The following is a 288,358-nucleotide window of genomic DNA, read 5'->3' as shown; positions in this document are numbered from 1 at the left end:
TTGACACAGACTTGTGTTTAATAATACAAAGTTGGCTTCAGCATTATTACTGGCGACAAAATAAATGAGCATTAAGTATGAGAGTGATGATAGTTGTCAAACAGTGAATCTACAAGGAGAGAGATGATGTGTAGGTGGATGTTAAAGATCACAGAGTTTCCTACTAATTAGTGGAGGTGATTTAAGCTGCAAAAAGAACAATGTCATACCCAACAAAAGGTGTTAAATAGTTATATATATATATATATATATATATATATATATATATATACTGTATATGAGCCATAATTTAAAGTTCACTTACCATTTACTTTTAAACAGACCAAAATATCTATAAAAACCATACGCATAATTCACTTCTTCGCTATCTATGTTCTCTACTGACGCCATCAGTAGCGGAAACCTCTGATCATGTGGATAAATTAGGTACATCATTCATATATAGATAAATATATAGATAATAGATTATTTCATATGCATGCAAGATTGTAAAAACAGGATTAAGGATGATTTGACCACTGAATGACAATTCTTTGGTTGATGCAATTTGCTGCTTGTTTTAAGTCTGTTGTGTCTTTTATATGATTTTTTAAAATCTTTTTATTATGTCTTTAACTTTTTACCGTTTAGTTTTTTTAGTCAGATATTTGTGTTTTTATGTGGTGCTTGTGTGAAACTTTTACGCTGCCATCTTGCCCAGGACCCCCTTGGAAATGAGATTCAAAATCTCAACGGGATTATCCTGTCTAGATGAAAGTTAAATAAAATAAAATCAACTGAATGTCTGTATTTTTCAAACACTCTTCGTGAAATCAAAGAATATCACCACATAGTTATTTCATCATTATTGCATCATCAGAAGCAGTTGTTTAGCAATATTTGGACATATATGTTTTTTACTAGTCCCAAGACAACCGTGTAAAACACAGATCAGTCTTATTGGAAAATACAGACATTCTTTTAATGTCCGCCCAACAGCAACATTTCTTGGGAATGCAAAACCTGGCCATAAAAAAAGGATTCCTAAAAAAACACAAACACCAATTACATCCACCAGCTGTCTATTCTGATGACATAGGAAGAAACAATTGGGGAGAAGATACTCGTACAGAGCCAAACCAAAACCCCTCTTTCTATTAAATGAAAGAATAGGAAAAAAACAAACCACATCAAGCTCTATTCTAGTAGAACTGACAAAGAACAGCAAAACATCCAATTCTGCCACAACAGTCTAGTCAAGTGGATTGCTTCATTTTGATTCAATATTGTGCTACTGGTATAAATGAGATTAATCTACAGAGACGTATTGTGTGGTACTGTATTGCAGCTGCAAAAAGTCTCTCTTTGGTGGTGCATTCAAGGACTCTTCAATTCTCCATAACAGGCTGTTGACAGCCGGAGAGCATTGCACTGATGAGCTATATTGTCAGAACGTCCAACTCAAAAGGCTAAACAACAAAACTGCTGTGAAGAGGATGACATGAATTTATTGTTTTTTTTGTATTAAAAGATTTATGTTCAGCAGCTGATTTACAAGTCTCAAATGTCAGAGCATCCTTAAACACATCAACACATTTTCAGAACAGTTTCTGCTCCCTTATCACGAAAACTTTGTGAACCATCTAAAGTAGGGATGCAACGATACCGATACTGGACCGGATATCGGGGCGATACTGACTCAAATAGCTGGATGGGGTATCAGTGACAATGGGGCCGATCTAATACATTTATTATGTGTTTATATACTATGCATTTATTGGTTACATTTTGTATTACAAAGTTAGGAAAGCAATGTTTAAGTCAAGCCTGATGTTGCCTTACACAAAAAAGAGTGATCCCAATCACTTCCACACCAGAGACTGGTGTCGGATCGGTACTCAGTATCGGCCGGTACCCAAAGCCCAGGTATCTCTATCGGTATCGGGACTGAAAAAGTTGGATCGGTGTATCCCTAATCTAAAGCACATTTAAAATCTCTGAATCTATATTCTCATGCTATAGTGAAATAAATGGAATGAAAATGGATTCCTGGATGAAAATCAAAAAATGATTGTAAACATGTAAAACCACAGCTATTGTTTTGAGAGATAATCTGTAAAAAGCTGTGATTGTATGTACAATAGTTATTTCTTCTTGATGTCCCTTATAAAAAAACATAATTTTTTACTTGAGTTGTACTCTTTGCAAGATTTACTTTTTAACCTAATCTAAGAAGTTTGGCGTATCTGCCAAAGTTCCACAACATTAAAATGAATAATGGGCTGTTGCAGCTCACACAGTGTCAGACTCCTGAGGCAGTGTGTCTGTTTATTTCCCAGAGTGCCGTTTGTAAAGGAAATTGGTTTATACTTATGAGCCATTGATCCACAGAGAACAGTACAGTTTGTCATTCAGTAGGTCTCTTGGACAGAGGATGGAGAGATAGGGGGGAATCCGGGGAGAGATAGATCCAGATAAGTTACTTCCGCCATCGCTATCAGAGCAGTCTAGGAGGACATACTGTTAGAGAGGATATGAATGACTCGCCGCTAAAGAGATTTGCCAGCAATGCTAAATAGATTGGTTTAGATGCTCAGGGGTCAGAGTCTGGACTATTTGGCAGACATAGACAATGGCGTGTGTTTTTTTGTAATTTAAGACGTTTATTATTTGTTTATTTGACAGTTATTTCCTTAGATTAAATATAAGATAAGATAAGATAGAACTTTATTAATCCCGAAGGAAATTCTTGTGCCAGAGATTGCTCAAAATTACAAGTTCAAGTGTATAAAATAAAAAGTACTATTTCTAGCACCAGTGCCTAATAGAATAACTATAAAGTAAGATACATGAAGTAAGATAACACGATTCAAAGTCCTTCCTCTCACTTACAAAGCCCTCCATAACCCGGCCCCCTCCTACCTCACCGACCTGCTCCACCATCACACTCCTTCCCGCTGCCTCCGCTCCTCTGATGCCAGCCTCCTGTCCCCACCACTCAGAATAAAGCACCGGACCTGGGGCGACAGAGCATTCGCCATAGCTGCCCCCTCCCGCTGGAACTCACTCCCCAAACACATCAGAGACTGCACCGACCTGTCCACATTCAAATCACAAATCAAAACTCACCTTTTTAGAAAATGCTTTTAATGTGTGAGTCATGTTTTGTGTTTTATATATTATGATGTTCTTATTTATGATCATTTTAACTGTGTAAACTGAGAGCCTTTCGCGGTTTTAAATTACCTGAAGCCCCACTTGTGAGACTGTGATAACGTGAGCTGTGTCAGTTGATTGCAATCTGCAACCATACCACTAGATGCCACCAAATCCTACACACTGTCCCTTTTAAAAGTCTTCTCTACACACTTGCTGAACTAATGATTTTTCTTTATAAAATAATTATTTAGCCATAAATATTAAAAGGTATGCTTTTTACAACGGCTTTGTGAAAAAGATATTAGAATATTGTTTTGATGTGAAACACTTTCTTATACCAGCCATCAAAGGCCATGTTTTGATGAAATCATGATGACATACTGAGCTTACAGATGGACAAGAAGTTTATAATGCTGCAGGGGAGGTTTGAGATGTTTCAATGACCTTTTGATGCTTTTTTTTCCACTGTAAAAACCTAGAAGCTCACCACAGCTGCTGTTCACTACAAAGGCGGAAACAACTGACTTTTTTACAGCCGCGAGCCATTACTTGATGCTAAAAAAAGAAACATTTATTTCACGTTAAAACAAAAAGAAGGAATGTCATAGTTAAAATTCTTGATAATTTCAAGATAATTATGATGATAATAAGAAGAAAGCATAATAACACATTTAATTATTCTTATGAAAATCCTATGATAAAGGGATCAGCTTTGGTAGCACGACATCTTGGCCGCTACTGTAGATCTGTGATTTAAATGTGGCATGAATGTGAGTGTCTTTTCATGTTTGTAGAAGAAGACAGCTATTTCATCCACCGCAGCCTACATTTTTACATTTTCCCGCAAGGATAAAGTTCCTGCATATCTGCAGATATATTAGATTTTTGTGCTTCCATACTGAGGAATTAACTCGATAAATGCCTTATTTGCAGAGAGGCAGTGCAGCCTTTTGAAGGAGAAGATTGCAGAGCTTGTGATGCCCATGCTCCACTATCTGCATTCACAATATGTCATTACATACTCGAGCTTCAGAAGAGCAATTCAAGCTAATGGAAGCAATTACGCCGAAATTATAACCTGTCTGAGTGAAAGACTACAAACGAGCAGGCATGTGACTGAAATAGGTGCTTCTCATACAATCAACACACGCTATCTGTGTATGACATGCTTAACCAGTGTGCTCTGTGTCAGTGCTCCTAACTACAGAGTGGAGGGGAAGGGAAAAGACTGACATTTCCATAATCTTACATGAACACTGAATTTGACCTTGTGTTACTTAATACCCAGCACAGCTCAACACTTGAAAGAACTCTTATCTCCATTTTGATGAAGTTCAGAGGGGGTAAGTGGATTCATCCCTTTCCCCTGTGGAAATCCCGAAGGTTAAAATCTACTCGCTCGATATTTAATGTATGATAGTGAATTTGATGTCACCGATAATAAAGCTATCCCTCTTTGTATCATTACCGTGCTCAGTCCATGTTTAGGGTACCAGAATTTGCTTTGGCACTGCATCGGTACTGTATTTCAGGGCTTAAACGATTAACTCAGAGATTTTCATTTCAAATCTTGTATTTAAATTCTCCGCTTTAAACCTTCATTTCATCACGGAGCGGTTCTGCAAGCACATGAGCTGACACTGTATTGACTCCGTAAGCGGAAAATTGGGAAAGGTTAGAAAGGGGCTAGAACGGAAATAAGAAACAGGAAGTAAAAAGAAAGAAATCGTGTTTAATGTGGCTCTTTTCTGATCTTGCCACAGCTATAGTTAAGGTTTGGTTATGGTTAAGACACATACACTACTTGGTTATGGTTAGAGAATCAATGTGGTAATGATTAAAAGAAAATGTTGACTGTTGGTAGGAAACATCAGAGTCACACAACCGTCCACTCACCCAAACCCCACTCCTCTCTAAAAGCTTTTTGCAGCACTACAGCAACATCAGGCTACTTTTGCCTTTGATTCTGTCATTATTCGTATGGACACAAGAGGTCGTAAACATGGGTTGTTTAAGATAGAGTGGGCTGTACTGTAAAGGTCAGAGGGTGTCGTATCCTGTACAGATTGTAAAGCACCCTCGAGGCAAATTTGTGATTTGTGTTTTTGGGCTATACAAATAAAATTGACTTGACAATCGAACAATGCTGTGCTTTTTCTGGTACGGGCAGTGACGCAGTGGTATAGTATATGCCACTGAAACTACACTCAAATGGTTGAGCTTCAAAGGTCCTTTTTGGCCTGTAAGTTTCATGTATTTTTACCATCCGCGACAACGATGCTGCTATTGTTTTCACCTTGTGAGTCTGTGTGTGAGTCATCATGGCAAAATGTGGTTCTGGAGACACTTACTGTATCGGGAACTATTGCCTCTTCCTATACTCTTTATCGAGATATGAAATGACCTACAGCATATCAGGATAGAAGATTTTGGCCATATCGCCCAGCACTGAATAAAACCAATAATTTTCCTTGAAAGTGACATGGGAAGACGAAGAAAATTAATCATTGTCAGAGTAATCTGGATGATCCCTTATCAAAATAATTGATTGTTACAGCTGCTCTATGTTCCATTAAGCAAGTCAAGAAATAACTGAATTTGATCATTTTTGTCATCCGTTTGCACAAAAGACACAAGTCCCAACGATATGTTGTTTGTGTGTGTGAAACAACAAAGAAATTAAAAACAAAAATCTTCAAGTTGAAAAAATAATAGTCTTCATTACAAACCAGAATGCACAGAAATTGCTCCAGTGCCAGCTGCGGTTATTACTTTTAGTCCTTTGAATATTTGATAGATTACTGCTTTAGGTCATGAGTGGGTTTTGGTATTTATAATGAGCACAAAAACCATACATCCATATAGGATTTACCCATGAATGGAGCTCATTATAATAAAGAGATATGCTCTCAATACAATGTATATATCATGACTAATTGGAGCTGAGGAAACCTTTTACTGTCAGTAGTTTGAACTGCTACCCTGGCATTTACAGAGAGAACAATCTCTGAACCTAATCCTGGACCTTTTTGGTGGGGTTACGCAGTGTTTTAAAGAGCTTCATAATGAGTGGTTGGGTTTAAAAGCTGAGGGACCAGGGTACCAGCTGAACCCCCAACCCTGACTGATATAACACAGTTAAATTATTCATTTGAAGTAATAGTCTTGCTGATGAAATATTCATCATTCTGTAATGAGGGATGTATTGATTTAAATAGCAGCACTTTGTTGAAAGCCCCGGCTTCATACAGTGAAAAAAGAAAGCAAAAAAAAAAATGAAAGGTATTTTGCAGATCATCTTTTTGTATTTTATCAGCACTGAGCACTTGTACTGATTACTAATTAGGCACTTTTATGTGGGAACTATTTGTAGGAAATCACAGTACCTTCATACAGTAGATTAGGTATCTTACTGATAATGAAAACATTGTTGCTCTTTATTGCATCATTTCATTGTGAACTCCATTTGCTCCGAGAACAAAATTGTGCTGACAACTCAATGACCACTTGTTATAGAGAGCCTGTGCTATATTTCACAGATACAGATTGTTTTTCTATCACTTCAGAATAATTCATTACTTCAGAGACATACAGTATTGTTTAATAACCGTCTAGACGCACTACTCGTCCAGATTCGCAGTGTATCTGTGCAAGCGGTAGTGACATAAGTATTTTAAATAGTAAGATTTTGGCCAAAATGCATGTGTTTGGGAAGTAATGAGATGCAACTGGATTAATGAGACTTTGATTATACTGCACGAATTGTGTGAGAAAGAAATACGTGAAATGACCACAACCTCTTGACAGTGCATTATTGCATTGCATGCAATGTTTCTGTAAGTTATTAATAACTTACTCGTAATGCTGCTTTGTCACTTTTTGACCCGCCCGCCCGAACCAACAATATTTTCTTGTAAGCTCACCCGAATCCACCCAAACCATGGGTTGTGGGTCGACCCGTGCATCACTACTTTGTATGCATTTACAGATTTGTCTACACATTTACAGATCTATGCACGCATTTACAGATGAACAGGTGAACTGACTCGTGACTGTTTGGCGGAAACACCGTCATTGGCCCAACTTACTGTTTTACTGGCCCCCGGGACATCAGGCCATCAGGCTATTGCTTAGAAGCCTGCTGGTGTGTTATTTGAAGCTAGCATTTTTACACTTCAGTGGTTCTGTGTTTTCAATAGCTGAGATAGGTTGGTTGTTGTAGTAAAGCACCAATTTTTTTTCCCACCATCAAAAAATAAGCAGCCCTCAATGAAACACACAACATGAAACGCTCTTGTTTCCCTGCTGTGCAGGAGCATAAACAGCGTTACTGTGAACTGAAATCCCGATAGCAGCTTCGATCTTTATGAAATATGGCTGTCATTGTAAGCAAGTCCTGTCAAGAAATTGCTGTTTGTGTGAAACATGATATCGGACAGATTGTCAGACATTTTATGGCAGGGAACAAATGCCGTGGGATAATTTTGTTTACGGCATTGGAAAACATGGAATAGCATGGAACGGCAGCCTCATGTGCCAAACTCAGAAGATGTAAGTTAAGGATGTAAAGGGGCGCCATTTGTCTTAGGTAACCACCAGCCTACATGTTTTTCATGGCATAAACTGCTGATTAAACATGACATGTTGAGGGGGTTGAGCAGGGCCTTTGAGAATTATGGCACAAGCATAAACAAGTAAGAAAATGTGTCCCTGCTGGCTAGAATGAATTAAAATACAATGCTGCTGCATTTCTTTATTCAGCTGAATCATTCATAGTGTTCAAATTTAGTACTATTAATTATTATTAATATGGGTATTTATATTGCAACAGGAAAATTATATATCAGGAGACAAAAATAGGATTCATTCCTTACAACTCAAAACACACCTCAAATTAAAGTTAATAGAACTACTTAATAATTTTATGAAATATTAATTTTCCATTCAAATGATCAGAAGTGCATGACAGTTCTAGCTTTGCCCATGAGCTTATTAAGCCCAAAATAGAAGAAAAAAATTACATTAATCCTCATTTCATAATTTCTATTTTTAGAAAGATAACCTTTTTGATCATTATATATGACTACAACATTTTTACTTGTCAGGAACACTCATGCCAGGCTGTAAATATTGATGTTGACACACTATGACATGTCAGTATGGTTCTACATTTAGGGATGCTCCCTGCTTTGCAACATAGCAAAGCAGCATAGAGAAACAATAACATAATAAATATTATGCAAGGGGTCACTGCAAACAATCCCCAAATGGGAATAAACTTAGAAATAAAGAGACACCAGGGTTCATATAAGGCTGGTATGGAGGAGGCTCCTGTCAATAGCAGCAGAGGAGTTGTTTGGACTTTCGAACAGGCGCACCTTTGACATTAGCAACTTGTCAGGAACTTTTTCATGGCAAGTGGTGTAGCTGCGTAGTTGTTTTGTCTTGCACAGTTGTTAGCTCCATGTGGTAGCAGTTCCGTGGCTGAGAATGTCTTCCTGTGTGCTAGTGATGCTCGCAGGTAGTCTGGCTGCTAATTTGGTTGACATTTCAGCCCGAGTCTGTGGGGTGACTCAGGAACGGTTTAGGAGGCCAGAGAACAATCAGTTTGATTGCTTGAGCAAAAGTAAAGGAGGGCCAAATGATGAAGCGTGCTACAGCCCGATTGATTGATATTCTGCAGAGGTTAGGTGGTTTGCAGGACAAGGCAACACCAGGAAACCAGGGTTGGTGTTTGGAGGTTAAGAGGGTTGCAGCAGCACAAAGCGCTGAGGCAGGATTTGTATCAGCACTTGTGCTCTCCTTAATAAGAATTCTGTTGATATTTTCTCAGAGATGTTTGAGAGGGCTGTTATTTATGGCTCAATGGGCAACACTTAAGTTTGTTTTGAAAGACTAGCTACGTTGCTGAAAGGAACATTAAAGCAGCAGTGGGTAGAACTGGAGCAAATATGATTCAAAAAAGTTATTTTTATAAGACGGCCAATATATCCTGACAGTAGTGCAAGAGACAGGTAATCTGAAGAAAATCATGAGCCTCTGTGTCCTCCGGTGCTCCTAATGGCATCTGCAAGATTTCACAGACTGGAGGAAAACAACCAATCAGAGCCGAGCTGCAGCCTGCCGTCTCTGAGCAGCTGTCAATCACTCGCGAACTCCGATCAAACTGTCAAACTAGGCAGCGCTGATCAAATATGAATCAATATTCTGTTACTGTAATGCCTATTTTTCGCCTCAAATGTTTTTCAGCAACATCTTGTAGTGTACTGTTTAGCAGTAAAATGAGAAAGTTTGTGACCCGGCAGCCATGTTGAGATCAGTTGAGGAAATACCAAGCACCGCCCGCCAGCTGGAGCAAACTTTCTAATTTTACAGCTAAACGGTACCCTGCAAGATGTTTCTGAAAACATTTGAGGTGAGAAATAGGCATTACAGTAACAGAATATTAATTCATATTTGATCAGTGCTGCCTTTTTGGACCGTTTGATCGGATTTCACAGCTGCCTCCGTTGAATGAACAGCCAATAGGAACGCTCTCTCTGAAATTACCTGTGATTGGCCAAAGTCCCCCTGTCACCGGCTAGATTTTTTAAAGTCTGACAACAGAGCCATGAGGAGGTGCAGAAATCTAGTTATCTCTCAGAGCACTTGCAACTTGGGCAATTTTTGCCCATTGATGCCAAAAACATTCTGCCTATTGCAGGTTTCAGTTGCATACAGACAGGAGCATAATGTATGTATGACAGCAGTGAAATGTAATGAGAAATAAAAACCAACAGATAGGGATCGTTGTTCCTAACTGTTACAGCGTAACATGAACCCTTTTCTGAGAGGTAAAAGCTAAACAGAATAGATTTCACCTTTCTACCAGCTCAATAGAGGGTTATGACATGCAACAAAGATCCCCTGGTCAGGAGTAAAACCAGTGATGTTGTAGTTTTGTGGTATACACCCTAACAATTACACCACTGGGGCATCCTTAATATAAAATGTAAAGATTGACTTATTTCTGACGGCTGGTGAAGGTAGCTTCTGTTCTGAAAGTAGACCTAGCTAGCTGACCCTCAATTCTTGTAAATCTAATAATGTAACTTGTGTAAATGACCAATGCCAAAGTGACAAAATAACCTTGTAATTAGAGATGCACTGATCGATCGGCCACCGGTCAAAACCGGACAGTTGTCAGCTGATCGGCCATGACCGGAGATTGGCCGATCAGTCTCATATATCCATTTTTTGCCGTTCAAATTTACACACGTGCCGCATCATGGTTTTACATTGCACATACAGCGGCACAGACAGTAAAATCACAGCTACACACACATACACAACATGCACATATATCATGTCGTCGGTGTGGAAGTTCTTCAGTGTGAGTGAAGAAAACATAAAGCTGGAAAAAAGTGGAACATACTGCAATTCATATTCAGTTGGATTTTTATTTGTCCAATAACCTGAAGCACTTTTATTTTGAGATTTGTCTGAGTGAGAGTGCAGCAACCTCTCAGCGCTCCCCCAGTCACCGGCAGACCCTAATGACAGGCTAATATTTGTCAAACACTGACAAGACGCATCTCTGCACTCTACTCGGCAGGATACAACCTCGCATCTGACAGGGACTGATACAGACAGAGAGGCATGTTTCTTTATCATTATACACACTTTGTTTAGAAGCGGAGGCTAGTGGTCGTAAAATGTGCTCGCAAAGTGAATCACAACTTGTTAATCAAATCTATTCTATTAAAATCAAAATTTAATATAATAAAGTAGCCGGCTGGACTGCATGAAATGAGTCGACTAAGCTGTTTGGCGCTTATGGACGCCACAGAGCCTTTCTTCAGTGAAGAAGCTCTTGACCAATGTAGATGAGAAAACAGCAGGAAGGACTTTCCAATGGACCGGTAGGTCACCTACTGGAGAACATGCTCTGCTTTTCTCTAACTACCAGACGTGGCCTCAGTGGCTGCTGTTCACCAAAAGTTACACAGTAAGCACAAATAACACCAACACATATTCAACTCTGGCCACCTTTTACAAATTAAATATTGCCAGTCATATGTGTTTAAGTGTAACATGAATACAAATATAGAACACAGATTAGCCTTTAGGGTAATAGAACTTACACTTCCTTCTATAAACTTTAATTTCATGGAAGTATAAAGGAAGAATAATTATGTGTTTTGCTAGTGATGGCTCCACAGAGTGCCTGCCATCTTTTCTCCTCGTAGGGATACTAATTGGTGACATACCATATCTGTATTTGTATTTATTGCATATGTCATGTAATTATGCCTGTTCGTGCCAATGTTGGTCCTGTCACTAATTACTGTCTGGGCTGATGTGCTCTCTTATTTAAGTCCTTCCTTTGTTGCATCTCTTCTTGAGTCTGATCAAGCCCTAAGCAAAAGGTTTTGCTCATGTCAGCGATAATTGAAGATCCGTGGACATATGTATTTTTATGGGCTGTAATTACTGCCCCTCATTCATGGCTTAGTTTATGACCAAATTGATGTTCATCTAGTAGTTAGCAGCCATTTCTGCCCCGTAGTACATACTGTACACAAAGCTCCTCTTTTTCACTTTTTACTAAATTCAACATTTGCATTTAATGTGGGTTAAAGATGCAAGAGTTAAAGCAGTTTCTCAAAGGAGATTTTCTTCTTTTTTTTTTTTTAGGGGAAATGTGAATGAATGTTTGCTTGGACTAGGACCAACTGGATGTGCTGCCTGTTGCTACCTGCAAATAAAGTTTATAACTGTACTCCCCAAGAACATGTAAAATACAGGCTAACTGAAATAATGATTTCTGCTTCACTACAAATTAGGGTTGTTAAAGTTAATGTGATAATAACGTGTTAACGCGTTTAAAGCTACAGTGAAGATACTGGTATCATATGAAACAAGAAAACCTAAGGAATCCATTGGTACCAACCAGGTCATACTAGCTTACTAGTCACGAAGGAGGTTAATAATGCTCCGAACTTGGACAATCATGCAATTAATTAATAACATTTACAGTAGTTTCAGTACTGAGAACTGTTCAGTGTGTTTGACAGGACCAGAGTGCTCATAAAACAGGAATATGATTTTTCCTTGTCAAACTTAATCCAACATATTTTCTTCCAAAAGAAAGACAGCGTGCCATCTTCATCTGGCAGGAACCATGATAATTTATGCAGTGACTGAGGAGGTGCAGACTGTGGCATGTATTCAGTGATACAATGTGGGCGGCTGTATCAAATACATTTTTACATTTGCTCTGTCCGGATGATATATTAAGCTTAATACATCCGTTAAAGTTGTGCTGCTTGTTAGTTTGTTACATTCAGCAAATAAAGAGACGTTCAAATCATCTCCCCCAACATTCAAAACCAAGACACAAGTTTAGTTTCTTGAATCTTAAATATACTGTATATTTTTCCATTTCTCAAATGACACAGCCTTGGAAGCAGCTCTGTGTGGGCAGGGGACAAAGCAAAAGTGCAAAATAGCATTTCATCTTTTTAACTGCTTGTGAAAAGCGAGGTGTTATCTAATGAAATCTAATGAAAATGAGAAACACAATTCCCCCTGCAGAGTCTCTGCCAGAAGAATGTCAGAACTACTGAGCTCTGGCCCCCATTGTCGCTCCTGCTTCCTTCTTTCATAATGAATTTAACAGGCTTCCATAACGAGGCCATTATAGACTCCAGCCTCCCAGCCGAACAGAGAATTAGATAAGAGGGCACCTGGACACTTCAGCAGCCATCAAAATAGATGCCAATCAAATTAGCTAAGGTCTGTGTTTCTCCCTTGTTTCTCTCCCTAAAGACAAGACTACACAATCATCCCCTGAAGGTTTCTTCACCCTCTGATTTATTGGTTTCATTTTCTTCAGACAATATGCGGTCATCAAAACTGACCCCATACAATATTAAAATCTAGATCAACTATTTTTAGAAATGATAAATGAACCTTTAAACAACAGTCCTCATAGCTATAATACAGAGTGACGAGGCATTTCTAGGAAAGCACGAGCTCAACAGCAGCAACGACTGACAGCCTCTGAGAAATTTAATGAAGAAAATGCCCCCAGGATTTGTATCAGCAGTTAGCCTTTTCCATGAACCTTAGAAATAAATGAAAACATAATAGAACAAGACTAGAAAGTCTGCAGACATGCTAGCAGCTCTGTGAGGAAATGTTTGCATTGCAAGCTCTGAGCTAAATTCAAATGCTAGCTAGGGTGGCAAATCACAAGTTTCATCACGATACAATATTATATTGATTCTTTGGACAACGATATGATATTTGCTGATATCACAAAGCCACAATATAATTTCGATTTGATTCAATTCAGGGGCCTGCGATCGATATGACACGATATCATATGCCCATTTAACACCATCAGTTACATTTAACTCACAAAATGCAACTAAAATATGATTTGACAATTTTATTATTGAGCTCTTCCAGACATTTAAATGAAAAACAATCTATTCTTTTGAATAAAAATAATTACGGCTTTCAAAGTTAACGTGATAATAACCTGTTAACGCAAATTAATTTTAACGCCACTAACTTCTTTAACCCATTAACGCAATTTGGAATTTTTAGGTTGTAGTAGCTTTTATAGCTAGAGTGAAGATACTGGCATCATATTAAACTAGAAAACCTAGAAAGGAATCCATTGGTACCAACCAGGTCATACTAGCTTGTTTGTGAAGGAGATTAAATAACGCTCCAAACTTACGCTAAATTTTAGCAAGGAAAAACTGGCATGGCCATTTTCAAAGGGGTCCCTTGACCTCTGACCTCAGGATACTGTATGTGAATGAAAATGTGTTCTATGGGTACCCACGAATCTCCCCTTTACAGACATGTTGCAATCTGCAACCTCACCACTACATATCGTCAGATCCTACACGCTGCTTCTTAAATACTGTAACCGTTAAGACATTTCACTGAAAACCACAAATGTCAACCTCATGGTGGCGCTATAGGAAAAGTCAGGGATCACCAAACTAATTCTGACTCATCTTCTGAGGACCATGAATGTCTGTACAAAAATTACATGGCAATCCATCAGATAGTTGGACCAAAAGTGGTGGACCAGTTGACCGACGTTGCCATGCCTAGAGCCGAGCCGCTGGCTTGGCTAAAAGTGATGTGAAATGTGAAAGTTCCTCATGCTCCTGGCTTTTCCAGTAACACGTACAGAAAATTAGGAGGAAGAGGAGGAGGAGGAGGAGGAGGAGGAGGAGGAGGAGGAGGAAGAGGAGGAATAGGATTTGACTTTTCAACCAAAGGCTTTCCAGTTTATCATCAGAGAGGGAGGGAGAAATACAGAAGGGTGCCAAACTACAGAAGATTTGCCTGTAGGGCAGTACAGAATCCCACAATCCCATCAACACAACTGTCACATTTAGGAGTTTTTGTTAAGAGAAGTAAAGGTGGAAGACAGAGGGAAGCAGGAAAAAAAATGGAAAAGAGATTAGTAATAGAAATATACCTCTTGACAGTGCTTGACACCGCACATTATTAAACACTGCTGTGATTCACTCTATAATTAAGAGAGGAAATGGTCCGCACAGTAGCATGGCACTTTGAAATGTCATTTCTAAGCCTCCAACTCGTTGAACAGTACTATCTTATAGGGAATTGTTTCCTAAAGATTTAAGTCCGGATATGGCATTAAATGGGCTTTATTTAAATGTCACTGCCTTAGTGATTGTCGATTATGTTGCCTGCATTGATCCTGACGCTTACCTCTTCTTCAGGGTCCTTCATCGTCCTCGGCAGCCCTGCAGCCTCTGCAGCCACCGCCCACAGCTTAGTCTGAACCTCTGCAGCTTCGTTCTTTTTTCCTGTGTTCAGGGGGACATGATTTCCTTCCTTAATGCTTTATAACCCTGCCACTGTCTCCAGGCAACTCAAAGGCTGTTGAGCTCGTTAAGTCTCTATCCCCTGAAGAGGCTGAGTTCCTTTAAGATTTTATGCACTTCCAGAACCTCTGCGTGTTTCTGTGGAAGATCAGATCATATTCACACACCAAGCACTTTGAGAATAATTAGAGCAGTAATAGTGTTAGGCAGTCCGAGCCCTCATTAAATTGCCGTTAATGTGGCTATTTGAAGCAGTTGGTTTTGACACTACTGTGATATAGAAGAGACAAGAAGCAAGAGAGGCCTTCACAAGTGTAGGACTGTTAAAAACACCAACTGTATCTCCCACATTTGATATTTCTAACAGAATACATTTTGAAGGGACATGTGAAGGCACCTGGAGTACATTTTTCTCCTACAAAGAGCATCATGTAGAACTTTCATATTGAACATATCTGCATGAATGTTCACTGCTTGGGTTTTTTCAATATTAATGTCTCCACTCATGGCAACTGAAGTATGGTTATTAGACAGATGTCTCCGTTAAAGCTAAGTAAAGATCATCAATCATTTGGTTAAGGTCACAAAAGGTCACGATGATGGATAGATAATATAAATGTCGATGTTGTCTACGCATTTTATATTTGCACTGAAAGTTAATCAATAATTCTGAATAGTTGCATATGAATATAATTCTTGGATTTGAAAAACACATAATCACTGGAAACAGGGCCATTACATGGCAGGTCATTTCCAGGTGTGGTAATAATAGAAACTTATCTTTTCCATCAGACAAACATCAGATAAGCAGCCACCCAATGAGGCTAAAATTAGTCTAGTGCAGACATTATGTAAGAAGCTATCAAAAATGCAATCATTGCCCTCAGAGCATAGACACACACTAGGGGTGGGAGATATGACCAATATCTTCTATCACGGTATATATCATTTTATATCACAGTAACGGTATATATCAAAATACAGTAATTGTTCTGTAGATTCAATTAAGAAATAACCATAGCGTACTTCATCACATTTGAAATCCCATACAAACAAAAACAAAAACTTCACGAGACAACACTAAAAACAAAAGACTCAGACTTTCAAAATTGAAGCTTCAAGGTTCCTGAGAACTTTTATTTCAGCGTTATTAGTTTCAAGGTTAACAAGTGAAAATAAATACCAGCCTGTCAGTGCAATATAAAAATCACACACATTTGTACTTAAGGTCATACCAGAAGCAAAAAGACTTGACTTTTACTGAAGGATATGCTCATCTTTCTTTCTTTCATCTGAAACCAGAATTCATGTAACCAGAATTCTTTTTCCTTTTTCTGTTTTCACAACTTCACTCTCCTCCTCCATGTCTGCCCAAATTCACGTTACCTTGCAAGGCGGCTGGATTCCCGAAATCGCACATGCAAATCACAATATCACCGTAGAATTGCTACCGCGGTGGAAACAGTATTGCCAAATCTCTACTGGTGGACACATTTCTATCGTCACAAGGTATATACCGTCATATTGCCTAACCTTAACACATACATTCATATGGGCAGAAATATGTGCCACTAGAGACTGAATTTCGATCATATTTATTTTAATTTCTCAACGGTATAATTGCATTAACAAAAATGAATTTGAATCACGTAATTTTAATTTGTATTGTTTAACCTGAATAATTGCATTGAAAAACTAAATCTGAATAGCTTAATTCAAAAATGTAAGAATAAATTTAAGAATTTACTAGTTTGGAATTGTATTCCAATAAACTTGAAACTGAATGTAATATTATTAAATTGAAATGCTTGGAAACTTTATTTGATCCTCATAGAAAATTCAACCCTCTACACCCGTGGTTCTCAACCTTTTTCATGTCAAGGACCCCTAAATTGATACACATTTGATAAGATTTCACTTCTGGGACCTCCATCTGAGAAGATTTTGGTTGTTAGATATGATTTAGACCATAATGCTATAGTTGTCAACTACAGTTGAAGAGATAACCATGGAGGAAGTGAAAACTATGATCAGAATAGTCACTCTTACGACTCTTACTCTCATTGGGCTCACTTCTATGGTGAATTAAATAGTGAAAATAATATATTACTCATTTTTATGGGGACCCCCCGGACCCCTGGTTGAGAACCACTGTTCTTTACTGTATACTTCCACATTTAGTTCTCATAATTCAAATGCAGTTATTGTAATTATAATTCAGTTTACTGAGACACACATCCGATCGTTGAGGAAGAGCAATCAAGTGCAGATTTCCAGAACTCCGGTCCGTGTACGTTTTGATAATTTGTTATTGGATTAAATCCAGAGAGGCAGAGAAAAGAAAACCACTTGTATTTTTGTTTCGTCCTCCCCAGGAGACTACCTCGTTGGGAGAAGAGCGGGCAGCAGGCCAGAGACAGACCTTCTTTTAGTGACTGTAGTAACTTGAATTCAGCCAGCGCAAACCCTCGCTCCTGGGGTCACAGCGGGCTGGTGGCCAGCAGCAGCACCGGGTCTAACCTGTGTAACAGCAGCAACACAAAGTTTGCTGATCTGGCAGGGAGTCGGGGCGGTCCGGGATCAGCAAACTTGGGTCTACGCTGGCTGAATTTGATTTGCTACAGCTGCTAACTGAAGGTCTGTCTCAGGGCTACCACCCGCCTTCTGTACAAAACAAAGATAAAAGTGGTTTTCTTGTTTCTGCCACTTCGGATTCAATCCAATAAATAAACTATCAAAACGTACACGGAGCGGAGTTCTGTGAATCTGCGCTTGATTGCTCTTCCTCAACGACTGGACGTGTGTCTCAGTAAACTGTAAAACAGCTGCAAGAACTGAATTTGAATTGCGAGAACTGAATGTGAAAGTATAGAGAGAGTTGAATTTTCAGTGAGGATCAAATACAGTTTCAGAGCAACTGAATTCAATTTCATAATATTACATACAGTGTCAAGTTTATTGGAATTAATTTCAAAACTAATGAATTCAATTTCAAATTATCATATTTAATTTATTTATATTTAAATGTAGTTATTAATGTAATTATTCAAATTAAACTATACAAATTAAAAACGAAATGATTCAAACTCAGTTCCTAGTGACAGATATTTCTGTCCATACACACAATTATACACAGTATAATGTAGAGAAGACCAGATTGAAAGATCTAGCTTATAGAGGTAAGATAATATACTTTTATGTTTTGATTGTTTTGTGATTTGGATATATTTTAACGATCTGATGGCTTTAAAATGTCATCCATCAGGATTAGGACGCAGGGGGGCTAAGAGAATAGTTAGACCATCCTTTACTTATAAACACAGTTTCAAGCTCAACTGACAGAAAATATCCACCAGTGGAAATGTCCTTGAGCAGGACACCGATTCTCTACCCGAGAGACAGTTGTTGACACTATTTTCTGACCTCCCGCTGGATAGGGACAAGCCATAATTGAATTCTTAGGGAATCAATGCAGTGTGAAAAAAAAAGAAAAGTCAAGCATCATGACTGCATGACTGTGGGAAATTGATAACAGATGCGTGTGAAGTTGCAGTGGAAAAGGGCTCTTACAGATACTGATAAATCTTGAGACTAAACAGCGAATATTTTCTTACTCAAAGGCAGAATAAACCAAAAGAGTCACTGCTTTTCAAAAGAGAGTAAAGGGAGAGAAAACGAAACCACACACATTCATACATGCCTTCAGGAATATAAGACATAGGGCAGATACTGTGTGCTCATTCTTGTTATTTTCACCTTTTAGGTTTGGTAATTTGCAGCTTTAGAGTATTGATCTGAGATACCGTATATCATGATGTTTGAAAGTATCCAGAATAAAGTCCTGGAAAGTTTTGTTTAAAGAGAGTCCATCCTCCAGATAAGCAAGAATAGATCCAAATCAGATAATCTTGTGGACACTAAAAAATGAGAAAGCTTATCCCACAATAATCTAAACTGGTGTAGCATAAGTATGAGAGGGCAAAGTCTTCCTATGGCTTTACATTAAATCTAACCAGATACCCTGCAATGTAGTACAGACAAAAGAAACCTGCTTCACAATGTAAGCATGCTGGAAATTTGGTTATGCTTTTTTAAATTATCCTCATTCCTAGCTTGTAATTTCTCATCTTTATTCAGGAATCAAGGAGAGTTCGACAGGTCTCGTGGGCCATTAGGAGCTACCAAAATAATGGTGTTCTGACTGAGCCACGGCAGTATTTGGAAATATGTCACACAGCACAAAAAGGATGTTTCACAAAAGATATTCATTTCCATGCTTTGATCACACAAATTACAAGTTTAATAAGCCAGGAACCAGGGATCCTTGGAATTGTTGTTCCCTTACAGATTCTGCTTTTCATTTGAAAAGAAAATGTTCTACGGCAGCTTTGAATAAATAATGAAACTGACTTCTATTTTGATGTAGAGTGAATAATACTCGGTATTCAAAACCATCCAGCCTGCCAGTCTTCCATGTAGGCAAAAAAAAATATGAAGCAAATGTTTCACTTCTGTGGTCACTGACAAGTAAAATGTGGCGCTATAAGCAGGATTAGGTCAACATTGTGGCTGCCAGGAGAGTGGCACATTAATTAGTGCTGTTGAGCATCACAGGATGAAATCTGTTTTCTGAAAAGCAGTCGTTGATCACAATCTATCTCAAGTTACATTAAGTTCCGATGTTTGACTCGTTTTACAGTCACACTTGTCTGCATCTGTCACAAAAACAAATGAATCCTGTATTCATGTGTGCATACATTTCGGGGAGAGAAAACAAAACTTAACAACTATAGAAACACATTTATATATAATCTAGATATCCACATCCAATCTCCAGGCTACAGAAAATAGAACGTCTAGTATATTTTGGTTTTCTTACAAACAAAATATCTCAGACTCATCTACCAGTCTGATCACATCAGAAAGCGACACTTTTGCTCATTGGGGACACATTACAGAATGATTCAACAATGTTTTCATGCATGTTTGAAGGGTCGAAGCACATTACAGCAATATTTACATCATTTGGATGACACTTCTATGTTCTGATCCTTGAATGTTGGAGCGAAGCTGGAGTGAACAGCTGTTTTGCTATAATAGAGAGGGCACAGCATGCACAAACTTTCTCAGACTCAGCCCAACCAAAACAAGAAAAGCACATAAAAAAGTCAGATACGGACCGGAACACCATCTTGTGCAAAGTTCGCCACTCGTCGGCACCCACTACAGGCATAGTTGGAGTGCAGGCTATTTGTTGTTATTAACCGGCACAACATGCCTTTTTTTCTTCTTCACCTTAAACACACTACAGACTACGGTACGCAGAAACATGTTAACACAATGTTCTGTTTGTGGCCGCCATAGACTGTATATTAGGAATGGACGTAGTCACCGTGATGTCATGTTTGTGGTGTGCCGTTTTGAAACCTTGAGTTCGGCATTTTGGCCGTCACCATCTTGGTATTTGGCTATCGCCATCTTGATTTTTTGCAGTCAGAAGTGACACGAGAGGGTGGAGCTAAGTACAACCGAACGCTGAACAAGACATTTTTAGGCGACCAAAAATGTTGTAATTACCTTTCATGAAGTGAAAACACACTGTGAAAGGGTTACAGTTGTAAGACAAAAACACTGAAGAGTCCCAGACCAGACAACACCGTGGTAGCGACCTGTCACAATGTAGCCACGCCCTAAAGCATACTCTGCTTTATGGTCTATTTTACTCTAAATAATTTACATAATTTACTAAATGAACATCATGCTGTTTTTAAGAGGACTTGAAACTAGCGATTGAGACCATAAACTCATGTTTACAATGTTTACTGAGGTAATAAATCAAGTGAGAAGTAGGGTAATTTTCTCATAGACTTCTATACAATCAGACTTCTTTTTGCAACCAGAGGAGTCGCCCCCTGCTGGACATTAGAAAGAATGCAAGTTTAAGTCACTTCAGCATTGGCTTCACTTTTCGGACCCAGGGGTAGCCCACTGGTGGCTGCTTATGTAGGAACAGTATCTCTGTTGTAGGACATACAAACGGTTAACGGATAAATCAAATAATCTATGGAGAAGCCGTGCACATCCCCAGATAACACAGATAATAATTAAATGAATATGAATGTTTGACGCTGTCACACTACATGTCCGTTACTTGTACATTGCAATGACACCTAATGTTAACAAAGCAGGACTAAAACTAGTTCAAACATCTTCTCTCTACAGCTAAACTCGGTTTTTATAACCAATGATATAATAATCAGTGAGGTTATGGAGGCTGTATATACCTTACATGTAGTGCATTTAGACCAAGATGTGAAATTATTATGGACCTTAATGTCTGCCACCTGTCCTGTAAAATGCATTTATCAACTGTTTTTGATTCATATTATATTTGCTGGCCCCTTTAAGATATAGGTCTAGGCCTATATTTAATTTTTCTCCATAATTTCACTGCAAAAATGTTCATTTTGCATTAAGGTTCTTAATAAAATGAGAAAATGCTCAGTACTTTTCATTCTTCAGTCTCGCCTGAACAGTTGTATGATCTTTGCAGTTTCTTCCTTTGTTCTTACCAACATGGAATTTACACATTCTCCGCCATAACCCTTCCTTTAATCTCGTATAACAGCGACAACAAAGACACCTAGAATGTACTGTATACTTTTGTAGGTAGTATCTTTGTAGTTTTTCTGATTTTTGCCTGTTCTGTTTGTGTATTGCTCCTCCAACATTACACAAAACATCAAATACTTCTTTGAGAATCTATGGCCCACATTTGTTTGCACAACTCGCTGAGGGAAAAACTCGACGGCAACACAAGCGTCTCTGGTGGCTCCTGACAGCTCCGAAATCAAACTCCATCCCAGATCAGTCATATCAGAGATGTATGTGAGTGGCATTGCTATTAAGAAAATATATAATTTCAAATAAAATTATTTCCCAGGCTAGACAGTCTGCATCTGTTTTTTTCCCAGGAGTGGCGGCATATTGTTCTGCATTTCAAAATAAGAATACAAGCCATTAGACGAGGGCAATTGAGTGTTGTCAAATTCAAGAAGACCTATGGTGTTGATGGAGACAGAGAAGGCACAGTGCTATTCCCAACAGACGTAAGGGAGGAGGTAATCTGTGTCCCGCTTTGCCCCTACAGTTTGACGGTGATGCTACTGGCAAGATATAATTTTAACAGTCTTGGCGATAACGCAAAAGTACACTTAATATTGCCTGATTTTCAATATCTTCCTCTATAATCAATAACAAGAGACACCAGAGAGTTTTGAGCAAAACTTTGCATTAAAATTGAAAACAAATATATGACTCATAGGAGTGTTGTTATGCGACCGTATCTGAATTACCAGATATGCAAGTGATGCAGAGTACACAGGGGGACGCCTGGAGATTGCATATGTATCGTTATCATTACGGAGATAACATGCAATCATTGTGGCTACATTATCAGGGGACTGCTGGCATGCATCTTTGTGTGATAACCTCACCAGTGCAATCCAATTCGATTACTTTCTATTCACGATCTAATTGAGCCCATTCAAAACTCGCAGTGAAATGCATCTATAACGATAACATTGAAGATGATGAAGAGTTTAAACTATGAACAACGGTGGTTGATTGCGGCTTTGATTATTAAGCCTAATTAGATCATCAAATTCCCATGGCATGAAAGAGATTACTCGTGGCTATTTCCACAGCTTGGAAAATGTTTTGAACACTTTCATATTTTATCGCCAACACCAGAGTCATAAACTCTCTCCAGGCTACCTGATGTGATTTTGCAGCGAGCGTCTACTGTGTCAAACATATTTCTTTATTAAAAGCTGTCTGTCCCACACCTTTCCCAGGGCTGTGCAGTCTGTCACCCAAACGGAGCGTGTCCATCTGTCCCTTCCCATTTACGCTCTGTTGTTCTCACCGCGGCTGAGCCCGTCATGTAACGCCGGGATGGTTGACAGCTGTTTGTTGATTCAATGCCACAGCTTATTTCCTCTGTCTGTTTGTTTTGATGTCAGCATTCAGCGGGATCAGTGGGTGAGTCAGCATGCCTCTGTTTCAAGGCCCACACTCCTGACATACCACAAAGTAGTTGGTCTTTTTACGCCATGTCTGACCAATTTGAGTGCACCTGCCTGACTGAGTTTATCAGCAGGGCGATCAAAATCACTCCTAACGTGCATGTTGAAATAGCTATATAGTGCTAAAAGAATTTGCTGAAAGTATGCAGCATCTAAAAGCCTGTGTATGTGGCAACACACTGATGCAGTTCAATATATTGCCAAATGTCTGTCGAGTGTTCTTGAGAAAACAAAACTAGTAAGCTGTTAACAGCTCTATGATGCTAACATCAGCATGCTCACAATGGCAATGTCAACATGTTAACGTTTAGCAGGTGTAATGTTTGCCATATTCACCATTTGAGTTAGCATGCTAACATAAGCTAATTAGTGCTAAATACAAAATGCAGTTGAGGCTGATGGGAAGGTCATTAGTTTTGCAAATTATATTTTGAGCTAATGATGGTGCTAGACATCAAGGGTTTACCAAAGTTATTACAATTCATCCTGAGGGGGACATCAATGTCCGTCACAAATTTCATGGCGATCCCTTGAATGGCTGTCGTCGAAACATTTCACTCACATGCAAAAATGTCAAGCTGCTGGTGGCTTTAGAGGAAAGGTCAGGGGATCATTAATGTCAATAGGATTCATAGTCGGGTAACAATGAATATGTGTATCTCGTGCCAAACCGTTATTAAGATTCATCCTCTGGGTACCACTAATGTCCGAAATGTCATGGCAATCCATCCAACAGTTGTTGAAGCATTTGAGTCTGGATCAAAGTGTTGGTTAAAAGCAGCTTCCATCATGCTGGTTGTTTTGATTCAAAAGATATGTAATCAGGGCAGGAATTTCACAAGCGGCCACAACGCCACGATTTTAAACATTTTGCGATACGCTGAATATTGCCATAAGATATATTGCGATTCATTGCGATTTATTTGCTTCTTTCAACTGCAAATTATGTAGTTTGTCAACATCTGTTCTAAATAACAATATACCGTTATACCCAATAATACACCGTTTTCACTCTGTTCATCTCAGAGCTTCACATTCACATATCTTGAGGTCAGAGGTCAAGGGATCCCTTTGAAAATGGCCAAGCCAGTTTTTCCTCGGGAAAATTTAGCGGTACTTTGGAGCGTTATTTAGCATTCTTCCCGACAAGCTAACATGACATGGCTGGTACCAATCTTAGGTTTCTAGTTTCGTATGATACCAGTATCTTCACTCTAGCTTAAAGACTGAGCCCGCTACAACTTCTGAAAGACAAAATCAATTTGTCGGATTGTTAAGAGGTTAATAGTTTATATAATACAAGATCGATACTTGACATCCGTGTTCCGATACAAAATTGCTACGCAAAATATTGTGATGCTATGCTGTATCGATTTTTTGCCCCACTCGTAGTATGAACCGCTGGAAAACCTGGCTATTTATGACGATAGTTTGACACTGGGCTCTGCTGCGGCGTGGCTCAGCTGCGATGCGGCCACACAATGCTTGTGATTCCACCAGACGCACCGCAGCGCGTCCCAGAACCGTCCCAGAGGCGTCCCAGAGGCGTCCCAGAGGCGGCTCTCTGCTCTGCTCTTGAGAGAGCCGTGGCACAAGCCACAGAGTGTCTCCTTTGCTGGTTGAGGGAATGCACCGAAAACCGGCTCCTTCTCCTTTTACCACCCCCCCTCAGTAGTCTTTCAAGAAGAAGAAGAAATGCAAGCGTTCTCATCCTGCTAACAGGCACTGTACGTGAAATATAGATATGAAATAATGATGAGGATGACTATATTTAACAACTAAAACACAGCCAAAAATCTTTGATGCATGTCGTTCATAACTGGACTTTTAACGGTATTAACTTTGTCTGTAGGCTACAGCACAACAAAGTAGGAAATAACAACAATAAATAACTTACAAATATTGGTAATTTGTAAATACCAATATTTTTTTTTTTTATTTGTTTATTTCACTGAAATAAAATCATCCTTGAACCTTAAGTTAAATTCATTATCAGTTTTATTTGATGGCCTTGCTGCCCTGGCAATTGGCCTGTCTGCCCTCAAAAGAATTGACAACATCAAAGGCCAAGTGGCCTTGCCCCTAAAATGATGCAATTCCAGGCTTGTATGTAAGATAATATGAATCATTTTGCCCTTTGCAGTGACAGGGTTGCTTACTTGCTTTCTTTGCTTACTGTGGCCATTAAGCATAGTTTTTTTCCCCCACTATCACTTTTTTCATTCTGTTACATTCAGCATTTAATTTTATAAGTCGTCTCTGACATCAAGGACTAACAGAGCTACCAGATATTTTAAACATTTAAAAAGGTGGAGGCCCAAGGTAATATTTAAAACTGCATGTGACTAGATTTTTTATGACTGTTGTTCTCGGAAAAGGGACACTACACTTGCTACCCACTTTATTAAGTACACATTCTCATTTACACAAACAGCTTGCTCCTCCAGACAGCGAGTCATACTGTATATGAATAATGCATGTCTGTAAATCATGCAAACAGGGTTGAGAGGTTCAGAAACTCTTGGTTACTAACTAAATGGTAGAGTGGGCAGGATGTGATCTAAGCAACTTTAAATGTGGTCTGATGTTTGATCCCAGATGTGCTAATTCCAACATAAACACATTCTGGGCAGTCCGCTCACCACAGTGACTTCAGTTTTATCAGCATGGTGCCGTGAGCAAAAAAATGTGAACAAACAAACAAGGAAGCTTCCAGTCGGTGACAGGTTTGTGGACAAAAAGGCCTTGTTGCCAGGAGAGGTCACAGTCGAACGACAAGATTTGTTCAAGCTGACAGATGGCCCACCAAAATGTAAGTAACAGCTGAGTACCACAGTGATGTGCAGGAGGGCATCAAAAATCAGACAACTAGTCAAATCTGAAAATGGATGGACCACAGGAGCAAAACACCATGCCAGGTTCCACTCTGTCAGCTCAAAACGAATGAGAGGAAGCCGTGGTGGGGATGTCATCACCACTGCACAGCGGGAGCGTTTCCTGGTCCAAAGGGATCAAGGTTTGTGTTGCAACACGGTCATGGCAGAGTGACAGTTTAGCATAAACTGCATGAGTCCGTGGGTCCGTCCTGTATGGAGGCTGCACAGCATGTTTCATGATGCACATTGGTCCCTTTGGTGTCAACTTAGTATCATTTTAATGACACAGCGTACCTAAACATTTCTGACAAAATACATCTTTTCATGTCCAGAGCCCACCCTTTTTTTAGATTAATTCTTCCAGCAGTACAAAGCGTCACATCATCTTCAGACAGTTCCAGAAACATCACAGTGTTGCCAGCCCAGCTCGCTCCCCAGATCTCAACCCAATAAATCACCTTTGGCTTGAAGTGAAACTGAATGTTTCGAGAGTGAATATTCCACAAAATTGCTTGTGTGTTCAGACAGGACCGAAAACCCGTCCAGTTCTAAGACCATAAAGGATCGTCAAGCCTCAGTACAATGATTAAATCCTGCTGAAGTCCAGTACAAAGCTGCCTCACAAATCCTACACATTTTACAACATGTACTGCACATATTGCATACAAGCAAGCTGAAATGTTTGCTTTTAAAGAAATTAATTGCCATAATATGAAAGCAATTCATTCTGTATTTTAAGGCCATTAATTGGACATATTTGTACTAACATCTATGGTTGCTGGCCAGTTTGTTTTGGTTCCATCAACACCAAGGGCTTTAATTAATAGCTGCGGTTTGTGTGGTGACTGTTTGAAAATTGGAGCTGCTGCTCCATGAAAAATGTCTTGTATTCACTCACGTTCTATTCAGAAACAGTGCTGGTTATACTTGGATTTCGAGCTGCTATTCACAGCTCACTGAAGGCTATTCTATGAATATGATAATGACAGGTGTGACAGGTTGAGGCTTATTCTTCACAGATTTAGAATACTGCATAACTGACATTTCTTCATTACACGGTACTGCCATCAATCTCTGTTGTGAATGTCTTTTGTTGACAAACAGATTTCCTGAATAGGCCCGAATAAATTATTCCCTATATTGCGGGGAATAAAAGAAAAGAAAAAATAAATTGAATCTTTTGAATGCACCCTAGCATCTTGACAAAGGCAGGGGAAAATTAAAGTGAACCCGACTTGTCTTCCCCAATAAGCACAGCTAGTCCATCTCGCACGTTGAGGCCTGTGTGCTTCATGCTGGATGAAAAGTAGAGTCACTCCCTGACTAGCTGCACATCAGATTCATTGTGACTGACGTCCACTGCATTCAGAGGAGCATTCAATCTATCATGTGGTGGAAATGTAGTATTTGCACTCCTTTAATGCTGGGTTGTTAATGCTGTCTATTATTTCACGGATTTCACCATGCAGAGGAAGAAGTCACATGTAATTGTAGCAGAGCAACAAACCCTCAGGCTGCAAATGACTTCAGCTACATAATTTGATTTAAGGCGTTATATTAGAGTGGATGATCAGACTTGTTTGGGTACTTTTCTGCATAGTACTGTATCATGAGGAACACAATCAAACTATATGATTGCAATCTACAAAATTAACCATTCACCACTGTAAATAAACACACCACTAAGATTTGTTTGTACTGGTTTGTGGCTGTGTAAATGCCCATTTTAAAACGCCATATCAACTACTTTCTAGTCCAATTTCTAATCCACTTCTTTAAGAGACAGAAAGAGCGAAAAGATGAAAAACAATCTAGACCGAAAGCATCACGTCCACGTCGCACTCGCTTCACGACTGAAGCGACTGTCCATACCGGTTCCGTCTTCATTTCAAAGCCTCGAGCCGTAAAAGAGCAGCCAAATTTTCTGTGGAGTGTGCAGTTTTCCTGTGATATGTGTGAGTATTCCTGATCTATTTTTTCATCGACACTGATGCATATGATTAACTTGGAACAGGTTACAGCTTTCTCTGAGACCAAGCAAGGCCTGCACTCGCTATAGATGACAATCTCACACTAAACAATGAGTTATGTTTACCCACTGCTGATAAAGTTTGAACATTTTTTTCAAGAAAACTCTATTTATATACAACCTTTCAAACGGAATCAATAAACAAACAGCAATAAATGAGAAAACTTTCCATCAGAAACAATGCAATCAAAGAACAGGGTGAAATAATGAGAAAATAAAAGATGTGATAAAAGTTTAATAATTCAAATGCTAAAATAATTATAGTGGGTAGAGTGAGTGGGTAGAGCGGGTCGTCCTTTAACCACAAGGTTGGCGGTTCAATCCCCGGCTCCTACAGTCTGCAAGTTGAAGTGTCCTTGAGCGAGACACTAAACCCCAAGTTGCTCCCCGGGGTAGCAGCGGGGTAACAGCAGCTCACTGCTCCTAAAATACTTAGGATGGGTTAAATGCAGAGTATGTATATGACAAATAAAGTTTTTTTCTTCTTCTAAACGCTTCAGGTCACGGTCACACCGTGAGACAGCTGCATAGATTAACATGAGAGCGTATCTGTTGCGTCAAACACGTGAGTGAAAAACGTTGCTGATGCACGTCTAATACGCTTGCAGTGTAGACACTTCCTGGATTTCCTACTCTGTTCCTCTCCTGAGATGCAACGCTGTCCATCTTGTCCTGGTCTCTTTGCTGTAGCAGATCTTTATGCCAGCAATGTTGTTAATTAATTATGCTGTAGCCTTTTAAAAGATTTTCTCTATGTCATTCTTATACTTTTTTAGGTGTTTGTCTTTTGGGTGTTTACTGAAGTCCATCACTGTGAGTGTGAGCCATAGCTATATCTGCTCTCCAGCCTCTTCTCTATCTTCATACTTTCCACATCATCTCTTCCATCCCATCAGTAGATGTGTGAATCTTCACTGGCCTCACGATTCGATTACAATTCACTAAATCACAATGATTCTCAGATGCATCCTCAATGTATTGCATCCTCAATTTTCTGTATTGACTGACTGCACACGGCTACTTTTTTATCAATTAATACAAGCAGTCAGATAAATCTGAACTTCCTTTTTATTTAGAAAAGTGCTTTCAAAAATCAGACTATAACAGTCTATAATATAAAAAGCTGCATCGTTTCAATACCAATATCTATGTGAGCCACCTCAGTACATGAACACAACATACTTTTCCTTACTCATACTGTTATGTGTTTATCGCGCAGGTTTATAGCGCGATGACGATGAAAATACGATTTATCGGTCAGCCCTAGTGTATAAAGCTCTGCCCTCGGTCACACAGAGTAATCAGAGGAGAGAGAAAGAGGAGAGAGGAGAGAAAAAAAGCGTGACTGGCAGAAAAACACAGTAAAGACTCACACTGAGCTAGAATGAAACCAAACTCCCGATTATGTTCTGTCACCGCATCAATGCAGAATCGTTCACATCCGCATCGCGATGCATCTTACAATCAAGAAATTTCCACATCTCTACCAGTCAGGTGCAATGCTCACTATTGTTTTCCCTTTTTCCCTTTTTCCTATCCTCTGTGTTGCTCGTCTTGAAAACCGCCACCACCCCACCTCCACCTCCACCTTCCACCACATACTTCAAGGCACTGTGGCAGGCAAGCTCTACTGGCCTCCTGCAGAGCGCTCAGCCAAGATCTGTTCCAGCCTCGGACCATGCTGGCTGTAGAGTTTGCATTTTGATGAGTCTGCATCATAACTTCTCTCTTCTCTTTTTGCATTCTGTTTATGCATAGCAAGGCCTATTCAGTTTAAAAAAAAAAAAAAAAGGGCTCGGTCGTATTTCAGGGTAGTCTTCTTTTCAGGCTAGTGTAGTTTTCTTCTACTTTATTAAATTACTGTGCAGGAGGTACAGTAACATTAAGGGACGAGATGTGCAGCCATTTCAAGTGTACATTTTCTGTTCTTTATTTAATTTGTTCACTCTAAAGATGCTGGCCTTACTAACGCTTGTATTGCAGTTATATAACTGGTAGTAAAAAAAAAGTTGCTGTTCTCCAACTTTCTCCTTCCAGTGTTTTAAATCAAGAGATAGGTCAGCTACAGCAGATGAAGTCCTCTTAAGTGCGGCCAAGAAAATTGCTTTGATTTCACTCCTCGCACAAATGGGGAGGGATCTTATGGATCTACCAACACTGCGCGAACAATGTCTGAAAACGTATTGAGCTTTTCATCCCAGAGTGGTGCAGAATAGGCTTTAACCGGGCAAATGGACAGAGAAACTGAACAAATGGAGGTGTATATATATATATATATATATATATATATATAACAAAAGAAAAAAAATTCAGTTGTTAATGGATCTTTCCCCTGTTCAACTTGTAACTGATAAATTTATTCACACAAATAACCCATTTTTCTTCTTTACCATGCAGCACACTGGACATATATATGGTGCTAAGTGCTGTCTTAATGAACTCATTACTTGTCTGTATGCTTCAAAGCCATTTGATTTACTGTCTCTATCTTTCCCCAGCGGGTTTAGTTTCTTGTAATATTAATATGGATTTGCTAATGTTCTTTCTGTCTCTCAGCTCATATAGGCTACTGTATGCTGGTACTGTATCCTCGCAAGCACAAAATGTTTGTAACTTACACTATTGCCTGCAGCACGAGTACTTTGGTTTATGTTAGTAGCACGATTGATCTCTTAATGTTCATCTATGGTTAAAGTGGAGAAATGGCTTCGCTATCCAAATGTCAGTGAGTCTACATAGAGCTGGTTGTGCAAAATTCAAGCTAATGACGATCAAGTCATTGCAGTGCGGGACAAAATATGCGCGGGTTGCTTAAAAGTGAAACATGAGCATGAGAGACATGAGCTAATAGTGCACTTCTAAGAGAGGGGTTTGTTAAACTTTTATGAGAACGAAATTAGGCTGGTTTTCCAAAACATGTAAATCTACGAGGAATGTAGCTGGGTTTCTTGTGGGTGCGTAGGAGTGTGGGGAAGAAAAAAAGCTACAGAGAAACATTCCCTCACATGGGGACAATTTTTTTTTTTTTAGTAACCTGCAATGACTCCAGTTTCATGAGAAGATATGCTGCTTTGTAACAGGCCAGTCATGGTCTGGAGAGGGCTGAGGATGCAGGTTGGAACTCAGCCACCCTGAAGCCTTATTTGCAGCTTCAAAACCGTCCATCGTACAGTATGTCAGGGCTGAAGAGGGAGGGAGTCTCAGGAGAGCAGCATGTTAAGGCTTGGGATGGGATGAGAAGGAGCCACTGACACTGTCTGAGCTATACTTTGTTTTGAAGTGCAATTGTAGCGCTGCTTTTGGGCCAGTCAGCAAACTCTTTAAAGTGCTGGAAAGAGGCAGTGGGATGCAGCACTACCACAGTCCATGAATTAGTTCAGAGGTGCACTCTCAAAATTAAAACTTTGCTGAACAGTTCAAATATACTGAGGAATAAACAGCTCAAATGAGTGCCAATGTGTGACTTGAGCATAGATATAAAACAGTTTTATATCTGTGGATTTGTGCAACGTATATCTACCTAAATACAACAAGGAATGTAACACATTGGGGTTACCTTAAAGTCCCAGTGAAATGAAAAATACATTTTCCCAGTTTTAATCGTATGTCTCTGTGTTAATTGTTCATTTATCTCTTGTTATAAGCCAAATATAGGCTATGTCAAAAAATCTGTATCAGAGTATATTTACATCAAATTGTATTTTCTCTTTTGTAAAAAGCATTTACAAACAATCATCCCATCCATTGAGACTTTGGGCGATTAGCTAGCCAGTACCATATGGTGGTATATGGTACCGGTCATATAAAACCGCAGTTCACCGTATGTGGGTCGTAGTAGCTACCAGAGCAATATGGAGAGATAGGAAGAGATGTGTTTGGATATCAGTGGCAAAAAAACTTTTTTTCATTTCCAACACAATGTGGCTGAGGTCTAATTCATTCAAGGGAAGCTTTACCAATTTTCAACCGGCTCTGTGTCACTGCAGCGTGGGCAGTACATGCAGGTGATATGAACGTCCGCTGGATGATGCAAAAAAAGGAGTGTGTGTGGAGCCTATGTGGAGGAACAGTCCTCTGTAGCTCCGTATTGCGCTAAACTCTAAGCCCGCCCACTTTTTAGCGGTCCAATCAAATGCGAAGAATTTTGATTTAAATCCCTCCTATAACTATACACTGCTCAAATATTCGAATTCACTGTGAAATAGAGTGCTTCAGAGAGGCCAACCAGGAATTTAGCATCGCCCTGGGTTCCCTCGACAAAAAGCCAATGGGATTTTTCCATTCGCTTTTGGATTATTGCAGGTAATAAGCTCTGTGGCAAACAAACGTTTATGATACTTACTCATTTTGTTAGAAAACAGACCTTATTTCAGGCAACTAACTAAAAACCCATTCAAAAAACCTATTGACTTTCAGACGAGGGAACCAGAAATGCCAAAATGCCAACTCATTTCCAGGTTTAAGGACTCATTCCCATGGCACTCTACGTCACAGTACAGATGCTTTAACTTCCGTTTCACTGGGGCGCTGGGAAGTATTTACTGTAAATAGACACTACTTGAATTACCAAGACCGTGCACTTTCAAAATTTGATTTCAAATTTTTCTGTGAAAGCCATGTTCAAACAACCTCAGAGTCATGAGCAACTCCAGGTCCACTTACTGCTACTATTTTCAAAAACAGATATTCAATTATGCAAAACATGATAATCCAAATGTGTTAACCACACACCTTTCTATTTGAAGAGTAAAGACCCCCATGCACTACAGGCTAAAGAAAGGGTTTCTTTTTCACACAGAATTACTGCAATAAATTAACTATTAACAAAAGCAGCTTTCTCCCCTCTGGTTCTGATTAGTAAAAAGGCCAACAAGGAGTTACAGTTTGTACCTTAAAACAATTCACTCGGAGCACAGTCGGCTTGTGTCTATTTAAGATAATATATGGAGGTTCAAGCTGTTCTGGTGTTGTTGCTGAACAATTGCCAGCTTTATTGATTCACTTCCCAGCCTGGGGAAAAGCTCAGTTTTATGTCATTTAAATACCACATAATCCTATAATTTCACCTGGTCGCTGCAGACGTAAACAAATCAGTGAATTATAGGACATAATATGCTAAGCACAATTTGTAGCCAGTGGCCGTTGTTGTGCACGGAGAACAAAGAGCACCATGATGCACATATTGATTTTGCTGTAAAGTACACACTCAGAGGGAGTATTCAAACAAAAGGTCAAGAAAAATGAGATGGAACTTTCTTATTATAATACTGACATTACCCATTTGGTTCAGAGTCATGAACTGAATCCTTAGTCACCACTACACCCTAGAGACTAATGCAGCGCTTTCAGTTCAGAAGTGCTTCAAGGACACTCTATCCCACTTACTTGCGAATTGAGGTAGTTATTATCGTTACAATTATGATGTAGTACAATGTGTCGGTGGAAAACTCTGGATCTTCTTTATATGCAAAGTTTTTTAAAGGCAGAAGAAGACAGCATAAAGGGAAAAAGAAGGATTATTGGGGCCTGCTTAGTGAGACTGCTTTTTGGAATATAAATACAGAACAGGCTCTTCCCTTGATGAGGATAATTATACTGCTTTTTCTTCAATCAGCTTTCCAGCTCAGCATGGGACCCAGGAGTCTAACTTGGATAAATTTTTCATAGCCTTTCAACAGCATTCAGCTCCAGCCAGGAGGAAACTGACATAAGAGGAACAGGATACTTAGCTAACCCAAATAAACAGCATCAGTTGTGTGCAACTCAACAGGAGGACACGGCACCGAATGTGTTGCAGTTCTCTGATATTGTTTTCCTGAAGAGACAGGATCTTCTACTCCAACCATTATGTGCCATGGCAACGCGTCTGTTTGCTTCATCCCTGATCCTTTTGCCTCTACCCTAACTCTGCTGGTGTCTCTCACTACAAGTTGTCAAATTACCTCCGGAAAGAGTGAGTTCAGCTACTAGATGCTACTACAGCCAAACAGGAGAAGAGTAAAAAATCCACTTTAAAATACTCCAACTCTCTGCGGCACTGCCATAAATGCATCTCGAAAAATACCACACGTAAACTAGGTAAAGTTACAAGATATTAAAAGGTGAACTACCATTTACTGCACTGTGAGGGAAAAATGCACCAGTTAAAGTCAGGAATTGGTATCAGTACCACAGAGGAGATGCTTCAACATTCAACAACAATCCATCATAATGGAGGCAGACATTATGAACCACTGAAGCCCCAGACGGTGCACACAGGTCAATCCCCATAGTGTGAGACACCATCCATTGTGCTGCATTTAGCAGTCACTGGATTTTCAAGACTGGAAAAATGCCAAAATGCTGTTGTATGATCAGCTGTACTGATACAAAGACTAGTCAATCAAAGCCTAATAATATCATAATTTCAAATTGACATATTGTATTGCTTTATCCACCTAATGGAAATGAGTGACAGTAACTAGTAGGGCTGTCCTCGACCAAAGAAATTCTTTGTCGACTAACACTCATACGATTTTGTCGACTAATCGATTAGTTGATTTAATCGACAGATCTGTAAAACTGAGTTTCTCCACAAAGAATCACACAAAAGCGCCACTTTAAATCTTGTATTTACCAGAGATATGCTCATAAGTTTCTTGGAAATAAGTCATTCAGCATGTAAAAAGCATAAAAAAGGACTAATCGACTAAAGAAATCTTAGTCGACTAAGACCAAAACGTGCAATTAGTGGACTCATCGACTAAGAGGGGGCAGCCCTAGTAGCTTGCCAGGCAGCTAGCAAATGTGATTTCAGTCTAGGCCAGAGGGTGGAGGCAAGTACAACCGAACATTGAATAAGACATTTTTAGACGCCCAAAATGTTACAATTAACTTTCATGAACTGAAAGCACACTGTGAAAGAGTTAAAGTTATAAGACGAAAACACGGACAACTCCCAGACAGGACAACGCCTTGGTAGGGACTTATTAATCACAAGGTAGCCACGCCCTAAAGCATACCCTGCTTCATCATCTATTTTACTCTAATTAGGACTATAATCTACTAAATGAACATCGTGCTATATTGAAGAAGACTTGAAACTAGCGATTGAGACCATAAACTCATGTTTACAATGTTTACTGAGGTAATAAATCAAGTGAGAAGTAGGCTCATTTTCTCATAGACTTCTATACAATCAGACTTCTTTTTGCAACCAGAGGAGTCGCCCCCTGCTGGCTGTTAGAAAGAATGCAAGTTCAAGCCACTTCCACATTGGCTTCAGACCCACTGGGTCACAGGCACAATAATAAGTACTTGCTATTGGTCAGGGTTTATGGACTGAATTCACATTGGATAACAGCAACTTTAACAAATACACTGATGGTAAAAAATGTAATTTGCACATTAATTGTCCTTACACACTTTGTAGTGCACATAAAAAAAAATGTAGTCTTCACACAGAAGATTTTCCTTCAGCTTTCATTTACTCATCTGAGCAAGTCATGCGTCTTATAGAGGTCACATCTCATCATACACACACATGCCACCCTGATTATTCAAAAGAACATTTCCATTTTTTGTTACTGTGTGAAGTGTGGATTTCATGTTCTTGTAACGAAAAAAAAAAGCGAAATAGAAAACAGATCACTGCGCACATTTACTTTCATTTGTTTTGACATTATTCCTTGTGCTATGTATAGAATCGAGAGTGTTGCCATAATGTGTTGCCATGTGGGAAGAGTCATGAAGCCAGGGGCTAACAGCCGAGCCAGTCAAAGCCAAAGTCAGAGCCATGTCCGCCCTTCACATGCACTCCCCAATACACACATCAACAAGCCTACAGTACGTTTTCAGCCACTGACTTTCATTGCAAATGACTGCGCTCTGAATGTTTCCAGGCTAAGTACATTCCTCACAGAAAAGGGTTTTTATATCATGTATTTTTACAGATTTATTAAAGGTAATGAAATCTGTGATCTATATGCTCATCATCCCCTCCCTCTTTTTGCCTGAGAAGCAGGTTTTAGCCCATAAATTTAAGTCTATATACAGTAGCTTGTGCCTATGGTGCATGAAGAGGAGGGTTTACTCCTACAGGGACCGGCCTTTGGCAGCCTCACTAATGGGATATGGTCCACAGCTCCACCTGTTCCAATGAATTTCTCTCCATGGATCAGCTAGACAGCGTCACGTGGGAGCCTGCAATTGGGAGGTAATGGGAAGGTAGTGGTTTGAGAGACAGCAACGATCATCCCTGATTTCATGGATATTATTCCAGCAGCCATTTAAAAATCAAACATCGCCACTACTCTCTCCGAGGGGGAGGAAGCAAGAAGATGAAAAAACGACAAAAGGCTTCAAGGACAAGAACCAAGCAAAAGAGCCCTGACAGCCCAACTTGTCGTGGTTTTCCAGAGGATGCGACAGTGTCAAATATGATTATTATTTTTTGACCGCAACAGAGTGACAGTGTGGAAAACTCCTCTGGCTATTCTATTCCAGAAGGGTATCTCTGCACATTAAGTAACCTATATTATGTATAAACAGTGTTTGACAGGTAATTATTTCAGACAATAAAATGGAAGAGGAAAAGTTGCGCGTGTGCGAGCGCTAAGGTCAAGTCAAGCCTGCAGTGTGTGCCTTTCACCCCCGCTTGATGCTCATTTGAAATATAAATCATTTTTATTCCAACACTGAGCCCCACTTATCTTTTCAAATACACTGCGCATTCGTGGCAGTATACACGGTTTAGTGCAAATCCATCTTGATAATTGTCATATGCCGAGCGGAGTGTGGACAGAGTGAAACATGGTTATGCACCAGCTAACATGTCCTAAGAAGAACAGTTTGTTTCATCGGCATTCACACCCTTCGTGTACTTTAGTGTGAAAATGTGCTCTTTTGAGCAATGGTATTGCAGACCGTAGTGACAAGGAGGAGATAATCTAGAGAATGGGATCATTAAAATGAGCATTAATATTGAATGGGACTGTCAATCTACTCCTGTCTTATCCTTCACTATATTTATTGTATTCTTACCTAATCACTCTACATTTATAGCTCCTTTCATTCATTCGCATATTGATTTCGTGTGCGTGTGTTTGTGAGTGTGTGCATGCCTGCGCGAACGTGCGTGTGTGTATGTGTATGTGTGTGTGTGTGTTACCCCGGGGTGCTTGTTCGCTAATAGAGTTCTTTAGTCACAGATCTGTGTGACAGGTGGCCCTGCTGGCCTCTAGTGTGTGCTCAGTACAAGTGCTCTCCTGGGTGAGAAGCTGTCACATCCACTTACACAAGGGAACAATTCCTCAGTCCCCCTTTCTTTAAACACAACTACCTTCCACCTTCTACCAAAAACAAACCACTTTTACAGTTTCACCATTTCAAAATTCACAATTCAACCTCCCCCGTCTCTCAGCAGCGTGCAAGCACATACAGCAGAGCCTACTGTGTGCACAAATACCCCCAACAAAATATCAATACCCTGTAAAGTTCATTGGGGAGTCTGCTAGTGGAGAGTATTGAAATTTGCTGAAATATAACTAGCACAGATGCATGTCTCCATGCTGGTGTCTGGAGGATATTTTGGCTTTCACTTTTTGACCATGTATACACACACCGAGTAGCCTACAATACACTATATGTGTGTGTCTATGTTGAAGAAAGCAGTGTGAAGACCTTTTTGTGTTACGGTCTATGCTGTGAGAGCTGTCTCAGCAGAGAAAAGTTCTTTTCTGTGCTTTATACTTGGCAGTTGAACCATGTGGGGAAGAAAATGTCATTTTTGTTCTGCATCAACTATATGTCACCACAGGGAAATATTCCTCATATATGCATGCTATCCAAAACATTCACTGTAGGCTACCAATTATGCAGTTTGAACTCAGGCATAAAGGAGAAAAGAGACATCTGAATTTCTGAGTTACTGCAGCAGCCCTATAGCATGTTACACGATTAAGCACAAGAAAAATGTTTTATTGAAATAAAGACATTTCTGGTGAGGTTGTATCTCTTCTGATCACTGGCTATATTGAAGGTTAGGGCTCATGTGCAATGTCACTGGGGATTATACAGCTGATTAAATTGTGATTCTAACGCTTCGGTGTTGTCAAGATGATTGATTTGTTTGATACATATCGTTTCAGATTTCCAATACTCATTTTCCATACTATCGATACACCGGTGCCAGCTGCGCTTTCTTGCTCTCGCTCTCTCTTCTCTCCGACAGCGAGTTGACACACACTCACACCGCTGTTCATTTTCTTTTATGTAAAAAAGTTTAAATTATTGTTAATGTTTACTACAGTCATTCTGCTGTTCTCTTCTAGTAGCCAAGAAAAGTAAAGTTGCCGTTGTCATGTTATAGCCTTGTTTTATTACATGGTTTTGTTAAATACTCGATTCTGATTGGTCAATCACGGCGTTCGGTCTGTTATTTCTTTATAGCAAACCATTGCTATGTATAACAGACCGTTGCTTCAGTAAGTAGCCGTGTAATAAGCGGGATAATGTACAGCTAGCGAGTCATTGCTGTGAAATAAACCCCTTCAGGGCGACGCAAGACCCCTCCGCTTTGCGTCAAGATGCTGCATCGTCCTGTCGGGGTTTATTTCACAACAACGACCGACTCGCTGTACATTAACCCTTACATATTTATCTTTTAATAAAAATCTAACATTTTGTTGTGTTAATGTTCCCCGTGTGTGGTATCGAAAATGGTATTGAATATGATATTTTTCAAGACATTGTATTGAAGTTAGAAATTCCTGTATCATGACAACACTATAAGGTTTGTTTCACACTCTACTAGTGTCAAGCAGACATTATAATTTTTTTCTGAGACCTGATATTATACCATTGTTGTTGTTATATATGCGAACCCACCCAACGACACGTCCAGGGGACCCACCCTGGTTTTTCCCTGATAATGCTACATTGTGAACAAGAAATACTTGTTGAAATCAGCAGGACGAGAGCAAGTTAAAGGGAGGCGCCATTGATTTACATTATGATGCGTTCAAGCTCTGTTCGGTAAAAGTATAGGTAAATTATAACGTTATCATGATGTGTTCAAATGTAATCTTGTAAAATGTAGTTTTTGGCGAGAACCTTGAATGAATCCAGTTGGTTGAAGGAGATGTTTTCACATTATGACCTGTTTAACTTCATAACAAAAAACAGTATTCAAACGGTAATAAAGGAGTGTATGTTGAGTTACATGGGATTGATTGCTTTACTATTGTTGTACTATGGTATCAAATTGTTATCGAGAATCATGGAATTTTGTGATCGTGAAATCCCTAGTGTATGGGAACTTACAAAACACTTAAAATGTATTATTGCGTTGCCAAAAGGCGTGGTTAAAAAATTGTGGGTGCACCTAAATTATGTGCTGGTGCACCTAAATGAAAAAGTTATGCGCACCAGTACAACCGATGTAAAAAGTTAGTCTGGAGCCCTGTTAGTAGATTGATACCAGCCTACGCCAGATTGATACCACTCTCATGTCTGTATGGTACAGTTAATATGAAGCTACAGCAAGCAGCCAGTTAGGTTAGCACAAAGACTGGAAACAGGGGGAAACAGCTATATTGTCTCCATCCAAAGATAACAAAATGTGCCTTGCAGCAGCTCTAAAGCTCAGTAATGAACACATTAAATGTTGTTTGTTTAATGCATACAAAAACAGAAGTATAAAAATGTGTTATGGGCCTTTATGTGCCAGACTATGTCTTATATGCCTTTTATGCGCCCCAGTTAGCTACCTAACAATGTCCCAAACCAACAGCTTTTTAGAGTAACACCGAACTGACTTTTTAAAGCTACAAGATTTGGAGTTGAATTCACAGTAGGGGAAAATACTAAACCTTATTATGCTAGTTTAATGTGCTATACTATTACCACTCTCAAGCCATTATCTTATGCATTAAACTTTTACAGTATTTGTGTACAGACAGTGATTGTGTGAAATATCACAAGCTGAGATTTTGACGAAACTGCAAAGCCATCATCCTGTTAATAGAGGGATAAGACTGATAGAAATATGAATAGCTTCAGAAAGCTGGCAGGCAGCTCGTACTGTGACAGTACATCCACCATTAAGTTAATATTATATAATGCCACTGGAGTTGTCACTCAGAAGGTAAAGCTGTGAGTCTGTGTGGAATCAGTAGGTGGCGGAGGTCTCTGTGTTTCAAAGCACACTGGCGCCATCCTGAGGCACCACACAGCACCTGCATCATTTTCAGACAGATCAGCAGGGTTGAGAGAAACAAATATGTAAAAGGAACCTAATTAAAATACCTCATTTGTGTTTCACTCATTGCTTATGTTTATATCATATTGTTATTGGAACATAGTCCGCTGTTATTCCGTTTTTATTGACACTGTATGTGGGATTTTTAACCGCTCTCTTTTTATCAACAAATATATTCTACAGCCTATGCCAAGGTATTCATAATATATACTTTAAATCATTTCAAAACTGTAGAGAAGAATTATGTTTCTCTCTCGTGATGATTAACTCTTCAATCGTGGTTTAATCAAAGCTTTTGACACATTATCATCCAGGCAAATACATATTGGATAATAAGCTCTAATTATATTACAGTAGATGTGTTGCAGGGCTTGTAATTTTCAAGAAGTTGGGCCTCTGTATTCTTTATATTACCTTGAATAGGTAAACCAGCCATGCTGAAGAGACACGGTTGAAAAAATCAAATAAATACATTCAGGCGGAGTTAACAGGCTCTCGTTTTTTTCCTTTCATCAGTAAAACAAACAGAATTTACAACATTCAAAGGTATAAGTACAATTATCAGAACAACACGAACATTCAGGCTTCCTCATGTGGCTCAAAGATGTACTGTAGATATAGCTCTTAAATAAAAGACTGGAAGAAATTCTGCAAATTTATTTGCCGACCCCAACAGCCTTTGGGAAAGACTGTCCTAGAATGTGCAAAGTATTATCTTGAGATAAAAAATAAGGTGAGAGATAGATTCTGATATGCTATATTATACTTTTAGATCAGTGCATACAATGCCACAATAATGTTGATCTATTTTTGCACCTCGTACACCTACTTAGTTAGACATTATCTTAATTATTTCAGTGATTTAGTATTGCACTTCCATAACGTTGGAGACTTTTCTTGAGACATATGAATGGTCAAAATTAATTGCATTTACATTACTTTTTCCCTGACTGAGTAGTACACCCCATGATGAGTGAACTGAGCTTTGAGTGTAAAATTGTTGGAATGCTCCTTTAACAAACAGATGTTGTGTGGTAACTTTCTTACTCTTTCTAGTTAATTTGCCTTTGGTGTTTTCTGCTGTTTAATCACAGGTTTGATAGTCCGGAGCTCAGGACATCTGTTGCCCCGTGGGCAGTTCATGCAAAGACTTCAGTCTGCCTTTTAGGCCGCCAGGTGGCTTTACATTCTGTCAGCAAGGTGACAGATGAAACGAGCAAGTGGTATGTTTCTTTTCGTGGGCCCGACTCCAACATCAGTCTATTTTTGGAAACTGAAGAGGAATAAAATGTTTGCAGCACTAAGCCGGTGAGTGAGTGCAATGAAAAGGACGTGCTTGGCACTGAGGCTAAAGAAGCAATGTCCAATGGCTCTTCACAAGAGACTAATTTATTAGTGGAAGGACACTAACAAAGGGCTGCATCAATGAATACTATGCATAGTGAATCAAAATATTTCATTTAATTGGTGGGAACAGGAGCTACCAGAGCAGCTTTATTTGTAAAAGTGTGCTCTACTGCTGTCTTGTTAGGGAATTCAGTGGGAGATATTAAATACAATAAAAGGGAAGAACCTTTCCCACCAAAGTAATAAAATGCAGACAAAAGCCTCTATCACTAAAAACTCATTGTCTAAAGTGCACGGCCTTATTTATTGTCCCATAGCCTCTGCTGATTGTAATCTTTCCAATCAGTTTGAATGGCCCTTGTTCTGTGCAACAAGTCCTTCAGTTTTCCCCCATTTTATTGCACCACCCTGAGGATTTGCCCTTCTTAGAAACCCCTCACACAAGACATAACCAAAACCAATTGAAAGCAAAATCAGGTGGTGCTTTGTAGTGTCTGAGATTTGTGATTCTGCTATAAAACAAGAAGTTTCTTTGAATGGGGTTCCCTTTACCCCAGTGACCAGCCCAGCAGGATGGAGCAGAGAGTGTGTGGATGACACTAAAGGGTGTTTGGCGTTTCCTCTATCGGCTGGCATTGGTCATTTGAGAGCTAGTGTGACATTTCAGACTCAAAGTGAATGAAGGCAGAGGAATAAATAGAGTGATTGGGGCTTTGGCGCAGTGCTACATCGCAATACTTCTGGGGTAAATAAGTGATTCTATTCCCTCTTAGCTTTGATGCCCTTAAATATGTTTTGCACTATGACAAGCAGGGATGTAAAGACTACTAGAATATTATACTGAAGTAAAAGTATGGTTACTTTTACTCAAATAAAAGTATCTGTGTAAAATAACACCTTTAGGCTACACAATAAATAGCAATAAAGGTCAACATCACACCATCAATCCCTAAAGTCCAACCAACAATAAATTAATTTTCTATACGCCACTTTGCAGCCTGTGCATACAACTGATTATCAATTATAAATATATACAACCACCTTCATCAATGCAGCTTTATTACAATTAACCAGAAAAGAGGATTTAAACAGAAAGGACCAACAATAACACCAAGGATGGTGCAACACGCATTATTAAACCACATAAATTATATAGCCTGACGCTTCGTATAGAAGTAACAGAATAAAACATCACCTAGTCAGGGAATGCAGAGATGCATAAACAAGCAGCTGCAGCCACAAACACACATATTAAAGCAAAAGGAGAGCTGCACAGCTTTTGCACACCACATAGCTGCGTACCTTACAACAATCAGAGTGTGTGTTGTTGCACTCACTTGTCTGGATGTCATTCTGTGAGTCTTGTCCACCACGATATCCTCCTCAATCTGCTGCTCCAGGTTCAAAGTCGCTCAATCTCAATGCTGAATATTGCCTTTAGCTCCCTCCTGTAAAAGACACACGGTCATGGTTAAAAAACTGGGTTTATTCCTAGATGAGACTATCCCGTGAGAACTGGGTTGAAAGAGAAAGATCAAGTAAATTGAAATGCATGTGTGTATTTACAATTCATGCCCCTATAGACCATTTCACAGTTGTAAACATAAAGGTTGCATCCGAAATTCCATACTAACATGCTATTTAGTACGCTAAAACATTATGTGAGATATTTTAGTATGTCCGCAACCTTAGTAGGACATTTTTTTTAGGCAAATTGCATACTATTTCCAGTGAAATATTAATGTATACAACACTGTATAACACACAACACACACTACGGCGGGATAAATATCCCAAAATGCAATACAGTAGGGATGACAACGTTCATGACAGACGTTGAAGGACAGCTCTGTAACATCAATAACACTTAACTAATTAACTGTAAGATTTCACTTAGCTAGGCGTAATATAGTTTTTAAATTAATTCAGACTTTGATTCTCACAAACCGTTGTTTTTGTCACATGAGATTGGCACGGGTTACCATGGTTACACATGTCCAACTGGCAAGGAGGCTCTCAGGAAGTGAAGGCGTAAATTACAGTTCAGTGCGTCCGAAAAGATACATACTAGTGTTTATTCACACAAAAGTATGTTGAACAGTAGTGCACTTGTTGAGTATGTAGTGCATAGTATGCAATTTCGGACGAAGCCAAACAGTCCAAATGTGTCTGAGTTTATTTCCTGTTGCAGTGTATGTGAATGACCCCACTAAACAATTTGACATTGAAAATATGTTTAATAGATGTATATTATTTGTCCATTTGTCTGTAGATGTTTAGTTTGGATAAAGGGTATTCAAGGTTGAAAAGGGAAAGTTTAGTAGACATCTAGGCGTTTTTTCAATCTGTCATTCGGTGTATATGACAAAAAATAAACAGTTATACTATAAAAGCGGGGGAGTGCAGTGCTTATGTTACATTATATTACTTATATTTACAGGTATTTAAGTATTTTTTTTTATATATAATAATGTTTTTAATATATATATATATATATATATATATATATATATATATATATATATATGATATAGACCATCCTGTGGTCTATATCAGAGCTAAAGCATAGAGGCATGTTGAGAAGACGTTGCTCAGTGGGACATAGGCTGACAGGAAGTAAACATGGACTCAGCAAGCTGTTGCCTAGCAATGCAATTCCGTCTAAATGGTCTATAGCAGGGGTCTGCAACCTGCAGCTCTGGAGCCACATGCGGCTCTTTAGCTCATCTCCAGTGGCTCCCTGTGGATTTTTAAAAATGGAAATGAATATCTGATTTTGTTTACATTTTCATTTTTATTTATCATTGTTGTAGGTCTATGGTATGACGGAGTATTAGGGCCCCATTAAGGGAAAAAAAATAAATCTTAGATTTCGATAATAAAGTCATAATATTATGAGAATAAAGTCATAGGTTTACGAGAAAAAAAAAGGAAAAAAATTATGAGAATAAAGTCATAAGTTTAAGAAAACAAAATCGTGGTATTATGAGAATAAAGTCATAATATTATAAAGTAGTAATTTTAAGTGTTATTTTCTTTTTTTTCTGGTAAAGTTATGACTTTATTCTCATAATATAATGACTTTTTTTCTCATAAAGTTACTACTTTATTCTTGTAATATTACAACTTTTTCCCCGTAAAGTTATGACTTTATTCTCGTAAAATTAAAACTTTTTTTTCTCGTAAAGTTACTACTTTATTCTTGTAATATTACAACTTTTCCCCCGTGAAGCTATGACTTTATTCTCGTAATATTACGACTTTATTTCTCGTTAAGTTATGACTTTATTCTCATAATATTACGACCTTTTTTCTGGTAAAGTTATGACTTTATTCTCGCAATATTCCGACTTTTTTTTTCTCGTAATATTTTAACTTTATTCTGGAAATCTCAGATTTTTTTCCCTCAATGTTGCCCTAATACTCCCTAGTACATTTGCTCTTTGGCCCTCACTGCATTAGACTTATATACTATAAACTTAGACTTTAAACTGTGTTACCTCCATTACAATGCTCAGATTTTTTGCTGCTCAAGACAGATTTATTTATTGTTTTTGCCTAAAATGTCTCTTTTGATAGTAAAGGTTGCTGACCCCTGCCCTATAGCTATTTCGAGCGAACACATTTATAGCATACAGGACCTTGCATAAGCTAACACACACAGAGCAGAGCATAACATAATAGTTTGTTCAGGTATATAAGCGTAGCTTTACTACATACACTCACATAGCATATGTAAATGATGCACTTGAAATATCTCATAGAAAAGCATAACATAGGCTACTCGTATACTTCTGGCACAATAATTCTAGTGTAAATTAAAAGCTAGTGTTAATGTGGCTATGGCTAGGCTAACGTCAGGTAACATAATGTCAATTTGGTAACATGCGTAATGTCACACTTTATAGCAATGAACTGGAACTCAAAAATACCTTGTAGGCTGCTTACTTCTACTGAAGAGGGGCTAAATCGTATTTAATTATTAGTATAATATTATTATTATTATTATTATTATATATATATATATATATATATATATATATATATATATGCATGTCAAGCAAAATATGTCATATATATATATATATATATATATATATATATATATATATATATATATATATATATATATATATATATATATATATATATTATTAGTATTAGTATTATTAGTAGCAGTAATAGTATTATATTTATAGTTATTATAATTATATATATTATTATTATTATTATTATATATATAATTATTATTATTATATATATAATTATTATATATATATATAAGTATTGTATATATATATATATAAATAATCTGCAAAGATAAAACAAACACACAGAAAATACAAGTAAGAATGAATGAATGAATGAAAGACTTTATTTCGAACATAAAAAATAAATAAAAACAGGGACAAAATAATTACAAACAAAACAAGAGTAATAGTGTCCGAAAAAGGAGTAGGTAGAAGTAAAACTTATATTTCGCTACCCCTCTCTCACTTCTCCTCTAATAACTCATATATCATAGAATGATAATATAATATAATATAAAATATAAACTATCCCAGATTTATTTACATCCCAAATTAAATATATCGACAGCATCCCAAGTTTATTTACAACCCACATATCCATCCGGAGTTAAAAAGTAGTTATAAACCAACCCTTAACGCAACCCTTATCACAACTCTTCCTCAACCATATACCTCACAAAAATATCTTTTTTGTATAGCTTTTTGAAGTACACAAAAAACGACTTTGTTACACTTGTTATTGACAAGTAGGTCTATGAAGTTTTCTGTTCCAAAGTCCACTCTGATAAGAGCAACTTTATCTGAAGTAAAACATATATTATCTGTGATATGTGGTATGAATATTAGTGTAATATAATAAATATTGTGTATATCTAGTCAGTTGACATTAAATATGTTGATGTTTTGGGCTGATTTCTTGTGATTAATGCCTCTGAAATGATCATTATCTTGGTTAGACCGTGCTACTTTTGTTTCTGTATTGTCACATTTCGACATTATTCCCAGGGTTTTGAATATAATTGGCTGACCTTGGCTTAAACAAGAGCATCTTGACATCTGGATCAATATCCATAGTGAGGCAAGCGCTATAACTCATAATAACAACATATTGAGTACATGGTCAATACAGGAGCTGTCAGTGGACGTCTTGGCGGATTTCTCTCCCTCACTTCTACAATAAGTGAAGCACCGATGTTGATTTTTTTCCCTCATCAGTGATGAATAGTACATGGGGATGCAAACCGATGGTTTTGCTATTGAGACATCCAGATATCTTCAACCGTATTAGTGTTAACTCTCTCCACTGGCAGCACTGACAGCAGATTATTAACTCAAACTGAAGAGGAGAGTGGCAGAAGAGTTGGTTTCATAATCAAAAATTCAGTTTGAATGCTTTCCCCCGTAAATATTTTCTTTTCCCTCTAATGCTGATGCTAGCAGACATCCCATTTCCTTCGCTTTGAGAGTTGAGGCTGATGGTTTGCAGCATCTGCAGTAGGCTCCTGTGGGTTTCAACCTGACAGCTTGTCTCCACGAAGGCTTGGTAATGAGAAAGGCTGTGTTCATTCTGTCTACATGTGTCAGAATGACACATACACAAGTGTTTTTTGGAGCTTGTGTACACTGTGGTTTTCCTTAAGCATTGCTTGACAAGTGTAGCTACCAAACACCAGCAACAACATTCAGCCATTTATCTACAACATCTATAGTTGGAAGTTGTGATCGGCAGCTTTATAGGTGTTTCTGGTGGAAGCTTATGGTGTGAAAATCTGTCTTCATGTGACAAATGTAGTACAAATGCCACGCAAACAACTCCTTTGGGTGCTGTGTTGCGGTTTCTAGGTTAAAGGTAATGGAAGCAATGATAGTGATGTTGAATGTAGAAGTTTCAGAGCTATGCATATGGAGGAACAAGACATTTTAAAGGCCAATTTTATTAATCTATACTGGCATTCATTGATTTTTTTGGCCACTTGGGGGCAGTAAAAAAAAAAGGTGTTAGTGACTTACAGTATTATCACCTTATAAAGCTGATATGGAAAGAATCTTAGCACACTGGTTCCCAACCTGGGGGTCCTGAGAGCTTCACAGGGTCGGCCTTTTGGATTTTAAGGGGTGTAAAATAACTTTTTTAATAAAGTATACAGTTGGCCTATATCTCAGCATTTCATTCATTCGGTGAACAAAAATAAAATAAATTGTTATTTTAAACGTTTGGATTATTATTTAAGGTATAAACAGGATAAGGGCACGGTGAAGAGCTGAACACAAGCTATAATCCCAGAGCCTTCCCACTCTGCTAAACAGCCTCGTCCTGCAATCGAAAAATACGCCATTAAAACAACCAAAGAGCTGATAGAACAATGGCCAAGCATCAGGGAGAAGGAAACACTGAACACTGAATGTGTAAAAAAATAAAATAAACCTATTAGGTATGTATGATTGTTGAAATAAAAAACAATAATACAAACAGAGAATTGTGTTAAAAATAACAGGAAAGCTCATCTCTGATGCAATATTCACAGGAAATAAAGTCATCCAAAATTCATCCAGTTATTGTGTTCTCTATTTGGGTTAATTGTGCTGTTTATCAGTTCATCTGTACTGTTATTGTTATGTATTAAATATAACGTGAAATATCGATAAAATATGTTGCTTAGTCAGGGATCGTCAGTAATGATAGAAAAGGAAACAGGTTGGGAACCACTGTCTTAGCAAAACAACATTTACTGACTCTTTAGCTGCTAAATGTGATGTTCACTAGCAACTAACTTTGTCTGTCTTGGTGCTACATTTTCTTTTACAGGTCTTGTCAAGTAGACATCAAAAATTAACTGGTGATTTGTGATGTAACTGGCACAGACCACAGATTGGCGACAGACAGACAGCATTGGCACAAACTGTGGTTTTGGCAGAAAATTATGCAAACGGGTTTTATTGGTTGAGCCTACCAGTCGCTAAGAACAATAGTCACTCTGCTTTATTGTGCTTGACTATGTTTAAAAAGCTTTATTTCTTTTTATTGTGTCTGCCATCTGTAAAGATGTCACAAGGAAAATCATTTGTGAGCTAAACTGCTGAACAGCAGGGTGTCAATATATCAGGGGAAGTCGTATCATCCTCATATGATTTACTATATTTAAGTGGTGTAATGACACCTACGAATTGTGAACCTCATGATGAATATCAATGTGAATCCGGCAGTGCAGTTTACCAGAGGCGGGTGAAAATCCAACCCGATCTAAGGCACTGAGCAGAAGACATTGAAAGCCCTCCATCGTGTGTTTTTCATGTTTTTTGTTTGACGTCAACCCCCATCTAACCATTATAATGCATCATTTAAAACCTGACACAAAAAGCAAACTTTTTATTTTCCCTGTGCTTCAAGATGGATTTCAAAATGTGCATGGCCTTGAGGCTGCTTTGCACTAAAGGCTGAGACTGTGTAGCAGCGTTCACTCAGTGGCTGCTCCGTGTCCTAAGTTGGCCTAACAGGCAGAAAGCCTTTTAATTAGGCAGCACTCTCAAAGAGAACAGGTTGTTGCGAACTTTTTTTTTTCATTACACAAGGACAAAAGGATAGACATACGCACGCAGGAACAGAATAACGATACCACTAGCTGAAAACAACTACAACAAAAGGCCCAAAGAGGTAAAACTCTTCAATATTTCACAGAAATACAAAGATTACAGAAAAGTGAATCCAGATGTAACAGCACAACTTTGTTTTATTTCTTTAATCATCTCACAACCCCCAACTCTGAAGGGCCTTGACCTCTAGGTTGGGAACCACTGGACTAAACTACTCAACTGTATATAAAGTAGAACCTTTTCCTGTAATAAAGTATTTTCTACATTGTCGTATTTTTCCTTAAAGGAACAGTGTGTAATATTTTGGGGGATCTATTAACAGAAATGGAATATAATATTCATAACTATGTTTTCATTTGTGTAAAATCACCTGAAAGTAAGAATTATTGTGTGTCCTTTACCTTAGAAGGAGCCCTTCATATCTACATAGGGAGCGGGTCCTCCTCAAGCCCCCAGGAAGAGCTCCGGGCTGTGAAGCAAATTTTCGTAGTGGCCAAACGGTTGAATACCAACTTCTGTGTCCGTCACGTGCTGCCATTGGGCCCAAAAATACTTTTTCCCATTGACTAACATTGGGAAAGAGATGTCTCTAACTCAGCGGATAATTTTTTTTTAGGTAAATCAACTACCCAGTGTGAACACTTGAATAGCCCTTATTTAAATCAGTAGGTCTTAAAAGTTCTTTCCTTTCCTCTGTTAATTTGAATGAGACCCAGACGGCGGCTGGAGCGAGCGCTGGGAGGTGGAGTTAAAAGAAACTCTACTGCGCCTGCTGTATGGGCCAAATGGATGCGGAAGATGATACGGGTACTTGAACACTCAGCAGTCGAGCCATTTTGGCTTCATGCGCCACTGAGCAACTCTCCTAGGAATGAACGTGAGCCCGCCTCCAACACTGTATCCAGTTCCCTTTAAACATCCATTGTCCTCTTCACAGAGTCCGCCATGTTGCTCCGCCATGTTTCTACAGTAGCCCAGAACGGACAAACCAAACACTGGCTCTAGAGAGAACCTTTCACGTTTTTACGTTACCTGAAGGCCACCGTAGTTCTCCGACACGCTTGTGAAACTGCGGTATAGCGTGAGCCGCAGAGTGCAAAACAGCCAGCCGCCGTCTGACTTCCATTGCTCCTAAAGTAGTATTGTTGTATTAAGGATGGCCTCTAAGCGAGGCAAAATGCGTTACCACGGTTTTGCACTTGACAGCTCATGTCACTGCAGTCTTGGAAAGGGAGGAGTGAGCGGAGGGGATACTCAGTTGGTTGCAATCTGCTACCACACCACTAGACGTTGCCAAAGCCTATACAGTGTACCTTTAGGTGAAAGATCAGACAGGTTATTATAGAAAGCCAGTATGTTATAGAAGGCCAGTCCCTCCCCACTCTGCTGCTCCAAATGGGTATTTGCTGCTTAGGAAAAACATGGACTTGTTGTGCCATGTACTAATTTAGAATTGAACATCAATCACAGAAAGTGTCAAACTGGAAAGTTAGAAGCTCAAATTCCTTGGTGGGATGTAACAAGAGGCCGGATGTCTGTGATACGGTCTATGAGAGGCTGTCTGTGGACACTGTCTGAAAGCTCTGGAAACTACAGTATCAGTATTTACTCACACCGGCCCTCCCACAACACAGAACAATTTGTTCCCCTCTAATGTGCCTGCTCTCTGCAGAAATCAAAAAAGGGGAAAGATGCAGACAAAATCACTCAACGGTGCTTAGTTGCTGTGAACGCAAGATATTTATGATCTTTGCTCACTGGGCTGTGGATCACAAACTCATCTAGAGAGAACGGGAACAGGCTTGGCGAGGCTGGGTTTTCCAGGAAGAGCAGGGGCACTCTCAGTTCACAAGTGGACTGAAATGAAGACACAGCATAGTGAGGTGGACAGGTCATCCTTCTGTTTAAAATGATCCTGCAATGCTGTCTGTCTGACAGGGTATTAAAAACTTTGAATGCCACTGAGCACGTTTGTCACATCTTGTAAAATATGCAACACAGGGGTGAAAATGTGTCAGAGAGAGGGAGAGAGTCCTGTCGCTTGTTTGCCATTTTCCAGCTGAGTGATCACGCTGAAATGTTGCAGTGTTCTGAGTGCTGATAGTTTTTCGTATCTGGAGCCCTCCATTTGTTGTCTTAATGTTTACATACGTTTTCTTTCTGCAGCTCTATAACAGTATTAGCAATGGAAAATTCTTATCAAGCCGCTGAATCTCTTTGAAGTCAAAATGAATGAGCAAGACAGACACTGAGACGCAGAGAGAGACAGAGAGAGAGAGAGAGAGAGAGAGAGAGAGGGAAAGAAATGGGGTCTTAAATCTAAATCCTCTGCAGGTGATGACTTGTGCTGAAGATGATGCAATTTTTCCATAAGGTCCTTCATGACATGAGGTATTGCCACATGGCATGACTGAGGAGTGTTATCCAGGCCACACCATCTATTACAGTGCTTCCCTAACTTTTTTTCTGGGTACCCACTTTATAAAAATGACTATCACATTCCAATTCATAATAGGCCTTATCTATAAATCAAGACAAGAGCGAATTTGTGCATAAATAATTGTTCCTGACCACTTTTACTGCCATTTCCGCATCACCTTATATTATCTTGAAGTAAACAGGCTGTAGTTAAACAGTAAAACAAACAGAATGTATGCTAGCCTTTCAGTTTAGATTCAATGTTATAAGTAGGCAACAATTATCAGAACAATGCAAACATGTAGGCTCCCTTATGTGGCTCTAATTGGTATGCAGATAAAAATGTGAAAAGACTATTAAAGAAATTCTGCAAATTTATTTGGCGACCCTGATAAAATCTCCCACCTGTGGGTCCCGACCCAGTCTTTAGGAATCACTGATCTATTAGGTGAATATCATAACTGAGAATATTGAATTATTTATTTCTCATGCTCTTTGGATTAAAACCATTTTAAATTGCATAAGGTTGGAAAAAAACATGCTCTTAAAGGGAAGAGTCTAAGAACAAATTTTATACATATCTCGATATACACACATATATAAATAAATAAATATATATATATATATATGTATATGTGTGTGTGTTGTTTTTTGTCTGTTTCTTTTCTTTTTTTCGATTAAATTTTTTTGTGTTTTTTTAATCACTTACACTTTTTGGTTGTATTATTGTTGTTGATGTGTTGTTCTTTACCCCTACTTAATAAGTCACAAGTGCAATTACTGTGTTGAAAATCCAATAAACAAAGTTGGGGGGAAAAACTGGGAATATTTAAAAACTATGTTTTTTGTGATGATTTCAGTCTCCTTAAATGAATAAATGAATACCCCTTAGTTCCCTTTATGGTGCAACTGCAGTTTCATTCCAGCAGGGACATTTTATGTGATTCTGTATCAAGCTAAACACATTTCCTGTCCTGCATGTCAGGAACATGGTGGAGACTGCAAGACTACAATGATGCTGGACAGACAATAGTTATCTGTTCTACAGTATGTATGGGATTACAGGCTGAGCCCCCTCAGCCATCAATGGTTGCATCTGTGCACATAGAGTTTGCATGTTAATGCTCTGTAAATTAGGTTGAGCCTTTCCAACCCTACGATGGATGCTGCCCCTATCAAAGGGCACAATGGTCACACTGTCTGTCCCTCATCTGCTAAGAATGGAGTGGTGAACGTTAGGACCAGGACTCTCCAGTAGGGGGGAGTCTCAAAGGAGCTGCCACCTCACACTGCCAGGTCAAACATAACCAGAGTGGCATTTTTGTAATCATTGTTATTAATGTGCTAATCACACTGCTTGTTAATGATGTTGTTGACCCTTGAAGCAACCTTTTTTAGGTATGATATTTTTAGGTATGTTCAAAAAACAATAAACATTTTTCCCTTTTTAAGGTAAAAAATTTGAATAAAAAAGATACACTTTTTTTTTCAGCCCTACATTTGAACCACAGCAATGACGCCTTTTGCTCAAGTTAGCCCAAGTAGAAAATCAGAGTATGCTCTCTGGATGATTGAATAGGAGTAATGAAGCTTACATGGAATGTGCCCTCTCCCCACAGAGACTAGAAAACATTGGGATCTTGTCGAGTTGTTTTTGTCCAACAGCACTATAATCTCAAGGTCTTTTGAGTGCTTCTGAGAGACAGACGGGGAGAAAACACCGAGCGAAAGGGAGAGTGAAAGAAAGAGAAAGTGTGTGTGTGTTTATCGGACCAAAGGATTTGCTCAGACTGCCAGCTACTGGAACTAATTACATTTTGGTCGGCCAAACTCACAGGGAGAAAGTTTTATGTGAGAACTGAGTGTATGCTGTTAATGTTTAGCATTTAGGCTCAGTGTCATCACGCCCTACAGTTACACTTGAGGGGAGATCGGGAATGACTATAACAGGGCCTAAGGTGAGGCTGATTAAATACTGCAGGAGCAGCAGCGACATAGTGCAGTGATGCCTGCAGTGTGAAGTGAGCAGAGCATTGACAGCTTACTCTATTTTAAAGATTACATTGAATGTGTATTGCAGTGAGTTGAGTCAATCACACTCACGCTAAAGGTCAAGACTGCATTACAGTTTTTCAGAAAAAATCCACTGGGAATTAATTTAGGGCTGCAATAATTATAATAAAACATGCAAGATCCGCTAATAGTCAGCTGCCTCTACCTGATGATATTTATTGATTTATTATTGACATTTATTTTGTTGCTGTTTGTTAACTTCCTTTACTGACGTGTGTCGTAATGATAGACGTAATTGAAGGAATGTTAATTCATAGTTTGAAATGTTGATATTTTTGTGTTTTGATGGGAAGCACATATTACTACTAGTCAATCGATTCAAATATTGAATCGTCATTAATTGCATGATTATGCATAGTTAATCGGGATTAATCATAAATTAATAGCAGTTTTTATCTGTTCAAAATGTACCTTAAAGGGAGATTTGTCAAGTATTTAATACTCTTATCAACATGGGAGTGGGCAAACATGCTTGCTTTATGGAAATGAATGGAAATATTTATTACTGGAAATCAATTAACAACACAAAACAATGACAAATATTGTCCAGAAACCCTCACAGGTACTGCATTTAGCATAAACAATATGCTCAAATTATAACATGTCAAACTCAAGCCCAACAGGCAACAACAGCTGTTAGTGTGTCAGTGTGCTGACTTGACTATGACCTGCCCCAAACTGCATGTGATAATAAAAAAATGGGCATGTCTGTAAAGGGGAGACTCGTGGGTACCCATAGAACCCATTTTCATTCACATATCTTGAGGTCAGAGGTCAAGGGACCCCTTTCTTTCCTTGCCAAAATTTTGCTTAAGTTTGGAGCGTTATTTAGTCTCCTTTGTGACAAGCTAGTATGACATGGTTGGTACTTATGGATTCCTTAGGTTTTTCTAGTTTAATATGATACCAGTATCTTCACTCTAGCTTTAAAACTGAGCCCGCTACAACCAAAAAATCGCAATTTGCCGTAACATAATGACGTTAGCTTTGACAGCCCTACATATTACACTTTATACTCACCTTTTTGCTGTTAGTAATATTCTGTGTTGGTTGGTGGAGTTATATACCATAACAGAGAGTGATGTGTTACATTTGCTGTCAGAGTTCTGTTGTCCAACTTTTGTTTCGGTTATCAAACTGGAACAAGTGGCACTGAAGAAGCTGTCCCAATGCTTTTACTTGCTACTACCTACTACTTTACACACAACCTGAAATGTGCTGTAGCGCACTAAGTGGTTAATGGTTGTATCGCACTCAGCGCTATACGATACCTAGAAATAGGGGATGCTTCTGCCCTGCTGCCAGCTTTTTACATGATCATTGAAATCGATATTTTAGGTTAAATTCAGCCTGAACACAGGACATGAAAAAGATACTCCAGGAAAATTGAACATACTTTCAGTTGCAGTCAGATCAGAAGTAAAATCAGAAGTCAAAAAGAAACTTTCAGATCAGATCAGATCAGTGCACAAACAGAATGATAAATACTGTAACTCTAGTTTGACTGTATGATCAAAGTTGAAGGCCTATAATGGGGCTCTGTGGGCTATGAATCTGTGTACTGATACGTTGCATGTGCATGTATCATGATCCCGTTCAGCCCAATGGTTCTGAAACTATAAAAAGGACAGCATAACCCTGCTTCACATCTATTAAATCTCAATAAAAGGCTCTACTGGTGATCATAGAGGTACAACATGTAACTACTGCATTCATCTACATGTCTGTTGTGCCATTACAAACCTGGGACTGATATCTCAAAAGGGATTTGTTACCATTGCTTTCAAATAATACCATAATGTAAAATACAAAACAAAAGAAATTGATCTACATGAAGATATGGAGAGTTCATATGCTTTTTGTTTTGCATCTGGATCAGTTTCACATGATCTAGGAGAGGTAAGAGAAGATACAGTCACTCTTAAAGCTGCAGTAGGCAGAACGTTTTTGGCATCATTGATCCATAATAACCTTTCGGCATAATTCAAGTGTTCTGGGAGATAACTAGACTTCTGCACCTCCTCATGGCTCTGTTTTCAGGCTTTAAAAAGTCTAGCCCGTGACGGGAGACTTTGGCCAATCACAGGTTGTTTCAGAGAGAGAGCGTTCCTATTGGCTGTTCATTCAACGGAGGCAGCTGTAAATCACTTGCGAACTCAAATGGTCAAACTAGGCAGTCACAAACTTTCTCATTTTACAGCTAAACAGTACACTACCAGATGTTTCTGAAAACATTTGAGGTGAGAAATAGTCATTACAGTAACAGAATATTGATTCATATTTGATCCGCGCTGCCTAGTTTGACCGTTTGATCGGAGTTTGCGAGTGATTGACAGCTGCTCAGAGACCGCAGGCTCAAGTTCGGCTCTGATTGGTTGTTTCCCTCCGGTGTGTGAAATAGATGCCATTAGGAGCACCAGAGGACACAGATGCACATGACATTATCAGATTACCTGGCTCATGCACTACTGTCAGTATATAGTGACCTTTTTTTAAAAATAACTTTTTTAAATCATATTTGCGTCAATTCTACCTACTGCTGCTTTAACTGGTTTATCACTAAAAGTTTTCTCCTTGTGCCTTGTAGGAAAAAAATCCTTCTTGGAAAATGATTCTGGTTGCTGTATGCATGCGCATGCTAGCTGTGCCATCCTCATGCATGATTGCATAATTACCAGATCTTACAGTTGGCAGCTTGTTTTTTCTCTCTGTGTCAAAGGTTAAACGAGCTTTCACGGGCAGATTGTTCCCATTTGGTTCATTTAGTTCAATAATAATCAAACCTTTAACGTGTCCTGTCTTTCAAGACGAGGTCACTGATTTGGCTCCCTGTCAAGCCTATAGATTATATAACAATGTTGGGATTCTCTTCACTGTGGCATGTAGAAAACTTGGCGTGGCGCAGCGCTAACAAAGGCGGTAGCTTGTGTCTAACGAAGCGTGGCAGTAATACTCAGCAAGGAAAACATGTTTGTTACCAGAGACAGTGCTGCACAGTGCTTATGCTGCTTTTGGTAAATCTCCAGAGTTACAGCCTGAATTGATTATTGAAAAAATAGTCTAGGTATGGATTAATATTGTATTGTTTTACAATATGTCATGTTAAATTTGTATGTATTTCTCGGTTGTAACTGTATGATAGCTACAGTATGTGTCTGCATTTGTATACATGAGTGAAAAGCACAAATGCACTGATGTATTTGGACAGCAGCAAGTTGATGTTCTCCACTTTACTAGAATTGTATTTGTTGTGTAAAGCACAACAGAAAAGGTGAGCAGGGCCATATTAACAAATTACTCTTATGCACATTAAGAATTCTGTTTTAACAAATTACCAAGCAACCCGATCTGGAGGACAGTCCTCTAATCAAACAGAACTCACACTGTATCAACAAACATTAATTGACTCAAGTGTAATTTAAACGCATGCAAATGTGAAGAATTAAGGCAAGCTTTTAATTAGTAAAGAAGGGACTCCTCTGATGTGTGTGACGCCTGGAGCAGCTATAGAAACAGGATAAAGGAAAAAGAACTCGGCATGATACTACTGAGAAACTGTTTTATAACGATTTATGTAGCTCATTAATATTCATGTTTGTATAGTGTGCAGATTTAAATTTCAATGTAGAATGAGCAAGCCTAGTGGCCATATTTACCATTGTAAATAAAACTGTATCACATGCATAATTGTCAAATTATGCATATGGTGCAGGTTGTATCTAATTGTATGGTGAATACAAGATGCTGCTACCGTTTGCTGTCTTATCAATGCTGTTGACTTTTTGTTTCGTATTCTTTAAAGGGGACATTTCATGAAAAACTCACTTTTTCAGTGCTTGTTCACATACATTGGGGTATCTGGAGTGCATACCAACCCACAAACTGTAAAATAAGACAACCAAGTCAGTTTTTTTGTGGGCTGCCTAGATCAGAAAACATGTGATTCAACAAGCCATTCAGATGTGGCTCCCTTTCCTATGTCACATGCAGGGTCATTGGAATATATCGCCCACAGTTTGAGAACTACCTTTGCAAAGGTGCACCATATTTTTCTCGCAAGCCAATCAGAACAGACTGGACTTTTTTTGGAGGGGGTCTTAAAGAGACAGGCGCTAAAACAGAGCGTTTCAGGCAGAGGGTGAATACAGGTATATTCAGACAGAGAGTATGGGAAAAATAATGTGTTTTTTTAACATGAAAGTATGTAAACATGTTAGAAACCCAAAATACGTCCATAAGTATGGTCCTGAAAATGAGCATGATAAGTCTCCTTTAATTGAACGTCTATACTTGGAAGTAATGGCATTGCTGAGAATTTTTGACCCTGAATTCCTGATTTGTTTGAAATTAATCTTTATATTGCACCAAAGCTTAAATTGCTGCCTAAAGTGGATGATAACTATGCTGGAGATGCACAAGAAGATTCTCCTTCGATGAAATCTGTGCCCCTCTATGCTCTTGTTTTTGACTCAAGAGGATACAAATTGTCACTGGTGAAGAGTGACGAGTGACCACAATATATTTTCCTCCTCTTCTCAAGTATCATGTCTATACATCCAAATGGCAAATGGTAAATGGTAAAAATAGTCAACTCCTATCACAGGATGGATCACGTAACTCTAACACGGATGCACAGTTGTTTGCGGTATGCAGCATTCATGATATCCTCGCAGCACCTCTACCCTATGCGTTGAAATGCTAGAAGTGAACGTCTACCACCTTCATGCTCGTCCCAAGCAGAGAAGGTGAAGTATCTAGAGCAAAGGTTAAGTATCAGCAGCACAAGAAATCCGTATATTTAAAAAGAAACATTGGGATTTTACACACGTTATTGCATACAGTACGTGTGTGTTGTGTGAGTTTGTGTGTGGAATATTTCTGCACTCACATGGAAGGAAAACGTAGGTATTTGCGTCATGAGATTGAAAAAAAGAAAGGAAGACTGAAAAAGAAAATAAGTCTGTGTACAATTTATTTAATTATTTTCTATTTTAAGAAAATTCACTTAAGGAAAAACCCATTTATGTTTCCTTGTAAGATAAGATGACAAGTATATTCTTCAGTAATTGTTCAATCCAGTGGGCCTCTTGTTATCTCAGAATCTAAATCTAAAATCTACATCACTTTCCTCTTGACCTTCCTGTTGCTTGATGGTGAGCGTAACTATTGTATTGGCCTGAAGGAGCGTGAAGGATTTCTAAGACAAATATTAACACATTAAACATATTAACGCATGAAAACTCAAGGGAATGTCCTTTCAGAGCAAGGTCACTCACATGGTCATTGAATGCATCATTAATTTTGGTCACACAAAATAAGTATGTATTGAGTTTGTGCCGCCGTGGTCACTGACTATTCTCTCAGTCCTGCTAGCATCTAGTTTACAAACGAGACCAAGGTAGATCCTAACATTTTGGGGCAGGATTTTAGATTTTACATGAGCCATTATATTTTTCTCTCTGAATGACAATTCAATTGATGATTCCCATTTAATTGTTTGACTACATGATTTCATAGTTTAAGATGTACAGTTTGCACCGCAGTAAGTAACCGTTAACAAGGGCTGGAAGGGCTGGAAGACTATATGCACATATATGAGGAAGACGAAGCGGTGTTGGCAGCTTGGCACTATTTTTAGTTTAATGTGGTGCCTTAACGACGGGGGGCCTCTGACAAGATGTCTGGCAACATAACCATGTCATAAAAATGTTATGTAATGTACTGTATGTCACATTAATGCACTGATGGACAGCCGTAACAAGCTGATGGTAACCTTAGTGTGTCACGATGTTTATCAGAACAAGCAACCACAACAATAAACACTAAGCATATCCACTGAGTGTTCAGTATGTTCTAGTATTGTTTAGACTGAAATACAACCAAGACAAGATATGAGACAAATATTTTGTCCAGACAAAATATCCGCTGTGCTGCTTATTTGTTGCTTAGATAATCATTAAAGTGACAAACATCTACAAGGTGAATGGTGACATTAAAATTATAACATTTAAAGCTGAATGTAATTTTAGATATACTGGAGATATGTTTATATATTTTACTTACTGATCGGTTCTTACGAACACTATTCAATTAATTGCGTCAGAATGAAACAGCAATGGCAGACTGTCAAAGGGACGAAGACACTTATCTGAAAAACTTTATGAATCACCATACATATATTTGATGGGACATTGGCCTCTGCTGATTTATTATGTCCAATAAAGCATGTATACCTTTAGGAAATGGTAAATGCTAAGGGGTGCATTCATTTCAAACATTAGTATCTTTAGATTGTGTCACTTTGAGCCCCTAGTCCAGTTTGGTTCATTGTATTATTATTAAGAGTCAATGCACAACTCTTCAGGAGGTTTGGGATATAAGAATTCCATGTGAAACTGAACCAGATGTCAGAGTAAAAGTCGTGAGCCAGTTAGTGATGTGAAATAGATGCAAGTGTAAAAGAAGAAAGAAAAAAAAAAGGTGCTTCCACCCAAAATAGTTCCAGTTTGGCAGCTCTCACACTTTTGACATTTTTTTTTCTGAAAGCGCTGAAGACATTTTTTCCCCCTCAGACACAAGAAGGAGAGAAGTGTGTCACGATTTTATGGGAGCATGGCCTCAAATGCTCAAGGCCGACCGATGAAAACATCGGGCATTTCTTACATTAAAAGTTGTATAACTTTTCACATGTTTACAACTGTACAGTACTGTTACAGCTACAGTTACAGTACTGTTACAGCTACAGCTACGACACTGTTACAGTTACAGCACTGTTACAGCTACAGTACTGTTACAGCTACAGTATTGTTACAGTTACAGTACTGTTACAGCTACATTATTGTTACAGTTACAGTAAAGTTACAGTACTGTTTCACTACAGTACTGTTACAGTTACAGTACTGTTACAGTTACAGTACTGTTACAGCTACAGTATTGATACAGTTACAGTACTGTTACAGCTACAGTATTGTTACAGCTACAGTACTGGTACAGTTACAGCTACAGCTACAATACAGTTAGAGTACTGTTACAGCTACAGCTACAATACTGTTGCAGTTACAGTGATGTTACAGCTACCGCTACAGCTACAGTTACAGTACTGTTAGAGTTACAGCTACAGCTACAATACTATTACAGTTACAGTAATGTTACAGCTACCGCTACAGCTACAGCTACAGTTACAGTACTGTTAGAGTTACAGCTACAGCTACAATACTATTACAGTTACAGTACTGTTAGAGTTACAGCTACAGCTACAATACAGTTACAGTACTGTTACAGCTACAGCTACAATACTATTACAGTTAAAGTAATGTTACAGCTACCGCTACAGCTACAGTTACATTACTGTTACAGCTACAGTTACATTACTGTTACAGCTACAGTTACATTACAGTTACAGCTACAGTATTGTTACAGTTACAGCACTGTTACAGCTACAGCAACAGCTACAGTGCTGTTACAGCTACAGATACAACTACAGCTACAGTATTGTTACAGTTACAGTACTGTTACAGCTACAGTACTGTTACAGCTACAGTACTGTTACAGCTACAGTACTGTAACGATTACAGACACTTGAACTGAAAAGTAAATATGATCACTGCACTTTATTTTTAGTCATCTGAAGTAGTTTGAGTTCCTTCTTGTAAGAGCCTTGACTGCACCTTGAGTAATAAGAGGAAATGTGTGAATAATTTATGCATAAGTAGTTTCGAGATTTTAGCAATTATTGTAAAAGGTCTCAAAACATTCTTAATATATAAAGTTATGGTGTTTTCTTTATATTTGTTTATTTACTTATGTAGAGATCACAGTAACCCCCAAAAGGAATGTCCTTGATGAAACAGATGAATGTAAAAAACAGGAGAGAGGATCTTTTCTTACAGCGATCTCTGTATTCATCCTATAAAGACACTGTTTGATCACCATAAAGATAACATGTTTATCTTTCCGTTTGTACCAAATACCGGTAGGCCACATTTCTTCCTGGAAGCTTATCATGGAACAAATGCTGAAGAAAAACAAAGTGCGTGCGTGTGTTTGCTAATGTGCAAACACTTAGCCACTTGATCCAGATAAAATAGAAATGTGGAATTTTATTTGCCAATTTCTCAACACAGACGTAAACTTGTGGTTTACGGTTTTCAGTTACACATCTTCCAAACCTGGATGGTAAACCAATACTTTGTTGACATTAATCCTCAGATCCTACCTGTTACACAATAACCAGACTGTTGGCTTTTCTTTCAACTATGAGGTGACTTTAGTCAAAAGGACGAATCAAGGCACTTATTTTATTAAGCTGCTCTCCTTATCCCGGCTGCCCTAAAGAATAAAAACAATTGTATTATTTTATTCTTACCAGAACTAGGTGTGTGTGTGTGTGTGTGTGTGTGCGTGTGTGTGTGTGTGTGTGTGTGTGTGTGTGTGTGTGTGTGTGTGTGTGTGTGTGTGTGTGTGTGTGTGTGTGTGCGTGTGTGCACACACACACACACACATATAAGTTATGCACTGAGTATATTTTTACCAGTGGTGGAAGAAGATCCTTTACTTAGGTAAAAATACCAATACCACAATTTAAAAACAAAAACAACTGCAAGTAGAATTCATAAACATACAAAAGTATTAGCGACGAAATGTACTTTAAGTGTTAAAAATAAAAGTACTTATCTTTTAGCATGGTCCCTTTCAGACGTTTATGTTGTAATATATAATATATTGTTGCACTGTTATTAGCATTTTAATGTTGCATTTGGTTAAGCTTCATTGAGCAACTTTTCACTACTATAACAATGCATCACAATTTATAAGATGATGATATGTTTTGTATGAAAATGTCTTATTTGTAAAGTAATTATAGCTGTCAAATAAATGTATTGAAGTAAAAGAGTACTATATTTGGCTCTGAAATGTAGTGCAGTAGAAGTATGAAATAGCATAAAATGAAAAGGCTCAAATAAACATTTTACTTGAATAGTTGATTTTATGTATTTTCAGCAACAGATATTTTATCACATGGTATGTTGCATCTCCTATCACAATAACATTGATATAATATCTATATATATCCATAATATCTATATGATATCTGTACATTGTCATTCTAATATGACTTTAAGGTGAACATAGTTTGTTTTTTTCTATTTTTTAAATGGTCAATACATTTTTAAAGTAACAAAATGTTCCTTTAATGTGGAGTTCTATTGTGGTTTTGTAAATATTGTGCTCAGTTCAGCGTGCTTTCAAATGTCTGATATGACTAAGATGCTGAAGCTGACTGAGTCACGGTGCGGTCGTCTTTGTGCAACAGTGCCAATGCCTGCACAGCAAGCAAATGTCCCGACTCCTCCCCCTGTGCAAGCTGTTTAATTCCCGTGAGGTGATGCCCAGCTAGTAACTTAATAAAGCTGCTGGATGCAATCCCGGGGCACAATGTGTGGATCATGTTCGTCTGACAGACCTGCTCTCTGCTGCACTCCTGCTCTCACACAGCCTGCTGCTTTGCTGTAAGTACTGCAGGGTCACACAGCCATTTCAACTTTTAGATGTGATGAGGACAGAGATGTCTCTGCTGGTTGACTAACTCACCAGGACTTATGAATGAAAACACATCAACGGGGACAGAGAGAGGGAGAGCACGATATTGCATTTGGTAAGTTTTAGCCTTTTGACCTTTAGGAAAAGAAATGACTGAAGTTATCAATGCAACTTTGTTGCCTTGGAGGTTTGCTGATATTTCATTTAACTTTTCTGAATGCACATTAACTTAACAGATGCTTTGATTAATCATGTTCTGTTTAGCAATAACAGTCTATAAATGTACATCTTTTGTCCATCCCAGTCAAAGTTCATTGAGTGACGGCAATTAAACATTGTATGCTTTGACAGTAAGTGTGATAATTTGCCCCTGTACACAATGTTTAAAGAATGCTCTGTATGGCGTTTTGTGATGGAAAGTCACTGGCTTAAATCCCAAGTGGAGTTATAAATGTTGTGCCCAGAGGCAGCCATGCTGATAGGGTTCAGTACATTTCCAGCCACATGCACACACCAGGAATACATAAGTAGGCTAATCATTTTGCTCATTATTCTTTTTGCCAGGAGGTTCCTTTCCTGGTGTAACTGTCAGAGCATAATGGTGGCATTTAAAGGAATCTGGACCAAGGACTTCTGGAGGGCTGTGTCTGGAGAATACCTGGCCACTCTCATCTTTGTCCTTCTCGGTGTGGGCTCCACCATCAATTGGGCCGCCGGGGAGGAGAAGCCTCCCCCAGCCGACCTCGTCCTTATCTCCCTGTGCTTCGGCCTGAGCATCGCCACTATGGTGCAGTGTTTTGGCCACATCAGTGGCGGACACATTAACCCGGCGGTCACCGCAGCTATGGTTGTAACAAGAAAGATGAGCCTGGCAAAGGGATTGTTCTATGTGGTGGCTCAGTGCCTGGGAGGCATTACAGGAGCTGGGATCCTCTACCTCGTCACACCTGCTGCTTTCAGAGGCTCCTTCGGTGTGACCACGGTAAGAATCTGACCATTTCTACTACTTGTGTGTGTATGATAAGTTTTCTTAAAGTTAAAGGAAAATCTTCTGCTTCCAAGGTGAACTCCAACATCTCATTGGGACACGCCCTTCTTGTCGAGCTCCTGATCACATTCGAACTGGTCTTCACCGTCTTCGCCACCTGTGACCCCAAACGCACGGACCTAGGAGGCTCTGCTAGCCTTTCCATTGGCTTTGCTGTAGCTATTGGTCACTTATTTGCAGTAAGTACCTTCCAGTAAGTTAGACAAGAGATAGATATGAAATGACAGTTAGGGTAAGAGGGCTGGGAGAATATTTATAGCAGCAATTCTCAAATATTTTTTGCCTCTTGTCCATGTCTCCAGCAAGGGAGGGCCAACTGGACTATGAGGAAACAATGAATATTTACAGTAACTTTATATTCAAAACATAGAAATCTAACTACAATACATCAACCTTAGACATCTTCTGCAACCATCTACCTATCAGCTGCTCCCAACCCTGAAACGCTGATTCAAAGAGTCATCTCAATATCTTATCAAATTCAACACACCACATTAAAGAATTGTAGAACAAGACTAGATCCAAGTGCGAGCCCCTTTAGCGTGCACTGAGAGCTGGAGCACTGATGCATCTTGAGAACAGAGCAGGTGCATCAAAGCATCTATTCTTCTGTGTGTGATATTGTGTGCTTCTCACTGATTCACACCCACGTGCACATCTTTATTGGAGGCTGCCATCGCATAGCAACCAATCTCTGGGGGCTCCCCTGAACCCTGCAGAGCAAATGAATGCACAGGGAAATAGATGTTATCTCTCGCACTGCTCAACGGATTTATCCCTGAGTCTGTTTAGCAAATATGTACATATATCATGACTTGCATTAGAAATATTTTGCAGTATAAAATATAATCTGTAAGTCAAATTAAGACAGCGTTATACCTTAAGATATTATATCTGATGATAACATTGAACAAAACTATGATGTTTTATCATTTAGACTGAAAACAATGCTGTTTTGTGTTTTCCAGATCCCTTATACAGGAGCCAGCATGAACCCTGCTCGATCTTTTGCGCCTGCGCTGGTCACACTTAACTTCGAGAACCACTGGGTAAGAGATACTTGTCTAAGAGGATAATCTTTCTTCTAGGTGTTTGCGTGACCCAAATATAACCCAGTCACTCCTGACAGTGTCTGGGTCAGTTTGGCTGTATGACTAAGTATTTAGTTCTCTGGTACTGGTTCAAATGTTAGGGTACCATGTCAAAGTGCTTTGAAATCATTTGCAGTAGCTAATGACGATGCCCTGAAGAGGACAAGTAATTGTATGCCGTGTTGAAACCCGGTAAGGTCGCATATGCAGCGCCCTTGCCAGAACCGTAAAAACAGCTGTCACCTAAAAATACGATCAAAGAATGGTCTTTCACTTATATCAGTAAATCTGGCGAGGTGGTTTAAAATCGTACATATGGCCCTTGAATTTATGACATCACCCAACAAAAACAGTGCCAAGGAATCACAAATTTTACAGCACTTTATCCTCCAGCTGCATAATGAGATGTCACTGAAAGAGGTGTAAAATAGCATTAGCGCTGAATTCTCCTATCCTGGCAATTATTTCCACTGAGCTATTTGCAGACAGCATGGTGTCAATGCTGTGTGTGTTGGGTGATGTGCTTGGGTATAACACTGTCAGTAACTGTCACTGTGGCTGGTATCATATTCAGAAGCGTCCTCTCTTGGAGGCTCGATGCCGCTGACACTGATCTACCTGCCTCTGATTAAGGTTGACCTCTTCTCCCGATCTGTTGGCAAACCGAGCAGGACAGTTTGACAGTTTTGGTGGCGATGCTGCATATTGTCGACAGTAATAAAACATCTCCCACGGGCACAGATAAACCACTAATTAAGGTGTTTGTTTTGCTGTTAATGGTAGGTGTACTGGGTGGGGCCCATTCTGGGGGCAATCCTCGCTGCTGGTCTGTATGAGTACCTGTACTGCCCTGACCCGGAGATGAAGAAGAGGCTGACGCAGGTCTTCCAGAAGGACCCGTCGGGGAAATACAGGGAGGTGGAGACAGAGGACATTGTCGTCAAGCCGGGATCCATCCACACCATCGACCTGGAGAGATCTGAGAAAAAGGATCCTTTCCCGGACTCGACGGGAGAAGTGCTGTCCTCAGTATGACTATCACGTGCACTGGAAATGGAGACCAATCTGTAGAGCAGAATGACAATCAAACTTTGGAGTATCCATCTTGAGCTTGTCCCCCTCCTCCAGAGCAGAATATGATTTCTGTCCACGAGGCTTCACAGCCAGGCAGAATCACTCTCATTGTCATAAAGATAATATGATGTTATGGCTCAATCCCGTAACCTGTTCAATACTCCTCCTGAGGCCCGTCCCTTAACGATTTTGCAGCAGTGTTGGCATGCGGCGCACATTGCACGCTGCGGAATGACAGCCTGCAATACACCGTGCTAGGGAAATATGAGTGGGGTCAGCCAATTATGTGGGGTCATCACGCCAAATTGGAGAAATGAAGAAGAAAATGCAGGCTTGTTATTTTTGGATTAGTGTCACATTTGGTCCATGTACTGTATATGCAATAACAGGAGTAATAACAGGAGAGACTTGCACTCCTTGTAATCATTAAGGTTCCAAGAAATGTAAGGCAGCTCTGACAAGCTTATTACCAGAGTTGTATTACAGTGCTCTCTATTTTCAGTGCACTAGTCAGGGAATCAACCAGTTCACGGACATGGAGTCACTGAGGCCGCGGTCATATAGTCTTTTCTGCTTAGAAAGGTTCCTAACTGATTATCTAAGTGACCGTCATAATAAGCTAGTAATAATAAGTTTGAATGTGATCATAATAAGCTCTCTAAATGCTAAGGAAAGGTGCTTGAATGCTTCCTTTCTTGTCTCCTTTAGCATAGGATATACTGGACCATCCTTTAGGAAAGGAAAGGAGATAATGCCATCCCACAATTCCTTGTGGCGGCAACATTTACATTATATTAACAGTATGAAGGATTTAGGGGGATCTTTTGGCAGAAATAGAATAAAATATTAATAAGTATGTTTCCTTTAGTGTATAATCACCTGAAACTAAGAATCATTGTGTTTTTGTTGAATGAGCAGTTTTTATCTACATAGGGAGCGGGTCCTCTTCATGGCCGCCATGTTTCTACAGTAGCCCAGAACAGACAAACCAAACGCTGGTTCTTGTTAGGGTCATTCGCGTTTGCACGTTCTCGTGTTAGCTTCCGTAGTTCTCCTACATGCTTGGCATACGGGAGAAGTTTAATTTGGTTGCAATCTGCAACCTCACCACTAGATGTCGGCAGATCCAACACACTGCCCCTTTAAAGCGGCGTACTATCAATAACATCACCTTGTAAATTACGGATCAATAGAAAACATCCCTCTTAGGTGGTGTGATTCTATTTTGGACAGAAATGCTTACTTGAATTGTACTGCATTGAGTTTGTTACTGTACTAATTTTTTTGTGTTATAAATACAATTACTTCAAAATAGCATAAGTGCAGTCAGATTCTCTTAAACTTAAATTTAAACTTTTTCCATCAAGTAAAAGTGGTCAGGGAAAGACATCAGGACGTCATTTTTAGACTATTCGAACGCAGCCACAGTTTATCTCCACTCTTTGTTGTTGTTTTATGTCTATTACAACATAATGATTTAATTTTTTCTATTTAGTAAAAATTGTGATACTTAGCTGTTTTATAGATCTAGATTTAGTTCTTGTAACACATTTTGTATTTCTCTGTATGATTTGCTGTATTTCATGCTTCAGTTTTTAACTTATTGAAAAGATATTTGGCTTATCTGTCTTTATGATTTTTGCTCAGTTCCTGTTTCATTCTCACGAAGTGGAAGTTGTAATAATAAAGTTTTTTTTTTAATTTTTAAGTCATTATCAATGATTTCTTTTTAGCTTATTAATATGTCGATGCACAAACCTATCTTCCTCACAATCATAAGAAATGTAGTGATAATACCTATAAGGCAGTCCCTTGTTTCTGGTAGACAGAGCCGGGCACTGGGGAGAGGAAAGGTTCAGATCAATGATGGATTGGCTCATCTACCTTTAGATTATGTCTCCCTATGGCCAGATAAATGTCCAGGATGTGTGTTCCTTGTGAGTTAAGTCTCTGAGAATAGCTTCATGCAATCTCAGTCCATCAGCAGAGAGCACAGGAAATGATACCACTTTGTGCTACGAGATAGAGGCGATCCGTTATGTCTGCACTTTATTTCCTTTTCTAAGAGAACAGGTGCAATTCAATCTGTTTCTGTATTGTGGAGGAAATGATCTGCCCCACTGATCCCGCTGCATCAACTGAGGTTGTCTACATGGTGCAGCTATATTGCGTTTGCAAGGCTAGAACGCCAGTTTAATTCAGATACTAAATCAAAATTGTTTTTACTCCTACAAGGACCAACTCCCCCCCCCATTTCACCTCCCAGCCCATGTAATCTTTATGTGTGACAACAGCATCACCTACTGGCCTCAGTGTGAATCATCTACCTTGCAATAATGCTCCCACTTGTATTTCTCCAGGGGAGGGCACCCACGAGCCTTGGATGGACAGGTTACACTGCAGACGGGGTAGACACAAGTCAGTTTTATTCATAAGTCTGAGCCACATTTCATTTGAAATTGGTCCAGGGCATTAATTCAGAACTACACAGGAGGATTAAAGGTTGCATGGCCCTATAACTGGAACCCGTTACTCCAACAGGAGCCTTTAACCTTGGTGTTCTAAGCATTTTTACAATTTTATGAGAGGATTCTTATTTTCACCCAAGCTGCATTCTCAGTAGTTTCTGTATAAAAAGGTTGCAGACAGTGTCACAGATTTAACTCTTAAAGTAGTGTTTGTTGATGCTACTGAATGCTGCTCTTCAAGGCCTAATGAAATTGAAAATGGTCATACTTGGATTTTCTCAGCAGCTCTTTTCCTCTACCTGCAGGCACGCTACCTGCGTCCCTGAAGGCTTCAGTGGCTCATGGCCAGAACCTTTTCAGCTCCACTTAATCATCTTCATAGCCCAAATAAATGAGTATATAAATCTGATGTTTCATGCATTTCCTCTTGGGACAGACGATGGGGGAACGGGCTCACTAGGTTTTGATTTGTTGGTCTTTGCTCATCTGAAGATTAAATAGGGGGAGACAGGTGAGGTCCCTGTTGGATTGGCAATTTGGTTGTGTTATGAATTTCATATTGGTGGGGGTGATGGAGAGCAAAAAGTGTGGCTTCTGTGTGCACACTAGGGGTGTCAAAATTGGCCAAAATTGACATTGTTCTAAAAAACACATAGGTTCGAACTATTCAAATATCTATTCTCCCTCCATCCCCATTCCTTAGCTAAATAAAATGACTAATGTACAAAAAAACAACAACCGGTGATGTACTCAGCCAATCGCCTATTGCCGATATATTCGTCCAACACCGAAATAAAGTGTAGGAGCTATTTATTTGTTGTTAGTATTTATTTGTTGTTTTACTAATAATGAGTATTATTTGATTTATTATTCGAGATGTTTACTTTATATAGATTGGATTTTTGATAGTGTTCTCTTTTGCTAGTTATTTGTTTACTATTTTCTTGTTTAGTTGCCTATATTTCGTTTTTTGGGTAATTATAAGTTAGTTTTCTTTTGTTTATGAATTGGGTAAAACTGTGGGCATCCGTGGTTATGGTATAGTCAGGTAGGACCAGCATGCACCTGGGTGGGCTTATGTTTTTTTACCAGAACAAGAGAGGCTGCGACATCCATTTCATAATAGACATGCATACATTTCTTTGTGTTTGTTTTGCTTGCTTGCTTTTTGGCTAAATAAACCATCAGAAACATATACATTTTGCATGGACAATGGACTCTTTTGTCTGCGTAAACCAAATACCTATGCCATGGCGCTTCAGTGGCCCTTAGATTTAAGTTTGATTTCGAGTTTTGCGACAAATGGCCACTACACCACGAGATTGCCTGAAAGTTTTCTGTTTAAAAAGTAGACATGTCGGCAGATAGCAAGTACTACTCACCCATCTTTTACGTGGTTACGTCTCCAGTCTGATCTGTTATGTGGTTTGTTTACATGATGTAACGTAACGTGGTCTCTCTGCGGCCGAGTTCTCTCCATCATTACGGTTGTCGTTGAATTATTCCTCGTTCAGTTTGATCTAAGGTTACATTTAATTTTCAGTTAATGAAAGTGACGCTGTGTGACTGCTCACGAGGCAGACGGCGGCGGTCGTGCTGCTTTTTTTCACAATCGAATATAAATTTTCATATTCGAATATCTGTTTTTTGACTATGCGAATATATATTTTCGATTTTAGAATATTCGTTGACAGCCCTAGCGCACACAGAACAAGATATTGTTAAAATTCCGTGTGATACAATTTCGTAGTCTTTGCACAAATGAGCAGATGCTTTAAAGTGCCAATCAAATCCAAAAATGTCATTAGAAAAATGTCCTCTCTGTGTGTTGACAAACTTCCAAAGGCCTGCTGCAGACACCTCAATTAGGAAAAGGCAAATAAAAAGTGACAGCGAGTGATAGAGGAACACTTTTGCAGCTGTCTGTTTGTTAACATCGCGGCTTATCAGCAAAGATGTTGAGCAGAAAACTGATAATGCATGGGTGGCCTTCACAGCGGCTGCCTCCGTAATTCATTAATTTACATTCACAGTCGTTGCAAATACCAACAATGTCTATATGACGGGACTGTTGTTATAACTGGGGCTTCATTTGCACATCATACACATGCCAGCAAAGTATATCTCAAAGTGCATCTTATCTAAATGAGAGCAGGCAGATTTCTTGCGACTTGAAAATTCAGATTTTGAATTCCCAGCATACAACAGAAGGGGGCAAAAGATAAAACACACACCTTAAAGATCATTAGCAATTAATATTTGGGGATTCGTGGAGAAAAACAGCGTTAAACACTTGTTTAATAATTCATACTATAAACAAGAAAGTCTCCCACTTCCTTAATAATTTAGACGTAAGCTAATGTTGATTTATTCAGGAAGGTCTCTGCCACCAGCGCCGCCTGGAGTGCCCAAATTTGAATTAAAGTAGGACAGTAGCAGGCGAGTCTGTAATAACATTTGTATAATTTTATTATTGCTCTGGGCTCAGTTCATTTCCTCCTCCAGTAGCTGCGTGAAATTGTTTGATTCTGGAAACTGCCTTGAGTCTGCGGCTCTGGGGTTGGAGGGTGGTACAGGAACAGGAAGGCATGCGACACTCTCTCTCTCTCTCTGTCTGATGCTGTCAGACACGTACACACACACACACACACACACACATGCAGAGAGGGAGATAAATAACTTTGTTATTCTGGGTTTTGTAATACTGTTACATTGGCTCACTTAATAACTCAAGCTGTCTTGAGAATATGATTGATATTCTCACTCACCTTGTCACTTATGATAAATACTTCACTGCGTTTACGCGAGATGGCTAAGAAGAGGAATAACTCATTCATTACATTATCAAATCACAGAAATATGAGAGTTTGTGTTTATGTCTTTTTTCCAGTAGGGAGATTGCCATTTCTTGTAAATATTAGTCAAAGAAAGTCACTGTTCATGTGTGAAGAGTTTGTTTGTAAAGATGATCCTTTTTTTTGTAACTTTACTACTAAGAAATATTTCATTTGGTTTGGCCCACGAGGAAGAATTCAACCTCATCCTCATTTGGAGTCTTATCTCGTGATTTCTAGTATGTGGTGTTCCTCTATACTGTACTGTGATTTTGTTTATCAATGATACGACTATCATTTTCCAAAATGGCAAACCTCTGATTACTCGAACACAAACAATCAAGTTTGGGAGGTATTAGCTCATGTAAAGCACACCTGAGACCCCGGTGGCTTTGACACAGGAAGGGCGGGAGGAGAAGTTCTGATTGGTTTCCTCGGGGCTTTGCTTCCAACTTCCCACCCGCACACATTCCCTCACTCCCCCCCTTCAATTCCTTTATGCAGAGAAGCCCAAACTGCAGTTTGATGAAACACATTTGTTTGACTTAACTCTTGCCTCGCCATCACGGCTAAATCTCGAAGGCCTGTCGGTGTAATGTGGCCCCAACAGCAATTGGGTTAATGAGAGGATATATGTACAAGTGTGGGACTTGACCGGAGGAGATGTTTTCCATTTGGGTTTGGTCTGCTCGTGTTATTAGGGAAACCTTTATTATTGTTGCCCTCTAGTGGGAACCATATAATAGGATTACATTTTATTAGAGCCTCCCAGCATTACCCAAGCAGCCCCCTCCTCTTGTCTCTCTTCCCCCTCACAGTAGTGTCACTGACTCCTCCGTCCACCGAGGGTGGGGTTAGGGAGGATTTGGGGCAACCAAGGTGATCCCATACAACGGGGATCCTCATCTTTTCTTAGTTACAGAAAAAAGTCATCTGAAATCTTGATTTGTGATCACTTTCGTCAAATATAAAACGACTTCACGAGCAGAAAAGACTCTGACGGGTGCGTGCCACGCTTGCTTTGTAAGCTGTAATAGTAACAGTGAGTCAGAGACATGTACATGCACAGCTCCACTGAAGTTTTCGGAGTAGAGCATGAACAAAGTCACAACTATAGGGCACGGTATACTGTTTGCTATAACTAACTGAACAAAGGAGCTCCTTTGTCATATAATTATCATTGTTAATGTTTCGCTATACTTGATGGTATGACTTGTAGTCATCCTCCAGAGCTAAATGTCATTGTGCCAAAGATAATATTTGATGAATAGTTCTGGCCTGAAACTGTGTAACCCCGCAGGGCTGATTTCAGGCTCTGGAACAGCTTTTGCCTTATCCATCCCACTCCCTTACATAACCACAGGCCATTAGAGGGGTGTGGCGAGCATTGCAGCAGTTATTAACATGGTCTGAGGCGAAACCAACATCTCTCTTAGGTCACGCTGACTGGTTTGCAAGGTTACCAGGAAAGACGATGTCAATCAGTAGGTGCGACACAAAGTTTAACCTGATCTGACACTAGAAATGAATGTTATAAAGAGCAAAGTATTTTTTGCTCCTAGATATCAAAATGCACATTCAGAAGCCATAAAGGCTAGACTGCATTATTGTTAAATTAATAATGCAGCCACTTTGGTGACATGAACAGGATAATGGTAAAATGCTGTCTAACAGTAGCACAAGTAGAGAGAGAGTCAAAAAGTCGTCAAACGGACTCAGTGATGTCTGTTATACACCAAAATAAAAAATAATAAAGTGAGAATAAAAAATAAACAAATAATACAATAAAATAAATAGTACAAATATTATTCAAATAAAAAATCTATTTTAAAAATTCAAAAAGTCAGCAAATGGACTTAGTGATGTCCATAATACACCAATATAGAGTATATTTAATGTTTGCTAACATTAGCCACCATAAGCTACTGGTCATACCAAACCAAAATTAAAAATTAAAAACAAAAATATAATTAAAAATAATTTTAAAAAACAATAAAAGAAAAACTGAAAATTTAAATTAAACATATAATAATAACAATAATAATAATAATAATAATAATAACAATGATAACAAAATAAAAAAATAATAATTTTTAGAAAGTTAGGCTGTAGCTGGAAATAGTGTTTTGAATTGGTAACTTTTCATTTGTAAGAGGAGGAATGTGTTACATAGTCTTGCTAAAGTGTTTAAATTGTGACCGAGAAAATAAATTCCAGCAAGCAGAATAAGTTTTCCAGGGCTCCTCTCATGCATTAATATCCTTATGATGTCATTCAGGCAAGGCGGTTTTCTGTTTGGGGCGAACTCACATCTGCAACCAATCTGGATAATTTGTCCCACCAAAATATGGTGCAGCTCAGCCAACCCTCGCCTGCTGTTGCTGAGTAGCAGTCAGGTCTAGATCCACGGAAAATACTACCCTTCCACAGCGGCATCAGAACAATGGCTTTGTTTTTTTGCTATCAAACACCACATGTACTCAAAGATCTGCACTGGTTAGCTTCAACAACATCTGATGCATATTTTGAATACTGAAGTGAGAGGACCCCATTATGAATGGGCTCCATTTGTGTGGAAAATGGATAACGCATGGGATTTTAAGGCCTGGGGTGTTCCTCTGTTCACTATAGTTTGTCAGACTAATGGCATAAAAATGTGTGCGTGCGTGCGTGTGTGTGTGTGGGATGATAGTTGGGGCTTGGTGTGTCATGCGCCAGCCAGTAACCTCTGGGGCAAAATAACTTCATTGTAACACTTTAATCCTGTGTTTGTTTTCCCGTGGGACGTGCCGGGGTCAAAAAAGTGGAAAGTTTAATGGCCCTTGGATCGGATGGCCAAAAGGATAGCTGGCCTTTCCTCAAACGAATTTCTGTTTATCGTCTACAAAAGATGCTGTGAGAGGGGAAACTCTCTTGATGACAAGAGAATTGGAAAATGCTTTTGTTTGTTTGCCTGTATGCGTTTCTTATTCCACTGTTGCTTGAACAAACTTGCATTAAAATACACAGTTTGCAAATATTTGTTTCAAATGGATGTTTCCTCTGTTCTTTTGTTATGCTTTTCTCTGCTTTTAAAGTTGGGTAGTGTTACAATAACATGGCAAAATGGATTTTTTTTTCATAGCATGCTGTTAAAAACAAGTTGATGCTCTCAACAGTAGGGGGCGTAAGAGCAGCCTTATTCCCACTGTGTGAATGGAGAACTGTTGAGAATGTAAAGGAATATAACTGTCAATTCTCAGTCCAGATTTGCACAAAATAGCACTGTTGACTCTAGACAGAATAATTACGCACGTTCACATGAAGGGGGTTTTGACTTTAAACGTGTACTTCCTTTTTGCTGCCTTGCACTCCACCAAGTAAATCTAAAAGCCTCAGAAGTGCCTCAATCTTCCTGAAAATCATGCATGGTTGAACATTTGAAATGAGCTCGCACATCACCCTGGGGCACTGATTCAGACTTGATTGGGGCAAGGCAAGCTGCAAGTGCTTATTTATACAACTACGTCATTTGGAGGTTGTCCAAAAGGGAGGAAAAAGGAGACAGAAAAGATTACAAAAAGGAGAATTTTCATTAAGCACATTCCCTTTAAATTAATAAGTTGTGATAATCAACAAGTTGTCTGATGCACATGTGTTAAAAAGAAGCACAGCATGATAGATTAGATGTGTGAGAGGTATAAGGAGGGAAAGAGAAAAAAAAAAAATCAAAGGAGTCCACCAACAATCTATATAATTATCATCATCTGCTGCTTTTTCCTCCCTGGCAAAGAAACACTCCATCCATTTGTAGCAATCGCCCGAGGGAACGTTACATCAAAACTAATCATAACGATTAAAATCAGCTTCTCTCTGCAGAGAGGGAGGCAAGTTGGAGGCAGGAGGAGTGAGGGTGTTGTAAATGCAGAAAAAAAAAAATCTTTATTTGATTTTTATAAAAACATAAACTCAACAAAAAAGACTGAGGTAGTGCTGCTGCTGCTGCTGTGATCTCTCTTGCTTTTTGCTGTGGAGTTTTTTTTTATTCTGCAGATTGGTTTAGACTGGGGCAGAGACATGAGCTAATTGTATCCTGATCTTTGCCTTGAGGGGTTTTTCTCAGCCCTGGAGCAAGTATTCTCTGTATTTTGTTCTGTCTACCTTAGCCAAGCTATTGCATTTCTCACTGGTGTGGGAAGAGAAGCAGATCGTGGGCCAAATCGGAGGAGAGAAAAAGGTGCCCAAAAAGCTACTTTATGCCGCTCTATGTATCAGGTAAGCGGAGATTTATTTGCTGTTATTTTTTCCGAGGCTGGTGTTGGACTGGGACATTGAGGCGCAGCAGCTTTTACGCATGTGCCAAGCAGATTCGAGCGGTACAGTTCTTTTAAAAAAAATATTTAACCACTTCCTGGCTATTGTTCCTTTAGTTGCTGTACAAATGTATTCCCGTGGCTACAATATACTCTGCTTTGTAACATGCGGTGTGAAAGAACAGCGGTCTTGTCGAGCAAAACACTCTCTACTTGTCTTGTCCACCGTGTGAATTCGCTCCTGGGCGCGTTTCAGAGCTCCTGAACGCATCGCCTCGTCTCTCCGCGTCGCTGTTTTGCTGTTTTAACTTGCTCCTAACTTACTCAAACCGTGCTTTTTGTGTTCGTTTTGTCGTGAAGTAGCCTATTTTTCTTTGGGAAGTCAGTTTTCGTTGTCTATTTCCTGGGCTGCCCCAGATATCTTCTAATGAAAAGACGCCATTGTGGAGTAATTTAGCCTCGGGCGTTTTGTTTTTTCTTATTCCGTAAAACAGGATGTACCTTTTATAACACACGTCAATGCAGATAGCTGGCTGTGTGAATCATGCTTTAACGTAAGCCGTGGCGGTGTTAAAAGAATGGTATTTATGTAAACGAAGATGGAAAAAATAGGAGCGAGTTTTGTCCTCAACCTTCTCCTCTCGTGCGTAAACTGCTCCAAGGTCCTACAGCGAATCGGCAAATATAGTTTACTAAGTCATAATTTGGACTTGTGGGAGCATGTATTGTGTAAATAAACATCTACTGAGCTTCATAAAGTACCAAACTATAAAATTATACATTACATCCTTAGCAAAAAACATAGATTTAATTTGGTTACTTAAATATTTCTGACTGCACTGCAGGGAGGAGGAGACTTTTTATTAATGTAACATTACAAACCCTCTTAAGTTTAGGTCACCTGCAATGAAAGGCAACAGTTTCAGAGGTTGCATGAATAAACCAGAATGAGATTGAGATGTTGGGTTGTCAGGACTGATCACTTGATGGCGCTGTAATAACAAAACCCACACTTTTCTTTACTGTATCTACAGCATCTGTACATCTGTTTTCCCAGTACAATTACACTCAACAAACACACTGAGTAGTGTGGTAGAATATCAATATTTAAAAAGCAAGTCCACATTTTAAGTTTCAAATTGGAGGTGCTTTTACTTGCTGAATCTTAATCCCCTTGGTGAGAAAATGCTGTTTCCCATTCAGGCTGTGCCACTCCTGTGCCCTGGGACAGTTTGTGTCTGTGCCAGTGAACATGCAGCACTGTGTCTCCAACAGCCTGCAGCAACCGCGCACTGATCACACTTCCTTATCTGTGATGTCATGCTGATGCACTGCTACAGTAACTCCACAAAGAGTGATGATGTTGATGCAGACAAGTCGCCCTTGCTTGTAATAAAACTCAGCGGATAATGTTGTCTTTCTGGAGCTGTGTAATGTAACTGGCTTGGATGTAAAAATCTGAAACTTTGCATCAGTTCAGGTTGCCTTTCGCTCATTGTTAACGGAGTGGCTCCGGTTCTGTGACTTTGTTGATTCTGTTGGATACTCAAACATAGTTTGGATAACCACAATCCAGAAGCACTGCGGATGATTATCTACCCATATTTGGGTTAAAAAAAGTGGTTTATCCAGAAAATCACATTTCTCTTATAGCTCAGGAGTAGGTCAGCAAAGGTCACTTTCCTCTGGTAACTTTTTCTTTCTGCTAAAGGCAACCTCTTCATCCTTTCACTGAAGTAGTTTTCACACTGAACACATTTCTGCATTAGTTGCCACAACTTTCCTTACAGCGCTGCTGCTGTTCCTGAGAAATACGCTGTTAAGAAATACAGTCAGCTTGAAGTTGTGGCTTGTGAGGTTGCAAAACCACAGACAATGTTCTACATATCTCTGAACTCATCACAATACTGTTAAAATACCTGCATTGATGACGATATCTGACGTTTTATAGCAATCTGCTGTTGCTTGGGAGCTTAATGCCTAATGACCATTTATAAAATCCACACCTGACCAGACAACAACCAGTCTACAATATTTACCCTGAGCATTCAGCTATACGACCGCATCGCTACCTGTTTTTTTTTTGCATTTCCAGTCGGCAGTGACTGAAGTGAACCCACAGTCTGCAGTTGTCTCTGTGTGTGGACATTTGAAACAAATGGCCACGGGCGAACAAAGCAGAAACAACCCATCCAGATTATGTAAATACCAGTCTGCCTGCCTCCGACTGAATGTTAATGCTCTGATCTGAAATGCTAATTGTGTCTTGTGCGATATGTCGAAACACCAAAGAGCTGCATTGTGGGATGGAGAATTTGAAAAGCTAGTTTGTTGCTGATTTTGTTTCCAACAGGCCCTTTTTGACTATTGCAATAGAAGAGACATAGAAGAGAATAGAAGAGGACACTTTATGGGTGCATGAGCTTACTAAAGATGCAAACAGAGCTATAGTGTCTGTTCTTTGAGATGTAAAGATGATGATTTTGCATGAAAGGCTTGTGATGGAAAAAACAATACGAGTAACTGGAGCAGACCTAAATACTGCAGGCTTTTGATGCCCGTTTTGGATTTGTTTGTGCATACTGTGGTGCAACAAAGCTGACACAAGCTGGGTAAACGACTTGTTTCACAAAAGGCTGGAAACTTTGGGAACACGTCTACAAACACGTCCACACATGGGAGACTTTAGTAGCGCTGTGCGCCAAATTCAGAATGGCAACAGGTAGGAAACATGCTGGCGTGGAAGATCTCGAAGCTGATGGCTGAGCATCACACGCTTTTACTGATGGGATTATGAGGGGATGTGGTGACCTTTGAACTGTCCTTGACATAAAAGTGTAAAAGACAGACATGTCATGTGGGCATCACCATGTACGCGTGTATCTTCACTTCCAACAACTCCCAATGATTTTGTGATATAAGAGCTCATTCCCACAACCCCGCTACCCCCCTCCGTCCACCTCCCACCCACCCAACCACCCGCTCTCTTTCACTCTCTCTTCTCTCTCTCCTGCAATTTTCCATAATGCCTTACAGATTTTACACTCAATCCACCTTTGCAATGACAAGGCTTTGAGGAAATCCAATTCCACCAAGCTGTTTTCAGAACTTACTCTCCACAGGCACACACACACTCGCTCTCACTCACACACACTCACACACACCACCATCTCCACAAATTAGTCAGGGAACAAATTACCTGCATTCTGAGTGTGATCCCACGCACTTTGCCGGCTGCCTTACACAGGTCCCCTTTTGAAGAGCAGCCATGTGATTTCTCTCTCTTTCGCCCCGCAGGCCCCTTTGCCTTCTGCGAGGGATTCTGGAGTTGAATTTTAAAACTATGTATGGCTGCTGCCTGCGCTTATCAGCGCGTGCACAAGCGGCATGCAAATCAGGCCAGGATCACACAGCGCATTGGAGGCCTACACTCAAAGGCAAGCTTAATTGCTAATTGGGTATCTAGGTGTGAAACTCGCACTGCCAATGAGGAGCAGGGATGTGGATGTTTTAAGGCCAGTGGTTGAACTAATTAATTTGAATCTGAATGTTATTAAAATTTGTGGATTCCCTGTATTTTCTGTGAAGGGAAAAAAAACAGCCCAGGAGAGTGCTGTGGCAGTACTTTTAAAAGCATGTTGTGGTCTGGTTTTATACTCCATGATGTCATTAGCATGGTGGTTTTTGCAATGCTGATGTGGTCAGCGGAGGCGGTGTTTATACATCATACAGTAACGCTGATGCTTGTCAGGCGTCATGAGAAACTGATCAAGATGTTTCTGTTGGGGACAGACTGCGGTTTTATAGACGGAAATGATCTGCTCCGTGAGCTATGATGTTATTGTACACTTAAACCTGCAGTAGGCAGAAAGTTTTTTGGCATCATTGGGCAAAAATCCCATGATAACCTCTCAGCATATTGTAATTCAAGTGTTCTGAGAGAAAACTAGACTTCTACACCTCCTCTTGGCTCTGTTTTCAGGCTTTAAAAAATCAAGCCCGTGACGGGAGACTTTGGCCAATCACAGGTCATTTCAGAGAGAGAGCGAGCGTTCCTATTGGCTATACTCCGGCTGGTGGGCGGTGCTTGTTATTTCCTCAACTGATCTCAACATTGCTGCCGGGTCACAAACTTTCGCATTTTACAGCTAAACAGTACACTACAAGATGTTTCTGAAAACATTTGAGGCCAGAAATAGGCATTACAGTAACATAATATCGATTCATATTTGATCAGCGCTGCCTAGTTTGACCGTTTGATCGTGAGTGATTGACAGCTGCTCATAAACGGCAGACTACAGCTCGGCTCTGATTGGTCGTTTTCCTTCGGTGTGTGAAATCTTGCAGATGCCATTAGGAGCACCAGAGGACACAGAGGAACATGATTTTTTTTTCAGATTACCTCTCTCATGCACTACTGTCAGGATATTGTGACCGTTTTATACTTTTTTAAAAAAGTAATATTTGCTCCATTTCTACCCACTGCAGCTGTAAAGGCCACTTTTTTATTAGTAATATTCTGTAAAAATGGTGAAAAGAGTGTTTATGCATTAACTGAAAATGTTGCTTTTATGTGACTGAAGATCATGATCAGTCAGGAGCTTATTTATGGAGTGATGTTTTGTGGGTGGAGGGAGTCATAGGGGGGCATTTATGTCCAGGTGGTTGAGTGGGTTGTTGTGTGGTTGTTTTTTTCCACGGACCTTTGTGGGTCTGTTGTGTTGAAGGAGATCTAAAACTGCTGCTGAACAAATGAATGAGCAACATCATGAGGAGGAGGAGGAGGAGAAGAGCACAAACACTGCTCCCAAAAGGGCAAAGGCCAGCTGTGACAGGTCGCATCACCTAGACGACCTTTTATTATTATTATTTTGTTAGGGCAGGATTTGTGATTTATTTTGAAACACATACCTGCCGCAGAAACAGTGACAGGTATGTGTATGTGTTTTATAAAAAAATGTTAAATCATATTTGCTCCATTTCTACCAACTGCAGCTTTAAAGGCCACTTTTTTTTATTAGTAATATTCTGTAAAAATTATGAAAAGAGTGTTTATGCATCAACTGCAAATGTTATCACTGCACTGGTTTTATGTGATTGAAGATCATGATCAGTCAGGAGCTTATATTTATGAGTTGTATGTTTGTGGGTGGAGGGAGTCATAGAGGCATTTATGTCCAGGTGGTTGAGTGGGTTGTTGGTTTTGTTGTTTTTTCCCACTGAACTTTGTGGGTCTGTTGTGTTATTGAAGAAGATCTAAAACTGCTGCTGAACAAATGAATGAGCAACATGATGATGAGGAGGAGAGGAAGAGAAGAGCAGAAAAACACTGCTTCCAAAAGGGCAAAGGCCAGCTGTGACAGGGTCGCATCACCTAGACGACCTTTTATTATTATTATTGTGTTAGGGCAGGATTTGTGTTTTATTCTGAAAATGCGCCACACATACCTGCCGCTGAAACAGCGACAGCCTCATATTTGATCAGCGCTGCCTAGTTTGACCGCGAGTGATTGACAGCTGCTCAGCAACGGCTCCTGCTCGGCTCTGATTGGTCGTTTTCCTCCGGCCTGTGAAATCTTGCAGATGCCATTAGGAGCACCGAAGGACAACAGAGGAACATGATTTTTTTTCAGATTACCTGTCTCATGCACTATAATGTCAGGATATAGTGACTGTTTTATAATTATTATTTTTTTAAATCATATTTTGCTCCATTTCTACCCACTGCAGCTTTAAAGGCCACTTTTTTTTATTAGTAATATTCTGTACAAATTACGAAAAAACTGTGTTTATGCATCAACTGAAAATGTTGCTTTTATGTGATTTGAAGATCATGATCAGTCAGGAGCTTATTTATGAGTTGTATGTTTTGTGGGTGGAGGGAGTCATAAGGGGCATTTATGTCCAGGTGGTTGAGTGGGTTGTTGTTGGTGGTGAACTTTATGGGTCTGTTGTGTTGAAGGAGATCTAAAACTGCTGCTGAACAAATGAATGAGCAACATGAGGAAGAGGAGGAGAAGAGCAGAAACACTGCTCCAAAAAGGGCAAAGGCCAGCTGTGACAGGTCACCTAGACGACCTTTTATTTTTATTTTATTATAGGCAGGATTTGTGTTGTATACTGCAAAATGCGCCACACACACACACATACCTGCCGCAGAAACAGCGACAGCCCAACAGAGCCCTTAGGCGCTCCAATGCTAATGTTGTCGGGGGGTTTTGACTTCTCCCAGCCATTGAGAAGAAGCTGCTCCGTGTGACAGCCACGGTGCAGCTCTCCTCCACATTTTGGCAAGAAGAAGCAGGTGCATTGGAAGAAAAAAAAAAGAAGCCTTTCCTATCTGTTTACCACAATGGACGAGACGGACATCATGGACTTAACGCATCAGAAAGCGAGGAAGCGACCGCGTCCAATCAGTTCCTCCGCGGACGAGTCGGTGCACGCTTCCCTCAAACGGATGCCGATCCGGGCGGCGGAGTGCAGAGACAACTCCTCTCTCATGTTCTCAGTCAGAGGAGAGCCGGTCCACGCAGCGGCTCTCAAGCAAAACAATGACCACCACTCCTCGGTGAATTCCTCTCCAAACACAGTGATGCCGGCGCAGGTAAAAACGCGTAAAGTAAAAGTCCAAAGATGTTATTGTCGTGCGTAAAAATGGACCGCTGAGCTGGAAACGAGGAGCGCAGTGACAAGACACTTAGGGTTTTATTGGATGCGGTGGTGTGTGTGTGAATAGATTTCCTGCTTGTCCTTAAAATGTAGTGCGCACGTTATTTGAACATCACACTTGTTTCCTGCTTTCATTTTATTTTTTTTTTTTTATTAAACCATCATTTTCAGAACTCCTTTAATAACCCTCATGTCACAGACTTTGCTCCCATCTTCACTGAAACTTTCTGGGGGGTGGTGGTGAAAGTAATTTGCTTCTCAACCAGAAATTGTCTCCTATAATGGTGTTTGTAGGTTAACAGGCGGGCAATTTCTTTCCAAATCCTATTACAGTGTTCAAATCAAGAGTCATTATTATTGCTCATTTGCCACGAGATTGATGCTCCAAATTAATTTGGTTTTGGAGATTATTATGGCCCACAGGAGGAGTGGGTGCTTGTGGATTTTTGGCAACATTCAGGTCAAGGTCAGGCATGCTCTGAACTTGCAGAGAAGAAACAAATCTCACATTTCACTCCTGTGAATGTGGACTGTTGTGTTACAGAAATATTGATTTGCTTTTTTCCATATTAAAATGGTCTAAATCTTAATGATTAAATCCCCCTGTGGTTGAATTTAAACATCTTGTGTTCTGATATTTTCTCCCATAGGATCATCGCTCCAGCATGTCCAGGCCCATGATCACACGATCACCGGTGTCTCCCTTGAGCAACCAGGGCATCCCAACAGCTGCACAGCTCACCAAGTCCAACGCCCCCGTGCACATTGACGTGGGCGGGCACATGTACACCAGCAGTCTGGCCACTTTAACAAAATTCCCAGAATCCCGGTGAGTCTGCTCTTCCACTCTACACATCTGTATATATGTTAAGCGCGTGACTTGCTTGAAACAGCGACGGAGATTGTGAGAGATTGGAGCGTCTTTTCTTTTCAAGCCAGATTTATCAGCGTCAGAATGTCATCCTGTTTAACGTTTTAATGTCATCCTGTGACATTAAACAGTCAAATGTCACATCTCGTCAAATCACCAGAAATATCTCGTGGATGCACTCGGTGGGGAAACGGAGAAATGTTTTACTCCTATCGGCATCGGTTGCTTTTGGATTTATCCGTATTTATCGTTGTGTGAGTAAAGCCCACAGTTATTTTGAGCGGTAAACAGTTTGTAGGAGCAGTCAGAATGCAGTGCACAGACAAAAGCAATTTGGTTATTCTGACAGATGTCACAGCAGCAGTAAAGGGCCAAAGGGCATGGGGCCATCTGGAGGCTGGGAGGCCGCACTGTCGCTCCCAGCACGCGCCCCAGGGTGACTGGCACCCGGCCTCAGGCACCCACCTACCAGCTGGCCCTGACCTTTTCAGACCACCTCTGCTTTTATCTCTTTATTTCTTTCTTTCCCTCTTTCGTTCTTCCTTTCTTTCTTTCCCTCTTTCGTCCTCTTTCTTTCTTTCCTTCTTTCGTCCATTCTTTCCTTATTTCGTCCCTTTTTTCCCTCTTTCGTCATTTCTTTCTTTCCTTCTTTTGTCCCTTCTTTCCTTATTTTGTCCCTTCTTTCCTTATTTCGTCTTTTCTTTCCCTCTTCCATCCTTTCTTTCTTTCCTTCTTTTGTCCCTTCGTTCCTTATTTTGTCTCTTCTTTCCTTATTTTGTCCTTTCTTTCCCTCTTTCGTTCTTCCTTTCTGTCTTTCCTTCTTTCGTCCCTTCTTTCCTTCTTTCCTCCTTTTTTCCTCTCTTCCTTTCTTCATGGTGGATGCGTGTATCAAGCTCGATAATGTGTTCATGTCTGTGCGAAGGTGTGAAAACATTTCAGAGCTTGAGAAAATGAGTGAGTCACATCCCTTTGCTCATGCTCTTGCTTCACAGTAACATTTTTGCCTCTCTCTGTCTCTCTTTCTTTTTCTTGTGCAAAAAACAAAAGCTCAATAGTGATCAACTTTTGCATGCAAAAAATCAAGAAATGTGAGATTGCTAATGTTGCCATGTTGTCCCATCCTCCCTCTCTCCCTCTCTGCCTCACCCACCACCCCGGCCCTTCTCTGTGGGTAGAATTGGTCGTCTCTTTGATGGCACAGAGCCCATAGTCCTGGACAGCCTGAAGCAGCACTACTTCATTGACAGGGATGGACACATGTTCCGCTACATCCTCAACTTCCTCAGGACGTCCAAGCTCCTCATCCCAGACGACTTCAAAGTGAGTGCATGTCCATCCTAGAAACTGTAAAGTCCCATCAGCCAGTCAGCAGTCCTACAACACACAATGAATGCTAAGGCCGTGGAATGCCTTTGGTCGCTGCTGGTCCTCTCTTGAAACGGTTCCCATGCTGGAGACGAAATATGAGGGCAAACAAAGCTCGATCATAATGCGTTTACTCATCACAAGATGTGATTTGTTCCCCTCCAGCGCTTAGATTCTTTAGAGATATGTAAGCAAAACAATAAGCTCGCATCAAGACAAATAAATAAATGCCCTGGCGCCCACGACCACATTGCATGTGCTAGATTTCATCAGCGTTCTCGAGCCAAGTGTCCGTCCAAGCTGAGTCTCACTGTATGTGACACATTAGCATTCCCTCTTCTTTTTTTTTTTTTTTACTCTTATGTGTCATTTAGTCGGTAATTACTTAACTTGCCCCGGGAGAAAACAAATAACCGCATTATCTGATGGACTGTCCACAGTGTGACTCAATCACAGTGGAAAGTATGTCAGCTAAAATAAGCAGAGACAAAAGACAGGCTCAAGTTCAAGCTGAGGCCACGTTCACATTGAGCAGATTCGGAGAGGAGCATGAGAAAACTTGGATGTGGTGAGATTTTAGGCCCTGCAGTCCTGTGGGTAAAGGATCTGCTCCTCTACCCCACGCAACCCTGTGTTACATGTCGCACTACATCTCCTCTACTCGGGAGCTTTTGTAATTTTTGCTGAATGGTATCTTCGCGAGGGTTTATTGCTCGTTCATGTAGAACGGCGGTTTTCAAACTCCTTTGCAGCTTCTTATTTGGTTTGGATCTACATCATAAATTCAGTATTTTGGGTTATTTTGCTCTCTAGTATCCAATTCAGTTTAGTCATCCTTAAAATACAGGGGAAGTATCTTTATACAATGTTTTTTGTTGGATTGCTTGAGGGAATTACTGAGCTTTATGTAAAAAAAAAGAAACGAGAGATTATGGGCTATTGGGATATTAAGTATCTGTAATCAAAAACAAACTAGAATGCCTTTTCTACACATTATATTAATGATACTGACACAACTCAAAGTATATTTGCTGATCACAATCCTTCCAGTGTTGACCCTCATGACCCAGCATTAATCACATGCTATTCTCACTGTAATTTTATACATTATGCAACATTTTAACTACCTTTTAAAGTACAAAAAAGATCACTGGATTGATATTACACTGCATTGAAATTACATTTAAATGTAAAGTGACAGGAAATGAGGGATAGGGGGGCCAGTTTCTTTCACCAGAAAGCCCCAAGCCTGCTCTTTAAAAACAACTAACCTGGTAGAGTAAAAGTTGACATACACCAAACTACCATATCAAGTGGCACATGTAAGATTATATACATAACATCCTAAAATGTCCCTGTCTGTCTCCTGCAGGACTACAGTCTGCTGTACGAGGAGGCGCGGTACTTCCAGCTGCAGCCCATGCTCGCCGAGCTGGAGAGCTGGCGCCAGGACCAGGACTTGAGCCGGGTGTCACGCCCCTGCGAGTGCCTGGTGGTGCGCGTCGCGCCGGACCTGGGCGAGAGGATCACGCTCAGCGGCGACAAGGCCCTGATTGAGGACGTGTTTCCGGAAATCGGCGACGTCATGTGCAACTCCGTCAACGCTGGCTGGAACCACGACTCCACGCATGTCATCCGCTTCCCGCTCAATGGGTACTGCCACCTCAACTCTGTCCAGGTAAGGAGAACACTGGGCTGCTATTTATACGGAGCATTTTATTCAGCATAAACACTCAAAGGTTAGATAAAGTATGTTTTTCTGTATTTTTTCCATTCACTCATGTGCCCGAGGAATTGACTGAGGTGATGATCTGTTCATTCAACTTTTTTCATCTGCTGTTATACTGTAGACTTTTAGAATTTCACTAATTGCAAAATCTTATCTTTTTTAATCTAATCGAGTCACAAGAAGAGCCTCGCGGAAAAATGGGCTCTTTGATGAGCTCATCAAAGCATCAATTTGGCAAGCCATCATTACACAAGTCTACCACTATCTTTACTTTTCTCTGATCTGACCGGAATAATGATTTGGACTTCGGAGCTGGAAGATGGTCAGCTTTAATATCACGCAGCACTCATAATATGGTCCTCACATCTCACCCAGTTCTTGCCCTCTACAATCCACGTGGATGAAAAACATATAGAATTAAATCCAGAAGTAATTTTAAACTTTACTTTTTGAATTGGGCATCAGTGCCAACCTGCACAGACGGGACAGTAAACGGGTTAATGGTGAATTCCAACCCGTCAAGTGAATCATGGTGGAGAGTGCAAACTGAGGGGAAACTGGCAGACAGAAAGAGGAAGTGGGCAATTTGGGATGCAGTGAAACACTTAAGTAGACTTTTTTAGACTCCTCATGCATAAGTACTTGAATACCATCGCTTATTTGAGGCTGTGCAGGCGAGTTGTTCTACACCAAAATAAAGCAAAGTTAGAAAAGTAGTCTTGCCATATGGGGCTATTTTTGTGAATCAAATACTGTTGTCTTTATTAAGACTTTTAAGGTGTTGGGAAAGTTATGATTTGGGGGAGCAAAACTTTGACTCAGTCTTTAATTATCCAAAGATATCCTTCTATATACCGTGTAATATTACCATTTCTTAGGCATAATGGGTTCTAGTTCAAACCAGACTAAAACAAGACTTTACAAAGAAAACTTCCACATTCAGTAAAAATGTGTTAAATTCATCTTTTATATTCAGCATGTCTTTGGCAATATTGCATTTCCCTGCTTATATATTGATATTCCGCTAATTCATTCATGGTAAAATCCTCAGATACGCATCAATAAACGATGGAGGAGAGGCACATTTGAAAAGATTTCACAATGATTTGGACTGCGTCTCCGTCTGAGGAAGTCGAATCTCCATCTCCCCTCCCAAAAAAACACACACAAACAAACCCGTCTCTGAAGTGTGTGTGAGTCGTGGAGAGCGAGCAGGAGAGTGAGCATGCTCCCTGGCAGGTTGTCCCCAGGCAGGGCCCATAATCCTGTTTGGTTATTAAAGCACGCCGGCGGTGGATGCTGTATCTGCGGCTAATGGAGGCAGGGCGGGGGTTTTGAGAGAAGGAAGGGAGGGGGGGGGGCAGAGAGAGCTGCCAGCAGTAGGGGGACCTTTGTAGTTTTGGCGGAGGCTTGGGCCTCGGGGCTGGGGGAGAAATGGGAGAGGGGGGGGGGGGGTTTGCTGAGCAGCCCACATTGAGCCAAGTGGCAGAGAGAAAGCCTCACAGCTCCCTGGGGCCTCTTCGATGGAATGTGATCCTACAGCCCCCCCGGACACGTCTGTAGATGTCTGCAAGGCTGCGAGATCAGGAGTGGCTACACACACACGCAGACAAACACACACATGTACACCAGAAAACAATGAAAATGAGGCACGAGGCAAAACGAGAGGCTCTTGGTTTTTGTGAAAGTCTTGTGAAAGTCTCATCCAAATTCCCGTCACAGGCCGTATGTTACAGCTTACTCCCAGAGCTGCTTCCAGTGCTAGACTTGTAACTAGAAGAGTTTCGGATGATTCTGTGCTTTCCAGCTTTGCGGTAGTAAACAAAAGGTTAGAGGTTACATTAAAGCTGCAGTGGGTAGAGATGGAGCAAATATGATTAAAAAAAAGTTATTCTTATAAAACGGACACTATATCCTGACAGTAGTACATGAAACCGGTAATCTGGTGTCCTCCGGTGCTCCTAATGGCATCTGCAAGATTTCACAGACCGGAGGAAAACAACCAATCGGAGCCGAGCTGGAGCTTCCCCGTCTCTGAGCAGCTGTCAATCACTCGCGAACTCAGATCGAACGGTCAAACTAGACAGCGCTGATCAAATATGAATCAATATTCTGTTACCGTAATGCATATTTCTCGCCACAAATGTTTTCAGAAACATCTTGTAGTGTACTGTTAAGCTGTAAAATGAGAAAGTTTGTGACCCGGCAGATGTTGAGATCAGTTGAGGAAATACCAAGCACCGCCCACCAGCTGGAGCACAGCCAATAGGAATGCTCTCTCTCTGAAATTATCTTTTTTTAAAGCCTGGAAACACAGCCAAGAGGAGGTGCAGAAGTCTAGTTTTCTCTCAGAGCACTTGAATTACAATATGCTGAAAGGTTATTATGGAAGTTTTGCCCAATGATGCCAAAAATATACTGCCTACTGCAGGTTTAATGTTTTAGCATCACAATTTATAACCTCCACGAATGATTCTATTGGGCATCTTGGCCAGGTTGGCCCTGACTATCAAAGATGTATGAGTATATAAGCACTGCCTGTCGCCAGAGTGCTAATAAAGGATGCTAATGATGCTTTCCCCTCTGTCCCTTATCGCTACTGACCTCTTCCTCCTTCTATCCCAGGTTCTAGAGCGTCTCCAACAACGCGGCTTCGAGATCGCCGGCTCCTGCGGTGGAGGCGTGGACTCGTCCCAGTTCAGCGAGTACGTCCTGAGGAGGGAATTGAGGAGGACGAGTCAGCGAGGATCCAATTCAAACAGGATAAAGCAGGAGCAGCTGGACTAGAAACCTCCCCGGCAGCAGGAGGTGCTAGACTTTTCTGTGGCAGCCAAAACCGCTCGATGCTGCAGAGCTCTGTGGACTCTGTTTTCTCTTTGTTTCCTTGTTGATGTTTTTGTTTTCTTAAACTTGAGAACCATCTAGAGAATAAAAAATGAGGTGCAACAGGAGTTTTTTTTTTTTTTGCCATAAGAAGATACAAGACATTTGATAAGTTTGAGATTGCAAGGACATATGTGAATGTCTAGCCCCCCATAAACCAATTTAAAAAGGATTTATATACGCTGGATCCCCAAACAAAGTTTGTTTTAAAACTTGGAGCCTACATTAGGTTGAATATGATTTCTATTATACCCATATAAATTTTAAGAAAGGCTTTTATTGCTTATGTAGTATGTTGCATAGCTTGTCACCGGTGACTTGATTTTGACGTCTCACTGGCAAATTGGCTTTTTTATCCCCCGCTGTAAAAAGGTCACTAATGTGTTGCTTACAGTACAGAATGTCTCAGTTGTCATAAACAGTTAGTTTCAACAAAGCATCTTTTTTTTCACAATTAACATCATGTTGAATATTGTGATACCAATGAAGTGTTTTTATTTGACTTTAATTGAATTTATTTTATTGGATTACACTATGAAATAGTTGACATTATCAAATTAAACATCAAAGACCATTCTATAAAGAAAATAATTTAGTAAATTATTATGTCACACCATTTGCCTCACTGGGGAGTATGAACCACTAACCCCCATGTGCTACTTTTGGGATTATTTAATTGGATCATAATATTCCTCCGAGTCATGACCTGTAAAGTTTGATCATTGTATATGTGTTTGTGTTTTTTTACATTGAACCTTTTTAAAGCCTCAGACATGACTGAACAGATTAAAGCTTATTGTACTACCCACTCCAAGATCACTTTTACTTGTAGCACATATTGATATGAAGTTGGATATAAAGTATTTCTAAGATGACTGACCCACCTACGCTCCCTAGATTTGAGTAAAAGAGGAATGTAGCAAAAAAAAGTGAAATAAATCTCAACTAAAGTTGTCATGGTGTCTGTTCGCTGTTTTCACATCGCTGTAGGGACTGCTTTCACGTGTTTGTAGATGGTAATTCCTTAAATTAGAATTTACGGCATCCATCCTACCTCTTTTTGGCATCCTGAATGTGTTCAGTGGAAGCAAAATCTTTTACATTATGTAGTGTTTTAGCTCTCTACAACCAGAGAGGTAAAGCTAACTTCACCAAGGCAGTATTGTACCTTGGAGGATTTATGCTGGTGCATCAGTGACTACATAGGGCATTCTTTACTTAGTTATATTGAATGGAGCCGACTTCTCCACGCAAGTCCTGTCAGTTGTGCTTCCACATATCCCTGCAGGGCCAAAATCCAATGTGAAATCCCACACGGAGCCCTGTCGTCTTGTCTTCATCCCTTTTGGCAGAATCTCCACTTTCTTTGGCTATCTACGGTTTATGCTATATGTCTCCCTTTCAGGCCTCTTTGCCCTAGATTCCCTTTTGACTGACTGTTATTCTCATAGGCTAGAGGTGCAACTGTGAGTGGTACACAGCGATGCTTTGCTCTCAATCATAAAAAATCAAAGTATTCACAGAGGCAGGCATCAAGCACATCAACACTCAGATAAAGCTATTAGAGTTTGCAGACTGAAAATAAGTTCAACTCAGCGTTCAAGTGTTAGAGGCGATATATCGCTGATGGATCATATTTTTTAACAAATTGAAATATAAAAATACTACCTGATAAATATTCAAAACATGTTATTTCAGCCCATTTTCATTCCCAGGGCGGCAAATACCGACGCTTTGTCACGAATGTCAGCGTTCGATATCGTTGTATAATCACCCTTTCGCGACGGCAGGAGACATAACAGGCTTTCCAATAACCACAATGTAAACCCATCAGCAGCAACAGTAAACGCACGGGGAAAGTGCTTTGGTGACGTAGTTTAAACTGTGAAAGAGACACACAGCAGGCGGGAGGGGAGGTGTATGGGTCCAACAAACTTTCATCCAGAAGACCGCTGTTCATGTCCCGCGCGTTACGTTTCACTTTCACTTTACAATCAGCTGTTCCTTCGTGTCCCGTGTTCACAACATCAACTCACATTTGCACTGTAAAAACTTATTAATTTTAAGCCCAACCATGTTTGTTTTTTCCTAAACCTAACTAAGTGTTTTTGTTGCCTAAACCTAAGCAAGTATTTTAGTTCAATTCACAACATTAAGCACGTGTTTACTGCGACTGAAAAGGGTCTGACAAAGCATCAGTATGTGACGAGTTGTGACGACACGAGAACGTGTTGGTTATTGTCATTATATTGCAAATATTTTACAGGAATAGTTTGACATTTGGAAAAACACTTATTGGTTTTCTTGCCAAGAGTTAAGTGATTTGATAAAAAGGTACAGCTATAGCCAGCAGCCACTTAGCTTAGCTTAGGACAAAAACTGTAAAACCACCGGAGCTTTATAGCTGCTGGTAGGCATATTTATTCTCATCTCTTCAACTCTCAGGAAGAACAATTCAAACAATTATTAAAATACATGTCGATATTGATTTTTTTAATTGACATACTGTATATCTGGGTAGCAAAGTTTGGTTAGCTACATGAACCCCAATGGATGGCCATAAAAAATAGTAATTGTTTTCCTAAAATAAAACATTGTTAAAAGGTGGCGTAAGAGAGAGAATGAACATGTGTTTAGTTTAAAATCCAGCTGTACTTTTTGTGCACCCATATGTGATTTTTAAGTGTGTTACCTGTGGGGCAGCCCGAGTATAATGAGACCCCGTCCAGCCCTATCTCCTCTCACTTCCTGGATTCAGACTCAACTTGAAAAGGAATTAGAGATATCCTCCTCTCCGGACACAGCCTGTTGGAGAAAAAGATGAATGGCATTAAGAAGTTGACTTCCAGTCCTTTAGAGGACGGAGGTTTCGAGGAGAATAAAGTAATTTGAGATCCTCCTCTCTTCTGTGGCGCGTCTGTGATCATGTCTCTCTCACTCGCTTTCTCTCTAGTGATTATTTCCCGTCATCAAAAGGCAGAGTAGGGCCTGGAGAAAAGTGGCCGTGGCCATCTTTCCCTCGCTCCCCGGGCTCTGCTTACTCACCACTAGTGAAGGTCAGTGGATGGACTCATTCACCTCGTCTTCAAATCATCAGCCCTCACAGTGCTCACTTCTATAGCGCCGTGCAAGCAGTGGCTAATGAATGTCCTAACTAAATACACTTATTAGATGATATACTTTGTACTCTGGGTTTAGTCTTATTCTATCTGCAGTCCTCTCTCTTGTTCTGTGTTGATCTGTAGGTAATACTCTGTACTGTAGGTGCCTCCTACCTTTATTGAAAAAGCCCCTGGGCCATTTTATGCCAGCAAGATAATTATAAATGTAACCCGTGGCAAAAAAGCAAAACACAACTCCCACATCTCTCCCTTGCCATTTCTCTCTCTCTCTCTCTCTTTCTCTCTCTCTCTCTCTCCCTTCCTCCTCCCTAAGCCTCGGGAGCTGATTTCAAATTTTCAAAGATATCTCATAGTGAGGCTGCGAGATTGAAGGCTCATAAATACCTTTATTATAATATAATGGCCACATATTTCTACCCATTATTTCTAGTGGAGAAATTAGTTCATCTGTGTGATGAATGCCTGCACAGTCTTTGGGGCTTTAAATGTTCTTAGATGGACAATCGCTGGTAGGATAATATCTCAAATGGACACTCGCTAGTAGAATAATATGTCACAGTGGCTTTGCTTGAGTTATAGAAATTCAAGTCTTAATGTGAGCCGGTCTAAATACAAAAAAGTGGAGCTCAGCACCTCGTGCTGCTGGGTTCTTGGGCTTGAACTTGCTTGAGAAGAAAGCTGCATGCAAAAGAGATATCCCTGTTCCTAGTACCACATTAACACATAATCCTTAATGTCCTTCAAGTTTTTTATTTTGTAGGAGCCCAAGGCAACTTGTAATAATCCACTTTTAATGTATAACAGATTGTAACCCAGTAAGCTTTGATGACGTCCGTGGTGGTTTTGTCAGCTCGGCCATACAAGATATTCTGGCAGCAGCACAGATTCTTAGATAGTGAGGCAACAATTGAAATGGATGCCTAGTGGCAAAAGCCAACAATAACCTTTTTTCTATTCACAAGAGCATGTTTTTTCTAATTGTCTATATTAGTTTCTGTGACTCCTGAAAAAAAGTACCACATCACTTTCAATAACGTAAATTTTAAAAGAGTACTGATTTTGTGTTGCAATTGCGAGAAATCGATGCAGCAGAACCTGAAGTATTCTGACTTTTAGTCCCAAAACATTGGATCCTACACACTTCCAATAATGTTAAAGGTGCAATGTGTAAGATATGGCCAGAAGTTTAGTTTAAAACATTCCAACAGCCTCCGATAAGAAAAGGCCCTTTGGCCTACTAACGTCTTTTTCACTCTGGGGACAGACAGGAGCTCTGTATTCTGAGAGCGGAGAGTCCTGATTGGAGTTTACAGTTTAAGGAGATCAGACAAGTAGGAAGGAGCGGTCCCATTTACGGTTTTATAGGTCATCAGAAGAACCTTAAAGTCTGATCTGACATAGATTAGGAACCAGTGCAATGAAGCTAAAACTGGTGTAATATGGTAACATATTTTAGTTGTAATTAAGATTCTTGCTGCAGTGTTCTGAACCATTTGAAAACTTATAGCACTAGAATGAGGCAGGCCTGATAGCAAAACATTAAAATAATCCAGTCTGGATGATACAAAGGAATTAAGATCTCTGCATTAGCCATGGATAAAGAAGATCTCACCATTTCAGTTTAGCACATTAGCAGGCTAACATTTGTTAATTAGCACTAAACACACAGTATGCTGAGGCTAATGGGAATGTCATTCATTTTTGCAGGAACTGGTCATAAACCAAAGTATTGGAAAAGTCAGGATCACCAAAGTTATTCCAATTCATCCTAAAAGGGAGATTAATTTCTGTATGGAATTTCATGGCGATCCATCTGATAGCTGTAGAGACACTTCACTCAAAACCATAAATGTCAATCATTAGGATACATTTTCTGGGAACCACAAATGTCTGTACAAAATTCTGCCAATCCAGCTACTAGCTGTTGAGATATTTTACAGGATAAGTGAAACCTTTGACCGGTTTAAAAATCAGGGGATCATCAAAGTCTCCAGAAATCATCCTCTGGGCACCATGGATATCTGTACCAAATGTCATGGCAATCTTGTTGAGATATTTCACTAAAGAGTGACAACCTGCTGGTGGCCTTAGAGGAAAAGTCAGGGGATCACAAAAGTCAGTAGGGGGACCATGAATGTCTATACAAAACTTTATTGCAATCCACCTTAATGTTGTTGAGCTATTTCAGTCTGCGCCAAATTAGTGGACCAACCGACTGACCAATATTGCCACGTTCAGAGCCACGCTGCCATGGCTAACATTTTGTAGTCCCCAAGCCCAAGATGCGATTACACAAGTGATGTCACTCAAGTCATTTTGCCTGACTTGACAAAGCTTCTGCAGAGCCACAGTAGGCATTATACATCTGCTCTGTTAAGCCCCAGACACACCAACCCAACATCAGAGAAATAGCGGCGATGAAGGCCGACTGTTGCGTCGCCTCACGTTGCCTCACGTCGCCTTTGTCTTGACCGACAAATTGCACCCGAACACACCACAAAGACTGCAGCCAATGGCCAGTTAACACGGACGTTCTGCACCTGCGTGAGATGAAATGACTCTCCCTAGCCTTCTGTGTTTTTCGTCTTGATTTTACTCGTTGGCTTACTTTCGTCACTTCTGTTTCTGTTCTCGTGCACTGATTCATTTAAGATGAACCGCCAATCAGAGTGATTTCTCTCACGATGAGCTCCGCCGCCGATTCAACATGCTGAATTGGCCGAAAAAACTCAAATATGGGTAGACTAGAGCTAACGGTGTGGGACACACCGGAAAAAACTAAGCCGACGGACGCTCACCGGCGCCCCCAAACTGTCCGACAGCTGACCGTTGGCTTGGTGTGTCAGGGCCTTTAGGCTATGTAGTGCTCTCCGTGACTACTAAATTGACTTAGACATGTAAAATCAATAGAGGGGCCCTCCATGTATGTACCAAATAATGCATGCTCTGTTAACTCTCTATTATCAAATGTAAATCTTTACTCTTAATTATGAGTAATTAATACATCCTGACAGTGTTTCACCAATTTTGTACAGTGTTATATACTTGTATATATATACATGTATCCTGCACACTTGGCTTGCCTCTTTATAGCAGATATAATAGCAGATTGTTTTTAAACCAACCTTCATCAGACCCTGTACTCACCTCATGGTGATTGGGCTATAATGTGCGACAGTGCACCAAGTGGTGGATTTGCGGTAGTGCAAGCATGCTACACTTTCGATTGTTTATTTATCAGTCAGGCCTTGAGTTATGGTGCACTTGCAGTGAGGAATTTTAGACCGGACTATGGTCGCTGCAGGCCCCTTGGCATACACTGTACACTGAGAGGGAATCATTTATATTCTACTCCAGAGGTAACAGAAGAACATGAGATTGGGAAACAGCTCAAACACCACTCTGCTTGTGAGGCTTAAGGCGCAGAAAAAAGTCAAGCTGTTTTTTTTTTTTTTTAGGCTGCAGAGCATATTCAAGCAAGTTTCTGTTTTTCTTTTCTGTTTTTTTTTGTAATAGTTTCTCCTAAAAAATCTCCTAATATATATGCTGTGCTCAGTTTCTACCTTCGTGGTAAACTGACGCTGTATACAGCTCGGTGGATGTCTGATGGAATGCAGGTCTTTGGTGAAATTTTCAGCAGCAATGAGATCTGACCGGCGAAGCTGCCTGTAAATGCTATAGGTGCCCTATTCTAACCTGTATTGAAAAAGCCTCCAGGGCGTTTTAAGCCATTGAGATAATTGCAAATGTATCCTTTGGCAAAAACATCAGCAAACTTGACCCCTCCCCTCCCACACATTCCTCCTTTCTCTCACTCCCTCCCTCTCTTGGTTGAGAATTAATAAGGGCTACCTATCGTTGATTAAAAGGTTTCAACTGTACTGTATTGCTCACCGGTAGCGCCCCTCCCTGCACCAGCCTTTCACATGGGCAGACCTGCATGTTAGGAGTGCTCTAATGATTCTGGAGCTTGCCATTCGAGGGCCACCCATCCATCATAGCGGTAAGGCCAGCGGCTTTATTATAATACAGAGGACAGACATGCTCTGAGGCTATGTGGGACACAATAGAGGTCTTTCAACAGACCTATAAATACATGATCTGTCAGAGTTGCTGTCCTGGGGGCGCTCTCAGCTCGGCTCTAGCCCTCCGGTCGGCCATCACTTATGCTAAGATATGCGCCAGCCCCCGGGCTAAAGCTAAGGCTCAGTTCATTTCAGCCCCTCATCAACCACCACATTCTACCTCCAGCCATGAGAATAAATAAGACCAAGATGAAAAAAAAGTGATTCATTATGATGGAGAGCAAAACCTTAACAAAACAAACAAATGGAGGGGAGTGAAAACAAGCAGTGATAGCCTATACTATTGGCAGCGGCATCTGAAAAGCTGTTGCTGAAATAACACGCAGGGATTGTGATCCAACAACACACTTCGATGTTAGGAAAAAGGCTGACCATACGGGTTACATGCTGAGACATCTGTTCTGTTACAGTATATCACTGAATCAAACAACGCCACACCTGCAAGTGTGTGCGCTACATAAAACGCACGTGTTCTGGATCTTGTTTAGAGTTACGGTGCCCTTCAAATGGGGTCGTGCTTATCGTGGTCACCAGAAGAGTCCGTATGAACGACCCCCTCTTGTGGTATTCACGACCTCGTAAGTGCCCGAGTTGTGACGTGTTTGTTGATGTTGTCAGAAATGGCAGCGGCCATGGAAGTTTATTTTCTGGTACATAACAAGTGAATATATTTTAATTTTGGTCGTATATAGAGTGCTACAGGAATGAGTCCTAAAACCCAGACATGAGTTAGCATTTTAGCACTTTTCGTTCCCTCGTCTTGAAGTCAATGGGCTTTTGAATGGGTTTTTACTTAGATGCCTAAAATAAGGTTAACACAAGCTAAAGAGATTTTAATGTTTTGCTCCACAACATAAAATCAATACAACAGTCACCCTACAGGGAAAGTTAAGTTTTGTTTTCCTGAACAACACTCACCCATGACACAACACATCAATCAATCATACCTGACAACAACATACACACAGACAGCCACAGCTGGCTACAAAGGACCTAACTGATTCTCTGTCATGGATATATCAAATTCAAATTGTAGAGAATACAACTTGTGAATTTTGAAGCCTTTATGTATCTTAAAAAAGGTGGTTGCTAACAAATGAGACTACTAAACGTCATCATGCCGATTTGTCTGCCTTACAGCCTCGTTGTGTATACACAGGCTCATGTGACCGTGGTGTATCATTTATAGCCTATTAGCTTTGTACTTCTGGTGATTGCATTTACACTTCAAAAGTCATAAAAGTGGTGTTCATATGTGGAGATCATCTTGCTGAACAAAACTTGTTAGTATCATAAACGTTTGTTTGCCACAGAGCTTATTTTCTGCAATAATCCAAAACCCAATGGAAAAATCCCATTGGCTTTTTGTCGAGGGGAACCCAAGACGATGCTAACTTCCTGGCTGGCCTACAAAAATACGTCATCTCTGGAGCACTCTATTGTTTTTCTTCATAATTTTATAATAGGTCTGAGGAAAATGTTGATATTTCCAACAGCCTCATCTTTTTCCTCTGTCATTATGCTTTTGCAGTTCCTGCATTATGTTACCAGCTTGCTAAATTGTTAGCCTCTGTGGCTTCTAGATGCTGACAGTAACGTTAATATTGCTATCGCTCAGCAGCGGTGTTCTCACGACTTGAACCACTTGAACGCCAACGCATATGAACACAACTTCCCATGTTGTAAACACGAGCTCACGAGTTTCATTTGAAGGCACCATTAGAAATGGAAGATCACTGTCTCCCAGCATCTTTTCCTCCAATACGCTTTTGTAAGTATATTTTTAAGTGATATATGCAGCTCCTCCTGCTCCTCTGCTCACCTTATCTCAGGTGAGAATCTCCTTTCACTGTCGCCCTCGAGCCAAGATCAGCAATCTGGGTGTTGGGTGTGTTCTTTTGGAGATTAGTGTGGATGGAGGCTGTTGCATGTTAGAATAATAAACAGGTGAACACTTTAACTCTGCATAATTCTCTATCTCTGCGCCACCTTTAATGTATTAAAATCATATTCTTCCTCGGGGCAGAAAACCAGCAGCAGATTATGTCCAGGGCACGGTGAGTGGAAACCCAATGACAAATCCCACCACTCGCACACAACAATGATCACCTGGGCAGGAGGTTGCTATTTATCATGCTTTTCACCAAATCCTGACATTTAAGGGAGTGCGATTCTTTGAATTGTAAGTATTGCTAATGTGACTGGTGATGTGGTAATGCTATGTTTACACTGGGACACACTTCGCTGTATCTGCAAACAACTCCTTACTCCAAACACATGTTCACGTCCCCCACCCCCTAAGTTCTTCCTGTTCCCATCCAGACCGTACCCACTCCACCAGCCCCCTTTTTGAGTACTCCAAGGGTTATTCCGGTCCCCTTGACAGCCAAGCCAGGTAGGGGGTAGTGTTCATAATAGCTGGTGTTCTCAGCTTTAGATTTTAGTGCCCCCTCCTTTCACACACACATGCACACAACAACGCCCCCTGCACCAGTCTCATCCACCCCCCAGCGCTCCCTCCCCAACTCACTCCTCTTCTTCTTCTTCTTCTTCTTCTTCTCCTTCTTCCCCCAGATCTCTCTTTGCCACAGCTGCTGCCTCCTGGCCTCGCCCAGAGTCTTCAGGAGGCTTCCCAGCTCCCTCTCCTTTCCCCCGCAGCCAAGAAGGAAAAGCAGGCAAAGGAGGAAAATAAAACTTCAGGCACACCACGCAAGGCCATCTGGGTAATCTTGTTCAAAAGGCTCGAGGTGATAGCTGCAATTTACACAGGCAAAAAAAAAAGAAAAAGAAAAAGAACAGACCTCATTTCCATACCTACCAGCCTCAAGGAGATGAAATTGAATAAACTAAGAATTAGAAAAGAATTACAGTAAAACCAATACGGAATATTCAACATTAGTTCATTTTGTCCTTGTACCACCCCCCCACCCACCCTCCTCACACACACTCTCTCTCTCTCTCACACACACACACACACACACACTTTGTGATTTACTAAGAGAGAGAACAGTTGGGGTGACATGACGGTGCCATGGACAACTAACACAAGCGTACACACACCCACATGCACGCACACACTAACGCGGCTCCGCTCAAGTACACGTGCAGACGCACACACACACAGCCGAGGGGGGAAACAATATTTGTGATGAAAGCAAATCAAACTGAAATCCAACATGTTAAAGTCAAGTTGATTAGTGTGAAAATGTAAAAGCGTCTTCAACTGGCATATCCCACAGTCATAAAGATATGTTAATTTGCAACTTAATGGCTGAAAGCATCATTTTGCTTATATAAACCTTGAAACATGCTGCATTTTTTTTTTTTTAAATGTGCCTTAATTTAATGAAGTAAACACCACCACAAAACAATAAATGCCCCAATTAAAAAACAGGCATGAAGAGAAGTGTCTATTTCCCATTTTGTCCCCCCCACGGACATATGTACCCAAGCGTGTCTGCGCATTTACCCACACGCAAGAGCATATGCATCGTGTGCAGCTCGTAAACATCATGCCTTTCACATTAGCATATGTGCCATGTTGTTTAAGATGTAGGTTATCTGGTGTGAGATCCAGGCTACATGTTTATGGCGATATCGTGCGTGCATGTGCCTTGTGTTGGGGGTGGGAGAATGCGTGATTGTATACGCCAGTGATGCTATGGTGTTACTGTATAATTAGTACATAATGTAGTCACGGTTAGCATTCATAAGTGCATGCATGTTATTGGAACATATTGTGCGTTAAAGGCAGGATGTGCCATCCTCTATTCTTCCTTCCTTCTTCGCCTGCCCCTGCGTCTGTATGTCATCTGGCCTGCTTCGCACCCCCGGGGGGCATTTCCCATCAGGCTCGCTGTGCTCCAATGTGTCCCGACAGACCTGATGTGATCTGAGTGGCTGACGGGTTTGTCCCTGCTGCCCGCTGTCTTTTCTCTTCCCTGTTTCACTCACACACACACACACATGCCTAAAAAGAAACACACAACCTGATGCAGGCTGACTGGAGTTTGTACCTCCTGTGGAAACCCTCCCAATCAGTGCATGTCTTATCATCTGCTGCATGTGCATCCATCCACCAAAAAAAATATGTTTTCAGCATGTAGGAGTCGCGCATGATGATACCTCGCGACAATAATCTCCGAGTTCCATCTTGAGTTTCAATTTGGCCGTGGATAATTCGAGTGTAGAACGTGGTTACGTGCTTCACTTCTACATTTAGTATCCATTCGAATGAGTGCATAAATGTGAACGTTCAATTATGAAACCCCGCTGGAGAGAAACAATGCCCTCTTGGTTCAGTAGCCATATTACACATACACACACACACACACACACACACAGGAGCCTGAGGGGATGCAGAAAAGAGTGGGGGTTGGATACCATGAGACTAGGGCATCAAACTGGGGCTTAGAGACAGAGATATACCAACTGGAACCTTATACCTACAGGGTGTGTGTGTGTGTGTGTCTGCTCGCATCCTTGTGTTAACAAAAACTCACACATATGGAGGAAGCAAGTGTCATACTGAGGAAGACTGCTGCATAGGGGGAACACAGTTTTGTGGAGGCTGTCTGTGTGTATGCGTGTTTGAATATAATCTAATTGCTTACTAGTGGAGGACAAAATTGTTTAGCCTGCAGGTATAAGTATGGATGGTGCTGATGAGAACTGGTCTGATATCTCAATCCACCAATCGGCTACGCAGGGCCACCCCACAGCCTACCTCTCAAAATCACATGTACTAACACTGCGTATGTGAGCATAACATGCTTATAAAATCTGTTTTTTTTCCTAAAAGGGACAATGAAAATGAGGATGCTGTAAAGTCTGTGTTCAAGTACGACAGCAACAGAGAGCATCAGGCTTTTAGCCTTTAATTAAAAAAAGATCAGGGGGATTTTTATTGATATTTCTCTGCACACTTCGGGCACAGGACTATAACGCCCCGAGTCCCCAGTAATGTTTTTTTGATCAATGATTAACTACCTTAGTCGGGGTCGTAGATCACCTTTAGGTGTTCCTCGCAAAGCTAGTTTGTCTTGTGGCTAAAATGAACCACAACGTGGAGGAAATGGCTGCAGAAATGGCTCAGGGAGGACGGTGACGAAGCAATGTTATTATCCCGCTTGTGTCCGTTCAAGCAGCAAAGTATTTGCTTGAACTCAAGGTAAGACAGGTGCTTTCTATCACTAATTTGCTCTCAGTGACTATTGTAGAAATGACAGATGTTTAGTTTTACTGTAGTGCCCAAACTTTTTTTCCCCACATGAATAATATTGCAGCTGTACTGCTTTAAGATGACACATAAGGCTGGCCATTTCTGACATGATGTTTTGACACTGTCAACTCGGGGTAAAATTCTTCCTTCAAAAGCCCAAGGACATAACCGCCATTTTGGTTGGGGCAAATGTGACCATTGCGATCATTCGAACAGACTCGCCGACAGGAAGGGAGGGGTTTCGCGAGGAGGGCAAGCGGGTCAGGAGTCACTCGAGTCATGTGACAACCCCAGGGCGTTGTTGGGAGTGACAGGGAGACCAAGAAGCAGAGCTGTGGTGTGTAGCTGCGAGCCCAACGGGTGAAAAGGAGGTCAGTGGCCACAGGAAGCAGTGCAAAAAGTGCCCAGAGCTACTGTCCTTAATGAGAGCACATCCCCTGGGGTGGATATCCCAGCAGCCTAACTGCCACATGAAAAAACTCCAATCTATATAGAGCGCTGCAGGCACATGGGAGCAGCCATTTTCATGGTCCATTCCCTAAGCCAGGAGCCATCTTGCGAGGTAAATAAAAAAAACCAAGTACAAAGATGTGCACCTTGGTTCAGAGCCAGTGCTGCTCCATCATTCGCACTGTGCTCTACGTGTCCTTGTCTTAGCATTTGTTTTGGTTTGAAAGATCCTGAATGCTCAAGTCTCAGAAGGGGCCTCCTCCTCCTCCAAAGTATTGTAAATTGATTTATTAATAAAGTTTGTGTGCTGCCGAGGAACGGAGGCTAATAAAACAGGAGCCCTATAGGGCGAATGAGAGAAATACATTTGAAAATAAACTTTGAGTAACTCATTAGATTAAGAAAATTATAAGAATAATATCCCTGAGCGTCGCCTGGGGAGGGAAATCTCATTAACAGGTTTTTCGATTCCCCCTTTCAATACATTTGTTAAAAGTGCCAGAGAGTGTTCAATTATCACCCGCCCTCTCACCTCCAAGACACAGGGTGACAAGAAACCCCAGAGAAAGCTGCAGGGCCAGGGAGGGGCCATGCAGAGCACACACACACATATCCACACACAACATGCACATACGGTTTCACTTCATTCTCCCTTGAGTAATGGGCTTTCTGACCATTTGTTTAATACTGTCAACAAACAAAGACAAGAGCTGGAGGGCTACTCAGGCAATGCAATCCCACTCTTGAATGACTATGAAACACACACACCCATGTGTACTCTCAGGTCTATACATGTCCAACTGTTCATACCCAAAAAAGGAAAAATATAGAAGAAAATGAAACAGAAAAAGCTTTCATCCAGCAGGGTTTCATAAGAGCCACCAAAGTTTCTTTCTTTCATCTGCTTCCAATCTTCCTATTGGCCTTTAGGCTATATCCTGGAGGCAGGCGGTTTGGAAGGCTATATTTGCTCTGGAACCATTTACCGTGCCCTCCCTCCTTCTCGAGACATGGCAGAGAGCGCCGGAGGCAGGGTGCAACTCGGCCCACCTGGAGTGCTGCGTCTCCACCCAACCCCCCTCTGGTGGTAGTCACCGACACTGTGCAGCATTGCTTTTTTGTGCCTCGCAGGCCTCTAACTACAGCAAACTGCTTGGAAAGACATCCCAATCTGGAGATCAAGATTGAATAATGCCAGCTTCCAAACACCACTTTGTATGGTACAAAGCTGAGAGAATGGATTTGAAGCATATGTGGCCAATAGAAAGCTTGACCACAGCTATGTTATGGCAGCACCCCTGTTACCATATACACGCTAGATTTTTTTTAAAAGCAGAGATGAGATGCTGGGTATAGAAAAAGAAAGTTGAACTGTGTGCTGTTAAGTGCACACTGTACTATTCCCATGTTTATTTCTGGTACCAACTGGCTAACAGTTTGCTCCACAGCAGCGACACCTTGAGCTAGCACCTCTTGCCAGCTAATATTCCCTTAAAATAACTTTCAAGATCCATGCAAAGGAGGTGTAAAATGGACTCGTAATCATAATAACTAAGACAGCTAAGTAGATTGCTAAATAAAAAGTAAGACTTAAATTGAGCCATATGTGGTTAGGCTGCCTAGAAATGCCAAAATCTGCACAGGCTAAAAACTATTTATGTTATAGCAGCAAAACAAATTAAAAGTTTCTTAACTACTGCTAAGATACACTCTTTAAACTTTAAAAATCAATTATGAATTAATTAATATATATGAATGTTCCGGTTTTCTCCGGATTCTCCAGTTTCCTCCCACAGTCCACGACTCCAGCCCCCCCGCGACCCTGAATAAGATAAGCGGTTACAGAAAATGGATGGATGGATGGATGGATGGATATGAATGTTCCAATGTTGAAGAATGTGATTAAATAACACATTGTGGACATAGATGTACGATGACCATTTGGTATATTTACTCACATTGTACACACGTGTCTGTTCTTGTGTTAAGAGGGAAGATGATTTGCAGATAGGTAAAAATATTTTTAAAGACAGTCGCTTAGCTGGAGGCAAGAGAGAGAAGTCATTTCTTTTTCCAGCCCTCTAGCAGCAAACCTTGGCGTCATTCATTTCCATTTCTCTGTTGTCTATATGCGACTGTTGAAACTGCAGCATGTGCTTGGCTTGTTCCATTTTATATCCAATGGATTAGCATTTAGTGTGACAGAGGAAAAGAGAATAAGTGAAAAAATCAATCCTTTGAAAATGGGTTTTTCATCAGCGCTACAGTGTCTGATGGTAAGTTTACGAACAAGGGCACACACAGAGCTGCAGTGACAACAGTTTCAGAGCTGCAGTGACAGTCCAACCTGACACCTATTAGCAAGAAAACTAACCGCAATTTTTGACATGCATGTAGAGGATGTGCACATGGACCTTTTTTTTTTCCAGCAGACATTTTGACTTGTCATAATAGGAAAAGCACAGGTGTTAAAAATAATATTAAATATGGCTCTGTTCTATTCAAGTGTCCCAGTAACTTAGGACAGTGTGAGAGCGCACAAGCATGCACAATGGACCCTCAAACCGAAGCCGCTAAATGGAATTCACCCTTTGCTAGGCCTTTCAAGCTTTCGCACCCGGCATGTCAATATGGCGTTTTTAACGATATAAGTAAGATATATTCCAAAGGAAATACCGGCAGATTTCTGAAATAATTATTCTGAAATCTCAGAGAGGTAGACAGAAAGGATTACAATATGCATTTGAGAGCTACATTCACAATATCGTCGGCGGAGTACTGTGAATGAAGAGGCCATTAAAATAAGAGGAAACGCTCACTGATCCTGACATGAAGGACAAACATATAAAGGAACAACAAAGTTCCTGCAGAGCAGGGTTAGTCTATATATTGTTTGTTTTAAGCTAAGTTAATGTTTAGTCATGACTCCCTATAGCTTTCATTATCTAATATAAAACTAAATTTAAATGATCTGGTCTGCACTCGCCGAAATTGAGCCAATCACAATGCACGACTGCAGCTCCAGTTACACTGCACGTGTTATACCTCATACCCCAAGACCAGTGTCACAGCCTCTTTCAATAGGCCTTGGGGGCAGAGGTGGAGCAGGGAACCTCAGGCGGACGGCCTGGAGACGGGCAGAACCTCCCCCGGAGGACGGCCCAGAGGACAGAGAGCTGATGAGCAAGACCCCTCAGGCGGACGGCTTGGAGACGGGCAGAACCTCTCCGGAGGACGGCCCAGAGGACAGAGAGCTGATGAGCAAGACCCCATAGGCGGATGGCGCAGGGGCAGGACAGACAGGTGAAACTGGTCAGGAGGGCGTCGGCGAAGGCAGGAGACCAGAACGGACAAAGGAACAAAGGAAGTGAACCGGTATATGTAGTGAGTGACTGGTTAGACAATGAGATACAGGTGAGGTGGGCGGGGAAGGCCAGGTAATTGCAAAGCAGATGAGGGAAGTGGAAGCAGGTGTGTCGATGGGTGTGGCACTCAGGTAATGGGGCAAAGAGGGAAGGAAAATGTCTGAATAGTCTATGAGGAAGAGGGAATTTGAGGAAGAGGCTGCAACACAAGTGGGAGACCAGATGAGTATAAAAATAATAAGTAGGCATTTACAAAGTAACCAAAAAGAACAGCACAAACATGGAAAGTCAGTAATCCATAATTTAAGCTTGTGTGGATGTGTGAAAATGTCTAAAGCAAACAAAACAACAGCTATGACAGCAAGGGATTAAGTAAATCTCTGATGAGTACATAAAAAGTAAACTGGAAGTATACTTATTTTAAGTTTAAAAAAAGTATACTAATAGCACAGTTGAATAAACTTTGTTTTGGTAAGGACGAGCCAGGCATGGCCGTAGCTTGTTAGCATGAGCCACCTAGCTGCTACGTTAGCACCACGGTAGCTGTTTGGCTAGAAAGACACAACAACTAACCATAATATTTCTATATCTACATTTATGATCAAATTGACACATGTACTATTACACAGACTTGTGACAGTTATGGAAAGTTAAAGTTACATCTCCTCTCTCGTACAATTCCCGAGCCTCCGGCTCCGCAACTACTTCACTCAGAGCAGTTATCAATCACAGCTGTCAATCATGACGTCTGACCCCTTTTTTTTATAGCATCAAATAACTAATTAAAACCAAACTTATCAGAAAAATTAACACTTGTACATCAGCGTGATAAGAACTACCAAAAATGGCAGAAACCATCTTTGGGAAAAATGTATTTGGCGTGTACTTTGACTTTTTAGTTTGGCCCATGTCCCATCCGCTAACATAGAGGGGGCGGGATTTATGACCTATACTGCAGCCAGCCACCAGGGGGCGATCGAGATGTTTTGGCTTCACTTTTGGAGAGCCGTCATGTCGTCCATCTTTATATACAGTCTATAGTGTCTCCATGTAGGTCTAACTTGCAGCTGGTGTCACAGGATGTCATGTGTAAAACTGGCCTGACAATGACTGAACAGCTCTCTCTTGTGGAGAATCTGCAGCGTGCTAAATGTGAGTTTGAGAGTGAGTTACGTGCAATTTTAATTATGTGATTTGCAAAAAACAAAAAAAACAATTGTGACTTGACAAACTATTGTTGTTCTGTCTGTGGTCCTCACAAACACTTGTTCCCTGGCTAAGAATACGTATTGGCTGTAGGCTACACAATATAAGGTAAAAAGCAAAGACCGAAAGGAGTAATGATGCATTCATGATAGAATGTAGAGCAAAAAAAAACGCAGGCATACACACACACACACACACACACACACGCACACACAGCCAAAGTTTTAGTGCTTAGTTTTGATTCAGCTCTTCATTAGCCACAGGGCCCAACTCCGGTTAGCTCCAGTATTAGGCTCAATTAGAACAAGATCCAATTAGAGGGCTCCTTTCCCCTGGGGCAAGGAGAGGCAGGAAATGGAGACTGAGAAATGTATAAGTCGACAACATGCGGACACAGCCAACATAAACAAACTTACTTTGTTGATCTCTGCTGTTGCTACGCAGGAGTCCTCTGGGAGTTAAGGCCCTGCTAGTCTAAGCTATGAGATAAAACAAAATAAAAAAAAGCCCCGCAGCAAAACATGAACTCTGTGAACACAAGGGCTCCGACACCATGAAGGGAACGTCTGGGCCCAGAAAATGAAAAGCCCACAGGCGTTTTCCATTTACAGCTAAAAATCCAGCACTAGCTCCTAGCCAGGGTTAGTATCAGACTCTCAAAATGAACACTTACACTACGGGGGGAACAAATGAGTAGCTTTATATTGTCGCTCTATTAAATCTGTCGGTTAATAGACATATACCTTACTGCTGACAGAAATCAATAATGTACAATAAGATAAAGGGCATAGAAGATAAGAAAGAGAGAAAAAACAAAGGTATAATTGGTGAAAGAAAGGGAAAAAGGAAAAGATCCAATTGTGTGATTGTGAGCTCAGTATTTCTGTCCTCCTATCAGTATGGTTAGAGGTGGTGATGGCGGCAATGTTGTGTGAGCTGTTTGGGCTTGCCCTTGCCTCGGGCCTCTAGTGTTCCTCCCCCGGGCGGCGTGCGAGGGAAATGGTGTGTGGTGCGAGGGTAAACCTTGACCTGCCTGCCAGGAGGCTGCACACGGAATGAAATGAGCACAAACAAAGCAGGGGAGAGAAGAGGAGGAGGAGGAGGAGGAGGAGGAGGAGGAGGAGGAGGAGGAAGAGGAGGGTGTCAGGCAGCATGTGGAGGAGGTATATGGCTTTACTTGTATCACCGCTACACTCCTTTTCGTCGCTGTCTGATCTGACTCTGAGTGGCAGGATAAACACACACCGTACAATCCGTGGAGGGACACACACACACACACACACACACACACACACACACACACACACACACACACACACACACACACACACACACACACACTTCTCTCCGATTGGGAGTGCTCAGGTGTTGTGGGTGGCATCCTGGTAACGCTGCGAAGATGGAATGTGAAATTTCCCTTCATGCTCTGCCAAGTTGTGGTTCAGGGAAACATGGAAATCCCATTATGTCACATGCCTAACTTGGCCCCTACAAACTCTGAAACTCATTTGTGAAATTGGGTTCAAGTCTTAATGAGTTGCAAAGTGGCTTTGGTCTTATAAGTCTGCAGAGGATATGTTTGTTGAGACATGGGTGAATTAGTCCTGATTTTTAGTTAACTTTGTAACCTATCAAGCAGGAAACCGTAAGTTACTATTATTCTGCTGTTGTATTTGAAGGTATGATAGTTTGTTCATATTTATCCCGTGAGGATTTAAAACGCATAATTGCTGTAAACCAGCGTGTTGACAGGAGTGTGTATGCCACATCACCCCGCTTACCTGCGAAAAGCCCGGTGAAATCCATTACATACTTTAGAGACGACTCATGAACGGAATAATTAGCACAGCATGCTTTCCGCCCGGCTGGAAGTCTCTCTCGATAATGAACAAAGGAAAGGAAATTAGCTTTTGTCTCATAAAGTCACAACTTCAAAGATCCCTGCCATTGCATTAATACAGCCATAGCCTGCAGCGGCATGGGAGAGAATAAAATAAGCACTCTCACTCAGACCCCATTCCTATCAAGGTCTTTCTCAGGACAAATACCGGGAGCTTGGCTCTTATAGACCACACACACACACTGGACTGAATCAGTAAGAGAAATTAGGAGACTATGCAAATCCATCCAAGCCAGCTCTCATAAAACAGTAAAATAGCCAATTTTCTTTGTGGATTCCAACACAAAACATGGTTTGCATTAGTAAAAGAAAAATCATTCTCCAGGTGTAACACTATTTCCACACTCACATGCAGCTGGATGTACACTTAATCACATCAGGTCAACACTTGGGCCCGGGGCTTCCCAGCTGTGGCCCGGGCGACCTGCGACCGTCGTCTCGCCTAACTGCTGCTCCAGTCAGCTCCCCTCAGGAGCGTGAGTGGTACAGTGATCTGGTGCTAGGTCATCCTGCCTGGCACTACAACATTACAGCACATCACAAAAAAAAAGAGGCCTAAACAGCTTTGTGGTCGAGCTGGCGCGATTGATGGTGACGGATACAGTTTGGATCACAAATTGAATCAATATGAGGGGGTTTTCCAAATACTGTGCACTATTTAAAACATGTGTATGTAAAGTGAAAGCACATTGTGGACAAATTGTATTAAATATGTAGATTTAAAGGAGCAATGTGTAAGATTTAGTGACATCTAGTGGTGAGGCTGCAGATTGCTTGTGGGAGAACTACGGTGACCGACGTGAAAACGTGAACAGCCCCATCTAGAGCCAGTTGTTGTAAGAGTAGCGTAGGTCATTTGGAGGATAGAGAGGCGAAGTCCAGCCCCTTCTGGTGGACCCCATGGGACCTTATTTCGTAAAAAAATATGTAAGGTAGTCAACTGCGAGAAACAAATATTTTCTTGATCCCGTTTGAATTGCACCATGAATCACACATATGATATTTGTCATTTTAAAAGATAATTTTGCAAGTCAAGAAAGTCACAATTTGTTATAGGTTTGTCATAGTATCATTTAGTTTTGTGTCAAACCGCTCAGTGCGCAATTTACGTCACCAACACTAGCTAGCTAGCTAACTTAGCTATGACCACGCACAAATGTAACGTTATCTTACCTGATGGGTTTTATTCAACGACTCCTGACTTTCGCGACTTTTGGGTGTTTTAGTCTCTATAATTACGTATTTTCAGTCTTATACTTCTACAGTTTTACAACAAACTGTGACTTTCTTGACTTGCAAAATTATCTTTTAAATTGACAAACATCATTTGTGTGATTCATGGCGCAATTCAAACAGAATCAAAAAATAATTTGTGTCTCGCTGTTGACTACCGTTCATCTTGTTTCCGAAATAAAGTCCCATGGTGGTCCACTGGAAGGGGCGGGACTTCGGCTCTCTATAGCAGAGCCAGTGTGTAGTGTGTTTGTACGTGGGAAGTGAGTGATGAAGCAAGAGAGAGAGAGAGAGAGCAGTGGCGAATATGTGTGAGCGAACAAGTGAGCAAGTGGAGCAGAACACAGAGTTAGTTTAGCTTTCAGAATATCAAGTGAATGTACAGTGGAAATTGCAGTTTGTGCAGAAATAAATGCTGCAGCTTCTCAAGACCAACAGAGGTTTCCGGTGTCTTGTTTCCCGGCGGCTGAGTGGAACGACGGGGGGTCAACTCCGGAGTGAGTAACGTTATGTAGCTATAAACAGCTCATTGTACGGTAACGAAAATACAACGATTCTTAGGCCCTGTCTACACGTATAAGGATATTTAAAAAAACAAAATATCTCCTCCACACTCAAACGCAAAAATGACTCAGCTCGCTGTAATATTTACATGTCACCACATGTGAGATCACAAGTTAAGGGTCAAGGAATTTTGTTACCACCCTTCTCACTCCGTTTCCTTTGGCTTCATTACAGTCAGTTCGATAATAGCTATTGTTTGTGGGGATTCCTGGTCAAACTGCATGACACTCTGCTGTCATCAACTGTCTCTTTACATGCATAAATGAGGAAAGGGAGGTCATTCAGGTTGATGTCCATCGCACTTCTGAATGCTCCGAACCTCGCCTTTAATCGCCCAAAAGCACATTCAATCACCATCCGGCCTCGACATGTTTAATGTGATCCCCGCTTTGGCCTCCTGGGACTGTACATTTTTTTCAAATGTAAAGTAGTAATTAGTCCGAGCAGCGCTAACAAAACATAAAAAAGCCAGTAGTCGTATAGAGGAACGTTTAGATGAAAATATCCGTTTTTAAAAATAACTGTATACGTGTGGACAGGGCCTTATTTTCAGGTGTTTATACACTTAAGAAAACATACTTATTAATATTATGTACCATTTCTGCTAATGGATCTCCTAATTCTTACACACTGGTCCTTTTAAAAAAAAAGAAAAAGATACAAAAACAAATACGATTACAATATGATTGGTCGTTTTCAACTTTCGTCCTGTATCCTCAACCTCCTCCTCATCATCATCATCAGCAGCATTTTTTTCCCTAACAGTTGTTATCGTCATTGTCTCGGAGCTAAAGGAAGCAGCGCCGAAGACCGGAGAAGAGGGTTTGTCCGAGGCACTCTTTCTCCTCGCGCTATCTGCTCCTTTATCTGCCAGGATCAGTTGTTAGTGCTGGCAGTTTTCCTCTCCTGTCCTCTGGAGAGAGGTGGCTCTCAGCTGGAGAGAGGCGCCAGAGGCTATGCACTGTCTCCATTGTGTGGAGAGACACATGGAGGACTTGAGAGACTCAGTGCAGGTGCAAGAGAGGAAGAGTGAGAGGGAACACACCTGAGGGGGGGCTGATTTCTTTTTTCTTTTTTTTTCTCACAAAAGTCAGGCTTGTTTTTTGAGGGGCCTTTTAGGTGCAGGGACATTTGTTGTCGTGGAGGACAGATTTACTGGAGGTACACCACACTGGAGGGAGAGGGAGAGGGCCCTCAGTTAGAATGCTTCCCCTCGAACTGCCAGAGACATTTGGTTACAGAAACAAGCTGCCAGAATAAATCTCATTTTCAGCATTGAGGACAAAATGCAGGACTGCTACCAAAACTTATGAATATAATGATTCAAAGCAGTTTGAATGTATAGTACGGTACGATGAGGTCATGTTCCTCACGTCAATCACGGTGCGTCTTCTCGTAGGGACGGGACCTAAGCAAATGCTGATAATAACCTCACCTCAGACTGGGAGGTTTCTTGTGAAAGTGATCCTTTTGCTAACTGTTTGTTTAAAAGCTGACAGGCTACAAGAGTCTCAGTGACAGCGTCTATTCATCTCAGGGTGTCAGACAGAGGGAAAAAAAAGAGGGAACGAGGGAGGGATAAAGAAACAGAGAGAGAGAGAGGAGGCGGCGGATGAAGAGAGATTGAGAGAGAAAGCCCAGTAAATGGGAGATTGGTGTGCTTTAACAATAGGGCTATACCTTTGGCTTTGAAACATCTTCAGATCATCGGTGGTATAGCAATTTCAGAAATTCATCTGGCGAGTGACTGAATGAGTGCTGATGTTTTCATCACTTTGGTTTTAATTATATGTCTCACTCAGCACAGTCTTCCTTCTACTCGGCTAATTTAGATTGAGATCCTTCCAGGCTTTCCCCCTATCTTTCATTTCCCTCCCCTCCTTCTCTCCTCTCTGCATCCCATCAGCCCCTTTGTAGAAAAAAAAAGAGGAAGGAAAAAAAAAAACCTTCATGTCTGTGACTTTCTTGCCCTCCAGCATATGAAGCCCTCTTTTATTTTGATCATCGCAGCACAATGGATTCATGCCATTCTGGCAACTTTATTCAGTATCAGCCCAAATTTACATACTGCTTAACAAGTTTGTGCGTGACTGTTGATGCCTCTGATCAAAGTGCTTTTGGAAATCTTTCTCATCTGATTTTTTATTTTTTTTTTTTTCCCCACCCGTCCTTCATTTCAAATGCATGCTGCAGACAGGCATCTTTAACTCAGGGGCAAAGAAAGGTAACCTTAGTGCTGCACAAGCCCAAATGTCATCCAACAAGGAGGGCTCATGTCCTGGGGATAAAGATAATGTAATCTAAGCAGTATACAGTGTGTGACTGTGTGTCTTTGAGTGTGTGTGTGTATGTGTATATCTACGCTAGCCTCGGTGTTTGTTGGAGGCTTTGGGTTTGGGGGCGGAGGGAGACAGGGGGGGATGACAAAAGTCAAAGCAGTCATGTGTCATTTTCGGTGCTGAAGGGCTGGGACCTGCCTCCGGGGCTGTCCTCTCTGTCAGACGCACTCACATATCTGCGCTGTCTCTTTTTCTTTCGCTCTCTCCATCCTTCTCTCTGTCTTTAATCTAACGCACGCGCATATATGCATGTTCGTGCACTAACACGCAACAAACTCCAAGTAGCATGCAGTAACAAGGTAGAACAACATTTGTATAATGGAGATAATGTAAAGCAGTACATTTTTAAAACCATAAACATCTGCTTTAGATTCACGGCGTATGCGGTGACTCACTTCATATTTCTTAATTATTGCATCTTGATCTGCCACAAGAAGCCAAGACTGGGAGGGACGTGATTTGTTCCATGACCCACTGGTGATACAACATGTAACCGCAAACAGTGTGAGAGTGGAGGGGACATTTTTTTAGACAAAGATCAGGTTGTAAATGAAGATATCAGAGGCCACGCTACAAACCAATGGCCCATAACATTCCCATGGGGATAGAAGAAGAAGAGGAGGCTGCACAGACATTTTACTGTTGCATGAACCCAGTAGCCTCCATTTACAATAACACAGTACATTCGTAAACATACGTGGCTACCAGAGCAAACAGCAAAATTGAAAACATTAAATAACTGAGAAAGAAAAATGGATTCAAAAAATACAATGAAAAGAAGGGTGTGGGTGGAAAGAGAGGAATCGTGGGAATGCAAGATTGCACCTCCCTCAGGCAATCGAATTATCCTATGGGCTGATGGTTCCTCCTTATGCGTCGGCTGACATTTTCCTGTAACCCCATCCCGTGTAATGCTATGTGATGTGTGTGACTGGCTTCTGCCACGGCCCTGAGAGGCCACGGAGCCCCGGGGCCGTCTGCTTTTGGCCCGCAGCGTCCTGGGAATTGTTTATTTTAGCTCTGTCTGCTCCTTTTTGCCTCTCCGTCTCATTTCTCCTTCCTCGTCTCTCCTGTTTCTCTCTGTTTCTGGCCCAGTGGTGTCTACTTTCAATTAGAGGAGGATGCACTTGTATTCTTCTGTGAGACAAAACCCCCTGACAGGTGACTCTTGAGGGGTAACTCGAAACCATGCCTTTAGTCTCTTTGCACAAACTGTTAGTATTCCAGCACCTTTCACGGGACACACAAAAAACAACCAAAAGCTGTCGGTGGTATCTGTTACTCAACCGTATATGTTGCTGTGTGTGATGATGATAAGAGTGGAGTGTGTGTGTTGAAGAAAAAAAAAATCAGAATGTGCTGTGTGTTGTGCATGTGTGTGAGGAAGAGAGAGAGAAGAGAGATTTAAGGACAGAGGAGATGAGATGTGTGATATGAGATAATAGAATGATATTCAAAATGCATCCCTGCAGCTAGAAGTTAAAAAGAGAACATTAAAAGCGAACATATTTTGATCGCTTATGGATATGTAAGCCAGCACACCAATATGCCCAAACTTTCTACTGCTGCAGAGCCCCAAAGGGCAGAAGCGGAGGCGGGCCAATCCGCTATACACAAATAGTGTATGTGTGTGTAACTGTCGACATGTGACAAGCAGAAAAGGGACAGTGTTGAGAGCGTAGCCTTTTATGACCCAACACACTTTGACAGCTTGGCCATCGCTCGAGGGCACGAGCAATGTTGCTTTTTCATCTGACAATTTTTAAGCAAAACAAGTCTCCCTCGATGGATTCAATTGTTCAGAGAGGCCTTTGTGGCTGTGTGTTAAAGCGCAGAGACAAAAAAACATGTCAGCAGCCCGCAGATTCTGCTCCCTGTTAGCTAGAGGAGTCACGCTGTCAATCTGTAGGACGAAAAGTGAGATGAAAGTGTAAGCGATATGATAGGAACGCTGCTTCTATGCAACACTGCGCTCTGCTGGCAGAAAGGCAAGAACACCTTGAGTCACTCAGCAGTCTTAACAGAAGACTAATGTAACCTCAGTTCCACAGGGATGCAAAATGTCTGTGTGCTTCTCTACCCTTGAAGCAGTTGCCTTATTTGGACCTAAGGACATTCGGCACTGACAAAATTTAAACATCCCAGGAGGGGCTCACTTTGAAACATGGCCACGGGGTGGCACATTAGAATGACAAAAAATGTAGATTCTCTGCCTGTGACTTGGAAATCAGCTAGAGAGGAGAGTAATGGATATTGTTAGAAGAGAGTCAGACTATTTGGTGTTAGATACATCCTAATACTCAAATCAGATGCAATGTTTTTCCCCCAGTGGATGCTCTATATTAACTACAACATGAGAACACACTTTGCCTAAAGTGCATGTGCATGACAGATCAAGAGAAAAAGGAGATGTGGGCACAAAAAAAAAATCTGTTGTGTGTTCACATTAATAGTATGTGTATGTGCAATTGGCCTGTAAGCCGCGTGTGTGTGTGTGTGCATGCATACAAACAATGCACTCAGTCGACAGCCCGCAGCACTGTGCATTCTTGCTCGGAGAGTACATGTCCTCGGGCCTCGTTCCTCCGTCGATGACCTCTGGTGAAGCCATTATTTTCTGCATTAATGATGAGCAGCAGCCAGCGATGAGAGAGATGGACTTTGTCCTGAGGCACAGCAGCGCTGATTATGGGCAACAACAATGCCGGCAAAAAAAAAGAGAGAAAGAAAGAGAAAGAAAACTCTTCCCAGAAGCAGTTCAAAAGACTGGGAGTCTTAGCAGCAAGCAGCAGCAGCACAAAATAAGCTGCTCTTGCTCTATTGACAAGATGGATCAGATAACCTCTGTGGCTAGAGGATTACCCCGAATAAACTTTATTAAAGTTTACCTATAGCTTGTTTTGTCATCCAGCACTAACAAAACCAGTGGCTGTGACAGCACAGTTCTCTTATCAAATTCTGACTTGAAGTGCATTAGTGTGTGGGCAATTAGCGTATGGAAGAAATGGCTGAGTGAGTCATGCAAACCCCATTTTTATTGCCCTCCCAGGATTTAATGACATTACGTATGGGAAGTAATATCAGAGGCTTAATTGATCCTCTGACATCACCCCCAAACACCAACCTATAAGACTCACAAACAAGACAAATTGCAGACAAAGTGCAATTGCTCTAGTCAAGGCAGCCAGGGCACCCACTCAGGAAATCCTGGCTCGGGGAGATGACTCTAAATGAAGGACTTTACCATTCACCATTATGTCTTTGGTGAGAGTCAGAGGGAACCCCCGGGGCTCTTCAGCACAGCACGGTACAACTTTTCAAAGGGCTCCAGATTAAAGTCACTGAAAGTTCCCACTGGGGTCTGAGGCCAGGATCCCATTAAGCAGCCCTACCACACCGCCGGCCATAATTGTGTCGTTGAGAATTCAGAGCAGCGGTTGCTTGATAAGCGAATTTAGGGTGAAATAAAAAGAGGAGAGGCAAAAAGGGGGTCTCGTTGGGCCACCATTAGACACTTCATTCGCTCATCACTAATTTGTTTTAAATGACTGAGGGAGAGGTGAGCACTTTATAAAGCAATCTGAGCTCTCTTTTTTCTCCCCATTTCCAGGTCTGTGTGACAGGATGCTGATAAATGAAAACCATTGCACTTTACAGCCACACAGTATCCTGCCGCTAGTGCTGTTTTAAACTGTAGTTATCTTTATCGCAGCACTTGCTTTGCAGTAGGATAATCAATAAAGACGGGGGACTCATTCTTCTGCTGTTTTAAGTCCCTCAACTCTCCTCTTAAAGAAACCAGTCAGTGCACCACTAGTTAACACAGTATTACTCAGTCTGATCCAGTGAAGCCATTTGGCATAACAGACTGTTTGAAACTAGTTTATTTTTTATAAATGACATAAAAGCATGTTACAAACAAGTCAGCTTTTATTGAGCATTTAGTTTCCGTATAGGTTTCTGAATGTTACAAACGGGTTTATTTCAGCATTTGAGATTCATCACCATCAGAGCCGTTTTGGTGTATGATATAAAAACATCATGTAAGCGTAGTTTAAGATCTAAATCCTAAATTGAGATCTATGTGCTTTTAAACATCAGTAAACTCAACAGCTGGAAGTATAGGAACTCTTTGCAGATGGTGCAGTATCACTCAGAAACAAATGCAAAACAGATCTCAAGTTATGATTTAGCTCTTCACAAAGAAATTAATGTTAGAAGTAAACCCTCTGAAACTTACTAATATTTGCAACCCAAATATGCTATTGTCATTCAAGTGCAATAAAGAAAACCCCTTAGCTAACTGCTTCAGGTGGATTTTTTCTGCTTCTTCTTCTCTGCCTCTTCCTCTTTTTCCTTCTCAATCTCAGCCACCAGGGTCTCAATTTCCTTGGATTCCAAAATCTGCAAAGGGCCAAGAAAAGCAATTATTATCCATTATTATAAAAAAAGGTTTAAACAACACAGCAGCCAAATATAATTTGCAGCAACTCACCTTCAGTGGCTGATTCCGTCTGATAATGGCAAGTTCAATATTTTTCCCTCCTGACTGGACAACCTGTGACGAAACAAATCCCAGCGAATCAGCATATATCAACTACTGTAGCCTCTGACTGAGGTTCATATGTTGAGGTTGTGATACAACACTTTGAGGGTATTTAAACTACTGTGACTAATTCAGTAAAATTTGCTTTAACAGTTGATTAACAATTTAAGGATCATTTTTTTTAAATAACCACTGAATGTAACGATACACATACAGGGCCAAAAGTTGGTGTGCTAACGCAGCATATATTTGCTTAATTTTCTGGCTGCAGGATCAGCCGAGCACAAAAAGCAACGTCATGTATGAAAACCTAATAATTATGGCAGATCACTTCCTGGTTTAAGGCCCTTACACACCAAGCCGACAGTCCTGCACTGTTGGCTCTAGTCTGCCCGTGTTGGAGTTTTTTTGGCCAATTCTGCATGTTGAATCGGCGGCGGAGCTCGCTGGTGAGAGAAAACTCTCCGATTGGCTGTTCAGGATTAAGCGAATCAGTGCACAAGCAGAGAAATGGAAGTGAGGAAAGCAAGCCTTGAGTAAAGTCAGGAGGGCGAACACAGGAGGCTCTTCTCATTTTTCATCTTCATCTCATCATTCCAATACACGGATATTTTCATAACGACAAGGCCATCTGGAGTGAAGCTATGTGAACAGTGAGAGTGATGTGAAAATGGTCAGCAAACGCCGCTTTATTTCATGTACGTATCATAACAATGGCTTGTATATCCGCAGTCCTCGGTCTTCCGGTTTCCCTTTTTGAAATGACGCATACAGACTACCGCCGCCTGCTGGTAGGGAGAGTTATTTAATCTCACGCAGGCGCAGGACATACGTGCTAACTGGCTGTAGTCTTTGCGGTGATTTCAAGTGCAACTTGTCGGCCAAGACAAAGGCGACGTGAGGCGACACAACAGACGGCCTTCATCGCCGCTGGTTCTTTGATGCCGGGTTGGTGTGTCTGAGCCTTTACATCTGGCAGCAGTTGGTGCTTTTCATGCCATAGTAGCTGGAAATAATTTTGATGTGACAATTTCTCTACTTTGCATTTCACACTATTTGTGACATGCTCTATCTAAAAAAGAGTTTAAAATAAAAGTTTGTCATTACTGTATCTTGAAATTGAAAACTTACTAGAATACCATACAAAATGTGCAAACTCAAAATTCAACATTACCTCAAGCAAAGCTTTGATGGCCAACTTGATGGTTTCATTGTCCCCAGCAATGGCTTCCTCTGTGTAATTCTTCTCCAGGAACTCCCTCACAGTTTTTGCGCTACGGCCGATTGCATTTGCCTGTTTGTTTTTTTTCCAAGAATGAGACAAAAATGTATTATTAATCAATTTCATACAGACAGGGTACTTGTTGTACAAGTGTAACAAGAAAGTAATGTATAAAGAGCAAACTAACTGACCTTCCAGGCGTGGTAGGTTCCTGACGGGTCTGTCTGATACAGCCGGGGAGTTCCATCATCATCAAAGCCGACAATTAACGCAGAGATGCCAAATGGCCTGCGCCCATTGCTTTGAGTGTAGCGCTACAAATATGACCAATGAACAGACAGATGAGAAAGGCAATTCTTACAAACCGTTATAAAAAATAAAACAGCGTATGGTTTCAGTTTTTGTGAACTACTCTTAGAGCCCAACAACTGACACTATTTGCTATTTAATGTTCTTGCCCACTGAATATGAAATCTTACATAGTTAATTATTACTAATCAATAGAAGGTTAGGTACCTGTTTCAGTGTAGCTATGTAGCGTGTGATGTATTCCACTGTGACTGGGTCCTCGACAGTTAGCCTGTGGCTCTGGCACTCAACCCGAGCTCTGTTTATCACAATACGGGCATCTGCTGTCAGACCTTAAAAACAGTGAAAGATGTTAAATGGCTATACAATCGTCAGGTAAAACACAACAGGAAATTTAAGTAACAAAACCTAATCTATATTTTAGATATCTGTAATGACTCAGTGTTTGACAACTAATCTTAGTCCATTAGTCCACTATGTCATGTTACATTTGTATCATTCAGTTATTGAAAAAGGTTGTTGTTGTTGTTGTTTGAGGTACCTGCAAATGCCATGCAGACGTGCTCGTCCAGGGCACAGATCTTACGGACGGTCCTTTCCTCCTGCAACTTTGCCACAGATTTCTTCTCAACACCAAGGACGACAATGTCTTTGCCTCTGATTCCCACCTGCAGAGGAAGAAACATCCAAATTAATTTCCAAACATTGGCAACACATAATATTTCACTCCCACAGACCGCAAATTGTTGACTACTACTGAGTAGTAAGGAGCAAATATCCAGAGAAACCGCCCTAACAGACTGGGGGTCTGTTTCAATAAGGATGTCTGGATAACTTTGCCGAGTACAGCACAGTACACGTCCTTTTACTTCAGTTCATCTTTGGTATCAGAAGGGCTTCTGGGTTCCTCAACCAAATTTCCAACATACCTCAAAAAAAAAAAAAAATTGGAAACGGTTTTAGGAACCCAAACAATCTAAACAAAGCCCTCTATAATGACCATAGTGATACCTTTCAATTTATGACTTTAGGCTTAAATTTAAAAAGAAGGCATTTTGGTGTTGATGTTGTTTAGATGTCCATCCAACACACTTATAGTCTTCCTGAACTTCCCACAGACCCATCTATCTATCATATTTATTTATGGAAAGATTATCCCTTCTCTCATTTATTGTGTCTTTTTTGTCCTGATAGTTCAGTGGATTTTTTATATTGTTCTTGTGGCCTTCTTTTTGCTGAGTCCTGATCCCAGTAAGCCTTTGAGTACTCTTTGTCATGTTTTTGGTATGTCTGTCTCTTGTTTGTGCTCTACCTTATTGTTAATACGGATGTCATCCTGCTGCAAAACAAATTTACCTAGGGGTGCAAATAAAGTCACCTGAACAATGAACCTGATCTGTTGCTAGGGCAACAGCTTTGGTCCAAGTGTACTACCTGTCAGCTAACGTCACACTGCAACAGGAAATATAAAGGGACCCATTTAGAATATTTATGTGTGTCAAGTTTGAAAAGGTCTAAACAAGCTACTTACTTACAAAAAAACTACAACAGAACATGTTAGTTAACATCATCGCACTGAAACCGAAACCATTGTGAGAGTGACACAGCGACAAAATGCTTTGCTAGTGACTCTCTAGTTACATTAACTGTTATATCATATTTCTTGCATTACGTATGGAAGTTAAGAGATCATCAACCCAACAATGTCGTCAAAAATCCCAACAGATTGTGTTGAACAACAACATTGAGCTAAACACATGAGTAATAAAGAGTGTCTGCTAGTCGCTTAGCTTAGCCCGGCTGGCTAACGGACGTGTGCTAACATTAGCATTAGTTTCATTTTAAGGACTTTACCGCTGTGGATCCTTTCTTTACAGCTTCCTGTGCATACTCTACTTGGAAGAGATGACCATCGGGAGAAAAGACAGTAATAGCTCTGTCGTATCTTGCCGCCATTGTACTGCAAGACAAGTACAATAAACAAGAGAAAGGGTAGCAGACTTCCACCAAATGATTCAGCTAGTTAGCAGGTTGTGTAGCTGGCTGCCGTGTGTTCAAAGCTGCGCATGCGCATAACCTCTGAACTCGGGCGATACCAAAATCAAAATTTGGAATGAGGTTGCAATGTCGGCGAATTAACGAAACACATACAATTAGGATTAATACACATTGTTATCAGTTATTAGTACCTAAAATCCTGCATTATTATTATTATTATTTTATAAAAATAGATTAAAGCTTTGACTGTGTCCCCCCCTTTTTGTGGAAAAGTCCATTTCCCGTGGCCTTCTGGATTAGACCTCTGAACTGGGGCGAAACCAACTCCATGGTTCACCAGAGGAAAGTTGCAGTAATTTTGATTAGGACAATACTCACTATTTGATTCGCTCTGCGAATTAATAGTTTTATATTTGAAAGTTACAATACAATAAAACACAAAACATTTTATAAAAAATAGATTAAAGCTCCGACTGTGTTCCCCCCCCCTTTTTGTGGAGCAGTCCATTTCCCGTGGCCTTTTTGGACTAGAGCTAGACTGTTCCACTATATGAAAAAAAGGTGAAATTGTAATTCAATTTTGCTAATTTATTGGCGCTTTCAATTACATAAATAAATATATTGTTATATTATAATTTACCAGATAAGAATTTGAACAAACTAAACACATGAAACTAGGGCTAATACACATTGTTATCAGTTAGTATTGCCTAAAACTGCCTGCATTATTAGTATTAATATTTTATATCAAAAGATTAAAGCTCTGACTGTGTTTCCCCCCTTTTTTTGTGGAACAGTCCATTTCCCGTGGCCTTTTTGGACTAGAGTTAGACTGTTCCACTATATGAAAAATAGGGGAAATCGTAATCCAATTGTGCCAATTTATTGGTGCTTTCAACTATATAAATACATATATTGTAATATTATAATTTACCAGATAAGAATTTGAACATAACGTATTTTAATTTTATCGAAATTAAAAAAATAATCATCATAATCATTTAAAATATATTATACGCCCCCCCTAAAACGGGCCACTGCATTACGAAATTGAAATCCTATTCTGAACTGTTTGATCTGAGTTCTACCTGATTTGTCAAGTGTGCTAGCTAGCTTTCTTTTTTCACTTTTTATGCTCTCGTTCACTTTAATTTCATAGTAGTTATCTACCATGTCGGTGGCGTTTGCACCTCACAGGCAGCGTGGAAAGGGTGATATAACGCCCGCTGGAATACAAAAGGTAATTCATCTTTCTTTAGCGCGTCTCAGCTCGGTGCTAGCTAGCTCGCCCGTTGAGCTAATGCTATGTAGCATCCGAGTCCAACTGAATATATCGGGATCACTATTTAGCAGGGTCAAAGCGCGGTGAATACGAACCTCTCTGGAGTCAGGACGACACGTGTAGACGACGAATCCACCTTAGCAGTATAATTGTATTTCTAATGAATGGGGGCCTGCAGTTTTGTTAGCAGAGGACAGCTAGCTAACGTTAGCTATCAAGGCGCGTCTTTTGTTAGCCTAGAAACGCACACTCACATTTCACACAAAAAGAAAAACCTCCTCCATCTTCACACGTTGTTTTTCTAATTGCTAGCCACAGTGACCATCAGAAAGCTAAAGGGAGATGCATTCAAATTGTGTCACTTAATTGTAAATGTTATGTCATCATCACACATAACATAAACACGTGATAATATAAGAATAGAGAATAGAAAGCTTTATTGTCATTGTGTTAAATACAACGAGATTCACAGTTGCCACTTCTGGTCAGTGCTTTAAGACAAATACTTGAGATAAAACATATAACAGGTAAAACACACACAGTTATAAAGTAAATGAAACAGGTAAAGTAGATGTAATACATGAATATAAACAGAAGTGTCCACAGTGACCATCAGAAAGCAAAGGGAGATATAATCAACATGACTTCGTGGCACTAATTGTACATTTTGTGTCATCACACATAACATAAACACGTGATAAAATAGCCCTAAATCTCTGCATTTTGCTGTTGCAGTTACTTGACGAGAACAACCAGCTGATCCAGAAAGCAAAGGGAGATACATTCAAAATGACTTTGTTTCACTAATTGTACATTTTGTGTCATCACACATAACATAAACATGTGATAAGATAAGATAAGATGAACCTTTATTAATCCCTGGAGGGAAATTCAGGTGTCAAAGCAGCAAACATCAGCAAACAGAGTGAAACACAGGAGAGGTAAAGGTACACAAAACTTATAAAAACAATAAATAGAGATATAAAAGATACAGAGTGAATTGGTGAACATAGTGTGTAAGATGTACATATATATATATATATATATAATATATATATATATATATATTATATAGCATGTATAGTGTAAAGTGCGCCAGTGATTTGAGTCCAAGATGCTTGCAGATAGTGCATGTTTAAAGTTCTTAAAGTCCTCATAGTTCTCATATGAGGGTCAGCCTTGGCTGTGGAGCCTGATGGCTACCAGCATGAAGGACTAACCCAGGCGCTTTGTGTTGTGCCGAGGGTATATATATATATATATATATATATATATAATAATATAGCCTAAATCTCTGCATTTTGCTGTTGCAGTTACTTGACGAAAACAACCAGCTGATCCAGTGTATAATGGACTTCCAGAGTAAAGGCAAAACAGCAGAATGTTCACAGTAAGTTATTAAAATCCTCCTCTTGTCTGCACGTTACAGCACATTAAACTCTAAACCTTGTACTGATGATTGTCCACCTGCCTCAGGTATCAACAGATGCTGCACAGAAATTTAGTGTACCTGGCCACGATAGCAGACTCCAATCAGAACATGCAGTCTCTCCTCCCTGCTGTGAGTATTGTGGTCCTTGCTGAATGTTTTGAGTGAGTGAATTGTATATAACAGTGTGACCTGATCTGCATCATAAGGTAATGTTGAGCTCTTGGTTTAGCTCATGTCCTATACAAGTCATGCGGGTTATGGTTTAGGTAAATCACCTTAAACAATACTCAAGAAACCAAAATTAAAGTAAGGATTCTAAACAAAGAGATCAGTGCAATATTATATTTACTAAGAAACTGTCTTGTTACACTTATAGATCATCTGACGTGTCATTTCAAATGTAGACACTAAATATGAACAGTTTAAATGCAAATTTATAATGTCCTGATTTGTTTCAACTCTTGTATCAAAGGGAACTCCACCATATTAACACATTGATATCAGTTTGCTTGCCACAAGGAGTACTATACAGCCTGTGAAAACAGTTGTATAATGTCGTTTGTGATCTGTCTGAAAAAATAACCCCGGTGATGTTAAGGTTGCTGTTCAGTGTAAGTTTGTAAAAAGTACACATTTGTTGGCTTAAGAGTCCGTTCATTTTAGAAGTACCAGAATCAGAATCCGGTTTATTGCCAAGTACCTTTTCACATACAAGGAATTTGCTTTGGTGTATTGGTGTATACAATAAACAATAAGAAAAAATAAGAATTAAGTTCTACAAAAGTCAAGAAACATAGATATAGAATAGAAAACGTTACAATATAATATGAAAAAAAATGCTAAGAATATGTACAATATGTGTTTTTAAAATGATCAGTTTTAGAAGTAGTAGTTTTGTGCAGAAATGTGCAAAATATTGTCCAGGATCAAGTATAAATAAAAACAAATTAAAGTTGCAGTAGATCAGATTGATTTACTGTTAATTGAATAATGACGGTATGTGTTCAATACCTTTTTTAGTCATTGATGATCCCTGGCTGTGACTTTTGACTGAGAGCAGTTTATTTAGTGATTAAGTGACTATGTATTGTACTGTATGCCTATTTATTGTCACTTTTCTTTGAATACAGTATTTTTTTTTTTTTAACATCTGGCATCCTTGATTGATAAAGGTACATCAGCTATACTTGATTTTACTATTTTGTACAGAGATCTTGGCTTTTATCTGCTATTTTTCTTGAGTTTTGAATGGCTCAGATGTGTTTCTAGCCAGCTGATGTGTGTTTTTGTGTCTTTGTTGTGCGCCTGCAGCCGCCCACTCAAAACATGCCCATGGGCCCTGGTGGGATGAACCAAAGTGGACCCCCTCAGCAGCCTCCTCACGGTCACAACATGCCCTCTGAGGGTATGGTCAGCGGTGGCCCTCCAGCCCCACACATGCAGAACCAGATGAATGGACAGATGCCTGGTAAGTGACCCCCCCCCCCTCACCTTCCCTCCCTCGTCTTTCTCTCTTTTTTTCTTTCCCCTTCTTCTCCCTCAGTCCCTGTCTCACTTGGGTTGCCTAGCAACACCACAGAACTGTGAGGGAGGTCGCTCTGCTGAAGGATGATGTCACCCATTTGCCAGTGCTGGTGGTCTTGGACTTGTCCTTCGTTTGATCATGGTTATCCTCTCCTCCTTAAGTAGCATAGTTTGTTTCAGTGTGTTCTTGTTTTGTGTGTTTTTTGCAAATGTATGTATTTCATTATGTTTCTTAAAAAAGCATACACACTTATTGCTCTACCACACATTGATTGTGAATTCTAAAGGGTAAAAGTCTAGGACACCATATAAGAAACAAGAAAACGGTGCAACTGTAGGGTCTTGTAGTGTTCACTTAAGCTGTTCCTTTCTGTGCCATGCTGTTTCTTGGATTTCCATTGAAAGCTCACATATATTTATAACAATATTATGTTATTACTTGTTAGCTGGGCCTCACCATGATGCTCCCCGCTCAGATCTGAAAGACACAACAAGTCTGTCCATTTAGGTGACTAGAGAGTAGGCACCATCCATAGGACTGCGGCAAGTTTGCAGTACCTTTGTAGCTCCTGCACCACGGAAGAGCTGCCCTCCATTGGAGGTCGTTTTCCCTCGAAACTTCACATTCTTCATTTAACTGATGGGAGCCTTGGGCTTCTCTGATTTTGCCATATTATTGGAACTGTAGTGAAGTCGGCTGCATTGCTAATATAATATGTCATACGTATAGTGTTGAAAAGTGTTAAATCCTTACTTGATAGAAATCTGTCTACATTTGAAAGATTCAGTTTAGGCCTGTCAATCGATTAAAATATTTAATCGCATGATTGTTCATAGGTAATCGTGATAAATTGCAAATTTATCACACATTTCATTCACATATCTGAGGTCAGAGGTCAAGGGACCCCTTTGAAAATGGCCATGACAGTTTTTCCTCGCCAAACTTTTGCGCAAGTTTGGAGCGTTATTAAACCTCCTTTGCGACAAGCTAGTATGACATGTTACCAATCTAGCTTTAAAACTGAGCCCACTAGAACCTCCGAAAGATCAATTGCATTAATGCATTAAAGAAATTACTGGCGTTAAAACGAATTTGCGTTAATGCGTTATTATCGCGGTAACTTTGACAGCCGTAGTTCAGTTGCTTTTTGTGGATAGATCATCTTTACATATTGCAAATGAGGAATGAATGAAAAGAAGATGCAGACACAAATGAAGCGCAGGTGATTAATTGTCGTTGCTTACAGTTTGGGTGAACCCCAAACCTCCAACATGTCATCAAGTGCTAAATATTTACATGGTTTTTCAAGTCAAGTCATGAATCATCTCTGCTTTTGTTTTTCCAGGGCCTAATCACATGCCCATGCAAGGTCCCGGTCCAGGCCCCAACCAGCCCCCAAACATGCCCAGTGGCTCTATGAATATACCCCCCAGCAGCCACGGCTCGATGGGTGGTTACAATCACACCGTCCCTTCTTCCCAAGGCATACCAGCTCAGAGCCAAATGAACATGACCCAGGGCCAGCCCATGGGAAATTATGGGCCTCGACCAAACATGAACATGCAGCCCAGTCAAGGTAAAACAACTCATTTGTTAGTTTCTACTTGGTTGTATTCATTTCCAGTGCCTTATCACCTGTCTTACCGGTGCCTGCCGCACATCATTCACCTGCACTTGATAAGCCATACGCTGCTTTTCTACCTAGTACAGTTTGAGAGTTAACTCTTGGTGCACCACAGGCCCCATGATGCACCAGCAGCCTCCCTCTCAGCAGTATAACATGCCTCCTGGTGGTGGTGGACAGCACTACCAAGGGCAACAGACCCCAATGGGTATGATGGGCCAGGTCAACCAAGGGAACCATGTCATGGGGCAGAGGCCGATGCCGCCCTACAGACCCCCACAGCAAGGTATTCCCCTCAGAGTGCGTCTGTGATGTGTGCAAGTTGTGAGCGTTGGTCTTTCTCTTCCCTAACCCGCCCTCCTGCATTTCTTACTCTTGTTCTTCTCAATTTCCTCTATTTCCACTTCTGCAGCTCACAGACATCTTGATGACTAAACATGTAACCTGTAGCCTCCAATTATTAAAACAATTTAGTGACCAAAAGAAAGCTTTCTAACAAGCACTAGCGGCAAGGAATCCATCCCCTCCACTCTTCCCCTCACACAACCGACCCAACAACACCTTGAATCTACTTGTGTGTATGTTGTGTGTATGTGTATGTAGGACCCCCTCAGCAGTACCCAGGGCAGGAAGACTACTATGGAGACCAGTACAGTCACGCAGGACAGGCAGCCTCAGAAGGTAGGAGAACCCTCCAGTCACTTGGAGAAAACAAAACAGAAAATAAGCCCAGGAGTTGTGTTAAAACACAAATGATGCAAAGAGACTGTGACCAAAACCAATATTTCAGTTTCTTCATTATTTTCTGGGAAATCAAAGTGACTTTGGGCTCTATCAAAGAAAAAAATATGGCCTCTAATTTTTGAGGAGACATCCACATGCCAGAGTGTACCTTATTCCAAAAAGGTGCTGCAGTCCATGGATAGAAAAGTCAGGGACAGAGTTTTGTGTGAGTCCTAATGGCCAAAGTTGTATTAAAGTGAAATGTTAATCCTTCAGATTCTCATTCAAAAATGCCACAGGATACTTTTATAACTCCATGGAATGCTACTTGTTTGCATGTTGGGAGTATTCATATTGCACAATTTGCACATACGTGAAGCAGACTGCCATTCGTTGGCGATACGCAGATTTTGTGCTCACTGATTTACAGAGGAGCAGCGCTAGTGAAAACCACCAATTATTTTTGATAAATATGCTACCACCGCATTATCCTCTAAATATAACACTTGATATACTGCCAATTTTCTCCATGTAGGTGTGTTAGCAGCCACACTGAAAGATTACAGATTCATAATAAAACAACTCCGTCTCTTTCTTTGTCCAATTAACATTTACTTATTTGTTGTTTGTTTTGTTTTTTTTCTCTACTGACTACACTATTTTCCTTTTGACCTTTTCAAACGCATTGCTTTTCTTTTTTTTGAAGCAAAGAAAGTCCAGCCATTTTGAAAATAAAAAAAACCACTAGTTTTTAAAACATGGCTGGCTCAAAAACTGCTGTCTGCTTTGCTGTTGTTGTCGTCAACACCTTGCTCACATTGCCTGCTGTTGCCCCTTGAAGGTAATGCCCAGTATGGCCAACAGCAAGAAGCATACCAGCAAGGCCCACCCCAGCAGCAGGGCTACCCTCCTCAGCAGCAGTACCCGGGTCAGCAGGGCTACCCACCACAGCAGCAGGGTTACGGTGAGTCGCCGTCTCTCGACTAGGGGCACATATTTGTCCTGCAGGAGGCACTATCCGCTCTCTTTGTCTACCTTTTTTTTAACTGCTGAATAATAATCCTCCTCAGTGGGTTGGTGGTTACTGCCCCTTGGAAATGTAACTGTGCCAAATGCATGTCAAGACATCATCAAGAGCAAGGAATTAAAGAACCACCTTAATGAACGGTTGGGGGATTGGAGCTCGGTGGAAGAGAAATTTAATCAGTATAGTGGTGGCTGGCACCACATTAGCATTTCTCCTGGTGCTTCAGTTTGATATGACACACTGTTCTGAGGGAGTGGAGAGGAGATTTGGCTGATGGGTACAGACATTGGGCAAAGTGTGTGTTGACTGCCAGCCAAACATTTTGAACTCCTTGCAACTGCCTTGGATTAATAGTCAAACTATGTGTTAGCTGTATACATACACATACGTTAAAGAATAGGTGTAAGTTAAGTGATGGAAGATTATTTTTTTGCTGGAAATGGACGAACACTTATAGGGCGGGTCCATTAATTATTATTTTTTTAGGTTTTTATATCATTCTGTACCCTCCCAGTGGTGTTCCTTATGTATTCAAATCCGAACATTAACATTTTGGTCAAAGTATGTATGTTTTAGCATCAACATGCTATTTTCCCACGCCCCTCTGAAAACGTACCTACCTGACATAGGTTTCTACATGATGACGCTGCTACATACATAGTATAAATACATCCTTATAGTCAGTGTATTACCATTACATACAGTAACTTAGACGGCGGTCGGCACGCTCCTTGTTTGCAGACAGGAGTGCCAGCACGGAAGCTAAGCAATGTACTCCTGTGTGGACGCCACGTTAGTTCAGATACTAAAGTCACACAGCAGTAGACCAGCAGCTCCCGTATTCTTCAAGGTAAAATGACTGTTTTTGTGAATGGAGTCTGGTGATATATAAGACGGCGATATAACGGCTTCAGTTTCCCGTCGGAAAAGTATATAGCCATTGGCTATGTATCACCAGACTCCATTCACAAAAATGGTAGTTTTGCCTTGCAGAGGGTGGGAGTATACATACAACCCCACTTCAAAAAGCCTGAACTAACCCTTTCAGTTATTTCCAAACTTAGCACAGCTAACTTTGACTCCGCTAGTGCTAGCATTCATATTATTTATAACCTTATTGATTCGATTAGCTTACTTTGGTAACCAACATCACTTGCTTTTTGCAACGGCTGAGTGGGCAGAACGCAGTCGCCACGCTTTGGAGCTCATGACAGAAAAGGCAAGCAAACACAAATAAATCTGAATTTGAAAAAAAAGTCTGAGTCTTAAGTTAGAGCACTTAATTGACTTATACCTATTCCAATTAATATTGTCTAACTTTAAGGGTATGAGCGTGTGGCTTTTGGATTCAACCAAAAATAAATAAAGGATGATTAAAAAAATGTTTCACGTGGAATGTAAGTATTTAGGCTCCTGCAGCTCTTTGGTCTTTTTTCTTCGTCATCCCATTTTTCACTGGAACTTTCCATCACTCAGCCTCTGTCTGAGCCAGAGCTCATGCCAGTAATGAGCTAGCGGAGAGGCAGAGGCTGTGAGGTGAGATCCATCTGGCACACACACGCATGCTCTCTCTCACAGGCCCTCACAAGGTTATGCTCAACAGCATAAGGCATTATGAGCTCCTAACGATGCTGCGTGGGCCTCATTTGACTTCAGCCACAGTCGAGGTTTGCGTGGTCCTCCACAGCACCTGCGTAGATAGCTACAGTGTACGGGGGCTGATGAAGTGATTTTTTTATTTCTCCTTTTTTTTAATGACGCCTGCTCCTCTAATGAAGACCAACAGAATCTCCTTGATGTCTCCTTGCATTAGGGATCCAACACCACCGCCCGGCCCCAACCCAACCCACCTCACTCATTCTCATTCATTACTGAGTCAGACATGGAGGCAGCCTAAACAAATGGGTCTCACATATCCACCATCCTCTCTTTGTCATCCATCAGCTTTTCTTTTTTTTATAGCAGCCCATTAGTGATAGCAAACCAACAGGGATTCCCTCAGAGTTCTCAGAGAAACAAGTAGGAAACTGAAATAGTTAACGAGCAAAACTTGGGCCGTTTTCCCACTGGGTTCCTTTGTTTGAGTCCAAACCTGAGTTCGATTGGCCCATCTCTTTCTAAGCTGGTGATAAGACCGAAAATTGCACCGCGTTAAAAGAAAAAAAATGTGTGTGAGAGAGTTCATGTTGACTGTGTCCCAAAGCATTTTCAAAATGTTTGACAGTTTACTCTGTCAAACACACATTGTTTTAAATCGAGTTGTCAATGTTTGTCGTAGGTCCTTCCCAAAGTGCCCCAGGACAGTATCCTAACTATCCTCAGGGGCAGGGACAGCAGTATGCGGCCTATCGCCCTCCTCAACCGGGACCCCCACAGGGCCAGCAGCAGCGCCCTTACGGCTATGACCAGGTGAGTATGCCCAGAACACCGGACAGTCACAGCGACTAGTTCAGAGAATGCTCTCAGTTTGTCCCTTATTATGCTTATTGCCAGACTTAGTTGTGTATTTTGTGTAGTGAGACCAATGTGAGTGAAGTTAGAAGGTAAATATTAGTATGTTTTGCATGCCGTCATCATATTTGGGGGTTAAATCTGTTCTTCCCAAAAGAGTGTATGTGTTACTATTGCTGTTTATTCGAGTCTTTAGTTATATACGTATCCTGGCTTATAAGGTTTGCCAATTCAGTGAAATATGAGGGCTTCTCGAGGATTCTTCCTTAAACGTGATGCAGACTGCTCTAGTGTTTAAAGGGGGATCTATTTGTTGCCCTGTATTTCCTGTGGTCTTATGTGGGGACCACAGCTACACTTTGATATCTTTATCTTTGAATATTCAGGGGCACATCAGGAAATAAAGACCCGGGGATTTGAACCCCTGACTAGCTCTGTAAGAAGCAAAGGTAATGGTTGCTGTGAAGACCTCAACGTCCAATCTAGACGTTTGACCACCTAGCCTTTTAATTTGCATTTATGTTTCTTCTGTCTCTCTTGTCTTTTATCTTTCTTCCATCTTTCTCTTTTTAAGTTTTTTCTTTTCTTTTTTTTTTGTATTATTTATTTAGTTATTAACCAGGGGTCGAATTGTAAGTTATGAGGTCCAGAAACACAGCATGCTTAGTCTGCAGTGAGACCGCCAAAAGCTTATTGCTTTGGATGTGTTAATCTCTGCAATTTACAACACTGGTTTTTAATGTCTATTGTGCTTATGATAACACTGTATATATTTCAATTAAAATGTTTTGTATATCATACTGTCATAGTTTGTTCTCCAAATTTGTGTATTTTCCATCAATGCCTAAACACATATTTCGACCCCTGTTTAGAAATACATCAACTACTACTGTTCTCACACCGAATTTGTCTCACTTGAAACAAGTGTCGGCTATTTGATAAGGAAATATCCTGTGTCCTCAGCCATGTTGCTGCTGAAACCTGAGGTATAAAGTTAGAAATTTAGAGCTCTCATGTTGTGAGGCCATGCTGCCACCTGCTGGTCAACACCGGCCAATGCAGCCATAAATCATGGTTTGCATTATGATATGGTTGAAACCACAGATGTTTGTTTGCATCTTTTATTGAGAATTGTTAATATAAGCCTTTTTTGAGAAGGTCAGTAACACGAGTCTCTCACATTTCTCTCCACAGGGCCAGTATGGAAATTACCAGCAATGAGAGATGGTCACAGCAACCCACACAGCTCTGCTCTGATCTCTGTCTGAGCTTTGACCTCGCTCTGGTCAACTGCTAAGCAGACTTAAACGATGGTTGTAGCTCACAGAGATTCTCTCATACAAGAACATACAACGCTCAAAAATACAAGATACGGTTCCCCCCCTCTCTTTGGGCTCCTATAAAATGTATTCTGTTCATCATGTACATTGACTTGATAATGTCAAAGTCCATGACTCACCCTCTGGTCCAGTATGTCTCAAAGCAGCAATGCCTTAAAAAAATGGAACTGCCTTATCCTTTTAGCATTGCAGATTGTGAAACGGGCTAACGAAATTCTTTTGGATATCAGAGATGATTTAAAAATGTACAGTTTCAAATCTACTGTGGTGCATTGTTTCTCTATCCTTCAGCTCTTTGTTCATAAGAAGCAATAATGCCAGCAGTGGGGGAAATGTGTGTGTGTGTGTGGGGGCTCGGAGATGAAATAATGCACCAGACAAACTTCCCGCTAGGCCATGGTACGTGTCTTGATGTATGTGATGATGTAAAAATATATTTTATGCTTTTTAGATCAAGCTAACTTTGTATAAGACATTGGAAACTAGTACTAAAGCTGTGTTGTTTATTTCTTTCAAGTGTATGTGTCAATGTTTTTTTTTGTTTTTTTATGATGATCCCATCCAGCACATTTTTTTTATTTTTTATTTTTTATTTTTGTTGTGTTGAATTGTATAATTGGATCTGCTACGTCAGTATGATGGGCACTGTATGACATGAATTGACAGAAATTCCTTGAAGGACAAATAGGATTATCCCACCTGGAATTAGAAAATGCTTAATGCCTGAAAACACATGAAACAATTGCTGTATTCTGTTTTAAGTCTGTGAAAAAAAATCTATATCAAATTTTGATCATGAATAAATAAATTTTTTTAAACCACATAACCTGACAGAATAATGGCCACTGGCCTTTATTTGACAAATGTGCCCTTAGAGGTGATATGTAGCAGATGCCACTGCAAATTGTAAGTCAATGCTCTCTGGAGCCTTTTTTTTTTTTTTTTTCTCTATACAAGCACCTCAGTCTTGTCCATTGACTGCAAATTGGTGAATGGGGAAGATCAAACTTGGTATAAGAAGATATTTCTGATTTTGTTTTGTTAGTCTTGACGATGCTGGAATCCCCTTTTCCCCCCTTTTGAATAAACGTCTAAGTTGATGTCATTCAAATGTTCACAGTGTTTGTGTGTGAATAATAAAGATTGTTACTGTCAAATATGTAACATAAGATGTGAAAAATAATGTTCTCAAATGGATTCCTTAAGTTCACAGTAAAGACTGGTTGTGCAGTTTTATATCACTGGCTTGATATCTTGTTTTATGGTGCATATTTTATTGATCCCATATGTACAGCGGCGTGAAGAAGAGGAACTCATTTGTCCTCCGATATTGTTTATATGGCTGTTTTTTCTTTTTGTTTTTTCTTTTTCTAGATGTTTCCTCAAAAATAGAGGCCATTTCTGCACCCCCATCCAAGTGGTCACATTTGTGTCATGGCAATGTATAACTGTACATTACAATAAATTGGAAGAATCTTTAATATATTTTTGACTTGTGTGTTATTTATAGCATTTGAGCTTTTTTTTTTTAATTGAGATGCTGGTAATTAATACAAAGTGCAAAAAATCATTCATCCCGACGACAACATAAACAAGATGTGCGCTATTGGTGCCGTCATAATGTGACAGTATGATATAATTGTTTTGTCTTCATCCGCTATCTGGTAATCAGTTTCCAACTGATAATGATCCTGCACCGCTCAGCAGCATGTCTGCTTTGTCCAGATGCATCCAGAGAGGTCCAGAGCACATTTACACCCAAAATTACCTTCCGTGTCCCTCTCTCCCCTTCTGCTCCCTCCAGAGAGGGAGAGGGACTACCTGTCACATTGGGGGGAGTGATACAGATGGTGCACCAGATGTGTGGCCGAAGCACGTGATGGGCGAGTGGTGTTGGTGTTAAGAGGGCCACAGACTGCTCGTGTTGGTGCAGATAACGAGTGTTTGTGTGTAAATGTGAGCCGCAGCACCGCAGAGGTGCTTTAAGAAAAGCAGAAACTTTTTGCCATACGTATAAAAATTTGTGTGTATTTGTGTATCCCTGCTCAGGTTTAGTGGCATCTCCCAGTCACCCCACCATCCTGCTGCTCCACAGCTGGCCGCCCCACCCTTCCCAGCTGCCACTGGGGCTCCCCCCGGCCCCTTTGCTTGGCAGAGCCGGCGTTTTGGGCGCTCCCCCACCAGTCCTCCCTGGCAGCTGCTGCCCTCAGCTGCGCTCTCGCAGACGGTATTGGGGTCGGACAAAGTCACTCCTCCTGTGACTGTGTCTGGGGCCGTTGGGGGAGGATGAAGAGGTGGCAAGGAGACTCTTACCTCCTCTCAAAAGATCTCCTTTTAAACGCTCATGAATTTAAATTGATGGACGCAGGACTAAAAAGTGAGGCGGTGTGGAGGAATTCTGCCTGAGTATGAATTTCTAACTTTAGTCGGCGTTGTCTTGCACAAAAGATGTCTGTGCACTTTCTAAATTAAGAACGCTTACAGAAAAGCGAGATGGAAAAGGCAAATAGTGAAGTGGCAGCATCGTTTAAGAGGATGATTATCTTGTTCAATATTTTGATAATTATAATTCAGGGCACCTTTCAGAGGAGGCTCCTAACCACTGAGGGGAAAATGACATTGTGATCATAGCTGGCAGGCAAGATGTGATCTCTCTCTCTCTCTCTCTCTCTCTTTCTCTCTGCGTCCCTCTCGCTCTCTTTCCCACTAACTCTCCCTTTCACTCTCTCATACCCACACTCTCAGTGTGACAGAAAGTCTATGGGGAGGTATAAGAGGTAGTTATGGGGGGAATGCAGCAGCCTCCACAGTTTAATTGGAGATGTGTCACACTAAATAAATGGTGCAAAAACAAGCGCTGACTGGAGGCTTGAGGGAGGGGCCCTGGGGATGCAGCCTGTTTTATTGGGCAGGAGCTTTGCACCGCTCCAGGGTGAAACAGGGCTATGCACTGCTGAGATACCCTCCAACCATCAAACCACCAGGCCTCCAAAAGACTACTGTGTGTGGAGGAAAAGACAAAGGCATTCATTCCACTCCGCAGAAAAACGCTTCTTATTGGTGCAGAGGAGAAGGTGCGGGTGAACCGGGTGACCCGATTGTTCCTCCTCCCAATAAGGGGGCACATCATCGCCCTCATCTGCAATTTCAATTTCTGCACACTGGGCGAACAAATCCATAATTGTAAAAAAAATCTCTCGAGCAAGCGCCGTCTGCCTCACTTGCTCCGAGATCTTATGTATGTCAATTTATGTTTTTGAGAAGACGGCAGCAGCCAACAGCCTCCAGCCAATCCCATTTCCCTGTGTAATCCATACGTGACCTCCAAGTTACCAGCAGAATGTGTTTTCCAATATCCTATCAATGTTGATATAACAGTTGTCTCGCCATGCTCGTACAGTGTGTGTGTGTGTGTGTGCACCTTAGATTCCAGAGTTCATGGCACCAGTTTTGATTTACCTCTACAGTGTGCCGCAGTAATTGGATGTGACACCATTCTCCCTGCTCTCCCCGGGGGATATAACAGGAATCTGACTATTATGGCCCCAGTCATGAATATGTCACGACAGCTGCAAACAAAGGCCTGTGATTTGGATAAGACTCCTCTGTATGTTGTCTCTCCGCGCTGATATATGGGATAAATGCCGCGAGGGTAAATTAGTTTTCTGTAAAGCAATTTGCAGTGTTTACAAAGAATGATTAATTGCCATTGTTTGGGGAAAAAAACGACAATGTTCAATATTACATGTTCATCATTATGCCTGGCAGATACATACTTGCCTCATACAGATATATGTGTATATCTAGCTTAAAAAAAAAAAGTGAAAATAATTTTTGGACCTGACATACACAAGCAGGGTCGATCCCCTAGAAAGACATTGTTTTGCATGCATCTGATGTGCGGTGCTTTTGTTTAAATCCCACCGTTTGTTGAGGGTTTAGCCATCAAATCAAATTGAGTGTGCTGTTTCGTATGTGTTCTAGCCTCATAAAAGTAGTCTCTGAGTGAAATAGTAGGTATGCTGATATCAGTATTCCCACAGCCTGCATAATTGCTGTAATTTGCTTTCCCTTTGGGTAATCTGTAAACATGGCTGTTTTGATGTTTTTGGCATCCTCCATTGGCTGAGCTCTCCGCTCCTCCAGTGGAGCCCCCATCCCAGCCCAGGGTGACACAAATAGATCCTTCCCCAGAAGGCGCACGTAGTTCCACATGGGCACAATCAATACGGCCCAGTCGTCACTGGAACTATGGCGGTATTAAAAGCACCCTGTGAGCTGCTTCTCACCACGCCGGCGTTTTAGGGAAATAAAGCTATTGATCCTCTGGGGCCTCTGGCGGAGCATTAACCTGGGCCCCTAAATTAGAACGTGCTCATCTGGACACATCTGCCTGCAATGTGCCCACAAAGCTGGTCCCAGGGAGAGAAAAAGGAGGGCTGCGAGGCCTGCTGCTTCCGATGATGAGTAGAGCGCTACTTGACGTCCATGTCGGAGCGGGGGAGGTGTCTGGATGCCCAGGACTTCCATTAGAGGCCCAGGATGGTGGCATGGGTCGATGTGGCAAGGTTTGGTTGGGGGTACTCCATCTCAGATCAGTGTGGTTCCTTCCCCCTGATGTAGAGAGAGAGGGGGCTGACCCAGAGTAAACCTAAGCTCCTGACTGGAAGGACAATGAGGGAAAGGGCTGCTGCCTCCAATGCTTGTTCCAGCACGGCCAAGGACTTTGCCTCTTTTGTACCATTTTATATATTAAAAAGAATATACATCAATTTTTGCCATTTCACAGAAATATCCACATAAACTATTGACATCTTAGATTTCCATGCAAATTCCCTCAGCAAGCTGATTAGACAAGTATCAGGCTATTAAATAGGCGTTATTGGTCACTATAAGCATCGTAGATGTGGGTCAATAGGGGCATACTACACCCACTAGTAGGTGTTATCATCTATTCACGTGGTAGATCACTGAAAAAAGGTATTAAAGATCACGGCAGCGACTTCTAGCAACTGTAGTTATTATGAGGGGAGCAGAGGCGGAAGTCAGGTGCTGTAAGTGTAGACAACGTGAAACCAACAATGTGTGGTTGTCTTTGTCCTCCATAGTCTTAAGTTTCACTTTCACTTTTTCTACGCACTGCAGCTTTAACCCAAAGAAGTCTTTTCGTTTGTTACTTTTAAGTTTTCCCTTTTACAACGTAGTAGACGTAGTAGGCCCCTATTGACCCACATCTATGGTGCTTATAGCGACCAATAACGCATTTAAAGGGTCTCTAAGTAAGAATAGGAAATTGCATTTTAACAGTGACACCTGTGGCCGTTCAGTCAACGACAGTCAGCATCCTGTTGCTCGCACTGGCGCTTGTGCTCGCATTACTCAAACGCAAGCGAGCATCGGTCAAAGCACTGAGGCGAAACACACGAGACTGAACGTGATTGACAGGCTTCATGTTGATTAACGTCATAACATTAGCCACAGTATCACTATATATTTCACATGCTTGGCAGTAATGTTAGCTTTCTTGTCCAGTAGCTCGTGATCCGTTTTGATTCCCAAAACCAAACAACGGTCCCTCCATGAATCGAAGGCCCAGCTGATGTGTCCTATTTCCCCCCGACGTCGGTCACTTTCCTGTTTTGCAAGACGGGCTTCACTAGATATAACATTGGGTTTTTTTGTGCTTCTGTGGAGTTTGTGTTGGAGGCTGGTCGTTTGTTGGCGTTAGCGGACCCCATTTCTAACTGAACGTTAGCATCGTTGCACACTGTTAGCCCTGTAGCTGAAATTAAAGGCACTCGCTAGTATGACGTCAAATCAGTTAGTTTTTCCCGCAAAAAACATCCCGCATTCTTCACATTCAAATCAGTCTACAGGCTGATAGAGGAAACACAGAAAATCATGGAAGGTCTAATTTTTTTAGGATAGGTTACAACCTGTTCGCACATTGGCAAAAAAAACAATTAAAAAATGTGTAAAAATGTACATACAGTCCCTTTAATGGCCTGATGACAGTCAAATAGACTTGACTCTGCACACTGAAAACAGTAAATATCCATTGAGTTATCACCTTGTTGGAAATATTTTAACAGAAGTCTTGGATTTAGTACACTGTAATTTCCATTGTCAGATCACATTTTTATTTGTCTGCAAAACCTAGAATTACAGTTCCCTCCATGGACACCACGGGGCTATCTGAGCCATTGATTCAAATGTATCAGCTGCTGGGGTGTCATACAAGCCAGTAATTATATTTGACTAGGAGATCAGAGTCTGGATACACAGAGATAGAAACACAAACACAGCTATGTGCATCTACGTGCGCAGACATAGTTTTTGTAAAGACCTTCTTGATTGGTATTCCTTTATTTTAACCATATCTCATTGACAACCCACCTCATGACCCCTGTCTGACCTCATTTTTCTTTTGACACAAAATATATAATCTAAGTGTGAATTTTCCAGTTTCATTTCACCTGTAGACCACATTTAAACGCTCAACAAACATTTGCATGATTAGTGTTTACTGATCAAGAGAATCCATGTATCTCTCCTAACAACACATCTCACCAGCTATGCTCACACAGACAGAGACACTTTGGAAACTTTCCTCTTTTTTTTCTCTCAGCCTGCCCTACCAGTGGGAAGCCTGGAAGTTCTCTGCCCCAGTTCTCCATGTCCTTGAGAGTTGTGCCTTCGGGCCGGGGCTGGTGGGGTCCCGCGGTGCACAATGTGTGCTTCTCGCTCAGGCTCCCGCTGTACTCCGCCGCCCCTGCATGGCTCTGGAGAGTTGCCAAACTCGGAGGGGTTGTCCGCGCGAGTGGGAGGGTAGGGGGGTGGTGGTGGGGGGACGGGGTGGGAGGGGAGCGTGCATGTTACCACACAGAACCGCTCCAAACATCTCACTTCCTTCCCCCATGACAGTCTACCGGATATAAATCACTTTCCTGGATTGGCCGACTACAATGGGATGCTCGGGAAGATGTTGTTATGAATAATCAGAGTAATTGCAATAAACAGTGTGAAGTGATGTGCAAATGACGGAGGATCGTGTTTTTCCACATCGTGCTTTTGCAATACAGTAGGGTAAGAGTGTGTGATGCCAGTTAAGTGAAGTCAACAAATGTGAGATTTGAAAGAGATTATTTAACTTTTATTTGATGATCAAATTAACATAAGAAAAGGAAATTATAGCGGGTGGACATAATATGTAGCTGTATGTTTGACAAATCTCTTTATATTTTATTCAGTACATATGCAATGTGGGTTTTTTTTGTAATTAATATGGATATTGGCCGACAGCAAAGATAAAGATCCATTTTCTATATTTTGTCCTTGGATTGTGCACTCGGGGAATTCACTCCCCTTTTTCTCTTTCGGTTCCCTGGCTAAGGCATGGGGAATTGGTGGGATAAGAGGCTATTCCCTAAATAGCCCATGGCAAGAGGTATCCTGATTAGCATGCTGCCTGCTCTCTGGCAGCAGTCCTCCAGGCCACCAGCGCTATCACTTACGTGCTGTTTGTATTTGTAGTTGATAGTGTGTGCTGTTATAATTGGAATGAGCTCAGGAACCTCGTTTGCTTTTGATCCGCTGCCAGCCACTCAGAGTGCTAGTGGGCCACAGCTCTCACCTCAACACTCCCAGTGGATTATGGGAAACTGCAACGCTTATGTTCTAAAAAGCGCCTGACAGCATCTCACTCAAGGTCGAACAATACAATGGTAAGTGGAACAAAAAAAAGATGGAGGAAAAAGTTGAGCAGATATTTGATGTAGCGCTGGATATTGAGTCGGGAACTGGAGAAATGGTACTTCAGACTCGAAGAGGCAAATATCAAAGGACCTGTGTGATTGTTTGGGGGTAGTTTCAATAACACACAAGGATATGTCGCCTTATAATTCAAATCTAAATAAATCAGACTTTCTATGGACAGTAAACTGAACTATGATGAATCTGTGCAACAGCAGATATTTTGACTTGTCATAGTAGGAAAAGCACATGTGTTACTAATAACATTAATGTTATAATCCTTTAAGGTGGTATTGATAACATTCAGCCACTAGATGTCGCATTCTCCCTCCCCAGTTCCATTGCATTCACTTCACAACAAGTTGTTGCCCGGCACTTACCGTCAGTCTCAACCATTTATCAATTTTTTTTTTACTGACAACCCAGAGATACCATGTGATACCAACGTTGTTTTACTATTGGCTCACAAGAATTGGGAACCAAACCTCAGATATCTTCCACAGAGATAAACGACACATTCATTGAATGTATTATTATTTAAAAAAAAAAAAGAATTGTTTATATAAATATGTTATCAATAAGACCTTTAAGACTTCAGTCCTGGTTGATTTAGCGATAGTTGTGGTTACTGGTGGTAACAGCAAGTGCAGATTAATACCACAGCAAACACTCCTGGAGCAGTTACTTTGTCAGAAATACAACAGAAAAGTAGCTGGTATATCTCTATACAGAGCAACCAAACAACATTGTATTGTTTTTAACACACTTTTTTGACAAAAAAAATCATCGTCAGCACCAACATCAGTGACAAATACATTGCATTTCCTGTTCCTGCTTCACAATAAAACCAGCATCTGGAATGCTTTTAATGTGAAGCAGCAGAAATAGGAAATGTTCTACTTGTATTAGCAGTAACTTAACAGAGCTGATGTAGCTGTGGGGGAGTGAACAGTAACAGTGAGGCTGATATCAATGAGATAAAACTGAAAACAGTAATGAGAGGTAATTACAGAATGTAAATAAAGAATGTAATAAATCATCAACATAATAAGATTACATGAAAATCTTGTCAATATTACAACTTTAACAATGGCTCTGCGCTATTCAACTGTCCCTTGAAGCCATGACATTGTACGACGTATTCTCAATCAACGGTTCGTATGATATCTTGTGAAAGTTTGTTTTCCTACGAATGTCCAGCAACACGTGTCAATTTCCGCTCGTCGCATGCATACAGTCTTTTCAAAATAAACTTCCGTCTTCACAGAAACAACTTCCTTAGGTTTAGGCAATAAAACAATTACGGTTTAGGAAAAGATCTACTGGGTTAGGATTAGGCAACAAAACTACTTAGTTTGGTTTTGGAAAGATTGTGGTTTGGTTTAAAATAACTCTGGTTAAGTGGCGCTACTTCAGTGGGCTACGTAAGTTACGTGACAAATACATCAACGTTGACTTCTGGTTTCACACGAGGTACGACAACCCGGTCTCCTGGGCGAAAGTCTGGTGTTTTTAGACCCACTCATCCACCCCGACCTCCTCCCTATGGGGCGTTTGCTGCTCCTTATACTGCCTGGTTCACAATTATGTGAATTACATACAAATTTAATTTGTGGGATATATACAAATTACAGTGCAGTTACTTTTCTAAGGTATAGCTACGAACGGTGTATGAGAACAGCCTGCATTGTAAAGGCCATGACACACCAAGCCAATGGTCAGTCGTCAGACAGTTTGAGGCCGTCGGTGAGTGAAGAGAAACGGAAGTGAGGAAAGCAAGCCAATGAGTAAAGTCTAGAGGAATAACACTGAAGGCTCTTCTCATTTTTCAAATTTATCTCATCTGATCACATGTGCAGAACGTCCGTGCGAAATAGCCATCAGCTGTAGTCTTTGTGGTGTGTTCGAGTGCAACTTGTCAGCCAAAACAAAGGGGACGTGAGGCGACGCAACAGGCTGCCTTTGTCACTGCTAGTTTTCTGATGTCGGGTTGGTGTGTCCCCAGCTTAACAGTGAGCTGGCATGCACAACACCAGGACCCTGAAACTGAAGCAGCTCAATGGAATTCAGCCATCATTCATTTTATTCTTTACACATGTGCTTTTCCTACAGTGACATGTAAAAATGGTAAATGGTCCTTCACCAGATAACTTAAACACTAAACACATCAACAGACTAAGTTTACTTTCCACAGCATCGCTCATCTGGACCTCATCAAGAACAAAAATGTCGGATGTGAAGAAGTCTCTCCATTGATGCATGCTTGAGCTTCATTTCCTCTCCACTCCATGACATTTCTACAGTTTGATCCGCTGGCTCTGCACTTTTTCCAGAGTGGACCAACTCCCGGGGACTTATGGGAGTTTGATGCTCCCTCGCTGCCAAAATGCCAGCAGGCCGATGAAAAAAGATATGTGAAACTCCTAAGCTCAATATTTAATCAAGCGCTGGGTTACATTTGCTGTTTGATTAGGTAAGAGAATTCCACCTCCCAGAGTCTTTGATTGCTTTGAAAATATTTGGCCAAAAAAATTAATACTCCTCTTTGAACTGTGTGCTCTCAGCACTAATATCTCAGCACCAGTAAGAGTTTATAATTGTCACATTTGTATCGTATATGCACTGAATCACTATTTTTCCTTTTCCTCTTCTTCCTCTCTAACATTACTGTTTGTATTATCATTATTATTGATGTTTTGTTGTTGTCCTATTCAGCAGCCTCATTATTATCCATGTTTTTTGACCACGGGTCCATCTTGTCGCATCCTAATCATCCCGGACTGCAGAAATCCACCTGAGAATAACCCTGATGAGCTCGTTCCAGGAGGGCATTACCACTGGTTAAGTACAAGCACCTGCTAAAATATTGGCAATTAGGACATAATTAGCTGCTAATGTATTTCTAATCCGAAGCGGGCCATAGATTTGTCTTTTTTTGCGTAGACTCCCTTTTTTAATGTTCTCTGTTGTTATTGTTTTCCTCAGGTATTTGTATCCCGAGAACATTGACTAAGTGCCCTAGTTCATCATATGCAAATGGCTTATTAATTACACATGCATTATGCCCGTATTCAGAAGACATCAAAGGGCCTGCGAGTCTTCAGATGGTCCCCCTCTGTAACACACTCAGGTTACAAACGCCTGCGTGTGCACTTTCCTGCATGCCTTTTCGGGGCAGAATAACTACATCCTCAATTAAAAAATGTTCACAGGAACCTCTTTTTTTTTTCTCCCTGCTTCCTAATATTTGAGAAGCACCTCCGGTGGTCTGTGGTTGTTTGGTAACCGCAAATTGCAAATAATCATTGGAGCCCTAGATTACATAGCACTATTAGAAAGCAGTGAGACTGTCGAGTGCATCTTTGTAGCAAAAGCAAAAACCAATATTTGCTTTACTAAATGAGAAACGCCTATAGTCGTTTTAGTGTACGACCTCACTAAGTTGTACCAGATCTTCCCATTGATCAGCTCCTTGATCACCATAATAGTGTTTTGGTACCTCAGCCTGAGCTTCAGACATTTCTGTTCTGTGTCTGCAAGTTTGCTCTGTCTATCCCTCCCTGGTGACTTCTCTGTTAACGACCCATACAGCAGGTGTCAGAGTGTGATTTATACAACCTATAATGTCTCACATTGATTAGCAATAGAGCTCTAATGGGATGCCAGCTCTCAGGTTAAAAAGAAGAAAAAAAGCATTGCATACCACACCTTCTCAGAGCTGTTCTATATCATTATGCATCCTTATTTTTTTGCAGGAATATCAGCATCCCAACCTGTCCAATGAGACGGCGTAGAGGGAGTTTGTGGTGTGCAATCACTGTAACCCTGGGCAGTCCTCTGTTATCTGTCTCTGGTGGGCTGCTCTGACTGGGTGCTGCTAGCATAATTAGCACAGCACTCACTTTGATGATAAAACGGGTAATAGAGCGTTCCTTCCCACCCCTGCCTTCCTGATTTTACCAGCGTTTATTGATCTAATTAAAATAATTCTGCTGTTAATGGTGTGCTTTTTTTTTTGACATGGAAAGGAAGTTTTGATTACAGACACTTAAAAAAGATGACGTGTGTGAGCACTCAGAAGACATTTCATTTAAAGGTATTTCTTTACAGTTTGTTGTTTTGGTGCTGAAGACAAATGTCTTCTGATGTGACATTTTCTAACCACCAAGGACAGCTGAAGAAAAATGCTCATGTATAGGAGCGTATAGTGTACATCAAAGCCACCAGGTGGGGCTGATTCTTTCACAAATGAATCCCACTTTTGTTGGGAATCAGTAGAAAATGCTAAAATGAGGTGTTATTCTATGGCAGTTTTGTATGGCACCTCTAAAACTATCATTTCTCATTAGGAGACCAAACTGTTTGCGGTTGTCCTCATTACTAAAAAGATAGAGCTCTACCCCCAAAGGTAACTTCATCAACACCAGAGACAAATCTATCTTAGGTGCTCTATTTATATTTCTGACTCACTGCCACAAAGATTTATTCTGCACTCCTGTCAATCCATCTCTCTAATGGGCAATGGCATCCTTTTTAGTTTGGATAGCTGGTGTGTGTGTGTGTACGTCTGTGTGTGTGTGTACACGCACATTCTTTAGCACCAGGATTTTTTTTTTGTCAGATGTGCACAACACAAAAACAAGTACCTCGAAATCACAGAGCCCGTCTCATCTCTAAAGAGCGCCGTCTTTAGATAGAGAGCTCAGATGTCATGTAATTAAGATGATAAAAAAAAGCCCATTTGCCATTCCATGGGTTATTAATGTGGACTAATGATGCTCAGATCAACTATAAGATGTCTGCTTGTTATGGGGTTAATCTCCTCGTTCTCGCAAAAAGCCATGAAGATAAACATCTTTACGCAGAAATGGGCTCACAAAAATCCCCCAGAGGACCCCATCCCAACTTCATAAGAAAGTTTGAAGGACCAAAAATAAAACTGCTGCGCAGACTAGCACGGTCATTTCTGCAGAAAATCTTGAAACGAAGCTAAGCAGCCTATGCAATGATAGAAAAATAATAAATAATTTGAATTTTAGATTCTTTGCAATACAGCATTCATTAACAAATACGTAACACATTTGTGCCACAACAAAAAATATAAATGTAAAATGCTAAATATTTGTAGTAAAACCATTCTAAACACACTGACTTGTCTATTAAATACAATCAACTCTCAGATGTCTGCTTGTTATTGGGTTAATCTCCTAATTCTCGCAAAAAGCTATGAAGATAAACTACAAATAAATGGGTGCACAAAAATGCCCCGGAAAACTGCATCCCAACTTCATAAGAAAGTTTGAAGGGCCAAAAAAAAACTGCTGCTCAGACTTGCACGGTCATTTCTGCAAAAATCTTGAAACAAAGCTAAGCATGAATTGATATAAAAAATAAATAATTTTGAATCTTAGATTCTTTGCAATACAGCATCCATTAACAAATACATAATACATTTTGTGCCACCAAAAATACAAATGTAAAATGATAAATATTTGTAAAACCATTCTAACATACTATTAAATCTATTAAATACAATAAAATATAGTAAAAATTGACAACAATTTTTGTTTTCTTAGTATGTTTTCAAAGGGTTTCAGCTGCACAAGGCGTCAGATAATTATTTATTACCTTTTGTGGAGCTTTGTAATCCGAACAAAAGACTCACTAATACTGAAAGTTTTTGTCTAAGAAGTGAAGATATGATAAATTGTTTGTTGTCACTGAAGGTCAGTGTTCTAAACTCTAAATTAAAACATTAATCACCTCTGTGTCTCAAATGGATAAATTCTGGGCTGTGCATGGGTGGTAGAGATCCTCCTAATATATCGAACGTGTAAATGTCATGCCTTCTGATGACTTTATCATGAACGCTGTGATCATTACGTTGTCATTAGGTAGCAGACTTGGTTGCACCTCGTTAATGCGCACAAGCAATCTGAGGAGCAGCAGATAATGTTGTGTGGTGGTGGTGGTTGTTTAATGAGGGTCCGTATTTGCATACTGGCCTCCACCCCCACTTGCATTCCCACCCCACTCTCATTTATAAAAATAAATCACATTAGAACATCACCAGCTAATAAAGTCGACTCCGGCCCACATCCCACGTCCCAGTGATAGCCAAATCTCAGTGCAGGAAATACACAAAGCCGTCTCTCAGGATTAGAGAAAACCTATTACAGAAAATTCTCATATGGCGCCGCAACATTCTTCATATTAACACCGCGCTGCTGAAGTAAATTATGCCAGTTGTTGTGCACGCAATCAAATCATTTATCAAGAAATCTCCTATGGAAGTTGGAGCAAATGTTGAAAGTCGGCCCATCAAATAATGCGACTGCTTAGAGAAGTCAGATTCAATTACACATCCCATCACTGCAAATAGAAGTAAAAACACGAGTGTGTTTGATTTTGAAGTACATTTGTAATCTTGATTGCACATAATTGTACAGGATACCACCTGAGGCGAGCTACTTTTCACCGCCATTTCTGCATTATTGAAAAGCTTTGATTCTGCGAAGAAAAGATTGCGCTTTGATTATGAAAGAAATGCAATTAATAGCAACACTCGAGTCAAATAGCTGAGCCTGTTTTATATGCTTCCCTGATACCATGTAGTGCTGACTATGAACATCAGTACCTCAAACCAGAGAGGTCAAGAGCTACCACCTTGTAAGAGTGCTTTGTCTCGTGTCGGTGTGTCTGTCCAAGTGTGCACACGTTTATGCCCCCGAAGTCAAGACCCGCTAAATAAACAGTGTGTTTCCTGATGCCTAACGGTGTGCACGGCCCATGCACCACTGATGTCAATCCACCCAGGACTACCAGCGGCCCCCACTTCGCTCACTTACTTACTCTTTGGCTCACTCCATCCTTCCTTCATGCTCAAATTGACACTTGGTGCAGAGGCAGGCAGACAGGGGGCCTCTCCGCCCCGCGCCTCCAGAGATGTGGCCCAGCTGTCAGCCGTCTAATCCAGTCCAACCTCCCCCTGAGCCAGGCAGGAACTCCAGGCTGCTCCCCCCTCATCCTCACGCCTAGAGGCACAGCAAACAACTCAGTCCCCTCGTCAACACTACACACACACAGCGGGCCGGGAGGGGACCACTTTGCTAGTCAAATCAGTCTTGACCACTCTTCATAAATCAAGTGCAACCGTGTGACGTGCACACTCCGAAAGCCTTTTTTCGCGTATGAAAGACAACAGGTTATTGACATTACGTTGACATCGTGCTGGAATGTTTTTGCTTTCATATGTTGAAAAATTGGGATTTTTTTTTTCCACAGCTGCTGAACTGCTGCAGACAATTTTAATAATTTTTTTGTTTCCAATCAGCTCTCACAATCTGAACAAAGAATCCCTCTGGCTGCACCGTCTCCTTTCACATCATAGGTGCTACTGTTGGCATTGTTACTATGGAAACGACTGTACAGAGGAAAATGACATATTGGCAAATATAGATACAGTAGTGCAGGCATGAGTGAGACTATCCAATACGCTGCTGTATTTTACAGATATAGTAATTTGACCTGACTTTGCAGCCATGTATCTATGCAAATGTATTTACAATCAATTTGATAATACATTAAAAACATTTTTGTGTGGTTTTGTGAGTTCTCCTGGCACAGTAGTCGTGGGCATGTGTGTTTTCAGGAGTGTGTCTGTATGGCTCCCCATGGCATTCCCAATATCAGTATTCCTGTAGATGTGTTTGATGTGTTTGAAGCCACGTAGCATACCTTGGAACATGACAGTAAACATGGCAGAGGCTCTCCCTCAGTGGAGCAGTGATGCACGTCACCCCTCAGAAGTGTGTGACGGGTGTACAAACCAAACCCACCGGGCCACGGCGCCCCCTGGGACGCTCCCTTACTATGCCGCGCTGACTGGTTGCTCAATGCTACGCTGTTCAGAATAATTCCTCCCTCTCCGATGGGAAACAAAAAAGAGCAAACTAAAATGGGAGACAAACAAAAGAGGAGAAATGCAAAACATGGACTTGTGACAAGTTATGGAACCCACTTAACTTGTTATCTGACCCAGCAGCAGTAGATGTCATGATATATCCTGCTCTAATGTTTTGCCGGTGTTTCATCCCTGGAAAAATCACTAGTGTATGCCTCCTGCATGCATCCCTGGGGAAATTAAGAGGCACACTATGTATCTCGTGAGGATTCCCCCAAGAATGAGAATAAAGCAGGCAGCATGAAAGAGTAGTGTTGGTGTGAGGGAGTTATTGGTCTGGCAAAGGGATTGCCAACACATCAAAATAGCATGGGTGTTGAACAAGACAGAAACTTGCACCATTTACACCTGCCAGCAAGAGAGAGAGAGAGAGAGAGCGAGAGAGAGAGAGACACGGAGAGACCGCCATGCTGACATGGAAAATTTCCATAGCCACATACGCACAGCGTGATGTAAAGTGCAAGAGTTGACGCTTCATGTCAGACTGAATTTCATGAAGTGACATGTACAACATGTTCACATGACAGAGGTGCTTTGAATGTTGTTTTTGGGTTGATAAGATGAGTCATTTGTATACAGTAGCAGTTTTACAATGTCACATAGGCACATCTTTGAAAGAGACTACTATGATCTGGGATGTAAAAATCAACTATTTGACAAAATAGTCAATAGTGCAAGATGCTATCAAGCTTTTCTCAGCGCATTTGGCGTTGAATGCCAACAGAGCCAAGAGTGATGTTACAGCATAATGAGACTCACAGTGGAAGACTGTGTCTGGTCTCACCGGGAACATGATAGGCTACTGTAACACAAGAACACAACACAAGAAGAAGAAGACTACTTTATTATAAAGAAAAATATATGTTTTAGAAAATAATCTTCTTAATTTAAGGAGGAGGGCAGAGCTAGAGCAGGAGAAGAAGAAGCAGTAGAAGAAGAAGGAGGAGGTGAAGAAGGAGAAGAAGAAGCAGTAGAAGAAGAAGGAGGAGGTGAAGAAGGAGAAGAAGAAGAAGAAGAAGAAGAAGCAGGAGAAGAAGAAGAAGAATAAGAAGAAGAAGGAGAAGAAGAAGAAGAAGAAGAAGAAGAAGAAGGAGAAGAAAAAGAAGAAGAAGAAGGAAAAGAAGAAGAAGAAGAAGAAGAAGAAGAAGAAGAAGAAGAAGAAGAAGAAGAAGCAGGAGAAGAAGAAGAAGAAGAAGAAGAAGAAGAAGAAGAATAAGGAGAAGAATAAGAAGAAGAAGAAGAAGAAGAAGAAGAAGGAGAAGAAAAAGAAGAAGAAGAAGAAGAAGGAAAAGAAGAAGAAGAAGAAGAAGAAGAAGAAGAAGAAGAAGAAGAAGAAGCAGGAGAAGAAGGAGAAGAAGAAGATCACATCTTCATTATTATAAAGAAAAAAAATGTTTTAGAAAATAATTTTCTTAATTTAAGGAGGAGGGAAGAGCTAGGGCAGGAGAAGAAGAAGCAGAAGAAGAAGAAGGAGAAGAAGCAGGAGAAGAAGAAGAAGGAGAAGAGGAAGAAGGAGGAGGAGAAGCAGAAGAAGAAGAAGAAGAAGAAGAAGAAGAAGAAATCCGCAGAGTCAGACCACGGATCTCCCTGCAGTTTGCAGGATGCTGTGTATATCCTGCTAACGCTCCACAGATGCTGGATAACGTCAAACCGAACTTTTCTTCTCTTCCTGGAGTCACCGAGCCTGAGGAGCAGACAGTCTGCAGGAGGAGCAGACAGTCTGCAGGAGGAGCAGACAGCCTGCAGGAGGAGCAGACAGCCTGCAGGAGGAGCAGACAGTCTGCAGAAGGAGCAGACAGTCTGCAGGAGGAGCAGACAGTCTGCAGTAGGAGCAGACAGTCTGCAGGAGGAGCAGACAGCCTGCAGGAGGAGCAGACAGCCTGCAGGAGGAGCAGACAGCCTGCAGGAGGAGCAGACAGCCTGCAGGAGGAGCAGACAGCCTGCAGGAGGAGCAGACAGCCTGCAGGAGGAGCAGACAGCCTGCAGGAGGAGCAGACAGTCTGCAGGAGGAGCAGACAGTCTGCAGGAGCAGCGCCACTCTGCCATTGCAACTCAACTTGGGTATGTCTTTGCCATACTAACTTAGCTAACTCTGCTAAGCCAGGCCCAGCTGCTGTAGAAACACATGTTAGTGCATGTTAGGGTTAGGTTTAGGTAGGGGGGGGGAAACACATATTCCACTTATAGAGCTTTCAATTATACTATGATGCTGGATATTTTCCTGAATAGTAATTCATCATATTTTAATTGTTAAATTTTGTGAATAAAATCTGAATCTGCAACTTAAAGGGACTGTTTGTAACTTCTTACACGTATAAATCAATCCGGGTCGGTGTCCCATGCGCGCTCGCATGTGGCTACGCTGTTCAGACTCAAACTACATGGAAGCACCAAAACCGCAAAGTTATATCTAGTGAAGCCCGTTTTGCAAAACAGTGTTGGCCGCGGTCGGAGGACGCGAGGGAGACCGTAGCTTTGGTCTCCAGGGCCGAAGTCTCTGCTGTACTCTGCTCGCTCCACCTCACATGCATGTGCGCACACTACACACTGCAAGGACTTTGTAGTTCTGAGAATATCTAGTGAATGAAGTGGACGTTTGTGCAGAAATAAATGCTGCAGCTCCTCCAGACCAACAGAGGTTTCCCGTGTTTTGTGAAGTGACGGGGCTCCGCAGAGAGAAACGTTATCGTCTCCGATCGGGTGCCGGTGTCTCCCTGTTCCCTCCCTGGCCGCGGTCGGGAGGCTGAGGCAGCAAAAGCCAACACTAGGATCAGCAGTGATTCATGGAGAGACCTCCGTCTGGTCAGCTAACATTACTGCCAAGCAGGTGAAATATAGAGTGATATTGTGGTTTTAGCTGACGTGTGTCGCCTCACTGTTTTGACGGATGCTCGCTCACATTCAAGTAGCGCGTGCACACGGTCGAGGGCGAGTAACAGGATGCTGACTTTCGTTGACTTAACGACCACAGGTGTCGCTGTTACAACCAATTTCTGATTCTTACAAACAGTCCCTTTAACCGGTAACATTTCTCTGTCAGGTAAATGTATTGGTACAAAGTTTTCCTCTGAAGTAGCAGTAGAAGTACACAGTACGTAGTATACAGTGGAGTTGAATATTTTTAAGTGCTTTGGGGGTCTTTTGTATGTTCAGGGTACAATGACTTAGGATAGTAACATAATTCAATATTTTCATATCTAAACATCATAATAACTATAGCTGTTTGATGCCTTTTTACTTGGGGGGCCTCAGGCCCTGCCTTGCCTAGTGGTAAAATCTGGCCATGAAGCGTATTTCACTTGTGTTTCAGACCACAAATAGCTGGACTTGAGTGTGCTTTTTCCCGTGAACCAGACTGTATTTCACTGGTGTTTCTGAGTAGCTGCGATTGGGTGTGTGACACAACTATGTTATGGTAAGCTAGTGGATCCTCCAGTGGTGACTTGTGCATTCACCGAGGAACTTTTACCTTCAGTGGGCGGCTGTGGCTCAGAGGGTAGAGCAGGTTGTCCACCAGTCGGAAGGTCGGTGGTTCGATCCCTGACTTATCCGGGTCACATGTCGATGTGTCCTTGAGCAAGACACTTAACCCCAAATTGCTCCCGAAGGCATAGCGTGAATGAGTATTTAGATTAGATCCTGATGGGTAAAGATGGGCACCTTAGCAGCCTCTGCCATCAGTGTGTGAATGGGTGAATACTGACATGTAGTGTAAAGTGCTTTGAGTGGTCGGAAGACTAGAAAAGCGCTATATAAATGCAAGTCCATTTACCATTCAGTGAGGTGTGTGAGGCCTTTCTGCTGTTTGTGACAATAATCCCTGATGTGACTGCAGAGCCTCATTCAGTTAAAATTGTTTTGAATTTATTGGGGGAGCACAGTGGGACAGAGAGGCTGAGTGGACTGGTTATACTGGGACTGAGAGGCTGAGTGGACTGGTTATAATCTGCTCTGAGAATGAACGAGCAGAGAAGTTGAACCTGGTTTAGACTGTGGAGGACTTCGCTCTGTCTTCAGACTCACAGACTGACGTTCTCAGACAGACAAACTCGTTGTTCAAACTCAAACCACTGCGTTGCCTAGAGATGTAACTTGTGCGTGCACTATCCTGCATTGGGTTTATAGCCTGTTGTTTACATCTCTGTGTTGTTGTCTGCCTTGGTGTTGTTTTATTCTGCTGTTGTTCCTATAAGAAGTGTCAGGTAATTTATGTGGCTTAATATTGCTTGTTGTACACGCCGTGGTGTCCTTAGACTTTTTATTTATCTCGGTCACTTTTGTTTAATTGTCTGTGTTTTGTCCTCTCTTCTAGTTCATTATAGTAAGGCTGCACTGAGGAAGGCAGTTATGTTTAGAATTGATAATCGTATGCTCAGGCTGCAAAGTGCCGTCCATAGAAACGGAATTAACTGTTGGTTTGCATTGGACATAATGGCTAAGTGGTGTGATGTTGTTCCACTTGTGTATACATCAGACCGGCAATACGTCATCCAGAGTATGGCTCCAAGCTATAGACCAGACCAGCATCGTGTCATTGCTGAGGCTACGCTCCTGTTCGGGGGAAAGAAACTCGCTGTCACAATGGCAAAAAGCTGTTGTGTAGCGGGTTAACCGAGGCTTTCACACTGAGATTTGAGACTCAAACGATACGTGAATATTCACCGTCAGTGTGGTAAACGGCTCAATGATGCTGGTGACAGTGATTAGTATGGCTAGCTAACATTAGCTTGAGTGTGAGGCTGCTGCAGTAATACAGTCATACATTAACATTATAGCAGCATCAGACAGTCGTCGCCAACTAAATCTCCGCCTTTAGATGATATTAACACGTTGGTTATTTACAGAGAACACTTAACCTGAACATGATTCAATCAAATATGTATAGAAGTCTGGAATAGCAGTATCCGGCCACTGTGTTGGACTGGGGAAGACTGAAGGGAGATGATGGCGATCAACCTTAATTTTTGAAGGTATCGTGAAGCTCAGGTTCAGACAAGGTCGCAAAATAATTATTAGACATGTGTATAAAACAAATGTTCGTATAACAAGAGATGAATGCATCCGAATTTGTCAAAATCACAATCCAAACTAAAGTCAAATTGCTTTGAAGTCTATGGGATCTTCGGTTTTCTTTCCCCCATAAGGGAGAGCTGCCTTCACTTTTTGCGAAGTACCGGTATGTGTATTTGCTAATTGACATTTAATGTAATTAATTTTGAAGCCTAGATGTTCTTTAATTTAACAGTAGTATCATATATCATCATACCTCCCCACGTCCCTTTTAAACATGTAACGCAGTACTAACTCAGAGTAGGATACATTTGAACTGACCTACATTTGACTTTTATTTAAGTACAGTACATTTTTACTTTAACTTTTACTTCAGTAATATTTGTTTAAAGTAACAGTAGGCTACTTTTACGTGAGTACAATATTGTAGTACTCTTTCCACCTCTGGTAGTATGGACTTGGTACAAAGCTAAACACAACTTTGTTGTTATTGTTTACAGTAGGACATACTATGTTTAAATCTATTTTCAAGATGACTTTTAAAATGTCACATATTAACAGGATTGCTAAGAAAAAGTGAGAGCAAGAAAAAAAAAGCAAGACAGGGCGAAGTGAAGGGATGGAGAGGAGGTGTTGGAGGAGGAGGAGGGCAGTTCATTGAGGTCAGGTTGACAGTAAAGAACAGATGAGATGGGGCGGCTGAGGAGTGTTTTGTAGGTGGGATGTTGTAGGAGGGGAGTAGAGGGGGGAAACTAGGCCAGTGTCCAGACTCAGAGCACCAAAGGCCCTGTGTCCCTGGATGCCCCGTGTCAGCCCTCTGACAGGAGAGATGGGACTTTAACACAGAGTTTTTCACCACCAGACGCTCCCCTTCTCCTCTGAAGAATACCCCTCCTCCTCCTCGACGCGCTCACCAGTCAGAGTTTGAGGAGAGAAATGCACTCGTTACAATAAGGAGGGCACATGGCTTGGGACCTGAGGCTTTGAGTGCCGCCTCCTCCACACTCTCAGTAGAATAAGGATCTTTCCTGCAAGTACTGTGCATTTCCAAAGTTGACGCGCAGTAAATAGAATTTTTGAGGCGAGTTCACACTGCTTAGGTGCATGGCCATACAATATGTGTCCGTGCTTGTTGGCTGCATAAAAAATAACAACCTTATTGAGCGTGAATACATGACTCGCTGATAGCTGAATTTGAATATTCCTCCTCATCCCCGCAGTCTATTCTGCTCGCTCCTGCCCCACAGATAAAGCAGACTTATTGTCAGGCTTAATCAGGTGGTCTGTTACCTTGGCAATTAAAGCCTTGTTAGAGATATAAAACCTTGAGACTCAAATGGAGAGTCCCTGGCGAGTCAAACCACTGAGCAAATCCTTAAACCAAACAACCTTCCAGTGGGAGCACTTCTTCTCCGAGGATAGATGTTTAATTATCTCTGCTTGTTTGGGGGGGGGAAGGAAGGAAAAACTGTTTTACTCCCTCTTGTTTGTCTTAAAAGCTCATGAGTATTTATTAGAATTAATTTAAGTGGCAATCAGTGTTCTTTTATGTTTTGATTTGTCACAACGTATTGACCTAGGATAGATAATATTGTGAACCATTTGTGAGAGAATTTGCTAAGAGGGGGTAATTGTGCCTTTTTCACAGTGAAAACAAAGAACCAAAATACAAAAACATGTAGTCTTTTTTAAGGAATATTAAACTAATTCAGTGTTCTTAATATACTTTAATGAATTAATCTTTATAATATTGCTGCTAAGTGTTATCATTTATCATTTATTCCCAATTGATGCAAAACACCTATCTCAATGTTAGCTTTTCCTAAACTAGGCCAACTATTTTCCCAAATGAATATTCTTTTTTTTCAGAAATAATGCAGCATATTTGAGCAATATGAAGTGATAATTTATCATTATTTAATGATCTCCCACAGACAGTACATCACACATGGCGCAGTCAGCGACAACAGCTGTGCAGGATCTTGAAGGGCTAATTCTCTGAGACTCAACTTCTCTGCGTGTTCGGTCCCACATAACCCTTTGACCCCTTATTTGATGTCCAGCCTGACTTTTTCTCACTGAAAGGCCATTTCGGTGCCTCTCCTTGTCTCCTTTCATCCCACACTTTGTCTGTTTCTCCTTACCTCGGTGACATACTCCTCTAAATGGGCCTGGCATGCATCCCACTGTCTAACGAAGGTATGTGTGTGTGTGGGCGGTGTTTAGGGAGGTGAGACCTTCTCTGGGACACACTAATCAGCTCCAAACCAAGGCCCGGGCAGGGAGGCACTGGACAGGTGAGCGGAACCACTCGCTACACCCCCTGGCTGCTCCTTAGCGTGAGGGTCAAGTCAGCTCCATCCTTTACGGCCCAGTCACTCCTTCATCCTGGTGTCCCCAATCACCTGGCTTCCATCCCTGGTCGCGGGTCCCTTCCTGGGGGCCTCCGAGGGAGGAAACAGCGAGCAGCTGCTCTACCAAGGGAGCCTCCTGAACGCGCCTTCTGCCAGCCCCGTGTGTGTTAACCTTTTCTTTTAATTAACACCGTCCCAACTCCCAACTCCCGCCGCCGCGGTCCGGAGAGAGGTTCTCAGGGCTTATACAACTGTCAGGAAAGTGGGAGAGTCATCGGGGAGCGAGAGGTGGTGGGCGGGTGGGAGTGATGAAGGTGAGAGGAGGTGAGGAGGAGGAGGAGGTGGGATGAATAATGTCTGCATGGCCTGGGAGTGAGGGTTCTTCTAATCCTTCAGAGCCTTTTTTATCCAGATGCCTTCACACAACTACAACACACCAGTCATTCCACACAGCTGCCTATTTTCCAGGGACGATCCCGAAGTAAATTGGACATGCTGATGAGGAGATGGCTGCTCCTAATTTGCACTACAGCTCATTACTCTGCAAGAGAGTCAAAAAGCTTTCATTCGAGCTCTAGTCATTGACTACGCAATTGTTTTCATGTTTGTAAAAACGCACAAAGGGCCTAATTCACTAGGTGAAGTTAAGAGCAATGCAAGTTTTGTGTTTGTTCCATTTTCACAGGGTTTTAATAAAGTAGGGATTCAACTAACGATTATTTTCATTGTCGATTAATCTGTCGATTACTTTCTCGATTAATCGATTAGTTGTTTGGTCTATAAAAAATAATAATATAAAAATGTCAATCAGTGTTTCCCAAAGCCCAAAATGACATCTTCAAATGTCTTGTTTTGTCACAAAGACATCAAAGATATTCAATTTACTGTCTTAGAGGAGTAAAGAAAATATTCACATATCAGAATTTATGGAGAATTTTGACTTTAAAAAATTACTTAAACATATTAATTGATTATCAAAATAGTTGCCGATTAATTTAATAGTTGACAATTAATCGTGGCAGCTCTACAATAAATCAACTTTTCAGCTCTGACAAAAAAGAAGAATAAATTGTAATAAACCCGTCCAATCGGTTCATTTGACCCGATTGTAATGATTCGCACTCTGCCCGTGCACTCATTGCGTGTCACCAGAGTCATCCACATGCTGCTTGTTTGACAGCTGTGAGTATTAACAATAGCCATGTTCACCGTTCATGTTCATTATGATATGTTTATGTTCGTAATGATAATACTGGGGGAGTGGCTTTGGAGGGAGGCCGGAGGGGACGGACTGTCAGTGTTGCTGACTTGGCGACTTTCTTGCTAGATTTAGTGACTTTTGGAGCTAGTGCTGCCAGCTACTTTCATTGGAAAAGAGTTGGCGACACTGGGCTCGGTTTTTCGGTTGGATCATTTTTAAAATATGTAGTTTCTCCAGATCGCAGACCCCAAAGTAATAGCTACTTAGATTTAGCAACAATATGTGTTTAATTCTGAAAATATGCTTGACTAAATTCAGTGCGAGACGCATTGAACCTGGTAATCAGACATTGGTAGCACTCCGAGGTGAGTCCGGCGGATTGTGTAAAATGTTCTGTATGATAAGGGGCTCTGTAGCACACTTACATGCTGCAGCTTAACTAACTACCAGAATATCGAGGGGTGAGTAGGCTTGATCTCATCTTACAGTGAAGATCTCCTAATGAGAGAGTGGTAATGAGCATGAAAAAAATCACTCTCATTTCAGTAAAAAAAAAAGAAAAAGAAAGTGTTGAAATGTTTGCCTTCGTTCCCTTTCATCATGTGTGGACGGTGCCAAGTGGAAAATGTCCATCTTTCACCGGGAGGTTTTTTTATGTTCGTCTTGGCTCATGGTAATGCCCCCGGGGGGACCCTCTTTCTTGGCATGGCCATAGTGGTCACCATTTGCTGGAGACGGGCTGTGGAGGTCAAAGCCATTTGAGAAGGACATAAAACCCCTAGAATGATTTTTGATCACACTATGAAACCGTCCCATTGTGGTTAAATGGTATTTTTCATGCCAATAACACATCTTTGTGGGGGTTATTGTCATGTCAAGTAATTTAAAGTTAGAGCATAATAGTAGGTGTGTATTCTGGACATTAGAGTAAAGCATCCAGAGATGTTTCAGTTTGTCTTGGAATTTTATCTTGCTATACCCATGAGCTAGCTGATGACGTGAAATGGCTTTTGGATCCGATAACATTGTCACCATGATAACACCCTACAGCTTGGGTCGTGAGGTTGCAAGTCAGGCCCGCGTCTCGCATCTTGTGACCTCAGTTTTATGATGGAGTAAGTAAGGGGAAAACTGCCAGGACCTTCTCCTCATGAAGACCCAGAGCAAGGGCACTGTCTCCCCAGCCCCATAGATCAGCCAGCCCTGAATGTCAAACCGCACAGCAGCCGCTGCGGTGCCAGGAGTCCCCCTCTTGCTCCCTCTCTGGCCCGTGATCTGCTGTCTAGTGACACCACTGCGCTAATGACCCGGTTTGGGAGTTGCTCCACGGGGCTCCTTGGCTTGGGAAGATGGAAGTTGTGGATATATCCAGCTGGAAGGTCACTGTTGACGAGGACCGCTCACTCAACATACTTTGTTGACATCCTTCAGTTTGCAAGGATGTTGAGACATGGAGGCTGACCTTTTGTTGAAACAGGCGTGGCTATTCACTGAGTGGCAATATTCTGATGTGATTTCCATGCTGTTATATGCACTGGTTCTTGGTAGAGAAAGACACAATGTTGATGTGAACTGCATACATATGATACGATTTTGCTCCAGTGTTTAATTGCCCGGCAATTTGGATAAGAGTGAAGTTGGAAAGCAGCACTCACCCCTTGCTTGCCAACTCTGAAGCCATCTGATTGTTAGCTCGCCGTGTTGTTTTTGTTCTTTTTTTAATCAGTTTACTGTGGAAGTATGTGTCTCAGTGCTCAGAGAGGGCAATGTTTTCAGTCACTCGCTATTTTTTTTTAAAATTTTCTCAGCCTCAGGAGTTTGGCTTGTTGGAGCAGAGTTAAAGCCCCCGGGGAGCACTCCTCTGGTGATGGGGGCACTGCCTCGACCTCACTCATGCCTGGTGTGGGTGGCATCCAACTAGGGAGACGCACAATGGAGAGCAAGACTGAAGATGGTGATGCTTCTGGTGGACTCTCCCAGGACTCAGCCTTATTCTCAGGGTCATGCATTCCAGCAATCTCTGTAATTATAAGCAAGTAAGAAAAAAGTTGAATCTTCTTGCCTTTCTCGAAAATGAACGTGCCCCGCTCCTCAAGGGAAACATTCACATCTCTGAGTTCTAGTAGCTGGATGGGTTTTAATGAGGCAAGTCAAGAGTGTGTGTGTGTGTGTGTGGTTGATGTACATGCATGTCTGTGTATCTGCCCTGTTCTAACAAGCGTAATTGACCGACTGTGCTTTTAAGCCGCCGTTTTTCACCATTTGCGAGAGTATTCTACTAAATAGCCTTCAGTGATTATTATTTCTACCGGAGACACTTCATTGGGATTAAAACTTTCTGAGTTTTTAAAGTTCAGTTCAGTTTTTTTTTTTGTGTGTGGACAATGTGCAGTCGGAGCCAAATGGACAGAGGGTGAGCAGGCCACAGGTCAGGAACAACTGCTGAAGGGTCTCGCCACCCGAGGGCCACGGATTCCACAGGGGAACGTCTCGCCCCGCTGAGAGGCAGAGTGAAATCTCTAATGCTGCGGCACGCACACTTGCTGTGGCGTCTCGATGTCTAACTAAAAGCTAAGGGTGGTGAACAAAAATCCCCACATAACTGCTCAGTTTTGCTACAAATGCTGTGGTAAGAAGCTGAGGTGATCTGAAAACAGACTGTGCCTTTGTGCGTTTGAATTTCAAAGGCTTGTTGTCTGAGTGTAGCGTTTTTGAAGGACAGAACAATTAGAGAGTTGATTTAAATTGTTTATGTGAAGATGCACCAAATCAATTGCTTAATTTTGCAGTATCATATAGGTACATGCGAGAATAGAAATATCCTGGCTGGCATCGTTTTCATGACAAACATGTCACATTTTTTGTATTATTTGTTTTCGTTTGATTCCCTTTTCCCTCACGCTCAGAGGTGAGACTTGAAACAAAAGCATTTTTGTTGATTTTCATTGTGCCTATTTGCTCCCCAAAAATGTATATTTGATTCTCCTTTCCATATTTATAAAGTTATCCCCGAGGGACCAGCCGTGTCAGACAGTTTTCGGAGCATCATATGAGCAACATTCCTCACATGAGGTTTCTTCCACTTGAAGGAAAAAACAACAACTTCTGAGCGAGTGTGTACTGTAACTTAGAGACTGAACTGCGCGAGCACTGAGTCATGTCGAGCCTTTTCCCAGTTACTTTGTCACTAATGAAAGTAGCAAAGAGCCCTGGAGGACTGAAGAGCACTGTTTGTTTGTGTTTGAGAGAGCATTCGAGAGGTACGGAGGGGGGAGGCAAGGTGGTAAAACTTTGGGAGAGCCGCCTGACAGAGCGCCGAGACAGGGAGGGAGAACTTTGGAGCATTGTTAAGATTGAAGTTTTAAGGCAGCTGGGATCTCCTGACAGACTCCAAGCACCTACAAATAGATGTTTCATATGTGTGTGTTTACCAACTTTACTGTAGTTTGCGAGGGCTTTGAATTTACCAAAGCACATCACGTCAATCTGTGTCATACTCGGTTTTATTGATCTTTTCTCACACATTTTATGGCAGCGTGTGGGCGGGGGAATTATTTAAAAAAGCAAAGGGTGCGGATGAAATTACGAGAATCCAAATTGAGCAAACAGAATGAACATCATATGTAGGTCATAAGTCCCCATTTATTACGTTGAAGTCTCACATGTGCCACTGATCAGGGACAAAAGAGGCAAAATAACAAGGCCTCTTTAAAAGGAGAGGCTTAATAATGACTGTCAGGTAACGGATAAGTCTCTTCATGTAGCTCTGGATTTCCTATTACATTTATTACTGCTGTAGGTGATTACCTTAGATGTCTATAACAGTATATGGCCTCATTATGAACTCCAAAGTAAAATACCCTATAGAATAAGAGCAGCCTTATTATGTACTCACATCATTAACTTTTATAGTTTTGGTTAACTTTTATGGAGAATTTTCTTCCACAAAGTTAAATTCAGCCACAGTAAAGGCTATCAAAAGGTTGTTGTTAATTTTCTCCTTCTACACCAGCCCGTGTTCGGGAGTTGCCTTATCGACTGCTCCTCTCCTTCCCTATAGGTGTGCAGCGGTCTCCTCTTACATTTATGTCTCTGTGAATCAGTCAGAATAGAAAATGCATTGCAAGTGGGGGGTGGGAAGCAGTTGCGTGACTGTGATGTTTTAGATGGGGGGGCCCCTGACAGAGGCTACCTCCAGGCTGCGGAGGGGCAGAGAGCAGAGTGAGAAGCCCACTGCAGGGCTCCTCTCTGGATCTCATTTTCACATAGCAGAGGTAGCATGGGGCCTGGATGTGCTCGTGCAGGTGAGGGGTGTATGAGAGAGAAAAAAAAGAGGTTGTGTGATTTTTGTACACAATAATAGATCTTTTAATGAAATAAATGCAAAGTTTGCACACTAAAAATGAGTTGAAACTATACCTGGAATGATTAAAATAAGAAAATAAAAGCAAGAAAATAAATATTAAAGGAGAGGACATTGTTTTGACTCAACCATAAATAATTATTATATTTAAAATCTGAAAAAAATATATATTTATGTTAAAATAATTAAAGGGGATGCAATAAAATCTTCATTCATACTGAACAATAATAAAAAAAAAATTTTTAAAAAATATTAAAGGGGAGGAGGCTACATTGTTTGACTCAACCACAAATAATTATTATTACTGAGAAAGAAAGAGGTTGTGTGATTTTTTTTTAATACAATAATAGACCTTTTTAATTAAATAAATTCAAAGTTTGCACACTAAAATGAGTTGAAACTATACCTGGAATGATTTAAAATAATAAAATTAAAGCAAAAAAATAAATATTAAAGGGGAGGAGACCACAAATAATTATTATATTATTTTAAATCTGAGAAAATATATATTTCGTTATGTTCAATTAATTAAGAGGATTGCAATAAAAAATCTCATTCATAGTGAACAAAAATAATGAAAAGAAAACAAAAAAATCTGTAAATAAATCCAAAAAAACTTTACATGCCATTACATGTCATATATGTCAACAAAAAAAGAGGTTATGTGAATTTTTACACAATAATAGACCTTTTTAATTAAATAAATTCAAAGTTTGCAGACTAAAATGAGTTGCAACTATACCTGGAATGATTAAAATAAGAAAATAAAAGCAAGAAAATAAATATTAAAGGGGAGGAGGCTACATTGTTTGACTCAAATAATAATATTTTTTTTAAATCTGAGAAAATATATATTTCTTTATGTTCAAATAATGAAGGGGATGCAATAAAAAATCTCATTCATAGTGAACAATAATAAATAAATAAAAATATATTAAAGGGGAGGAGGCTACATTGTTTGACTCAACCACAAATAATTATTATATTATTTTAAATCTGAAAAAAATAAATATTTCTTTATGTTCAAATAATGAAGGGGATTGCAATAAAACATCTCATTCATAGTGAACAATAATAATGAAAAAAATAAAAAAAAATCTGTAAATAAATCCCCCAAAAAAACTTTACATGTCATTCCATGTCATATATGTCAACAACAGTCAAGACACACAGAAAAATGTATTTCTGCTTAACCACTTCTACCAGAAGGGGGACCAGTAGTCCGTCTGCCGTAGACGGAGAGTGGCCGACGGCGAGCTGAATGAAGGCAGAGAGGAGAGACGCCAGGGTGAGCAAAAGCCGACTTTGGGTTTAAGAGTTCGACTCCGGATCCGGGGAAACCAGCCGATCCAGCGTTCCGCATCTTGCCGTGATCCCTCGGATTTTAATCATGCCTCTCTGTCTGTGTGTGAGTGCAGGCAGGCTGACAATGATTTCCTCAGTGATTACGTACAGAGCGAGTCCCTGCGGGGTAGGGGCCCCCTCTGGAGCCATCCTGATGGCTTTGGGGGCCTTGCTTCCATTTTCCATTATTATGTGGACTACCGGAGCGACAGCGCAGTCCAAGACCTTGCAGGTTTGTGATGAGGAGGGAGCTTCCATCTTCTCTCTGCTTCTTCTTCATCCTCTTTTTAAAGAGCAATTTAGACGTAGACTTTTTAGATCAGATTCCGAAACAACCCTAATTCATGATTAGCAAGGAACTGGAGTGGAGGAAAAAAAAAGGAAAGACTCTATAATAGTTTTGGATGCTGTTATAGGTGGATATGAAGTGAAAAGTGTTATTATCATTTTTCCTCCTTTTTTTTGGTTTTTTTTTTTTATTTTGCACTCTCACAGGAGACGTTTTGCTGATGTCTTTCTCACGTCGGATGCATTTGAGATGAGATTTGCGAGAAGCAAAAATATTCCGCTTTTATTTTCTCTCTTAAAACGAAGCATCATCATCATGCCTGCACGCGTGCAGTGTGTTTTCCCGGAGAATGGAAGCGCATGACGAGAGGGGATTTACTATTATTCTCACACTTTTTTACCACCATATACCCAGCTCAACTAAATAGAGTCGCCGTTATACCGATCGTGGTGGGGGGGGTAAATAATTGGATTTTATAACATCCACCTACTCATCAGAAAATATAACAGCAAAAAAACAACTCGTGTTTGTGTATAGAACCGCGCGGTCAAAAAGGTTGGGCTAAGTTGCATCTTTCTGTAATGGTAAAAAGGCAGACGCGACCAGTGGAATTTAGAGACCTTTTAGACCAGATTATCAGACAGAAACTGAGCAACTTCAGCGTTTCTCTATAGGATGTCGCGCCGCAAGCAAGCTAAACCAAGATCACTGAAAGGTAAGTGATACAAGCCCTATGTCATGGTGGCTTTCAGATGATTTATGACAAGTGTAGACAGAGCATGATCTGAACTTATCGCTCACTGCAAATGTAACTGTTCCTTTTTTTTTTTTTTTTTTACGCATTTCGGAGTGTTCCTTCCTGTTATGTTTGCGCATGGAATCGGATGCATTTTACGCACTTTGGCATAGGGGGGGGGGAATAAAAAAAAAGCTGGTCGGTTTTACAGTTGAGCAGTATTGTAATGCTAGTTAAAGTGCAAGTGCAAGGGTAGGGCATGGGTAATTTTAAAGAGAGCAACCAGTGCAGCGCGACGCTGGCACAAACATCTGGATCAAACACATCTGGATGTGTTAAAAAAGACGCTCCTAGTCGGAACTTAAGCCCGTCTGATGGAATGGGGCGCAGAGTCACGTGACCCACCCTCCTGTCTGAGAAAACTGAGGAGGAAACATTTTATATGTTGTTGGGGGGGGAAAGGGAGGGCTGTGGTGTGTGTGCATGTGTGTGTGTGTGTGTGTGCAATAGAGAAATTAGAGGTAGTGCTAATTGGACATGTTCATTAAAGTTGTAAACATCTGGATTTCAAAAGCTGGAAAACAGCTGAACTTTTTTATTTCATATCTGCACAGCATGTCAGCATATACAGCAGACACTGTGTATGATTTTTAATTTTTTGTTACTTTTTTTGAGACAGTTGGACTGGTGGTAACTCAACCATGCATTTGTGTCTGAGTGTACATGTGTGTGTGAGAGAGAGGGGGGGGGGGGGGGAAGGGGGAGGGAGAGAGAGAAATAGAGACAGCAACATGCATGAACACACACATATTCACACTACTTTTCTCTGTAGCATTTTGGTCAGGGGGGGGTGGGGGAGAGCTGCTGGGTTTTGGAGGTTGAGCTCCAGTTCATCTGGCAGGCATTGTATTTTGCTCAGCAAATAATTGTCCACAATTTCACATTCCCAGCTTGTGGTCTGTGGACCCCCTTTCTCTCTCTCTCTCCCCCCTTTTTCGTTCTCGGAAGTCTTCATCTCAAAGGAAGATTACATGGTCTGCGGTAGTACATTCATGCAGCCACCATTTTAAATCAATACCCAGGAGAGGGTGGAAATGTGAGTGCATGCACATCTTAAAAATTGTCACATTCTGTCTCCAGACCTGCACTGCTCTTTTCACAGTAAACAGCTCTATACATAGATTCCCTAGTTTTCTCTCACACCACACTGGCATTGACTGCTTTTTTTTTTAGTTGATTTGACAATTGCTATTCTCAAAAGACACGTCACTTAGATATAATCGTCTCCTGCGAGCATGCCTACATGCTACAAGTGTGTGTGTGTGTGTGTGTGTGAGTGTGAGTGTGTGTGTGTATGTGTGTGTGAATTCAGAACATCTGTCAAGATTTGTGTACATCGAGAGAGAGAGAGAGAGAGAGAGAGAGAGAGAGAGAGAGAGAGCAAATCAGCATGCAAATGAAGTCTGAGTGATGACATTGTTTGTTTTGTTATTGTCAGTAAAATTTAAATTGGAAAAATGTGGTACACAAAACATCCCCGACTTTTATGTCCTCGTACCGACTGCTGAAGGGGAGCAGAAATGCAGATACGTCATAGCTATTTCCCTGTTTTGGATCAGACCCAAGGAAGGCCAGGCAGATGTTATTTATTGTTCTTTGTCTATCTCTTTCCTCGGGGACAGAGATACACTTATACAGATGTCCACAATAACTTTCCTTCCTTGTCATTTTTTTTTTAATAGTGGCTTGACACTGTATTCTCCACTATTGCTTGCAGAAAACAGGAATTGCTATTTTATTTGTAGTTGTTTCAGTATATTTTGTTAACACCAAAGTGGCATCTCTAAATTAGTTTCATATATGTATGCACATGTGTGAGCCTGTGTCTGCACCTATATTGTATGTTTTAACCAACAGAACGCAGCTGCAGAGTTCAGGTTTCACTTTTATAGGTTGTCTTCTGCTGACTTGAGGCAGTGGTCAATGTGGACGGTGCTTTTTTTGTGCGCAGAAAGAACACTTTGTTCTGCGGAAAAGGGAAAATAAACAGAGGTGCCGATGGAACATGGAGGGAAGGTAGAGAGCGGGCATCGTGTGCAGCGTTTTTAGGGATAGTATGGAGTTTGTGGTAGAGGAGATGAGAAAATAATGCTGTGACAGTTGGCACTCTTTTTTTTTTTTCTCCCTTGTGCACCCCCAACACACCCACTTCCTCAGTATTGGCTGCTTGTGGGAGTCAGAGGTTATGTTTTTGGTCCCATCGAGGAAAAGGGCAACATTACAAGTCCCGTTTCAATTAAGTCTGAGAGACAGATCCGGCTACGTTATTGCTTGGGGGAATAAATGGCACAGGACAAGACCATACATCATTCGCTTATATGCAAACACTTCACCCTAGCCACTGACATTTACTCAATCCCGAGCCCTCTACATTTCTCAACTGTAGGCACATTGTAATTTTGTTTTGATGTGCAGAGGCTTTCGGGTCAGCACATTGCTTCAGTCACTCAGTGGCGAGCAGCGAGGAAGGAGGATCTCACTCCCAAATCCTGTATGTAGCGTGTGATGACTTGCCACGTTGCCTGTCCTTACAGCACTTCCTGAATAATGTGAGGCTGGGTTGATATTTTCATTCGGAGCACAAATGACAGTCTCAAGCCTGATGTGTTCATTGGCTGAGGAGGAAGTTTCCATGTCTGTCACTCCGCATATATAAATATATTTTCTGCGCCATTTACTTTAAGTACGGAGGTTGTCATGAAATCAGCGCTGTGTCATGTACACCTTAAATATTTGATGTTTTTTTGAGGGGCTGGAATTTGTCGCCACATGAGTGAGCTTTGCTTGGCCATACATGAAAGGAAATATTATTATACTCTTTAATAGAGCAGGTTATGAAATCTGTGAAGGGCCTATTGAAAATAAGGTTAATATGGTAGCCTGCTTTACGTCATTAGACTTGAAGCACATTTTTATTTCGTTTCGTGTCAGGTGAAATAAAACTGACTTGACTTTTGACATCCAGAAAAACTCAAATAGATGTGTATTTTTTTAAACACACATTTGTCATAATTTGAAGCTTTTCTTTTCGGAGAACAGAAACGTGTCCGTTATGCCCAGAGATGCATAACCACTCCCCCTTTCACTCCTAATAAGCGTAGGCCTGTGTAACTAAAAAGTGTGATGGCACCTTTAATCTCAAGTATTTTTGTCAGCAGAACTCCTCAAAAACTCATTTGTCTCTTTATTTAAATACACACTGTATCCAGCGTGTTTAATGATAAATGCAGTAAAGACCTCTTCTTAATTTGAACAATTAAAAACGCAGAATATCCAGCTCTATTTTTCCTCCCCTGTTAAAATGTCTATTAACAGTTGCGTCATTCTTAGTTTATAGGGAAGCTGCAGTATTCCAGTCTGTTCACAATTAATGATCTGTGGCATAACACCCATTAACACTTTTCTAATGTGACACAAAAATATGGTTAGTATTATCATTAAGGAAATTATGATGGAGCCGTGGAAAAATCCCATTAGCACGGCTGTCAGTGCTCTTGACATGCGGCTCAGTGTGTTGGACTGGGTGTCGCGGGAGCTGGCCGATATCTCTTCTTACTCCATGGCATGTGTCTCTCTTGTTGTCATGGATTGTCTGCCACATGGAGGAAGGAGTTCTGATTCAGAGACAATGATTGATTCCCACCGCTGCTGCTGCAAATGAAATGATACGTTGCTGGGCGCATTTGCATCTGTCTCATTTTTCCTGTAATATTTTTTTTGGAAGCTAAATTTGCAGTAATTGCATAATGAGATTATTGATTTTTTTTTATTATTGCTGCTAGTGGAGTTTTTGCTCTTAATATGATTTGCTTACAGTACATGGCAGTATATGAAAGATTACAAATATTATGCAACGTGATTAACATGCTCCTCTATTGCAAATTATTTATGACACTAATCACCAGTTCAAATAATGCTCATTAAGAAAGTTATTCATGTGCAGTGTGTGTCCTCCTCCCTCCCTTCCCGGCCCTAATTGAGGAGGGTTGACCTCTTGACCCGAGCTAAATTGAGTTGTAGTCCCTGTGGCGAGCGTCTCCTTCCCGGTCAGTCAGGGCGGATTACACTGCCATTGTGTTCGCCACTGTATCGTCCAAAGCTGGCTGTAACCAAGCAGATGAGTCACGCATATCCAGGAACACACTCAGGGCTTTTTAATGTCTGAGAAGTGCTGCGAGATAACCACACACACACACACACACACACACACACACACACAGACACAGACACACACACACACAAGCTTACGTGGCAATCCACAAATAAAAAAAATGTACAGTAATTATACACACGTGTTGTACGCGCTCCTCACTCCGTTCTCTTACACAGCAGGAATTAATTTGATGGATTAGGAAAGGTCCAAGCTGTTGAGAGTTTGTCATGTTTTTGCTTATTCATGTCTATTAAATCATTAGTTTTATGCAGGTGTGTTGTATCATGGGCCGTGCATGTGGCGATCAATCTGTTTTTTTTTTTTAATTGTGTATTATTTTTTACTTTTGTTTTGCTCCCCCTATTTGTAGAATATTAACTCACCCCTAAAGCAGGAAATGTCCCGTCTTGGGGATTGTCACTCTCAATAATATAATGACGGTTGCTCTGTTCATTTTCTGTGTGTGGCCAGTGTGTTAATTAGTGGCCTTTAATGCTGCGCCACTTGTTGTGGGATTATGTCTTTCCTGCTCCGCGTTTTGAAAATCAAAGGAGCCAGCGCTGAAACGGTCCCATGTGTGTTTAGTATTGTATCAACAGAACCTAGCAGCGTGATTACAGTTTGTCACTGACTGAGTGACACACTGTACCTTGTCAAACATTAATTAACTGATAGCGGTGATGCATTAAGAACAATGTGGACTATTCAGTTGAAGTTATTGTCATCATGAGCTTCATATTAATTAAAACTCTCCGGCTATTTGTATTTGTACTGTGTTATGATTGTTGATCAAACATCCAACCAGTGTGAGTCTGCCCTTACATGACAGCTCACCCTCTCTGATCGCTCCTAGCTAGCTATTAATTATCCAGAAGACAGGTGCAAATGAGAAAAAGAAAAGAAAAAAAAAGCATTTGCACCGTGATGGAAGTTGTTTACTTTTTAAAACGACAAAAAAACTTTTAATAAGTTCACAGTGGTGACAAATCATCGCAAACTGCCGTAATGTTTAAGTTCTTATGGCATTGTGAAATAGAATTTTCTGCCTGAACTCCCTCATCTCACCAACAGGGACGGTAATCAAAACAAAACACCTCCAGCTCCCCGCCACCAATCTCTGATAGAGAACCATGGGGGATTTATTAGGACCCCCATCCCCAGCCCATTTAAATGATCCTGGATGCAAGGCGCTCAACAGCGCTGGAGAAACTCATTAAACTCTCAGGGCGTCAGTCACTAAGGCCTCCTTTAACAGGACAAGGTTTCTGTGTTGGCTGATATACAGTCCTCTTTGGGATTTACCTCCATGGTGTCCAACTATGTCTGTTCCATCACTTTTAATTGATTTAGCTAATTAATTGCCATGCACGTTTGTTTAGCATATTTTCTGTGTGCGTCAATTATAGTAGTTACTAAGAAAATGATTTCCCATTCTACGTGTGTATTGAGTGAATAGTGGTTATTTTGAATCAAAGCTTCTCACTGTGGAATTCAGTTTTTTGGCCGGACAAGGCCAGACAGAGAAACATACTTGTTCCGTCGTTTGCCATCTTCACAAGAAACAGCTCGACACTTTCCTCTTCATTTTTCACCGAGGTTTGACACCCTGCTTGACACTGACTCTTGCTCCCCTGAGGGGGCTTCTGCCACCATAGGATCCTGCCTTAATTATGCAAAGTACAGGATATTTTGTGCGATTTTAAAAGTGCGCCAGTTTCTGCTTTGGCAGTCACTGCCACACTCCCCTACTGGGAGGTCCTGTCAGACTCCCCCCTTCCTCTTTGCCCAGGAAAATGAAAGGCTAGAAAGAAAAGACATAATGGAGAATGCATTTCAACTGCAGGGGTGGAAACGCAGAGGCGTAAGAAGTCCTCAGTGAGACCCTCATTTTACATGGAACAGGTGGGAGACTCTTTTGTTCTCTTCCCGCTGTTAGAATCCATTTCATTTCTTGTACTTGACATGCCACAAGGAACTCTCACCAGTTTCCAAAAAGGCTCCAATGTAAAAGCTTCCTACCTTTTTACTAAACACAAGTTGTGTTTTTCAAGGCCATGCTGTTATCGAAAAGTCAAAAGTGGTTTAGTTGCCATGCGCCTAATGAGCGGGTTTCAGCGCCGATCAAGCTGTCACTATTTTGTCAGCCCTCCTGTTAAAGAGAAAAGGCACTTTGCCGCCGCTTTTGGTTGTTATGACACGTAATGTGAATATGTATTTTATAATTTTTCTTTGCATTGAAGTTTGGATCACAGTCGGCTTTAAGGCAAATGTTGTTTTTGATACCCGTCTAATTTAACCACCCAAGCAGGGCACTATACAACCTTCTTACTAATGCAGTCATCAAGGTGTTTTTTTACTTGGTCACTGTTGATGTTGGGAGGACGTTTCATGGGAGACGTTCATAATTCATCACGTCATTACCCAGTCCAATATGTTATTTACGTGGGTGTTTGCCTTGTTGCCAAACCTCATACATATGAAAGGCTTGTGTGGATTCCCAAACCACAGGTTGAGAGCTGTCGAAAGCTGTTGAAATCTCTTGGAGTTTCCATACAGAAAAAGCTCAATAGTAAATAATAAAAAAGAAGGAAATCTCAATGTGTCTAACTTGTTTTTGCGCTGTTAACTGTTTCTTTCCCCTCTTTTTCTCTCCCCGTTCTCTTTTTTTCTGGCAGTAGAAGACAATGTGACAGAGGACCAGCACAGTCCTGGGCAGACTGCCATTCCAAGCGGTAATGCTCCATTTCATATTTCATCATTTTCGGCTGGAAAGTGGATCATGTGTCTGCTTGTGTCTGTCTGTGAAAATCTTTGTTGGGTTCAGAATGATATGTGTTTCCTGTTTTTGAGGTTTTTCCTTCTGTAAACTGCACGGTCGCATGCGTTTGTGTCCGAGAAAGGGCAGAGCGGTGTTAGCTCCTCTTCTTTGTTTTTGTGTGCATGCATACATGCAGGTGTGCTTATAGCTGTCCTTGTGTTTCTGTGTGTTCCTGCCTGACTCTTTGTTTCCCAACCCCTCTGTATGATGTAGAATAGAGCTACCCAGATGAATGTGTCCTGTCTCCACGCGTGCCATTCACAGTGGCCCTCCAGGAACAGAGCGGTAATTCAGGTCAGGCTAGCAGAAAGCCCCCTATGAATGAAGCCTGCTCCTGATGCGCCACACTGTATATTTTCATTTCATTTGTCTCTGGTAAAGGTTAAGTCTCAGGCGTGGTTATTTTAAACCCGATATGGATGGCTTTGCCCAGCAGGCTGGGGACCCTGGGTACTCCTCGGCTGCCACATTAGTCCAGCATTTACCCACAGCTTTCTGAGTGCTCCTCTGCAAAATGCAGGAGCATGCACCACTACGATAGGTCCAGTCTTTTCTCAGATGCTTATCAGAAAATATCGATACACTTGAGTATCGCGATATTATGTTTTGCGATACCGTATAGATTCTCAAAAACACTATTGATTTTTAATCAATAGTTTACATGCAAAGATTGGCGGCAGACAGTGGTTCAGATTGCAGAAAGAGTAGTGCTATGATGTTACAGAGACTGTGATAAATGCAAATGGAGATCCCACTGTTCTGATTGTATAAATAATAGGGCTGTCAAAGTTAATTTTAACACCTCTAATTTCTTTAACACATTAACACTATCGATCTTCCGGAGGTTGCATCGGGCTTTAAAGCTAAAGAGAAGATACTGCTATCCTGGAACTGAATGAAACTAGTAAAACCTAAGGAATCCATGACCATGTCATACTAGCTTGTCGGGAAGGAGGCTAAATAATGCTCCAAACTTACGCTAAATATTGACGATATATATATATAAAACTGTCATGGCCATTTTTAAAGCGGTCCCTTGACCTCTGAGCTCAAGATATGTGAATGAAAATAGGTTCTATGGATACGCATGAGTCTCCTCTTTACAGACATGCCCACTTTATGATAATCACATGCAGTTTTGGAGCAAGTCATAGTCAAGTCAGCACACTGACACACTGACAGCTGTTGTTGCCTGTTGGGCTTGAGTTTACCATGTTATGATTTGAGCATATGTTTATGCTAAATGCAGTACCTGTGAGGGTTTCCGGACAATATTTGTCAGTGTTTTGTGTTGTTAATTGATTTCCAATAATAAATATATACATACATTTGCATAAAGAAAGCATATTTGCCCACTCCCATATTGATAGGAGTATTAAATACTTGATAAATCTCCCTTTAAGGTACATTTTGAACAGATAAAAAATGTGCGATTAATCGTGATTAATCATGGACAATCGTGATAAATCGCAATTAAATATTTGAATCGATTGACAGCCCTAATAAAAAAGGAAGCTTTGTTTACTCCGATTTTACGCATATGGTGGTGTGTTATTTATACTATGACAGTTTTCCTAAAATTAGATTTAAAAAATCGCAATACATCCCCTTGCTTGCCATATCGCAATATATTGAATCATAACCCGTGTTATGATGCGTATCGTATCGCCAGTTTCTTAACCAATACACAGCCCTGCTGATGTATTATTGTTTCAGTGTTTTGTTAAAACCCGGCAAACCTTGGCTTTAGCGTCCAGCAGACATTTAGAGGTAGACATCAGTCAAAAGTGACTCAGACATCTTGCAGTTTATGACCTTCGGCGCTATCCATCATCCCCCTCATGTGTTTCCGATTGACCCTTTCAGCGTGTAATTGATCAGATATGCCAGTAAACATTTTTGTAACATTTTTGTTCATCTCTGGAAAAAAAAAGCAGATATCTACCTGCCGCTGAGTTAATGTGTATCGATGAGGCGTTGGTGGGTGGTTCTGTGGAAAGAAACCGCCTCCTTAGCCCCTCTAACCCCCGGCTCAGGGGATGAAGGACTGGGCATAAAAGGCAGACTTGCCTCGGAGACCTCCTGTCATCCAGAGCCAAAGTAGAGCTAATGAGTGTGCCTGATTACAACGACCCCCTCAGACACACGAATCTCTCTCCCCTCTCCCCGTCCCTCCACCACCTCTATCTCCAGAGTGAGGGGAGACAGCCGCCACATGATCGATGTCTGCCTGTGGAGAAATCAGGAGGGCGCACAAATTAATTTCTCACTTTCCTCATTTGACTTCGTCTGACTGATTTATTTTTTTTAACCCTGCTCTCAGGATGCAGCTTGATGAACGGTCAATGAGGAAAAAAGTGTTGTTTGTGGCGATCAACTCTTAAGATGCTGGGGAGAATTTCTCTCGCCAATTTTCTCCTCCCAACTTTTGACATGTTTCACCGCCGCTTGTGTGTCTTAATCGTAACAGCAGTGATTCATCCTTGTGGCTCAACCGCTGCCCAAACAAGCCCTTTTATAACGTCAAACTGAAAAGCAGTAGCAAACGCTCACCTGCTTTTCATGCATTCGCCACTTTGACGGACACGGCCACAATAGCCATTAGACTCCTGACAAGCCGAGGGCTTAATCAGACATGGTGTCAAGATCTGCCTCATAAGTAGACCCCCAGTCGAGCTCTTCTGTGACTCTGCAAGCGTTCCGCAGGCCCCGCATCCTGTTTCTCCTTAGCAAAGGCAAAGGAGAAATGCTAACAAAAGAGGCCCTCTAAAAGATAGACAGTATTATGCATAGTATAGAGGGGCAGGAACAGTGTGATATCTGAGATTTAATGAGGCGGTGCACTTTTTTTTTACCCAGAGAGTGTCGAGCAGGCTTAAGATCTGCAGCTTGGCTTTACCACTGCGCTGCCTGTGTGTAATTATAACCACATGCTCCGCGCTTTTTCTTCTCTCTTATATATACATCCCTTTCTTTTCCCCTTTTCTTTCTTTGCTCTCGGCTATGTCAGATGGAGGCTGTTTTTTTGGAAGAGGGTGTCAGAGTGGAGTGGACTGAGGCAAATAGAAGTGTTATCGAGATCTGAAGGGGGTGTCTGGGTGGCAAGGTGCCGTAGCGTAGAGTAGTGTAGCGTATAGTGGTGCGGCGGTGTCTGAGACTCCGGCTGCCCGCAGATCAATGTACTGCAGGGCTCGCTACAGCAGGAAGGGGAAAGGACTCTTTCACTCCACCACTTCAGAAAATCATATTCTCTATTATTCATTTCCTTTGATGTTTTACTGCACTAATGGCATAGCAAGGCGCTCCGTTCAATATTATCACTCCCTGTGAGAGAGCGAGTGAGACAGGGTGTGAGAGAGAGAGAGAGAGAAAGGGAGCATTTGGTATGTTCAAATGTTGTTTCTCATTCATCCGCTTTGATTTCCATTCTTCTTTACGCGCTTGTATCTTTTTTTTTTTTTTTTTTTTAGCGTAGAGATTTTAATGGTGGATGATGGTGTCTGTATACCTGTGATTATATGTGCCGCTTCCTTCATGTAGTGCTCTCCGTGTTGTCGTCATTGTTTGTTCTCCTGTAATTGTTTAGCACCTTTTTCTCTCTCTGTGCTCGTCTTATCTTTATCTCAGCATCACATTTTCATAAATATACTGCATGTTTTTTTGTTTTTTTTTTACATACAAGGTGGGAAACATTTGTCTGTGAATGCATCACTCTGCTTGTAATGTGTTTAACGTTTTAAGAGAAACTGCTTTTGACAAGCACCTCTTGCTAATCTACTTTCAAATTTCAAATGCACCAAAATATTAAACAGCAATTAGTCCTTAATATGAATCTGGGTGACTGGAGGCAGATAACTCAAATTGCAGTGCGTCGACCACATGCAAATTCTCGAGGATCGTTAACAATCCTGCAAGTGTCACAGCCGCGTCGTCGTCGGATCATGACATTCTTTAATGACGGGGGATCAGTGGATGTGACGGCCTAAAGTGGAGAGCCCCAAATCCCATCCACACAGAGGAGGATACACTCGGAGGCACACGTGGCATTAGAATGTAGTGTGACCTATATATGGCGGGCGCTCGGCAAAAAAAGTTTTAGATTTTTAAATAATGAGGTGCCGGCAACCGTGTGAAGGTTATTCAATCTTAATGTCCTCCTATTTCTGACAGCCTCCCTCACTCTGATAAAGGAGCGTACTCACCTTTGATCAGGCCCGCCGACATGTGTCGACAGAAGCTGCTCGCTGGTTAAAATAAATTCTTAATTCGAACTTGGGGGTGGGTGGTTGTAGGGTGGGTTGCCGGGGAGGGGGCTTCATAGAATCAGGATCTCTGGGAAACGACGGGGATATGAGCTGGTAATGATGTTTTCGACACCAAGGTCTTTCATAGCACAAAAGAAAGACTCGGGCTGAACCCTGATGGAGACAGACGTATTGTATATCTACAGGCAAGTAGGAACATAGCCCTCAGTGATGATTGCACGCTTTTCTCGCTCAGTGTTTTGGGGCTGGATTTGAATGAATTTCGGTTTAAAACACTGACATCCATCACATGTTGCATTTCAAAAAATGGCTACAACAACTTTTTCCGTTTCTCTTTTCCTCGTTCCAGGCGCTCGATATTTTATTTAATCTTTAAGCTTAGGGTTAGACATTAAATCTCCAGCAAGGTTAAAAGCAGGGGTTCATGGTGAGAGTTAACTTTTTAAGATCATAAATCTTTGCAGCTTGGCCAGACTTCTTTCTTTAAGTATTCCTGTATGTTCATGCCCCTTCCTCTCCTCTCCCTGTGGTCAGCATCTCCACCTTTCTCAGTGTGTGGGCCAGACAGCGGGGGGACGAGTGTGGGCTCCCCTGCTAGGGACCCCGGGTCCCCGGTGGGGCCGAGGGAGCAGAGAAGAGAATATCAATTAAAAGGTTATAAATATTTAAGAGCAGAAATATTCAATAATATAAGGGTGGGGGGTCCAGGGGACTCTTCAACTCACGAGATGAAAGTTGTGGTATGATAAATGTCACTAGGCACCGTAAGAGACAGGAGTGTCTATGATGGATGGACTCGAGCTGAGACTGATATTGCACGGCTATAAAGATGTCAATCACCATTCAGATATTTTATTAGTACGAAACTAATGCGGTTTTCGTAGCATAAGGATTAAAAAAAAATCATCCTTTCAGTCAGATCTTCGTCGTATTCCCCCGATGAATAATTTCTCAGTCCGAGCTGAGATCATCTTACTTCGAGCTGACCTTATCAGAATATGGATCAGCGGTCAATGTAGCTTCCCTCTTGTCCTTTACCTGCATTGTCAAGCTGATTAACAAAATTAACATGGTGAAAAATTCTCAATACGCCACGCATCTTCCCCCCCATATTCCACATGTGATTGTCAGCCATTCCAGGCATGTTGGTATTGATCTGCTGTCCAGCCTGTAGAGACTGCTAGAAGAGGATGTCCTGATCTGATGGATTACTGTATGAGGCCCAGAGGCACAGGAACCTCAGTATTGACGTGGCTCTTTAATCCCAGGGTTGGACGTGACCTTGCCGTGTCAAGCCCCCACTGCCCCCCCTACCCCCCCCCGCCCGCCCCTCGCTCGCACTTCCCCAACCTCAAACATGTAGTAGTTTACACTTCCAGCGCCGCATCACAGCAGTGCACCGGAGGTCACTCGGAGCACTGACCCGGCTTGGATTCACTGGAAGTTGCAGCTGAAACTTGTCACTCGAAACAAGAGGAAAAACAAGCAAGTGAAACTCGCACTCTCTTTTGGGTTTTAATCTCATACATGTCCCTGAAACAATGTGAGACTATCAACTTAAAATGAACAACCCGAACATCTGCATTCTGATATGAGAAATGTATTTTTATTGCACGCGTAAATGCAGCCGTCAGTTTCTCTTGACAGGACTGTGCTGTAATATTAGACAAATTAATGATTCATAAAGGCCGTCGGAAAAAAAATAATCTTAACCTCCTCCACAGGCACGCTGTAAAAAGTGCATATTGTGAATTCTGTGTCTGCGGATGAATCATTAGTCTATATTGTGTGGCTTTTTGGCCTCAGTCAGAAGTGTTTCCCCCCAGAGCAAGAAAAGGCCTGCATCTGTGAGGATTGGGTTGGGATTTTCATTTTCTTGAAACACCTTCTGTTCTGTTCTGCATCGTCCCACCGGGGACCACAGTGCTGATATTTTTAGAGGGCATGTTCCGAGAGCCTCAGTCGCCAAGAGGGAAGGACAATGGAGGGTGTGATGTTACATCAATACTTGGCGCGAGTGGGGGGAAAGGAAAAAATCCTGGGTGGCCTTGATGAGTTCTGGAAGCGCCTTTCCTCAAGGAATTTCACAGTTTTAAGAGCACCCTACAGGAGGACGACTTTAAAATGGCCGCCCGTGTGTATAGACACCCACACCTGCGCGCATCGGTGCCACACACGCCTTTGTCCTCGAGCGCCGTTAACTGAGTGCTAGGCGCAAAAAGACGGCTTCCTCCAAACGTTACCCTCCGGAGTTTCAGGAGAGGAACACTTGCATCAGTGGGGCTTTAAAATGGCTGCCAGTGAAGTGCGAGGGCTCGTCTCCCCCCACAAAGCCTTAACCGGGGTGACATGATTGTTTGATTGTAAGTATGGCTTTTTAATCAGTCTTATTGTGAAGTATAATGGCCACAGCAGGGGAGAAAAGAGGGCTGCAGGCCATGCTGCCTATTTATAAGATGCTGTTGCAAGCCAGATTTACTGTGCTTCTGAGGAGGAGATGTTTACGGCGCGCTGAGCGAACAATGCGAGGTTTTGATTTGTTGTCCGAATATTTGAGCGTCACATGAAGAGAACTCGAGATTAGGCCGGCACCTTGAAAGATGATTCCTAGTCCTGGTTGAGTCAGTCGCCCACCCCTGGCGCTGCTGCAGCACAAAGCCAACGAGAGACAAAACTGCAGATGGATTGAAGAATATTGATGTGTGCGACCCGCGGCTGCCTGCGAGCAAGGCTGAATAATTTAGGCAAGTGTGTCGTGACGACAGCCTAACACACACCAATCTCATTTTCTGTGTGTCTTACTGTGATACGCTCCATACATCCACGGTCCTGGCCTAGATGTCTGGATAATATGGCGAGGTCTGTCTCCTTTGATAGACGCTGACTGATGCAATTCAGCGGCGCTCACTGGCGGAATTTCATATTTCGTTTGGTCGAGCCAAAAAACTGCAATCCAGGATTTATTAACTACACATATTCCCATCAGTCTAGTTTCATATACTGAAGTTTTGCTTGGGTGAAGCAGGGCAAACACAACGTAAAACCATTTCTAATAACAGAGGGGTGTGTGTGTGCATGTGTGTGTTAGATTGTGTGTGAGCATCGTGCCACCTTGTCTGTGTGTGCCTGTATATCTCTCACCCTCACCTGCCCAACAGTTCTGTTATGGCATGAGTGGTTGAGTTACAGAGGCCCAAATTGAACCTGCATTTTTATTACAGCTTTTATTATTGTTTTTATTAAATCCAGAGTCTAGAAATCCATTTTATTGTCACCCAGAGGAAGCTGTAGTGCCTCACCGTGCGGGTCACCCCCTCTGACTATGTGGTGCTGTCATTTTCCTGTGGCTCGGCAGATCCAGAGTGCGCCCTCGAGAGGGCGGCGGAGGATGGTGAGCCCGGGCGTCTGAGGAAGAGGCTGCTCTCTCCAGAGGAAGGAGAAGAGGGAGAAGAGGACGACGAGGAGCCGGCGCTGCACAGCTGCGACAGCTGCCGGCAGGTGTTCGAGTCGCTGAGCGATCTCACCGAACACAAGATTAATCAATGCCAGCTGACAGGTAAACAACGTTCAGCCCACCGAGCCTCCCCTCCACTCTGCCACTCAGCTCTTCTCCCACTCCCACTCTCGCTCTGCGCCTTCACCAGAGAATATGCCACACTATGTGTGTTAGTACACTGCACCAAGGGGAGCACAACACCAGACTACCAGCTTTTCCTTGGTAGATATCCAACAACACACACACACAGGCCTCACACACATTATTTATATGTGCTGCGCATCAATATCTACAGGCCTGACATACAAATGGGCCTCCATGTGTCCTTATAATAGATCACTGTAGGCTACAGTATGTGTATTTATAGTATGTGCATTGTGTCCTTGCCTGTTTCAGTGTAACATTTTATACAGCACTATACTAATTCTAATATTTCACTAGTGTAACATGCACCTCACACAGTAAACCAGACCACCAACTGGAAACAGATCCTCGCTCCAGGAAAGTCCCCCAGCCGGTCCCAGTGCTAGCTAGCTGCAGTAGTAATACCTAGTGGGACTGAAAGAGAAGGATGCCATTGGCAGACTGTGTCATTGACCTGTTGATGGATGAACAGGGCTATAAATACTCTGACAAGGTGGCAGACAGAACTAATGATGTGAACTGAAGGTTTCCATGTGCTTCTCCTGGACTTGCTGTCCTCCTTTACACGTCCAGCACATGACACACATTTCCCAATGTTTGGGCGCAGACATTGGTTGCGTCCGAAATTCCATACTAACATGCTGTTTTGTACGCTAAAATAGAATGTGAGATTTGTTAGTATGTCCGAAACCTTAGTATGAAACCAATAGTGCACAAATTGCATACTATTTCCGGTGAAATATTAGAGTATGCAAACACCGGACACTCTGGCGGCATAAATATTCCACAATGCAGTGCGGTAGTGGCAGCTCTGTAACGTCAATAACGCTTCAATTTAAAGTAACGGTGTGTAACATTTAGGGGGATCTATTGGTAGAAATGAATATAAAATTATTAAGTATGTTTTCTTAAGTGTATAATCATCTGAAAATAAGAATTAATGTGTTTTCGTTACTTTAGAATGAGGCGTTTATATCTACATAGGGAGCGGGTCCTCTTCACGGAGTCCGCAATGTTGCACCGCCATGTTTCTACAGTAGACCAGAACAGACAAACCTAACTCTGTTAACTTTTCCTGCTTTGGCCGGAGTCAATAACATTACTCGCTCCCATCGCCGCCGCTCTCTCTCTTGCTTTGTCACTCACTTCCACACACACTCTAAGCACTCTACTTTTACAACAACTGTCTTTAGAGAGGGTCATTTACACGTTGGCCACCGTAGCAATCCTACGAGCTTGGCACACGAGAGACGTTGTAATCTGTTACCTCACTGCTAGATAACACCAAATCCTACACACTGTTTCTTTAAGTGTAAGTATAAGATTCCACTTTGCTACAGGCTTGATGTATTTTTAAAATTAGTTCAGACTTTATGATTCTAACAAATCATCGTTTTGGTCACATGAGGTTGGTACAGGTCACCATGGTTACGCGTCTCCAGTTGGCAAGGAGGCTCTCAGGAAGTTCAGTGCGTCCGAAAAGACACATATTACTGTTTATTCACAGAAAAGCCTGTTCAACGATAGTACACATATTGAGTATGTAGTGCATAGCATTCGATTTTGGACATGGCCCTTGTCTCTTAATATCTTGTTCAGAAGGCTAAAATGTAATAATCCTGTTTCTGATGTAGCACAGAAGCTACAGCTGATCATTTCCAAAGCAGAGTCAAAGCCCTGCTCATGAGAAAGCTAGTGAAGTCTCTTTTTCTGTTTACATTCATGCGCAGTTTGATTTCATATTTTACAACCCACAATCAGCAAGCCACAAATTATAGGGTACTGTAGATATCCCAGGAGTTTTACAAAGATTTTCCATTAACTGTAAGATCCAAGTCGCACGAACCGAGTCCTGTGTATGTTTGTGTGTGTGTGTGTGTATACTGTAAGCTTTCTGTCATGCCCCCATTGGTGTTAATTTGAGCAGAAATGCAGTCATGTTCATTGTATGGTGCAGGCTCGCTCGTTTACACGTATGTGTGCCTCTGGTGTGCTCGTGTGTGCAAATTCAAAGTGACGCACCGTCGACTACAGGTGTTAAAATCAATGCGCTGTTCACGTTCACATTACTGTCATCCAATGAAAGCAGGCATGGGTTTGAAGGAAACTAAGTGCAGAACCTCCTGTCACCCTTTTTTTTCAATGTAACACCTAATTCCATCAAGCCGGCACAGACGTGCGGACAGTCTGTTTAGGGAACGTAGGAAATAAAAACACAAAGGGTATTATTTAAGTCATAAGGGGACGTCCTCTAACACCGCTTGAATTAAAATCTCTCTTTAAATTATACTTATTTGGAGATAGCCGGTAATGTTATAATAGTATTTGTTTCAGGGGCAGGTCTTTTATGTTCAGTACCGCTGTAATGTGGTCGAGACTGACTCAGCCATATTTTTTCAATAATTAAGCCCGGCTTTTTATAAATGTCAATCTTACGGACAAATAACTCTTAATTGCTCAATGATGAAAAAAAACACAGTTTGGATAAGAGCCCCCGTGGAAACCAAACAAAAGAATCTAATTGCCATTAGGGTATTGTGATTGCGCAGAACCACTCTATTAGTATTCAAACACAGTTGGAGAAAAGAAACTTCGAGATGGCATACTAAGTACTTTGAATGTGTGTGTGTGTTTGTGTATTCTCTGGAATATGGGAGGAGATTTCCTATGTGGCATTATGTAGACATCCATGACCAATTAATCTGCCTTACATCAAGTCTCTACTCACAGATGGATCCTTTATTAGAAGCATTTTCTAATCAACCACCAGCACCTGCTAAACCCTCCATTTTTACAATTTCAAATGTTTTATTTTTGGTAAACAAATTGCAGAGCTTGACTGGAACCAATCCACATATGGAGATTTGCTTGCTGTTCCCTGACAGCTCTTTTCCCCCAGCTGATATCCCATAAGCGTATACAGTGTATTACCAGAACCAGACATGCCCGTACAAACCCGCAACCTCACGTGTTTATTCTGGGCCTCATACTTTGTGTTCTACAGTAAGTTTCGCCGCAGGAGTGAGACGAAACAGACTAAATAAAGTCTAAACAGATTCTAGCTGCATGTCGACCACGCCCGATGGACAGAGAGAGAAAAGAGAAAGATGTTACATGTCACTGCGATCAATGGCGGCCATTGTCTCCCCCCCGTCTGGCAGAGGTATAACACCTTTCCATGCACTTAAGCCGTGACCACTGCAGTGCGCTAAGGGAGCGCATGGGTATGGATTGCCTCGTGTCCCTGATGCGATCGGTGCTATTGATCGCGCTAATGCTGGACTGCGGAGGAAGGCGAGAGTCTGAGAAAGGGAGCGAGGGAGATGGGGAGAGAGAAAGAGAGAGAGAGTGCTGCAGGAATGCGTCCCCAGGGAGCCCGTCTTGGGCTGGGGCAGGGCTTCAGGAATGCTCCCCAGGAGATCCCAGTGAAGGCTAGGGCAGGGCTGGAAGAATGCTCCTCTAGAGAGTTGAGAGTGGAGGCTGGCTGGGGCAGGGCTAGAGGAATGTTCCCCCAGAGCACCCCTTTAACTCTGGAGCAGAAAGTGGAGGGGCTCCGCGGGGGGAGAGCGCTCCCCCGTCTCCCCGCCGGCTCCAGGATGGCTGCGGATCAGGTTTCCGTGTGGGGATCAGCATCCTGCCGACAGGGCTTTAGGCTGCCCTGGGGAGGAGACAGGAGGCTGGAGGCACAGCTATTCCATAGGCCTTTCCAAAAAACACTTCACAAATGCTTTGTCTCACTGTCTCACTGTATTGTCTCTGCACCCTTGTATTGTTACCGATCCTTCACGGATAAAGAGAAACAGTGTCTACAGTTTGACTTTTGTTCTCAGTTGGCACAAGACGAGTTCATCTGTTATGAGATTGCAGTAGTAGGCAAGGAAACATGCCCTCAGACCTGCTCGCCAAAGAAATACCTCCGCTCATTTCAACTCGTGTTTACTAGCTAGCCCACACTGTAAATAAAAATAACACATCCAGCTCCGAGTTTAATTCAAAAGATTGCGTTTCCACAAAGCCTTTCGCTGTCAGCTCTCCAATTCGGCGTCTCTGAAGGTATTTGAATAGTCCAGTGCACACACGGGCTGTCAGCCTGGTGGCCATTCTTTCATTACGGGTCCAGCTCCCTTGAGCAACACCTTTTCTTGTGTCCTTCAGTAGAGGAGGGGGGCATGGCTGCTCCCCCCAGAGAGATCCGTGCCCTGCTATTTTAACCCTCTGTGAGATGACCTTTTTAATAAGTGTCTTTCTCTGTTTTCCTGCCGGCCACTGCGCGAGCAAACAGAGCATGTCTTCTGCTTCCCTCAGATAAAGGAATCAATCAGAGAGGGTGCAACGGAGAAAGAGAGGGAGATAACTGGGCCATATATGGATTTATATTATGTAGATTTCCCCTTTCTTCTTCCCTGTAGACATTGCAAAATGCACTCTGCTTCAATAAAAATACGTTTCAGATTTATGAGAAAAATAAAAATGAAATATTAATACTCCGCGAAAAACAATAAGTTCCCCTCACAATGAAGAGGATGGTAATATGATAGAAATAGTTTAGACACATTTCTAATATGAAGTCTCAGTTTGCGACGGCGAACCAGACAAATTTCTTAAACCCACTGATATATGTTTTCCCCTTTCCATTCCCAACCACGACATGTTTGTTTGAAGTGTTTGAATTCATTTACATCAAGCCGTTGGGTCAGCGGCATGGAAACATTCAGTAATACCCTCGACTATGAACAGGCTCCTGGCAGGCCATGTTTTCTACTAACTGTTTCCAACAGTCTCCTATTGGTTGTACTGGGTTTTTTTTTCAACTAACTTTGTGTATTGATCCAACAGCTGCTTTGTGGCTGCCAAGAAGAAACTGCAAAGACTTTATTTGCTTCAAAAGGGCTCACATAAGAGGAAAGCGACACGAGCAAGACCTGATTAGCCGAACTCTGAGCCACTGCCGTTCATCAGAAATTCTGCTGTGTTTTCGCCGGGGCGTCTTGCGACATCCTGGTACAAAGAGCAGCACACTGATTACAAGGCTTTGAAAGGAGGAGAGGCGGTCAGGGGAGAATAGCTACTTCTGGCACAACGCAGCCACTGAAAAGAGACCTCATGCTAGAGTGAGCTCTCAGAATTGGGCTCGAGTCTTTCCTGTGTGTATGTGTTTGTGTGGGGGGGCATGCCCTATGCGAGAAAGAGAAATAGGTAGGGAGAGAAAAGAGAGGCTGAGAAAGAAAGGGAGTATTAAAGTAGATGTTTGACTCCACGGCGCAGCATCCCCGTGCGTTTCCTCTCTGTGCGACCGTGCCAGTAACGTTAACAGGAATGTCATTAGGAATTCAAAGCATATGCCCTCGTGAGGACGCCCTCTTTCTCTCTCCCCAGTGCTTCACACCGCACACATTATGCACTGTATAAAGTATTTATTGGTCTTTGTCAGACGAGGACTGCGTTTTCTGCAGGAAAACAATCAAAATAAGAACAGAAGAGCCTGCGTTTTGTGCTTGTGTTTGTGTTCGTGGCAGAGATGAGGATGGCCGGCACTGCAACTCCTTCATATTCGCATCCCCCTCTATCTAAAACACTCTCATGTACTTGCTTGCTCAATCAGTCATCTGCTTAGGCATGCAAACACACACACTGAGACGCGTATTATCGCGCACACGCGTGCACACATGCCTCCTCACAGCACCTGCGTACTTGCACTTTGCATTTTAGACGACACATAATTCATCGCCCAAGAGGGTAAACACATGCTGTGACTCCATCCAGTTGACCTCTTTCTTAAGTAGGTAGCCACAATAGCAGGGGGGTGGCATGTGGACAAAACAGACATAATCTCACGTACTCACCTAGAACTACACGCAGTGAAAAAACACTATATCAACGACACCGTTGTTATTTCCCCCTCCACTATGTAGCATCCCTTTGAAACTACTGACTTCAGTCGAGTGACAAAGACCTGGCCACGGAGCGGTTGTCTCGGTTTCTCTTGCTCTCTTCATCTCTCCCTGGCCCTGGCTCTGCCTGCTCTTTGTTCACTCTCTTCCTCAGCCTGCAAGTCTTTTTCAGCGGCACAAGCAGAAGAATGGCACATTAAATCTTAATAGGACTGCGTCTGGCCGTGTTGAATTGCAGAGCGTGTTAAGCCGGCGCTTTCCTCCCCCTTGGCACACGCTCGTGGAAGTGGAAAACAATTGAATAAAAGAAACCGCTCCCTCCCTCTGTAGCACAAGTGACTTTCGGCTGCCCTGCTGAAGCTATGAGACTGAACCGACTCCGGCTCGCGAATGGCATAAGCCCTCACTGAGAAACTGTAACATAAATGGCATTAGTCCTTTTCAAAATGCATAGACATACGCTGGAAGGTAGGCGCAAGATGTACCTGAACACCCACGATGTAGCATATTCCAGTTGGAAAATACCAGCATAAAACTCAGCACTTATAATCTAATAGCTTGTTGGCTGAGACAAATAGTAGAAGAGGAGAGAACTAGCCAGGAGAGACAAGTGAAATGTATTGATATATGGGAAGGACAGAGATAGAAAGGGGGTTGGGTAAAAGACAAAGAAGTGGAGAGAGACAGAGTCAAGGTAGGAGAGAGCCAATCTTAGCAGCAGCAGCAGCAGCAGCAGCGATGTGAGTCCAGGATGCTTTGTAAGGCAGTCAGAGGTGGTAATTAGTCAGTGATGAGTTGACTGGTTGTGTGTCCAGTGCACGGCACGGCTGGGTGGGGCTGTGGGAGGTAGATAAGGCCAGCAGTGGGCTTATCTCTGAGAAGGACAGGCACCAGGCCTGCCAGGCAAATCCACCCACAGACCAGCCGCATTTTATTAACAACATCATTAATGCCAGACAGGTTATGTGCAGTGGCTCAGAAGAGAGACAGGAAAAAGTAAAAAAACAAATAAAGTCTCAATTCCTGCTTGGCCGGCCAGTCGAAAGTACATAGGCACCGGTTGACGTGTTTTGAAAGCAAGGAGCTTGTGGAGATGTTTACCAGGTAGGCAGCCGACGGAAGGGCACGGAGAGCGAGCTTGGATCTTACCTCTGGGTTTTGCTCACTCTCCTCTGGGTCCCCAGAATTCAAATGATTTTCTTTTTTTTCTCTTTCAAACGTGGGACTGCTCACCAGAATAATGATGAAGCCGATACAGAGAAACATAGGCACAACAAAAAAAACTTTATGGGCATTCTGGGCTCGGTTTTCTAACAAGTGCTTTGTGAAATGTTGATTTTTTTTTTCTCTCTTCTCTGAATTTGCAAAGAACAATCAGTTGTGCAGGTTTGTTTCTACCTTTTTAAGTAATAAAATACAATGTTATGCTAAAAATGCATACATCTTAAAGGTCCAGTATGTAGTATTTAGGGGGATCTATTATCAGAAATGGAATTTAATAGTCATAACTATATTTTCATTAGTGTATAATCATCATATCTACATAGGGAAGGTCCTCTTCACAGATTTGCCATGTTGCTCTGCCATGTTTCTACAGTAGCACAGAACGAACAAACCAAATACTGGCTCTAGATAGAGACTTCTGCGTTTTTTTATGTTCCCTGAAGGCCATTGTGATTTCTCCAACTCGCTTGGAAAGGGATGCAATCTGCAACCTCACCATGAGATGGCATTAAATTATACACACTGCTCCTTTAAGAAGGTTATTTTGTACTTCTGTTTTCAGTAATCCCATATCCTTTGATCAGATGGCACCTCATTAACAGGTGTCTGGTGTGTTATGTGGCAAATGAGGGTTCACTCGCTCTGGATTGATTTTATAAACAATTGTGTGAAGTGCGTAACGTGAACAAACACTTGGTTTGTAATTAACACTCTGAGCTTTTTGATGGCATGTTTCCCTTCAATAACTTTACACCAGGAGTCGACAGGATGTAACATGGCTTTGAGACAAAGAAAAGTTCACCAATCAGGACGCACCTCATTCGCAGACACCTTAAAGAAACATCTATGAATCATGTCAATACTCCCTAATGAAAAGGTCATAGGATTTAGCTTATGTCTGCGTGGAAATGTTCTGCACATTGATCCCCATAGGGCTTTTTCCCTTAGATGGCTTTTGCCAAACTTGCCAGTAATGGGAGGAAAGGAAGGAGGGAGACGGAGGGCGGTGGAAAGAGTGACCAGTCGGACAGGTTTATGTCTCCCAGCAGGGCTGAGCTCCATGGAGCGGGCCCACAGGAAGGAGCGGAGCCAGCTGTGACGGCATCCTGCTATAGCCACTGTGGTTTAGGAACTTTGGGGCTACACTATCATCGACTCAACGTTTCCCCCCCTCTCCTCTACCCCTCCAAGGGGTTGTTTTTGTTGGCCAGGGGGTAGTGTTTGGGTCGGGGCTGCTATAGGGCCACTCCTATACTTCAGGATATGGGGAGTTCAGCCACCCACTAGGACAGGGATTCTCAAATATCATGTGAAGTAACACATTTGTTCCTTAGTGCTAATTGCCATTTTTCGGACTGGAAGTTGGGTTCATAAATTTAGTTTTTATGAGCAGGATGGGTGTCGTTTGAGGTCTCCGAGGCCACCAGCTGGACTAGGCTTTGGCAGAGGGAACATTGTGCGTTGGTACAGAATGTAACGGGTTTGTCAGTAAAGCCATGCTGTCAGGTGATACAGAGATGTCCTCTTAATGTTAAGAGCAGTGGACAGTGGGGGGTCCAACGCCGCTGAGAATGTAAAGGTCATCTAATCTATTCCACCTCCAACCTGCCTGGCAGATCGATCATCCTGGAGGAGTCAATCGATTTGATCAGAGAGCCTCTCCTAAGAGATGGCCTCCCAACGAGTGGCTGGGATTCTGCGGGAGGCTGTGCCAGCTTGGTACATGCCTCCGTGATAAACCAAGACATTAACATCCCTGATTAAATAGTAACTCGCCACCTGTGGCAGCCATTCTCTAAATAAGCCGCTGATTTAAGACGGCAAAGAACATGCAACTGTTACTATCATTTCATCGTGTTATCGGGCTCATCCTATATGCAACGCATGTCCACTGAAATCAGATCAACAAAATCCTGCAGGACTGACTGACAGCCAAGAGAGATTGGGCCGTAGTAAACAGAGTGGTAATCTGTATATTGGGACATTATGTGCCCCCAGTCAAAGCATGATGCATCTTTCTCATCATGAACTTGGTTTGTAGAACATACCCCACAAACAAAGTCAACAGACAAAAACCATTGTGTGATTGGATTTTAATCCAATTGCATTATTATTCAGGCCTCCCATTGGCCATTCATTACTCTCACATGGAGCCTGTGTGGGTTGTTATCGCCCAATCAGGCTCAAGACTGTATTCTGGAGAGCATGCTTTCGTTTGCATCCTTTAAACCCTGTGAGCCTTCCCTCTCTCCAGGCCCGCCAACGGAATACCTAATTCCAAAGTAAACTGATTGCTCTCTCCAACAAGATTACGCTGTGATGATGTTAGCCAAATGAGACCGCTATTCGGATGCAACCGGGGCAGGCAAGGATGCTTACCGCAAGATGACTGATCAGCATGTTAAGAGAAACGAGGTTGAGGGGAAAAAAAGGTTGGGAGGCAAAAAAAAAAAAACGAGGGCTAGAAATCGAAAGAGTGTGAGAGAGTTGTGAGCGTGGGGGTAAAGCAGAAATGTAATTTGCTTCTCACCTCAGGCGACTGGGCTCTGAGGCCAGTAAATATGCAAACAAGCTCAGCCCGGCCATCAATATGAAGACCCTAGATGATTACTAATCTCCACCGCAGAAGTAGATTGAGGCCTGTTCAGCAGCGCCATGCAACATGAGGGGAAAAAAACAGGGAGGTTAGAGTCCAAACCACGTCTCCGTATTGGCCGCCAACATTATGCGCAACTCAGAATTATGGGTTTAGTTGACCTTCAGTTTGAGATACTATTTATGATGCATACAAATCAGCAATTACAGGTATAGGTGTCTTAAAGGATACATTAATCTTACACCAGATTGTGAATATAATTCGGAAACTAACGTTGTAACTTTTCAGTAACTTTGAACCTTGTTCTGAACTCACCCCGGCCTTTTCATCACGAAGAACTCCTTGTCTGATACGAACTCCTAGACGTGAGGCGCAGTAGTTTACCAGCCCATTGTCATTCCCCATCCGTAATCCGGGATAAAAAAACCTATGGGACACGGACCGGGCTGGAGTCATTAGGTGTGTGCGTGGCTTACTCAGACAGCTAGATAAACCAGATGCCTCGGGATGGCCAGGGGTCATCTCTCTGTGAGAACAAGTTGTTGATGTCCTTGTTTCTCTCTACCTCTTCTTCACTCCCTCTCTCGCCCCTCTTCATCACTCCTCCTCTTTCTTTCTCTCCGTCTCTCCCTTGATTGTTCTGCACAGTCATCTCGAACACAGAGGTCCGTGTTGGAGCTTAGCAGTCGAAGAACCTGTCAGCTAAAGGGAAGGGAGGAAAGACAGACAGGGGAGCTGTCTTTGGCCCTAGGTTGAATGCCTGAGGGTGTACTACGTGTGGAGGATAGTTAGTGCTGTAGGACGCGCCGCAGTCTGCAGGTGAATCCTCTCATTTTGGGACGACTTAATGCATTCGAATCATCACCTCTAGGGGGGAGTGTTATGACTTTCCGTTACAGAAAGGAACCTTGATACAAAATGCAGCAAAAGTTGTCTTTTTCATTTTTTTATTTTTAAATACAGCAGGAGGGCCATGTAAGAGGAATATATATTCTACGAATGTCTTCTCAGTCCTAAACATAATTGACTATTCCTTGTATTTTAGAGTGTGTTTCCAGCATTGAGCTTTACCCTCTGCAGTGAGTGCACAAGGCTTGAGGATGTTTACCTGGCATGGTGCCTGTTGTAGCTGCCCTCCTGTTGAGGAAAAGCAGGTCAGGCTATAGCTTTGTGTTTGTTTGTTTGTGCGTGTGAGCATTTTTGTGGGTGTGTATGAGAACGTGTATGCGTCGGTGTGTGTGTGTGTGTGAGGAGGAGAAGGAGGAGGAGGGGGAGATCATTAGGATGGAAAGGGTCAGAGAGCGCATTACATTCAGCCAGGAAAAAAAAGCTGAAGATGAATCTCCAATGTAAGCATTTATTTTTCAGGATGTGGGTGGTGGGTAGCTGGACTCTCAGTCCGACTGAACCATCCATCTGCTCAGCCATCAATCTTCCTCCCTCTCTATCCCTCTATTCATTTACTCATCCAGCCATTTATCCATCCGTGCCCGTGGCCAAAGGGCCATGTCTCTTTGTGGCCCTGATAATCTGGACCAATTTCCTCTGCAATTTATTTCCCAGCCAACCACCCACCTGGTCAAGCAGCATCAGGCTTCTCAAGGTAGAGCCACTCATCCCAGCAAGCCCCTTCGCACCAATCACATCCTGTTTTTTTTCTACTCCTCAAGCCTCAGATCTTTTGTGTTTTGAAGTTTCAAGTCAGTACTGCAACCTTTCCCTCCTTTCTATACTGTAAACTCACTCAGCAGCCATTGTTTACCTCTAATGTCCTTCTCCGTCTTTGTTTTCTATTATCATCTTCCATTTCTATCCGTAGCTCTCTCTCTGCTGCCTCCCCTCTTTCTCTTTCTCCCTCCCTCCCTCCCTCCATCCTGTCATGGCTCCTCAGTATTCTGCTGCTGTCTTGTGTGGAGTGATTTTGCCCAGACACGTCTGGCTCTGGGTAAAGTGCGGTCCCCAGAGAGCGCGCTCCGCAGCCCCCAGGTCGCCGGCACCATGAATACATTATGATCCCCATTTCCATCCTGTTGCCACGGCAGCACTTTTTGAGCCGCAGGGCGATTAAGACGTGTGCTGTCGATACCCTGATAGGAGCAAAAGTTGGATCTGGGAGCTGGCCTTTGATCAGATTCAATCCTCCCGCCTGCTATTGGTGGCTTCAACACAGGAAGACAAAGAGGAGGTGTTTTGGGCTTCTTATTGGGATGACAGGCTCACCTGCTGTACGTAAGCATACCATGCACCCTCGAGCTCCTTTTCCCACCTCTCTGCTTTATCTCCTTTCCTGCCTGAAACCATTTCCCTCCCTTATTCTCACTTCCGTTGCTCCTCCCCATCGCCGCAGTTCAGCTAAGGCAGCATTATACGCAGTCTCTCTCCCTGCTCTCTGATATTCTGCTTTCCTCACAAAGGAAGCAACTCCCTTACCTTTTATTGTTTCCTTTTTTTCTTTGGGGGATGATGTATAAAACATGGTGCCTCAGGTAGAGGATGTTTGGTAGGAAGCCATGTCCCCCTAAATGGCCAGCCGTGTGCATGCGCCTAACACTTCACTGAGCAATCTGTCAACATGTCAGCAACACATGTTTTGTAAAAAGCCTCTGGTGGGAGCCAGGGGAAAAAAAGGCACTCCTGCCAGACCAGAGAGGAAATGCTTTTTTCTCCTCTATGCAGTGGATTTTCTATTGCTGGTGCTCAGTCCCACGGGCCCCCCACCACCACCCTCCCCTCCCCCCACACATACACCCGTTGTCTGCACTTCAGAAATTTGAACTGGGGACCCTCGAGGGGGTTTACTGGGAGGGTGGGGGTGGGCTGCGAGGGAGGGGCTCCCCCCTTTTTTCAGAGCGTATGAAATTGTGAAGGTATATTGTGGCAGGTCCCTGAGCGGTCTTTTCTAATACCTGAGTTTCTGGCGAAGCTGGAAATTACCAGCGGCTCCCCCGAGGGACGGCTTTATCCACACCAGGAAGGGGAGCAGAACTCAGTGGGGAGGTTACTTAATGCATGGCTGAAATAAAAGAATTTCTGAGACAGAGGCTGAAAAGCAAAGCTTTTTTTTCTCTTTCAACCCCCCTCGTTCCCTCTCCCTCTCTCTTTTCCTCCCCAGTAGTATAGTTTACTACTCGCTGCCTTCTCTTGAAGGGTTCTAGTTTAATAAACTTTCAGAGGATCCTGCTGGTGCAGACAGCTAGACAAATACCCTTGTGTGTTCTCTTTTGTCGGAGATACAGCTTTTTGTTATGTTCTTGCAAATTTGATTTCTCCCTCTGTCTTTCGTTTTCTCCGCCGCCCTCTGTCTCTCTCCCTTTCTGCATTTGTCTTCATCTCCCTCGTCCTCCTCTCCCTCCTCGATACGCACACACACACACACACACGCGCACACACACAAAGTCAAACTCTGTCTCTTGTGGTCGAGTTTATTGTTTGGTCTGTCTCTTCGTTCTCCCCCTCTGTGCTCCCTTTTGTTTTCTGTATGTTTTGTTGTATTGTGCAGAGAGGCTGAGATGCAGATAGAATGCAGACAGTTAGCCCTGGGTGAAGAGAGCGCACAAGCACCCTTGGTATCTATTTACCAAAACACATTCATCTATTTACACATGACCACACGTATAAGACTCTACCTACTAGTTGTTTTTCATCAAAGATGTGGTAATTTACTCATCCCTGTATGGCCTTATTTTCCACTTATTGTATGCCCCCTTTCCTTAGTAATCAGCACCTGCATCTAATGTCCATTGATCATTAATCTTGTTCGTAACATCAAAAACAACAACATAAAAATCTCATCCCATGTATGAAATGCCTCTCTCTCTCTCGGCTTCTTTCTCCCTCTCTCTTCCTCCCCCTCTACTGTTGGTAAATAATTCAACCTTTTCCCCGTAACAAGTGTTGGCCTTAATAGGGAGCAGTACCTGTAGTTGGGATAAACAAGGCAGCCGGCCTCACCAGTGAAACAGAGGGATTTGAGCTCCATGAGGGCAGAGAAATAAGTCGTTTCCTTCTGAAAGGCAGAGCAGACTGGCTGACATTAATTAAACCCTATAGGATAAAGGTTATCTGAGGCCTAGCAAAGCAGAGTGCATGAGGGATGCTTCGTCCGCCGAATCCTAATCAAGACTTCTTATTAAAGCGACACGTGTGGGCTCGGGCATGTATTGTGCGTTTGTGCTATCATGTTCCTAAATGCGTCTCAGGGATCTATTGAGCTTCAGTCACAGATACAAGCTGATCATCCAGCTAAATAAAAAAGAATTCTAGCTACCACCTCTGCTACGTTTCCCGTGCTCAAACACATTCCTAAAAATAAAGACCGAGGCAACTTCCTAGAGACTTCCATGTTCAGAAAACATCATGTTGCCCACCATGCTCTGTTGTGGGAGGCGCGCCTCCTCACCAGAGATCCTCCCATGGCGCACCTGCGACTGAGTCACCTGACCCCGAGCATCAGCATGGCGCTCGGGTGCCATGCCTCATGTTTTACAAATTACCCAGGGGGTCGTGCACCACCTCTGTGCCCATACTTCCTCCCTGCTGTATGCATAGTGCGTGGGATTATATTCCCCAACTCCAACTCCTCCCTCAGACAATGAACAGCCGCGGAGACGACAGTCACCTCACTAACCCGAGAACGCTAAGGAAAATACAAATTAAGGGAGGGAGAAAGCGCTGCTCTGACCTATTGGCTTCCTCTGTTTGTGCTGGATATATGCTGGTTAAAGAAAAAAGCAGCGTGGCTCCTCTTACCAGGCGAGTAGGACTCCTCTTTGTGTTATGCGTGTCATCAGGACTCCAATTGTAATCTTAGAACATCTATTTCTCCTGCTCTTTTCCTGACTCGTCAACTTATTTGCATGCCAAATGTAATTAAAGGTCACCTTATTGGTAATATTCTCTTGATATTCAAAGTAGCCAAATATCCACCGGAGGAGTGACGCAGGTTTTATTACCGGCTCATTGTACGCCGTTCCTATATTAGTGGTACGGCTCTTTCACAGTAATAGCATAATAGTAATGTCTTCTCCCTTCATATACAGATAAAGGCTGATGTCCTCTCGTCTACAAGCCCAATGAAAAGTAATTAGCCGATATGGATGTTGCTGTCAGTGATAACTGATATTGGGGGACTATTACATCCACTCTCTGGAATGATGATCCTTGAAATGGGTTCATCGCAGCGAGCTGCATATTCAGATAGACGTTGAGATTACCACATATAAGAAGGGAAACTCCTCATTTCTGAAGGAGTGTTGCATAAATCTTTAAGAAAAGGTCACAAAAAACTGAAATATTTAATATGCTGCAGTCTTTTCTTTTTTATTAACACATGGCTCACTTCTAATATTTGATTTATTCACTTAATATTGTATAAGCAGAGTCCAAATGTAAAGTCATACTGAGCATCTGAGGTCTTTCCTCAAGTTTACTTGTGTTGAATGGATGATAACTCATATGGGGGTGTTGGTTTGGTTGGCAGTCATACCGAGTTCCTCTCCAGAGAGAGACGTAAATAGCCTCCCAGGTGGTGGCGTGTAACTAAGTAAATGGTTACTAAGCCAAGGAGTGCTGGGCCTATGTAAATAGGGAGAGAAGAAGTATCCATTGAGGTGTTTGAGTGAGAAGAGGTTTTCAAGAGCCTCAATAATCCGTGTTATTTTTTATTTTTGACTGTGTTCTTGTATTCGATTGCTCCTGCTTTCTTTTTATTCGTCCTTCATTGTGAACACTGGCAACTCCAGGTCTGAAAGTGAAGCCAATACGGTAGTGCCTTAAACTTGCATTCTTTCTAATAGCCAGCAGGGGGCGACTCCTCTGGTTGCAAAAATAAGTCTTATTGTATAGAAGTCTATGAGAAAGTGAGCCTACTTCTCACTTGATTTATTACCTCAGTAAACATTGTAAATATGAGTTTATGGTCTCAATCACTAGTTTAAAGTCTTCTTCAATACAACATGATGTTTATTTAGTAAATTATGGTCCCATTTAGAGTCAAATAGACCATAAAGCAGAGTATACTTTAGGGCATGGCTATACCTTGTGATTGGCACGTCTCTGCCACGGCGTTGTCCGGTCTGGAAGTTGTCCATGTTTTCGTCTTAGAACTTTAATCCTTTCACAGGTTTGTGTTTTCAGTTAATAAAAGTTAATTATAACCTTTTCGGTCGCCTTAAAACGTCAGCGTTCGGCTGTACCACCCTCTCCTGTCACTTCTTGTTGCAAAAAAACCAAGATGCCGACGGCCAAAATGCCAAATTCAAGGCCAAAACAGCAGTCCACAAACCAATGGGTGACGTGATGACTACGTCCACTTTTTATATACAGTCTATGATTGTGAAGCACTTTGTAACGGTAGTTTTGAGAGGCGCTACATAAATAAAGTTATTTATTATTTAGTTATTATTATTATTAATCTCTTTAAGGGATTTTTTTTGTCAGTGACCCTGAAAGTTTTTTACCAAGTACGTCAGCATGCAAACTTTAAGCAAAAACAATCCAGGGGAAAGTTTTTTGTTTTTTTCAGCTGATAAATAGATAAACAGGAATAAATCAATGTGAAGTGATGAATGAATAAGTAAAATGCCCCGTAGTCATTTGTCTGGTTGTATTCAGGCCTCATATTCCAGCCCTGTTCTGCAAATGAAGATGAGGGTGAGGGCAACGAAGGAACCGCTTCACTCTGTGAGGCGCGTGCATGTTTTTGTGCGTGTGTTTTCATAATACTTAGTAGCATTAAGATATGATGATGAGCTGCCTGGATACCGGCAGAAAACAATAGAGGGGGGAAACAAAGCAAACCCCTAAATCTGTCTGCCATTTGCGCTCACATACTGTACACACATGTCATGAGTATTCTGGCACAGTTACTGGGCCAGGGAAGTGCTGGTCTGGGGCCTGGCCCATTCTCCAGAGACAACCCCCCCCGCCTCCTCCCTCTCCGCCCCCTTCCCCCTTCCTGTGCAGTCTGTGGACACAGTCTGAGGCGACAAGGTTGCACAACAGCCCGCAAAACCTCCACTTTACAAACACGATCATAAAAAACACAGCCTGTCATTAGAAATCTGTTAAAGAAGGAAAAAAATAATTAGGAGGACTGTGATAATTGTGTCAAGGGGGAAATAGATCAGACGAATTATGGGAAGAACCAGGAAATCTTGCCGTGGCTTTGTTACTTTGCTGTTGGTTCATTTCGACATTGATCCACCCTTCCATCTGTCATCCTTTTTCCTGCGCTCCTTCTTCAACTCTCCGTTTCTTTCTTTCTTGGATTCGAGAGTGGAGGAGCCTTCTGGCTTCAACGGAGAGGGGATGAAGATGTTTATTCATCTGGAGGGTATTAGAGCCATGATTAAGGAGAGGAGGGAGTAGTACGGCTGATGCGACGTCTGCATCGCTCGTTCGTGGGCCGCCTGCGGGATTCTGGCCAACACACCAGGAAAACAAGAAATGAAGAAGAATGAAAAAAACAACTTGTAGTGAAATCCGATTCTCTCGGGAAAGAACAGAAGTTTAAATTTTAGCCGTCTCGCTGGCTCTTTCATTCTCGGTCTCACTCCCCCCGTTCTCACAGCTAAGCTAATTATTAATGAATGCGGTTTCTGTTGAACCTTGGAGAGGTGTCAGCGCTGCAGCCACTGAGGGTTAAGAAATCTTGACATTTAAGACAGGGATGCATGAAAATACATCGTCTTGCTTGAGTTGATGCTTGTTTTTCTTCCCCTCCCGCTCTCCTCTCCAAGATGCATGTTTTCTTCTCCCTCCTGGGCTGTCTCCGGTTGTTTTACCACTGACAAGCTGGGGTGGCGTTGAGGAGATATCAAATAGAGCCACAGTGTATTAATCAAGGGGAACCAAAGGTCATGGGTCAAGAGGCAGGGTCAGGCCTTTTCTGATAAATGCTAATGCTAAAGCTAACACATGCATCTCGGGTTGTTTGTCCATATGCATGTGGTTTCCGTCGTCCTCCGTAGAAAGAAGAAAAGAGGTCTAGATATAAGACTTTTTATGGATATTTGGCAGACTAACTGCCCTTTTTTCAAACATATTCCCAGTGTACTGAAACATAGATCCAAGTGTCTGAAGTTATCCTTCAAATGTGAAATAGTAGCTCAAGTTTTATGGGTCACTATGAGGTGGTTTGATTAAAAAGAATTAGAGCCTATTTTCCGAATTCCGTGTGTGCCGTGCGTGGTTTTAAGTAATGGATAGCGCCTCTTGAAACTTGCAGAGCAAACCCTATTTTAATGAAGCAACCATACAGTAACTCAGCATATTTCTTAACGCACAACAATTTTTTTCTTCTCCACATAAATCAAATTTTCCGTGAGTAACTAAGAGTGGGGAAAATAAAAAGAGCATCCAAGTAAACTATTGCGCAGTGAGGAAATATTAATAGAGTCGTAGCATAGTAGAGCACATGTAGTGCTGCAGCATCTCTCGCAGTGGCTGACTGACTGACTGGCTAGCTGACTGTCCACTGGGTCCTGCGCCTGGTCTGCCGCAGTGTTGAGGGAGCAGCACACACCCACCCACACACACACACACACACACACAGAGAGAGAGGCTCCCCTGCCGATTGAAGCCCAGCCCAGCCCAGTCCCGCCTGGCCCAGCACTCCCTTAGAGCCAGTGCAGTGAGGCAGGCGGTGAAGGGCCATGCTGTGGGACAGATTGTCATCCTCCTCTCTCCCCCTGGGAGGCTCACTGTGGCTGCTGGTCCAGCCAAGACCTGGGGAACAGCCTCCTTCCTGTTTGTGCTGTAGCCCTACCTGAAGTGGTCAACTGTCCTTCCTCTCCACGCCACCTGCTGCTCTGTTCTACAGGAGATGACACCATAAACACACAAACTGCTCCACCTACATCCTAAACACTTCCTGTGACCATCTTGCATTTGCAGCACCTTTAGATCTTATACCTATGAATAAATACCGTGTAACATACAGTACTCCACTTAACTAAAATGTAGTGTTGCCACAGTGGTAGTCGGCATTCAATTAATATGCATTTATTTGTAATGTAAAAACACTATATCCAGCATCACAGATGTAATGACATGCATGCTGTGAAGTGTATTGTGGTTCCAGTGTGATTCACTTTTAATATTTCAAACACTTCAAGTCAAGTCAAATTCAACTGAAACAATAAGACATCAACATTAGCCCTCGCGCCCACCCACTGCATTCTGAATAGTAACCTATTATGAACCCCAAATTCACCTTTCTTGAATAATGGTATAATTAAATGTCTCCCTTCTCTTGTCTGTCTTTTTTTCTCTTTTGAAAAAAAGATGTAATTTTGAGAGCAGCAAAATTAAGCACTCTTGAAAATTTAATTTCTTGTTCACCCTGTCTCTGTGACTTTGCCCTGCCCTGATTTAACACTTTCTCTTAAAAAACAACAACACAACAAACAGCAAGCAGAGCGAAACCTAATCATACAAGACAACCTCCGTACAAGTTGTATAAATTACCATTTTTATGTTGAGCCCTTTGCCAAATCAAACGTTGATGATTTAAGTATAAAGCAAGGAATTTCTGTCAGTGTGTATGTGGGTATGTCCTTCGCATATCTCGAGAACCGTTTATCTGATCTACTTTACACTTAGCGGGTGTATTGTTTGGGATATAAGGACGTGCAGTGTCGAAGAACATCAAGGAGAAGAATAATTATTATTATTATTATTAGTAGTAGTATTATTAGTATTAGTAGTAGTAATAATAGTAGTAGTAGGCTAGTAGTAATAGAAAGCAACGGGGATGGGCCTTCAGAATCCGTCATGTCTGCAGAGTCAGACCGAAGCTCATTTGACCGCAGTTCACTACTTTAGCTGCTGGATGCTTGATAATGTTACAACTGAACTTTTCTTCTTTTCTCTGGAGTTAATGAACTTGAGCGGATAGCCTACAGGAACAGCGCCACTCTGCCATTGCAACTCAAATTGTGTTAGTTTGCCTTAGGCTACTAAGTTAGATAGACCTTTTCAAACTTGACAACATAAAAATTCTGAATGGGCACATTTGTATTTCCTGTTGCAACGTTTGTTAATGCAATAATGTTAGTTGACAGGAAGTAGCCTAATCTTGGACCAAAGTTGTTGCCCTAGCAACAGAATGGCAATGAAAAGATCTATAGCGTTACTATCGGTGTTGTGTCAAATACCGTTTCCCCGTCGATATGTGTTTCCCCTACCTAAACCTGAACCAACCCTTATCCATAACCCTAACCACCAAGGGGGGCGCTATCATTCAACAGAAGGGAAACACTATTCGATGAGGGAACAGACACATGACACAGCCACATGCTCTACTTTATAACCGCTGTTAATTAATACATTCGTTAAGTGTATTTCACCGGTGTTTCTAACTCTGAGTAGCCGGACTTGGGTGTGTTTTTCCCCGTGAACCAGACTGTATTTCACCTGTGTTTCCGAGCAGCCGCGACTGGTTGTGTGATACAAATAGCTGTGCATTCCAATACCCTTACTACCTATTTAGTGTGCCAGAAAAAGATTTAGTATGTCCCAATACATAGTTTGTCAAATGCAGTGTGCTAAAAATACCAGGATATCCTACTGCATCTGGTCGCATTTTGCAGTGTGCAAGTCAGCGTCCTTTTCTGGCTATTCTGACCCACACTCCTTTGTGCAGCAGATATACAAGCAAGAGGGTCAAAGTTCAAGGCGCAATGTTATGACCAAGTATTATTTCCCAATTTCCCAATACTGCATGCAAACAGTACGTACTTTGAAAGGGCAGCTGCAGTATGTACAAAGAGTGAAAAGAGAAAATATTGCGATTTGGAACGCACCAAAGGTCATGGCAGGTGTATTGCCGAGGACCCAAAGAAGAGCAATGTCGAGTGTGAAGTTGTTTGTTTATAGCAGTTCTCAAGAAAGCTGCAAGCAGCAATAGACCTTTTTAAACTTGACAACATAGGCTAAACATTGTTAACGGGCCCTTTTCTTTTGTAATGTCTGTTAATGCAGTAGCTGACAGGAAGTAAACTTACACCAAAGCTGTTGCCCTAGCAACAGAGTGGCAAGGGTCCATACCACAGGCCAAGCATTCGGCCCGTTCTGAACCGGCATGTTTTGCACAGGCACTGCACTAGCATTAAAGCAGTAAAATATATTACTAATATAACTATTTTTAAAGGTCTGGTCAGCCCTTATCTGGCATTCATGTTGTGTTTAAATGCGTTGCTGCCCTCAGTGACCTCAATGTAATAGTATGCAGTTGTTATGGAGGATAAGAAAAGTGTTAGCCGGCAGTAAGTCATCTCTGGCATGATTTCAGAGTTCAAACACTGCGGTTATATGGATTGTTACACGATGCAGATTTTCACAGGAAAAAAAAGGAGGCAGATCCTGCCCAAAGCACAAACATCCTCAGTCATTTTAGAGGCCTGGCATTATCTCAAGAAACATTATTATTGATCACCATCATTAGTATTGATTTCAGTTTGTCCATGTTGGTGGAAAGACATCAGTGTAGCGGGGACACGTCTCTGCGAGTAAGTAATGGAATTCCACTTTTCATTGTCTCTCGCTATCATGGAAAGAAAAAAGCCTAGTAAAGGATGACTGGCCGCCCTACTTTTCCTCCTCTGGCCTTCCATTTGTCTAACTTTCCTGGGACGCCACTGGGGCACTGTGATTTCTGGGACAGTGACCAAGTGCTCCTGTCTGAGCTGGGGGACGTGGGTAATGTGGACAAAGTAGTTGACAGTTTGCCGCTTCCCCATGGTTGAGAGACAGAGCCATGAGGGCCAGAATAATGGACACCCAGACCACAGAGTCAGGACAGCGCTTGATGTTCCAGCTCTTTGTGTCAGGCCCTGTGTGAAAAAAATCCCCATTGACTGCAGTTTTGGGGGGGGGGCATTTCTCCTTCATAAAATGCGTTGCGTACATGATGTTAGGCCCGAGTAACTCACTGCTAGGGGCACTGATGAAACCCCAGGAAGTGAATCCTTATTTCATCTACTGTTTTTCTACCGTGTTCGGTAAAAGATAGCATCCTTGTTCGCTGCTCCTCACAGTCGTCTCACAACCCCTCCTTCTCATCCTGTAGCATAGTGGATTTGATTGATCTGTAGCAAGAGGCGGGGTGGGGGGGACCTGACATTTCTCAGTGATGTGTAAAAAACATATTGTGTTTGCTAAGAGGGAAAGAGGGAGACAGGCTGAGTATACACACGACGCACACACCCACACGCGCACAGACAATACTATCTCGGAGGTTGAGTATCTAATGGTAAATAGCAGCAAAAACTACTTGTGTGTATTTTTATGCGTGCTAATCAGCTTCCTAGTCCAAAAAGCCACGTCTGGCCACCTGGCACTTTTGTTGACAGCTACTGGGAATTATCAGTGTTTCATTTTGACTGGATTTGATGTCTTAAAACAGGGATGTAGCGGGACTACTGTGAGTAAAGCCCAGCCCTGGGCCTCCTCCAACAGCTCTGTGTCCTCTGAGCTCTCGGTCCTGAATCAAGAGTGATTTCGTTCATCTGACTGGAATTAGTCCCAAAAAAATCGACCACCCCTCTCTCTCTCTCAGTCAGGGAGATTGCAGGCTTAGCTAATGTGAAAAATTCTCTCACCACCTCCTCTATTAGATCTTAAGTGATTGTGTCACAAACAGGGCTGTACATGATAGCGTGTTGTTCAGACACACATCGCTATTTGGGCATCAGAACAGGAAAAGCGTTGAGATGACACATGCATTGTCTCATGGGAGAGGCTCACTACTTTTCCCAGTAACTGTAAAAAGATCCCCTCTCTGAATATGAAGTGGGGTCATGGTGTTACATCAGACAAGTTGTCAGCTTTTTGTTTATTCATTGAATCCCCAATCCCCAATGTGCCACAAATACACTCACACAAACACATCTCTTATGACAACCACTACGTACAGATCTCTGGTACAACACACAGGAAGATAACGTTTTGGCGGCTGAAAGCATGGCCATGCTTTGCTTCACTAGAATGGCTTTTGAACAAAGTCGAGCTTGCTATAGAAGTGGCAGATGAGTGATAGCAAAAACACTTTTCTGATAAGATAAGGTCCTGGACCTGGATAAGAGTTTGGCCTCCTAAATAGAAGAGGTGTACTCTGTCGCTGTCAGGCAGTGATAAGCCATCTTGAACTGCTTCCAGGACCTCAGACATGAAGGTCTGGGCGCCAGCAGCGAGTTATTCCCAAACCCTGTAAGGTTTCTGGAGGATGTACTGCATAAAAACAATAGAATCACAAATGCCTGTTAAGTAAGCACTATGTTTAAGAGTAAGCTTTGGGCAAAACCTGCAAACAAATGTCAACATTCTCTGATTAAAATAGCAATTATGTAAATAAAACTTTATTAATTTATATAATTACTAGGGCTGTCCCGAATACCATTTTTTGGGCTTCGATATTGGGGAGAAATATTTGAAGGTATTCGAAGCTTCGCGGTGTGACGTGGCATGTTTCTCTGTCTGTCAGCCTTTATATCTGCTGCTGTACTATTGTACACACATGCACCTCTGCACACAACAAACAGCGATACCCGTCTGAGAATAACTGATAATAATTAATGTTGAATATGAATAATGAATAATGTTGTGGGATTATTCCTTATTTCATGGGCTATTTGGGGATTTATACATTATTATTACATACTTATATATAAACAAAATAACAACAACAAAAAAAACAAAGCATTGGAATACTGATTTGGAGGTCGAATACCATGGCAAGGGGTCAGCCCTAATAATTATTGTACTTTATGGGTTACAAAGTGCTTCACAATTATCTGTATTTTAATCAAAATAAAATAATAACATCTTAAAAATCTATAGTTTTTACACTACATCAACTACAATGAAAATTCTGAATTTCTTTGTAATTACTTGTTAGTCGTATTTTACAGTGAAACGTCTTTTACTTTTGTTTGAAGACATCAGTTTTTAGCACTGGTGGTTGTAAAAAGACATTTCACATAATTTTAAAAGTGCAAGACAGGTGTGTCTGAGTTTGAGAGTAACAGAAGAATACTTTTGCTGAGTGCTGTGTATAAGGCTGCAATTAACGGTTATTTTCATTTTTAGGTTAGGTCTAAAAAATGTCAGAAAATTGTGTAAAATGTCGATCAATGTTTACTAAAGCCCAAGATGACGTCCTCAAATGCCTTGTTTTGTCCTACAACTCAAAGATATTCAGTTTACTGTCAGAGGAGTAAAGAAACCAGAAAATATTCACATTTTAGAAGCTGGAGTATTTTTACTCCAACCCATTAACTGATTATCAAAGTAGTTGACGATTAATTTAATAGTTGACAACTAATCGATTAATTGTTGCAGCTCTAACTTACTGTGCATATAGATTTCCATGGTATTTTGGCAAAAGGCCTTTTTCTATGTTAAGGATTTTATTTTTTCCACCAAATCTAAAACCAAACATCCTCACTTTAACCCCAATACTTTTAACATTATAATTAATTATACCTTTTTTTGTCTCTTTCATTCTCATATACATTATTGGCATTAAGGTTTTCTCTAATTCCTTATTATCAAAGAAATTGTTCTACCAACCAAACTCTCAAACATGTTTTTATTGCACACGTTTGCAACAAAAGTGTGAAGAATTGGCGCTAAAACTCATATGTAGCCTTCCTTCTGATTTTGCACGCAGCTCACACCGTAACGTGTGGCATCTGTCTGCAAATAATTAAGTTGTAATCATTCTTTGCAAATTATGCATGTTATTTAGCATTTAGAATTAAGAGACAATATTTTCCACCATATGTATTATAGTCCAAAGGGAAACAATGTCATCAGGAAAATTAATGACTTACTCCCAAAAATATATTTATATATCTTGCTAATTTTTCAAATACATTAATTGCATAAATCAAAACATTCTTCAGGGGTTTTGAAAGCTGTGCCGCAGTGTACAGAAATGGCAAACCTACCTGTTACCAGCAATAAGGTTTTTATTTGAACAGGAGTATTTACTCTGGGAGAGGGTGCTATAAATGAACATGGAGGAAGTGGTGCACAAAGAGTGGCTCAGACTGGCTTAGAGGAAACTGAGACCTGCGTGTGAAGCGGGAGATTTTAGTGGTTGGTTTTGCAGTAAAAGAAAAACGAAACACTAATTTGTATAGAGCAATTTTAAACGTCTTTATTAACCTCACATTTCCTTGAATCCTTGAATTTGACAGGTTTTTTATTCTTAAAAAAAGTTTTCATGTACTACAGCTTAAAGGCTGAGTTTATATCTCGCCAGTAAATATGGCTATGGCACATTTTATGCCATCCCCTATAGGAGCTCTCCAAATGAGGTTGTTTTGTTCCATATAGGAGACATTTAAAAGAGAAGGAGGGAGGGGGGTAGGGACAGAACTCCCAGAGAGGGACAGGCCTTAAGATGGAGGTCTTCCTCCCAGGACGTGACAGGCTGTTGGCTGGAGGATGCTCAGGAAGGCCTTGGCAGACCAACAAAGACAGCCCTTCAGCTGCAGGGTGTAGTTTTTCAGGCCCCAGCATCCCCTTTGGCAGCGGCACAGAGAGTGCTGGCGTGCACAGGCCCCCGGCCCGAGAGACAGGGAAGTAAGGCCCGCTCTTTTATTTACTCAGGCTGCTGCTGAGGCCTGGGCATTTCTTGTCTGGGTGAAGAAGGAAAAAAACAAGTCTCACTCTCTGTTTCCTCTTGAGGTCTCCTGAGGAAGATTGCTCTTTCATCTACAGTTGTTCACACACTTGTTTCGGCCATTGCACTTGTATCTGTGTATTCTATGTGTGCATGTATGTCTGCACATCTATATGTCTGTTACTGTGAGGGAGTGTGCAGTGTGTGTGTGTGTGTGTGTGTGTGTGTGTGTGTGAGTAAAACTGTAGTAAGTCTCACCACGAGGGTCAATTGTACCCGAAATGTACAGTTTCAGCTCTGAATGCTCTGAAACAGATGTGATCTTCTTCTTCTTCTTCTTTTTTAATCAGGCATTTTATGGCCATGACAGTAAGACAAATGACTTAGTGATTGCTGGAAGCAGAGTCTCTTTGGAGTTTTTTTGGTCCAGCACACAAACAGTACAACATTTAAGTCAGATTGGTATGAAGATACTCAGAGGCATACTAATTTCATTATTGCTCTGTAATATTAAAGGTACAGTGTGTAGGATTTGGTGGCATCTAGTGGTGTGGTTGCAGATTGCAAACAACCGAGTACCCCTCCGCTCACTCCTCCCTTTCCAAGACTGCGGTAACGTGAGCCGACGAGTGCAAAATCATGTTAACGCTGTTCGCCTCACTCTGAGGCCATCCTTACCATAATAACACTACTTTAGGAGCAACGGAGGTCAGACGGTGGCTGGCGGTACCACGGTTTTGCACTCTGCAGCTCACGTTACTGCAGTTTCAAGTGTGTCGGAGAACTACGGTGGCCTTCAGGTCTCGTAAAAACTAGTGCTGTCAATCGATTTAAATATATAATCGCAATTGTCCATAGTTAATCGTGATTAATCACAAATTAATCACACATTTCTGTCCAAAATCTGTTCAAAATGTACCTTAAAGGGAGATTTGTCAAGTATTTAATACTCTTATCAACATGGGAGTGGGAAAATATGCTTGCTTTATGCAAATGTATGTATATATTTATTATTGGATGCGATTAACAACACAAAACAATGACACATATTGTCCAGAAACCCTCACAGGTACTGCATTTAGCATAAAAAATATTCTCAAATCATAACATGATAAAGTCAAGCCCAACTTGCCCCAAACTGCATGAGATTATCATAAAGTGGGCATGTCTGTAAAGAGGAGACTCGTGGGTACCCATAGAACCCATTTTCATTCACATATTTTGAGGTCAGAGGTCAAGGGACCCCTTTGAAAATGTCCATGCCAGTTTTTCCTCTGAGGTAAACCTCTGAAAACCGCCACAACCTAAAAAGCGCAAGTTGCGTTAAAGAAATTAAAACGAATTTGCATTAACGCGTTACTATCGCGTTAACTTTGATAGCCGTAGGAAAAACGTGAAAGGCTCTCTCTAGAGCCAGTGTTTGGTTTGTGTGATAGAAACATGGCGAAGCAACAAGGCAGACTATGTGAAAAGGACCCGCTCCCTATTTAGATGTGAAGGAAAAACACAACGATTCTTAGTTTCAGGTGATTATACAGTAATGAAAACATAATTATGAGTATATTCCATTTCTGCTGATAGATCTCCTGAAATACTACACACTGTTCCTTTAATATTATGGTGTTATTTTAGTATACAGCAGCTTCTGTAATATTTCACAAACTTAATATTAACATCTAAACGTGTTAGCCTGCTGGTTGAACTTGAGCAATGTTTGCAACTCCCACATGTCCCCCACAGATACGGCTTTATGTATGTGTGTTATTGGAGCTAAGGCACTAAATAAATAATCTACATCATGAAGTAAACAAACCAAAAAAAAAATGTAATGAGGTTGTCCTGACAGCTTAGTAATGTCTCAAGGCAAAGACGTACTCATTTAAGACAGTGGAATTTAATTTAGCCTTGTATACAGGCCCATTTATTTGTTTGTTTTAAACTATTGTCTCCAAGCCAATATGTTTGACTGTAAGGCATTGGCTGGGGTCATTCTTCTTGCACTGTCTTCTTCTCCTGTACCCTGGGAGGCAGTATGAGTGAGGGCAGATCCGCCCCCTCTGTGGAGGAGGGCATAGCACTGAGTCACCCATCCTCCCTCAAACCAGAGAGAGAGAGAGAAAAACATTGAGACATGTACGAGAGATAAAGCAAGTAAAGCAGGCTCCTTGAGTGAGATGTGTGTGTGTGTGCAGAGTGGGCGCCTTGCCAGGGGTGGGAGGTTTCCGGGAGGGCCACGGTGTGGAGGTGGGCTCTCAATGTGCTGCTTTCAGCAGTTTGGAGGGGCAAGAGAATGGCCTCCGACCCCATCTGTTTCCTGAAGATAGGCCCTGATGGGGGTAAGTGCTCAGAGAGGGTATGATATCCTGACAAAGGGCAGATCTCCCAGCAAAAACAACAGCAAGCGAGGGAGAGAGAGAGACTTAGATTTGTCAGCTGAAGGAGAGCACAGAGGTTGGATCCTGGAAAGAGCTCGTGCTTTTCCTTCGTCCCTCTCATAAATCTTTGCAGTTTCCTCTTGTTTTTCCCATTCCAAGTTTTGGCCTTTTGACACAGTTTTTTTGTTTCTGAAGGGGTTGAGATTACGTTGTTTTATTTAGGTAAGGAAGTTCACAGCACTTAGAATTCGGCAGCGGGAAGAAGTGGTCAGTAACCTTTCGAACTTGTGGAAAGTGGTGGTCTGTGTTTTCCATTCATATCAGTGTACAGTGAACCAGGGGATAGGAATGTCGGCACAGAGGGGATTTGAAAAGGGACACATTAAAGTAATTGTAAAACAAACGGGGGCTGCATTGTCAGTTTGCCTGGTTGTTCCCTGGTCACTCTCTGCACCTGCTTGTCCTTGAGTGCGATAGTTACCCACTCGCTTGTCTCCCCCTTCCGTTTCCCCTCCACCCTCCTCTCTGCATCAGCACATGTACGGCACATCCATCCATCCTGTATCAGTTGCCTCACGGCTCAGCGCAGACTGCACAGACAAATATGATAATAATGCATATTCTATAATCTGATATCTATTGACTAATGTTCTGAAAGGCCCATGTTTCATGAAAATCATCTGTTTTGCAGCGGAGGCTTCCTATAGGCTATGCATAGCTGTGTTTCTAAATTGCACATTTAATCTTCTCCTTCACTCTGGAGTACTGCTTTTTTCCTCTGTATTTTTTTTTTCTCTTGTCTTAAGGTCATTTCAAGGGCTCTTGTTTTTCAAAAAATATTCGAGTAATTGTTCAGGGAATAATAGAAATGTTCTAATTTACCTCATGCCGGGTTTACATCCTAAAGTACACCCATTGTCTTGTGTTGGCTTTAAATGTCAGAGAGATTGTGTTTTGAGTCACAGTGGGCAAAGCCATTACACGGCCACATACAAGGTTAATTGTGGTAAAAGTATTTCCACTTATTCTCTTCTCTAATTATACTTTAAATTGCATATTTAAGTGTAACTTTTTAGATAACACCTAAGGAGAGGTATTGTTTCCACTGAAGAAAAAGTGGTCCAAGTTGCAAAGAATTCTAAATTCGTACCACAACCTTATAATTACTATGACAAATAACACCACGGTGGCCCATCTTTTCTATTCGAAAGAGGGAGACAAATGAGTTGCAAATACAGTCTTACAAAACACCTCCCTGACTCGCTCTCTCCTCTCTCCATTTATTCCCTCCTCTTTTCCCTCTTTCTGTCTTCTTCTCCAGACGGCGCTGATCTTGAGGATGACCCATCATGTTCTTGGCCGGCATCATCTCCCTCAAGTAAGGATCAGACTTCTCCGGGACACTGCGAGGACTATGATTTTGGCGAGGATGAAGGGGGCCCTGGCCTGCCATACCCATGCCAGTTCTGCGACAAGTCTTTCAGCCGCTTAAGCTTCCTCAAGCGTCACGAACAGAGCCACGGGGATAAACTCCCTTTCAGCTGCACCTTCTGCAGTCGCTTGTTCAAGCACAAGCGCAGTCGAGATCGACACGTGAAGCTGCACACCGGCGACAAGAAGTACCACTGTGGAGAGTGTGACTCCGCCTTTTCCCGCAGCGATCACCTCAAAATCCACATGAAAACTCACGCATCGAACAAACCCCACAAGTGCCCCGTGTGCCGTCGAGGCTTCCTCTCCTCCAGCTCCCTCCACGGCCACATGCAAGTTCACGAAAGGGGCAAAGATGGCAGCGGCTCGAGCCTCTCTAGATCTGACGAATGGAAGCTGAAAGAAACTCGCAAGTGCAGCCGTTGTGAGGAGGGCTTTGATGTCCCAGAGGAGCTCCAGAGGCACATCTCAGAGTGCCACCCTGAATGCTCTCCGTCCGAGGATGGAGGCCTGGGTGCCACCCTGCAGTGCATTTACTGCCATGAGCCCTTCAGTGATGAGGGCACCCTGCTGACTCACATCGACCAGGCCCATAGCCGAGACAGAAAGGGCCACACCTGTGCTATCTGCTCCGAGCACTTTCTGTCTGTCGAGGACCTCTACTCTCACATGGACATCCACCAGCTCCCCGAATCCAGTAACCATAGCAACAGCCCTTCTTTGCTGACTGTGGGCTACACCTCTGTCTCGAGCACCACTCCTGACTCTAACCTCTCCGTCGACAGCTCCACGATGGTGGAGACAGCACCACCCGTGCCCAAGGCGAGGGGGAGGAGAAAGAGGGCCGCTCAGAACACATCAGACATGGGAGGACGCGGCTCCAAACAGCCTAAAGTCTCCTACAGTTGCATCTACTGCAACAAGCAAGTATTCTCCAGTTTGGCTGTGCTTCAAATTCACCTGCGGACAATGCACCTTGACAAACCAGAGCAGGCTCACACTTGCCAGTTTTGTTTGGAGGTTCTACCCTCTTTGCTAAATCTAAATGAACATCTTAAGCAGGTCCACAACGCAGAAGACCACGCTGCCCTGTTAGTCAGCTTGCCTGATCCCCTCCTTCAGTGTAACTTCTGTCCTGAGGTATTAACCGACCTCAACGCCCTCCAGGAACACATTCGCTGCTCCCACGGCTTTCCCAGTCCTGTGGCAAAGGAGAGCAACGCCTTCTTCTGCCCCCAATGCTTCATGGGGTTCTTGACAGAGAATACCTTGGAGGAGCATGTTCGTCAGACTCACTGTGACGGGGGAAGCCTGCGCTTCGACTCCCCCCTGGCTGTAACTCCCAAGGAGTCTATAGTAGAGGTGTACTCCTGTTCGTACTGCACCAACTCCCCCATATTCAACAGTGTTCTGAAGCTCAACAAGCACATCAAGGAGAACCACAAGAACATTCCACTGGCACTTAACTACATCAACAACGGAAAGAAATCCCTGCGCACCCTCAGCCCTTCATCTCCAATATCCGTGGAACAAACCATGCTGAAACAAGGCAGCTCGGCCTCACGCACTACCAGTGAGTTCATATGTAATCAGTGTGGAGCCAAGTACACCAGTCTAGACCTTTTCCAGACTCACCTAAAAACTCATCTGGATGGCATGCAGCCTCAACTCACCTGCCCACAGTGCAACAAGGAGTTCCCCAACCAAGAGTCCCTGTTGAAGCACGTGACAATTCACTTCACTATTACCTCCACGTATTACATCTGTGAGAGCTGCGACAAGCAGTTCACTTCAGTGGACGACCTGCAGAAGCACCTACTGGACATGCACACCTTTGTGTTCTTTCGTTGCACTTTGTGTCAGGAGGTGTTTGACTCAAAGGTGTCCACTCAGCTCCACCTCGCCGTCAAGCACAGCAATGAGAAAAAGGTGTACCGCTGCACCTCCTGCAACTGGGACTTCAGGCACGAGACTGACCTGCAGCTACACGTCAAACACAGCCATCTGGAAAACCAGGGCCGCGCCCACCGCTGCATTTTTTGCGGGGAGTCTTTTGGCACGGAGGTGGAGTTGCAGTGCCACATCACAACCCACAGCAAGAAGTATAACTGCCGCTTCTGCAGTAAGGCCTTCCACGCCATCGTCCTTTTGGAGAAGCATTTGAGGGAGAAACACTGTGTGTTTGAGGGAAAGGCGCAGAACTGTGGTGCTAATGGCTCTACTGTAATTGGTGGGGACAGCCAGCCTAAAGAAGATGCCGAGCTACATGGTCTCCTGACTAACAGCCATGGTCCAGGAGCTGTGGTAGGATCCGTGGTGGAGACTCACAACAGCCATGATGGAAGCGAGGAAGAGTTGGACACTGCAGATCCCATGTTTGGGTGTGACATCTGCGGGGCGTCTTACACCATGGACTCGCTCCTCACCAACCACCAGTTGAGGGACCACAATATACGCCCTGGCGAAAGTGCCATGATGAAAAGGAAAGCCGACATGATTAAGGGCACCCACAAGTGCAATGTCTGCTCCCGCACCTTCTTCTCTGAGCCTGGGCTGAGGGAACATATGCAGACCCACCTTGGGCCTGTCAAACACTATATGTGCCCCATCTGCGGGGAGCGCTTCCCTTCCTTGCTCACTCTGACTGAGCACAAGGTCACCCATAGCAAGAGTCTGGACACGGGCAGCTGCCGCATTTGTAAGATGCCACTGCATAGCGAGGAGGACTTCCTGGAGCATTGCCAGATGCACCCCGACCTGAGGAACTCCCTGACAGGTTTCCGCTGCGTGGTGTGCATGCAGACAGTCACCTCTACGTTGGAGCTCAAGATCCACGGTACCTTCCACATGCAAAAGACCGGCACCATGTCCGGCAACCACCAACCCGTGGCCCGCAATATCATCTCTCATAACCATCAGCAGCACCAGCAGCACCACCTACAAAAACCTTTCAAGTGCGCCTCTTGCCTGAAAGATTTCCGGTCCAAACTAGACCTGGTGAAGCTGGACATCAACGGACTGCCTTACGGACTCTGCGCGTCCTGCGTGACGGCAGCCGGCTCCAAGAGCTCCAGTCCGACGGTGAACGGAGGAAGGCAACAACAGCAGCAGCACGGCAGAGCCACCACTCCGGCGACAACCACAGCCGCGTGGATCCAAGGGGAGAGCCTCAGCCCCGGAGACGGGAAAGGCAAAGCCGTCTCGTCGTCATCTTCATCCTGTTCTACATCCTCATTGTCCGCTGCCAAGACACGATGCTCCAGCTGTAATGTGAAGTTTGAGACCGAAGCAGAGTTGCAAAACCACATCCAGACGGTGCATCGGGAGCAGGCTGGGGACAGCAACGGCGGGCAGCTCAAGACCCCCCAGGTGTCCCCAATGCCCAGAGCCAGTCCTTCACAAACTGAAGAGGTATGGTTAATTAGTGTTGTATTGAATGGGGTTGAATAGTTCATGGTAACATGCTGAGGTTCAAAATTTGTTTAGTATTGATATGTTAACTTGTTAAAATATAGGTGTAATATGATTCTTAATTTGAAGTTAATAATCCCTTTCCTGTTGGTCTTATTTTCAGAAGAAGACCTACCAGTGCATCAAATGTCAGATGGTTTTCTACAGTGAATGGGACATCCAAGTTCACGTGGCCAACCACATGCTGGGTAGGAAATAACTCTTTTTGTTTCATTCATTATGGTTTGTGTGACAGTGATTGTGTAGCAAATATGTCTTTTACATTGTAGCATAAATTTAATGAATGTGGCTTTAAGGTGTGCGATTTAAATGTTAGCGGGAATGATTTTGTGTGAGCATCATCGATACAATATACAAATCATTATGGAAAAAAATCACCAAATTTCACAAGTATTTGATTTAAATGATTTAAATCAATTTCAGACATAGTCTTTTTTAAAAAAAGGTGTATCACATACTGAGGACTGATGTGATATATGTAATAAAATATTTGACCCTGTCTCATTCAGGCTCACAAGTATCTGGATCACATCACCAAATAGGTGGAATTATTTTAATATTTTGACCATCGATTGCATCCCCAGTGTTGTGCATTTATAAACCCATCATCTCCCCATCATTTCCCCCATGCATGTGAATGGTATAAAATAGTACGTGTGCATGCTTGTGGAGCAGAATCTCTCCACTTCAAACCACTCTGTACGGAGGTAGTTTGAAGTAGTGGAAACATACAGATTATTGAAATATTAAAATACCCAAACAACTGTTTAAAAAATTCCGAAATATTATTTTTGAAAAATCTCCACATTGCTACTGTACATTATTTTGTTTGTTTGTTTATTGTGCCCTCTCACTTAAGTAGTCTGTTCAGATGACTGAGATCTGAATACAACATTTTTGGTAAAATACTTTCATGCTCTCTGCATTTAATGACGTCAAATCAACTGAAAAAATGGATATTTGATTTTATTACATTGTGTATCATCACCAAATTATTCCAAATTTCTCATTTTCTTTCACACAGATTCTTTAAAGAAAAGAGTGCTGGTGTAAGACTAAACTCCACATTTTCAAAACGTCTTTTACTTTTGGTTTTGTCATTTGTATGCAGGCAGAATAATTTGTAGAGAACAGACAATTGGAAAACAGGTTTTCTTGCCTGCAGTAAGTAGGCGTCTGAATTCCGGTCTCACGTTCCTTTATTCATTCATTTATTCAGCTCGTTTGGCGGCTCTTTCATTACACTGCATTATCTGTTGTCTTCAGTGGGAGAGAGACTCATTGATCTGGAACCAAACCGCCTCTCTGTTTGGGACACGCTTCTAGGCGCAGGTGAATTTAAACACGGTGGGCAATTCTATCAGGACCGGTAGGCAATTCTATCAGGGACCCACTGTTTGTGCATAAACAATCAGAAGCATGTGATTTGTGATTTTGATGCCTCGGTGTATTTGCAAAGGAGAGAGACGAGCCGAGAGTGTGTAGGTGTGTATTTTGTATTCATCTTTGCGATCTGCTCACCCACTATTCTACTGGGGGTGCCTAATACAGTACCATGCCAGCATTAGTCCTTTCTCTCGCAAAGGCAGGCACGGAGCACACTGGGAGGGTAGAAAACAAACCCCCCTACTGGTTATTTTATGTCTGTCAGCCGCACAAGCACACAGTTCCCCCGTAATAGTGGAATTCAGACAGCTTAAGATAACAGGAGGATAGGTGATTGGGTTATTGTCTGATGTCTTACTTCTCTGATATGCCGTTGCTTTGTATTCAACATGATCACGGGTTTCATCAGGCTCCTCAAAAGGGTTTCTGCTCCATGCATTCGTTTTGTGATCTCTAAAATATGGGGAAAACAGAACTCGTCGTAATGAAAATTTGGTAGAAAGATGAAGTTGTCAAGAAGGGGCTGCGTTTTGTGAAACAAAGAAACAAAAAGGGAATATATTTGACTGAAGAGGTATAAATGTATGCGCCGGCTTAGTAGCGTTGATCTCTTGGTTTTATATAGCTTCTGAAGTATTGGTCCCTTTTCATGTAGAATGGGGTTAAATTCAATCCAGCCTGTAATCACTGCAAAGCCAATTTGGGCCAAAAACACAGAAAAAAATACTCATTAGGAAAAGCTCTAAATACCTTCTCTACTGAAAAGGGGACACTTTCTCCTTTTAATGGCCATCTGCACAGGAGAGGGGAAACAGGGGGCTGGGGTCATCTCCGCTCAGCTGTCAGCGTTATTAGCGTAGGTAATGGAGCAGACGCTGGATTCATAGGGGTGTTGTTTTCATCCATGCCCCGCTCCGTGGTGTCAGTTCACACTGATAACTCTATATATAGTGATGTGCCGTGACATAACCGTAGTGCTAAGTGTATGGAACAACAAAACCTGAGCCTGTCTCACCCAGACAAGTCCATATTAGCTGCCTTTTGTAACACAATAGTCTCCTCAAACCCAAGTGCACTCAGCCTCCACCCATCGGTCCGAGGTGCTGCCTCTTCTGTACGACTGCCAGCGCATTTTGATGCATGCATATTAAGCTCAGACGATGACGGTCCTGCTTCAGACATTAAGCACAGCTCCGGTGCCCAGCTACTCGACATTTACTATGATAATAGAGGTAAATGAAAGGGAAAGGAGGTGGCCGTGGGTGCAGAGGGGGTGTGTTGCAGACCAGCCCCAGCCAAGCCTGTGAACGGCCCCACGTGTTTTAAGATGGAGGCCGCAGCCTGCTAGGGCCCAGATGGATCAGTACACATTTGCAGTACAGCTGGTCGCTCTGTTTGGGGACCTGGTGTGATACTCCTATGGAGAAAAAAATGATATCGCCACCATCCAAGGAGCAATTTAATAGCAGGCCAGAAGACAGCTGGCCACTCTTTAGTTTAGAGTTTTTTTGGCATGGCTCACTTACAGAATTGAGGGTGTCCGATTTTTCTCTAGAGACACACAGATTTATACAGCTTTCAGCTGCTGCAGTCACTATCAAACCTTTTTATTTCTATTTTTTTTTAGATTAGAAAACAAATCTGTCCTGCAGTTCAATTTGCCGTATTGATGTGTAGTAATTGCATCGGAAAGCAATATTTAAAATCACAATGCTTTCATAAAGTCGTCTGTTTTGTTTTTTTAAGAGGACCTTTGAAGGTCTTTCATTGACACAAAAGCCTGTTTGGTTTTATCAGCATGCCATCATGCCGCCCCATTGCTTCACTTTGACCCCTCTGTAAACTATGACATTTGGAGCCTCATGGGGGGCACGTTTGGCCCATTTATCGCACTGTTTCAAATGTCCCTGTGTGGATTTTCAGACATGTTTTGAAGCACGGGCTCTGTCTTAAAGGGTTTTAAAGGTGAAAAGGGTTTTTGCTTTCCCGTTATATCCGCTTTCAATCCAATTCTCGTCCCACTCCTGTCCATTCCAAGCAGCTACTGCCAAGGTGGCAGCGCTCAGAAGGACAGTTGTAAACAAAACAAACCAAACCCCATCCCAGAAAAGTGCTTTTTGGGGTCACCTCTACGGATTTTTTTGGGCTGGTGACAGCACCGAGCTCGAAGCCAAGTCAGGGAGGAGCCTTCTCTCGCAGAGAGGAGCCGGTGGCCCGGTCGGCCCAGGCAGAGGGGGGCACTGGAGGGGTGGAAAGGTTCGGGGGCGGAGAGGGAAAGGCACATTTGCTGTACAGCTGGCCGCTCTGTGTGAAGCAGGCACTGTGGGCCGTTACAGAGCTGGAGAGGAGAGCGAGTGAGAGGCCTTTAGCTCTCCTCTAGTTTCTCCTCCTCCTCTCTGTTCTCCTTTCCCCCTCTCTCAGGCCTATCTATCTCACCATTTTCCTCCGCCTCGCTATCTAGCCCTCACATTTTCATATTAACTGTGCTCCAACCTGGCAAAATGCACTGCGCTGGCTGTCAGTGGGGGAACAGACAGGAGGCGCACTGTAACAGTATTTGAAGCTGGAAGGCTCGTTTTGTTTCTTGCTAAGGGCCACAAATTATCCTTGACACATATCCTCTTGTCTTGGGCCCCAAGAGCAACTTGGCCAGTGTATGTTGATTACATGGTCTCCATCACTGTCTCTGCCCTGGTGGCAACACATTTACTAGTCCAATAAGTGCTTCTTTTTTTGCTCCTGGTGCATAAACAGAATTTGGTATTTTTATTCTTTTGTTTCTTTCCCTATAATCCTCTTTGATTAGCTATGTCTGTTGGTGTTCCCTCCGTTTCTGGGACTCATTCATAGAGCGCACACACACACATGTAATCTGCTAACAAACATGGCCAAACACTCCTCATTTGACTCCTAGGGGGCTGGATCAGAGTCAGAACTCAATAGACAACACGGCACAGGAACAGGATCAATCTTATGAAATAAATAAGAGAACAGGCTTGGACCAGCCAGTGGAAACAAAGGGAAACCATGCGTGCCATATACCGAGTGTGATATCTGCCTGCTTTTATTAATTGGTGATTAATAACGCCTCTCTGTTCGTTAGCGCAGTCACCTCCCGTGCAGCCAAGTGTGTTGCTGCTAATATGCAATTATGCGCACCTTACTGCTCGTTACATTATACCTCTCCCTGACTAATGTGGCGTCCATGAGGAGAATAGAAAACGGAGTGAGCTGCAAAAAACAGCTATCAATACGATTCTCACATTCACTGTGTTACCTACCTGTCTGGATGGAAAACAAAAAAAAAGAAGTTTCTTACAAATTCCTCAATGTAACCAGGAGACTGCATTAAAAGTTTTACAGCATTGCAGAGACTGTTTTGCTCTTCCTGGTGTTTTTGTTGTAAAGCAGAGGTAATTGACATCACCATGGGGATGCTCTGTTGCTAGGCCAGACAAGCTCAGGCTGATGTGGTCCTTATCTATTGATTTTCCTGACATTTCCCCACACTTCACAGACTAGGCCAACATGTGAGAAAATATCTGATGCTCTCAGTTCATACAGCCTGTTTGTACAAACTCGGAGCGAACACTTGCTGCCCCTTGCTGCATTGCAATTGGTGGGTTGATGTCACCATGGTGATTCGGGGGCAAATTGCTTTCAGTGATTGGTTGAACTGGGCTCATTTGTTGAGCTAATCATTCTAAAGCATAAATTACCATTAGTGTAATATACTAAGGACATTTAAAATTGACATACTTGTATTTTACTTCAGTATTTCCATTCTATGCTACTTTATACTTCTTCTCTACTACATTTCAGCAGGTAATATTGTACTTTATACTCTACTACATGTATTTGACACTTACAGTTACTTTTAACATAAAAAAAATGTGATATGATGCAGTACTGTACTACTAATCTACCCAGTAGTGTACAATATATCTAAAAGTGGCTCCACATTGACCAACTACAACATTAAAATGCTCTTACATGTAGAATTGCAACGATTTATCGTTTAGTTGTCAACTATTAAATTGATCGCCAACTATTTTGATAATTGATTAATCGGTTTGAGTCATTTTTCCAGCTTCTTAAATGTGAATATTTCCTGGTTTCTTTACTCCTCTATGACGGTAAACTGAGTATCTGTGAGTTGTGGACAAAACAAGACATTTTGAGGACGTCATCTTGGGCTTTGGGAAACACTGATCAACTTTTTTCACCATTTTCTGACATTTTGTAGACCAAACAACTAATCAATTACTTGAGAAAATAATCAACAATGAAAATAACCGTTAGTTGCAGCCCTATTTAAGTGTATTAATTAATGATAAAAACAGAATAATATAATATTATATAATAATATAACACTGCAGAATGAGCACTTTTACTTTTGATACTTTAAGTACACTTAAAGTAAAGTAACTTAAAGATGGATGGATGGGACTTTAAGTACATTTTGCTGTTAATACTTCTGTACTTCCACTGAAGTCACATTTTGAAATAAAGACTTTTACTTGTAATGGTGCATCTTTAGACCATGGTATTTCTACTTTTACTTAAGTAAAGGATCTGAGTATTTCTAGACATCGTGTACTTTTAGAAACCTCCAATGCGAGTCTAGTCGGGGACTTGGGCGACCTGAATAGAGGTAGGCTCTTCCTGTGCTTCTGGCTATGTTTTATTGATATACAGGAGGGATGTCTCCTTTAGAGTGTTAATGCCAACCCTTGTTCTGAAGTGAAGCCCATAAATACTGGATGATCAGAATTAACCTCTGCATTACTCCACCTCCCCATGGTCTCCGGGATGTCACCGAGGCCGTAGGTGCATGCGCACCCCTGGTCTGATGGGGTTGCTTAGCAGTCTGACTGGAGGGGGGCTTATGGGAGAAGTGCAAACAGACAGTCCTGCCTTAGTAAAGGTCAGAGCTGCAACCTACACCTCTCAAATCCCAGCCCGGCCCTGATGGGACCAGGTTCCAAGCGTGCCTAGAGATGCTTGTGGTAAGGGAGAATTAGAGCAATGCGCTACTGCTGAGCTGCATTGCTTTTAGTGGTTGTCAGCACCAATACTAGTGTGACAGATTTGATCTAACTTTGTGTAGTGGCTCTTACTTGGTGTGTTTTTGGAATGACATGCACGCCGGGACGCCAGTAGCTCTCATATGCTACTGCATAGGAAAGAGTCTCAGTGTTGATCTCGAAATTGTTGTTAAGTACGCTTCATAGGTGTAGAGAGGTTTGTTTTAGAATACAAACACACTCCGAAAGAGTACCCCCAAAAAGTTTTAGCTCTCTTTTTATGGTGCACAATGGTGGTTTTACAAAGTACCATGTAACGAATTACTATCCTCATCGAACTTTGGCGGTGTGAATGGCAGACAGGGGAGGAGAGGGGAGGGGGATAGGGTTCTGAAAGGCCCCCCAGCGTCAAAGCCTTAATAATCATGTGAGCAGCGCTGGACTTCATTACCCTCCTGTTCGACAGGCCGAGTGCCAGCCTGGATTGCTGGCTGGCTGTGGCAAGGTCAACGGCGGAGGAAAAACCAGTTACTGTGTTACTCTGGAGCGGAATGGAGAGGGGCGGCCATCTGTCAGCTCAGGCCTGCCATACCCGCAGAGCAAATGGACACGGGCGGCCAGAGGAGAGGCCACAGACACCCATAGAGCTAAACCCAGTGAGCATAACACTGAGGCATCGACACAGATCCAGCCAAAGAGATGGGCCTTGGTACCACTAAAACACATATATACACACACACACACACACACGCGCGCATAGCGGAGAAGATAAGGCTATCTCCAAGAAATTTGGCAGCAGGTTGTGTGTGTTTATGCATGTTTGTTTTTAGTGTCAGCGCACTATTGGGCCCCTACTGTTTTAAGTCCAGATGGCAAACCATTTGATAAAAGTTGATAAAAGTTTTGCTGGGCTTGCCAACGGTAAATGTTTTAATCATAGTGTTATTTTATGAAGACAAACTCCTTGTGAACTTAGTGCAGAAAATGCTGTCATTGCCTTTAGACCACATTTTTCATTTCAGCAGGGACCACAGGCCAGTCAGAGATCTGGTGGAAGCAACATGTTTTCTTCCTAACGACAATAAAAACACCGCTATTATATACACTCTATATATACTCGGATGTCACGCACGTTTTTAGTGTTTCACCTTGCTGGCTGTTTGTCGGCGTCTGAGTCGCAGCGACCCTCTCTGTGAGGACCTTTACGATGCCCTCTGGCCAAAGTGGAAGAACCCTGTGGAATGTTCCAAAGCTCTCTAATAGGTTTCAGGTGCTGCGGGCCACCGGCCAGCCCCCCGCCATCACCCCACTCTGTGTGTCTTGTGTGATAGGACTCCCCGCTCAACACTCAAAGCACCGCCATTTCTCCTCTAAAGGAGAAGAGGGCAGAGCTACGAAATGGATACCCGTCGTTGTTTACTGCAAAAATTCACTTTGAGCCTCTCAATGAAAATTTCAGTTTCTCTTACACATATGGTGGAAGTTGCAAGGATGCAATTTGCATCTCTTCCACTCAGCACAGCTAAAGTTCCTCCTTGTTTTCCCTCCTGCACCGAGAGAACCGACCCCCCGGCTTGAGCGTCAACATGCTCCGGAAAACAGGGGAGATGGTCTTGGGCGATTCCAACCCCCCTCTTCCACATTAATGGAAATCACACAGGAAGTCCCTGGATGAAAGCTTTATTAGTTATTAAGGTTTAATGTTGATATCAGTGCTTATATGTTTACTGGAGTGCGCGGTGCTGCTGATGTGGAATTGTCAGAGAGGTGCAGATTTAGTAAGGAATTAGTGTACACCCAGGATTTAATTAAGGGGATCTATTTCCATCTTGTTAGAAAGAGATAATGTGAGTACTGCATGCATCATAGGTTACCATATTAAATGCTGCTGCTTCCTGTAACAGCGTTATATCCACTACAGTAGTGCTTGTAGATTATATAGAGAGGAAACAACAATCTATACTTGGCTGGAAGAACTGTAGCTTAAAGACGAGCACATGAGCTCTCAATTTAAAATGATATTACGTCGTATTTGTGTGTCTTTCCAAGTGCAATCACGATGCTAAAACACACGTGACATTCATTAAAAGGTAAAACGCTCACACTTCCACTTTTTATCGTACATCTCATTCCATTTCCAGCGTGACGGCAGAGTGTGAACACCGAAGCGACGTGGCCTCTTTGTCTCTCCATTTGTCCCACCGCCGCCTAGAGACGCAAACCTTAAGCCACTCACTCTCTGATTAATCTTTAACATTTATAATTACTAATTAAGTTAGTAAGAGACTTTTAATGTAGTCCTCCTTCAATGGGGAGCAGAGAGGACAACAGATCATTAGCTTCAATAATGAACGCGGACGAGACAGATAATGGCCTATGATAGGTGAATACTGACAGTTGTATTAAATGAGGCGAGTATATGGGAAATGCTGTAGCACTTCGCGGATTCAAAGGCACTGGGACGTGAGGTGATGAAGTACGCCAGTGACTCAAGAAAGGCTTTAAAGTATGAGGGAATCTTAGAGATACTAATTAAAACATATATCTATAATACAGTCAGGTCTATATTAGCATGCTGTGTGCATCATATAATGCATATCTGCAGTGGTAATTGTGTCAACCCCAGTTTCAAGTACAAATTTTATTTATTCATCCACTCTGGTTTCATTGAGTTTTTGGTCTCCCTAATGTCTTCGGTGTATCTCATTATCACATTATTACATTAGTGTCTGCATTATACTGGTGGCTGTAAGTTGCTGCCCATTAAAAGAGTCATTTCATCTCCGTTTTTTTTTTTTTTTTACCTTAACGACGATGCTACTCTGGCACATTCCGCGAGCCTTCCCCACTTTGGGGGAAGGTGCTTATGCCATAATGATTATTATCATTAAGAAGATATTAATGTGCTTAGTGTTTGCGACCCAGCTGCTCATCATGGCCTGAGCTCCCTGTCGGGGAGTGGAAGGAGAGCCTCTGCCAAAACGGACAGTGCACGTAGGCCGCCGCCCACCTGTCCAGAGGTTTCAGGGTCAGTGGAGGTCACACCCACCTACCTCCCTGCCCTCTGCCGAACCGGAGGAGGGATGGCTCCCAACATCAAATTGGAGGAGATGAATTGTGGGATGAAGTTAAAAAGCGCTACTGAGTGAATTCAAGTCATTGTAAGCACCTTCCTCATATAAAATATCAGCATACATATTAATTATAGTTATGTTACTCTGCTGTGAGGGTTGTGGGTTTCCCCGCAGAGATTCATGGCACATAATAATTATTCATTGAATTTCAATCTTGCTATTATTTCAGGCTTTTCCGGCAGTAGAACACTAACATTAGATTTTTTAATGCATTAAATCAAGAGTTTTATAAATAAGTTGTTTAGTTTCCTTTAGATTAATTAATCAAAAAGTATACAAAATCTTCACCTTTTTTGTATTGTAAATGGAGCTGCAATGATTAATCAATTAGTTGTCAATCCACTAAACTATTTAATCGCAATTAACCGTATGATTGTCCGTGATTAATCGCAAATTAATTGCACATTTTTTATCTGGTCAAAATGTACCTTAAAGGGAGATTTGTCAAGTATTTAATACTCTTATCAACATGGATAAATATGCTTGCCTTATGCAAATGTATGTATATATTTATTATTGGAAATCAATTAACAACACAAATTAATGACAGATATTGTCCAGAAACCCTCACAGGTACTGCATTTAGCAGAATAAATATGCTCATATCATAACATGGTAAACTCAAGTCCAACAGGCAACAACAGCTGTCAGTGTGCTGACCCATAGAACTGATTTTTATTCACATATCTTGAGGTCAGAGGTCAAGGGACCCCTTTGAAAATAGCCAAGCCAGTATTTCCTCGCAAAACTTTAGCGCAAGTTGGGAGTGTTATTTAGCCTCCTTTTGCAAAAAGCTTGTATGACATGGTTGGTACCAATGGATTCATTAGGTTTTCTTGTTTCATATGATATCAGTATCTTCACTCTAGCTTTAAAACTGAGCCTGCTACAATCTAAAAATCACAAGTTGGGTTAATGCGTTAAAGAAATTAGTGCTGTTAAAATGTGTTATTATGGTAATTAACTTTGACAGCCCTTGTTATCAACTATTAAATTAATTGGCAACTATTTTGATAATCGGTTTGAGTACATTTTTAAGAAAAAAAAGTAAAAATTCTCTGATTCCAGCTCCTTAAATGTGAATATTTTCTGGTTTCTTTACTCTACGACGGATTAATCTTCAATGAAAATAATCGTTAGTTGCATCCCTAATTCTAAAAGAGGTACAGTGGCAGGATGTGTTGTGATGACTCCTGTTATGAAGCCTCACATACAGATAGACGGCAGCGTGGGGCTGAAGGCAGCCTGGCTCAGCCTCCTCCAGTCTCTCAGTTTCAAATTGCTGCTTCATTAGGGCTTGGAAAAGAAACTCATGGTTACATTTAATCAAACGAATCGGTATGGCAGACCCACATAATCAATCACAATCCTTATCCAATATGCTACATTCTGTAACTACCAAGCTGGCTTGGAGAAAAGTCAATTATGGCCCCTTCTCTCTCTGCTCCTCTGCCGGGGTTGCTGTGATATTATACTGTTTCTGCAGTTGTTTTCATTATGCAAACATGGACTGTGTGCATCTAGCCTTTTCCTATTCATACAGTCATTTCCTAGTTTCCCTTTTTATACGGCTAGTTCTTGCATGATACACGGACTGGGGGTTTGTTGGGGAGTATGATGTGCCATATCTGGAATAATCAAATTAACTATTAATGATTTTTGCTCTCCAACCAACACTTGTGTTACACAGTGGGCTGCAGTCAGTGATGTTGTTCATATTTCATATGTTTCGTGTCCATATGGATCTGTTCTCACTGTCTCTCTCTGTATGAAATCGTTTACAGTTCTACTTTCGCACCCCCCATATCCCTGAGTACATTCATATGAATGCAAACAGGCACACGCACGCCCACACACAAACACTGTAAACACCTACTGTACGCACACGCACTCATCACTCAATCCATCAATCTGTTTTCTCTCCTTTGCTCGTCTTGTGTGTTCTTTCTTCCTCTGCCTTTTTAACGCTCAGCCCTCGCGCGCAATCAACGTGCTCCGCGTAATACACACGAGCGAGTAAAACACACACAAGCACGCACAACACAAGGTAGCTAGGTTGGTGGGGGCTGTGGCTGCAGCTCTTCTGCGCAGTCCCAGAGTGGCTCCTGGGGCTCGGCTGCCAGTTGTTTGCCAGCGTCTCCGGGTGGAATTCATTCAAATTAAAGCGGTGGAATGAGGCCCGAGTCCCAGAATGCCTCGTCCCTCTCCTTCATCAGCATTCCGCCGATGAGAGTAATTAAAGCAGAAATTAATTCTGCTGTAAGCAGAGGAGCCACAGAATAACTGATATTAGAGGCTGGATGATGAATGCTTGGCATCAAGGGAGGTCTCAGGGGAAGAAGGGGAAATTCACAGATCTCTTTTTCTTTCTTTCTTTTCTTTCTTTTTCTTTCCATCGTTCCACTTTGGCTCTCTTTTGCTCTCTTTGCCCACTCCTGTGTTTTTATGTTGTCTACATTCCCCACGTCTATGCATTCCCGTCTACGCGTCTGCTCACTATTTGCCCCTTCTCATCTTTACATTTCTTTCATCCTCTGTCGCAACATTTGTCCTTCCGTGGCGCCTAAAGATTGCCACAGAGAGCCGAAGCCATTGGTTTTAAGCATGACTGAAGACATCGCCGCTAAGCCGCCTCTGCTCAGTAACAGTATTTCACATTCTGTCAGCACTGGTGCTCTCATTTTCAGTCAACAGGCATATTAGAGTGTACTGATGCTGCAAATGCAAGCGCTTTGTTGTTCGTCAACAGAAGCCAAAATGGAGAGTGCTTCCAGGTGAATACCAGGGGCTCGCTATTAAGTGTCACAGAATGAAATATAAATCAATCTAATTGTTAATCAGAATGTGAGCAACCACAGAAATACATAATTATTGAATTAGACCATGTATGTAGAGTGGCTCGGAGCTAAACATGGTGTATTATTTTCAAGACAAACTATCTTTTTTTCCCAGGCAGAGTTTGAGATTGAACCTTGAAGCTCTCCAGATGATGTGATATTCTACCCAGGATGATTCAATGATCCCCCCCATGTCCCCCGACGCTTTATTTTTGGAATAGCACATCTTTAGCAAGAGCAGTCACAAGACTGAAAGACAAACAAGTGAACTCATGAAACACTGAGGGTGGATGAGGCTGTCAGTGAGACTGTTTTCCTCTCTTAGAATCAAATGGAATTGAACAAAGGTTAGCTCTTTGGGGCTTTATGGTAATGTGATATACGATGCTGCCATGGAATTTGCCAATGCATGTCTTCGCACTGTCTGACTCCAAGGAGGGAGTGAATGGTAATTACGCTGACCTCTGCCCCTCCCTCTCTTATTCTGCCCTCTGGGTAAAAAGCCCGAGGAGGTAATAAACAATAGATAGATTTGTCTTGTTTGTGTTGCAGCTGCTGCACTCTTAATGACACACGAGATTGGTCTCTATTTTGAAAATAATACATGCCAAGATCTGCAGGTAGTTGTATTTCATTTTTAATTGGTTTGTGCGAGAATATCTCAATCAGATGTAAATGAATGGAAGCTCAACCTGAGAGTTACTGACTGTTATTAAGAATTTAGCACACAGAATTTAACACAGAATGAATGATTAGAAACCATAAAGGGCCCAAATACAGAGGAGACAGGCTGAACTAACTCCAAACCTGTTGATGAGGCCAGATAGAGAGGCTGAGAAGCAGAGGAAAGACTTCACTAGCAGTGCCCAGTAATGCTTAGTCTTATGGGGACAGACAGGCTGTATTTTCCCTGCTGTTTTCAACTGGAAGTTGTTACTGTTGATACGTAGTACATGCCACATGGTAAGAGACAACAGAACGACTCACCATACCTCTAATGCTGATTATTTAAATGATATATATAGGGCTGGGAAATATGATATATATCATGAAAACGATATAAAAATGTCTATTGTATATATTTTTCTATATCGTTTCTATCTTGATATAGGCTAGGCCTTTATTTATTTATTTTTCTCTATAATTTCACTTAAACTGTTATGTTCATTTTGCACCCAAGTTCTTAATTACATGAGAAAATACTCAAATTAAATATCAAGTATTTGATTCACACAGGAGTATACAAAAATAGGTTTACCATGTGGTTCTTTCATATAGACAATTTATTTATTGAATTACCAGAAAACATGCTATTGTGATATATATCATCATCAAGATATGAAATGACCTGTATTGTGATAGAAGATTTTGACCATATTGCCCAGCCCTATATGTATATATATATATTCTAAAATACGAGATTAGGGCAAGGCGATAAGTCAATATGATAATTTATTATCTTTCAATGGAATCATGTCGTGATGAAATCGTATATCGAGATATCGTGATACACAATTCCGTCATCTAAATTGATAATAACAAGCACATACTAACTCAACTTTCTCTGAAAAATCTAATCATTTTGCACTAAAGTTCTTAATTCATTTAGAAAATACTTAGTACTTTTCATTTGTCAAGCATTTAATTCACACACGAGTATACAAAAATAGGCATTACCCATAGACTGTATATAAGAAGTGGACATTGTCCCCGTGACGTCACCCATTGGTTTGTGGACTGTGGTTTTGAAGCCTCAAGTTTGGTATTTTGGCCGTCGCCATCTTTGCTTTTTACAATCAGAGCTGACACGAGAGGGGGCAGCTAGGTACAACTGAAAGCTGAATAGCGCCGTGGTAGCGACCTGTTAATCACAAGGTAGCCACGCCATAAAGCATACCCTGCTTTATGGTCTATTTGACTCTAAATGGGACCATAATTTATTAAATGAACATCATGCTGTATTGAAGAGGACTTGAAACTAGCGACTGAGACCATAAACTCATGTTTACAATGTTTACTGAGGTAATAAATCAAGTGAGAAGTAGGCTCATTTTCTCATAGACTTCTATACAATCAGACTTCTTTTTGCAACCAGAGGAGTCGCCCCCTGCTGGCTATTAGAGAGAATGCAGGTTTAAGGCACTTCCACATTGGCTTCACTTTTCAGGCCTGGAGTTGCCCACTGGCTTTACCCTGTGGTTATTTCATATAGACTATTTATTTATTGAATTACCAGAAAACATGCTATATCGTCATATATATCGTTATCGAGATATGAAATTGCATATATTGTGATAGGAGATTTTGGCCATGTCATGCAACCTTATACGAGATATACTTTTTGGAATTTGCCATATGAACTTCATCAGAAAGTGCCTTAAAAAAACAAGTTATTTTATGAGCAACCATGTTACAGTATCACAAACAAACTCAATATTAATGCATGATGCACTGAACCTTAATGCCAGTATTCAATATGGGAGAAAAATAGCTAGAATTCATTAAGAAACTCGAAAACATCATATTATTCCACTCCCAATCTTCCATGTCATTTGGCTGTTTCTCCTTCCGCTCCTTCTTTTGGAAAGATGATATGAAGCATGAAGCAGAAATAGTAATCGTACAGTAAAGGCATTTCCTCTAAATTATTTAGTAATGGTGCCTTTTTATAGATGCAGGGTTTACCTATGGCCCTTACTAAAAGCTTGGTACACAGCAGCAGTTTTCCAGAGTGTATCTCTGCAGTGGATCATATTGCTGTAGTGCCTGATATCTCTCTCTATCATTCAGAATGGCGATGCCGTTATGAAAAGGGAGGGCATATCTTGATGTCTGCCATCCTGGAAATGGCAGCGGCATTGTTTGTTTGTCTACTTTGTTCCGCACACCAATAAAAATACACTCAAAATGAAACCTCGGTGTAACGATGACCTTAAACGCAATGACACTCTTTCCCATAACATTGTCCTGTCCAATAGTCCAGAACTCCCCAAGAGGCCTTACAGCAAGTCTAGGAGGAACCAAATGAGAGAGAAATCGATTACTTTCCTCTCTCCACTGTCTCTGCCCTGGCTGAATTACTGAAACAAGATGCTGCACTTAGAGGAGTCTTTGGAGAGGCAGAGGGAGAGAGAACGAGATGTGGGGGAAGAGAGAGAAACACTTTTAGGGACATGGGTGCCATTTAGACTAGGACCATCTTCTCACAGAAAGCCACTAAAAGCAGTGAATGATCCTCTTCCTGTCCCTGGCTGGGAGGCGGTGAGCCTCCTGTGGTTAAGTGAATACACTCAGGTTTGAGGTCAAAGCAAGATCATTAAAAAGAATATTAATTTCTGAAGTCCAAGCATAACAATCATACACCTATGACTGCATCAACTCATCTTTAAGTTGAGCTATCGCAGTTACGGTGCGTCCACAAGCATGAGACCAGCAGGCCACATGGACACAATCTGATGTTTTTCAGATTTCCTAATGTCAAATGGGTGTTGTTTAACATCCACACCAGGTTTTATTGTCTGAACTATGAAGATGAAAATGAATCCCGCTCGTTTGGTAGACAGAACGTGGTGCTTAAGGGACCCAATCCCTGTAAGTGCCATTAAGTGGAAATTGCCGTTCACATATTCCAGTGGTTTGATTAATTACACTCTCTCATGTGCTTTCATAAAGGCCCAATGAAATATGGGGAGCAAATTGCATTGTGTTCCTGTATCCTGTTATGTAAAAGCAGTTTAATTATTGACACATGTTTTGCCACCTGGCAGGGGGAAAGGATGGTTGGACATGAATAGAAATCATACAATAGATAGTTACGGACGGGCAGAGCTAGCACTCGAGATGCCATGTGTTTCCGTATGTGCGACTCATTTCGCGTCCCCGTCTTCACCCCGCCTCAGGTTCTCCCGCTGACTCGGAGCAGAGAGCAGACGTGATCAGCTGGATATGTCACAGTTGCAAGGGAAAGCATTTTGTGAAAGTGACTGCACTTTAAAAAACCTGTTTAACTTTGTGCGGCAGGACTGCTTTTTGAAAGGTCTCTTCTAATAAATATGTAGTTAAGGAGATATTTTGTGAAGGCTACGCAGGCTCTCTGGGGGATTAAAAGATCACTGCTGGCTTTGTGTGATATCTTAAGATAGCTCTTTTTGATCAGAGCACAGGCTTAGACACTGCTTAGTTACTGACACACTTTGAACTCGAGGAAGCAGTGTAGGAAGACAACAATCACATTTGCAGTTTTAACATAAATGTCTTTATTTCGCCCTTTTTTTCTTTGTTCCTGGGCAGTGTTTTTCCACGAGCAGTGCCCTCTACTGCCACGGAGACTAAATAACACCAGAGCGTCGGGGCAGTGCTTCCCGTCTGTGGTAGCCAGTAGTACTTAGGCTCCACTCTACTCTGTATTCTACAGTGTATGTGGAGGTATTAGCTCATAAAACCCTCCTACTGTCATATGAACCCACTGCTGTCCCTGAGCTCCATATGAACAGCAGGGCTCTGATACTTAGTCCCAAGCTGTTCCTGTTTGCCCAAAACGATCAGGCCTGGCCTCGTGCTCTCTACCTGATCTAGTTGACTGGGCTGTGTAAGTTAGGTAGGCAGTCCCTGTCTCCATCCCCCACTCCTCCCTCCCAATATGCACTTGGACCCGAGCTCAGGCTGCACCTTTTGTGTTCCACAGGGATAGGGGGGCCAGATGGAGGAATTTGATTAACCAGCAGTGGAGGACCAAATGTTCAATTGGATACAGAACCAGTTGGAAGGCGGGAGGGAGCGAGGGATGAGGCAGGGTAGAGGGAGAAATCTAAAATGGCTGGTCATGTGCGCCGGCCAACATTTTCCAAAGGGGAGCCCGTACAGACACTGAGGTGTAGTAATGCAGAAGCCCTTTTCCAAGTACCAGCTGGGCCTTTTAGGAGCCTCTATCCCCACAGCAGACACTCGGCAGCCTCCGAGCAGCTTGACTTTACCATATGTGGAACTTTTTTATGCTCCACCTGGTTTCCCCAGGGGACCTGTGCCGCTGGGACGCCGGAGGCAGGTGAATTGCTCTTAATGCAAGGCACTGAATCACTGGGCCAACAACATGAGGGAAGTGCCTAGGGAGAGGAAATGGATCTGCAGAAAGGCTGGCGCGGACTGGCGCGACCTTGGAGCTACAGTAGTGCCCGCTGCGGAGCAGAAAACGAGGCCGTGTGACGTGTCATTTTGCCTCACACCTCCACTTTGATCATATTCACTCAATACACACATTTCTTGAAATTGTGTATCATTTTATAAAGTGGAAGTTTATCCATTTGTAAACCTTCCTCAGCCTCCGTTTAGAGCTTCTGCACCAGTACCGGAGTTTCTCCCTGTCTCTCCCATTGCCCTTTTAGCTGTTTCATTATTAATATCTATTGATATAAACTTCGCAGTATTGGTTTAGTGAATGCAGCATGACTGTATTCTGCTATACAGTATTTTTGTCACAATCTAATATTCGCATGCAAATCTTAATTTACTCAGCAACATCAGCTGTTGTACCTCTGGTTGGTGATACATTATTTTTTCCTCACATAGTTTGAGAGTCCAGAGCATCAGGACAGGTAGGTCAGATGAGGGAGACAGTGGGGGTGTGGTCACTCTCCTGCCTGCACCTGTCTCACCGAGTCTGTGGCACAAAGCCAGAGGTCAGGGGTCACCACAGGGGGCTGTCAAGGTCAAAGGTTTATCACTCTCCGAGGGGTCCTGGAGCCATCACTCAGACCCTACAGTACACACGATCTGCCCAGTTGAGTTTTTTTTCTTCCCCCACTTTTTCTAATCCTTCCAAATGGCTCGGGCAAAACTCCTGACAGCAGCAAGAGAAACAAACTGTGGGGTGTGGAGCTCTAAGCCATCAGCTGGAGATTTCACTTTGAAAAGATTCCCTTTTACTCACTGCCCTTTTCCACCAATCAGAGGGCCCGCCAGAGTCCAGGCACCCAGAGCAGCTGCCCTCTGACCCTGCCAGCGGTTGTTGGTTTATTTTGTTTGGGCATTTTAGAGACGATGGGGCTGCTTTTGACAGGTCAGGCAGCAGGACTTGGATGAGGTCTTTAGCAAAGACGGCCAGAGGAGGGAGAATTTCACAGCTCGAGAAAAGACTCAAGCTACCCCTCGCTGGTGTTGCAGTTCCAGTATTGCGCTCATATTGCTGGAGCCGTTGTCATATACAGCGAGACATGTGGAAAATGGCCCATTTTGGGGGGGAAAAGAGGGGCCATTCATGCAAAGTCAATTCCATCAAGCGGACAGAAATTCCTCGATACCCCTGTTTATGCAGCTGTGCCATCTGATCGAATTACACCAGCCCTCTTGCAACACCCACGCCTCCTTCTGCCCCCACCCACCCTCCTCTGACGGTGCCAGGAGCCTCAGATGGGTCTCCCATTCACCGGGGAGAATGGGAGAGGTGAAAAGGCACGAGGGGGCACGTAACCCAGAGTTACACCTACCCGCCGCCGTAATTGGGGCAAAGCCACGGTGCTTCCATGGGTCAGAGCAGGGGCCTGTCATGTGAGGGGCGCGTAGGGGCGGGCAAAGGAGGCACATCCCCGGAGAAGTACTAACCGTCATGCTGTAGCACCAACTCTGACAGACCGCAGGGAATGGACCCGCCGCATCGAGCCTGTCAGCTGTTCCAGCAGCGCAGAGTGATCGCGGAGCCCTCCGCTGGGACTGCATTACTGAAGGCTTTTCTTCTCTGCCTCTGTTTTATTTTTTTGGGGTGGGGAGGGCGAGTCTGTGTGCGAGAGGGGGTGTTGAGGGGTATAATTGAGAGCACAGAGGGAGCTTCGTCTCTCCATCTTATGATTTGGAGGTGAAGACAAGCGCCCTCGGGGGCCCCCTGTCAGAGCTTTTGGGCGCGCTCAGTGCAGACTTCAATAAAAACACACAAAAAGAATTCCCCCACAAGGGCGCCTGGCTGAATCGCTGACGCCAATGTAAAAGATTCCGTTTTCTGTGAATCATTTAGTACGCGACCCTGAGCTCTCTACGCAACGTGACAATAACAGGAAACCCCCCTCTGTCCTCCTTATCGGGGAAAAATGAAAATTTCAACGAACCAAAAGAATGTCGAATTATTTCTTTCACACGTACAATTTCGCACATCGATCACCCTCTGCCACTCCTCCATTTTTCCTCTTCCCCTCCCACCTCTCACTCCTCTTTCCTTTTTTTCCCCCCCTCTCACTGTATTCCTGTCATGACAAATGTCAAACACAGTCCGTTAGGAGAGTGTTTTTTCCTTTTGGTAACCAAGAGCTTGCCAAGTCGAATGTGCGCTGGGACAAGACGGCTGCGGAAGCATCACATTGGAGCACCAGCATCAGATATTTCTGTGAAAGTAACAGAAATGTTTGAAGGTGTTGTCACAAGCTCACAGGTTCCTGCTGTTTGTATGCACCTGAGGGAAATGGCGCCTTCTCACCCCGTTTGTCTCCACCCTCCCTATTGTTGTTTTTAAACTTATTTCTCTGTTTAGTTGTTATCACTTTTATTGTGGTTAAGAATCTCAGCATGGCTGTGTTTTGTTTTTTTATGGTTTTTGACAGAGGGGGTCGGTGTTGTAGTCAGAGTTAAAATTAGAGGAGTTGCTTTTCTGTGTGACTTGGAGACATGTCATCTTCTGGAAGCGGTGGGGAGTCTGTCAGTCACAGCCATGGTGTGTTTTAATCATCTCTGTCCCACTTGGAGGAGCGCTGACGGTTAGAGTGAGGGTTCCCTCCCCTGGACAATACCAGTACGCTCGAATCTCAAACACTCTGATGTCAGACGTAGCAACCAGTTAAGAAATATGAGACGTTTTCTTCCTCAAGTTAATCCTGCAAATTCAATGGGGGAATCAAGCGATGTCTGGTGAATTTGAAGACGTATCACAAGTGTGTTTGAAGGTTTTTGTGATCCTTCAAAAGATGTGACAGCTGGAAGGAGATTGGCAACAAAATAGCGGGAGTTTGTCACTATAATAAGAGAATGAAGCTGATAGAATAATCAAAACCCACGACATCTTAGAAGCTTAATGAGCGAGGGCTCCCCCCAAGCGAGCAATAATAATAGCGTTTTGTAATTCTATAGCCCTTTTGATAATACTCCAAGGAATTTTAAATAGACATTTCTTTGTAAAGCAAAGTAGGTTAGACTGCAAATCATATTTTTCCATAATGTAGCAACGATGGAAGTTTGTCTCTTTACAGTACGCTGCTGCGAGAGACTGTACACCTATTTAGACATTAAAAGATAAATTACAAATATATGCAAACATTGTGAGATGTAACTCTTAATCATAATATCCTTTTTAATTGCAGCTGGAGTGAGATTTTCATTTAATGTGCACCAGAGTGACGCACGCCACTAAATTGAGCTTTAAACAGAAGTACTTAGCAAAATATTCCTGCAAGCCCCCGAGCAATTAGTCCAGCTGCCTGCCTTTGTCCACCTACCCATTGTGTTCTTTGTACAAACCATTCTCTTATACCTCCACTTACTCCATCCTCTGAGACGCCATTGGAAATCCAGGGCTCTGAGTTGAACCCACAGTTGGTTTAAGTGTAATGAAATGTGTGTCATGTCTCTGGCTCTCTCCCTCTGGCTCCCCCTCACCCCTGGCCCCCTGAAAGCACTGCCTTTGACAGGAAGGCCTCAGTGGCTTCTTCTGCAGTGATCTTTAGCCCCTTCAGGTCCCATTGACTATTTCAGGACGTCCCTGCGATTTGAGGGTGGACTCAACCATTCACGCATGCTTCAGAGCATCGACTGCGGGAGGAAAAAATAGACAGATAGATGGAGCGGAAGCCTCGGACAGCTAAACCAGCCCTAAGGGAAATCCGACCCTGATGCCTAGTGGTCACATTTAAAAAAAAAAAAAAAAAACAGCCTCTACACTGATTGTATTTATTAGTTTTACAATATGCTTATTGAAACGCCAAGTTGCCAGTGCTAATTATACACGCTATGTGCCTTTTTTCACTCTGCGGTTTACACAGTTTTTCTGTTCTGTGTGTTCTGTCTTATATTGCACACATAATAGAAACTATGGCAACAGAAATCAGGTGCGGTTTCTGCAAAAAAAAGGACCCAAGCTGAGCCATTCCAGACGCTGCGCATTTAAATTTGAACATATATTGACTCAGTTCCCAGTATCTGTTTATTTATCATACATTCAATCTTTATGCAGATGAGGGCGAACAGATCATGCATGGAACACTTACCTTGCCTGTGTGTATGTTTTATGAGGCTGCGTTTTACCTGAAGCTTTTGTGCGACCGTGTGCGTGTTTGTTCCTATGTGTACTATCCGTGCGTGGACGTGTGTCTGTGCATGGATATCGCAGCTTGGAGAGAGTGTGCATGTCCACTATATTAGACGGAGCGCGCGAGGGGCGCCTCAGCATGTGTGTGCTGCTGTCTGTTCGGAGCTCTCGACGCCAGCAGGGAGCGCCATTCCAATTTACCCATCAGCCGCGGAGGTAGGGGGTAAAAGCGCGGGGCATCGCTGTCGGAGATTTCACATTCGAGGGACGAGATTACCAGTCAGGAGACCCCTGTGTGGAGGTGATGAGGGAGGGAGACTGCAGGGGCGCAGTGTGGGGTGGTTGGGACTGTTGGGGGACGAGGGAGTGGTGAGAGGAGGGGGGGAGGGCAGCACGACTCAACGCCACCCTGGAGTCCGTGGGCTCTCTGTTTTCTGGGGAGCGTAGCTGCCAAGCTGCACATCTGTTTGACACCAGGCGCTGTGGTATGGCAGTCAGGGGCTGTCTGTCCTGATTCACATCTCTTCTTTGCTCTCGAGTTTGTTCTAAGGATCTAAACAACTCCGTCTCTTTAGAGATCCTCGCAGAACTGTGTGTTGTGTAGGTTTTTTAGAGAAAGAAAACCAAAAGATTCTAACTTTCATAACAGCAAATTATTTATCCTTTTGCCTGCTTTTCATTCTACCTGCATGCACAGGAAAGATTACAAACGCTAGAACACAATCATGGCATTGTAAAACCATCTTGAATAGTTACCTCAGTCCCAGGCTGCTGTCGGCCGTGCTCACTCAGCCTGTGTTTGAGTGCCGGCCAAGTCAGCCATGGCTGCTCCAGAGGCCCCGAAGCCTGTTGGGGAGACGGGACATTCCAAACAGCATAACTCATTCTTTACACCCTCTCTGCTGCCATTAGTTAATTATATGCAGGTGTTTTCCTTTCTCAGGTTTTTTTTTTTTTTGCTGTAGATCTAATAAAAATGTAACCATAAGTACATAAAGCCAAATAGACAGAGAAAAAAGGAAGGGGGAAACAGTGTGGAGGAAGTGGCTGAATGTGCTGTGTGAAGCAAATTATTGCCCCCATGTAGATTCATCAGTTCTCCCTGCTGGATTAAGGAAGGGCCTTTCTAATGAAGTTCGCCCCGTCAAAATGAAGGGACTAATTCTGATTTAGCTGAGGTAATGAACTTCCCCTCTCCTAGTGAGAGCAGCACCATGGGGCGAGGAGAGAGGGGTGGCTGTGTAGGGGCGGGGGGGCAAAGGAGAGTGGCAGCGAGAGAGAGAGAGAGAGAGAGAGAGGCAAGACGAAGGCGAGACAGGAGAGAGACATGGAGCGAGGACAGAAAGATAGAAGGGAGAGAGGAAGCTAGGTGGAGAGTGAGGGAAAGAAATTATGCAAAACGCCTGTCTCGTATTTGCTGAGATGTATTAAATTTCCAGCGCGGGTGCCTGTGTTATATAAAATTATGCTAATGTCTCGTGGCCCGCTGCGAATGGCGGCTTGCTGGTCCTGAGCATGCGTGGCTGGCCGCTACACGGAGCGCACTCAGTGGGACTCAGCTTTTCTATTAAGGAAAACCTCTAGACACCTGATGATGAATTCTCTCTCACCAAATGTTCCCCCTTTTTTTGTGTCGAAAATATGAGCGCTTTTCTAAATGACTTTGGAGAGCCCGGCGTGGCACTCGGCGGCCTGCGTCGAGCAGGGGGGAAGGAGGTATGGAGGGGGGGGGGGTCCCTCTGCAGCAGGCTAAGGGAGTCAATTAAGGCAAGCACTGATAATTATAAGCCGGCAGAACGCAGGGGCTGGCTAATTGTACACTGTTCCATGCCGTGAGCCCAGCCAAGGGGCCTCTCTGCAACGCTTTCTTTCCCTGCTCCTTTGTGTGGACCACAGACCCCATAGAGCCACATACCTCAGCCTGACAATGCCACAGTGAGGCTAGCGAAAAAAGCCGGGCATGTGCCCGTAATTAACTTTTTACATCCAGGCCACTCACTCTTTTGAGACCTGAAAGAGATTCTGGTCAGATTCACACCTCGTTTCTTCTCTCTTCTTCGCCCGCCGGAAAGTTTTTCTTTGCCCATTTTACTGTTTCTTTGCTTGTTTGTAATTTTTTTCTCTCCTCACTTTGCAAAGCAACTTTCATTGAGCACAAGAGTCTCGGAAAGTCGTAGCCACTTGACCTTTATTTCCTTCTAACAAGAAAAAAATCCAACAATTTAGAATAGGCATGTAAAGAGTAAATTAGAGCATTTCAGCGCAGAGTGGTGTTTGTGTGGCTGCAGGGGGTCCGGCGCTCCCATGCAATCCATCTCAGCAGCCTGCACTGTTTGTCCCCAACGGACCTCCATACCTGCCTGCAGCTGCAGCGCCTACACATCATTCGTTAACAAGTATTCGGCTCTTGCCTTTGTTGTTGTGGATTTCTCCCTTCTCTCTTTTTTTTTTTCTTCTTTTCTTCTGCCTCTGTGACCTACACACTGTTCATTTGACCGAGTTTTAGCCATTGTGGGTTTCAGCTGTAAGAATAGCTGGTAATGTGGTCCAGGAGAAACACAAAATAGTATCCTTCAAAGCATACTACAGTAGCGCCAAGTCCTGCTGAAACACCAGCTTCATCTCGTTTTACCGGCTGCAGGGTGGTGCATAACATTCAAACCTAAAAATACATATATGCACAAAATCTGAAAACTTTAGTTCTTTTATAAGGCCCCCCAAAATTTCATACGGTTGACATATCTTGCGTACGGCTAAATGTGGGTTTTTCTCACTCTTTTACTACAGGATTTGAGTCCTACTGTGTTCATTTACTTCTTCTAGAATTAAATAAATATGCTTGTAGAATGACAAATGACAACATATAATCTGTGTTATGTTTCTGAATGAGATGTAACAGTAATATGAAAGATAAAATCTAATTTCCTCTTTGATATTATGCCACTGTTTGCTGCCATAACCCAGCTGTGTCATAAAAGCTTGTAAACGCCTAATGTAAGCGATGCATAAAGAAACACAAATGCTCCGTATATAAATGGCACATGCATTCAATGTATCTGGACATTTATACATCCGGCCCCCTGGTATAACATTATTTAATATGATAATAATAATAATGCAGCTTAAAGACGTGCCTTTTTTATGTCTCTAATATTAATGCTTCAAATATAACTTTTGGCTTTAGTTTCTTTATTTGCTGCTACAGAGTGAAAACTACAGAGTATCGCTAAACACATGCACAGGGGCTCTTGGCAAATAACTCGAGTGGAAATGTCTTCTCAGTGCATTTCTGTTAGGGAGAAGAAGTGTCCTTATGTTTTCGTCCCCCATGTTTTGTGAACTCCAAAAGGTGTTCTAGTCTGCTAAACCTTTTGTAACATCCACTCAAGCGTTGCGCATGTTTATCTCGACACAAAAACCTGTCAGTTTGGTGTTTTCTACCTCTGGCCCGGTAGCCAGGGGAGCTGTGAGGCGGCTAATGTAGGCGCAGAGTGGCTGATCCTAGCAGGAGCCTAGCCCTGCTCTGATTAGCACCTCCAACGAGCTGCCATGCATCAGAGCTGACATTCTCCCAGAGACATGTTCCCCCAGAATCCTTTGCTCTCGCTGTGCGAGGGCGTCGCCACCACTGACATGTCGCAGCCAACACCTCACCCCTCCTTCTCCCTCTGGAGGTTGGAAAACAGCATCAGGCGCGCACCGAACTTGGGACCCTGACACGAGGGCTTCGGTACATCGCTTAGCTCATCTTTCACTTTTCTCTTGTGCAGACACAGAATGTGTCTTTTACATGCCCACTTCCCTACAGGCAAACTGGAGTCAAGCCTCTCCTTTCATGCTGCGGTAGTTTTCCAATCTCTTTGATTTTATTAGCTAGCACTCGACCATATTTCCATCACTGTTCGTGTAATGCATTAACTCTTTGATAGAATGGGGTGAGTTTTCAAGGTGCTATGATTAAATCTTGTACTTTAATTTTGACATTTTTGCACTCGATTCACTCTGTCCTTCTCAAACTGTGCAGACAGGAAATAGATATTAGTAATGTTCCCCCCAGGCGCCAGTTCTCCAATCAGCTTTGGTCCAGGGGGAGTCCATCCCTTTGCGCTCCCACCTACCACCTTCCTACCCCCCATCTGCAGCATTCTCCAGGCCTTAATGGGCCTTGTAGTACTTCTGAAATGAGTTTGTTCCTTATGAGCAGTGCTTCTACCTCAAGAGAGCGCACCACACGGAGGTGGAGTCAATTTGTATTCACCCATAATTCCCTGGGCCTTAATCACTCTGATTTTCCCCCCATTATCTGTTAATGGATAGTTCCCGCGGAGAGAAGAGAGAAGTAAACCCACCTACTGTTTACAGGCCTGAAGCTGTCTACTCTGCTACCATCCGCAATCCCGCAGTGGGTTGTATATACAGCAGTGAGTCCGCTGAAAACCAAATCTACTTGGTTTATTAACATGCAACTCCAACATCAGGCTGAATATTGTGAAACAGATGGTAGAACGGAAAGCAAACTCTCGCTAAAGGTGAAATTCCTCATAAACAAGATCGCTCCAAGCAGGTATTTCTGCCTTTATGGCAAGGTTTGGCAGTTTAGAAACTTTGTATTGACCTATCAGTTAGCTATGGTAGTTCTGGCTCCAGCTTTTCCAAAAAACAACCCATTTCTGCCTGCTAAATATTCTCAATTTGTTCTCCCACTTGTTTACTCATTACTTTCAGCGAAGAAGTGCCTTGATTGATGTCCTTAATATCATTTGTTAGAGTGTGCTGCTTTGGCGACACAAGCAGCATGGGTCCCTCTAAGAGTGAGCTTCAGAGAACCGTTCGCTATGCCCCAGAGAGGAGAGTAAATCTAAGTATCAGATTTTTCTCTTCCAAAGCCAAATGCTGAAAGTGATCCTGAATTCCCCTCCAATTGAAACAGCTCCTCGGCAGAATTGTTTAAATAGAGTAAGGGGCAGTGGTGGTGGGGGAAGTGGTGGTGGGGGGGAGTGGTGGTGTTGGAATGGAATAAGCTGAGGGAGAGTTTTTAATTAAGCAATGCCCTGCGTTATACTTAACTACACACTGATATCAGAAAGTTAGACTGTCTTTAGTTACTTTAGTTTCAGTCTTTTACTCACTGTCAGCTGATGGCAAACCAAGACGTCTCTATCAAATCCACACACACCTTTACCACCGCCCTAAACGTACAGAATTCAATATGCTGCAGCGGTGTCGTCGTTACATAAAGAGTTCACTAAACTATGCAAGCCCCAGTGTCCCAAACAACCTTCAACAGCACATGAACTTCAGCCCGGATAAAAAAGTAAACAGCGCAGAGAAATAAAGACCATTCTTTTTGAGAGTAGTTTTTCCCTCTCTCCCGCTCCCTCTCCTGTCCTCCACGTGGGAGAGATATTAGGCATTTGTGTTTTAAGGAGCTGTGAAATACATAAACCATGAGCCACAGGAACGCGAGGCCCTGTGGATATGCAGATGGGCTTACTTTGCTGGTGTCAGGGATGCTTAGAGGGAGCAGGCACAGGAGCAGTTCTCATCTAAAGGATTTTCTTAGGAGTGCAGAGGGACAGGGTGGCGGCAGCGGAGAACACTCGGGAGACTCGGAAAACAGAGAGTCGGAGGAGGGAGAGGGAGACGGAGATGAGGATAGAGAGAGAGCTGACAGTCCCCCGTGGCCCTGTAACTATATCCAGAGTCTGCTCAGTGCATAGAGAGGGGTGGTGGTGGTGGTGGTGGTGGGAGGGGGGCCACGCAGGGCCATGCTGATTGGGCAGCCCTGGAGAAGGGCTGGGGGAGCGACAGGAAGTGACCTCAGCCCAATGAGGCAGCTATAGGGGCGATCGAGCTGACTTCCTCCCTTGGCTCTCACTAAGAAACAGGCTGCCAGCTTGATTCAACCCCTGTTACACTGCTGAATACAAGCCCAGCACTACACAGGCTGCATTACAGGGACTAACTGAGCACAGTTTACTCATAACAGACTCACAGTCAATCCTCTATTGCTCTCTCTAACGTCTTTTCTCTTTCCATCTGTCTATATCTATATATTTCGTAGCACTCCTTCAGTTTAGGGTTGTATATTAACATATAAAGAATGTAGTTGAACTATGTACTGACTAGAATTTAACACTAGCACCACCATAACCCACGCCATTCAACGTTGTGGTTCCAAAATCTGAATTATGCCGTCATTGTGTATGATATGTTTCCCCCCCCTGCCCCGACTTTTCCTAAATACTTATTCTGTACATGCTTGTATTGTCATATTGATCGAATAACATTTAGTAAACCAAATAGATGGGTTTTTGGTGGGATTTTTTCATGACAAAAGCCCCCTTTAGTCGCCAGGAGTAGCGCCGATTAACGTTGGTCCTCTCCTCTGACTCTCCTCCGGCAGCCGAATTGACTCATTTGCATAATGGCCGTATACGCATAGAGACACTGAATGGGACATAGAAACTAATTTGCTCGCCAATATTCATTCACATGCATTTCTAATCACACTAAGGTTTGTAGTGCCCTAAAGAGCCTGGTGGTCCTATAGTGTTAAACACATATGGGCGATAATTCAATATGATAATTTATCTTCTTTCAATGGAATCGTATCGTGATGAAATCTTATATCAAGATATCATGATGCACAATTACGTCGTCTAAATTTATAATAACAAGGACATACTAATTCAAATTTCTCAGAAAATCTGATCAAACTCAGTTAAATCAAACTATTGTCCTAATATGATTACTCTCTATTTGTGTGCAGGCATGTAAACATAGTCAGTGTATAGCTGGAAATATTTTGTTAATTCTTTTCTCTATAATTTCATAATTTTTATGTTTTTTTTGCACTGAAGTTCCTAATTAAACGAGAAAATACTCATTAATTTGTCAAGTATTTAATTCACACAGGAGTATACAAAAATAGGCTTTACCATGTGACTATTTCATATACGTAGACTATATAGTGCTGCAGGAATTAGTCCTAAAACTCACAAATGAGTTAGCATTTTAGCACTTCCGGTTCCCTCGTCTGGAAGTCAATGAGTTTTTTGTTAGATGCCTAAAATAAGGACTGTGGTTAACACAAGCTTAAGAGATTTTAACGTTTTGTTCTACGACACAAAAACAAATAAAATGATAATAAAAATAAAAAAGGTGGTTGCTAACAAGTGGCGAAATGAGACTGTTCATTTGTGAAGATTATCTCGCTGAACAAAACATGTAAAGATCATAACCGTGTGTTTGTCACAGAGCTTATTTACCTGCATTAATCCAAAACCCAATGGAAAAATCCCAGTCTTTTTTTGGAGGGATCCAGAGCGATGCTAACTTCCTGGTTGGCCTATAAAAATACGTCATCCCTGCAGCACTCTTTTTGTTTATTGATTTACCAAAAAACATGCTACATTGTAATATTAGTCATTATCGAGATATGAAATGACCTATATGGAGATAGAAGATTTCACCATGTTGCCCAGCCCTAATAACACTCTAGTCATCTTGTCTTATATATATATTCCAAATCAACAACTTTTTTAAATTGTCAACAAATCCCATTAAAACAGCCAAACCAACACTGAATTAATCCTCCTAACAACTATTATGTGTGTAGCCAAAGTATAATATACTGTAGCTCATTGCTCGTGCCGTAGACCTCCATTGTTGTCCAAAAGCTATTAGAACACATCAATGAGCCACATCTGTGCACAGGGCGACATGTTCCTACATTACGATGAACACTGTAGTTTATTTTGAGCCAATCCCGAATACACATACAATACTGCATGCTCACCAAATGTGTATTAATCCACAAAAAGTAGTTCCCAGCAAATGCACGATTTACTGTTTCAGTCATGTTTGGTAAAAACCACAATGTCCAGCTGTTTTAGGGGAATTATGGAGCCTTTTTGTACTTCTTCAGTAGGAATGAATGAGCCACAGTCAGGGTAGGGAAGTAGAGACGGGCTAACACATAGTTGACTTTAATCCGTTAATGCTATTTGTTGGCAATAAGAAAAATATAGAATAACACCAGCCTTATTCTTCAAATTGTATATACACACCGTATGAAAAATGTCTTTGCCATTTTCCCTTGATGCACCTGCTCACAGACATAAACACACACATGCACGCACACAAGGTCAGTCAGGCAGGTGCAGAGTTATCTGCATAATGAAGCAGGCCAGGTCTCCAAAGGGACAGCGTTGTGCACCGGGGTCAAATGAGGGCTGCGCATATGGCAGAAGAAGAGTTCTATGAACCCGGCAGCAAGCTTGACCTCATAGTGTACACACCCTCACACAGATAAGCAAACTGAATGGTGATCAAAGAGGGCAGTGATCCTCCTGCACGGCTGCGTGGATGCACTCGTGCCACCCTCCTGCCCCTCTTCTGCTGATGCCTGCTGCTCCACTCAGACGCACATGTAGGCTACAGAGTATCTCATCTGTCAAATGCATGATTGCAGAACACATCATCAACTCAGTCCCTTTCAAACTACTATGAGCTGCTTTGATCAGCTTTTATCTTTTTACTAGACAGTCAGGAGGGAACGTAGTCTGTCAGCGCTCTGTATGGTTTGTTTTCATGCTGTAGACACCACCTATGCCATATGTTTATGTTATTGAGAAAAGATTGTAAAAGGACATGTGGTAATATATGTTACAGGAGAAAGTTCAATATGTATTCACTGTTTCTTTTGGCACTGCAGGAGATGTTTCCGTTCCCCTCTCCTCCTGGAAATATCAGGGGTCAGTGGGTTGCAGTTGTCACTATTAGTCAGAATCAATATGTGCAGACACTGAGGCTTAGTCCACACGTACACGGGTGTTTTTGTAAACATTGTTTTTCCACACAAGCACGGTTTTAAAAAAAATCTCCATTCAGATGAAAACACAAAAACACAATTAAAGCGCTGTCAAAGAAAAAGGGCCGTTCACGGATGTGTTTATGTCGCCGTTGCACGACACATCGCCTCATTAGTGACACCTCACAAAAGAGAAAACGGCAAACACTCTGATGTTACAAGCCAAAAACTTTTTACCTGCAACAGTGGGCAACCTCCGGGTCTGAAGAGTGAAGCCAATGCAGAAGTGCCTTAAACCTGCATTCTTTCTAATATCCAGCAGGGGGAGACTCCTCTGGTTGCAAAAAGAAGTCTGATTGTATAGAAGTCTATGAGAAAATGACACTACTTCTCACTTGATTTATTACCTCAGTAAACATTGTAAACACGAGTTTATGGTCTCAATTACTAGTTTCAAGTGTTCTTCAATACAGCATGATGTTCATTTAGTAAATTATGGTCCCATTTAGAGTCAAGTAGACCATAAAGCAGGGGATGCTTTAGGACGTGGCTACCTCGTGATTGACAGGTCGCTACCACGGCGTTGTCCGGTCTAGGAGTTGTCCGTGTTTTCATCTTACAACTTTCACAGTGTGTTTTCAGTCCATGAAAGTTAATTGTTACTTTTTTGGTCACCTGAAAATGTCTTATTCAGCATCGGTTGTACTTAACTCCACCCTCACCCTCCCACTTCTGGTTGCAAAAAACCAAGACGGCGACGACCAAAATGCCGAACTCGAGGCTTCAAAACGGCGGTTCATAAACCAACGTTATGGTGACCACGTTCACTTCTTATACAGTCTGTGGTCTACACATCATCACTGACAGCGGAGTTTCTGAAAATGTTCACCCTGGCCAGAGTTTTACAAAAGCTCCATTTTCAGAAACCTAAAACGCCGTTTAGGTGTGGACGAAAGGCCAGAATGCATAGAAAAAGCTTTGTTTACAAAAATACTTGTGTACGTCTGGACATGGCCTGAGATACTACCTTTTTTTATACACCCCCGTATCAGGTGTGCTTTTAGTGGAAAAATAGGAAAATAGAAAGTTGATGGCGAGAATTACAAAGCAGTAACACTACATACAAACCTAACGCTAAACAAAAGGTTAGTTTCAGGGGAGCTTTTAGTGCTCTATAGACAAATTAATCTATAAAAATAAAAAAAAAGGAAATGTGCTGGTGAACAAAATTTACAAAGCAGGAAGTGCCTTGCCCATTGCAGGTTACTGTTTCATTGTACTGTTATTCAGCAGACATGTTTTGCCAGATCTGCCTGAAGCACTTTCGATTAACCCTCTACTCGGATCCTCCAGGGCTCGAGCCGGGCACAGCTGGTTAGGTGGATGTGTATTCTGGTACCTAGGGCCTAAGCGGTGGGCACTGGGCTGTAGAGACCTGGGGATAAACCCTCGATGAGTCCCCGGTGTATCCACCCCACCCCCTCGCAGTAGCTGGCCTAATGTCAGCGTTGGCAGGAGTTTGATGGAGCACTAGTCCGGCCCCATGGCAGAGTGTATAGGCCTTTTATTGACGCGCTGGAGATGGGCAGCTCTCTGGAAGCCTGAGTCAGCAGATTGTCGTGCTGCAAATGAGTGTGCAGGTTCACAGTCTGAACGGCGTTTATTGTGGCCTCGGCCGAGGCGGTGTAATGTTTAGATGGACGTGTCGGGAATTCTAATGCCAAGCAGATAAACTGGGAATCTGTCGTGCTCTCGAAATAACTGTCGTATCACTGTATTAAAAATTTTGACGTGTAAAGGAGAGTTGTTTTGGCAGCCTTGACAGTCAGTGTATGTGCACCGGAGATGTGATGAGATGATTTGGTGACATAAAAAGAAGGTTTCGGAAGCAATTTTGTAATATTCTTTTTGTCCTTGCATTAATAGTAATAACACTCATGGCACATCTGAAATTAGACTATTTAACTGTTCTTTCTCCATTATTTATTTTCGATTCAGTTTTAATTTGCAGCCGCTAAAAATAAATGATTTTGCATGTAAGTTAATCAAAAAAGATGACGCTCACCATGTTCAATGTGCAGGGCCTCGTCTGAGCGATTAGAACCCCGGCTGGTCATCTAATTTATGCCTGATGGGAGCAGATCACACTTTATATTATTTCCTGTCTCATGAAAAATCACAGGCGGGGGGTCTTTGCCACAAATTTGTTGAATTTGAATTTCATGTGAAAGAAGAAAAGGAAAAGAAAGAAAGAAAGAAAGAAGGCAGAGTGAGACCAATGCCATTCAGGCTTTGCTTATTTTCCTTCTTATGATTTTCTGTGTGTTTTTGTTGTTTCTTCTCTGCAGAGGAAGGATTGAACCATGAATGCAAGCTCTGTAGTCAGTCGTTCGACTCACCGGCGAAGCTTCAATGCCACCTGATTGAGCACAGCTTTGAGGGCATGGGAGGAACCTTCAAGTGTCCGGTCTGCTTTACAGGTATGTGTTGTGCGTGTGTTTGTGTTCACTGACACTGATAGAAAGATAAAAAAGTTGTGTTTTATGTGCATGTTCAGAGACATTTACATTCTTAAAATGCAAAGCTTTGCATATTCGTGTTTTTTTTTTTTTTTTTTTTTAGTGTGAAAAGGCAAATGGGTTCTAAATGAGTTGCGAAAGGTCAAGCAAGCAGGTCGGCTAAAGCTGAGAACAGTTTGCTGCATGTGGCTTTTTTATTTAGTCAAATTGCCTCCAAATCAAGGCCAAAGAAGTGTCATGAGGTGAGGGGGGGGGGGGAACGAGAGAGCAGGGGGGGGGGAGACAGTGTGAGCTGAGGGGAGATGGGGGGATGGAGGAGTGGGGAAAGAAAAGGAGATGTGCTAATTGTGGATGGCAGTGGTGCTGATAGCTGTAATGATCTCATCTGTCTCTGTGCGTGGAGGTGGAAGGACCGGACTCCTCCTGAGAGGATAGCGCCCTCCTTCAGTGTCAACAGGGTTAACTATCTCTATAATGAAATCTGCAAAGTCGTTAACTTCAGCTCTTCACTCTTTCTCCCTTCTCAGCTCTTTACTCTTCCTCGCACTTTTTGGGTCCTCAGCTCATTTCCCTCTTTTGCGCTTCCTGCACCCCCTCCCCCTCCTCCTCCTCCTTATCCACCCGTCGCCCAAAAAGTCTCATTTGTCTCTCCTCCACTTGTTACATCAATTAACATCATTAGCTCATATTTTGCTCAAATATCTTTTTTTCTTACCTCTTCATCCACCTCACTACTCCGCTCCTTATTCATTTTCCTCATCTCTCTATCCTCCACTCCCCTCCCGCTACTCTACTCTACTCCTCTCATTGCTGTTTTGGCCTTATCTCTCTTTTAGCAGAAGCCTATTGATATATCCCCACCCCGAACCCCCCTCCACCCCTCACAGGGGTCTGGGCATTTAATATACAGAGCATGCCTCCTTCATCTGAGCCTTCATTTTCCACCGCCGGCTTTGACAGACAGGTCCCCCCTCTCCCTCCGCGTCCATATCGATCACGGCGCATGAGAGAGAGGGATGCTGGGAGGGGAGAGGGGAGGAGGGAGAGACAGAGTACACCCTCAGGACGGCGGTCGCAGAGCAGACAGACAGATGGGCGAAGGCCTATGGTGGTAGGGACGGCAGGCTGTGGAGAGTATGTATGGACTGAAAAGGCCTCCCTCTGTTGGGGATGCAGGGGACACGCAGACTGAAGTCAGAGCACTCGGAGGAAAAGGAGGATATGAGAGTTTGGCTGACAGCTGTCCTTGAATATATTTCTTCAAGTTGAGCCTGGCATTAAGTAGAGAAAAGACACTTTTACACCCTAACATACACTAACTTACAGTATGTCGTTAGTATTGCTGTCCTCGACCAAAGAAATTCTTAGTCGACTAACACTCATATGATTTTGTCAACAGATCTGTAAAACTGAGTTTCTCAGAATCACACAAAAGCACCACTTTAAATCTTGTGTTTACCAGAGATGTGCTCATAACTTTCTTAGAAATAAGTCTATGATGGCATGAAAAAGCATAAAAAAACGACTAATCGGCTAAAGAAATCTTAGTCGACTGAGACCAAAACGACCGATTATTTTACTAATCAACTAAGGGGGGGCAGCCCTGATTGTTAGATAAATGTATGTAGTGGTTGCAGGCTATATTTTCATTACATGTTCAATTTCACAGATGTTACTTTTAAGACATATCCAGTTGTTCAGATCTTTTACTTAACTAAACGAAGCAATAAAACAAAGTTGAAACATTCTATGACAAGTCCGTCATTCAAACTTTTACACCCACTTGTCTCTTACAAATTACTTTATTTGCTATTTTGCAAAAGCAAATACATTTTGAAGGAAATGTAAACATAAATGATACTGAAAGCTTCAGGAAAATGTTCACTCACACTGTATTTTTTATTTCTTTTCCTACAATATCTGCCATTGAAGCATGATGCACTTCTCATGGTTATGTTTAGGCATTCACAGGAAGATTCTGGTCTCTAGATGTTTCAAAGTGCGGAAGACATGTTTATTTTATTCCACGTTTATCCAAAACCACGATCTTTAATTAACCTTAACCTTCTTGGTTTAGTTGCGTAACCCTAACCACACATGGGACACACAGGATGTGAACCACTAGTTTCCCTTAAAAAGTTACTGGCAAAACAAATTAGTAGTATATACATATCATTTCTAGGAGACAGAGTTGGATTACAAGTATATACAGGAAGTATTGTCAGCAAAATGTGTACAAGTATAAAAATATATTAAGGCTGCAACTAGCGATCATTTTCATTGTCGATTAATCTGTTGATTATTTTCTCAATTAATCGATTAGTTGAAATGTCAGAAAATGGTGAAAAATGTCGATCAGTGTTTCCCAAAGCCAAAGCTGACGTCCTCAAATGTCTTGTTTTGTCCACAACTCAAAAATATTCAGTTTACTGTCATAGAGGAGTAAAGAAACCAGAAAATATTCACATTTAAGAAGCTGGAATCAGAGAATTTTTCTCTTTTCTTTTCGTAAAATTTACTCAAACCGATTAATCTATTATCAAAATAGTTGCGAATTCATTTAATAGTTGACAACTAATCGATTAATCATTGCAGCTCTAAAAAATATACAAATAAAACTAATCTTTACACAGAATTACTCCCCATATATATATATATATATATACTGTACTGTATTGTTATGCATTAACACATAAGCAGCGCTTTTATGTTGTAGCTTGTTCAAAGTTGAGCTAATTTTATGTACTTTATATACTGTTTGGTAGTTTAATCCATAACAATGCATCATATTCTACTTTGGATGTTTAATCATACCAGTTATTGTAGGGGAGAAAAAAAGTACAATATTTAGTACAATAAAATGTAGCAGGGTAGAGGTCTAAAGTATGAAATACAAGTTGTAAATACTACTGTAATAATTTTGTTTTTTATAATTCACTATGCGGTTTCAGTTTTGTTTATTCCGTGTAGAGCTACGGCGATTAATCGATTAGTTGTTCAGTGTTAAATTAATCGCGAACTATGTTGATAATTGATTAATCAGTTTGAGTCATTTTTTTAAGAAAAAAAAGTCAAAATTCTCTGATTCCGGCTTCTTAAATGTGAATATTTTCTGGTTTCTTTACTCCTCTATGACAGTAAACTGAATATCTTTGAGTTGTGGACAAAACAAGACATTTGAGGACGTCATCTTGGGCTTTCAGAAACCCGGATAGACATTTTTCACCATTTTCTGACATTTTATAGACCAAACAACTAATCAATTAATAAAGAAAATAATTCACAGAATGATCGACAATGGAAATAATCGCTATAGTTGCAGCCCTAATCCAGTGTGGATGAGAAATTGTTGATAGATCATTGCTAGACTATTCCAAAAAGTTTTTTTACAGATTAAAAGGATGCCTGTTACGGACGTAATGAGTCTGAACATAAAAGCAAAACTTTGATCCAACTAGGTGGTGCCAGTAATAGTGGCTGGGTCATTGAGCTCTCTCGATTTACAAGGTTACTCTTTGTTCAAAAGATCATCCCCACTCGATGCCCGTGTTTTAGTTTGATCTACCCCCCCGTGACCCAAAAACTCGGTGGGAGGCAGGGAGTGATTGTCATACTTTGACTTACCTGATTATCCTCAATCTGCACCGAAGGGAACGGAGAGAGGACAAACCATTCCACGAAACAGACCAGAGGAAAGAGTGCGGAAAAGTAAGTCGTAGACGGCAGATGAGGGGGAGACAAAATAGAGGAGAAAAGGAGACAAAACTTGGAGGAAGCTGAGGAGGTTGCAACTGGCAAGTTTGGATGTGAGATGAAAGGGGGGAAGAGAAGGAGGAAAAGAGAACTGTGTAGGGGAGGGAGGGTAAATGGAGAGAGGTCCATAAGCCCCTGGATGATGAGAGGGAGGCTGACTCTCCCAGGACAGATTTGACAGGTTTCAGAAGTGGGGGAGCCTGCAGCTAGAAGTGTCTGCCTGCACCCTTAGGAGCGGTAGTGAGGGCTGGTGTGGAAATTGTGATTGGGAATATGTGCTTAAGACAAACAAAACAGAAGAAAGTGTGCCTGATGAAAGTCGTACGTGTGTGTATGTGTGTGTGTGCGCTTTTCTTTTACTTATGTCACAGCGTGAAGCACAAACTTGAAAAACTACAGGATGCAAATCCGCAAGAGTCTGACAAATACAGTAGTTTAATTGGCTTTTTGTTTAGTTGCTGCCCATGTTCTGCTGGCACGTGATGTTAGAATTATGACATCTTACATCCAGAAAAAAACATAGGCTTAGCTTTAACTCAAAATTAGTAGTTATCAGCTTATAGCTGCGAATCAACTCACACAGCCGACTTGTTTGTGTTGCCTCAGAACACTTGGATCAGCCTCGGCGTTGTGAACTCTTGGATTAAGCAGAAACGAACACATGTAGGCTAGACGAATAAATAAATGAAAAGGAGAAAGGGGGGGGGGGGGGCGGATAAACTTATTTTTTTTTCCCTCCCTGCACAAACAGCTTAGTATTGGTGCAGTGCAGCCTGCAGAGAGCACCACCCTGCCAAAATAAAGATGAGCTGGGGCCTGTAGTAAAGGAGACGTCTGCCATGGGCGGCCCCTGAGATCTAATCAGAGGGCTTAATATCCCCCACAGCGAGGAGACCTTGGCCCCTCAGCCCCCTCAGCCCTGACACCCCTGACGCCCAACCCGGCTCAGCGCTCTGCTCAGCTCCGCTCTGCTCTGGCTCCACGGCCAACAAACTCCACAAAGTTCTCTCTCTCCCTCCCTTATTCTCTCTCATTCTCAGCAGGGAGAGACACAATGGCCAGCCACTGATCCTGTTTGGATGTGGTTTTGGATTATTTCTTTCCCCATTTCTCTGTGTCCTCATTTTAACCCTCTTGGAAGACTGTGTCTCCTTGCAATGGGCACATTTCATATGTGACTCATGCTGCCAAATACCAATACAATGTCCCCTCATTGCCCGTTTCAGCTTATCCCTTTATTACATGTTGCATGCTAATTTGATGACAAAGAGTCTTCATTTTTAACTGTAATTAAATGGCTACCACAGTTTACATTAGTAAACGCTGCACTTTCCATTAGTAATCATGAATATAACTCAAGCCTGCCAAAATGTCAAAACTGAACTATATGAATTAGCTACAAAGTTCTTGCGCTTCCATTTACATCTTTGCCTTTTAAATGTCAAAAGTCCATTTAGTATTTATTGTTACAGGAGACGTGTAAGTGCCATTAGTGCATTTTAGGCACTTTAAATCAGCTGTCATTATCCACTTGCATAAGAATGAGCGCAGAGCTATAAATTGATAAATGCATTGCTGATTAAATGTGTCTCTTACTGGAACTGCACCAGATCTGCACATAAGCAGCGAGCATCAGCTAACTTGACATCTCAGTTGTGTTTGGCCCTATTGTACAGTATTTGAAGGCCCCCCAAGTCTCGAATCCATTTTTATTTTTGCTGTATTGACTTTTTCCTGCGCTAGCCAAAGACATAATGAAGGCTTCCTGCAGCTGCCGTGACCTGCTTCTGTACAGTATATGCAGACAAAACGCAGCTGAAGAAAAAAGCAATTGTTTATCAGCGCGTTTTGTCTTTCAGAGCATGTATTCCCCACAAAGAAAATTGTCACCGTTTTTGGAGCGTAACAGAGGCACAAATGTGGATGATAGCAGAGGCCTTAACCTTGAGCGGCGCTGTTTTGTAGCAGACTGTAACAACCAGCCATCTATCTGCAATTATGTTTGTCTTCATATTGTTGTGGTCATTAGTTTCAGAAATGGACCATGGAGTTGTTGTTTGTTCATTAGCAGAGGTTTGTTCATTTCCTGGTTAACACGCTGCCATGTTCCAGAGACAGCTGTCACCCAGGCATTAGCAGTCTGAAAGCATCGCCGCAGTGTGTCTGCTTTGAATCTAAACTTTTTATTTCCCAGGTCAGGAGTGTGACATTCAATGAAGCCCGAGTGCGTCTCAAGCGTACGCAGCTCAATAATTAATAACCGCTCTCCCAGGTGAGCTCAAATTGGGACACGTTAATGTTGCAGAGCCCCGCCACAGGGCTGCGGCGACCCCAAAGCCATCTCCGACAGACACCTCACCTTTTGTGGCTGTGCTTTTTCTTTTTCCTCCTCCCTCTCCTTGTGGCCCCCACGGTGCATGCATTAGAAGAAAAGTTATTTTGAGCTGTAAGAAATTCAAATGAAGCCCCCACATGCTAACTTTTCCAGAGCATCCAGACCTTTGAGATTAGACAGCCATCCTTAAAGCACAAGGGTCTGGGATAACAAACGGCATGTTTGAAGTGCTCCTTGGAGAATGCAGACACACTCACACAGACACACACACACACACACACACACTTGCAAGACACTCTCAAGACGCACACAATTGCCTCCCCCTTAGCTTTTCCAGTGTGGACTTTGGCTTAATTAAAGCACAAATGTATAGTATATGTTTTAAGTGCCAGTGAGTTGTGTGTTTATATGATGGCGAATGTAGTCTTTGAGTCTGCATGAATAAGTAGCGCAACACCATGAATATTTATATTGTCAATATAATTAGCGACGTAGACTAATGGAGGCCATGTTTTGCACTTGAAGCCATGCCAGTTTTTTTGTGGTTGTTTATTTTCTGGCTTGTTGTCCCCACAGCGGAGCTAAATAAAGAGCATCATTATTCCCAAAACATTATGCATTCACTAGCTCTAGTGCCGTGAATGTGACCACTCTAGCTTCACTGTTAACATCTAAATTGTTCTTTTTTTTTTTTTTCAATTATATAGCTCATAACAATGTTTTTTTTTTGTATTGTTGATAGCGCATTCATTTGTTTGTAATTAAGTAATTTTCCCTGCCATTTGACATAGTCTGTCTTCAATTTTTATTCAGGCAGATGCAATTAGGATGTTGCCTTTGTTCCCTTAATGCAGGCAACGAGGCTCTACTCTAATTTACCACAGTCAACAACAGGAGCTGCAAAGAGTAGGGGCATCTTACAGTGCAGCCCTTTCTCCTAAAACTTACATTCCCATAAAACTAAACTGCATTCTCAATTACGTTTGGATGGAAAGTATTTTGTTGCGGATTACGCGCTAAAGGCCGCAGAGAGTGACGTAGTACAACGAGCAACCTTTAATGAAAGTTATGTAGAATAATAACATTATTGGTCTCATAACGAGTAAAACAAGCGAGAAAGTCCACTAAGGGAGGATGGGAGGGGTGGTGGATGGGTCAAACAAACACTGGACTTTCCAAGTACATGTTCAATTACGTCATAATTTTAAGCCTTACCATGTTGTTTTTTACAAAGCATAATCCGGTAGTTTTGTTGCCTAAACCTAACTAAGTAGTTTTGTTGCGTTTTTGTTTTGTTTTGTTTCACTTTACAACGTTAATCATGTGATTAAAACTGTTTAAAGAGGACCTATTATGCATTTGTGCTTTTTCCCTTTCCTTTAGTGCATGTAAAAGGTCTGCAAAGTTACAAAGCCCAAAGTACACACCAAAGGGAGTTACTGCCTTTTCTTCTGTAACGTGGTGATGTCACCAAGTAACACATTTGCATATTACCTGCCTAGTGGCTAGTTTGACACGCCCTCAAACAAAGCTAGTTGGGGCGGGTTCGGTTGACCAATCAGAGCAGACTGGGCTTTTTGGGAGGGCGAGGGCAGGAGGTCAAACAGAGTGTTTCAGCACAGCCGGTATGAAAAAAGTAAAGCGTTTTTTTGAACATTAAAGCATGTAAAGATGTTTTAGTAGAAACCCAAAATACATTTCCCTCCAAACGTAACTGAGAATGCAGTTTAGTTTTATGGGAATGTGATTTTGTAGGACAGGGTTGTACAGTGAAACTTTTTGTCCAACACTAGTAAAGTCTTCCACTAACGGTCATAAATGTCTTCTCCTCTGTCCCCGTGTCTCCTCTCCTTGTATGTGAGCAGTATTCGTCCAGGCCAACAAGCTCCAGCAGCACATCTTCTCTGCACACGGCCAGGAGGATAAGATCTACGACTGCTCGCAGTGCCCACAGAAGTTCTTCTTCCAGACAGAGTTACAGGTGAGCCTCGGGGCTGGCATAGCAAAAAGGGCCACCAGCAGAAGCTGCGACCGCTAATCACACATGACAGCTTAACAAACACTAAACACCGCTCGCCGCTCTCCGGCTATCCCCTCCATCCCGGCTGGGACGAGAGACTCAGAAGGCATTATTTCAGTCCGTTTCCAGAACTCATTTGTGATGTGCAGATATGATTTGATTTGCTTATTAGACCAGCAGAGCACTAAAATATCTGGAATTAGAGGATTAGTGGAATGCTCGTTTTTGAAGAGGTAATTACATACAGTGCCGAGGCAAAAACAGAGTTGAGTCAATATGCCTGCATCTCCCCTCCTAATCACAGAGGAGGCCTCATGGCTAAATATGAGCTTTGTCCTCTGGGAGACCGTATCTGCCCTTCAACAAAGTTAGCTGTTGGACTTATGAACTCGCAACGTTAGAGAGATAATCCATTTTCTAGCAATCTTTTTCTCCGGTCCTTGGAGAACCTGAAAAAATGAAACAGACCTTATTATATTATTTCACTGTGGTGGTGTTTTCAAGCAGCTTTGTTTTGTTTGGGGGATTATCTACCATACACATGGCACACTTCTCATATCCAGAATCTTTTTCTATTACCTTTTTGAAACTGAATCATTAAAATATGAGTTGTCTTTTACAATCGCGTTCAAATCCAATCAGTGAAATTAGTCTCAATTCGCCTTAAAGCGGGGAGAGAAAACCAAAAGCTCCTGACCACATCATAAAAAGTGTCTGAAACTTGGATTAGCAGCGCTATGTATTAGCAGGTAGCCAGAGGAAGCATCCAGGGCTTGGCCGCCCATTGATCGGCAACGATTTTCATATTGAGATTCAGGTTGTAAACACAGAGGCGTGTGTCTGCCAGGAGGAAGGTGAATGTGATCATTATCTGCTGGTCATTTGAGCTCCGCAACCATGAATAAAACAAGTCCTGATCCACCTCCATGCAACTCCACCAACGGAGAAGGTTATTTAACAAGCCTCGTGCTCCACCAAACTGCCAACATGGAGTCTTTTCATTCATGCCAAGGCCTCCTTATTTATCACATTTCCCTCTCTGATTGGTGTGAGTGTTCTCTATATAGCGAGGGTTGTTGCAGGTATCTGTAAACAATCTCAAATAACCTAGGGATGTTTTCCTACTCTTTTTTTTTTTTTTTTTGACATTTTTGGGAATGAAGTGATCTCCACCTCCCGGAGGTGTTGTTTCATGCATGATTATATTGTTTTACACTCACTGTGTGAAAAGACAAGAGTAGAACATGAAAGACCTATGGCACTCTGTTGTGAAACGGGGGGTTATGAAAGGAGAGCAGGAATGAGCTTGGGGGATAAGACGATCATTACGCTCAACCTGTGCCACGCTCTAAAAGCAGTCCCATGTGAGTGCATGCTCACACTCTCTCAAACACATATGTGGCTCATATAGATGCGTGCATACGTGCTGTTTCATACAGCAAAATACACAACGTCAGTTTATTTATACTGTGACCAACTTTCTTCTTTCCTTCTTCATCTTAAAGATGCAACTCCTGAACTTGGTTGGATGTTAGATTTTTCACTGTCTATAGTTAAAGCCTTCAACAAACAGTGCAGGTTGGAGTCTTGTGTTTAGTTGTTGTTTGTTTGCGGTTGCCATTTCCCATGCATCACACTTCAAAATGTCTCACTGACACGGGGCAGTCGTTTGTCAGTCTGTCTGAAGTGGAGCTGTCTTCCAGCAGCGAGAGAAGTGGAGGCTCTCTCTCTTTGCCAGGTCTTGAGTTTGGAGTTTCTCCCTATTTCTCCCTGACACTCTGGCCCACTCACAGGCTGCCTGGGCTCCTCATCTCTCACAGTAGTCGGAGGGGTCAAAGGGCCAGTGCAAGCTGGGAGAAGGAGCGGCGAGAGGGAGAGCTGCCACGGCAGGTAAAGGGAAGCAGGAACGATATTTTATTAATTTGCTGCTGAGATCCTGAAACAGACCAAAGGCTGTGACAGGTATCCAGCGCACCGCTCCACATCCTCCCCCACCGCCTCCCCCCGTGAACTCTACCCTGCGAGGGGCTAGCCAATTTTCGCCAGCCTGTCGAGATGGATGATGGGAGAGCATCCGTCTAATCAGCCCTCCTAGGACCCCCCGCCCAGCCGCCCCCCTCAGACTGGCCAGATTGACTGACTCCTGGGCCTGTGTGCCCCAGAATCCAGATTCCAAAGGAGAATAATCTCTCTTGCTCTCCCTCTCTCTCTCTCTCTATCCCTCTTTCCTCTTTCTTTCACAGACAAAAAAAATAAGCACTGAGATGCATAGACCACCATTCCCCTCAAAACTCTCCAGAGGACTCCCCTCCACCATCACACGCAGCCTCCACCCTGCGCATCGCTCTCCCTCACCCCATTAAAATATGGAGCAAAGTCTAGATATTTCATGAGGTGCTGATGGGGAGGGCAAGCGGGCTGGCTGTGCAGCGCTCTCTCTGACCCTCAACTACTGCCCACCCCTTGAGCAACTAGGAGGCATGGCTTCACTACATCCTCTCTCCCAAAATAAGATAGTTTAAAATTGAAATAGAAGAAAATTAAAAGCAGCTGTCCCCCTTATGAGAAGAAAAAAAACGTCCCTGGGTTCTAGCAAAGGCCACGTTGCAATGTGAAACTTGATAATAAACTTCCTTTTCCCTCTGCGTTGGCTTCAGATACTGTAGCTTTACACAATGCGAGAGGAAACCGAGCTACAGACAATGCTGCTAGGCTGGATTAATTAGCCAGATTCATTAACTGATGGATGTGCAGTATTAGCCACAGCTTAAATCTGACATTTCTCTGAGTGCAGTTCATTTGTGAAGAAACACACAAGTTCAGCTCCTCCAGCAATGCGGCGGCGGCGGCGTACTGGAGGGCTGCAGTCGGCGGCTTCTCTCCCAGTGATTCCAGTTTCTCCAAAGACAATGAGATTGAAGTTACACAACAGTCAAGATGACATTTTCTGCGTGAGATTCCCTCGGTCCTTTTAAGCTGGGCTGTCTTTTTTTTTTTTTCCCCTCCGTCCTCCAATTTCATTATCATTGCTTTGGAAGTGACACGAGATTGTAAGTCATGTGTTAAGTCGTGCCGCGATCGGCTCGAGGAGGAGTGGAAGGACTGGGGATGTGCCGTATTACTTCTCCCTCTCCTCAGACGCCCGCAGGACACGCACCTTAATTGGAGTGTCTTTTAAAAAGATTCCTTCAAAGACAATCCAAAGCTCCCTGGCCTTAATGAGTGCTGAAAGTGACAAGAGCACATCTGCATCATGTTCTACTTCCCCACACAAATGAGATTCTCCTCTCCCCGTGTGATAGCCATTATTGCCAAGCTGTGACCAATTCCACTGTTTTAATTAAGCATATTTATAGGCTTCACGGTCACCAGGTGTAAACAGCTATGCATGTCATAACGGACCGTAAGACGGAAAATAGGGAGAAAAAATTAGAGATGGACACTCGCAGAGAAAAGAGGAAACAAGTGCATGAAATGGGTTAAATGCATCCAAAGTGTGTACGCAGTGTGCTGCATTTTTATGATATTATAATGCATGGAATAGCTAAAGTTGATTCTATGAATGATGGCTCTTCAAAACAACATTTTAGGCCTTTCTTCTTAAGAATGGCACTCGTCAGCATGAAGCACAGAGACTTAATTCCCCAGAAGTTTTTCCTCCTTTTATTTTTTATGAATTTTAAAATATGCCCCCAAAAACGCCCCAACTGCCCCGCGTCCCAAAAGTGTCGCACAAAAAGCGAAAAGCTTCGCGTGTTTGTCCCCGAGCGGCTCTCAAACACCCCATTTTCTCAGAATATCTTGATCTGCCAAGTGTGACAGCTCTTCACGCTTTTGAAAGTTGTATATATTTTTTTTTTTTCCTTTTATATGACAACTTGTTTTCTTCTTCATCACCCCAGGTGCTCAGAATTCTGTCACCATTTCAAAAAAGTTGCACTACAAAATAAAAGAACAATGAATTAGGGGAAGAAAAAAAAACCGAGCTGCTTGTGAGGCGCCATCATTAATATTTAAGCTTATTTATAATTATGTACAACACTGTACACACACTGTAAATGGGGACATAAACACCCTTAGATGACTAGTGATGTATCACAATAGTGGTGTTCTAGTTTTGTAGGTGGATCAGAATTAGACAGCATGACAGACCTAATGATCCTGGGAGGATATTCTCTTTCTCAGTGTGTGTATACATCTGTGTGCGTGCTCTATGTATTTGTCTTTGTGTCTGTCTCTCCCAGGGTCTGATATGTGCATGCAAACACATTGTCTGGAGGGAGACATGACAAAAACTCCCAGAAGCCTTTGAGCTGTTCTTTTTTTTCTTTCTTTTTCCTGTGTTGCACCACTGGGGAAAGTTAAATCCAAACAAAGAGGAGACGCTTGGTGTACTGTGCTAGAATCCATCACCGGATCTCTCCCTCAAACACGTCTCCTTTTACTTTTCTTAGTTGACTTTTTCAACAACTTTGATACGTTTTAAGCGCTTCTCAGGAAATTCACCACAGCTTTAATTTGCCGCGCCTGCAGTGATTTGATTTTTCAAGTGTCTATTATGCTGTTGATGTTAACAAAATGCGGCAGAGGCCAAAATAAACAGCATTACAACAATTACTCCCTCTCGAATTCATATTCGCACATCGCGCTAACAAAGTAATTTAACTCTTCAGCTTTTAGGAAAAGGATGTTCAACGACACTGGTCAATTAAAAGCTCATTTTCCGATTCGCTCCTCCATTTCGGTGGGAAAACATGAGCGTGCACATTGACTCTCGCCTTCCCGTTGAAGCGTGGAAATGCGGGAGGAAATTTAGTCCTCAAAAATCTCCGCATTTGTGAAGTGGCATATCTAGCAGCACGGGAGAGAGGGAGGGAGGGGGGGGGGGGGCAGACGCTCTGTAGCATCCCTAGTCAAAGTCTGTCCCCGACTGAAGTGGTTAAATGTGAGAGTAATTGTGTTTTGTTTCTGGGACTGACATGTGGAACCCCATGGACCCCATCTCCCTCCCAGTGACAGGCAGAGATCCTCCCCCCTCGCTCTGTCTAATTAGAGGATGTAGCCCAGGGCTCATGTCCCAGGAAGACCCATCCCCCTCCCAAGATGGCTCCCCTAAGAAAGCCCTTAATTGGGTTCTTTAGTCATAGTCTTCATTTTGGCTGGAAAGGCATCTGTGTGTTGCTATCACCTCAGAATACAGTTTGTATCGCTCTCTTGTGTTTTTTTTTCCCCTCTCCCTCTCGCCGGCCCTCTCTCTATTGCTTTCCCTCTCTCCCTCTCCCCGTCTCCCACTCTCTCCTCACTTAATGAGGCCCCATAATAACACAGCAGTTGTGCAGTTGTTTTGCTACCTCAGTCAAACAGCGGGATCACTGCATAGTGTGTTTCTAGTACCATTCACTTGTCTACTTAGACAGGGTAATGAGTATCATTTGGAGCTACAAAGCACCAGCCCACAAAAAGGGTGGTCCGTCATCTCCGGTTACACCTCAGAAGCATTTGGTCGGGGTAGTTAGACATCTAATCAAAGCATTTCAAAGCATTATTATATATTCTTACAAGCGTTCAGCGCGAATATGAGCAGACGCAAAATGACACACATGGAAGACATTGAAATCCATCGCTGTTGTCAACTCCACCCGCGCCCCGGTGCTGTTACTGTATGACCACGACTCCCCGGGCACCTCACTTCAAACAAGACAGTCTGTTACCAAGGAGACCGGGCCGGTTGTGGCACAACAGTGTTTGGGGTCAACGCTCCCTACGGCCTGATAAGTGATGACTGTGGAGAATGCCAACTGCTGTATTATTTATTTATTTGATTGTGTTCTTCATTGGCTAAACTAGCCGGCAGTAAGCTTGGCCTGAGGTCAGAGCAGGAAAGGATTACTCCCTCGGTGGACTGGTCAACAGTAGGGAATGCACAAAGGGAGAACTGAGTCAATACTGGACCGAGTTCAACACACCATTAAAGATCAAGGTAGAATGCAGCACTCTCGTCTTTCTCCACAGCAGTTTTGAGCGATAAGAAAACACTTTACACGGTGGCAGAACTTTCACAAAATTACCCAACACAATGGGGTCATTACTGTCCATTGTTTATCTTTCGATCATCGTACACAAACATAAATTAGCTCAAATATCCAACCCAGTCGCCCTGCAGTTTGGTGCCTCAAAGAAAGACCACAGGTTCTTTGTTTTAGTCTCATTTGATGACGTTCTCTTATGCGTTAATTAAATTCCTGAGTGATGACTACGGGTGTGCACAGGTCTCAGTGGTTTTGTGCACGCTCCCCGTGCTCCAGATGCAGCTATGCAGGGTAAGAGAGGAGCTCGCCACAGACTGATAAGACTTTTAATCAGAGCTTAGAGGGGGATGTTTACACTTTTGACTGTTCCTTCAAATTTTTGATTATAGATAAACTAAATAAGACACTTTAGCTGCAGGGGTTAAAATGAACTCTTCTAATTAAATACAGTTTCTTTAATGAGTATTTTTTACTGTAACTAAGACTAACTTGACTCACATTAGCAAATCTGTGCTTGACTGTTATACTAGCACGTCAAATAAATGTCTTGAGTCTTTAAATAATCATTAACTGATGGAAGATGGAAGTTATTTTTTTTTACATTTTGTTATAAGTTTTCTTTTTGTCAGAAATGTACAATTACAATATTCTCAGAGAATACCCCCAACCTAATAATCTGTTCTATAGTTGCAGCTCTTCCTGTCTGGCTTTTTATACCTTTTTATACCCTGTACGCATTAAGAAAAATAACCTAATTATAGATCAATAATAATTGAGGTTTGTTTGTTTGATTTTTTTTCTTTTATTATTTTACGTTAAACCAGAATGCCAGCCCGGTCTCATTCCCAGGTCGTCAAATACCGTCGCAAGGCACCATTCAGTGTCTTTATGAGACGCACCAGGCTTTCAACTAACTCCAATGTAAACGCTTCCACTGCAACACGCATATGGAGCGGGTCGGGGTGAACGGATGGGTCAAACAAATACAGGACTTTCACCCAGGAGACTACTGTTTGTGTCCTGTGTGACACCAAATCTCAACTGACTTATTTTAAGTTATGTACGTAAGTCAACTTACATAGCGTAGTTAACAACTTACTTACCTAAGTGACGCCAAGGAGTCCTGACCAAGCGTCCGTATAGATATATAGATAGATAGATGTACTTTATTGATCCCAAATTGGTAAATTCTAGTGTGACAGCAGCAGGTTAACCAAGCAATGCACCGGAACAGTAAATAAAATGTACATTTCAATACTAGAGAAATATATCCATACAATACACAATATAAAGAAAATTGGATTACACTATAAATATACCCGACTACTAACAAAACAAAAAATGTAAAATCTAAATATAGAATAATTTACTATATACATTAGCAAAGAGTGCAAGTAACATTGTTTTGTTTTTAAATAAGAATTAATTGAGCTGGTAAATGTGCAAATGTAGATGTGCAAAATTCAACATGTACAAGATTAAAACAGAAGAGGAATGTGGTTGAGACGATGTATGTGTTGAGTTGTAAATGAGAACGCGTTGGAAATACTGACCAAGGTTATAATAGTTTTGAATTTTCAATTAATTTTATTTTATTTTAGTTTTGACTTTTTGATTTAATTTTAGTTTATTTTGGACAGTTTTCAGAGTGCGTTTGCTAGTTTTAGTTTCCTTTTTTCAGAAAGGTTTAGTTTTTATATATTTAGTTTGTTTTTGTTAAAGTCAGCTTTAATATCTCAGCAGGTTGTAGAGAACTGTGTAGGAATGGCCATAATGTTTAAGGTTTAATCTTCGCGCTACTTTAGTGTCAGATGTGAAGAGATTGCAACATAGCTTCATCTCCCTCAATGTCTCCTTTTTTTATATATATTATTAATGCTAAAACACTAAAACTGAAATTAATTTACTTTCATTTTTATTATATTTTTAACAAGGCAATATCGTTTCAGTTTACTTTTAGTTTTTCTTTAAGGATTTAGTATTTATTTAGTTTCAGTATACTAACAATATGTTTGCTTATTTTCATTATAGATTCAGTTTTAGTTCACTATAATAACCCTTATTCTGACATACAAAGAACTTATTAAAACTATGTATTACAGCAATTTCAACTGTATTAGTCTTGTAAACATTAAAGCATTTATTCATGCTTTTATTAAAGGTTAGTTCATGCACAAACTTTAATTTTGGTAACATTTCTATGCAATATATATGATATATAATTCCCAATAAATTGCTATAATTTAAAGATACAGCACTTCCAATTTGAGGGATACATAATGCGACAAATTCTGTTCAGTTCAGTGGTCAGCTCTACACTTGTGTAAAGTGCTTTGTTTGTTAGCGAAGCCTTGAAAAGACCGTGGCTTAAAAAGTCGTTACTGCTCGCTCAGCTCTCTAACCACTCGATAAAGCCTGGCTTTAATGCTACACGCTGGATAACACCAGGTAGGAGAGCACACACAATGTAGGCTGCTTAACATGTGCTCTGCAGGTATTAACATTATGCTAATCAAACATTGTTAGCGCTGCGATTAAGCTTTACATCTCCTCTCTGTGATGTTGGACAATGTGAAGATTGTCTTTTAATACGGCGAGATCAGATGAAAGAGAGAAAGTGTCTGCTAGTCCGCTGGACTTCCTTTTGCAGAGCTGATGTAAGAGATGCACCTCTGTTGCCTCACTGGAGACCGGGTGCTATCGATGGAGACCAGAGCAATGGGGAACGACATAAAGAATGATTAGTTAATAAATCAACTCCCCAGCCTATTGCTCTCTCTCTCACCAATCGTTCTCCATTTTTTTTTCTCACCCACTCCCTCTCTGCAGCAGTGTTAAATTCCTAAGACGTGTTGCACCTGTTTGCATGGGTACACAAGACCCCTGCCGGATGTTCCCCCTCCTCTCCCACTACCCCTGAGGGCGTTGCAGTGGGGTGATGTAATCAGATGAAAGTGGTGGTTTTAACGGTGGCACAGAGAATAGGAGAGGAGGAAGAGGGCTCGCTCCGAGCCAATGCAGCCAGCCTTCATAAGGGAGAGGCGGGTGCGCATTATTGATCAGAGCAAAATTTAATTTAGTGGAGAATTGACTGCTATGGTTTACCTGAACACTGCTGGTAACTGGGCCCTGCAGCAGGCCTGTGTGGCCAGCAGGTGGTTGAAAGGATCGAGGAGGAGATTAAGGGTTGGATAGAAGGGAAGGAAATGGATGATAAGAGGAATGGCAGAGTTTCAGGGGGAATAAGGTGGCATTGAAGGAGGGATGAGAGCTAAAAGGCTTAATGGAGGGCATCTAATCCTAAATTGCCGTGATTCTGGGGTGACACCATTAGTGACATCCTCCTTTGCTGGGGCAGTGGACATTTTGGTCATTTTCTTACAAGACGTGTCTCATAACTAATTTGACATTTGTGGTTGGGTACTGTAAGTATTTAACTTGTACAGCGGCGGTGCAGAGGCACTTGAAGAACTCGACAAGGATGAAGATTGGAAAGTGAATTTTCCCTCCCTCCCACCTTCCATACTCATACACAGAACAGTTTATAGCTACTCTGCGGAGTTCAGTATCCACAGAGATAAAGGTATCAGTTTCATTTTCTTTTAAGGTTTTTTTTTTTTCCTCCATTTCCCTTTAGTCTGCATGGCTGCCACAGCCACTGAAGTCGTTTAACACCGTCCTTGAGAAAGCCCTCAGTGAGAAAACTCCTGGCATGTTTAAGGAAAAGGTAGAATGCAGTGTGTGTCAGACAGAGCTGGGACATGCGGAGGGGGGAGCCATTCCCCAGAGGGGTTATTTTCCCCTCTAATAGCTGTTACGAGCCCTACATTATATCCAAGGAGCTACGTTCCTTTGGGGTCCACACACACACACACACACACCTAGACGCACTGGCACACTCACACAAAGGCATGCACACTCAGTTGAGCACAATTTTTTTTCTCTCTCTGTTTCTCTCTCTTCCACACACACACACACACACACACATGGGCACACACACACTCAGTCCTAGCCGCTTTGCTCTCCTCGTGTCAATATCCTGCCATTTGAAGTCACGTACTGCAGGGGCTTCTGGGAGTCGCCGAGGAGCCAGGCTGACGGGTAATGGGCCGCATTCATTAATAAGGTTGCCGTGCTCCTGTCCCTCCTCAGCAACGCCAAGGATGTCTTCACCGGGGGGTAGGGGGTTGGTGGAGTGTGAGGAGGGGGAGGAGGAGGTGAGGTGGGGCGAGAGAGAGAGAGAGAGAGAGAGCGTCCCGTAGGGAGTCTCCTCCCAGACTCACTTAAAGGAGCTTTATTTCAGCAAGAGAGGAGAGAGGGAAGCAGAGGAGCTGTCCGGGGCCGCCTCTTTAAAAAAGGGAGAGCAGGGCCCAGGCGAGCCACGCTAACCCTTACAGGGGTCACACTCCTGCTCCCCGTCAAACAGCTTATTACCCCACCTGTCGGGAAGTAATCGCCCTAGCTGAAAGGAAAGCTGTCGAGGTGTTTAAATGCTTTATATGGCGGCAGCTGAAAGGGTAAAGAGGGAAGGAATGAATGCAAGGGGGGCTAATAGTCGTCTCCTAGCATACTGCCCGAGGGATTCTGCACCACCAGGATTGAAGGTGACTGCTTTGGTAAACCTTCTCACCGAGGCTGCAGTAATCATTTCAGATCGTCTCTTCCTCGCCGCCAAAAATTTCATTTCACATCCTTAGTTCTGCGCAGAACAAAATGTATGCGTGCACCGAGGTGTATTTGTGCATGCATGCGTGCTGATGACTCTGTGACAGGTGTGTCTAGTCCATGCCAGTTTAGAGAGTCCAAGGCCGTGTTTTAAACAGAGCGCAGCAAGTGGGGCATGTAGTTTGCATTAAAAGGATTAGCAGTCACTTCAAAAGATGACCTGGATTCAGCCCACCAGGGACACCAGTTACACACCCCCTGGTCCACACTCCCTTTAAAGAACCTGGCACAGCTGCCCCACTACAACCACTCTCAACGGCCTGTGTGTGTGTGTGTGCCCGCATAAATTTGGGAGATGCAGCAAAACAGAGTGATATTGTCAGCTTGTTATCCTGTCATAGTGAATTGTGCACCGTTACGTATTTACAGAAGTGTGGAGGATCGGATCGCCAGCGGCCTCACCTGAACAATTTTTGTACAGTACATTTGCAGCATATTCAATACATGTAGGCGCTGGAAAAACACGGGTGATATTCCATCAGGTGTGCTAGTGGCTTGTTATGGATTTGTTTCCATGCACACAGTCTTTGATCGGGAGAAACGAGATGTTATCTGTCAGTGCCTTTGTGTTAGACTACGACTTAACTATGCTTAATCCTAAAACCAGCTGCTATTGATCCACACAGGTTTGACTCCTGCGCAAGTTAATTGGATCTGAATAATGACAGCCTATTAATGTCAAAATAATCAGAATTGCTTGTCAATCATAACATTCAAAATAAATCTCAAGGTGTAGAGCATTAGTGTCCTTGGTATGGAAGATGAATAATGCCCCCGATGTCCTTTTAATGAAAGGGACAGGAAAATGAAAGACACATTTGTTGTATGTGATCATAATGTCTCCCCCGTTTCCTTTTGTGTCCTTGCAGAACCACGCGTTGACTCAGCACAGCAGCTAACATGGCAAAGATCAGCGCCGTGGCCGAGAACAAGGATCACATGACGCAGAGAATAATGTCTGACCGCCAATTACCATCAGTGCAGTTTCCCACTGACTCGTCTTTGCACTGAACTTTCGATTCAGTTTCACCACAAGGAACCCTGCCACAGCAAGAAAAAAGAAAAGCAAAGAAAATAAAAGAAAGAGGGGGGAAAGAACATAAAAGAACCCTCTCCGTTATTTCAAAAATAAAGAAAACTTGTTTGTACATAGAATTCTTCATGTGTTGCTTAACTACAGCTATATTGCAATCTTATACAGTATTTGCCAATGTACAGTTCAAAATGTTTGTCCAAAAAAAGAGATAGAGGGGGAAAAAAAATATCAATGACATTGTCAATCAGACCAGATGGGACTCAACCAGTTGTGCAAAAGGGGAAACAGGGTGCCGCTGAGAGCGGAGGAAGCTGTAGGAAGCGGCAAGTGTTGTCAGGAGGACTCTTTTCATCAGCGCCACTCCTACTGCGCAGTATGTCACTCTGTATCCTAACATGGTCAATCATTATGGGGTAGGAAAAGCTTGATTCACCAGCATAGACTGAGATCTTGTCTGTGTGTCCGTCGTAACATGGCTGCCAGAGGACCAGCTGAGAACGGCGGTGCGACTAATCTGCGCTGCCTGAGTTCAGATGAGAAAAAAAAAAAAGAGAAAAAACAACACGGAGAACAGAAAAACAGGACAGGATGCTGATATATGCAAACGCAGTGACACAGATTTGGAAAAGGCTAGTTCCTCTGGTTGGCTCGTGAACAGAGGCGTGAAGCTCCCATGTGGCTCTCAGAGCATGGGGGAAATCTCCAGCCCACTGACTCAACCTGTACATTTCTGTTGTCAATGTTTACTGCTCGTTGAAGCCTGGAGATTACTGGAATTTTTTCTTTATGTTTTGTTATCTATACATATTTTTTCGCAGTGGGGGGGGGGGAGTAAATCCATTTGGATTTGGGGTCATGAAGACTGAACATAATTGCAGTCTGTTTTGGGGATATAACGTAGTTACAAAACTCCGTCCCTGGCTCTCCTGGAGAGTGCCCAACTACCCCTCTTGTTTCTTTTGCAGTGTCCCGTTGCTCAAGCTGGAAGCCACTGTGGCGTCATAACGAAAACTTTAAAAACCATTATGTTCTGTAAATGTTTTGCATTCATTGAACCTGAGATGCACTTTTGTATAAAACTTTAATGTTTTGACATTTTGATTGAGAATTGTTCGTACACAGTTTACAGGAAATCACCATCTCCTGCAGCAAAAGGACAGTTATCTCCGATGTTATTAAAATGTATTGTACAAAATATGGAGTTCTGTATTTGGCAGACCTCGTTTTTTTGTGTTGCACATGTGATGGAAATATTAAAAACTGTATGAGGAAATGGCTTCGTTGTCCTTTCATTATCTATCTAAAATACTTAATGTGAACACAATTAACCCTTCAGACAAGACCTATGACGGCATAAACGCCATCATCATCATCAAAAGCTTACACATGCTCTTTTTCATTGTATCAAATTGCATCCTATTTTTCCTCGCTCCCTCGTGGCTCTTGCTAACAAACATCTGAGCATCTTAAGGGAGGTCTGCGTTATTAATGACTCCATTACCCATCACCCTGTGCGGTCCCATTCCACACACCCTTGCGCTAGGTCTATTTAGGGAGCCTCCAGCACTCCGGGAGACCGAGGAAAAGATTCTTCTGCCTTTGCCGGATGGGACGAAACCCATGGAACAACATCTGTCTGTCCCGGCAAAATGATTCATCAACGGTGACACGCGAGCGGCATAACATTTGTTGAAGCTTTCAGTTTTGTTTTGAAAAGGCTCAGCGCTGCAGCTCGTTGTAACTGGGTTATACTGTGAGTAACAAATGGCTGTGAGCTCATGCTTCATTTTAAATACACACACATGCATTTCATTATATACTGTATGTATAAAATACTCCATATATTGTGTGCATATTCAAACAAATACTAACAGAAGCACAATAATATTCCTATATGTACTGTTTTGATCTATTATGTGCAGAGCACATATAAAAACATATAAATCTGACCCATCTGGATGTTAATATTAAAGATAATTTGTCACAGAAAATGATCACATACAGTGTTTTATATATGCAATATTCGTATTCCAAGCATAACATCAAATGTGCATGTTGTCTGTCATCTGTTAGCTTTTTATTACATTACTGTAATGAGGATCATATGAGGAATGGACAGAGCCTCTTACGTTGACAGACTTCCACAACCCCTCGTCCAAAGCCGAGATGGTACGGCCCAACATTAACTGTCACACTGAATGCAAGCTGGGCATCCATTAAACAACTTTGCTAGCGTCTCCCCGTGCCAGGCACTTTTAATAAGCTTCAAGGGCATTTGAACGGGTCCAGAACTTTGCTTTGCCAGAGATGGACTGGCCCACATCATCCATTACATTAAATTGGGTGGCGGCCTCCAGCTCATATTTATGATTTAATTAAATTCACTTGTGAGGCGTATCAGAACCACTGCGGCCTCCCTTTTAACGCCAGCCTAAGCAGCAAAAATACACACACGCAGCTACACACATGAGTGCATACACAAGCGATGTGTTTCTGACACTCGCCCAAGTGTGAGACTTTGTGGGCGCTTTGGCAGGGGCGTTCTCAGGGGTTCATTTAAAGCAATATAATTACACAGCCCCCAAGTATTCTTCCATCAGAAAGCAGCAGAATGGATGGCTTGTTCAGAGATAACTTAGCCATGGCTGATCCTCTGCGGTGTCGTCGCCTGAACATAACCTCAAATGCAAGTGGCACTCAATGCTGCTAAGAGCCTGGCCCGTCCTCGGTGAAGCTGGGCAGTCTGGGCCAGATGTTTGGGAGTAGCTGAAATGCCATTGTTCTCGTCCAGGATGTGTGTGTGAAATGGCATTTTGGATTTTTTTTCATTTGACAGCCTAATACCCATATTCCCCTAGAGGGAAAGTGGCAGTCTGTGTTAAGACTTTATTAAAGAATTATGAGATCCTACTGAACCTGTGCAGTGCTGTATGTTGCTATCCACAAGGCTGAAAATGTGCCACTTTATGAACAACCTCCACAAATGTAGGCATGCATTCAGTGTTTGTCCCCTGTGTTCCAGTGTCCTTGCTATCACTCTTCTTTGGTGCAAAATTTAGTTTGGTGAAAACTCCACATTGTTAGGCTGCGCATTCCTCCCGCTGAAGGAGACCTCAGAGACCTCTTATGGCATTCAATATGTGCGCCCAAGCGTGAGATCCAGATCCATTTGGCCGGGAGATCCGCTGGGAGTGTCTGGGGTAACCCAATCTCTCACACCGGCACTCCACATCCAGAGAGCCATCTTTTCACTTCAGGACTGTGTCAGCAAAATGGACGCCCCAACCTCAGTATGTAGCCCTGCCACAGTGTTTATGGATCAAGCACAAGGGCCTTTGCGATTGTCTTTTGTTTATATCTTGCAGAATTTTGTATACACGCTATTTCTGTGTCTTTAAAGAGGACCTATTATGCATTTGTGGTTTGTCTCTTTCATTTAGTGTGTTATATAGTGTTTTGTGCATGTAAAAGGTCTGCAAAGTTACGAAGCCCAAAGTCCACACCAAAGGGAGTTAGTTTCCTCAACAGAAACACTGCTCCCGAACAACCTGAAACGGCTCGCTTGAAGTCCCGCCTTTTCTTCCGTAACGTGGTGATGTCACCAAGTAAAACATTTGCATAATACCTGCCTAACGGCTAATTTGGCACACCCTCAAACAAACCCTTACTAAAAAGAAGTTTATTGAAGTGTGCTATTAGTATACTTCTTTTAAACTTAAAATAAGAGAGTATACTTTCAGTTTACTTTTGATGTACTTATCAGAGATATACTTAACAAAAGTATACATAAGTATACTTGGCTCACACTGACAAGTATACTGAAAAGTATAAGTATACTTGGCATATACTTACAAGTATACCGAAAAGTCTAAGTATTCTCGGCTTATAAGCCTACCTTGTACTTAATCTTTTGATTGAGATATACTTAAGAAAACAATAATTAAGTATTCTTGCCTTATAGGCCTACAGAAAGGTAGACTTGACTTGTAGTTGTGCTTACTTTTTGAGAGTAGCCTATTAAAGTGGGCGAAGTTAGTTAGAGTGAGACGAAGAGTTTGGTTTGGTTGACCAATCACAACAGAGTGGCAACAGGAGGTCAAACAGAGTGTTTCAGACAGAGAGTGAAAAGAGGTGCTGCAGCACAGCCGGTATGAGTAAAATAAAGCGTTTTTTGAACATTAAAGCAAGTAAACACATTCTAGTAGAAATATAAAATACAAGTATCCACCTGAAAATAAACATAATAGGTCCTCTTTAAATTGTAGTTTTTTTGTAGTAATAGGAATAACAGTAAAAAAAAAAAAAAAAAAAGGTCTTGAAAGCTATATCTCAAATAGTCCTCCTCAGAGTAAAGTTACTTTACAGATTTTTCTTCTGCAAATGTATGGATGGCACAGACAGTTCTCAGGTAATAATTATAAAAACCGCCCGGAGCTGTGGAATATCACCTTCAGATGATATCCACCTTCATCCTACACTTCAAGCTACAAAACTAGAAAATGTAGATAAATATATTTAAAAATAAAACATTTATTCCGAGTTGAGGGGAGATGCATCTTTCATCCCCTCCATACATTTTCTAAACCACTTATCCTGTTCAGGGTCACTCACGGGGGACTTAAGCCTATACCCCAGCAGCCCACATTGTGGGACAAGAAGCCGGGTTACAACCCCGGACGAGTCGCCAGTCTATCACCGAGCTGACACACGTATAGACAAACAAACACATTCACACTCCTCTGTAGCCCCTCATAATGATCCCCCTTGTCTCCTGAACTGGGAGAGCTGAAGGTGAGTACCCCCCTCCAGTCATCTCCCTCTGCCTCACCAAGACAAACACTTGAAATAGACAAGGCACTTTTTTGTATGTGTGTGTGAGTGTGTGGATGGGCCGGGGGAGGATTTTCAAAAATGTATTAAACACCAAGCAATAAAATATAGACCAGGTGGGGTCAAATTCGCTGCAACTCTCGAGGCTCCGCAGCCGATGTGGCCGGTGTGATGATATGAGGACAAGGGAAGAGTCTAACAAGAGGGGAGAAAAGGGAAAGAAAGTATCAATAATGCAGCGTACACCATATACAGCTGACAGGAAAAATGGAAAACACACTGCCTGAGAGAGAGAGAGGAGGGCACACCGAACTCTGGGCAGAGTCGCTCGTATCTACGTGGCAGAACATGAATTCATTGGTCGCATGATTTCAGTTCGTTGTGGCTGCTGAAACCCGTTCAAGTGTGAGTGACCACAGATGCAGAAAAGCTGACGTTTTTTTCCCACAATTTAGTGCTTTCAGTGTCTTAAGAAATCTCTGTATATGTACATATTAACGCTGATGTGAAGTAGTCTTTCTGCCACGTTTTTACTTAATGAACACGTGGCAGATAAACACAGGTATGTGGTGAAGGATGCCAAAGTAGAAAACAAAATTGTCTTTCTATTTGATTTGATTTTTTTATGTTTATTCTATGTATTTCTGGTGTATCTGGGATGTCAGTTAAACACATACTGTCACATTTATTATCCTCTTATTGGTGATGAACTAAAAAATGCTCCATAATGGAGCCCCTCGGGAGAACAAGAGCCTCATTCTCCCAGTCTCCCCCGCTCCCTCTCGTCTCTTCCTCTTCTCCTTTTTCTTAATTTCTTAAATTCCTTCCTCTTTTTTTTAAGTTAATTCTTCTCCTGTCTTCCTCATCCTTCACCACCATCCTCTCTCACCCATGTCAATCCTCTTCGCTCTCGCTCTTCTTCCACCCCTGCTCCTCCTCCACCTCCTCTTCCTCCCCCCTTTGCATCTCTTGTATTGTAAACAGCTCACAAAAGCATGACAAGGTCTCTGCTCATGTTCCCCCTGCCTCCCTCTCTGTTCTCCCAGCTATTTGTTATTGTCTCCCCGCTATCGTGTGTGTTTGTCTCTATCACGCGTTCTTTATTCTGTTTTTCCTCTGCGTCAGAAAAAGCAAAAGTTAATTAAATATGGAACGAGATGGAGCAGCATCTCTTTAAACCATCATGTCATTAAAATGGCATCCCTGGGAGATCAGCTTAAAAGGAGTCGGAGAACAATGTCTTCTCCGTCAGATATTTATGGGCCTGGTTATGTAAACATGCTCCCTTTATTCTCTATGTATATTTCATGTAATTATCACTTTTTGTAGCGCTTCCCCCGTGAGATTCTTAGAGGCAAGAAGTTACTAGGGGAATGTCATTAGAAGAGACTATTGTTACAGCGCTGCTGTGATACTGCACAGGGAAAAAGGCTACAACCCAGTCCTGGTGAAACCTTTTATCTATATTTGACTTCATCATATAAAAATCATCAACGTCTTGTTACAGTGCATCTGCAGACTAAAAATGCAAGGCCCATTCTCTGCCCGTCGTTCTTAAAAACACACTGGCTGAAGCATTCGGCTCCCTCCTTCCATGCTTGCATCTGATTTAGACGCCAGCAAATTCACAGATGATTTACAGGTTTGCAAAAACCTTGATGCCTCTTCCTCAGCCCGCCCATGTGTCCATCTGTTAGACAAGCTGAAGATCTGGAGTGAACTGGATTCCTTCAGCAGCAGAGGCCAGTGACGGGTGCTTGAAGGCTTGGGTGCCAGCTGACGGAAGCCGCTAATTAAGAGGGCTGAGGAGCCGGTGGGGTGCCTTATGAAACAGGGGCACCTGGGTTTCACAAGAGGGGGCCGGGTATCCATCACAACTCATCTGTGTTGCACTGGGAAAGGCTGTTGTCCGCTACGCCACGTAGCTCTACTTTCACTCGAGCATGATGTCAAATACGGCTCGCACAAAAGCCTTCCTCCCGCCCCCGTGCCCTCTCTCGGCTTGTTTGCCATCACAGAGGGAGATGTTATTGCATGGCATGATGAAATTGTATATGTCAAGGTGCATTTCATTCACCGCAGATGCACCTAAATGTAGATGCAGAAAGAAACAGCTGTGTGTGGACACAGTCAAATGCACATGTAAAAAAAAAATGTGATCACACATCTGGACTCCCACATGCATAACTTAATGTCCCTCTCCTTTCTATTGTTCGCTGAGTCTTCTTTGCTGTAGGGTCAAAATGTCTCCAAGTAATCTAACTAGCTCTGACTTAAGGGACAATATTAGGTCTGCCATGAGTTCTATCATTACTGTTTTACCCACCACAGACGGATACGGCTCTCGACCAGCATTGAACCTGCCATATTGCTATCCAACCTGACCCCACAGATGCAGTAAACCTAAGTGAACCATGGTTTCGAAAGTCGACAGCAATAACCACTGCAGAATTGCTTTTAATCAACGTCTGAAATGAGGGTGACTTGAAGCGTCGCCCCATGCTGATTAAATGTAATTGTTTAATTGCCAAGTGCTGGGAACCCATCCTAAGAGGATTCCAATGGAATTATTTAATCTCTAGTCAGGAAGTACACTGCAGGAAAAAGCAGAGGGGAAAAACGGAGGAACGGAAAAGGCAAAAAAATGCAGCAGAAATAGTCTGTTTTTCTTTTGGAGTGTGTCCCTCATGAAATATTAAACTGCGGTTTACATTTAGCGAGCTGAGAAAGTGAACAGCCTACGCGGGGGGAAGATGTACACTAAGTGATGCTACAACTTCAAAAGAGGTCACAGTTTTGACCTGTATCTGCAGACTAAAGTGGTTTGGTCTCGTCTGCCGCTTCGCTTTTATATTCCAGCTTAACTTTTGAGATACCAGTGTAGCATATCGGTCATCGCCTTGTTGTAAAGATGTGAAAATGTCTCGTGTTGTTTTTCCACATTACAGTTGCTTCATTCCACATCTGTCACCTTTTATTGTCTAGTGTGTAAACCAGAGGTGTTTTCCAGCTTGAAAACAAGAGAATTCAGCATTAAGTCATCCCAACAAAGTGCTAAAGTGGAAGCTCTAAGAGTTTAACTATTCAGAGACTCTCACGGGGAAGTTATATAGGCGCTCTCCCCCCTCTGATCACTGACTGAGGTTCTGCTAATGGGACTCTATAAACTTAAGGGGCACAGGTGCGCTCCATTTGGGGTCACAGCTTTTTAGATGCATTGCTTGGGGTCACAGACATCCAAACCCCCCATAAACACAACCACATATACACACTGAATAGGATGAACACACACACCTCTGCGTGTGCACATAATTAAAATCTCTCATCTGTATTTTTATGGTGTTTCCCCTCCTAGACCAATTTAAGTTGGCATGATCCCCGACACAGCCTCAGTCAGTAGCCACATCGGTTTGGCACACATGCCATGACATTTCAATCTATTAACAAAATCAATAGCAGTAGTCCTGCTAATATAACTGCACACAGTGCAGGCGTTCCTCACAGTGATGCAGCTCTCGCTGTCGCATTTAGATACACAGGGAGTAAACCCAACGCTCGCCATTCTGCTGATAAATGCACTTCTGTCGTCCCGAGGGAAATGTGCTTGCATCCCTCTGGTCAGAAGTGTGCTGCATGTCCCCCCACCGCGCCACAGGAGGAGAGGGAGTGAGGGGGGTAGGGGGGAGCAGAGGCCTGTTCCCTGCAGCTGTGCCCTTATTCCCAGCACCTGACCAGGGGCCCAGATGTGCACACGGGCAACAGCAACAATTTGAGCAATGTAAGTCCCCTGTGGGACCCAGGCACCTGCAAATGTAACCCCACTATCTAACATGATGGCGTAATTACAGGTCTAATAAGTGTACATCTGGAAAGAACTTGTTTAATCTATCAAATCAAACCGACCTAGACTGGGGGAACAATACAAAAAAATTGTATTGCACTCTCAGCATTTCATCTGCACATCAAACAAAAGCCACTCGGTTCTTGGCACTGACCCAATTAGCCATCAGGTAGACAGCAAACTACATTTACAATGCATCACAGAGCTTCGTTCATTTATTTTACATTGTGCGTAACGACCCTCAGCCAGGAAAGGAGATGTGTTTATTTGTGAAAACCTTAAATTTAATTAACTTAAAATAAGCACCAAAAAATGTACTTTGTACTATAAACGTTCTTCTGAGCCAAGAGGACAACATTTAGGCCACTACTAATAAAACTTAATATTTAAGTTACACAAATAGTTACCTAAAATATATAGCATAACAGCACTATATAAGACATTTGCTAAAGCATAAGACATATTGTGACCATTCAAGTTGCGATTACGAGTGACACTATGTGACAGTGACTCACTGTAAAGAAATGCAAAGAGAGCAGTGTGCAATTTTATAGACCGATGATTATTAGTTTACATTCCTCTATTACAATTTCAATCAGTCAGACTTCTGGTGCAAAAGTATAGCACATATTTAACTGACACTTCCAATACAAACAATAAAGTAAAACAGTTAATGGAAACCGTGGCCAATCTCAAAGATTGACTTCTCTCTATTATGAATTGTGCTCAAGCACTTAACAGACTGGAAGCTGTAAAGGTTAATGGTGACATCTAGTGGCACATAAGTAAACATGCATCTGCTGATCACACTAAAATGGTATTTTGGCAGATTCTGTCTCTAACATAAAGCCAAATACTTTCAGTAAAACAAACTAATACAATAAATAAAACTGAATTTGTACTTTTTGTTGGTTTTGCTTTTCTATAGTCCAGCATGTATATTCTTTTTTACATGGGGTGATGAATGTGCAGACAATGTGTGGAGAAATGTAATCCGTTACCAATCTATTGTATAAGAATGTGCCACAAAAATAGAGAAAATACAATTTTAGCAGAACACATTTCATTGCACATACATTTATACTTAATGGCACTTTTTGTTTCATCACTGTGCTTCTGTAATATTAACATCAGTAAACAGCAGAGGGTGATAGTGATCTGTTGTACTTCAGCTGAAGGAAGGATGTCACAGTGAGGGCAACTCTTATCTTTTTATGAACATAAATCATCAGTATAATATACAGTATATAAATTCAATATAGAAGCTGCATAAAATAAAGAACTAGACAACATAATTGATGAATTGTCTGTATGGCTAGACAAATAAAAAACCTAGATCTTATAGTATGTAAAAAGCTCTACTATAGTTATCATCACACTTTTGTCAGTATATTCAGATTTGTTTGACAGGAGAATTATTTAGATGGATTTTTAATACATACTTTAGTTGCGAACACAGTGAACTGTAAATTACATCATACTGTACATCCAAACACTGAGAACCACAATCGTATACTATTAGTTATGGTCTGTGTGACAAACAGCTTCATCTGCTGAAACTGTTTAATTTATGGGTTATATTTTGAATATTTCCATCCATACTTTTGGCACATTGTTCGCCCCCATCCTACCATGGGTATGCGCTTGTCACTGGCCAGGACGGAGGACAGATGATGGGGGAGTCGTGTGCCGCCGTGGGCAGAGAATCTTGCTAAAGGCCCTGCGGAAGCTACTGTGGCAGAGCGGGTACAGGAATGGGTTAATAGCAGAGTTGAGCCACAGGAGCCAGAAGGTGACCTCGTACCAGTGATGCTGGATGCACCGCCCTCTGCAGGCGGCACGGATGATCATCAGTAGGGTGTACGGTGCCCAGCAGATGGCAAACACACACACTATGATGGCCAGGGACTTAGCAATTTTCTTATCCCTGGACAGACGGCTAGGCTGGGCAGCCCTGCTGGTTGAGGGATCTAGTGTACCCAAACTGGGAGAGGAGGTCTGGGAGTGGATGGAGCCTCTTACAGCCAGTTTGGTCCCTAACCCACAGTTGTGGGACAGGGGGATGCCTTTCCCCTGGGCAGAGGCGGGTTCGCTCAGCTGAAGGTGGAGCTGCGCCTCCCTGCTGTGGAGCCTCCTCCTGCGTATGCTGAGGTAAATGCTGAGGTTGAAGAAAGCCACAGAGATGAAAGGAGAGAAGAACTCCAGCATGGAGGCACTCAGCAGGAAGTACCAAGAGTAATAGAACTCCGCGAAGCACTCATCCTTCGGCACGCTGCTTCTGCCCACCACCAGCTCCCAGAATATGATAGCAGGGCCATACAGGACAAAGGCTAGCACCCAGACGGCAACCATCTTGGTTATGGCCTGATGAGTCATGCCCTGCCTGGCACGGTAACTTACCTGCAGTAAACATAAGCAGAAATCACAAAAATATACTGTGTGACGCAGCCACTATTGTAGAAATAGTGCAATTTAACAATTTATTCTCCTAAAGTACACTGTCTTTTCAGCCATAAAAATGGCAGGCAATGTTCATTTAATGGAAGTGATGGAAGAGGTAAATTTATGTATTTTACATATTATGTAGTATCATCATTTACGAGCTGATCACATGTATTGCATGAAAAATATTTATCTGTACACTAACTAGTAGAGGTGGGACCAAGTCATTGTTTTGCAAGTCACAAGTAAGTCTCTCAAGTCGTTGCATTCAAGTCGCAAGTCAAGACTGACAAGTCCCACGTCAAGTCTGAAGTCAAAATTGACAAGTCCTAAGTCAAGTCCCAAGTCCATACTGACAAGTCCCAAGTCAAGACAGGCGAGTCCCAAGTCAAGTCCCAAGTCAAGATTGACTAGTCCCAAGTCAAGTCCCATGTCAAGTCCCAAGTCAAGATTGACAACTTTCAAGCCAAGTCCCAAGTCAAGACTGACAAGTCCCAATTCTAATCCCAAATCAAGACCGGCAAGTCCAAAGTCAAGTCCCAAGTCAAGTCCCAAGTCAAGTCCCAAGTCAAGTCCCAAGTCAAGACCGGCAAGTCCAAAGTGAAGTCCCAAGTCAAGACAAGCAAGTGTTACGAGCCAAGCCCTGTCTTTTTAAGGTGTGGCCTTGTGGGTAACCTGGGTGTGACGTAGTCGAGCGGAGGTGCTGGTCTAGTGGCAGACAGAGACGAGAAAGGTAGTGTGCGTTAGTTAAACGCAGCCACAGTGAAGGATAGAAGTCAGTACCGTTGTAGTGTTATGGAGAGGAGGTGCATTTATGTATTAACGTTTTTTACGTTATGTTCGCTTTTCCGAATAAAAGTGCCGGTCGTCACAGCAGAATTGACTCGAGAAGTCTGTTACCAACTACGAGCCAGGCCAGACTAGAGTTAGTTAGCCAAGTCCAGGAAAACTCCCAACTACGGTTCGGAGCTGGAAAAGTAAAACAAGTCACAAGTCACAAGTCAAGTCCTAAGTCAAGTTCCAAGTCAAGTCCCAGGTCAAGTCCCAAGTCCTAAACAATGAGTTTCGAGTCCTAAACAAATCATAAAGCGCTCTTCACCAAATGCAATGCCATTAATGTCTCCGTTTATCATTTTTGACCTGCCTGTTTTGCAGACTGCAGTTCGTTTTTTTTGACAACCGCATTTTTTTGTACGCGAACAAAATTATCTTTCTCTTTTATTCCACCTGCCACTCACTGTTGTTAGTTCTTCTTGTTTTTCTCCCGCAACCTGATTGGATGCTGTCAGATTTGTTCAAACAGAGGATCTGGGGAATTTGTCATGTCTCGTCCTGCTCCTTTGGTTATGTGTTTTATTTTAGACAATATTCAGTTATCATTTCCTGTTTTATTTTGTGTTACTTATCTCTCCTCTTGTTTCAGATACTTCACTTCCTGCCCTTGTGTGCTTCCCGCCCGTGTGATTACCTCCCCCGGCCCTATTGGTTTCATCTGCTCCCAATCACCCTCACCTCCCCTGTGAATTTAGTCTGTGTTTCTCTGTCTCTGTGCCAGTTCGTCTTTGTCCCCCGAGTCAAGCATTCCAGCAATTTCCAAGTGTTAGTGTTCTTGGCTTTTTCTGATCCCAGCCTGTTTTTCGGGGCTACGTTTTTGCCTTATCCTTGTCGGCTCTGGTTGCCTTTATCTGACTGCTCACCTGTGTACCGAACCTGATTTTGGCAAGTAAAGGCTGTTTAATTGCACCTGCCCTGCTCTGAGTTGTTCTTTTGAGTCCTATTATTTCTCTGTGGATCTAGCACTTGTAACGGAATTAAGTGACGAATTGTTGGGAATGAAAACTGTTAATGTGAGATGATTCAGGAAATGAAGGGAAATTAATTGATTCGTGCACACAAATTTTTAAATAACATATATATTTATAACATAACATCAGGAATAACACTTTTTCATCTTTGGGCTTGGAGGAAGGTATCAAGTATTCAGGTCAAAAATGCTCATGTCCAAGTGAAGTCACAAATCATTGGTGTTAAAGTCCAAGTTGAGTTGCAGTTTTTTAAAATGTTTTTATTTTGTCAAGTGTAAAGTCATCAAATTTGTAACTCAAGTCCACACCTCTGGTAACTGGTGATATAACTATAGCTGTCAAGTGGAGTAAAGACGAGAGACTTTGGCCAATTATGGGTCATTTCAGAGAGAGAGAGAGTTGCAGCTGTAAATCACTTGCAAACTCCAGTCAAACTAGGCAGCGGAAAGTTTGCTCCGGCTGGTGGGCGGTGCTTGTTATTTCCTCAACTGCTCTCAACATGGCTGCCGGGTCACAAACTTTCTCATTTTACAGCTAAACAGTACACTACAAGATGTTTCTGAAAACATTTAAAGTAACAGAATATTGATTCATATTTGATCAGCGCTGCCTTGTTTGATCGGATTTCGCAAGTGATTGACAGCTGATCAGAGATGACAGGCTCCAGCTCGGCTCTGATTGGTTGTTTGGTCCGGTCTGAGAAATCTTGCAGATGCCATTAGGAGCACCGGAGGACACCGAAGGATACAGAGGCACATGATTTTTTTTTTTTTAGATTACCTGTCTCCTGCACTACTGTCAGGATATAGTGACTGTTTTATAAAAATAACTTTTTTAATCATATTTGCTCCAATTCTCTCCACTGCAGTTTAAAGTATTTGGGTAAATGTATTAAAATCCAACACTGATCTCCTTGTACTAATCCCAGCACAATGAATATGGAGGTCATCCGTCAACCAGAAGCCAATACCATAGTTAAACGACCATGCCCAGTGAAACGGTGAAACTCTTAAACTGTGAATTATATGCAGCTTTCGACAGATATGTAATTATATGTTTGATGTTTGGTGGACAAGCAGAACATGCAAACTTTCCAGCATCATGCACTGCAGAAAAGTGTGTGAATGAGTGCTAAGTCAATGAAGCACCTCTCATGACCACTTGTCTCAATTAGTGTCACATCCTATGTCCCTGTCCACATTCTTGTTCAGCGGGCAGCGTACTCTACACCCTCTCCAGCTGCTCTGAATATATGCCCCTGTTCTGAATGACAAACTGCAGTTCTTCTTCAAAGAAGATGGAAAATGGTTCCACTTATGTTTGTATAAATTAATTGGTATACAGTAATTCAGTACAATGATTCTTGCCCCGGCTTCATGTGGTGATGTTGCACTCAACCGAGAGAAGAATCAGCTCATAAATCCAATCTGAAATTGTCTTTTAAATTGTTAGATTACTCCTGAGAGCTTCTAGGGATTCACCTTAGCTCACCCTTATAATCATAAGTAACACATATGTTCTAATACTGTGCAGTTAACATTTCGTTAATGTGCTGACATTTCATCTAACTGCCAACTGTATGCATCTAATCTGACTCCATCTTTCAAAAGACAAACTTTGTCCTGTGGCTGTCGACGAGCCTTTGTCTTTCAGCGTTCAGAGAGAAATGCTTTTAGGAAAATGCTGTTTGGCAGCCGGTGGCCTGTTTCTGCTGTGATTGATCTCTCCAGGTTGGAAGGGCCGTGGCACGGAGGAGGATCTCTATGATCAAAGCTAGCTAATTAAAGAAGAGGCTCTCTCTCTCTCTGGTGTTATTTGAATTCATTGCTCTGATGTTAAGTGTTTGCTTGTGAAAGGAGACAGAACACTCTCTTTGTCTACGATGCCAAGCCTCGTCCCACCTTTGAGTTAACACACACACGTGTATAGGATACAGTCAGTCGGCTAATGCACAGACAAGCCCCCGACGAGAGGTTCAATGGGCCTAAGAGCTGCAGAGGTTTGGAAGTGTATGCTAACTAGATCGGTGCCAATACAAGGCAGAAAATTGATATTGTATAATTGCATTTCTGAAAAATAAAGCAGTGGAACATAGTTTCCTGGATGTAGATTAAATGATTTGAATCTGCTGAAGCGGAAATTAAAAGTTTAATCATCAAACGTTAGACTATTGACATCCTGCGTATTTTCCGAAGCCCAGTCTGTCCCAAAGTCGAAATGTGACTTCTTTTTTTTTATCTCCGTCATGGGGAAGGGCTATAATTAGGGGTGGCACTGGGCCTGAATGGGTCAGGAATGATTAACCTCTGCAGATGGGCACATTTGGGAGAATGAGGTGGCACTGGCCCTACCAATAACCTGGGAGACTCACCCATCAGAAATTAACCCACAGATCACTGAAAATACTTCTTTTTAGGGAAAAAAATAAGTATTTTCTGTTTGAGTGGAAAGTGAGAGGAGAATTAACTCCAAACATACTATGGTTTACCTTCATTTGACCACATTTTATCTTATTTTACACATATGGCAAGCTAGTGTGCTATGAGTCACACCATTAAATGCACATTGATGGTGCTGCTGTGTGCATTTACAGATGTGATGTTCCACTCACTGCTCTGGTGACTGACAGGAAGCGGTCGTAGCTGATGAGGACGATGTTGAAGACGGACGCAGAACACAGCAGGTAGTCCATGACCAGCCACAGCTTGCACACTCCTCGGCCCAGAGTCCACCTGCCTGTGAGTATGTAAGGCATGTAGACTGGGATGCAGAACGCCCCTACAGAAACAGTTATTGGAAAGGAATCAGAAACCATACACAGTACATTTTTTCAGTAATAAGGGGGGGAGTAAAAGTAAAGTGTTACCATAACATCTGTTTACTTAACTTTAAAGGAAGGAAGGTGACAAAATGATGGGTGCATGTGAAAGAGCAGATCACAGAAAGCTTAGGTGTGCACAAAAATTGAGCAATATTGCCAAATAAAGAAAGTATCTGAATATATATATTGTTGGTCCCATCAATTGAACTAATTTGCAATAGATGAATGTAGACCTCAACTTCTCTACTTAGTAGTACACATGTAGAGTAAAGGGAGATTGACAAGCACACACAGGAGCATCAGTTTCTAATGGTTTCAAAACTTCACCTGTCCTATATCAGCATGGATGCATATATCATAGCACATCATAGCATGGACCTATAGAAAATAACTATAATTTAGATTTAAATGATTTTTTGTTGTTTGTTTTGTTTTTTCTTCTTCCTGTTTGTTTGGGGTTTTTTTCTTTTCTTTTTCTGTAGCTACTTGCCAATTTTGTATTGATTAGTACATGGACATTTGTGATTATATTATTTTACTCTAATGGTGATCTATCAATTTGTAACCCCACCCTATATAATTATACTTAAATACCAATACAAGAATTTATCACAAAAAAAAGAAAATAACGTTTAGGACAGAAATACCACATGAAACTTTACTCAATATTCTGTTATTCCATGGTCTATAAAAAAAAAGACTTACCTACAAGAAAATCTGATATTGCCAAATTGAGGAAGTAGTAATTACATTGTCTTCTCAAACTCTTGTCCACTTTAAAGGCCCAAATGACCAGTGCGTTGCCCAAAACTATCACAATGACTAAAGTCACCATCATCCCCATCAAAACGACAAACATGGGTCCTGAAAACACGAAGCTGCTCTGGACTCTAGTTGATGTGTTGTCAGAATAGTAGCGACTCGAGTTGGAATCATTTTGCTCCTCCGACATGATGGTCCTGATAAATGATGCTTAAATCCTCAATAGACCAACGCTGGAGATAATAAGCCAGCAACAGGTGCCAAGCGAATGGACACTGCACCCAATACCCCCATATAAGCTCTCAAAGCTTCTTCGCTGTTGAAACTGAGCAGCACAGTGTCCAAGAAAATCCACGAGAGAGCGCACGACGTCCTTCACAAAGCGCAGCCTGGACACTGGATGAATTACGCATGAAATAAAACCAGAAAGAAAAGCCCTGCTTTTTGTAACGAGATTACTTCTCCAATGCAGAGAATACACTGTAAACAATTGCTGTTAATTTACAGTAGGATTTCAACAGTATTAACCTGCTATTGCTAAAAAAAAACAGCACTTTACTGCTGATCAACTGTCTAAAGTATCATCAGTAACAGTTTCATGCAGTATTTTTTTTAATTCTGGGACCTGATCTGCACATGTGAGGCTTGTACATTGCACATGACTGGAAAATTAGTGCATTAGCTCTGTTCTTCACTCACATGTTGTTATGGTTTGCATTCTGTGCTTGTAGCCAGATATAGACAGACATTTTTGGGAAAAGTGTCAACAAGTCTATTATAGCCTTTTTCTTAACAAGTGCCTTTAATTGTATTTGGTGTGACTATTCCTATGTCTGTAACCTGGTAAGTCTATTCATCTAGGAAAAAAATAATGTTTATTAAAATGTATGTAAAAAATACAACCTAAATAGTGCATTAAAACAAATCAGTAAGATAATGTAAAAGAAAGGTGGAAAACAGCTATATAATGTATCTTTAAACAGTAAATTAACTGTAAAATGCTGTGAAATTAATAAAAAAAAAAACAGTTCAAACTGTATTTTTCATTAACAGTACAAAGCTGTAGATTTCAGCGACAGTATAATAATGTTAATTTTACAGTGACATAAAGGAAACCCTGCTGCCAGCTCTTAAATTCTTAACAGTGTAGCGTTTATCACACATTGTGTGTAATAGCAGATTTTAAAAGTCATTCCAACCACTGCAACAATCTGTATAGTCAAGCTTTATACATTAGAAACACCATAGAAAAGGTTGGTTCTCTAATTTAAAAAAAGAGTGAGTTGCCATATCCAAGAAATTGTGTGACATTATTCCAGCAGCAAGAGTTTTTAGAAACTGTTTCAATTGTATGAACTGAGATTGACACTTTTTAAATAATTTGGCTGATGTCAAAGAGTCAATTTCATTATTATTATTATTTTAGATTTCCATGCTGTGACTCAGCAGAGTAGGCTGACCCAAGTGTTTAATAGTCCCCATCTATTTTTTTCCCTGCCGAAATCCATTCATAGAAACCTGACATTTGATTCACAGCCTATTAATTTTGGTTGTTGCCTCAGATGAGCATGCTGTGGGTGTGCAGAGGATGTGATACAGACGTGGACGAGACATGGCACAATCAAGCTGTGATGGCCCTTACCTCATCCCACACTGTACAGGCTATTACGAGCATTACTTTCCGGCTATACACAAGCAATGAAACAAGAAATTGCTTTTGTTTCATCCAAATTCACATTTTAGACATTCGACAAAGATTTATGTATGGTTAGAGACATTTTTTCCTACAATGAATTTAATATATTCTGCTTTTTCCTCCTATCTTGCCACCAGCCAGTACCTTCAAACTGACTGACATGAAAAACGAGCCAGCAACAGCATGATAGACAAAACAGGAGCGAGTGGGAGGCACACATACTGGAGGTCTCTCATCAACACGCCTTGTGTGGGATTAACAGTTTTATCATTCACAAAAAAGTATTTAGCATTCTCGCCTATGGCACCTCCAGTATACTTCATTTGCCTGTTTAGATACCTGTGGGTGTATAACCTCACACAGTGGAGGAAGCTGTAGTTCTTATTTGCATTCGGATACAATCCTGTCAGTCCCCCAGCTGTGGTCCAAGAGAAATGAGAAACACTACAGAACAGTACAAGTGACTGAAGGAGCCACAGCTTGAATTACTGTTATTTTCCCACAAATGGAGCCACCACCATCTCTCAGCGTTATTCACATCACAGTCACAACACAGGGACCAGTGCAGGAAAAGGCTCAGTGTTAGTTCAGCTCCATTCAGACTCTTTGCCCGTGTTGTTCACAATAAGCTCAATTAAAGGGAAATCAGCTCTTTAGAAATTTGATCATAACTGCTTTTGCAGATTCTTTTAATTAGGGGACTGGCAATCTTCATTGTCAGTTTTGACAAAAGAGAAATGATTGAGTTCTTTATCATGTGAGAAATGTCTTATAATGATCAAATACAGGACTTTGTGTTTGGGATTCGCACCTCATGAGGAATACAGTTTTGTTTTAAAGGTGCTATATTTGGGAGTATTGATATCGCCTCTGCACAGCTCTCAACATGGCGACAGCTGAGCCGATGGCTTGTAGCTAACAGTGAAAACGAGACGGGTCTGATCACACTTGCGGAGGGGCGTTCCTGTTGACTGACAGGATTTGGATTAGATTGTGCGGTACAGGAACGCCCACTTTTTTTCTTCTCTACTTTCTCAACGCGCAGCTGGTTCTGACCATTATTACCATATCAGCATACGTACTTCATCGTAAAAAAGACACAAAAAATGGCAGCAGTAAACCAAGGTGAGCTTTATTCATATGTTATGACGGCCAATAGTTATCTTGTGTAGGCTATGTGAGGACATGTGGATGTTCATGGTGGCAGTTCTAGCACACATTTGGATATTGTGAATTTCTGTATAGCCTCACCTTCGGCAAACAGGGCAGTACTACCCGAGATTTGTCTCCAGTATCCGAGGCAGCTCCTTCCTTTTAAAATTGTGCTATGTAGCTAAAAATAGAGAATTAAAGTTTCGCTACCAGCATTATTACATTATTAGCATCAATAGATGTTGAATTGCTTGCTAGAAGCTAGCCTTGTTAAGATCGAATTGGTACAAATTACGAAATGTACCACTAAGCAATTAGTTAGCTTAGTTTGCTCCACTTGTTTCATCAAAGACACATGATGGTAAAATGATTTAATAATTTGCCAAAAAGTAAGTTAAATCATACTTAGAACCCACTGATTTTACTGATACGAACACGACAATAAAGTCACTCCGCAAAAACAAAAGGTCAGTAGCTTCCTGTTCTACATAAACCAATGATCTATGGGGGTGTTACTGTCAAGCTTTACAGGAACGACCCCCGCAGATACAATCAGACTCTACTGAAAACAACAGCAACCGTGCTGACATAGATAACAGTCCGGAGGGTGGGTGCTACGCTTCCTCGATGCAGCAGTCAGTCGGGACGGCGTTATCAGCTGTAACATCCGTATGAGAGCAGTGCAGAGCGGCGGCCGTGAGCTAGCCAATGGGGCAAGCTAACATGCATGAGCATGCACTAAAAACATGCACGGTCGGCCCGGCGATGTCAACAAAGCACGGAGAAACTCAGATTATGAAAACACAGAGGGAGAGCGACTTCATTCTCTGCTCAGGTAGACATTACTCCTCTGTCTTTACATAGCAAATAGTTGTTTGCTGCTATATTCATGCTCAGGATATTGAATAGAGCACCTTTAAATACTGTATATGAGCTTACTAGAGTTATATACAGTATGATTAACTGCTCACCTTTAAAGGATGACTGACAAATAGTAAGTTTTCATATTTGAATTCAAACCCGGTTGAGCCGTAACTGCTCTTATCCACAATTTTTTCCTTGAAGGCCAAACTGTACATTCACTATTCAGGTCATTTCTGGCTGCTACCTATAAAAAGGCTAGTGATAGTGAAATACCCATTACTGACAAATGTCAGTTATTAAAAAAATGCAACAAAGGCAGAGAGACGTCATGGAAACTGGCACAGTGCCATCATGGAAACTAATGCGGATAAAGATTTATACCAGTGCTGTACTATTACTGTGCTCCAGAGAGAGTTTTCACAGAAAATGTTGCTTTCTTGTCTGCCATCATGAGGTGCAAATCACAAAAAAAACCTCCTCATAATAGTTTAAACCTTGCCATTAATATTGCTCTTGATTTTTATTTGCCTCTAATAGATTGGAAATATTTTTTTCCCAATAATAAATAATAAATGTCATAATATAAATTTCACACAGGTGTCTCAACCCAACATTAATATTAGCTCATTACACCAAAGGTCATGCTTAAGGTGTTCTTGATACCACACAGAGCGGTACAGTGAAATATTGGGAGCTGTATCTACACAGCCCTAGGTGTATTCATTTTCATATAATTATGCTTTGCCTGTGTAAAATATGTTAAACTACCGCATGCATATTAAACAGAATGCAAGGAAAAGTGTGTCAGGGAAGCAATGAATTTGGCAGGTGCATTGTCGCTGGATTTGGAAATACAAGTGCGGCGACTCATCTGAAAATGGAGGGCACTCAGAAACAAAGCAGTGCCACAGAGGGTGCACAGAGGCTCTAGTGTTGCTGATTATACTGTGCCCTGCTGTGGCTCTCCATTACTCTAGTACTCAAGTGTTTGTGTTTGGATGCTGGGCTGGAGTATTGATGCTATCATACTGTAACAGTGTGCCGATCCACAATAATCACAGCTTAAATTACACGTTAACATGTACAGTGCACATCCCGATTGTCCCTTCTAAACTTCAGTGGAGGCTTTGTAGGAGTCCTTCCAAGGCCATAATTCACCATTCATAGTACAGTATGTTGCATATTACAAATTAGCAATACAAATTGTCTGCACATCTGAGGTAGCTATTGTATTTTAACATAAAACTTCGTAATTGGTATGTCTCTGTATTATATTGTAAACATGTCAGTAATCTATTATTAATTAGGTTTTCAGGTTTATAAATAAATAGATTTGCTTGATATTACTAAAACTAAACACAAGGCTGCAAACACCCTGTCCTGTCAGAGAAATAAATAAATGTATTGAGGATAATAACACACTGAAACTAAAAGCCTTTTTCAATTTTGGTCCCTGTCAGAGAGAAAGATTAAAATGACAGACCTTCAAGTAAGGCAAGACAGGTTAAAAACAATCCTACAAAACAGACTTAAAGGAACAGTGTGTAACATTTTAGGGGAATCTATTAGCAGAAATTAAATATAATATTCATAACTATGTTTTCCTTTAGTGTATAATCACCTGAAAATAAGAATGGTTGTGTTTTAGTTGGCTTAGAATGAACCCTTCATATCTACATAGGGAGCGGAGCCTCTTCACGGAGTCGAGACTTTTGCGTTTTTACGTTACCTGAAGGCCACCGTAGTTCTCTGACATGCTTGTGAAACTGCCGTAATGTGAGCTGCAGAGTGCAAAACCGTGGTACCGTAATTTCATTGCTCATAAAGTAGTGTTATTATGGTAAGGATGACTCTGAGCGAGGCAAATGGCGTTACCACAGTTTTGCACTAGGTGGCTCACGTTACCGCAGTCTTGGAAAGGGAGGAGTGAGCGGAGGGGTACTCATTTGGTTGCAATCTGCAACCACACCACTAGATGTCGCTAAATCCTACACGGATGGCAAGCTCTGAAAAAAAACGTCGACTAAGTAACCAGGAACTGCATTCTTTACCATTTTCAAAGTGAGACCTACCTTGGTTGATGGCTGATACAAAAATGTGCAAAAGAAGATATCTACCTTTAGCAATGGATGTTGAATAGCAGGTTACAGTTTTGATTCATACACTGTAAATGAGCTTAACTAGCTGACTGTACTTGATTTTAATTCTTTCTACTGTAAGATGCATGACTCCAGGCTGCCCTTTAGATTTGAATTTTGATCATATGAGTGATAAAGTGCACCTGATTTGTCTGTTATCAGGCCATCAAATAGGCGTTATCAGTCGCTATGAGCACCATAGATGTGGGTCAATAGGGGCCTGCTACACCTACTGGGTTGTTAAAGTGAAAGTGAAACTTAAAAGCAAAACATTCTAACATGTTGTAAAACTTTATGAAACGTTACATAAACAAAGCAAACAAAAATGTTTCTTTAGGTTTAGGGAAAATAACAAACACTTGGTTAAGTTGAGAGAAAAACGTTGTGTTGGCTTAAAATAACTATGAACAAGAAGACAACTACACATTGTTGGTTTCACATCGGATGTGAAATCCAATCTCCTGGGTGAAAACCCTATGTTTTGTGTTTTGTGTCTCATCCATCGGCCCTGACCTCCACCCCTTATGGAGTTTCACACTATCTATACTACAGCGCCTGACTTCCACTTAGGCTCCTGTCATAATTATTACGGTCGCTAAGTTTTTTTTATACCTTCTTTCGGTGATCTACCATGTGAATAGATGATAAAACTTACTAATGGGTTTAGTGGGCCCCTATTGACCCACAACTATGGTGCTTATAGAGACCGATAACGCCCATTTAATAGCTTGACGACAGTCTAATCGGGCACACCAAGCCTCTTAAATTCTCAAAATATAATGCTGCACATCTAGCAGGAACAGGAGCAATATGCACTTATGATGTTATATGAAAAACATTTTGCAGAGAAAAGCATACTCCAACTGCTGAACAGGCAGGGCTGCAACAATATGCAGGGTATGGGCTAATTGCCATTTGAACATAACAGAAACATCCTTCGGTAGTCTAATTTCCACATCACATCAGAGCTGTCACAGTTTACATAATAAATGCTAATCGTTAATGAGAGAGCTGAACTCGTCGTTGGATAACTTCACAGCCTCACAGTCTGTTTGGCAGAGCTGCTCGCGAGATGAAGGGTGCTGGCATTTACCTTATGCTCCAGATCCACAGAAGCTCATTGAAATGCTGTGGGTGTGCCTCTTTGTGACAGTATTTTGACTTGTTAAATTTTTCATTCAATTTTCAAAAGCTCCAAGCTGCGTAATCCATGTATCACCGTACCCCACCCCCATGTAAAAAAGCAAGTCATCATTGTAAACATCACTGTGCAGTAGTTATTACTGTAAGCATTATGTAAGTATTAATGGAAACCTTAAATCTTAAATAACCAGAATGCACAATGTTTAGACTAACAGAAAAAATAATTGCAGTCGACATGTTTTGAGCTGTTCGTATAGTAAAAAACAAAAAACAAAAAGGTAATTGTACTATGTAATCAGTCCTGGTTGCAAAGGGACATAATGGCGAATATAATATGGATTTATATTTCTTTTAAATGTTCGCTTCCACTATGATGCATACAGCACTGGTGGTGTACTTTAAATTCCTGTTATTGTGATGTAAATATATATTTAAAAAATGCATTAAAATGGTTTTGTTTACTTCAATTTCCTTGCTAAAGGTGAACAGACAAATAACCGGAGGTAATATATCCCAAAACAGTTTCATATCTATCCTTCTGAATCAAGGCAGTAACAAAGCAATTACTTTAGAATAATATTCCTCATGAATATAAAAGCTTCGGTATCTATCAGTGCTATTGACAATACCCCTGTGAGAATAATAGCTCCACCTGATGATCCACTGGGGTTCATTCAAAGAGGAGACAATGCATTTGAGAACATCTTAAAGAAACAATGCATGTGTCTGGTGATGAGCTATATTTGAAGCACTTTCTCGGAGTGTTTACCGTTGTTGGGATGGGTTTGTATTTTAGTCGATGGAATGCCCGGTGCGTTTCATACCAGCGCTGAAGGGCGCTTTGTGTGGCGGTATCAAACGCCGCTCGTGGTGACAAAGCC

The 288,358-nt window shown here is 41.9% G+C and overlaps 6 protein-coding genes and 1 long non-coding RNA gene across 29 annotated transcripts; 4 read left to right on the top strand and 3 right to left on the bottom strand.

Moving 5' to 3' along the window:
* The first annotated feature begins 63,071 nt into the window (after positions 1-63,071).
* On the top strand, positions 63,072-67,804 carry LOC141777275 (aquaporin-4-like). 2 transcript variants are annotated; one of them, XM_074651399.1, is made up of 5 exons: positions 63,072-63,201; positions 63,797-64,214; positions 64,295-64,459; positions 65,249-65,329; positions 66,155-67,804. In XM_074651399.1, exons 1-5 carry the CDS (start codon positions 63,110-63,112, stop codon positions 66,404-66,406), a joined length of 1,008 nt encoding a protein of 335 aa, XP_074507500.1. In that variant the 5' UTR covers positions 63,072-63,109; the 3' UTR covers positions 66,407-67,804. The 2 variants fall into 2 exon arrangements, with proteins under 2 accessions (XP_074507500.1, XP_074507501.1); XM_074651400.1 differs by lacking the exon at positions 63,072-63,201 and adding an exon at positions 63,209-63,347.
* On the bottom strand, positions 66,301-79,711 carry LOC141777276 (uncharacterized). Its single transcript, XR_012595883.1, has 3 exons — positions 79,239-79,711; positions 68,773-68,842; positions 66,301-66,436 (listed from the first exon to the last, which is right to left on the bottom strand). It is a non-coding gene; the product is annotated as an uncharacterized LOC141777276 (long non-coding RNA).
* On the top strand, positions 75,293-90,506 carry kctd1 (potassium channel tetramerization domain containing 1). Of its 3 annotated transcripts, none has more exons than XM_074651397.1 (5): positions 75,293-76,001; positions 83,359-83,537; positions 84,755-84,899; positions 86,317-86,622; positions 89,299-90,506. In XM_074651397.1, exons 1-5 carry the CDS (start codon positions 75,993-75,995, stop codon positions 89,458-89,460), a joined length of 801 nt encoding a protein of 266 aa, XP_074507498.1. In that variant the 5' UTR covers positions 75,293-75,992; the 3' UTR covers positions 89,461-90,506. The 3 variants fall into 3 exon arrangements, with proteins under 3 accessions (XP_074507498.1, XP_074507499.1, XP_074507497.1); XM_074651398.1 differs by lacking the exon at positions 75,293-76,001 and adding an exon at positions 76,025-76,102; XM_074651396.1 differs by lacking the exon at positions 75,293-76,001 and adding an exon at positions 82,029-82,643.
* A 26,447-nt stretch (positions 90,507-116,953) lies between these two features.
* On the bottom strand, positions 116,954-121,181 carry psma8 (proteasome 20S subunit alpha 8). The gene is made up of 7 exons (XM_074651395.1): positions 120,973-121,181; positions 119,660-119,786; positions 119,326-119,450; positions 119,001-119,123; positions 118,762-118,881; positions 117,537-117,599; positions 116,954-117,445 (listed from the first exon to the last, which is right to left on the bottom strand). The coding sequence occupies exons 1-7, from the start codon at positions 121,072-121,074 to the stop codon at positions 117,350-117,352; spliced, it is 756 nt and encodes a 251-aa protein (XP_074507496.1). The 5' UTR covers positions 121,075-121,181; the 3' UTR covers positions 116,954-117,349.
* A 983-nt stretch (positions 121,182-122,164) lies between these two features.
* Positions 122,165-134,001, top strand: ss18 (SS18 subunit of BAF chromatin remodeling complex). 6 transcript variants are annotated; one of them, XM_074651390.1, is made up of 11 exons: positions 122,166-122,356; positions 123,712-123,788; positions 123,875-123,959; positions 125,142-125,298; positions 126,701-126,931; positions 127,095-127,265; positions 127,583-127,660; positions 128,544-128,666; positions 131,008-131,138; positions 131,567-131,629; positions 132,375-134,001. In XM_074651390.1, the coding sequence occupies exons 1-10, from the start codon at positions 122,288-122,290 to the stop codon at positions 131,582-131,584; spliced, it is 1,140 nt and encodes a 379-aa protein (XP_074507491.1). In that variant the 5' UTR covers positions 122,166-122,287; the 3' UTR covers positions 131,585-131,629; positions 132,375-134,001. The 6 variants fall into 6 exon arrangements, with proteins under 6 accessions (XP_074507489.1, XP_074507491.1, XP_074507490.1 ...); XM_074651389.1 differs by lacking the exon at positions 131,567-131,629; XM_074651394.1 differs by lacking the exon at positions 127,583-127,660 and having other exon boundaries at positions 122,168-122,356.
* Positions 134,002-162,385: 28,384 nt separating this feature from the next.
* Positions 162,386-265,256, top strand: LOC141777262 (zinc finger protein 521-like). Of its 15 annotated transcripts, none has more exons than XM_074651377.1 (9): positions 162,386-162,451; positions 170,424-170,477; positions 178,184-178,384; positions 207,507-211,027; positions 211,191-211,275; positions 211,597-211,629; positions 243,915-244,046; positions 252,039-252,154; positions 263,817-265,256. In XM_074651377.1, exons 4-9 carry the CDS (start codon positions 207,863-207,865, stop codon positions 263,844-263,846), a joined length of 3,561 nt encoding a protein of 1,186 aa, XP_074507478.1. In that variant the 5' UTR covers positions 162,386-162,451; positions 170,424-170,477; positions 178,184-178,384; positions 207,507-207,862; the 3' UTR covers positions 263,847-265,256. The 15 variants fall into 15 exon arrangements, with proteins under 15 accessions (XP_074507478.1, XP_074507474.1, XP_074507473.1 ...); XM_074651373.1 differs by lacking the exon at positions 162,386-162,451 and adding an exon at positions 162,525-162,739; XM_074651372.1 differs by lacking the exon at positions 162,386-162,451 and adding an exon at positions 162,525-162,739 and having other exon boundaries at positions 170,421-170,477.
* An 8,914-nt stretch (positions 265,257-274,170) lies between these two features.
* Positions 274,171-280,796, bottom strand: LOC141777268 (histamine H3 receptor-like). Its single transcript, XM_074651387.1, has 3 exons — positions 280,428-280,796; positions 279,513-279,679; positions 274,171-275,054 (listed from the first exon to the last, which is right to left on the bottom strand). The coding sequence occupies exons 1-3, from the start codon at positions 280,672-280,674 to the stop codon at positions 274,302-274,304; spliced, it is 1,167 nt and encodes a 388-aa protein (XP_074507488.1). The 5' UTR covers positions 280,675-280,796; the 3' UTR covers positions 274,171-274,301.
* Between the last annotated feature and the right edge of the window lie 7,562 nt (positions 280,797-288,358).

This window comes from Sebastes fasciatus, chromosome 11 (assembly GCF_043250625.1).
Source record: "Sebastes fasciatus isolate fSebFas1 chromosome 11, fSebFas1.pri, whole genome shotgun sequence".
NCBI lineage: Eukaryota > Metazoa > Chordata > Actinopteri > Perciformes > Sebastidae > Sebastes > Sebastes fasciatus.
The sequence above is the reverse complement of the archived record's forward strand: the minus strand, read 5'-3'. Positions and strand labels throughout refer to the sequence as shown.

What these genes read in the sequence shown, in the direction of transcription:
- LOC141777275 (XM_074651399.1), top strand. Translation starts at nt 63,110, where the DNA reads ATGCAATCCCGGGGCACAATGTGTGGATCATGTTCGTCTGACAGACCT. An exon ending in CTATTGGTCACTTATTTGCA is followed by an intron (nt 64,460 to 65,248) that starts GTAAGTACCTTC and finishes TGTGTTTTCCAG; the next exon opens with ATCCCTTATACAGGAGCCAG. An exon ending in TTAACTTCGAGAACCACTGG is followed by an intron (nt 65,330 to 66,154) that starts GTAAGAGATACT and finishes TGTTAATGGTAG; the next exon opens with GTGTACTGGGTGGGGCCCAT.
- kctd1 (XM_074651396.1), top strand. Translation starts at nt 82,392, where the DNA reads ATGGACGAGACGGACATCATGGACTTAACGCATCAGAAAGCGAGGAAG. An exon ending in ACACAGTGATGCCGGCGCAG is followed by an intron (nt 82,644 to 83,358) that starts GTAAAAACGCGT and finishes TTTCTCCCATAG; the next exon opens with GATCATCGCTCCAGCATGTC. An exon ending in TCATCCCAGACGACTTCAAA is followed by an intron (nt 84,900 to 86,316) that starts GTGAGTGCATGT and finishes TGTCTCCTGCAG; the next exon opens with GACTACAGTCTGCTGTACGA.
- psma8 (XM_074651395.1), bottom strand. Translation starts at nt 121,074, where the DNA reads ATGGCGGCAAGATACGACAGAGCTATTACTGTCTTTTCTCCCGATGGT. An exon ending in TAAAGAAAGGATCCACAGCG is followed by an intron (nt 119,787 to 120,972) that starts GTAAAGTCCTTA and finishes CTTCCTCTGCAG; the next exon opens with GTGGGAATCAGAGGCAAAGA. An exon ending in CGTCTGCATGGCATTTGCAG is followed by an intron (nt 119,451 to 119,659) that starts GTACCTCAAACA and finishes ACTGTTTTTAAG; the next exon opens with GTCTGACAGCAGATGCCCGT.
- ss18 (XM_074651388.1), top strand. Translation starts at nt 122,288, where the DNA reads ATGTCGGTGGCGTTTGCACCTCACAGGCAGCGTGGAAAGGGTGATATA. An exon ending in CGCCCGCTGGAATACAAAAG is followed by an intron (nt 122,357 to 123,711) that starts GTAATTCATCTT and finishes TTGCTGTTGCAG; the next exon opens with TTACTTGACGAAAACAACCA. An exon ending in AGGACAGGCAGCCTCAGAAG is followed by an intron (nt 127,661 to 128,543) that starts GTAGGAGAACCC and finishes TGCCCCTTGAAG; the next exon opens with GTAATGCCCAGTATGGCCAA.
- LOC141777262 (XM_074651363.1), top strand. Translation starts at nt 163,472, where the DNA reads ATGTCGCGCCGCAAGCAAGCTAAACCAAGATCACTGAAAG. An exon ending in CGTGGCCAACCACATGCTGG is followed by an intron (nt 211,276 to 211,596) that starts GTAGGAAATAAC and finishes TGTCTCATTCAG; the next exon opens with GCTCACAAGTATCTGGATCA. An exon ending in TGGATCACATCACCAAATAG is followed by an intron (nt 211,630 to 243,914) that starts GTGGAATTATTT and finishes TCTTCTCTGCAG; the next exon opens with AGGAAGGATTGAACCATGAA.
- LOC141777268 (XM_074651387.1), bottom strand. Translation starts at nt 280,674, where the DNA reads ATGTCGGAGGAGCAAAATGATTCCAACTCGAGTCGCTACTATTCTGAC. An exon ending in AATATCAGATTTTCTTGTAG is followed by an intron (nt 279,680 to 280,427) that starts GTAAGTCTTTTT and finishes CTGTTTCTGTAG; the next exon opens with GGGCGTTCTGCATCCCAGTC. An exon ending in TCCTGTCAGTCACCAGAGCA is followed by an intron (nt 275,055 to 279,512) that starts GTGAGTGGAACA and finishes TGTTTACTGCAG; the next exon opens with GTAAGTTACCGTGCCAGGCA.